The 257,811-nt window shown below is 42.1% G+C and overlaps 3 protein-coding genes across 11 annotated transcripts; 2 read left to right on the top strand and 1 right to left on the bottom strand.

Moving 5' to 3' along the window:
* The first annotated feature begins 23,835 nt into the window (after positions 1–23,835).
* CCDC85C (coiled-coil domain containing 85C) lies at positions 23,836–133,898 on the top strand. The gene is made up of 6 exons (XM_021549653.4): positions 23,836–25,008; positions 91,362–91,438; positions 107,405–107,509; positions 121,801–121,896; positions 128,502–128,600; positions 130,187–133,898. The coding sequence occupies exons 1-6, from the start codon at positions 24,297–24,299 to the stop codon at positions 130,274–130,276; spliced, it is 1,179 nt and encodes a 392-aa protein (XP_021405328.1). The 5' UTR covers positions 23,836–24,296; the 3' UTR covers positions 130,277–133,898.
* A 107-nt stretch (positions 133,899–134,005) lies between these two features.
* Positions 134,006–150,636, bottom strand: CCNK (cyclin K). 8 transcript variants are annotated; one of them, XM_021549648.4, is made up of 12 exons: positions 150,475–150,636; positions 149,825–149,929; positions 148,540–148,806; positions 147,438–147,519; positions 146,716–146,847; positions 145,834–145,939; positions 145,637–145,694; positions 143,690–143,859; positions 142,514–142,794; positions 138,493–138,526; positions 137,363–137,437; positions 134,006–135,331 (listed from the first exon to the last, which is right to left on the bottom strand). In XM_021549648.4, the coding sequence occupies exons 3-12, from the start codon at positions 148,734–148,736 to the stop codon at positions 134,709–134,711; spliced, it is 1,758 nt and encodes a 585-aa protein (XP_021405323.2). In that variant the 5' UTR covers positions 148,737–148,806; positions 149,825–149,929; positions 150,475–150,636; the 3' UTR covers positions 134,006–134,708. The 8 variants fall into 8 exon arrangements, with proteins under 8 accessions (XP_021405323.2, XP_021405319.2, XP_021405322.2 ...); XM_021549644.4 differs by having other exon boundaries at positions 150,558–150,636; XM_021549647.3 differs by having other exon boundaries at positions 150,339–150,479.
* A 354-nt stretch (positions 150,637–150,990) lies between these two features.
* Positions 150,991–211,735, top strand: SETD3 (SET domain containing 3, actin N3(tau)-histidine methyltransferase). Of its 2 annotated transcripts, none has more exons than XM_021549715.4 (13): positions 150,991–151,065; positions 173,824–173,933; positions 175,590–175,682; positions 178,721–178,869; positions 179,981–180,053; positions 180,570–180,826; positions 196,860–196,918; positions 198,774–198,888; positions 203,124–203,198; positions 205,816–205,982; positions 206,623–206,708; positions 208,446–208,606; positions 209,217–211,735. In XM_021549715.4, the coding sequence occupies exons 2-13, from the start codon at positions 173,831–173,833 to the stop codon at positions 209,658–209,660; spliced, it is 1,782 nt and encodes a 593-aa protein (XP_021405390.2). In that variant the 5' UTR covers positions 150,991–151,065; positions 173,824–173,830; the 3' UTR covers positions 209,661–211,735. The 2 variants fall into 2 exon arrangements, with proteins under 2 accessions (XP_021405390.2, XP_021405389.2); XM_021549714.4 differs by lacking the exon at positions 150,991–151,065 and adding an exon at positions 151,236–158,524.
* Positions 211,736–257,811: the final 46,076 nt, after the last annotated feature.

Here is a 257,811-nt window from a genome sequence, read left to right as displayed (position 1 = left end):
CTCTTGATTTACTATTGGAGTTCCTGATTAGTTTGGCATCCATGAAACGTTTCAGAAATGAAAGGAAAATTAAATGCTGTGCATATTTAGAGCTGTAGAACAAGAACTGCAGACTTGGTCTGCTCATCACTGTGATACAGCATAAAATACCTTCAGAAGTACCCTGTTGTGTGCATTTACAATACACCTCCCATGCCAGTGCTAACACCCCTTTGCTCTTTCAAGCAGGGCAATTATTTGGTTGCCCCTCAGGCTGGGGTCTGCACAGCAATTCATAGGCAAGGCACTGCTGAAGCAGAGACTGGAGCTGCCTTGACTTTTAAATGAGATCATTCAATTAGAGATAGCTTATTTTACAGCTTGCTGTTAGCTGAGTTTTGAGTCTTCCCAGGCCACAGGTAGGAGCTCATGGGCTGCATTTGAGGGATCTGTGGTGTGGTGGATAGAACACACAGCTCTGGCTTTTCTTCCCAGCTCTGCCTGGAGACTTAACTTATTCCCAAGATACTGTGTTTCTGCCTGGATTCTCCCATTCATAAAATGAGGGCAGTCAATGCTCATCCACCCCATGGCAATCTTTCAAGGTGTAGTTTATTGATATTTTAAATCACCTTTTTTCTTTTTTTATGAGTTCTCTGCTGAGCCATTGCTAGAGACTAAACTCAGAAAGGGAACTGTTACCATTGACCTGATATGCTGAATTTGAAGTTGCCCTTGTTCCTACCCAAGGGCAATTACAGGCATCTGTGCAGCAATCACAGAATGGGGATGAAGTTTGATTTAAACAGTATTCTCCAAGATCAGATGGTAGTTTGAGAATTTTGTAATCTTTTGTAATCTCAGAAAATTTTGTATTAAAATGACTAATTTTTAATTTGGCTAATTTGAATACTCATTCTTGTGCTTAATGGCCTGAAACAATCAATTAAATATTTTGTGCTTATATCAGCTATTGGAAACAAGTACTCTTTTTTTAGTTTATTTTTGGTGGCTTTTTAATTGATTTTTTTTGTTAAGATATTGGGTTGCTCCTATTCCCAAGGAACTTGAAATTCTTTGAAGTTTTTGACTTTAATTAATTCTCAAAATTAGCATTTTTATTGATGGATGAAATTGAAGAAGCCAGGTGTGAAAATGTAATATTTGCTTGCAAACAACACAACATTAAGGCCCCCAAAAAAACCACATTAAAGAAATGTTGTTTGTTTTGGTGTATGAAACCTGAAATCTTTAGTGACCATTGAAGGAACTGATAGTTGCAGGTACCCTACAGCTCAAAAAAACTCCATAATGTGCCTCAAACTGAGCTCCTTGAATGTGCAACATCCCGATTTTTTCACTCTTCCTGCATACATTAGAATTTCTTAGTGTTCATGGGACTGTGGGCATGAATGAGTGAATGTGGGCACATTGATTAAAAATGTAAACAAATTGCATTTGATCAAATGACCAGTATTAGAACCCATGTCTGGAAGTCCATCCTTAAAGGGAGCTTAATGCTCTGAGCTTTAATAGCCAAAGGACACACTGCTTATACCCAAGGCAGCTGTGAACACCATCCCTAAAATCTAAGCAGTCAGGAATTAAATAGAGGATTATAGTTCTTCTCAAAGAAAATTAGGCTTTGCTTTCTCAATGCTCATCTGATCACAAAACCCTTATGCTCCTCATTTGTCTTCTCCATATTTTATTTTCCTGACTGGTGGAGATACTGAGGACAGATTGTTATTATGAGAATAAAATAAAGGAAAATGTGTGTGTGCCTGAACACACAAACCCACAATGCAAGTGAGGTAAGACCTGAACAGACAGAACCCATGCTAGGCAGTCTGTGATCCATTGGCATGGAGACTGCTCATTCACACAGCTCTTACTATTCTACACAAACAATTGAAAAATATATTAAACCTAAGGAAAGATAAAAGAATGATTGTACAGCACAGTCAAAAGCAAACGGGCACCTTCTATTCAAGGTGATTTTCCAGGGAACACAAGTAGCTGGAGTCACTCTGGCTGTGACTGGCCTACCAATAGATTTTGATGTTGAGGAGGTGTTTAATGCAAGAGAGCTGGGGAGCCCAGCCGGCGCAGGCAGCACTGTGTGTGATATCAGGAACGCTGTCAGAGGTTCCGTAAGCAGAAATCCCACTGCGTCCTGACATGCTGGGATGACTCAGATGTGGAACGAAACAAACTGCTGCAGCATCAAAGACCTCTAATTTCTCCTTCTAATGGAACGACACGAGTCCATCGCATCCTTTAATCGTGCTGTGATGAAGCACCTTCAGCCTTTGGTGCACATTTCTGGGCTCTGTATAATGTGTCATGGCAGATTTTTGTACAAAGCAGGGAGGCAACCCTGCGGAGGATGTAAATCAGCAGACCTCAACCTTAGTGCATAATATCTAGGATTGCCATACAGGTGACACATTGTTAAATGCTTTTCCTGTCCTTATTCTCATTTTATGCACAGGCAGGATGAAAATATCACAGTTTTACAGCATTCGGATAATTGCTTTTTTTGCTCTCAACTTGCTACCATAGAAATTCTAATGTCAGAATCCTCAAGAGACCATATGGGCAGTAAACATTCCTTATGTGTTGCATGTGCAGAAAGAACATATTTTCTTATCAGTTCACACAAAAGCAGATCATGCAGAAATGATTTTTAAAAATTTCTACTATTTTCCCTGTGGTAACAGCAATAGAACAATAAGTAACAACCCTTGAATGGGTTCTCTTTGTTTTATAGTACGTGGATCTTTTTGCCTTTTTGGTCACAAGAGAAATAAAGACATTAAAATGTATATTTCTTTCCAGAAAGCTTTGTATTGATTTTATGTAACATCTGAATACTTTGTGTTGCAGCTTAACATATAACCATATAATTTGTCTGTAACAAGAAATAGACCAAAAGACTTGCTCAGTGAATTGTACAAATGAGCCTTTCCTCATCAGTGATCCAAGGCATAATAAAATATCCCGCTTTTTCATTTCCCTCTGTGAGGTGAAAAAGCTCACTAACAGAAGCTAGTATATTCCACTGAAAGAAAAGGTGATTAATCATAGCTTGAGCTCATACTCAAAAGGAAAAAAATCCCATTTGGATCCAGGCATTTGTCCCAGGATCATTCAGTTCCATCTCTAGTTTGGAGAGAATAAGGTTTTTTTGATTAAGAACCACAAAAATGTTACTTTGTTGGAAGAAAACTAGCAGCAGCCAATGCTGCTATTACACCACCCCTATTGAAGGACAAAAAGCTAATAAACAGGTTGTTCAGATATTTTCTAATCGTTGAAAATACAAGTCATAGCCAATAAAAGCCAGCTGAAACTTGAAAGATTCTTCCCCAAAGTAATCAGGTTATGCAGCAAAGAATGGATGCTGGTCTAAACCCAGAGATATTATAAATTTAGTATTTCTGAAATCTTTCTGAGAAATGAAGTGTATAACACTGACAGCTCAACCAAGCCCTCAGACATGTATTTCATAAAAAACATACCTAGAGGCCAAACAAATTTTCAGGAAGGACAAAATAGGAAATAAAAAAAAAAAAAAAAAGAAATTGCAGAAGTCCATGTGGATATTCTAGTAGGCACTTTTCTGGAGGAACAGGGTTCGTGGCTGTGCAGACCATGCATACTGTAGAATACCTGGAGAGTCCTGAACCAATCTGGCAACTCTTGGGTAGTTACATCCCTTGCATATCTGCCCCAGGGCCAGCAGGCATCTGGTAATCACACTGCCCTCCCAATCAAATCCAGTGTCTTCATTAAATACTCAAAGAATGACTTTCTCTGATAAAGGAATATGCAAATATTCAGTTTACAGTAGTATTGCATTTAAAGGCCAAGACAGCCAGGCTCCTCCATCGCTGGCTTGGTACCTTTTCTTTCACATTCTCTGAAGAAGGCTGAGAAGAAACACATGTGATCATTTCCCTCCCCAAAGCTGAGGAGGCTCTGCCCCCCCAGACTGCTGTGGGGTCTCAGCCACTGTGGGGTATCTTCAAGCACCTCTCTTGGTAACAGCAAATGCTACAGTGGTCTGGGAACATTGCAATGAAAACCTGCTCTAGGTGCAGTACCTGGAAACTTCAGGGGGATTCTGAGCAGGTTCTGATTACTTCCCTTTCTGTTGCTGTTCTGCCCTGCAAGAAAAAGCAGTAATGGAGCAACAGTCCTGCAGACTACTAAATTCTCTCACAGTCTAATTCTGGAGGAAGTTCATGATGGCCTTTTACAGATCCAAGTGGGTTAGGTGCCTGCCTGCCACTGGTGTCCACATAGGCTTAGTGTCTGATGTGCTTCAACATCTTTGGCACTTCCACTGTCTGAATGTGCCCCTAGACTTTTGCAATTCCAGCTCTAAAGTCCTATTGACCTAAATAATGGAATTAATTCCTAAGTTTTGAAAGAATGGCATTTTCAGACACTTAAAGTTATTTTGCCATAAGCAAAATGTCTCATAGTCTGAATATCAGTTATGATTTATGAGTCAACCTGACATAGTTCAAAATGCTCAAAAGCAGATGTGGCACTTTAAAAGCTTTGCAGAAACATAGCTGTGAAAGCCAAAAAGGCACAGCCACATCAACAAACTCTGGGTGTTGTGCAGAATTTTTATTTTTGCAGAGTTTTTAAGATCTGCTGGAAATAACTGCAAATTAGAACTGTATTTATTTAATGTTTAATTCATGAGCAATGGTATCTGTTGCTGTAGGAGTACACAGGTTTACTCTTGGCTCTTCCCTGGCCTCAGTGTTGGCTGCAGCATTTTCAGTGGGGACCTGATGGGTGTCAGGAGTTGTCAGCTTTGGCTGTTGCAGGCAGGAAGGAGCAAAGCTCAGGAGCAAAGGGGTTTTTCCTGTCAGTGACCTGTCACAAGCCCTGAACAGGTCATATCTGGGAAATGATGGTCTGATAACCTCCCACAGCCCCAACAGTCAAGCAAAGGGGAGGTCAGATAAGGAGGTCTTGAACTAACTACAGCTAATATATGTCCAAATTAACAGCCTGATTTTCACACAGAGATAACTGGGAGGTCACTGGAGATTGCACAGCATTGCTATTTCTGGATGCCCTTGGGGCATCCTGCAGTAACCCAAGCTAGATTGAGCAGAGCTCTGTATCAACATCTGGGTCAGGAGCAGAAGGAAATCCCCTCTGAGCAAGCATCAGCAGTGAAGAAAGCATCCCTGCTCCCGGTGCTTTGGCTATTCATCAGCTAAGGAGGATCCCATGCTATTTCTAAATGCTGACTCTGTTTTATGCAACCCAGGCAGTACTCCATGAAATAACCACCATTTATCCCTTGTCTGAGAGCAGCTTCTCAGGGCCTCTCAGCTCTTTACTGCTCCTAAATGCTGTGGATTGAGGAGCAGAGAAGGTGGCCTTTCAGGGTCACTCAAAGCCCAAGGAAGGCAGGGAGGTGTTCCTGGATGGATTGCTTCTGGACTACACTGGAGGAGACAGCTGAGCTTTTGGGGTAATGCAAAACTTGTAGCTGCTCTGAGCTTCCATGAATGAAGTTCTGCCAGGGTACAAACTCTTCTGTCAACAGTTTCTCAGTTAAATTGTGATATCCAATGCATAGCTTGCTAGCATATGGGTATTTCCTGTATCTGACATGGATTTGGGTTAAGGATTAGTACTTTTCTCTATTCTTTATGTGACATGTATGGTGGTTTGGTCTCTAGTGGATCCAAACCCAGGTTTTCACCTCAGAGTCTTTATTTCAAATCTAGTTCAGTTACACCTAAGAGTTGTTACCATACAAATAGAGCTGCCATGTGAGCTGAATCCAATGGCATCTTTATTAGCCTCTATAAACTTGTTTGGGAAACTGGCTTGTTCACAGCACTGTCCTCACAAGGGAATGCTCACACTTTGCCTTCTTCCCCTCCATGCCTCTTCATCTAAGCATTCAGCATTTCCAGCTTTCTTATTTGTAATCTCCAAGAGAAAATGTCCTGAATATCTCAACTAAAGGTCTTCTCTATGAGGAAAAGCATTGCCTGCACTGATGGTTCATGTGGCACGACTCCATCTCCTGGTAACCAGGGGGAAATAAAGCCATCTGCTATTTGGGAGTCCCAGGATCATTCTTGGCTTTTTGCTGTGACATGGAGTGTGTGTGTCCCCTGGCTGTGCCAGTGACATCCTAAAGGTCTAAATGGAAGCTGACCACAGGGTCTGGATATCTCCAGTGTGAGACCCTCCATGGTCAGGGCAGCCTGATGCGGCTAAATATCTCTCTGTTGCAACTGCACTACATGAATTAGGAGTATTTTACCCATAGCTGTACAGATCTCACCTTTGATGCTTTAAGGAGGGTAAGCAGGTAGCCTGGATGCTGAAGACTTGGATTCAAGACCACCATTAATTAAAGGTGTTCAGGATACCTGAGGCAGGAGGTTAGAGTATATACCCTAATTTCAGTGCTTAGTCTCTTCTTTCCCGTTTCCATCAAAAAAGGGGAGATAGGTCTTTTATAGTTGGCAGTACTCTGATATTGTACCAGTGCAAGCCATAAAAAGACACAGAAGTTCTCTTTTCTCAAATAAATACTTATTCATTTTCGACAAGAACATCTTATAAGACTATAGAATACATATAATAGAAACAAATATTGATAATCACAAAACCAGAAAAACTGTAGAAAAGTGGTAACTGATGCAGCAGTTTGCTACAATGATGTGAAAGGATCCTAGAAATGGAAAAATTCCTCCTTCACAGTGATGACTCTTGCCCTTTAAAAAACAGCCAGATGAGACTTTCTACCCACAGGGCTCTCCTGCAGTGACAGCTACATTAACCTTTGCTGACAAGCACTTCTCTTTGCTTGTAAAATCAGCTTAGTGAGTGCAAAATTCTTCCAGACTTTAAAATGGTTACTATCAAATGGAGATACGCTCCATGCAAAACAAAACATCCTCGTGCCTTACAATTACCCCCATGTTTTTTTGCTTTGAGATCTCTGGGTGGGCTGATACAGGATGATGTCTGGGCATCTGTCTGCTTTGGCTAATATTGCAGAAGAGATGTGAACGTAGGAAAGGACACTGAGGTTTTTGCTGCATTTCTCTCCCTGGGCATTTTTCCGTGCTTATCACCAGATTGTCTGGGCAATGAGCAACAAAGCAGAGGAGCAGTAATATATGCTTGGGCTATTTGTCTGTTGCTATTAGAGAAATGCTTCAAAACTGCAGAAGCAGCCAGCCCACTCCCTCCTGCGCACGGGCACACGAACACATGCTCCATCCCTGACATCCCATTTCCCCCTATTAATTTCACATCCTTCTGGATTATGCATCTGAGCTCTCCTATAATGTGAGCAACTCCTCCCTTGCAAAGGGAATTCTTCTGGGCTTGGGCAAAAGGAGGGTCTGCCAGTCTCCTCCCACCCGGTGGCAACACCGAGCCTTTGAAACTGGGTCACACGAGCTCTGCCACCTCCTCAGGGTTAAGCTCTCATATCACCTGGGGCTATTTCAAAGACTTCATAGCCCCATGGATTGAATTTAAACCATACAACATCTACAATTGTGATGAACTCGGCACTTCTGTGATATTTCTATGACATTTGTAATTGCTGACCAGAAATCTCCAGGACTAGGACTTTGGCATAAAATGCAAGTCAGGCTCCCAGTCTAGTGCCACCTTGTCACAAATCTGTCATGTCCTGGGTATCAGCAAGGTACAGGAATACAGTAAATCACTGAAAAGATTAATGAAGCTTGGAACAGAAAGGAATACAAAGGAATGGAATGGAATGGAATGGAATGGAATGGAATGGAATGGAATGGAATGGAATGGAATGGAATGGAATGGAATGGAACGGAACTGAATGGAACGGAACAGAACAGAATAGAATAGAATAGAATAGAATAGAATAGAATAGAAATATCAATTTAAAAAATAGATTATAAGGATTAAAATTTTATAAAAATTCTTGAAATTATGAATTTTATATCTGAGTAATTTTGCAGTGTAAACTCAATGTATTCTTAGGCTGTCTTCCCTTTAAGTGCCAGCTTAAAGGCACTTAAATGAACACTGCCAACCCATGACATTTATTGCAAAACTCCTACTGAACTCTAAGATGCAAACCTTGCTTTCAAGCCTGTCTTTTCACTGTATTTAGTGGGTCTGGAATTGCCCAGGTCAAATAATTGATTATTAAAACCTTAAAGTAAAATGTTACATTAAGTGTCAGAAGGAGTAACTTTCTCCTTTAAAAGGAGTGAGGAAGTACTTTGCTGCAAACCCAGGGCATATCAAATGAAGTTACTTTTCTAATAGCTCCCAAATTAAGTCACTCTTATTATTTGCATTATTCTGGGATGTTGGATTTGAGACATCTTTGTAAAGATGTGAAATTAACTGGCAAATCAGACCAAGAATGCTGAATTTCTAAGAAGCTAATTGTACTTACTATTATCAAGTTAAATTTTGGAACTGACCTCGTCTGCTATGTGCTAATATTTAATTGTGTCATATGGTTCATTAAGGAAGGGTCCATGAAGTCTTGCTGAGGCTAGACTGAGTTCCTTTGTGGTGTATATTTATGAAAATTTGTTTACTGGCATTTAGAGGGGAAATTATTTTCTGTCTCCTGTATACTCACTAAAAGGACTGCCAACATCTTGCTTAGCACAGGTATAATTCCATTATTTTGTCACCAAACAAGAAACAAAATTCCAATATAACTACAGATGTGAGAAATCAGACCTGTTTTCTGCAGATCACGGAGTCACAATCTTCAGCACAGTCCCTGACTTCATTTGGACCAGGATTTTAGCCAGGATAATTTGTCATCCAAGCTTCCATGTGAAAAGTTTTAAAATAACCCACTAAAAATGGAAAATATCATGGATAATGCAGTCAGGGTGTATCATTCAAATGGAGTTTAGAAACAGCTCATAAGCCAGAGCTCTAAAACACATCACACTTGTTTGGATGGTGATGTCCTTGGGACTGAAAGCAATTTTTTGGCTTCCTTTGCTGGGGCACCGAGATGCTTCTTTCATTGATGGACTACTTACAGATAATTATTACGAATTATTCCAGTGAATGGAATTAGTGAGACATTAAAGTTGTACAATTTTTTTTCCCCCACTACCTCTGCCCATTTAGTGACTTAGCTTTATGGCTGGTGGTACTCAGCTACAGGCTCTGAGACTTCTTCCTAAACAGCAAACCCCTCTGCTAAGGAAAAGAGATAATTTAAAAGTCATGTGCCACCCATGTGCCTCCTGGTACTCTTCCACTCCCCTATGTCTTCAGTGTTCTGCTGCCACAGGGTCCCAAACCTCCTGGCTGCTCTGTGCCCAGCTTTTTCAGACTTTCACACCTTCTTCATTTGCACCTAAATTGCTAGGAATAATAAAACAGCAGTTCAATTTCTTAGCTTTAACAGATGCATCTGACTTCTGCTTTTATTTCACAATTTCATCTATGAATAAAACTAATCAAGTCATGTGAAGAAGCCTTGGGGTCAGAACAGTTTTAGAAAAGGGTCACTAATAATCTAAAACTGTAGTCAGAATGTCTGGTTTAAATGTCTGAAAGAGCCATGGGAAGGGAAGGCAACTTTTTTCTGCTCTTAAATTCACATATAGAAACATTTCCAGTTTTAATATCTGCAACTCTTTTGACTTAAATGATCCACAGTTTCTGGAAACAGACTAACAAATCCTGAAATTGGTAATTGGGAAGTGGTGTGATTATTATTCCAGTCTGATCCAAGATCTAAAAGAATTTCTAATTTATCATATCAAGGTTTCCTGATGAGTAGCCATGAGGGAGATTTCAAAGGTCAGAAGAAATGAAATGCAGATTTAAATTCAAATTAATCAGAGACAGACTCCAGACTGGCTTACATGTACATGGGTAAACATTCACCATGGACTATATATCACTCCAAAAAATGGAAATGCAATCTAGAATTGAATTTCAGAGCACTGAGCAAAATGTAAGCCATAGGAAAAAAGCTGTGGCTGAAGGTGAAAATCACACAGCAGAGGCTGGGGAGCAACAGAGCAGGGAAATGGTGGCCATGACCCCTGAGTGTACCTGGGCAGTCCTTATCACACTGGGGCAGGGGAAAAGCTGCTCTGATTGATTCTATTATTAGCACCAAGATGGTTTTCCATGATCACATCCCTGACTTGCTACTTTTCTGGGATTTGTCATTTTTTCAGAGTGGGAAGAGACCCTTAAGGACCTGTTGCCACAGGTTAAGGAATGGCTGAGCTGTGCCACAGACACCACAATTCTGACCAGGTCTGAGGCTTAGAGATTTTATATGACAGCTGTTGAATGTCTGAAAGTTTTGGACAAAAGTTTGTCAGGCATATAGAAGCTCTAGTAGATGTGTTTGCTTTATTTAATCCATATATTTGCCCATTAAATAATTCAGAAGGTGTTGTATTAAACAGACTTCAGAGAAAAGTGATGGGAGTGCATTTGCTGAAGCAAGAGCTTGTATAATGAGACATTTCATAAAAAAAAGCTGGACTTTTAAAGTCAGAATGGATTAAGGGCATGAATTCATGTGTCCCATGAGAACTTATTATAAACTCGAAGGACATTCAGAGACCTTCAGCAAGAAGCAGCTTTCACACTTGGGTTTAATTTTAGTACCATTGCAGTTGTAAATAAATTGTTTTTATAGTTGTTTCAGTGTGAATAAGAATCTTATCTGATCACCCAATTAGCAGTACGGGGGGGTTTTAAAAAATGAGAAATGTATTAGAGATGATTTTGTGCATTTCTGAACACAAAAAAATTATATCTATAAAAACTGTATCTTAAGGCTACAAAAAAAAAGAGAATTTAAATTATACTAAATAAACTACTTTGAAAAAAGTCAAATTAGTTTTTCTCTATGTGTGGCATTGTTATAACACAATCAGTTGGACACTGATAACTGCTCATCATATTCATGGCTGATTTCCTATTCTCACACAGTAATAATCATATTATGATCATGCTAACTACTGTGTTGCCAAAGTTACAGGAAAATGATAGCCTACCTGAAAGCATCACCTTCAGAAGGAGTGAAGAGAAAGAAACCCAAACTGGAAACTTTCTCATTAGTCCCCAGTTACAGGTGAGAGCCTTTTTGCCCAAACCTGGCTGTGGACAGAGCCAGAGCAGTGAGGATGAGGGAGATGGGATCTCCTGCTGCCAGCACCTCAGGCTGCTCTGTCCTTCAAGATTTCTTTTTCAGAGCCTATTTTCCAAAGCAAGTTTCAGTGTGGCTCTCTCCCTGATGCCTCACAGATGGTCTCTCCCCATCCTATTCTATTTCCCTTTCCCCCTCATTTTCACAGAAACTTCAGCTTTCTTTTGGCCAACCCAGTTAGAGGGAAACCACCCTTTTAGTGGTGATTAAGTGTAGTCAGTGACTTAAAAACAAGAGAACAACTTCCACTGAGACTGAAAAAAAAGGCTGTATAAAATGGTCACTCTATTTTAATTCCCCTTTGATTTTTCTGTAGCAGAAATAAGTTGTCTCCCCTATTAATTTTAAAAGTGCTTTTGATCTCTTCAACATTATTCCTGCTTTGGACGTGAGCTACCACTGTTAGAGGTGTGTGCAAATTGGGATAGAAGAGAATATTTCAGTTTGAAGGGACCCACAATGACCACTTAGTCCATCTAGGCTGCTCTTACATGATGGATGGCTTTTGCTCAGCGCAGGGGCAGAAGACTTTTATGTCTCAGCCATCAGCTGTTCCTGCTGCCAGGGAGACACTTTCCTGCAATTCTTGAGCAAGGTTTGACCTCTGGTATGTGACAGGTGAAAGGCAATCACTGATCTGAGGCCTGGATCTCATTTGGTGATTCTGCTAATGAAGTAGCATGTGGACAGGCAACAGCTTTCATTAGTTGTTCATTTTTTCCCCCCTGCAGCAACTGCTGTGTTTTAGGTTCACAGCAAGAGTTAGGCAGGATTGTAGGATGGAGTCTGAGAAGAGGAAATATTAAGCTCGCACAGGCACCAGATTGCCTTCTCATCACAAGTTTTGTACTAAATAATGATATAATTAGTTACCATAATGATTTTTATTTTAAAAATATATGATATCATTTATCAACTGCAAACTAATTTCACTTTTTCTGTCTTATGAATTTAAGATTCATGTAAGACTGATCATGCTGTAAGTGAAAGCAAGTCCTATTTTTACTTAGCCAAAAGAGAATCTGCAGTATGTTAAAGTCATAGTTGCATTTCTTACTGTTCCAAGCCTTTTGCATTTCAGTTGTCAAATGCAAATATAAAGAAGATTAAAAAGTTGCACTTCTGGGATTTTTAAACTTTTGGTATTCTGTTGATTTTTTTTTTTTTTATTAATGAAACTATTAGCCTAAAATTTAAAGCAGTTTAATGATGTGATAAAAAAAATCTCCTTAGTTTGCATTCCCTTTGTTTGGCTGCTGTAGATACAGATCTGCCATCTCTTGCCTTGCACAGGTCTCTGAAGGGCAGGGACAATTTCCCTAAGATTTAAGAAGAAGACTAGAGTATTTTAGCACTATGACAGTAAAGAGCAGGAGTGTGTGAAATCACTGAAACAACAAGGCTCAGTATCTCTAAAGGCTTAACCCCTCTGTCTATCCCAGGGGCAGTGAAGGGAAGAGGCAGTACAGAATAAGACATTTTTCCCCATCAGCACCCCCCACTCCTGGCTGGGACCACATTTCCAAGCTCATTCTGGTCACTCAGTAATTCATGTTTTGGTAAGCAGGGAGGGATGAGGCCCTGCCAGGCTGATAACTGGTTTCTCTTTGAGGTGCTGAGAGGGGGACACCTGTTAATGAGAAAGTTGACCAAGGACACCAGCCCCGTTGACACCAACTATTTAGCAGCTGTCAGGCAGGAATGACTCCCAGTCTCTCCTATCTGGCCCGGGTTTGAACCAGTAATCCAGAGACAAAGGCCTGGTATCTCATTACTGCCTCTCCCTGAAGCCAGCCCACTCTTTTCCAGCAGATGTCTATCGCATTAGTGTCAAAATTGTGCATTTCAAGGAAGAAGTTTGCAAAGGTGCATCTGTCCAGCACCTAAAAGCTCCCTCCTGCACCCAGAAAGTTCTGTCTCAGCTGCCAGCTGACAGGGAGGTACTGCAGGGTCTATCCCCATCTTGGGCTCTCCCACTCCCACATCCATTTTCCTCCCAGTGCCCACTGTACTTCCAAACTAAAAGTCTTTATTATATTCTTAGTAAGACCATTATGTGTGGCCTCTTAAAATAGCTGGGGGACAAAGGAAGGGGCACCAAATTATAGACAGGTATAAAATCCATTTAAGTTAGCTGAGCTGCTCCCACTTACCCTAGGAGAGGATTCAGCTCACCCAGTGAAAATAAAATTAGTAGGCTTACCTGTCTAACACACCTGATAAGTACAGAGGCTGCAAAATAATCTTCTTCTAAGGACATACATGAAAATATCAGCAGCCAAACACATTTTTGCTTCAATTTATCAGGAGTCTGATCCAGATAGTATTCAGTAGTGAGCACTACTCAAACTGTATCTACAAGCTCCAAAACAACATGCTTCTGGGATTGAAATGGCAATAAAATGTTACCTGAAGACACTACATGCAAAAACAGCTCTTGCATCTTCCTCTTTCCTTTCCCCCTGCTTTCAACCTGGCAATGCTCAGCTCTGCCTATGGAAATGAACAGCTCCTGCTCTGGTAGGAATGCTGCTTCCAGCAGGGCTGGTGCTCAGTAGTGGGCAGGGTCCCCTCCCAAGCCCCACGGCAGCTTTTCCAGTCTGTCAGGTCAGGTAAGTGAAGTGAAGAACAAAAGCACTGTTGTGTGCAGGAAGGGGAAGGGATGGCAGCAGGGACCTGTGGCTCCCACAGCCCACCTTGCCCCAGCCCCCAGCAGTGAGGAGAGAGCTTGGCTCAAGGTTTAAAACATGGGAAGGGCTGCTGATGTCAGTGGTGAAGTAAGAAGAGAGTCAGCATGTGTCTCAAATTCTCTGCATATTAGTGTTAGTATTAGTATTATTATTGTTGTTATTGTTATTATTTTCATTATTATACAGCCTGTACGACAGTCACTTTTGTGGTCCCCAGTTGCAGACTCCAGGCCATGCAGGGTAACAGTGACAGCAGAAAGGCTTCCTCTCTGATCAGCAGATCTCTCAAGGATGCCAGACTTGCATCTAGGAATTCTTTGCTCTGGATACTCTGTGCAAGAGCAGCAGCAACAATCCTTCTGTACAGCAAACCACGCAAGATGATGATGTGCTCAGCGATCAGGGGGTCGGAAGGGGAGGTGGAGCTGTTTTACCATCACAGATCTCACACAGATGCAGTTCTGGGAGTGGTGATGGCAGCAGACAGGCTTGAGGGGCTGAGCAGATCCCAGGTGGCCAAAGGGGCTGTCCCATGTACAGGAGGATCAGGAGACTGCTCACTGCTCCCTGCTCCCTAGGCACTAGGATGGCTCCTGGGGGATTCTTTTATTGCTCCCTGAGGAGTTAGGTCTAACCTAGACACATTGCCTGCCAAAGAACCTTCCACCTCTTTGTTTTCCTCTCTCTCTTTTCATTACTTGCACAGGGTTTGTGTGGAAATATGCCTCCCAGTTCAGGTAGCATGGAAACTTCCTTTCTCACAGCCTCTCTGCAGGTACCTCCGCTGCAAACAAAACAGAAGTACCATGTATAGCAGTAACTACTCTTTTTCTTGTCACAGAGAAATTCACTGTGTAGTACTGTTCCTAGTCCAGAGACAGACTTATTGAAAGAAACAGAGTTAAGGTAAAGCTTTGGAAGCTTTATGGGCAGACTGGGCACAACCTTCTGCTGGTGGCAGTGTGTGCTGCTCCCTTGGTGCACTACATCATTTGCCACCACCCTGCCATACTTTCTACTCCTGAGCCTCCAGAAGGCCAGCTCAGGATCAGAGAGCCACTCCAGAGGGCCCAGCTGGAAGCACCAGGAGGGTTGTTCAGTCCACTGCACATTTTAACAGGCAGGCAAGCAGATCAGAGTATCCTCATCAATAGGACTGGTCCTCATGGGTGATGCTGTTGGTGATCCCAGCAATAAGGCTGACCTAAAGAACAGGGGTTAAGCTGCAGGGAGCACATGGGCGTAATAAATGTGCTTTGATTCTCTCTGTTCAGCTGGAATTCTGGTTTCCGGAGTTGTCAATTCTGGGAATTTTCCTGAGCGTTACATTCACTTCTAATAAAGGCAAAGCAGGGACTACAACAAATAAGCTCAAATGTGCAAGCAGAACTGATCAATTAAGCCTGGTACATCCTGCATGCTATCAAAATCAATGTACATCATGGCTGAAAAGTAGTATCTGCAAAACAAAGCTCGAGTTGTACCCAAAATGTAAATCCTCGAGTTTGTTTGCTCTGGAAACGAAGAGACTAAAAATAAGATTATAAATATGGGGATCTTTGCTGCTCTGGCTGCTCGGCACTAGAATGGTTCCGATGTCTGACAGATTATCTCCGCGCCACTAAAAATGATCGGCGCCCTAAGGCAATTCATTCCTCACTTTCAGAGTTTTACTTCTGCGGCAACAACGATGGCCACGGACAACAAGGCGGAGCGGAGGTAAACAAGGCCGGCACATCATGAGCCGGGAATACCAAGGCAGGGCAAGCTGCTCGCTGCAGGGAAACCCAGCCAGAGCAGCGCTGCCGTGACCCACCGAGCCGTGGGAAGGCTTCATCACACCGGTGACAGAGGGCAGGAAATACAGTCACAGCCAGCGCCACGCCGGGAAAGGCATCGCCTCACCTCGGCGAGCTGATCACCCCGCAGCACCTGGACTTCCCCTGGGCTCCCGTGGCTGGACAGGGTGTCCTGCCTCCTCTTCATATTCCGCTGGCATCCCTGCTGGTCATGGTGACCCTGTGTGGCAGTGGCGACAAAGTCACCTGCCTCCAGGACCTGCTGTGGTCATCCAGGGCAGGAAGGGGATTTCAGCCACGCCTAAAGGTGAACACGCTGAGATCAGCTGCTAGGAGGTCTAAAATGACACCCTCTTCTTGCCTGGTTCCCATCTGCAGAGCACATCATGCGGTGCCCAGCCCCACAGCATGGAGCTGGCACCGTGTCAGTGTTCCCAAGGCATCCCCTACCCAGCACCCAGCCTGAAATATCAGCCCCTGCAAGGGTCATCAGTCCAAACTATGAACTGAGAAAAATAGAGTAGAAAACAGATCTACCACCTCCAGAGGATTTTTTTACTTTCACACAGGCAAGGAGAGAGAAGCTGAGAGTGCTACTTTTATATCACAAGTAGAAGTGTGATTTCCTGGAGGGCTTTCCCTCACTCAATTCAATGTGATGGTTTGGAATAACATGAGTCTGGCTTCAATCCAAAACATTCTCCAAGTTCCCAGATCCCTGGTGAACCACCAGCATCAACACTTGATCTCCAGCCTTTGCTTTGGACTTGATTATTTTGAAAGGCAGTTGCTATAAGGAACAGAAAGTTATCCTGGAGACCTGCAACAGCAACCTGGGGTCTGCAACATCTGCACCAAGATGACCCCAAGGGGAAGGGCAGTTTTTGTTGTCCCTTCTTCCAATCCAGGAAATTTTTCCGAATTTTCTAAATTTTATTTAATTCCATTTCAAATAACACACAAGGCAAAGGTAAAGAGGAATGTGTGAAATCACAAGGAAATCCCATGTTTTGCATATCACCCCACTTCATGTAACACTGTGGCAGTTGTTCCTTGGAAAGACTGATAATGGATTTTGTGTAAGAAAAAATTTGTGGAGTATTAATTTTTGTGCAGCATGTATTAAAACTGGATGTTGTCACTTAAACCACTGTTCCTTTAAGTTGCGCTGCTTGACACTATGAATTATTCAGGTATCTCTATGATATATAGAAGTGGTGTCAGCATTTTAGGGCATGACTCTCCTCTCTTATCTACTATAAAATCCCAGTGGCTTCACTGAACTATAAAAGGCAAAATTAGGTCCTCAGCAGCATTGTTGTCTTGCAAGCAGAAAATACTCTTTAACACCGAGTGAAGGGTACCAACAGACCTTGCTTATAGTACAAAACCTGATATTTGTAACTCCCTGGTGCATCGATACGTCTAAAAGGTCATTTATTCATTCGGGAATGAGAAATCAGAGTGTAATGAAGATGGGGGATAGTGTAACATTGCCTATTTTCTCTATTGCAGAATTACTCAGGTTGCATCGACCTCATGCTGCTAATACCAATGGGCTCATCTGCTTGAATAGCGAGGTGTCTGTGCTGTAGGCAGCAGCGCTGAGCCTGAGCACAGAGCTGTGCCAGGGAAAAGGAGGCTGTATGTGGAGTGGAGGAGCCCAGAATGCCCCAGGGGCTGCTGCACCCCCCAGGACACACACTGGTCAGGGCAAACCTGTCGAGCTGAGAGGCTGATTGGGCTACAAACAGTTGCCATGAAACTGAACAGTCCCTGGGAACAGTGCTGATAATTTTTCTATCCTTGCATTGATTTTTTTCCTCTTGTTTTTAAACCAATGATGTCAAAGACAATTCAGTTGAAACTGTTATAAATTCATTGTCAAGCATGGAAGAGTATTCACTCTGTCTCCCCAAAACTGATGGGTTGTTAGAGCTGTAAGAGAAACAAGGATAGAGGTGGCAAGAGAAAAAAAAACAAACATGTGATGTGAATATATCTTGGCAAAAGATATATTCACAGGGGTGAATATATACCAAGGTTTAAATCACCAGTGACTTAAATGATAGAGGTCTAAATTCCTGGAGTTTCCTGTGCCTTGTCATTGGGTTGGTGCTGCACACTCAGGAAAGATGGAACTATAAACCAGAAAGTGCTTTTGTCTGGCAAAATTATCTCCTTCAAGATCCTCAGCCTTCAGGAACCAAGTTCTGCCCCCGTATATGCAGAGCTCCCCCCATGCTGTGAGCTCTGTGTGTAACTCAAGGCAGAATTTGTCCTCAGAGATGCACCCTGAAGTCAGGGTAACTGAGGGCTGCAGTTTAGTGATACCAAGGCAGATGTAAATTCTTACCTTCCATTTCTCCCATCTCTTGTTGCAACACTTGCTGTAGGCATTTACAAAAGGGGTATTTACAAAAGGCAAATACATATCAAGCATTTCTGGCCGTCTTCCTATGTTATATAGGATGGTGAATATTTTTGGAAGGGATGTAAACCTTAATGCTGCTAGGAAGAAGACTAGGAAGCTGCTAGGCTGCTAGGAAGAGGTACCACACAGCAGAGAGGAGGAAACTCACTCTGTGGGCAAGTTTTTCACAGAATTCTCATCGGCATCTGGTATTTGCCACTGGCAGAGACAATACAGGGGCCAGCACTTTGATCCAGTCTGCCTGTCTTTCTATTCCTGCTATTGATTGATTTCTTACCTATTCAGAATAAGTTCTGTCAAATTATTTTCCTGACACACACTTGGATCCAAACTCTCAGTGTCTCTCCTCTTTGTGTAGATGATGGTGGAGGATGTGACAGCTCCCCAGCACATGGCTTCAGCTCACAGGCTTGTGGCAATCCTGACGATTCAAATCTTGTAAGTGGAGTTAGGAGATTTTTCTTAATACTTAAAAAGTTAATCTGATATTGTATGTAGCCTTCTGACTGCACAATGAAGTCGGATCCCCACTATGCATTAAATTAGCAGTGAAACTTCTGCTCTAGTTGTTATGTATGTGTTTCAGACATGTCAATCACCTGCAGCTCTCAGGTAGGAGCAGCATTGACTACTCCTTAGGATTTAGCTTCCAGTCCTTTCCCAATGTACAGATTAGGGATGAGGGGAAAAGCCTCCATATTTAGAGCTGCACAAAATGATTCTAAACTTCCATGAAAATGAAGTGGTAGTAAACACTGTGGGTGAGGGGATTTTTATGGGCTTTTTCTATTTGGCTCAAACATACTATGTATGCCTACTCTGCAGCTGCCACTACAGCAGATCTGACTTGGTATTGCTTCATCAGCCCTATAAGGCTGCCTGCACAGAACAGATCTGGACCCAACATGTGAATGGGTGACTGCAGAACACTTTGAAATGGATTGGAAAACAGCATTTAAGGCACGTCTTGAGAACACACACCTCCCATGCTTTCCTTCAAGGAATAGCTCTTCATCTCTGCTAGTCTTCAGTTTGGGTGCTACTCTTTGTAGCAATGTTTAAATTGTACTGGTTATGCCTTTTGGAGGACCTGTTTTTCTGGCAAGGCAAAGAGTTTGCTGGTCACAACCATAATCCTTCTCAGAATATCCTGAAGTCCTTGAAACGGGTTAGTGCATTGGAGAATTTTACTTGCAGTTTCAGGGCACAAAATAAAAAGGCTTTGTGGACATAAGATGAAGTCCTCCAGTAAAACATACTATTTTCATAAGGAGAGAGAATGAACTGGATGGCCCAGTTATATTGCCAGAAGCCAGCATTTAGGAGTGTTGCATAATCTTCCAAGAGACTGCATTTTCCTCATTGCTCATCCAGATGGGCAAATGGAGGCATAAAGGCTTTTCACAGGATGGTTCAGCTGATCTGGAAAAAGAAGGAAGAATGACACAAGACATTTCTTCAGGTTGTTGCTACTTGGAAAAGTGTTCTGGATGAAAATATTGCTTAATCAGGCTGGAAGTAAGGCTCTCATCTTGATAGCAGCGTTTGGAGCATTGTCTCACAGTTTTGTCTCACAAAAGAGAGCTCCCATTGTTGCAATCTGGGTGCTGGATTTCAAAACACTAATCAAGGATTAGGACTTGGTGCTGATTTATAGGAAAACACCAGTGCCACAGAGGATATACCCCATGTAAATGATGAATGGAGTATGTATTCTTCGAGATAGGTCCTTGGAGCACAAAAACCAGATCACGGTCCGGATGTGCAGGCAGCAGTGTGTATTTCCCAGGCTGCCTCAGAAAACCGGGAGAGTCTCACTGGGATGAATCCTGCCTCTCTGCCCACTCCCCAGAAAGGGCTTTGGAAGGGCCATCCTCTCCGGGGAAGGGAGGGAAGCAGCAGCATAGCTCTGAGCTGTGGTGGTGTCCTCTGTAATACTGATGTATCCCTGTAGAGGGAATGCTTTGGTAAGACTTCAATGAGGCTGTGTATCGCTGTGTTCTATCAGGGACCAAATTCATTTTTTGCATCACCTGCTGAGTTCAGGAGTTAACATCAAGAGCATTTTTGCCCAGTAGGTTGCTGGTAGTTGTTTTGTTGTGATTTTTTCCTACAATTCTTATTTCGCTATAATTCGCTTTAAAATTTCATCCCTGACTGAACAGGGTGGAAATGCCCATCTGATTCAATGCAAGGGATAGGCTTTGATGCTGTCTTACATGAGCATCAAAAGCTTAAGATAACATGCATATTAAAAGTGTTTTTCACTGGCAGCTTGCAGAAGGCCCCATGGCCAGATGTAACAAGAGGGAATCCATAGTGTGTTGTTTATCAGCTCCTTCTGCACTTTATCTAAAATGCACGAGGAAATCACAATGCCTTCTGAACAACGCCGAGAAATAGGGTTTTTTCCACTGAAACTAAAACCATGAACCCATAAAAAATACCCCAACATTATGTGTTATTTGTATTGATTCAAGTATGCTTTGCAACACTGGGTTTGTTATTGAACATAAAACTGTGCACTGACCTAGTCCTTTCCCTCCAAGGTATCAAAGTATTTAAAAACTTATCTACACCCAGCTCTTGGTTCCACTGTGCCCACAAATCACCTGGGCCACAGACACTTTCTGACACCTCTTCTCTAGCACAGCTGCCTTGCCTTTCCAAAATGAAGGGATTTTCCTCTACTGCACAGCAAGGTCCACCTTGAAGGGAAGATGAGGGAGCAGTACAGGTGATGATGCATCATGTCATCTTTATTCAGGTCACAGTCACTCAGACCATTTGCCATCTGGACACCTGGCAGCTACAATGCCATCTCCTGAGCACACAGGCCTCTGGATGCCCAAGCACAGCAAGTCACCATCCCTCAACAGCCCTCTGGGCACCACAATGGCAGCACTGACAGCGAACCCCTTGTGGATGGCATCAGGGTGGATCTGTGCTGTTAACATTTCCAAAAGCACAGATATACCCACTGAGTACTGAAAGCAAGCCTTAATCATCACAGGGACTTCCTCTGTGGATATTAATAATCTTCTCACTTCCTCTGAGGAGCCCCCCTGTCTGCTGAGCTCAGTTGCTACATAAACATCAATAACGCTCAAACTTTGAAAGCTTTCACCTATGAAAGACAGCTTTTCTTGGGAAAGGGATGAAGCAAACATCAGGTGAGCCCAGCAATAAACTGCCCAGGCCAGGCACTGCCACTGTGTAACTTCAACTGAGTCTGTGACACAGCTGCCAGAGGCTTCTCTCTCTTTTTGACTTTGGTCAATGATAAACAATAGCTCTGCAATATCCCCCTGCTCTGCTCCTCCTTCCCCCGGCCACTGGCCAGGGACCTGGTAGTCAGATCAGCACTTGGGAGGGTCTGGGAGAAGCACTTTCCTCTTCCTGTGGGGAAGGATATGATTAAAACCTTGTAAATAAAAGGCTTGGCTCAAAAAACTGCCTGGGTGCCTTCTGGACAGAATGCAGCCATGAGCAGTGGCTCAGGGTGGAGAGAAGCAGGAGGTGGGACACAGTGTGATGCCATGCCACGCTGGCCACGGTCTGTCTGCCCCAGACCCCAGGAGCAGTGACCTCTCAGCACAAACACCTGCTGGTTTCCATGTCCTAAGGGCTAACTGAGGTGGCAACCTCAGGAAAGCCTAAACAGCCACAGCCAGGACTACACCTTCTGGAGAACTGTCACCTGGGTGGAACCCAGGTCAGAGCACAGCTCTCGTCCTGGGTGGTGCCTGTTTTACCTGCTCAGAGCCATCCCTCTTGAAAGGAGCAAGCAGGCCTCACCACTGGCTGTACAATGTGATTCCCTTCTGTCCAGGGAACTACCCTGGTGTGGGTCTGTGCTAGGGAGAACTGTCCTCTTCACATCTTCAGATCTGTGCTGTGTGCTACCAGGAATCCTCCTGCAAATCCCACATGAAGTGAACCAGTGTCCATGTGCTGTCCTAAGCTCCTCTCACCCTTTTGATAATAAATGAGGGGATGAGCTCCTCCAGAATAAGGGAGGGTTTGCTGTTTTGCTTTAGTAGGGAACAGGCAGCTGTCTAGTTTGCCAAGGGTATATCTGGGCTCAGAAACCCAGGAGCACAGACTTGTGCAGAAAAACAGGAAGAAACTGCAGCTTTACTGAGACTGAGAAAGATAACATCAAAAGGCAGAAGTTGCAATCCTCCATCCCTCTCTGTTCCCTTGTTCCCTCCATGCACAGGCCATATGCTTGGCATCCCACGCTCTGGCATCGGATTTGATGTCTCTTTATAGCTAGAGAATGTCTTGACCATCTTTCCAGTGTGGTCAGAAACCTGATGTTGCACTGGATTAACCCTGGAGTCAAACCATTAACTCGGGTTCCTAAGGAACACAAAGCTGGCAATTCCCTGGGGCTTTTTAAGGATACTCAGGCTGTGTCCCGGTGTACCTTTTGTTTTAACAGTGTGATCCTGTCCAGAAAGCAGCCCACAGAGAGATATCATAGCCCAAGGAATAGCGTATTAGACTGAAACTCAGGGGATGTGATGCAAAGATACAGGAAATCTGCCCACATGTTGCCTAGGAAATTCACTTTATGAACTTTCCATGCCCTTTACTTGGTTCTGTCCGGTGTGTGCATTAGTTGAGGCTGGAACCTCAGCCTCCTGACAGTAAGGACGACCAGAACCTGTGACGATTTTACCGAAGAATAAGCGTTATCTGCGACTTCGGGGCCGTTTCCTCCCGCACCACTGAGGTATAAAGGAATATGCCGTTCCCGGGAGCAGAGAGGTGGCAGGGATGCTGGAGCCAGCTCTTTCAGCCTGCCGAGGCAGGAGGGACCCGCGGACGAAGGCGGCCACCCCCAAAGGGAGGGTGGGCAGCGGGGCAGAGAGCCGCGGGGCAGGAGCCCGGTGACAAAGCCCTTGTGGGGGCGGCAGCAGCGGAGATGCTCCGGGAGATGCCGCTCCGCTCCCAGCCCGAGGCGGCCGCCCGTGGCTCCGGATCCCTCCCCGCGCCTGGGCAGAGCGGGACCGGGGCCATTTCGACGCCGCTTACCCGGGCCGCCCGGCAGGCGCGTTTTCCTGCCTGTCCAACCCCACCCTTTCCCGGGATGGAGCTCTCTCCGGTACCTTTTATTTAAGAAAACCCGAGGAAACCCATCTGGAAAAAAAAAAAAAAGAAAGAAAAAAAAGAAAACGGGCAAAAAGCGGGGTGGAAGCCCCGGGGGGGCAGCGGTGAGCCAGCACGGCCGCGGCGGGCAGGGCACGGCAGGGCACGGCGGGGCGGGCGGAGGGCGGGCGGAGGGAGGGAGCGGCCCCGTCCCTTTGTACCTGCCGTTCGAAGGCGCCAGGCGGCCCCGCATTGGCTGCGGCGGCCGCGGCTCCGTAACCCGAGCCGGCGGCGGGCGCGGCGCACCGGGCCCGGCCAGCGCCCAGCCCGGCAGCCAAGGGGCGGCTCGGCGCGGCTCGGCTCGGCTCCGCCGCCAGCAGCCGGCTCTCCTTCCCCGCCGCTCGGCTCGGCTGGGGCAGGGCCGCGCCGCCCTGCCCGGCAGGAGGTGGGACCAAGCCGCGGCGCTGCCGCCCCCTCCTCCCTCGCTCTCTCGCTCCCTCCCTCCCGAGGGCTGAGCCATTCCGGGAAGGCGCCGGCTCCCCCACCGCTCCTCGGCAGCGCCGCACCGGCATCGGCCGCCACCGCACCGGGCTCGGCCCCGCGGCGCCCCGCGGCTGCGGACGCGCCCGGCGGAGCGGGGCAGCCCGGCGGGGCGCGGCGCCCGCGGCGGGCGGACAAGTGGACGGAGCGCCCGGGAACGGGGGGCGGCCGCCGCGTAGTTGTTTTGCCCGGGGTAAGTTGGCCGATCCCTGCGGAGGCTTCGCTTGGAGAGTGCGGCGCTTGGCTCCCGGCTCCCTGTCGCCCCCAGCCTCCGGGGCAGTGGGGGCGCCTTTTTTTTTTATTTAATTCCCCCCTCCCCCTTTGGTTTGTGTTTTCATTTTGTTATTATTATGGGGTCTATGCGGGAGCAGAATTTCCAGTCCGGCATTGCTCTTCTTTCTTGTCCAACGCTCAACGGAGAACTATAATATTTCTTTACCGAGATGCTGCAGTGATTTTTAGTTCTAGATAATCAGGCGAGCAAAATCATCCGAATAACCCGAACCGTTTGTTACCCTGTGAGAACAAACGCAGCCTAGGCACAGATGATGGCAAAAAATTCCATGGAAGGGTCTAAAGAAGACCTGAGCAAAATTTCGGAAGAGGAGATGCTGAGATGGAGCAAGGAAGAGCTGGTGAAAAGACTGAGGAAAGTGGAGAATGAAAAGATGAACTTAATGGTGGAACACGGCAACTTGATGAAAGACGTGAACCGGCGGCTGCAGCTCCACCTGCACGAGATCCGCGGGCTGAAGGAGGTGAACCAGAAGTTGCAGGACGATAACCAGGAGCTGCGGGAGCTTTGCTGCTTCTTGGACGACGACCGGCAAAAAGGCAAGAAGCTGTCAAGGGAATGGCAGCGTTTCGGGAGGCACACGGCCAGCGTGATGTGGAAGGAGGTGGGCATGTACCAGCAGAAGCTGAAGGACCTGGAGGCGAGGCAGGAGACCCTCCTGCGGGAGAACGTGGAGCTGAAGGAGATGGTGCTGATGCTGGACGAGGAACGGAGCGGGGCCGGCTCGCGGAGCTCCATCGACAGTCAGGCCAGCCTGACCAACCTCAACGGCGGCTCGGCCACCAGGGACGTGGGGGACGGGAGCAGCACCTCCAGCACGGGCAGTGCGGGCAGCCCCGACCACCATCACCACCACCTTCACCACCACAAGGCCGGCGACAGCAAGGCCGGGGCCATGCGGAGGTCTATGGATGACCTGTCCGCGCCCCTTCACCACCGGAGCATCCCCAACGGCCTCAATGGTGAGTGAGCATTGCCCTGCCCTGCCCTGCCCTGCCCTGCCCTGCCCCGCACCCCCGGCATGCCCGGTCCCCCTCGCCGCTGGCTGGGGGACTCCGGGGAGGGGGGTCCTGGCCGTTCCCAACCCTGTCCATCCTTGGTGACCGCTTTGGCAGAGCAGTCCCGGGAGCCGGGAGGGGCACCTCTGTGCGGGGTGTGTGCTATCAGTGCGTTAACTGTGTCATCCATGTCCTGGGCTGAGGGTTGGAGCCTCTTATCTCCAGCAGGGTTGGTGTTTGGTTTTGTTTGTTTGTTTGGGGTTTCTGTTTTGACAAAAATCAGTCCGAGTTTTCAGGGTTAAATAAACACTGATAGTGTTCCCACTCTTTCTTCTCTTTCTCTCCCCCTTCAAATATTTTGTTTATGCTTGGCTCGTTTGTGTGCTAGTTTGAGAAGATTGATAAAAATGGGATGAGATTTTGGAAGCATCTGATGGTTTGTCCCACAGAGCATCACCTGTTAGCTCCACAAGCTCTCAGGGCAGGCTGGCTGTGAAGTGCTCAGCAGTTTTGGAGAGGGGCAACTTGGCTTTCCCCTGTCTCCACTTCAGAAAGAGGAGAGAAGACACTGCTCTCAAAGGGACGCTGTACTCACGATTTTGTTCAGGCTAGTCATTGAAGTTAGAAACAAGCTCCACAATGAAATTGTGCCAAGCCACCTCTGGCAGTTCATATTCAAGCAAAGTTTCTCCTGTTGTCTAATAGTGATCAGGCATTAACATAACGTTGGAATATCTTCAAAATAGAGATTTTAAAGAAAATATTTTAAAACCAACAAGACCTAATACACGACTTTTAGAATATGTGGTCAAGAGGATTCAGTAGGAATCAAACCAGGCATCAATCTAAAAACTTCTTACATATAAGACTACTTTTAATGTTCTTAATCCTCTTTTCCCACCGGAGAGGGCTATTTTCTTTGTGGGGTGTCCTTTTCTCTCCTCTAAGCACACAGAGGAGGATGGAGCCCCAGAGGTTGGTTCTGATTGATATCAGCAATGGATGTACTTAGAGCTTTTGTTGTTGTTGTTTTTTTTGTTTGTTTGTTTGTTTGTTTTTTGGTGATTTGTGGCAAGTCTTTATGTCCCAAGAAACCTGGGGGCATGGAGGATTGATCATCTCTTTTCCCAAGTGTCCATCCATGAATGTGCTGTTTGCAGTCCTGTTGCCTCACTGTGTGTCTCAACTCATGGCTGGAGATGCTCTGGCCACCTTGCCCAGTAGTCAGGGATTGTTGGTTTCGATCAAGGTAGTCAGGGATTGTTGGTTTCAGGAGTGATCCAGTCACCAGATGGTGCATGGTACAGCAAACATCTTTCAATTTTTGGTGTGGAATTTTTTAATCTCTCTCTCTCTCTCTCTCTCCTAGAGCTGTGTAAATCAGAAGTATCTGGTTTGTAAATCTGCAGATAGCTTCTGCTCTTGACGTGACTTGAGTTTATTTTCATAAAGCATTGCTCTCCACAGAGGCTTGAACAGCACATGACAGGTATTGAATGTGCTGTTACTGTTATGGAAGAGAAGGGCTTCACAGTTCTGCTTTGTGAACCTTAGACCGTGTGGTAGCTGAATGGGACAAAGCTGGTTGAATTAATCTGTTAACCCAGGGCTCTTGAGTATACAAAACATAACCAATACCTTAGAGCTGTCCCTTCAATCCGGGGTGAAGAACAGTGGGATGTTTCACCTGGGATTCAAAGTCGCCCCTGTCAGCACAAAGCAGGAAACCTCTGCTTTCAGAGCTCGGTCCTCATCGCCCTCCTCAAGCACTGTGTGTGGGACTGCCCAGCAGCATCTTCTGGAGGGGACTGAGATCCGAGTCTCGATGTCCTACTGTAGGGTAAGTAGGAATAGGAGGGTGACAATCTGCACACAAGTGCTTCCATGCGTGCCTTTGCACACCCCTTCTCATTTCCTCTAAGGAATGGCTATGGGCTCGAGCTTTTCAGGCGTGACCTTTAGGTTTTAGTGACTTCTGGCTCTGGGGTGCCTATGGAAGGTGGTTTCTGTAGAAAGAATTGAAGCTCTTTCCTGTGAACCTGTGCGGCTTCATTTCTGAGGGTGCAACGGAGATGATCAGCACTTTTAAAGCTAATAATCCTTGTAAAGATGTAGACAAGCCTGATCTCTCCACTTAGGTAGTGAAGCTGTAAAATGACTTGAATAGTTGTCATTCTCAGATAGCATCGGTATTCAGCAAGGCCATTTCCCCGACTGTGCCTTTGGAAATGCCTCTCAATACATATGCAAATGCAGGGCTTATCAGGCCTCTTTTTTTGACTGACAGCAAGAAGTCTGGGGGGGGTGTTTGCCTGGGACCGAGCAACAATTCTGTTAAGCCTGTGACGGTGTAGAGGAGCAGGGCAGGAGCAGGTGAACATGAAAAACCACTCCAGTGAGTCAGGTGGGTGATGGAGCTGTCACGGAGCAGCCCCGCAGTGAGCATCGCATCCTGCCGTGCCCCCTGCTCCTGTCCCTGCTCCTGTCCCTGCTCCTGTCCCTGCCTTCCGTGTGTGCAGCCGAGATCTCAGCCTTTTTGTACTGTCTTCTTGGCGAGTTTTATTTTCCTCGGGAATAAAACAGAAGGAAGGCAGTGTGAAAGGAAAGAGTGTGTGGCCTTTCATTTTTTGGTTGTAAGCTTGAGTCTGGTTTGCTGTTGTCTCATGTCTTTAAAGCACTGGAGAACGAATCAGAGGGTGAAACAGGGACTGCCCGGCCAGCTCAGCTGATACTGAAATGAGCAGCCCTGTCTGCTTTCTTAGGGAGAGGAGGTGCTGAAAGGTATGCAGTGCAGAATTTGGCATCTCTAGTAAGAACTCAGCAGAAGCTTTGGACAACTGGTGGGAGCAAAGGTGCTACTTCTGAACTGCTTGCTAGAGTATTTTTGCGTGTGGAAAAGCTGGAAAGTCCTGAAATTGGGAGCTGGAGAATGCAGATCTCTACTGCCCCTGCTAATGGTATCCATTGAGCTTCACTCGTTAAGTGCTTTTCTAAAGGAGTCAGGAGTATGGTAGCTGTTAAAACACTTGCAGGAAGGTAGATTTTTAGTCGAATCTTAGTGCACAAAGGTGGGTTAAATGTTTCTCATTTTCTGTTCAGTAATCCTTGGAAGTGAGTTATTGAACCAGGGCTTGATTTATTGGCTCCAGTGACCCACCCCAGTGTGAGGTGACGAACTCTAGATTTGTAAGGTGAATTCAGAATAAATGGTGTAAGTGTAACAAACAACTCCAACCCAACTGGTGGTCCACCTTTTCTACACTTTTCTGAAGTCTATTTACTTCTGCAAGTTGTGTTTCAGAAGCTGATGATTAATTATTCACCCATGAAAGATAATAATTATAACATAGAGTGGAAATGGCTCATATTAGATGACATGTAATTCTTCTTGTTCTCCGAGTGAGAGGTATGGCCGATCTCTGTGTGCACAGGGACCTGGGCTGTGGGCACTTCCAAACTGTCTGATGGAAACTGGCCAGTTGCCTCTGTAATGGTATGTCACAGTTCTAAATCTACCCAGATGTAGGACAGAAATTGAGGCACAGTCACTGTGTGTCCTTGTGAGTGCTTTGGATTTCCTTTTTATGCATGGATTTCTGTGTGCACATGCAGTCTTACTGCCCATCCAGCTGTAGACAGGTCTGTTGAAGCAGCTACTTGGCTTCTGATGGAATTAGGTTTGAAAAAGAGAATAAAAAAAAAGGCACATTTAGTGATACTGATATTAACTTGACCTGGGGGAAGAAAAAACCCTCAAGTTTATTCTCACAGGATATATCCCTGGACTGTGAGATATGTGGGAACATTGGGAGGAGTGATTCAAAGTTCCCTGAGGCCAGGGCAAGGGCTTCCACCGGTTTTAGCCTTATCTAGATCTCACTGGGACAACTGTTCATCCATCTTCCAGCCTGGAGGCATACAGACTCAACTAGTGATGTGCTGGGGACAAAATCCTGTGCATACAGGCAGGCTTTAGTTTTATTTCACATCCGTGAGCTGAAGTTGTCATTAGAACTTCACCTTCCACTGAAACTGCTCGAAGTTCCCTAAATTAACTGGGTGGTTTCCAGTGTCTCTGATTTATTCCAGTTGGGTGAAATGTTAATTATCATATTTTGTTTTTATAAATGATTGAAAACATCAACATTAAAAAGTGGTCAGGGAGACCCAGAAAAAAACTGTGGGTACAGCAGAGAGCCTGTAGTAGCAGAGATATTAATCTATGGCCTCTTGTTGCTGTCTTCTCCAGTGAAAGAAGAATGGTCTCTGGGTGAGGGGGTGGGAAGATCTCTAGTTCATATTGATTCCCACTTGTAGATGTCCACATATTTACCTAGAGGGTACAATATATTGCAGTTAAAATGGTGGCAGAGAGAAATGGCTGTTCTCTGTGGGTTGGTATTGATTGGTAATGCAGCTACCCTATGCTTACTTCTTTTCTTTGCACACCCTTAAGGCCAAAATACTTTGGTTTATTAGTGTGTTAATAATCAATATACTTATTATTTATGATGGCATATTTATGAGGCCTTTGAGAATATGTAGGGGCAGAAGCAAAATATGAGGTTCATCCCATTTCATTTGAGATTATCTCCAGTATAGGCTTTAACATCTGCATTCCCTTGGACATCCTTTATGGGCCACGTGGAGAAAGGCACTTTGGTGTGATGATTTATGTGAACTATGCATCAAAGAGAGCAGAATTGTATGCTGGTTGTACTTTCTCTCTGCTGATGAGGAGCAAGCCTGGTCAGCTCATTCATATGCAACCGTCTAAAGCCAGATGAGATCAGCCCTGTTCCAGGTCTTGTGGTGACCACTGTCCACTTTTGCAGTGCACCTGTCCTAGCTCTGGTGAAAGAGAGGAAATTGCCTTTCTCAGCAGAATTAAGATGTCATCCCTTTATAATCCCACACTGCATGGGCAGCCTAGGTCAGGGAAAGTCCTGTTCTCTGTGCTGGAGACCTCTCAGAGCTCAGTGGCTCCTGCCAGGCTTAAGTGGTTACTTGACCAGTTATTTTCTTTCTTATATCAAGAGTACTTTTCATCCTATGAAAATGGCTTTGATGTTGTTTTTTTTTAAAATACTCCTGTTTTAAATGTGTTGGTATTTTTGGTGCTGTAGGCTGTTACATACAGACTCCTTGCAATTAAGACAGGAAATCAGCTCTGGGGTGGTACACTTGATAGATGTAAGACCTCTGGAGAAACAACTGTTACTCTGTTATAAGTTCAATGTCTTCTGATAACTGACTTTTCAATGCTGAGGTCTCAGATATGAAGGGTACAGCTTGATTTTCTTGTAGCCAGTAGTCATTGACCACTCAGTCAAAGGACTTCCATGGAGTGCTTTATTTGAGGCATCTTTGCCATTGTCCACTCCTGCCTTCTTGCTGGGGCACTGCCTGTATGCCAGACTCCTTGGCTCCCAAACTTCAGGGTAGCTGGTGTCCCTGAAAACAAGTCTCAGGATGCTTAAATTAAAATTGGGCCATATCTGGAAATATATTCTCCATGGTAATGTGTTCTAATTTTGTTTTCCTCTTGCGTATTATATAGAGATATCTTATTCTCAGCTGTCCTGTTGAAGGAAAAAAAAACTTGTACCGATTAAAAGACAATTTTCTATGGGCCTTTGATGGAATTATCCATTTACTCTCATTGAAAGCAATCAGAATAAAGGAAGTAGCCTGTGTTGGTTACATGTAAAAAATTTAGTCCTCTGGAGACATTTCATCAAATAAAGCTGAGGATCAAACTAAATGGTGGTCTAATGAAGTGGCAGGCATGGGAACCCAAAATGCAGCCCTGGCAGGTGTTACACCTGATGTATGTGTGGAGATGAGAGGCATGAATACCAACACTGAGACAAGCATTGCATCTGAAAGCTGAAGGGTTAATACTTTGTGGGGACAAGGGTGCCTGCATCCATGCAACCTTGGGGATGCTGGAGGCCTGCCCTGGGAGACATTGGGCTTTTTATCTGCCCCACAGCATGACTGTGGCCTTGCTTGCATCTCACACAGACATTTCCATGTCAGGCTCTACTGACATTGTCCCTGCAGAGTGCTCCTGCAGCATCCTTTTGTACTGGGGCTGCCCTTTGGAGATGCTCTGGGAACAGAAAAATGGACAACAGCTGATGGTAGGTGAGATGGGGTGAGTTGCTTAAACTGGCAAAAACATCTGGTATACATCAGGTGTGGAGTGAAGCTAATGAAAAACATCTAAGCCCATTTAAAATTCAGCTAAAATGCTTGAACTCAGAAGGCTGATGCTCTTTCCACACTCACTTGCAGGCCTTAATGTATCCCATTGCAAAACACACAACACTGCTCGCCTGGAACAGGGCAGGTTTGGGGGCTGCACATCCAGTTTTCCTGCGAATTAGCTGCAACTGACTGGGTTTGCTTCTGCATTCTGTATTTTTAACCTGACTTTTTGTCTGCCAGCCAGAATTCATCCTGCCCTGTCGCCAAATGTCATCATCCCCTTGTGGTTAACTTGCTGCAATTCATGAAACACTTGGCTGCCATAAATAGTTATGTGCAGAGGTTCCTTTGCACGCCGAGCGGGCAGAGAGGCGCAGGCAGCGCTGCTAGGCACTCGCACATGAACATGTCCACCAAGAGAAAGTTGACCCACTTCTGCAAATAGATAACTCCTGGCAGAAAAAGTAACACTGTCTCAGAGAATCTATCTTCCCCTTGCCTACTGAATTGTGAAGCAAAAAGCAAGCCAGCTCCATCTTCTGAATTAGCAGTGATGTGAGCACAGTACTCCCCATTGAAACCAGGGTGTGTAAATCGGCCCTTGATCTGAGGAGGGCTTAAAATGGCCACAATTTGGTCGTGATTTTTTTTTTTTTTCAGTATAATGAAAGCTTTTGTTAGTGAAGGAGGTACATGGGGTTCAGGACTCAGCTGCTCTTAGGCATTAGGAAACATTTATCACCATGGCAATTGAAGGCTGCTGGGCAGGTTATTTTGAACACTTTTCTAGTGACTCATGTCTGGGTCAAGACCATTTATGCCAGGTTACTTTAGCCCCTGTACATACAGGTATATCTAGTCTTCCTTCCCTTAAATATTTTCTTGCCTTGCTATTTTGCTTCTCTCAGGGAACTCATCGCTTGTTCTGACTTATGTCTCCAAGGTGGTGGTGCCAAGTGTTCACCTTGCTCAGAGCCTCTTCTGTAAAGGGTCTTTGTGACCTAAAGTCCTTGTGAAGTGGATTACAGGTTAGTTTTGACTGGCTTTGAGACTTCACGGATCTTGCAGTGAGATTGAAGCGATCCTAAATCTGATGTGAGTTATCTCATTGTCTGCTCTGGCTCTGCTGAGGGCTTGTAGGACGGGGTGTCTCCTGTTTGCCTGGGGTGGGAGGGCTGTCTGCAGCAGAGGGAGCACCGGCGGTGAGTGTTGGGCTTATGGCACAGGGCTTTGGCCAGCTGCACACTGCAGTCTCAGGGTGACACGCTAGCTGTCTTCTGTGGTTGTGTCAATGCCAGCTTGCTGGCAGAATTAGTTCAATCAAAGCTGGAGTGCTCTGAAAAGCCCTTCAGACTTTGCTCCATCCCCCAGCTCTGTGCAGTGACACTCAGGACTGCATGCTGCTGCCTTTCTCCCCATTTCATCCTGAACTCCTCTGCTGCTGAGGTTTCTTTCATGTACAAGGAGGTCAGCTGCATTTGAATGTCTGTGTGAGATGAAAGATGAAGTGTGTGGAGCAAATGGATGGAGGAGGGCTCAGGCTGGGAAGCAAGAGGAGATACTTAGCTGCTCTTTCAAGCCATTTCCAGGACAGGAAGATCAAACCATCTCCAGGGGCACCTATGCCTGGGGGTTTGACAGCTGTGTCTGACCTGTCCCTGCATTCCCAGGGCAAGGAGAGTCCCCTAGTGTGGAGTGGGGAAGGCTGCAGAGCAGCTACCTCTCTGTCCTTGTGCTGTAGAAGATCCATGAAGAGGAAAGGAGCAGGCAAAAGGACTACTCAAAGTAGAACAGCAAAGGCAAACCATTGTTTTAGAAAAGAAGAAAAAAGACAGCATTTCCAGTCCCCAAAGTGTAATATTTCTATAGAAATAGCAGGAAGAGACTTGCTGTCAGTCTCTGATCTAGTGGGACTGACTAGATTTTGTTTGTTCTTCCCCACATCTTCCATCATCTCTGGATCATCTGAAGACAGGTTGCTGTGCATCACAAATGCATGATTCTTGGTTTCTGACTTTTGATTAAGTGCTAAGCAGTCTCTGGAGGACTGGCATCTATCTTTCATCTGCAGTTTTTTACTTGCTAAGGTATATTTCTCTCACTCTATGACACTTATTGATAATGCCTTGTCCTTTAAATGCCATTTCTGTTACACTCTGCTCCTGGCTGTGACTTGGTATGAGGCCATGCACTGTTCAGTGCTGTGGTACATCTCAGTGGCCAGTAAAGTTACTGTGGGACACTGTTGGACTTGAATGAAATTGAGACTTAGACTCTTTGCACGGGCTTGTTTTTTTTTTTTTTTTTTTTTTTTTTTTTTTTTTTTTTTAAAGGAAATCCAGACTGTCTTTAATCTCCAACAAAGGAAGTAATCTGTCCTGTTTAGGCAATGTTCTGCTTGATTTTTGTGTTGCCAGAGGACTACTGCTGGTTATGTACATGCAGGAATTTATCATTTTCATGTTGATGTTTTCATTGTTTCTCCCCACATTTTTCTTTTTAATAGGATCTAATAGAATAGGTTTTAGGACAAGCTACATAAAAGTCTACTGTTTTATGCCAGAGTAACATCATTAGATGCTAACAGAGTAACAGTAATTAAAAATAACTAATTTTGGTTGCTGCTGAATCTTTTCCAGCTCATAACAAATGTGTTAAAAAAATTCTTATTTTAATGTACAATCTTAAAGGGCTATTGTGATACACAGTATTCTTTTGTCTTCTTGGTTTCCTTTTCTTATCTCCCTTACTGGGATTTGCAGTTTCATATTTATCTATTTCCCAGCAGCTGAATATAACTTTGATCTATGCTTTGGATCTGCGGAGCTTTTAATCCCTTTCCACTGAGTTAAAAGCTTGTTTGCTGTTAAATGTGATACATAGTTACAGGTTATATGATCTTCACCAGCGGTTCATGCATTGCACAGGGATGGCACATTGTGAAAAACTGATAAAATGTTCCCTTGTTCATTTTCGTGATTGCAGCCGAAACCCAGCATGGGATTGAGTCAATCATTCACTCCTGGTCAAACTGCTGATACAACTGTCCTTTGCTGTTACAAATGCCTCAGCACTTGCTTTCTTTCAGTTATTCATTCATTTCTCTGTGATACTTATTTTTGAGGCTACAAACCACTGAGTATTTCAGTCAGTGAAGCAGCCTTTCTATCTTTCAGTTCTGCTAACATTTAGAGGGTTTTCCTTTTCCATCCTTTTAACACCTTTTAAAAATAGGAATCAGTTTTTAAAGCCTATGTGTTTATTCCTCTTTGATGTTTGAAGCATGATAATACATGCCTTGTTTGTGGAGATCTTCTCGTCTGGAGTGGCTGCAGCTTCCACCTCAGGAGCAATAATGGTTTCTGCAGCTCTGTCCTCCAGGCCATGTGGATGTGGCTGCACGTGTGTGACTGTGTTCAACCATCTTCTGAAAGTTGTTCTTTTGGAGTTTAGGTGCAGTTGATTGCTTAATGTATTCTGAGCAGTTCAGGTGAAAGTCTCTCCCATGCTTGTCTCCTGAACTCTTGTAACAAAATGCAGTCCTCTTTTTATGACGTCAGTTAAGACTGTATTGTTTCAGATGTAAGCTTTAAAATAACAAAATGATGGATGGTTCTGCAAGTTAGAGCCCTGAACTGGGACTCAGATTTGGAGTGCTGTCTCATTGTTACGTGGCTTTCTGATGTAGTCGTTTAGCTAACTTATGTGATTTGTGGATCTCCTTTTATACGACCAGGATAATATATTTCCTTTGTCTTCTCCAAGTTTATTGTGGTGCTCAACAGAATTAGACCCTTACCTCAAACGAGGCCTCTGACCATTGCTATGATGCCACTGATAACAAACAGGTTTTGAGTTTTACTGAACTAGCAAGGTAGGAGACGTTTTTGGAGTAACTCCACACATTTCTAATTCCCAGTTTTGGAGTTGCTTCAAATCCTGTTTCAGTTTTAAGGGATAAAAGCACTTTACATGTGGGGTTGCTTCCCTCTGTATTATATATACTTCTTGGAACCACAGGATGGTGAAGTGTGGTCAGTCTCTTGCCACTATAAAAAACCAGAAACTTGTCAAATAATAATTGTCTCAAATGAGAAGATGAGCAAAATCAGATAAAAAGCAGGATTTGCCTCTCCACAAACACAGACACAAACAGCAGAAAGATGCTGCTGCTGCTGTCACAGTGACAGGTTACCTTGATACCTTTCAGAGAGTGGACACAGCATTTGTTGTTATTTCAGCTCATCCCATCTATGTTGCCCAGTTAAATGTCACGTTATATATGTGTATTTAAAATGTTTATCTGTCAGCCTAGTACAGTTTTGACTGAGGTGAAGAATCACAGCTGTGAAGCAGAAGGGTCCTGCTTGTCATGTTGCTCCCCATGTCACTGCAAAGCAGTGGTGTCTTTGCTGCAATTGCTGAAGGCACTCTTCCTCTTTCCAGTTAAATTCTTACCTGATCCCTTGATTGCTTTATTTCTGATGCTGGTAATTTGGTAACTCCTAATGAGTCCTGACTGAAAAGTCATCAAAGTCATTGTTGGGTGTGAACTCAGAGTTTCTTAACCACATGGGCTTTTATTTCCATTTGCGTGGTGGAATTGGGAGGGAGGATCTATTTGTCAGCGTATCACTGACGTGTTAGGAGGGTGACAAGACCACAGTAACTCTTCCTAGGCAATTATGTATGAAAGGTTGTCAGTATAAGTAGTATGGGAAGTTAAAAGCCTTAATTTTCATTTGGAATTGAAGCCCTAATGACTTTCCACTCTCACAGCTCATAAAGACCATGCTTCAGCTTCTAATTGACCAAGAAAAAAAGGGGAGGGGACGTCTTTTATTTCAGACTTTTTTGTGCAAAATTTTTATAAAAAACAGATTTATGAGTCACTGTTATTTGTATAAAAGATGATTACTGGGGTATGAACCTCAGAAAAGTGACATTTTATGACTTTGCCGCTAGCCACACAATTTTGCTTTCTCTCTTTTCAATTAGTTAAGTTAAACAACATCTCAGTTTGAAAGGACTAATTTTATTCCTATTTGTTGTTTGCCTTATACACTAATTATTTTCTTTGTGTAAAGCTAAACAGCAGAGAGAAGAGAAAGGATCATCCCAAATGAATGCTCTCTAATTTTCAAAATGATGGGTGTAGGTCCTATGGGGTTAAGTGAAGTGTTGTATTCAGTCACATCCCTCACTTGCAGTGTAGTAAGGAAGAGAAACTGGATCACGCAAATCCTTTTGTGAACCCCAGGAACATAATTAACTTCCTCTGGAAATTTGTTCTTTAAAAACACAGCCCTCTAAACATCAATATTTTTTTAATCTGTGCTTGAAAGTAAAGCTATGTTTTTATCCACTTCTGTGTGTTTTGTTGTTGTGTTTTTGGGTTTTTTTTCCCCCAAGAAATAAGGGAGCATTCTGTAGCTCAGTAGCATCTGTTGCCTAACTCAAGTGAGAGCCGAGGGCAGGAGTGTTGGTAGAGGTGGCATGTGCAGGTCACAGTCCTGTTTTGGCTCTGTAGCAGCAGGTCCTCATGGTGGCAAGTGATCCAGAGCGTGTTTGTCTTCGTGGGTCCACCAGGGATATTGAAGAGCATCTCCTGTTCAAAGCACAGGTGCTCAGCATTTTTGGAGTATTAAGTATTGTGAGAGCAATGCAGGCTCCATTCTTGGAAGTGGCTGAGGTGACTAGCTAATTTTCTTGGCCATGGGACTCTTCTTGAGAAAGCATCACTCCAGAGCTGTGATGCCTTCTGTCCATAGCAGCATAGGGCAAACAAATTTTCTGATCCCACAGCTGTGGAGACAAGTTTGCTCAGAGAGCTTCAAGATGAGGAATTCAGCTGATTCACCAGCTGGTGCAGTTGTTGGAAAAGCCTCGATTTCTTCTTTTTTCTTGTTACAGCATCCTGGCCAGATTGGACAGAGAAGGTTTTCAGTGGAAGATCTGCTCTCCTGTGCTTCATTCTGCCTTATTTTGATACAAATTATGGGACTGTCTTTTAAAATTTTTCTTCTATTTGGCAATGTAAAGTGAAGGAAAGACAATATTTTTGCAACAGCCTTGGAACTGCTCCTGTAAAAAGAATGCTGTATAAAGAGTAGAAACCCCTGACTGTTTTCAAAGTTGGACATATTTGAATTACATATTTTTTATTTTTCTTTTTTTTTTTAAGGAGAGATTTAGTATGTGAATTTATACCAAAACTGTGTCATGCACAAAGGAACAGGTTTCTTCTGTTGAAAACAACATCTGTAGAGCTGGAGGGAAGGGCTGGGCTGCATGGAGTATGTGTCCTGGCATGGGGAGCCACAGAGGTGCTGACTTCCTGGAGCTGCTGTGGCAGGGTAGGGAGCAAGAGGGCAGCTGGGGGCAGAGCTTTCATCAAGCTCAGATGAAGATCTAATGCAGCCCTTGTGCTGTGCTGGGGGGAGAAGATGTTCTCAGTGTGTGAGGAGTGGGCAGCAAGAACTGCCTGCCTAGCACAAGATGGGGTTGGAGACCACCACAAAGGGATGTGGCAGCAGCTGAATGAGGGCATGGAGTAAATCACTGCAAAGATGTGGTTTGGGAGCTAGCTGTTATTTTTAACAGCTGATTTTGTTGAACTGGATTGAACTCCCTACAGCTCAGCATTGATGATGGTGCCTGGAGCTATAAAGATTGTATTTTGATCAGCAAGTCAAAAGAAAGTGTACCACTAGTTATGAATACATTTTCAGAATTACAAGCAAAGGAGATCTCAGAATAATAATGGGAAGATAAAGTTGCCTGAAGGAACCAGTTTCCTCGATAAATGCTGGAAGAGGTGTGGACCTGAACTTTGCACTTCTTCCCATATCAGCTTTTTAAAAATGTGCCAACAGATCTAGGATCTGAGTTTTGAGCCTGTTAAAATCCTGAGTAGACATAATGCTATATGGCAGGAAAACCAATAATGTTGAGGTTTTGAAAATACAAATGGTTCATGGTAGATGTGTGATGTGGGTTATAAAAAAGGGTGTGTGTGTCCTGTGCTGTGTATCGTTGACCCAGTTGGTTATTCAGTGATGAATTCTGATCTGGATGTTTCGAATGACAGATCTGGGTTCTGAAGTGCTGATGATTAGATTAGGACAGTGTAGTAAATCTTAATGGTGCATGAAGAGCTACTGCTGGATTTGCAGTAATATGTACTTTTCTGCCTTAGAACAGCATGAATAATACTTTATGGTTGTATAACTCCTTCCAGACTAGGAGTCTAGGAGTGCTTTGTAAACGCTAATGAGTTTGGTCTCATAGCATATTTATAAGCCTGAGAAGAAGCATTTTTCCCCTTTTTTACAGTTTGGGTGTTGACTAGCCTAAGTAGGCAAAGAGCAGGCAGCAGAGCTTTCATCTGCTGACCCTCAGTCCTGGGCCTTATCTGCAGGACTTGGTAGGCTTCCTAAGTGTGTCTGAGGCATGCTTAGAAATTTACTGCAGATTCATTCCAGAAAAAAGGTTGGGTTTTTTCTGCAAACCTCTGAGTGTCCTTTGTAAAGCGTAAAGCATTGTAATTATTTGATGATAATTTCATGCTTGCCGTTTTGTTCTACAGCAGCAGAGATTGAAATTAATCCTCTGCTGGAATGAAATCAGATTGGGCATTATGAATATTGTTTCCTTGCCCAGAACAAAGAGACTTGGTAAATGTGAATGCAAACTTCTGTTATCTTTACGTGGGAGTTGCAGGTGGGTAAGGAATGTGAGGTCAGAAGGATTGGGAGCAGATAATTGCCGATGTCAAAGGGCAATGAGAGTGATGCCTGTGAAAAACGCCTTGCAAAGTAGGTGGGATCTGTGTGTGCAATGGGCACACACAGATTTTTCCGTAGCAGCTTTCTCATAGATCTTCATTCCAGAATGTCTGCATTATTTCTATAGATTTATGTAGTAGGATATTGTGCAACATGAGCACTGTGTGGATTGTAGATAAATTTTGTAAATATTTTGTGTGTGAATTTAGTGTTTGGTGACACATGCTGTAAAAGACAGTTCTGGAGGGATAAGTCTCTTTAGCTGTAGGATAAACCTATGCAAGCAGACATTTTACATCCCTAACCTGAAAAATTGCTTCCAAATCTCACTGCTTTTTCATGGACTGGAGAGCAGTGAAGATCCCAGCAAAGAGTCTGTAAAGTCCTAGAGATGGAGGTGGTGATGTTCATGGTGTGGTTGTTAGAATTAGCAGCATTTCTGGTCTGATAGAATCATAGAATAGTCTGGGTTGGAAGGGACCTTTAGAGACCACCCAATCCAACCCCCCTGCAATGAGCAGGGACAGCTTCCACTTGATCAGGTTTCTCAAAGCTCCATCCAAACTAACCTTGAGTGTTTCTAGGGATGGGCATCCACCACCTCTCTGAGCAACCTGTGCCAGTGTTTTACCACCCTCATTGTAAAACATGTCTTTCTTAGATTTAATCTAGATCTACCCTCTTTTAGTTTATAACCATTATCGTTATCCCTGTTGTATCCAAAAAGGCCCCAATAAAGATTTTGTCCCCATCTGTCTTATAACCTCCCTTTAAGCACTAAAGGCAGCACTGAGGTCTCCAGGAGCCTTTTCTTCTCCAGGCTAAACAAACCCAACTCTCAGCTTTTCCTCTTGGAGAGCTGTTTCAGCCCTCTGATCCTGTGTCTCTCTTCTGGACCTGCTCCAGCCATGGAGAAACAGGTCCATGTCTTTCTTTTGTGAAACTGTATTCAATGTGTTGCTGCACTTCATACCTGTGTGTTGCTGAATCAAGTGCCATTAAAGCAGTTGCCTCTTCCTTATGACTGGACTGTGATTTCTGTCTGATTCTGGTATATTAAATGCTATATTGGCATTTTCCTTATGACCTTTTCCTTATCTGCCTACTTCTGGAATGAAGCTTAGCCTTAGCTCTTCAGCACAGAACAAAAGCTTTCCTGAAACTGTTTGCACATGGCTACAAATAGAAACCTCAGGTGATTAGCAAGAGGTTTTGGCAAGTCATGCAGATACAGGGGCTATTTCAGTGTGTGATGTGGCATCCTTGCAGTGCTGGGGGCAGGAGCATCCTGTAGGGAGGCTCTGGTTGACTGTGCATTGCTTAATCTTTCTAATACATCCCATAATGTGTAGGGGAAGATCTAGATAATGCAAGAAAACAGTTATTTATCTGGGATTAACCTACATAAAACATTTACATTGAGCAGAAACTAGGCCAGAATAACACTCAGGCTGATGAGGAGTAGCTGAGGGACCTGGGGAAGAGGAGGCTCAGGGAGGACCTTATTGCTCTCTGCAGCTGCCTGAAAGGAGTTTGGAACAAGGTGGAGGCTGGTCACTTCTCCCAGATAACAAGCAATAGGAAAAGAGGAAATTAGCTCAAGTTGTAACAGTAGAGGTTGAGTTTGATAATAGGTGAAATTTCTTCAGCCAAAGGGTTGTCAGGCATTGGAAAAGGCCACCCAGTGAAGTGGTGGAGGCAGCATCCCTGGAGGAATTTAAAATTTTGCAGATGTGGCACTGTGGGACATGGTTTAGTGGTGGACTTGGCAGTACTGGGCTAATGGTTGGACTCAATGGTATTGAAGGATCTTTTCCAACTAAAATGATTTAATAATTCCATGATCCTATGAATTGCAGTATGGTACATCTTCTAAAATCAAAAGAGCCTTTGTGGTTCTTTCAGTGAGTGGACATTAGCTCTGGATTTTGTCTTAGTACCCCTTTTTTTTGTTTGTACCACTTGACTTAGTACTTGAGCTTAGTATTACAGTCTATGTGTATTGATGTTCTTGTATTAAAAAAAAAAAAAAAAGAAAAAAAAATCGACTTTAGCCTCCCAAGCACCCAAACAAACACACTAAATAAGTAGAGCACAATTAATATCATCTTTTTAACAAGCAGCTTGGCTGGTTATCAGTACTCCTTATGAAGAATAGTCTGCCTGTTTTTCCAAACTTCTACTCTGTTAGTGGTCCACAAGGCATTCTCCTGAAGATTTATTATGGTAGGAGCTACAGAGTCATCCTTGGTAAATAGATTTATACATGTGACACTCTACTGAATGGGAGATTTATACTTGGCTATTCCATTGCTGCTCATTACCATATGATGTTTCATTGAATGTAATTACATGTCTGCTTCTACTCTTTAAAGTCCAGAAAGGTTTCACAATATTACTATCTTCGTCTGCTCAGCAGAGCCTCACAGAGAGGCACTTTCCCATGTGATGGATGAGGTTTGAGGGTGGCTTTGTCTCTGGCAGTCCTGGATGTGTGAGGGAAGGTGGGTTTTGGCTGTTAGCAAGATGCATGGAGCTGTCGTGTTGAAGGTGTTTGAGAAGTTTTGCTCAACTGCTCCTGAACTCTCACAGATCTGCAGTGCACAGCTGACCTGGTGTTATATGTTGTTAATTATGAAGACCCTTGTAACTCCTACAGGTTTTAAAGAGGCATAGGTCTTTCCTCTTGATGAATTTAGTGTAGCATATTCACTATACCAGCTCAAGATCACAGTATTTTCTCTGACACTGGAAGGATAATTTAGATTTTTACTAGCTGATAGTTTTCACCTAGTTTCTTTGGCCCACATTTTACTGTTTACTCTCATTATCTGCTACATTTTTAATCAGAAAACATGAAATCAAAATAATTTTCTTCCTGCCTTGGAAATCAACACTATGTAAAATCTTTTCAAAACTGCCCTAAAGCAATGTGGTCTGCTAGATATTTTATTTAGTGCAGATATTTTGTGAGACACCTTGACTATGCTGAGATCTGTGGCAAAACTTTCCTTGGCTTTGAAAGGACTGGGACTTGTTGTTTTCTGTTTGCCTGTAACTTTTCGTTGCTGGCTATTGCATATTACATATTTAATGATTTCAACTCAACGTGGCTTTCAGAAACCGTGACCTTTTTTGTCCATGGTCAAGCCCTGTGTTGCTGCACCCCTGCGCTCTGAGACCTCATTCATAAACATCTCCCCGAGCACGGCTCTTTTATCCCGTGTCCAGGGATGCGAGAGAATCCCGAACAATAGCGGGGCAGAGACAAAAGCCGGCATTGTGGAGAGGGCGCCGGGGCGGGAGGGCTGAGGGGCCCGGGAGCCTCTCCGGGCCGGGACCATTGTGCCCCTGGTGGGATTGATGCTGCTGCTGCTGGCCGGTCCGGGAGCGGCGCCGCCGGACCCGCTGCGTTAAACCTGGCGCTGATGGGAGGAGGCAGATGACCTTTAAAGTCCGTGTTGTTGAGCGAGACCCGATACGGTACAAATGCACCAGGTTGCAACTTTATTAGTGATTAGACCCAGAGATAAGCCTCAGCACGTTGCCTAATCTGCAGAGTCTAATTCCAGGCATTGAAGGCGGGGATGCTGATGCAGCCCGAGCCGAGCGCCTGCTCAGCCCGGGTGAGCTGCAGTGACAGCGGGCAGCAGGAGAGAGAGGTTCTGAGTGACCTGGGTCTGGGCAGGTTCTGATCAGAGAGAGGTTCTGAGTGACCTGGGTTTGGGCAGGTTCTGATCAGAGAGAGGTTCTGAGTGACCTGGGTCTGGGCAGGTTCTGATCAGAGGGAGGTTCTGAGTGACCTGGGTCTGGGCAGGTTCTGATCAGAGGGAGGTTCTGAGTGACCTGGGTCTGGGCAGGTTCTGATCAGCCCCTGCTGTAGGGGATGCTGGAGCAGCGAGGCAGCCCCAGAAAGTATGGAATTTGGGGCAGAGTCATACAACTGGTGACTTCAAACCCAGCTTAACATTTGCAATGGCTGATCAAGAATATTTACACTGACCAAGGATTGCTCCTTTCAGACAAATATAAAGGTGCAGGCTATAGCTCAAAGTGACTTGTAGAGTATTTAAGAGGGAAACAAACTCTTCCACATTTCAGTTTTTGTGTCTGAGGCTGTTCCTGGTGCTATTCTGAGTTTTCTGTCATCTTTTTAGACTCCCTTTCCCGTGATCCAGAATAATGTCTTAGGTAGGTTTGGCCTGTGATCCATGCTGGATGTATTAGTCTGTGACTGAATCCTAGTAACGTGTCTGCATGAATGGTGGTGGAAAATGTCAGAGGTTGCAGGCAAAGATGAATCACCATAGGCCAAGGGCTAAGACAGCACAGCAAGTATGATGCTATGGTATGCTCTGTTATTGAATTTCCTCCAAGGACTGCTCTTTGAGGAGCTTTGGCCTCATGGCATGCTGCAGAGACCTGCTGCTTGGTGCCATCCTTTAAGCACAATGTGGGAGCCTCCAGTTGGATCGTATGCAGATCTCGGGCTGTGTTACAAATATATGTATTGAAATGTTTGGCAATTTCACTCTGCAAATCCAGACAAGCCCATGCAGCCCTAACTTTTAAATCTGTGGCTTGGAAATCTGCCTCTCAGAGCCGCTGCAAACTGCCTTGTTCTGGACTGTCTTGGATGGCATTTATCTTTTCTTCAGACCCACCTAGACAGGTATACAAATATGATCTAAGAAACTAGCTTGCTAATAGCAAAATCCTCAAAACTCTGTTGTTCAGAGGAGCTGTTTTTGACTTTTATTTGGGCAAATGGGTATTAAACTAATCCCACCCAATCTCTGTAGTGACAGGATGACCTATTTCTTTTTAATCTTATAAAATTAACTTGTTAAAGTTACTGCATCTCACTGCTTTTGCCCCTTGCCTCCAGGCAAAACCCATTTGGGATTCCTGCTTCTCTAGTTTTTCTCTTAGCCCTCCCTGTGTTTTAACTTGTATTTTGGAACACCTGGCTCTGTATTTGAGACTGAAAATGGGTGAGAAGCCTCATTTGCTGTAAGAGAAGTATCACTGGGCTAACATTTACCCCCAAGCAGTGGCAGGACACAGAAATTAGAGATTCTGGAGAAACCAAAACCTTGTATTTATGATGTTAGATTTTTAATTTGTTACGGGGGAATCTGGAGATGTCAAATTCTCCAATGGTCTGTTCAGGACTGGGAAGTGACCTGGCTGGAGGTGAGACCTTGGCAGTTCCCAGGTCAGCATCCCTGTCGCTGGGGGAGCACTTTGTTTGGCTTCTCTGTCAACTTCCCTGTGGCTTTGCATTGGTTTCCCTTTTATCACCTAGTCAGGGCTAGTTGGACCTTTGCCTCCAGAGTTTTGGAGAGGAGCCACTGAATTCCCTTTCTGTCCAAGGCAGCTTTGCATTAACTAGTCTTCCTCTCTGCTTAAAAAAGTGTGACTCAAGAGAAGCTTCTGTTGCTTTAAGTAAAAGTTGGACTGGATTTGAGTTTGTGAAGTCAGAATCTGTAAATAGCAAATGATACAAACCAAATATCTGGTGCCAGGTGTCCTATCCAGGCCATTTGGGCATCTTACCTGCAAGTCTAAAGTGGATATTGTTCCACCAATTTTGTGTTTCATGCATCACCTAGCCTCAGGATAGGATTATGCTTTGTTCTGGAGGTGCTTGGAAAAAGCAAAGCAGGAGCTGGAGAGAAGTTGCTCAGCTCACAGCTTCATGGCTTGTCTGTGGTGGGTGATATGTGTGAAGGTTTCCTGGACAGATGCAAATTTTGGATTTGTATGTCTCTTTTTGTTTTCTGCTTGCATGCTTTACTCCAGAGCAGTGTTACTGCTGCTGTAGATGCCTCCTATGCCATAGCTTCTGCTGGGGCTGATTAGTGTAGGATTGCTCCTAAAGCCTTAAGAGAAGCCTAAAGCCTTCTACCTCAGAAAAGGGGAGCTCCTTGTTTGCTCTGTTGTCTTAGAAGGTGGTGTTGTGACTTCTTCCCACCCACTTCCTTGGCGGTAAGGACAGCAGAAGCAAGACACTTGAGAGAACAACTTGTATTGGTCCTGTGAGCAAGCATTCCTGTTTTGGGAGGAGGTTTAGTGAGCAGCAGGCTCCTCAGCACCTGCTGGCAGCTCCATTCTGGGAGCCAGAGGTGCTGCATCCTCTGCTGCCAGCCCTCAGCCACCCGCGGTGATGGGGGCTCCCAGCGGGGGCTCCCGGCACTGTGGGGTTGGGGGAATACTTTGTTTGCTAATCTCCAGACAGTGTGGCCTTGGTTAGATAAATCCATGCCTATAGGCCGCTTTCTGGGGCTCATTATAATACTAATTGAGTTGAATTCCTAATTAGAGACCAGTGGTTTCGTGTAGGTATTTAAAGTTTGTGTAACTTTATTGGAGTGGAGGAATCGTCCACTGAAAGGTGCTTTGAGAACAGAGGCTGAAATGAGATTAGAATCTAAAAAAGGTTGACTATAAAATAAAACATTAATTTTAAGTATGTTGTATAGCTGGTGTATTACTTCAGATCAGGCAGGGTTTGGAATTATTATTTTAGTTGACTTTTTGTGTGCAAAAATGTCCCTAGATGAGGAGATACCTCTGCCTTGAAATACCAGGAAGGACAGTTTTCAAGCCCAAATTCAGCGTTTCTCCTTTGAAGTAGGTGAGAGGGCTGCTTCAGATAATTTGAATTATGATTAAATAAAAACAGATTTCAAGAGACAGAGAGAATCCAAAGCAAGCCTTGTCTGACCCCTTGATAACTGTGGAGGAACCCAAGCAATACTCCTCTTTGACCATCCAGGATTAGATATGTCCAGAACAAGCAGAACAATAATTAACTATAGCCCATGTATTTTAATTTTGTAAAGTGGAAGAAGTAATCTGTCTATACTGTACCATGTCCTGGTTAGGCTTATGATCTCTTCTATTTATATTGCCTCTTCTGTTTGGAAGGGCTGCTTTAAAAGGGTTTAGTTCAGGGAGTGTTTGTGCATGTGTTTTTGTGTTGGTGTTGCACTCTATCATTGCTCTAATGGATCTCTGGGGAATGTGATACAATAGTTAATGCCAGCTATGCTGTTAAATAATAGCTCTTTCAGGAAGGAAGTGAAGAATAATTTATGTACAGGAAAACAGGGCAGGTATACAGCCAACAATAAAAATAGATAAGCTGTGATTTCATTAGAACAGTTGAGCCAAAAGTAGCTTGGACTCTATGATGCCTGCTGGTGCCCTCCTGCCCGCTTCCAGCAGTGGCAGCTCTGTGAGGATGCTCCATGGATGGCCAATGGCTGGGGCTCCAGGGGCTGGAATACTCAGGAGGACACAGTGAGGAGTGGGCCAAAACCCAGAGTTCTTCAGCCAGGGCTGAGATGTGCATTCAGCAGCCCGAATGCAGTGTCCAAAATCCTGCACTGGTAAGGGTTTCAGGAGGGAAAGGGTGTTAGCCCTAAGTAAAATTTTGGTGTGAGGAGCACTGGTGGAGCTTGTTTATACAGAGAATGGATTATAAACTGTGACCTGCCTTTTGATTGTACCAATATGCTCACTCTTGTCTAAATAGATTTGTGCATTAGCGTACTTAATTATCTGCTGGACACTCTCAACTTTTGTTTGGATAACCTTCCTTTTGCATTTAAAGGTAAATAAATACTGATAGAGTAGATTTGGCTCCATGTGGGCTATGGGCCTGAACAGGAGTCTCTGTGTGGCTGTGCTCCTGTGAGCTCCTCAAATAAACAGAGACCTTCTCGAGCGCTACTGGGAGAACTCCCTCAGCACTAATTTTAAAAGTAACCTATAAATCAAAAGCATATCACTCTCTTGCCTCTAGCATTTCACTTTTAGAGGTGGTTTACTTTTGCAGTGCACAGCTGAAATGGCAGCTTTTGATTAGTCCTTGCCTTTAGTCACAGAGATGTATTATTTAAGTGTAAATACATTCGTATGAGAAGTGGTATCCTGTGTCTAAGCTGTTGGGAAGTGATCACTGTTTATCTTGTCATAGAAACTTCTTACCCTTTCTGCAGGCTTCACCTGACCACCCCCACCTCCCCTTCCCCGAGCCCCAGCCCCTCTCTCCCCATTTCATGTGTGTGGTGGCCTCTCAAGCAGAGAAGGCACGAAAGCAAAGAAATCCCAGTTGCTTCTTGCAAAGAAGCAGACCACCTATGTGATGGGGCACCTGGGCATGAAGGTCAGCAGTATATTTAGAGAATGTGGATTACCTGTGGTGGGGCTGCAGTTCACATTCCCATATGACAGGGGATGGGATAATGCTATCTGGTACCTCTGGCTATAGCACCACTATCGCTTTTCTACTGAAGTTCAGATGGTAATTGTAAACCATGGGAAAATATTTTTTCTCTTTGAAGGGTATTGTTAGTCACTTGAAGTCTCCTCCCTTGTTCCTTTGCTGAGTGCATCAGCCCTCGATCAGATTGCGGGTGGTGTGGGAGGGGACTGCCCACTGCTGGGGTGGATGCAGGGGACAGAGGGGATTGGCATTGCTTTTCTTCTGGGTTTGACTCATGTGAGCATGCTGGTCTGTGTTTGTGAGGGCAGGAATGTGGCAGACACTTTTGGAGTTATTCTTGGATCAGATTTACCAACGTTTCAGAAGAGGACTTTTACAAATTCACAAATTACAGTTAGGTCAAGAAAATACTAATTGCCTGCAATTTTCCTTCTACCCCTTCTCACCTCCCAGCCTATCTGTGTTCCCTCACTGAATAATATTCCACCTCTCTGGAAATGTAGTCAAATGCCTGCATGAATTTCAATGGACGTGTCATTACAGTAAGAATGCTTAGTGTGTTGTGTACTGCCAGGTGTTATTGGCACAGGAGGGAAATCTGCACTTTAACAGATCCTTGGCTTAATAAAGAAGTGAAAATGATGCCTGGTATCTTAGGGTTGGTTGGTTTTTTTAAAATGGAAAAGCTATCCCTGATCTCTTATGAACAATGCACAGTCACTATAAGGTACTTGCATTTCAATAGTACTGTTTTTTTCTCTCAGTGCTGGGTTGAGGGAGATCTGATAATGCAATCTAAGGTGGAAAGCCTTGAAAACTTGAGCTGTTAAAATAAAACACAACGTGCTGTATTAAAGGATAAGGCGTGGTGCTTATTTTTGTGGGTTTTTCTTTTCTAGAGGCAAGAGGTAGGTTTGACAAAGTCAGAGCAGGGAGTGGGGTGGAGGCAAATTTGTTTCTGGTGGAATTGCATTCGTGATGACTGTGTGCTACCAGGCCATAGATCCATATTGTTTGTTAGAAATATTAGGTCTCTCCTAGAAGATAATGAGTGATGGTAGGAAGCAATTTGTGAGATTAATGTAGTCCATTTTGAAGCTTTCTGCCTTTTTTTTTTCTGAGCTCCTGGAAGCTGTTTCCACTGAACACCTCTCCAGTCCTGGGGAGGGTAAGGAAATCCCTGCCTGCAGCCGGGTGCGTGCCAGGCGTGATGTTGCCTTTACAGTAAAAACAAACCTCCAAAAAAACCCCAGCAAAACCAGAGCTTGTGGAGCTTCAAAGGAAAGGCAGGGCTGTGGGCAAGGGTATGCTGAGAATCTGACCCTGGGAGCGTGAAGCCAAAAGGGCAGCGGCAGGAGCAGGTTACGGCCATCCCGGCACAGTGGCTGTCAAGCTCTTTGTTCAGTTGCTGTTTAATTAAAAGCTGGGGTGGTTGCAGCCACATTGGTATTTATTTATTTGTGCTAGTAGAAGCTCTTCTCTTTAGGAAAGTTTAGGTTTCTTGAAGGGACGTGGTCTGAGTGTTGAAGATTTTCTAAAGAATAGCTTGTGGCATTGCCTGCTCTCCAAGGACCTCAGTCCCATCTTCTTTGGTGGGCATGGTCCAGTGATAATCTCACAGATACAAAACTGACAGTAATGTTGTTTAGCTAGAATTAATTTTTATAGTATTGTAGAAATATTTAGGTTGGAAGAGACCCTAAAGATGACTGAGACCAGTCTTTAACCCAGCACAGCCAAGTCTACCACTAACCCATGCTACTAAATACCTCATCTGCACCTCTGTTAAATACCTCCATCACTCTCCTGGGCAGCCTGTTCCAATGCTGAACAACACTTGAGGTGAAGAAAGCTTTCTAAAAGCCAGTCTAAACCCATCCTGGAGCAACTTGAGACCATTCCCTCTTGTTGTTATGAGGATCATCTCCTTTTACTGGAAGCTGGAGACCCAGAAAGTGCTCTTTCTTGGTGAGGGAATGTTGGTTGATTCAGTTTTCTTTCCCTGGTGCAGATGCCAGGCCAAAGCTCACCCTTTGCCATTTGTGTCCCTGCCTTATTACTGCTGTTTCTGTTGCAGAAGCTGAAAGGACCAATCCAGATATTTGTGTGATCCAGTTAGATCTGGACAGGCACAAACATTCCCAAAAATGTGATAAACTGATAGATATTTTTCAAAGGGGTAGAATGCTGTCAACCCATTTATACCAGACAATTTTTAGATCTATTTTGTTTCTGTGCACCAAAGCCTGTGATCTTGATGACATTCATGACTTGACTTTTTTGTGAGGTATTCAATTAGAATATTGCATTAAAATTCGGCTATCTTTAATGATACTCATGTGGAAAGTACAGGCAGGTAATTACACATAATTTTAATGTTTTTTTTTTTTTTCTGAGATAGACAACAATCTTCATGTATACTAGATGAGTGACACAGAACAATCTTTCATCGAGTATGCCTTAATTAATACAAATGTTAACTAGTCTTACAAATAAGTCTCATTTAAATGTCAAACATTTGTTATTCTTTGCCTATGAGTAATTTTTTCTTGCTTGCATGTGTGTGAATTAAACATATGTTTTGAAATTGTTTAAGTATCCGAGGTCACAACTAAAAATAGGGAGGTACACTGTTTGCCATCAAGGGTAAAAGAAATTCTTGATTGCAGACACTTTCTTGCTGCATGGTCTTCAAGGGAAAGAGAAGTGCTCTGAGGCATTTGTGTGGTGCTATGGGACCTTCCTGACTGCTGGAGTTTGGAGGTTAGGGAAGAATTTTTTACTTTTCGTTACAGATGTCCTTGTTTGTACAGTCTGCACCAGAACCATTGCTGTATGGATGTCATTCCCAGCTGCAGAGCTGTGCATTCAGATATGCCACTTCAAAAAAGGATGAGTGACAAGGCAGTGACAAGTCCTTCTATTTGCTTTCCTTCTGTATTCACCAGTGTGTTTATCCTATTGCCAAATGATCAGCGAAGAGGTAGTTATGAGCCTTTGCATTTCAGTAGTCTTTATGTGGAAATAAGTGACAGCAGCTTGAACCCTGCAAGCCTGTGCTGAACTCCTGTTTCCTGGGGGTGCTGCTCCGGTGTCACAGTGACCCTGCTGCAGGTGACACAGAGTGGGGTGCTCAGTCTTAGGCAGGGCAGGCTGCTGGTGGCCTGCTTCAGCCCGTCACTGATTGTGGGAATACTTGGTCAGGACATCTGGGAGTGTCTCTGTTGGGGATACTTGGAAAAGTCCTTGCTGGGGATCCTCAGAGAAGTCCTCAGTAAGGACCCTTGGAAAAGTCCTGGCATGAACAATTCTTTAAGCTGTTTATATGGAATGGATGTTGGTTTTATTTCCTTCAGGAATCTCTCACTTGCAGCTTTTGCTATTTTAAGAGGTGGAAAGCAAGGTTTTCCTGTGGTGGAGGAGGTGAAAAGGGAAGCTTCTGTAGGAAGCCACAAGGCAAGTGCCAAGATGCTGCTTTCTAGTTGTGCTTTAAGACTTTGTGCAGCTGCTGCTGCTGAGACAACTGGTTCATGAAAATGCTGCTGGAGCTGTAATTCTCTCATGAGCTTGGCCATGGGACTGTAAAAGCACCCAAAGGAAAACCAAGGTTGTTCTGCTAGAGAGTCCATCCAACACAGAAAGGCTGATTAACAGAGCAAGCCAGGCAGTTGGATCTGGAGTGTTTGGACCTACAAACCCCTTCATTGATGCAAGCTCAGGAGAACTGGCTCTTGCCTGAGCTGGCTTTCCACATCCTTTGTGGCCTGGCCATTGAAACTGCTGGATGAGATGGAGGTGCAGGAGCTGAGTAAGTGTCAGAGTTGGAAACTGGAAATGTTGCTCTGCATCTAGGAATGCTACAGGGAAGAAGTCTCCAAATGTTGGCCTCTTCTGCAAAACTTTTCATATCAATTTATAGTTCTTCACCATAGCACAACATTTTTCTGATTCTGTTATCTTTTTTGAAGAGACTGGGACAGGGTGAGGGAGAAGCTTCAAGGAGCAGTGGTCTGTGGAGGAATGCAGAAGTTTAAAGTGTGGAGCAAGGCTGCCAGGAAGAAGTGAACTGGGGCAGTTGTTTTGGAGGAGAGCTGCTCCCCAGACAGCCTGGTCTGGTTTGGGGGGAGACTGACCTGGCTCACCTCCTCCCCACTGCCTGACCCTCTGCTTCCTCTGATGCTTGGTACTGGGACCTGGGAAGAGGCCTCTGATTATTTTATTGCTGAGTTTAGGGCTACTTCTGGAGCTGTCTTGAGCACGATGCCTTTGAGGAGGGTTAGCCTGTGCTTTGATTAGGCAATCTGTGCTTTGGGCAATAAAGAGCCTTAGTTCTGCACTGAGAGTTTTGCAAAGCAGACATGAGGCCTGGAAAAACAGATATTTGAGTCAAAGACTCCATCCTGGGCTGTTCAGTTCCAGGCATGAGGTAGGAAAAAAGTATTTCAATACTTGCAGTATCACGGCCTTGGGTGACAACAGAAAAAAATTCAAGATTTTTCTCCCCTGCAATGAAGGAAATGAAGAGTGACCCCTTGGACTCTCCCAGCTTGTCAGGGGTGCTCTCACAGATTCCCCTGCCAGTCTGGGTTCCTGCCTTGAAACATATCTGATTTATCTAATCTCTGCTAAAGCATCCTAAGTGATAAGGGATGTTTTTATTTCTCCATTCCTCCTTGTGCTGTCTGGGAGGCTGCAGTATTTCATAAAAACACAAAGCTGCGTTTTTAGGCAGCAGTAGGCTTGTTAGCTGCTTGAATCAGGCACCCTGTCTTTCTCCAGGTTTTCTGCAGGACTGATCCTACTGGCAGCAATAAATAACAGCAGTTCCCTGTTGTGCAGATGGAGATGTTAAATGGTCCTTGCTTGGGGGTAGTGAGCCAGCCCTGGGGGTTACCCACAGTTGGGTTTCCAGTGGCTGCATTGAAATTTTTGGTGACATGGTCCTGTTTGTATCCCTCAGAGCTTGATGTGTATCAGAGGTGGCTGTCAAGCTCTGAGTTGCCATCCCTTGAGCTGGGATTGAAGCTGATCACTGCACAGAGCTGCCAGAATGTGCCTGTGACCTGCTCTGGGATGGACTTCAGCACCTGCTGGGCTCTGAAGTTGTACTTGTGGGGCCAGACTGGAGCTGCTCCCTCAGCCTGAGTCTTCCCCGGAGCCAAGCCAGCAAAATGGGTTCAAACAGGCTGCTGCTGCTAATCTGCTTAATGTCTCGACATGAAATAGCACATGGTCTGCTGCTGCTGGTGGGAAACAGGGCTCTTATCACCGCTGGTTTCAAGTGCTCGGTCACGCTGCCAAAACAGATACAATTCAAGTTACAGAGCTGATCTGATGAAATGAAAATTAAAAATCGGGCTTATTTATTTATTTGTTTATTTATTTATAGTTAAAACAAGTCATCCTTTCCTTAAAAGAGCTGAACTCCTCCAAAAAATTCTCCAGGCGACCCTCACCCTTCAGCTGTGGCTCGTGTGATGCTTTTCAGTCGCTTTTTGTGGTTCCTCTCTCAAAGGAGAGCTGGGGGTGAGTGCAGTGCTGGGAAGGAGGAAGAGTACATGGTGCTTGTCCTGCTCTGTTCTCACATGCTTCCAGGACTGGGAGGTGGAGGAATGGGAGCCTCCCAAGGTGTGTCATTACAGCAATACATACTCAGGTCTGTGGGCTTGGTTCCTGTTCTGGTTTGTTTGCTCTGTCCTGCAGTTCCTCCTGTGTGAGGCATAGCTTCCCTGCAGGAACATGCTGTACATCTCTGGTCTTAGTGGAAGGAGCGTGGTGGAGGTGGTGAGCACGGGTGTACACTGGTGTGATGGCATCAGAGCAAAGATGGAAGGGGCTGTTTCTTCCTTGGCTGCACTGGCATTGTTGTGATGATGTGACTTACATGTGTTCAGACAAGGCTTTGGGCAGAAAAGTGGCATTTTTGGAGATGATTGGCCTGGTAGAAGAAGTTGCTGTTCTCTGTAGAGTGGGACCGACTCATTAGTGTCTCCACTGAACTGCCAGTGGAGCACAGGTTGCCTGGATAAACTCTTCACTTTCTTTGGCCAGAGCCAGCAATCAAGCTGCTGGGACAGAGGTTTGTATTCTGTTATAAAGGGAGCAGTAGGCATTTGTGATTTTGTTTGTTTAAATACATATTCTTGAAATGAAAGTAAAGCACAAAGCAGCAGCAAAAGAAGGAAGAGAAGCAGAAAGACATGAAGATGTGAAGGAGGAAAAACATCAGCAGAGTCTAGAAGAGATGGAAATGTAGACAGGATCCAAGAAATAAATGTAAGGCAGGGTCAGACCTGGCTTTCCTTGAGCACAGGGTGTGCAGGCCCCCTCTCACAGGCTGTGCCTGCGGGTGCACTGCAGGATCTGTCTGCCTTGGAGGTAGTGGGTGATCTCCCAGGTCAGGTCCAGCCTCCTCACGCCCCTTGCATCAGCAGGGGTGCAGTCTGAGAAAGGCCCATTTGTTGAGCACTAGAAGAGACCAGGGATACAGCTGTGATCTCTTTAGTGAAAGAGTAGAGACTTCAGTGGATCTTTTCTTTTGCTTGTGTTTGAAAAAAATAGAGATGAGAAGCCTTTTCTTGAAGCATCTTGGTCTTTTCAAAGCCTACGGAAGATTTATTTTTGCCTGTTCCACCTATTTGAAAAGATGTGGGAAGCAGGTAGTGCTCTGCAGCACTCATCAATGTGTAGTTGAGCTCCTGGTACAAGATCTAATGAGATTGCTATCAAAACCTAGTCAGTGATTTATACGAGGGTGGATGCTATCATCAGGTTTACAGATTGCTCTGGGATTTGGATAAAACTTTGTATTTTTATAGGACATTACTCTCCACACTTTAACAAAAAGCATTCATTGTCACAACTTAGGAATATCCAACTCCTTCATCTGAGGGCAGCATTTCAGCACATCACATCCTTATTTGTCTGTGATGTTCTGCTTCACTGCCCCTGCCCCACCATGGGGTGAAAAACTTCAATACAAAAGCCCAAGGGCCTTAAAAAAATCTCTTGTCATAAAACTATATTGCTTTCACACAAATGTGGAACACAAACAAACACTTCCTTAACAGCCACTTAGAACAAGTTATTAATTAATAAGGTAATTACCTTCTTTCCCCCCCCCCCTCTTTTCTTTGACAAATTCAGAAGCTATCCTCTCTTATTCAGTTGTGTGGCATGATTTGGCATCTGCTGTTGTCAGGCTGAGTTAAAGGTTTTGTCGGAGCCACCTGAGGCTTTGGACACCACTGTGGTTGATGTCTTCAATCTCACCTGTCTCTGTGGTTAGGAACTGACCTGGGGCTCCCTGCTTTTATGGTACCTGGGGTAATGGGGCTGTAAGCACTTGAGCAGTCTTTAAGCACCTCTACAGGAGAAATAACAATTAAGTGTTATGCAGGAGAGCACAGGCAGGTCCCTGGTGTGTACATGGGGAAGCTGGGATGGATTATGAACAGCCCGAGGTGGGCTGCTCTACCTCAGTGGGCATCACTGCAGGATCTCATGCATTTGTTGCAATTATTCTCTGAGCAGTAACAGGGAGGCAGCCCTTGCACAGCTGCCACAGCCCCTTGTGTGTCCCTGCTTTAGCTGTGATATCTCCAGTCACTTGGGGATGAAAAACTTGACTTTATTTGGTGTCTGAACAGCAGCTCAGACAAGACTTGTCTGTCTGTGACTAGGCTTATAATGCAAATAACAACTACATAATAATAATATTTAAGCGAAAGATTGCTAGCAGGATTAGGATTGCAATCTGGTCTTTTTTCCTTCATTTTTCTTGGGGTTTTGTTGTTAGGTGAATATTCATTGGCTCTGTCTGACTGCTTGTCACACAGCATTTACAGAGATGGAGTCTTGTGCATTAGCAACATCTTTCAATAGAATTTTGTGAGATGAAACTTTGTAACTGTTTCACTTCAGAAATGCTCTTTTCAATACTTCTGGGGTTTTCTTTCCCACCATTGTTCCCTCCCCGTAGGACTGCCATTTAATAGGAATTGGAGTTTCAAAACAAGCCCATAGATGTCCCTTTCTTTCAACTCTTTGGAATGGAAAGAGGGAGATTGAACCTTTTAACCTCAACAGATCTATTAATTTACTTTGCTGCCTCCCTCCAGAAGCAAGGTACCAGACCTGGAAATGCATTTGAGGAGGGGGCTAAGAGGGTGTAGGCACACAGGGTGTGGTAATTGGGAGTGGGAGTGGGCTACAGCTGTGCAGGGCAGGTGAGCCGCATTGCAGGTGATGAGCCATGGAGTGCCCAGGTGTTCTGACCAGTCACCAAAGGGCACACAGGTGCAATGCATGTACAATAAAGGTATAGAAGAATGAGAGGTTTTTCTTACACTCTTGCTGAAGAACAAGAAAGAGTAGATGTTTGCAGGCTCCTGAAGTGATGTTACTCTGTATGGGCAGGTGCTTGAAGCCTTCTGATGTGGTATGTGCTACTCTGTATGGATGAATGCTGAAAGCCTTCTGAAGTTGTATGGTGATACTCTGTGTATTGTGGCTTTTCCAGCTGTTACATGTGCTGTGACAAGAGAGAGATTAAGGACCAGCAGCATTCCCAGTCCCTGGCTGTGTCCTTCAGCTGTGGGACATGGCTTTCTTCTCTCACCTACTTATTTTGCTGAAGAGGTGGCTGAGGGCAGTTGGTGCTAGAGCTGGTCCAGGCCAGGTAAAGGTGATCTTCTCCCACTTGCATAGAAGAATGAGAGGCTGGTGGCTTGTGTTGATGTAGTTTTTGTCCCTTTAAGAGACTGGGAAAAGCAGCAGTTGCTGGATTCTGGTTGTATTCCTTCTTTAGCTGAAATGGCCCTTTGCCCTGCTGCTTTCTGATGTTTGCTTACACCTTTTGTGGAACTGTGGAAGTAACATGATTTTGGGAGAATAGATCTGTAGCCCAAATTCTCAGCAATGTCCAAATGCTTCATACCCCTTGAAGGAAAATTGAGTCGAGTGCTTAAATGCTCATTGATAATGGTGTTGATTACTTTGGCATTTTGGTGAATTATTTGCTCTATTAGTTGGCTAATGTCCAGTCTCAGATATAAAGGAAGAACTGACCATTGTGGCAGCAAAAATATTGTGACTGCTCCAGAGTATTTTTATGCAGAGACTGGAGGCAGCTGGGACCCGTTGTCACTGTGTGTTGTGTCACCCAGCCCCTACCAGTGCTTCTGTAATACCACCTTGGGGACTGCAACCAGTAATTCTGCACTTGCATTGGGGCTTTGTGTTCAGATTTTCCCTAGCAATTCTCTGAAGTAAGGGATGTGGGAAATTGCAGATCTGGCAATCCCAGTCTTGGGTCCTCTTGACCCTTTCAAAAATGGAACAAACATTGTCTGACACCTTAAAACCTTCTCCCGCTGGGCAGCATAGATGGGAAGCTGAGCGTGTTTAGTTCTTGCAGAGCTGAGCTGTTAAATTGATAGTGCCTGTAGTTACTCTGGTGAAGGGAGAGAAACATCTTAAATCTTTAAACCTCTCAAGCCCATCCTTTTGTGCCATGCTGTGAGATTGTGTAAATGTATCAGACGAAATCCTACCTGAATTGTAGCCATGCCAAGGTGTGCTTGCAGATCTCAGCCTTCTCCTACTGAGCATGAATCAGTGCCTGCCACAGTCACTCATGGGGGTCTTTCAAGGCTACTGAGGGCTGTCGTTAGTGTACCTGGCTTTTGGAAGCATTGCACATTTCAGAAAATCACAATTATGTTGTAGTTGCTCTATTCACACAGTGGAGATATCGAGGATTGTTAGTTTCTGTGCTGAAATAGTTTTTCTAAAGTAACAGTGGATGGCATGTACGTCTGACCAGATCTGTTTTGAGCTCTGGGATGAGTGTGCTTTGTGCTTTCATTTTATTCATATTTGGCTTAACTAATTAGAAGCACAAGTAAATGTTCTTTGTTGCCTCGAGGGAGATCTTGAATGTGGATCATTAAGAAATGGGGTCAGATAAAGAAGAGAATATACCACTGTCCCCAAACTGGAATTTGTAAACCCATGCACTGTGCAATGCCCCACAGAGCTGGAAATCTTCTGTCAATGCTCATATGACTGTGATGGTCTGCAGTGATGATAGCAGTGCCTGGCTCCAGGGTCTGTGCTATCCCTACTTGTCACAATCACTGCATTTCAGAAGCCTGGATTGCATTTCCTCCCGGAGAGTTTGTCTGATTGATTGCCCACAGCACATAACAATTTGAAAACGAGTTTGTTTTTAGTAATAAACCTTTATGGCTCTTGCAAAGTGGGTCTTTGCAGTCTGTTTGGGGCAGAACAGCTCCACCTGACCTCTGGTTTGGGAAGAATACCAGCCCACAGGGAGGTAAGACAAGGTTATCAGGAAAAGGGGAAATGAAAGGTTTTTCTTACACTTAACACTTACTGTGAGCTGAAAAGTCACAGTTTGGCAAAATATATGTTTCTCTAAAATTCTGAAAAAAATATTGAATTAATGTAGCTGTAAGTTATGTGAAATGAAATCCAAAGGAATTAATTAGAATTCTGAACCATATGGTCATGTGAATCTGGAGACCCACACAATTGCGTTTTCATATCTGATGTTGACACATTAAAATTCATCAGTTTGCAGGCAGAGTTGTCTTAGTTAATTTAACTAATACCATAACATTCCTGAGATACATCATTACACCTCATAATGTAAACATAAACCAGGATGATTAGTGGAGAACCATTCACTTCAAAGAATTAATATAGCTGAAAGATTGCTTGCAATTTAGAAGGATTAAAAAAGATGCTAAGTATGTCTCCTTATGCCCCTTGTTAAAGCCAGACCTTTATCAATTTACACAGTACCTGATTTCTGGTGGTACATAAAAGCCAATGGCTTGTTTACACTAGTTTCTGTACCAGTGAGATGTGTTTGGGGTTGCCATGGACATTCTGAAATGAAAGTTTTGTGAAAAAGTTGTTCAATTTGTTGAACTGAGTTGTCCCCTTGGTTTCAAAAATGTGTATTCCCCAATGCAAGCTGCCCCTTGCCATGCCTTGAAGGAAGAAATGATGCTCTCAGGGAGAGGGAGCTGGAAGGGAAGCCAGCACTTCAGCTGAAATGCTGAATGGCAGCTTGAAGCCTGGCCCCCCTCTCTTGTCTTTAACCAGGTCCAGGTTTGACCTTCCTGTTGGTGTCTGGTTTTTGGCATAGGGAGGTGGAAAAGACTCGACTCTCGTCTCATGCCTAGGTTGCATTGGAGACTTTCTGCTTGGAGGTGAAACTAAGGCAGATGCATGTCACAGGAGAGCTGGGTTCAGAAGGTTAATGCAGTCTTGATGTCTGCTTAGACACTGGGTTTTTTCCCCTGATGGTTACTTGTCTTGTTATGTCTTATGTATCTGTGGTGTGTGCATGTACCAAGAGACAGAACACACTCCTTGTCATTACAGAAGCCAGCCTGCAGACTTTGGTGGCTGGCAACAAAAATGGGGATTTTAAGATTGTTTTCAAAACCTCTCTTTGTGTGCACAGCTTGGGGCTGCATCGGTCACAGACTGATCAGGAGACACCAGTTCAGGAGAGCACTGGTTGTGCTTCAGAGTTTTTGTGTGATCCTCTGTTAGCTCCACCATCATTTGAAAATCCCCTCCTTCTGAGCAAGGCCAGCTACTTTGGACCTCCTCTACTTCATGGAATACAATGTGCAAAGCAGATCTGCTCTTGTGGTTGCCTGCTTTGTTGGTAGGGGTCTGGGACCAGCCTCAGACAGAGCAGCAGTCCTGAGGGGACTGGGTTTAGCACAAAATATGCAGACATCAATTACAGGCCTCAAATGAACCAATTGATTTGAAAACTGTGATATTGACTTGTGAGCCACTGTTACTAATGGATTAAGCAGCAACAGGATGTGAGTCTTTCAGGGGTCATTTAGCTCATCTCTCTGCCCTAAGGCAAGACCACCTCATATCTAAGTAGGTGTTTTTATAGCCTGGTCTTAAAATCTCCACAGATGGCAATTCCATAAACTCAGCAGGCAGTGGCTTCCAGTGTGGCACTGTCATTCCCAACTGGCTTTTTCTAACCTCTAACCAAAATCTTTATCGCTGCACTTTAGGTCTGGTTTTGCCACGTCCAGTCTGCTGTGGGAAAGGAGAACAGGTTTTTCTTTCCCCCTACTTGTCATGTATTTCAGATATAGCTATCGTGTCTATTCTCAGCCTTCACTAGACTAAACAACCTAGTTCCTTCAGTCATCCTTTGTAGGTCATGTTTTCTAGGCTGCAGAGAAGTCTTGTTCCCCAGTGGACTGTCAAATCAATGTGCTTCCTTTTGTGAAGCGTGATGCCCCAAACCAGCTGGATGTGTGAGAGTGATGCTAAGCAGAGAGGGAGGAGCTGGTACAGCTTGACTGCTGGTCACCAGGAGCTCAGTGTGTCCAACTCTGTGGGGAATAATCAAGTCCTTGAGAAAGGCATCCTACGGGCACACATGCCTCATGGTCTGCCCTCAGAGAGGGAGCAGCCACCTTGGTACAGAGGCTGCTGCCTTTCAGGCTCCCACATGCCCAAATGGGCTGTTGGAGCTCCAGCAGAGTTTGCAGCCTGGGCTGAGTGTCTTAATGGGGCTGCTGGGTCTTGGAAGTACCTGTGAGCAGGTCCTTGCTTTTGTAGTCCCGACTCCCTTTTAGATTGTTACAAACTTTTGTGTCAAGCAGAAATACCTGAAAAAGTGGAGGCTAAGGGAAGGGAGGGGACTACTTAGTTTCTTCCTCTGGCTTGTACAGTGAACTGCCTGAGTTTCCAGAGAGCCACTCAAAATCTGACTCTTTAAAAAATTGGCAGGTTGCCATTGCTTTAGGAATTAATTTTTTTTCTTTGTTCCTAGTGCTTCAGCTGATTTCATAAGAAACTGTTGGAGTGGGAGCAGGGGGAATACCTTGTGCAATGAAATCAAACCGAGGAATCATCCTTATTTCCTTAGTGGAATATGGGTTGAGGGACCTCTTCTGCCTTGGAATTGCAGTTTATGCTTGGACTCAAAATAGACCTTACAGGGTGATAGGAAAGGGTCCGGCTACACAGCATGTTTTCTTCAGTGGCAAAACTGGTTGCTTACCAATTTCTCCTTCCTTGCCACCAGTCTGCTTGTCCTTGTCCAGGAATTCCAGCATCAAAGTCAAACCAACTCCTACATTCACACGTGGAATAAAGGATAAAACAAAGCAAGCTCCCAAAACATGGCCAACAGGTACCTTGCAGCCAGGCCGCTTGCCCAAAGCAGGCATCAATCCCATGTCCCAACTGGCATTACCTGTGGCAAAGGAATGACTAAAGGAGCCCTCCAGCCTTTTTCCCAGAGCTTAGGATCACACCCCTGTGCATTTTTCTCCCTGCTTGTTGATGGATGCCGCTTCCGTGCTTTCCCCTCCCTGAACCAGTGGGCTGGATGCCAGCCCTGGAGTTGTGCAAGCGCTCAGCCCTGTGAGGCTGCCAGGCACAGGCTGCACAGGCAATGGTGCAAGAGGACACAGGGCTCTTGCAGCATTTGGAGTAGATTATCCTGATTTCCCTTCCCCCCCCTAGTTCTGGCAACAGTTGTAAAAGATAGAAGATAATTACCCTGTGAAACAGATTTGATTTCCTACCAGGTCTTTTGTCTCTGCCAGACACTCTTAAAACTTGAGGGTTTTGAAGGGAGAATTTCATAACACATGACTGATTGTTCAGCAGTCCACGTGTGGATCCGACCTTGGAGTGTTTATACAGACTTGGTGGAGCTGCTGAATACAAATATTTTTCTTTTTCTTCCTCTGTATTTACAAAACATTTGGGTCTCGATCATCTGCTGTGTTGCCATTTGGAGCTGCACATGCTGACATGCCGTTTGTTCCACTGCCACACTGCAGGTTAAACAGTAACCTGCTTGGGGACACTCATTACTTGGTGAAACATCTCTTGGAGCTTGAAACCAAGGCTCTGCTGCTATACACAGCAAGATTTATGGCCTGGTGGATAAATTGGATTTAGCAGAGCTAAAGCAGTAATAAAATGATTGTATCAGATTGCCATGTGTAAATGTGGGGGTGAGGGTCATGTAGGACTCAAATACCTCCTGAACATATTCACTTTTCTTGTATGTCCTCCCTCCTGTAAAACGGTGCTAAAGCAGTGAGAAAATAAAACAAAACAGGTTTGGAAAGAATCACTTCTGACTGGCTGACTTCAGAAAGATGGGTAATTTTAAAATAACAGTATTGTTTCTTTGAGGTTGAACTGGCCCAGAACATTTCTTCTCCCTCTTCTCACACCCCAAGGGAGAGATTTTATTTTCTTGCCAAGTACAGGTCCAATCTGAGGAAAAAAATATTTGGTCTCTTTTTTCTCATTAAAGGTTTTGAGGGAAGCCTTCATGGAGAATTCAACCTGTGTGCTTAAATCTTTGAGAAGTGGGCTGTTGTTTAGTGCATGTTTCTTTCTCTGCTCCTTCATTATCCCTCCTTGAAACACCTGTTACCTGAAATAGGGAGAAAGCAGTAAGAAAATTCTGGCAGTACAAAGAAAGAAGGATGGAAGATCAACAGTCTTCCTAGTCTATCCAACATCCCACTGGGATTACTGTTTTTGGCCAATTGTTTGTTGAGGTTGGACAGGAGATGAGATGTTACTGATGAAGTGCTGGATGAAGGCAGACCAAAGCTGTGGGGCAAGCTGGGCCAACAGTGCAGGCACCACTGTTGATGCATTTGCAAAGGACAGGTCTGTACCTGGCTTTGGAACTTGCTCTCAGGTTGTTTCTGTGCCTGGGTATGCCTCTGACTGGCTAAAATGGTTTTTGAGCTGTATTTTGGGTTTAACTGCCCATTGTTAGTGTGCTGTCCCTGGCTGAAAAGGGTAGACCAACACCATCTCCATATTGGAAGCTGATCCTGTTTATTTCTGTGTCTTCTCAACTCGGAACTGAGGTAGAGAGCATCTTAGACATGGTTGTATGCTCCAGAGCTCCCTGGGAGGGGATGAGAATCAGCCCAACCATGCACTGTGTGATCATTGGAATTAAGTGATCCCTTCTTAGGAAAAGAGGCTGGAGGGAGGGTAATGTGTTGAGGGCATCATGATGAGGAGATGTCTCTTCCCTTCTGGAGCAAAGCAGCTGCCCTTCCTTGTACTTCAGAGCCTCACAAAACCTCCATGAGCCTCCAGCCATGCAGGCTAATACGTATTACGTTAATATAGTCAATCCAAAGATTAGTTTTATAACGCTAACTAGACTGGGGAGCAGGTTAACTTTCTCCCTTCAACCAGTTTTCATTAAAAAGATTTGGAGGGTGTGCCTGTACCTTGTCATGGAGTGCAACCCAGGGATGGATGGATGCCTGTGGGAATGGAAGCTGTAGCAGAGGATCTGGGCATAACGTAACCTCCTCTAGGGATAGCTGTGTGTCAGGACTTGTTCACTTGGCCACAGTGCTATCCTGCTCTACTCGCTTGAGATCTGCCCAGCACTGCTCTTGGTTCTCCCTGCCACACCTTCTGCAGGCAACAGATAAGTGCTTTTGGGGATGATGTAAGATTTTCCATGTATGAATGCTACAAAGTTGATTTTAGAGCAGCACAGTTAAATTACGTTTTACCTAATAGTAAAGGGTGCTTCTTGGGTAGGTTTTGCTGAGTTTCAGATTTTGTCTAATCTAGAGAAACAGTTGCTGTTCCTGGGAAACAGGCATTCCCAAAGCAAATGCAGTGCTGAGTGAGGTGGTTGACAGCTAGGGTGTTCAGGAAATGTATTTATTTTAAATATATATATATCTTTACAAAGATAATGGTAAAAGGAAATCAATAGCAATAGTGTTTGCAGTCTGAGAGAAGCATGTCTGGACATTTTGTGGACACAGGCATTTTCTGGCATTGACGACTATAGTTGGTAGAAACCCTGCTTGTTCCATTAAAAATAATGTTCATAATTGGCCGGTTCAAGATTCACCAGTACAGATCATTGCTTTCCAGAAGCAGCATTTTAGGCTTTTCATTGGACATTGCTTACAGCATCAGTGGACAGTGCAAGGAGAAAATGGGCTCATTAGATATGAACTTAATTGAGAGTGACATGACTGAGTATTAATATTAGTCTTGCCGCAGGCTTTTTTTTTTTTTTTTTTTTTTTGTGTTTATAGTCATGCTAGTAGATCCTGAACATTTTATCCATTTACCAAATTCCACAACAGTACCTTCAATAAAAGGCATAGGTTTTCTTTTTTGTTTTTAAATGGAGACGCAGCATCTGATGTCCTCCTCCAGATGCAGCAAAGCAGAAGGGCAGGGCTCTGCCTGGCTCCAAGCACAGGTCACACTTGCTACCGATGTGACCTTTTTGATGATATTTCTGTTTGCAGGAATCTGCATTTGTGGTGGTTACTGTGGTTTATGGAATTGAACTTGGCGTTTATTTTTCTGACGAATGGTCTGGTGACAAGAAGCTGACACCGATTTCTTTGGGGTCCTGTCTCTGGGCATTCCTATTTCCCCTCCCCCCTGAAATATGCCTTGGAGAAGAAACAAATTGTTGTATGAAATGGAGGGGCCCATTTTCATTGGGAGCAGGAGAAGCGCGCAGGGAAGGCGGGCGGACGCGGGGCTCGGATTGGCGCGGCGGGAGGCGCTGGGTGGGACAAAAAGCAGGATGCGCTCCTTTGTGCTGGAGAGGTTTCCCGTGCAAGGCAGAGCAAAGATGCCGGTTGTGTTGCTGTCGCGACCGATTCGACTCTTTTTGATACCTAGCTTTTCTTTTAGGGCATGGTTTCCCCCCGCCTCTCGCTTGCCCTGCGCAGCCCTCGCAGGGCGCTTTGCGGCTGCACCGTGCCTGGCTCCCTGCGCTCTCCGCCCGGCCAGGGCGAACAATTATCGGAGCGGCTTGTCTCACAAGTCGGTGCCATCTGTGCAGGGCGCCTTGTTTGCTGAACAAAAGGATTTGGAAGGGATGAGGAGCTACGGCTTTAAAAAACCCCAGCTGAGTGGAAGAAAGGATGCTGTCACCCACTTCTGACTGCTCGCGGGAGCATTGTTCCCTCCCGAAACGCTCAGCATCACTTTTATTACCTGCAGCAGTGCCAACGCCTGGCAGCATGGCTTTTGATTTGGGTATAGGCTAATAGATTCAGTCCTTCTGCCTGCTACTGATATGTTTTGTTTGTTTATAGATATTTTACAGGGTTTGGTCTGACAGTTTTGTCTCCTGGGCAATTAAGCTGAATTATTGAAGGCCTTGAAGTTAACACCGTCATTTTTAATAATTAAAATAAATCTCAGCCTGTTTATCAAGTTAGGTTATTTCCTCTTTCTGATTTTGAAGGAGTGTGTGAACTTGTTGGGAAGAATGTGAGCACTCGGGTAGCTTGGTTTCAAAATTTTGTTAAACAAAGTATGGGGAAAAACCCTAGGTCCAGGTAAGGTCTCTTAAAACATCCAAACCTTAAAAGAAAAGGCAGTAGGTGGGAAGAGTTCAGACTATGGTAAGTACTGCTGGTCAGATTTTTCCTGCCCAAATATTAGCGAATAAGAATCTCTTGGAGATTATTCTGGCACAGGGAAGGAGCTTTAGAAACATATTTTTTTATTTTATTTTAGATTGTAACACAGGCAACAAAGTTTTTACTGGCCTAATTATATGTGTGTAGGTTTAAAAACAATTTTTCTTCAAACATTCAAATTTGTTTTGTCTTTACTTCATTTTTTAGCATTTATTTATTCAATATTGGAATTTTCTATTTGCTGTGGATTTGGGAATGCTCCTCCTTTGTTGTCTGGGAAATCCTCAGTGGTGGGTTTCCAGGAGCCTAATTTGGTTAACTCCAGTGTTAACACCAAGGTTCTGGCCTTTGTTCCCTAGCCCTAGGTCAGCTGTACCCAGCCTCATGTCTGTGAATCACCCAGGCTTTTTTCTCTTGACAAGGATTTACAAAATCTGGCTCTTACTTTTCTGTACCAAGTTCTATCATTTCTTGCAGGATCAAGAGCTGTAAGTATGGATAGTGACATCCACATATTTGTGGAGCTGCAGCAAAGAAAGGGACTGCTCCCCATAGGGATGTTCAAATGGGAACTGAGCCACTGGGATCCCATCAGTGCTGCTGCCTGTTGGGAATGAGAATTTTATGCCAGTGAAGGAGCAATTGGAGCCAGAGCAATGACCAGCAACAGTCAGAGGATAGTTCAGGCTGGAGAGGGCCTCAGGAAATCTTTTCTGCAGCATGCTGCTCCTGGCAGGGTTGTCCATGAGATCAGAGGAGGTTCTGTTGGGTCTGGAGACCATGCAGCCTCTCAGGTCAGTTTGTTGCAGTGCTGGACTGAAGGAACAAGGAAGCTCCTCAGGACAGTAAGTCTTTGTGTCTCTGCTTGTGCCTATGCAAATGTCTGAAGCCACAGAGGAAGTCACAGGTGGGTTAGGACAGCTGGAGGACAGGAGGAGTGGCTCCAGGCTCAGCAAATTTAACTGGTTTGTCTGTGCACACCCAACACTTTTTATTGATAAGCATATTGTTGTATTTCCTTGGCAATAGTGTTGTGGCAACAACTGACTTCCAGTTTGCAGAGGGGAGGTGGTGGAGAGACTGGTATTGGGCAGGGGCTGGGGCTAAGGGGCAGTTTTTTCTAAGGGGAAAAATCTGAGCCACGATCTCCAGTTGGTGCATGGTGCTTCAGTGCTGCTCTCAAAGTTGCTGGCTGCTGCAGGATGTGTGCCAAAGAAGGGCTTGAGGATGTGGCTTTGCCTTGTGAAACATCAGCAGCTCTTCAGCTTCTGCCTGGTCACCACATGAAAGGGAGGAGCTGGTGTGTGGGTAAGGCAGTGGATTGAGCCTCGTGGGACTGGGATTGGCCACAGACTTCTTGGTGTGACCTTAGGCAAGTCACTTAGCTTCTCTGTGTCTGGGCTGCCACTGGCAAGATGGGGGTAGCAAGGTTTATTCCACTGAGGGTGTCCAGCTGGATTACTGCTCTCTGGGCAGCACTGGCTTTCCTGGGCACTGCACAATGGGGCTTCAGGCTCTGCTCTGGGTTGGCTGGGTGCTGCTGCCACATGCTCAGGGTAGACCACTGCTTTGCAAATAAGGAATATTGCCTCAGGAGCCAGGAGGACACAGCTCCCGAGGATTGCCACGCACCGGCGGCTCTGGGTGGGCTGAAGGGCAGAGTGCCTGGTCCCCAGCATTAGGCAAGGAATGAGGGCTGTCTCTCCTCCAGTCCTACAGAAGGAGACCCTGCTCCCTTTACCTCTCCACAGCTCTGCTGTTTGCTTTCTGAGTGCTCAGAGCTTCTGTCATCCCTGCAGAAGCAGAAACACCAGCTTATCCCATTTGAGTTCCTGCAGAGCAGTGAGTGGCTCAGACCTGCCTGGAGGGGGTTTCAGCATCTCACTTGGAGGATTTCTTTGGTCTGACTGCCAAGGTCAGGGGGAAGAAGGGCAGGTAGAATGCACTGGAGGTGCCCATCACCAAGGCATTTGCAGGCTTCTGAGTCCTTGTATCTTACTTTAATTCATCACACCTGAGCATTTGCAGAAAAATAAGCAGTATTCCTAAATAATACTGTTTTTAAAGCATATAATTCAAAGGTTCTGATCTTTGTCTACCTTCTGGCCTACATTGCTTTTCATTCCTTCTCAGATGAATGGGTGAAATATGGGATCACTCAGGCTATGTGTGTTTCTGGGGAATATTCACTACAGCATCTCCCAAATCACTTGTAAAGAAGCATTTTAGCATTCAAATGCCAAGCCGGTACTTCAGAAAGCTCCTTCAAATGAAATATTTGGCAAATCCATTTTCACATCTCATAAAAGTGTGGGAAGATTTTTTCTTTTTAATTTGAAAATCTGGTTTAGGCCCTTGCTAATTTTCAGGAAAGACTGATGGAAGGATTATGACCAACCCTAATTTTGCAAATGAGGTAAGGGAGTGCAAAGCTTGTATAACAAAACCACAGGATAATGTGTCATCTTGTGGCCTTTCTTCACTCACTGGCTGAATACAGTTTACTTGTAATGATGTGTGAACTTTTCTTCAAGTGAATTCTGGAATATATTTTGCCAAAGGAAAAAAATCTCAGGACTACCAGATCTCATGATATCTCCCTGCTGTTTGGGGCATGCAAATTATGGGCGAGTTTCTAATGTGCTAAGTTCCCACAAGCCTAAACCAAATCCTTAAGGGGAAGCCAATGGGAAAGACATTTCCCAAGACTGCAGGATCTTTTTTTTTTTTTTTTTTCTTTTAGCCTTGCAAAGAGTCTTGGATTTGGTTTGTTTGGGTTTTTTGTTGTTTTTTACTTTTAATGAGCAGCAATATTAGCTGAGATTCCTGCTCTTAGGAACACCAGGCATAAATTTTCCCATTGCTGTGTGGGCATGTTGTATGAGCAAGAAGTGGTGGATTCTATCCACTGGCTCAGTGATGTCTTTGAACTGAGCACTGGAAGCTGAACAGATGAAAGCCTGGGTCATCATGCAGGAGGGGGTGAGCAGAGGGCATCGGGGCTGGGAGGTGCAGGGCAGGGGCTGATGTGCAGGCAGGTGCTGCAAGGGCAGGTTTGGTGTTTCTCAGGGGCTGTGATGGCAGGGAAAATGCCTTGCTCTGGGGTCACACCTACCAGTGCTGGAAAAGCCTGACTATCTTGTCCTGCCTATCCTCCCCAGTGCTCACTTTGAATTGGCCCTTTAAGGTCCGTTGTTCTCCCAGAAGGCTGCTTTTCCAAACTGGTGATCCCCAGATCTGGCTGATACCTGGTGCTGCTGTTGTTTTCTTGTATTCCAAATGCTGCATCCCTTTGCAGTCTGGAAACCAGGCACGGATTGTTTGCCCAATATATTTTCCTCAGGTAAACACTGCTTTAGATGCTGCAGCTGCGTTATGCAACGTGGATAGGTGGGGACAGTTTTTCTTTCTGCCAGCAGTAGAAAGGGGAAGTTGTTTTGCCAAGATAAAAGTGGGATTTTCTCCAATAGCTAGGTGCACGATATAACATCCCTTTTTCAACTTTGTTATCCTTGGCAGCTAGAGGTGGCTGGAGCTCTGCTCTTGTTGGGGAGAGGTGGGTGAATCAGACCAGGTTTTCAGAATGCAGCATTTTGGACCAGGTTTTGGACAGATCCCTGTTCTCCAGGGGCAAAGGAGGACACAAAAGGCTCTGCACGCACCTGGGGCAGTGCAGCACGTGGGGCTGCGCTGAGTGGGGCTGTGCCTGCCCCTCCAGCTGTGATCAAGCCCAGGCACTGTCTCCTCCTGCCAGCTCTCCCTGCCCCATTGGCAGAGATGCCACTCCTGGCTGTGGCCGTGCCCTCCCTCATGCTCTTACCCCGGCAGATCTCACCAGGGCTTTGCTGTTGCTGTTGCTCTGCCACTGGCTGCCCGCATGGCAGACGTGTTCCCCAGGTGCCAGCAAGGCTGTCAGTGCTAAAATTAGAGCGGTGGGGTTGTGGGTCCCCAAAGGCCGATGGTGGCACGTGTGTCACCGTGGGGCTGTGGCAGGGGCACGGGCCTGGCAGCTGCCTCTCTCTGTGCCCTGGAGCCCCCTGCCTCGGTGGCACCCAGCACACCGATGATCTGCATGAAATAAAACTTTCTGTGCTCTCATGCAGCAGACCCACTGGCAGTTTGGGGGTCTAGAGGAAAGAGGGCAAAGAGTTAAATTTTCTCTCTTCTCCTTCTTGTCCTTGGTGATGTCCTTTATGGGCAAAGCCACAGTCAAGTATAATATGTGTGCATCATTTTAGTATCATTATTTCTAATTCACAAAAGGTTTTTAAAAGTCAAGGATGACCTTGTAGCTGTGGTAAACTCCCTGTGATAAACTTTCCAAGGGCCTTGTGTACTGAAGGCCCCATGGCTTTTCTGGTGATTGAAAATCCATTGAGTAAGTGTATAGTACCTTAACAAGACAGTTGTTTCATGGAAACATGAGAGTATTTGTAAAATATTTGGTTGTTGTGTTTAAGTTATTGTCACTGAACTTGTGGTTCTGATGTCTGTGTATTTGAATATTTTAAACAATGCCAGTAAAAGCAAAAAAAAAAAACAACCCATAAAGCTGATATTTACCCTTTGTCCACTGTCTAAATTAAAAGTAATTACCCAGACCAGAAGTATTTGTGCTTCATTATCTGAGGACTGACTTTTCCAATTGAGGAATTGTGAGACTGTGAAGAAAATTCAGTTCAAGGATGAGCCCAGCTTGGAGTCTGTTAAGTAGTGTCTGTCATCTTCACTTCTTCAGTCAAGCTGTATTAATCTGTCTGAAAGCTCATATTCCCAAGGGCCACCCAGCACTTGCTGTACTGTGGCAGTGACCTGAAGGAGAGTGTGTTACTTGTGTTATTTTGAAGAAAAGCTGAAATGAATTTTTTTGGCTAAGCAAAAATAGCAGTGAGATCAGCAGATGAGTGCTAGAGAATCCCAAGCCAAGAGGCACTTTTACCAATTGCCTCCATCCTGGACATCCCCCATCTCTGTATGTCATCACACTTGTCCAAAAGACCCATTACCCCTTTGTAGGTGCACAGCTCATCTGGTAATACTGAGACATGGGTATTCAAGCTGGCCAAATTCATCCCTGAGGTAATTTCAGATGACTTCAGGAGAATTAAAACAGGACTGAATTTTCTCCTGAATCTTTGTGTTTGCAAATTAATTTCTGTGAAATCTATTTTTAATTATGCTGTACCTAATTATACCAGATTTACTATTACAAGGGAGAAATGCTCTAGTGTCCAAAACACACAATATTTTCTAATATCCAATATGGAGTGAGTATGCCCAGCCCCTTAGATTAATCTTACAACTGATGCTGCGTGTGACATGTGGTGATGGGTATATCCAAAATGCACCAGTATAAGGACACAGGAGATGAGAAGGGACATTTGGACTTAGTGAATGTGATCTTGTGCCATAGTGAGCACTCACAGTTGACACTGACTGCCTTCTAAAATTTTTGTTCCTGCTGCTTTTATTGCAAGGCAAATTATGTTCCTGAATCTCATACCTTCCTTTCTATTGTAAATGTCTTCAAATTTAGTCTGTGTTCATATTTTCATCTCTTTCAGTTGCTGAACATTTTGCTTTTCCTGACATATTATTGCCCAAGGCAAATGCTGCTGGGTCCTGGAGGAACACAAGTGTGTCGGTGTGAATCCTGGGTTCTGCTATCATGATGTCACTTTCATCCTAGCAGCAACATCTAACCTCATGATATATGCTGTGGATGTCACAGGCAGCCTTGCAAAGTGAGCCCTTCAGCTCCCACCTGGCAACCTGTGCTAATGCATTACTTTGGAAGAGGACCTATATGAACACAGTCAAGGGCACCTTAAAATTCCCAGATGGCTGGTACATTTATAGAGAAACATATTTGGGGCAGCTTTGGCTCACAAGAATGTAGTGTAACTCCTGTGGCGTGCAGGGTGCTGCTGTGCCTGGCAGCTCTGTGCTCAGCACTTCTGCCTGTGCTGGTGAGCAGCACACAGCCTTGCCCTGTGGGCTGTGCCAGGGAAGGGAGGAGTGGCAGGGAGAAGAAAACCTGCTGCCTCAAGTGTGGGGCTTGGGGGTAGGCAAGGAAGATGCTGCTCATGGCTGTCCTGAAGGCTTGTGATGTACAGCTCTGATCCAGAAAAGCATATGGAAGCATGATTGACTCTAGGCAATGGCTTTTCATCATTCCTCAGGTTACTGAGCTGTTCAGCCAGGATTTAACACTTGCTTAGCTCTGCAGGAAGTTTTGCTTAGCAGGTATTACATTTATTCAGATTTTTTGTCTTGATGGGGAGGCCCAGATCAGAACTTGAGGTGGGGAAGTCATACAGCACCACTGGAGCCTGGGAGTGCCAGGCTGGTATTCAGAACTTTTATCAAGCTGTGTGGGAAGTGCTGTAAGTACTGTGAAGCATACTGGAAGTCCCAGATTTGTCAATGCTGCAGAGACAGCAGGTTGGCTACCCTGTGGTTGGGATGCTACCCTGACTGAATTGTGCTGTAGAACATCACAGTGCACTTTCCATTCCGCTCAGCCGAATATCCTGCGCTGTGGAGGGGAAAAGCCAGTGGGGAGCCATTAGCTCCAGTTCGATGATGAAGCACCAGGCATGTGGTTTCACAGGCAGCTCTGACTGACCTCGTGTTGGGCAGCTGCCAAGGGCTGGTGCTGGCTCCCCATGCCCAGCTGCACGTCCCCATGCCTCGTGCCAGCCCCAGACAGGGATGCTCTGCGTCACCAGGTCACCCCGGGATGTCACTGGGAAGTGTTGCCCCTTTAGGCAGCTGCCTGCAGTTGGATGGGCACAAAAGCAGAGGTCTTGCCCATTGTCAGTGGCAAGCTTTTAAGCAGAATGTAGGCTTTCCAGGTCCCAGGCTTTGGCTCCCTGCCTCCCCCACACTCCAATTCTTTGCAATCAGTGTTACAGGATTCCCCAGATCTGAGGTCCCTAGCTGGCTCTGGTATCTTCTCTGACCAAAACAAGCCCTTTTATGCATTGAGAGAGTAAGTAAGAATGCTTTTATTTTTGTGATACCTCTTAATGTATTTTGCTTGAGGAAGTGTTTGTTAAAAGGGTCAAGTAGGGTTAGAGGAGATAAATTTGAGCCTCTGGACATACTCTGGCTTGATGGGCATGAAGCTCTTTCTGCTTCTGCCTCTGTCAGGGACTTGCAGTGCCATCACGTCAAAGGCTGGCACCAGCTACTGCAGCACCATCAGGACTCACTTTTCTCCTCCTTCTGGCAAGAAATTTGCTGGGAAACTATTTGTATTATTTAAATAATGATGACTAATACTTGACAGTGGGTATCTGAGCAATGCAGGAGTGTGTCTGTCTGAGGTCTTGGCACTTACTGTCTGGGTTTGGTGCCTAAGAACACAGCCTTCCCTAAAAAGTTTAAAAAGCCAAAAAATACTTCACAGGAATCCTTTAATTCCTCCTTTTTCAGAGTGAATCATCCTGAAAATAAATTCTCTAAAAATTCTCATCTCAGTTTTTGTTGAGGCAAAATTGGGTGATAATGAGTTTTGGGGGAGAAGCAGAGAAGGTCGGGAGTCCCCTGTCTCTTCTGGGACATGCACTCCTTGTGTGTTTTGTCCCAGCTCTGGGAGACATCCAGATCTCCAGCCTGTTCCTCTTTCAGTCCTTGTTTGTCGACACAGGTGTAAGGACTAAGGACATGTATCTCCATTCTTCTGAGGCTGTCAAAGGCAGGTCTTGGCTCTTGGCAGCAGCCAAGGATGGCTGGAGGACCCCTGGACTCTGAGGTTTTAGGGTAGATGAGCCTTTGCAAACATAACCCCATGCAATCCCATTCTGGTTGCTTCAGGGGGAGCAGCAGCCCACAGCCTGGCCACTGCACTGGGCAAAGTCCAGACAGCTCCTTGGAGCATCTCATGCAGCTCAGGGTGATGGAGTGGCCTGACAAAGCAACCCAAAATGAATCTGCTCTGTGACACTTGCAGCTGGTTGGGCTGAGATCACCAGGAATGAAACTTTTGCCTCATGCATGATGTTTTTTGAGCATCATGTTATGTCTTGTGTATTGCTCTGCTTTGGCCTGAGTGTCCTGCTGTTGAGTACTCATGGGGCCTCCAATGTCTGAGAAGTCTCAGAGGTCTCTGTTTAATTTAATTTTTTTTTTGTTAAATTATTTAAACCCAGTTGCAGCTGTACTCTTTTCTCCTCACTGCCTTTCAGGACAGCACCTGCTTCCCTCCTAAAGAAGCCATTAGCTTGCATGCTCCGAACCAAAATGTTAGCTCAGCTGTAACAGATAGATGGATATGGGCATCATGTAGCAACTTAATGAATAATATCTATCACCTAATTTCCCAAAAGTTGGCATGTAATGAGTCTGGTGCTGTGATTATTACCTCTGTAAATCATGACTCTAAGATGATGACAATTCCTCCTGCCCCAAGGATACGGGACAGCCAGGCAGTGATGTTTATTTAATTGCTGTATGAGAAAGGCAGTGTGTTCAGGAGCTTGCCATTGCCTCTAAATTATCTTCTGCAGCACTGACACTGGGGGAGATTAGTGCAGATTGGAGGGGAGGGAGCTGCTGAGTGCATGTGTGTGTTTATTCCCTGGAGCCAGCTGGTGGAGGTGGTGTGGGCTGGCCAGTGTGGGATGGAGGTGTGACTCCCAGGCTGGCCTTTTTCATCTTTCCTCAGGACTAAAGAAGAAGGGGATGGAAATTGAGATTGCTCACAACTGTGTAGAGATGTTTACTTTGTTTTTTCTGATGAGTGTTTGTGGTGAATATATCTGTAGACAGAGGACTTTGACTACCAAGCACAACCTTGGCTTCAAGGGTGAAAACTGCCAAACCTCTGCCCAAACCTCCTCCCACTACAGGAAATTTCTGTCCCTGATTTCTTCCTACCACAAACCACATCTGGCCATAAAACAGAGCCAATGCCCATACTGTGGGCTCTCAGCTTGCTCATGCAGTTGATTCCTAGACAAGGGAGGCATCACTCCTTGCAGGGCCTTCCCACACCTTCTCATTCTTTATTAACTGATTGTAAAATTATCATTATTATGGTAGGCTTTTAAGGTGTCTTTCATTAGATCCTCTGCTATGACAGCTGATAGGGATGTGGATGTATCAGATCTTGCAACTGACCCTTGGAAAGCAGCTACTGCCAGTCTGCCTGGGCTGCTGGCTAATGCTGCTATGTTGCCTCCCCTGCTTGGGCACTTCTATGTGTTTGTTTAATTTCTCTTTTCCTTTTAATTCTGCCCCCATCTCATGGTGTATGGGTGAGTGTAGTTACAGCTGTCTGGATGTGGGGCAAAGCAATGGACATCCTGATGCTGCGGTCCTCTCCTCCACTGCAGTGCCTCTGGGCCATGTGGTGAGCAGAGGTGAAAATAGCCCGAAAATTGTGGCAATGGTTGCTTCGGGTCAGACTGAAGATCCCCCTGGCCTGATGTCTTGTTTTCAGTAGTGCTCAGGGGAATAAGAACTAGGGCAAAATGATGACCATGTATGATGATGGGTTTCCCTACAATACTCTCCCAGCCACCAGAGATTTGCAGCTCAAGGGCTTCCCAGTCCAGGAGTGTTACCTTTGCCTTTGGTGGCCTCTATGCAGCCACCACTGGCAGTATCACAGCTGCTCTCAAATCCCAGCAGCTCAGACCCAAAGTCCAAATGCTTACCTGCTTTGTGGGGAGATGGCTGTAAAATCAGCAATACTGTGACTGTCTGGATGATGTGAGCCATAGGTCATTTCCAAAGCCACTGAATGCTCTGGGCTGCATGGGCTGGGGCTGTTCAGCCATGTGCTAGTGGCTGTGTGTTTCAAGGGGAGCCACTGAGGTGCTGGAAGAGGAAACCCACAGTGCTGATGGTCCATGTCTTGTGCAGGGGTGGCATGCTTGAATTAGCCTCTCCTCCCTCTATCATGTTGGCTTGCACAGCGGTGACCAGTGTCACCCCAAATGGGTCACACAGTGACCCAATCTCCCACAGTGCTGGCCCAGTGTCACCCTCATATGACCCTGTCTTTTAGGGGAAGGTGAGGATTCCAGCAGCCTGCATAAGTGCAGGGCCAGAGGGGGCACATGCAAATACCTCAGCTCTGAGAGCACATACTCTCCGGTGTTTACAGCCAAAAGATGCCCTGGAGCATTTGCTTGGTTTCCTTTCTTCCCCCCAGTAAGCAAATGCCATCCTGCCAATGCTTTGTGGTGTCAGATGTTCCCATACCTGCTGGAAAATTAGTATCTGCTCAAGCAACGCTGCTCATGCTGATGGATTTCCCAGTGTAACACCAGTTTCTTCTCTTTAGCTCTCAGTGGTGAACTGGCTGCAGTTGGTCTGAGCCTGTGTTGAGCCTTTTTGTCACTAAAGACATTGTAGTGCTTATGGCATTACTGGTTACATAAGCTGGCTGTCTCCAAGGGGCTTTGCTGTGGCACGATGCTCCTTTAAGGTGAGGGAAGAGCCTGCCTCAGAGCAGGGGGACATGAAAAAAAATACACATATGTGGTTGACTTATTTGAACTTAACACACCCTGCGGGAAAACCTGGATTTTGGAGTTTTCATGTATTCTCTCTGGCTCCACAGATTTGAAGGGGACCGTGGGAAAGCTGCCAGGGCTTGGAGATCAATCCAGCCTTTGTAAATCCTTTCATCTGACTGGCGGCTTCATACAATTGAGTATTACCCACTTTATTATTGTTGGTTGATTAAATTCCTGTTGGTCAACACAAATAGTGCTGTGCAGGCTTGTGCGTTCATGGGATGGAGATTGGCATTGCAAAGCACTTCCTAGAGAAAGGCAGGGGCAACCTGTCATTTAAAACCACATTCAGAGGGTGTTTGGCAGTAATGGGGAGGAGGGGGGAAGAACAAATCCCACCATGCAAGCAACTTCCCAGGCATTTCTCACATGCCTGCTGAGGTTCAGTTGGCAGTGAGGGAGTGTGAGGCTGGGTCTCTGCTTTTCTGGCAGTGGGAGCAAGCAGCCTCAGCAGGAATGCACTCAACAAGCCCCTGTGTCTACAAGGTGGGGGAGGTGTGGTGTGGGGTGACTCCAGCCTGTATAACCAGGATTAATGGGATGAAATTAGGTGAAGGAGAAAGTTGTCAGGAAGTGTTTCCTCAAGGTGAAAGCTGTTAGGCTGGAGCACAGCTTCTCAAGGGAAGCAATGGGCACTTACCTACTTGGATTGTGTTTAAATGACAACATGAGAGAAATCTGGCTTTGGGGAAGAGATGGATGTTATTAGTGACTTCAGGGGCTCCAGGGAGATGTGGCTGCTCCCCAGGGATAGTGCACTTCTGGGAGGGATGGAGTGGGCTGCAGGGTCTTCAGCTGAGGTTCAAGTTCCAGGGAGCTGTGGGCTACTGGCTTCCAAAGCAGGATGTTAGCAGCAAGCTGGCAGCTGGGCCTTGTCCTGGTGTTAGTCAGAGCTCTGGTAAGTCCTGAAACAGCACCCCCTAATTTTGGCCTTTCAAAATGCTATTTCTGTGTAATGTCTGGCTTGTAAGAGGGAGAGCATATTCTCAAGAGTGGGAGTAACTGGCAAACAAAACAATTTGGGAACCTCTGTGCTAGATGACCATAAACATATTTATACTCTTATGAATGGTGTTACTTTGACCATCCATGTATTTTACTTCACTGTCCTTGTGCCTGAGCCAATGAAACACCCTTTATCTTTGGGTGAATGATTTATTTCCCATCTCTGTGTTGCATACACCCCTAGAAAATGAACCCACCTGATTATTTGGGGGACAGATTGGGAAAATCAGCAGCTTAAGGGGGCTTGCTACAAATAGCTATTCTGTGGAAATAAGACCATCATCTCTCCCTCTACTAGCTCTCAGATAGTCCTGAGATATGGACACAGAAGAACGGCAGGCAATGAGCAGGCAGGAAAGGCCTGGGGCAGCACGTGGTTGAGAATCAAGATGTTCATCACAGGGTCCCTTTACACATTGCTTCCCTTTGCCCCAGCTCTGCCATGATGTGTAGGCAGAACCTACTCATGAATGTGACATGAGGGAGGGAGCAGGGAATCACACTGCTGAGAGCCTAGAACACAGAATATGCATTTGAAAGCCAGCACACAGAGGAGGGCCCTGTGTGCTGCTGGAGCAGAGAGGCTGAGAGTGGGCCATGAAGGCTGCCTTAGCCTGGAAAAGCACACGTCAACCTGCCTGGCAGGGAGCCGTCAGCAGCCAGGCCAAAGGGCTGGAGTGCGAGGCAATAAACTGGTTAATAAATAACAGGGAAAGCTGTCAGTGTTGCATAGTTTTAATTTCTGCTTATAACCTCAGAGAAACATGGCAAAGGTTTGCACAGCCCTTTGGGAAACTCCGTGAGCACTTGTGTGGCTTGGAGGATCAAGTCTCCTCCAGCTGCCTGTGCTCTGAATCATTGGACTGATTTTATTGTCCCCAGGGGCCAAATGCTTGGGCTCTCCTTGGCTACCCCAGGCAAGGTGATGGTGCAGCTCCCTGGTTTGCTGTCCTCACTAGGGATTTTTCCTGTGGCATGCTGCCAGGACAGCTGCCCTCACAGTGAGGGTTGCTCAGCATCCCCTGTAAGGGGCCAGTTCTGGCATGGATGAATCAGCTTTGTAGTGTACTTTTCTAAAACTCTCAGCTCGAGGTGGTAGCATGGACAAGAGTGAGTTACAATTATTAGGGAAACTTAGATCTGAGGGTAGACTTGCTGTTTCTAAACGATATCTCCTATTGTTAGTACTGTACTATTAACTTGTTTTAAAACAGGTTTTATTCCCTTGTCTCATTGTTTCAATCCAGCCCAGTGATACACTGTAATCTGTGTCTCCACCTTGTTTCTACTCCCATCAGACACTGTGCGTTGTGAAATTCTTAGGTATGCATTGCCTAGCCTTTCTTTCCAGGCTGAATTATACATTTGCTGTATTTAGATTCACAAGCCATACCTTGTGTCACTTGCCTAGGTGTCTGGAGTCCTTGCTCTGCTCAGTTCTGGGTTATAGCATATTTTTGGTTGGCCTACTGCTGTTCCCAGCTGGTCCTGACAAAGCCCATGCTGTTTTGGCATAGCCAACACATTACACTTGACAGCCCTTCTCCTGTTTAATTTCCTCTCGCTGACTCCTGTGGCAGGGCAGTGGCTGCAGGCAGGAAAGGGCTGCAGGTGGGATTAGGGGCATTTATCTTTTCCAAAGTGAGGATTTCCCTCCACCCTCAGGTAAGAACATAGGCACCTGTCTCTGCTCTCTTTGTGTAATTTGATGTCATAAAGGGTATCCTCTGTGGCACAGTTGTTTATGGTTTTTTGGCTAAATTTTTTTCTCAGGTGAAAAAATTGGTGGGGATTGGATCCATTCCATCTTCCAGCATGACACTGAAGTACAGTGAATTAAATATAAGTGTTTGGTTTTTTTTTTTTTTTGGTTTTTTTTTTTGTTTTTTTTTTTGTTTGTTTGTTTTTGTTTGTCTGTTTCTCCTGACTGTAGGAGTCCCTAAAGATGTTTTGGAAGAAGCAAACCTTCATCTCATGGTCTCATCCCACCACTGAATTGTGTTTATCACAAGCTGGTTAAGTTAGAAGGCAACTGCAGAATGTAATGTTTAACTACAGGCTGCAATAGGAGATCATGAGGCTAAGGGGTTTCTGCTGCTGGATGGAAAGGAGAAAGTGGGCAGTGAAAGAGAAAATAAATTCCTCAGAAAAGCCCCAGATCACAGGGGAGCAGGTGGAAAGCAACAGGGTCTTCTGCTCTGGACTGCAGCAGAGCATTTCTTCCCAAAGCACTGGGTCTCTGGGAGAGTTGAGCACATTAAACCAGCTAACTGCAAAACACAGATCCAAAACTGAACTGTAGGTGAAAACTGGAGCCTTCACGGGTGCCCATCCTTGCTGGTAGGAATCACTGACTCTACAGTTGCAGTTATTTTTGGCAAATAGGACTGGGTTTGGGGCTTCTACCTGCAGTTTAGCAAAGCTCCATATCCCTGGCCACAGAAATTTATCTTTGATACATTCACGTGCAACCCCCAACTCCAGAAGAGCTTAGTGTGCAGGGGTTTAGACATTTCCTGGTGATGGCCTTAAGCCACGGACTTAGCTGCTTTAGGCTTTTCTCTCTCAGGGTCTGACCAGAAATTTCATCCAGAGCTAAGAATTGCTTGAAACTGAATATGTGGGATAAAAAAATGCTCTTTTGATAAAATAGTGTTTTCCTACCAGAAACTGCTTTACCTAAAGTTTCCCAACCAGCCCTCATCCCAAGTGGTGTGGCACTGTGAAATCAGGCAGCTTCCTTGCCTCTTGGCCAAGAGCCCTCCCCTGCTAGCCCCCAGGTAGAATGAGGTTTGTTGCCATCCTGTGCACAAATGCCAGTTTATAACTGGGTAAATGCTTTTTGCTGGGGAAAGCATTGGCACCTTTGTTACCTTGCATTTTTTTAGGCTCGGGGAGAGAGATGGGGGCAGACAGTGCTGAGGTTAAAGATGAGATGTAGGGCAGCCTGTGGGGGGGATAATGAATTCATGGGCACATGGAGACCATTCAGCAAGCTTTGGGCTCCTGAGGGCCCCTGGGTGGAAGGACTTTGATCTGACTCCAGCCTTTTCCCAACGAGGCACTGCCTTTGAATGCATTCCTGCTCTCAGCCTTGCCCTGCACAGCAGACAAAGACGAGGGGAGCAGGGAAGAGGAAGGGGGGCTGTTTACCCTCATCAGAATGGTCGAGTGGCCTGAGTCAATACAGCCTATTTTTCATTAACCTAATCATTAGATTTTCCTCACTGCCAATTAAATTTTTCCTGTCAGTACTCAGAAGGGCATCATTTGCATCTAAGATTTTTTTTATTTTAATAGGGAGCTTCCTGGACATGGTGGGGTTATTTGATGAGTGGAAATGAAAGTTTAATTTCTCTCTGGATGGAAGAAGATTTTTGAGTTTTAATTATCACGCAGCTTGGATTCCTGACGGTTGAGGACCGTATTGGAAAGGCTGTTTTCCATTGTGTGGAGTGGATAATTATGCAGCCCTCTCCCAGGCTCACTGCATTTATTGTCCAGAAGAATCTTCCCAAGCAAAAAGGGGGAGCAGATTTGCAACCCCAAATGCATTTTTAGAGCCTGCAAAAGCTTCAACTTAGTGTTTGCTAAGGAAAACTTCTGCAACTATTTAAGATTTTATTTATCCTTTTAACAAAGTAACTCTCACCAATTAATCTGGTAATCTGCCTTTCCCCTCACAGTTTGCTTAGGAAATAGTTTTGTAAACTCAAGAGAGCCCTTTTGCAGCTGGACTGCTTTGTGCTATCAGTTTCTAAGCAGAATTCCTGGCAGTGGGAATTTCTGCATAAAATCTACTTGCCCATTTGTACGTACAGTGTCGAATAGAAGATTTACAGCCATCTGAAACTTGGAAGTGCTTCTTACCTAGGAGGTAATGTTAATCTATCCAAGAGAACGTGTTAAAGGATTCAAAGAAACCTAAAATGTCAAAGCAAAGCTCATTTACAACTGTTCTCTTTCACAAGCCTTTGGATTAACCTCGTGTCTTTCTCACTGGGTTTTGAACCATCGGTAGTTTGAAGTTTGTCATAAAAATGGAGACATTTCAGCAAAGGTCTTGTCAAATCTGTGGAAGCTTTTGGAACTGCAACAATCCCACCAAATCCTCCAAGAGTGGGATCAAATTTGCATGTGTTTGGGTGGGATCAGGTCTGAGGACAAACATCCTGTACAACTTTGATTAGTGTGAGGAGATGAAAGAGAAAAATGCTCATTGTGGATGCTCACACTTTTTCTCCTTGCTGAGAAGTGGAGCAAAACTGGGGACCAGGGAGGAGATTCTGGAAGCACTTGTGCTCATTTCAGTGGATTTGTAAGAGATAATTTAGCAGGACAGCTGTGCATGCAAACATTTCAGATAGGCCTTATTTCCAGAGCTTTCTGACTGTGACAGGGTGGCAGAGGACTTTGAACCCAGCTTGATTTTCATTTGCAATTCTTTTTGGTTTAACTAGTATGAACCCAGGAGGATTTGGGCTTCTGATAGCTACCTTCCATTCTCAAAAGACCATGTGGTTGTTTTGGTGAAGTTAGCAACTTGGGGGGGTGGGGGGGTGGGGTGGTTAACAACTATTGTAGGGGTTTCTGGATTATTAAAATAGCTTAAAACCACCCAGTCTCCATTCCCCATCCTCAATTTTCAAATCAGCACTTTCACTTGTGCCGCCCAAAGACTCACAGACAAGGACTCTGCTGTCTGCTCAGCCTTCTCCAGCCCTTTCCTCTGACAGGATGCCTATGAGCCTTGACCACAGTTGGACTGTCAGTGCTTCTGAGGCTGTTTCCTAACCCACGTGGTTTCCTGGCATTCTCCAGCTTGCCTACATACACTGAGCAGCCTCTTTTTTAAGCTCTTTCAGCTAGAGACCATATGTTGTTACTATAGTCATACCAAGCCTCGTGCGTGTTGGCCTTCTGTGATTTAGGACTGTGAATTTATGTGGAAGAGCTGGGTAACTCTTAAAGATAAAAACCCTCTTTTTTTTTATTGGTTGAAAAGTACTAACTTTTGAAACCTCTGTCTGTATTTTACACAGCCATCTGTTTCTAATATAACCTTTTTATTGCAAGCATCCCAGTAAGTGTCAGAGAGCCCTACCCCAGCACTTGTTCTTCTCCCCACAGTCTTTCCAGCCCTCTTTTCTTCTTTGCCAGCCACTCTACAATTAGGTGAGACTTTCTGCAGGTGATGGAAAACCAAAAGGCATGAAGGGTTTCAGATTGCTGAATCTGACATGACAACAGAGGCTGCTTAGTGATTTCATTTTTTGCCTTCAAGTAACTTGTGATGTTTGCTTTCTGGAATTAAAGTGAAACATCCACAGATTTTCCTCATGTTATATTACACAGGGTAATAGACATGGAAAACAGGATTGAGGGGCTCACAGTTTCACCTAAGCAATCCCTTTGCCCCAAGTCAGACTCGGATTTACCTACACTGCTCCTGACAGATGTTTATTTAACCTGCTTGTGAAAGTCATCATCAATGGCAATTCCACTACCTTCCAAGGCAGCCTCTTCTAGCCCTTAAATATTTCTGTTATTAGAGACCTTGCTCTTCCTGGATGGAAATGGAATATAATTTATTATTTTTTTTATTTTTCTGACAATCATTTACATATTTGAATCCTTTACTTCATCTATGTTTGGTCTTTTCTTCTCCAGGCAAAACAAGCTGGATTCCTGTAAGCTCTCCTGATTATACTTTCCATGCTCTGATCCTCCTTTATTTCTCTCCTGAATTTTTTCCAAATAGTCTGCATGAGTCTTGAAGCGTGATGCCTAAAACTGGACACAGATCCCTATTCAAGATCTTTAATAGCACTGGTAAAGGAGGATTATTTCCCCTGTTTACGTACAAGTCTCTTGTTTCTACATCATGATACGATCTCAGATATTGTTTTCAGCCTAACAACTGGTTCATGCACAATTTACAAGTTGCAATTGTCTTCAAGATTCTTTTTCACAGGGCTGCTGTATGCTGAATGAGGAATCAAAGGATGCTGCCACAGAAGTTTGGGTTGACCTTGGCAGAGGCTGTGAGCTTGGCATGCTGGCAGTGGGATGGACTGAGCCTTTGGTTGATGCTGTAGAGACAGGGAGAGCAGCTACCACAGCAGTATCCAAAGTCAGACAGGAAGGGTTGGGTTTTGGCAATGGGAGAGAGGAATTGAGTAACTGGATTGATGCAAATAGAAATGAGTACAGCCTGTCCCATAGGTTTCAGGGAATTTCCCCTGAGGCCATACTCTCTTGCTGACTTCAAGAGGCTGCAGTGTTTGTCAGTGCCCCCAAAAGGAGGTTGTGGAGCAAAATGGGCCACTCCTGCTGGAGCATCCACACTACCCCAAATGTTGAGTCCTTTGTAGCCAGTGGAAAGACACTAATCGGCTTTGGGGCTTTTTTGGACCTGGTCACGTGAGCATGCTATCAAGATTAAAGCAGCACGAGGAAGGAAAAGAGGCTTAAACAGCTGAGGGTGCCTGGCAGGTCATTTTAACCTTTTCATAATCATTAAAGCTGCAGAATCCCATTAGCAGTGAGTGACTTGCAGCTTCCCTCCTCTAACAAGGAGGTGCACAACTGGTGACACAACTTTCTGTTCACCTCTGTTTCCCCCCAAGGAGAGTGCAACCCAGCTGCTTGCTAGGACCCAAACTTTGAGCTGAGTCTAGCCACTCCTTCATGTGGATCAAGGAGTTTGTTGTACCAAGGAGAAACAGTCCACGAGTCTATCAAAAGCAGAGGATTTATATCTGTTTCTATAATTAGACTCTCTTGGAAGGTCCTGCTCAGGCCATGCTGTGGTAGATCAGCCCTTGTCCATCTGTGGCAATAATAGAGAGGTACAGGATAAGGAAGATTATGATGATCTCCTAAGTCACTTCTTTGGCACTGGTCAGTGGGCTATGGCTTTACTCTGCTGGGATTGGTGACAGCAGAAGATCCCACACTGCTACAGTGCAGCTCTGCCATGGGAAGCAAAGCTTTTTGAATGAAGCTCTGTTAATTAAGGCATGAGGCCCTCAAAGAGCCTCCAGTTTATTGGTGTTACTCATCTTTTCCTCTCTTACCAGTTTTCATGAGTGCAGCATCACATCCAGTAGTCAGTCTGACCCTCACCTGTCTTTCCTCCAACTTCTGTATCTTCTTTTGTCTCCCTTTGTCTCAGCTAGTAAGCTCTGGTGTAGAAATTCTTGCCCCACAGAGTCTGGAAGACAGGACCACTCTGATCCACCTGAAATCTGAACACTGTCCGACTTTCTTTAGGATTGTCCTTTCTGCATTCAGGCAAAAATAGTTGAGTACATCCAGTGGTTGCACAGCAAATGGTTTCTTAAAGAGGCCAAGGAAACTCTGAATTTTGCCTGGTGTCAGTGGGCTATGATGGGTATTGCAGGTATTGCAGCACCTGGGATTGATCTGGAGAGCACCTGCTTTCTCAGACAGGGCAGGCTTCCATGTGCAGGGAGTGAGAGCACCGCAGGGGATGCAAATCAGCTTTTCTCTGTTGCATGTACACCAGTCAAGACTGTCTGGCTGTGCGTGTCTTGGAAATTAATATTTCTATTGCTGTGTTTGCTTATTTCATCTAATTACAGTCTATTCACTCTTGACTGAAAGCTTAGTCTGAGGCTGAACCATCAGAAACTTACAGTGATTTTTCTTGGGGTGATGCCCACATTCAGGCATTAAACACAACTTGTAAAGCAAACACATTTTTTACCTTGGCTGTTTACCTTCAGAATTTCTGGGGGAATAGCAGGAAAGCTCTTCCCAGGAAACCTGGCTGACCAGCAGTGCCTGGTACCAGGGCTGGGGCAGTCTGTCACACAGGCAGCACATCTGAGAAGCCTGCTGAGGGTGCCTCCTCTGCATGCAGCTTTCCTCCTGTGAGCTGTGGGAGCCCTGGGGAGCCACAGCAGCTCTGTGCTCCTTGCCCACTCCCAGCAGCACAAGAGCAGCTTCTGGTTGTCCCCTCGGGAGGGGAAAGGTCTGATTTCAGATGACAGGACTGGGAGGTGTTTTAGGTGTTGGACAGGTTTCATGGTTGTGAGGGTTAGCCATCCTCAGATGCAGATGCTCTCCAGGTGTGCCCGCTGTTCTGTGCCGTGACAGAGGGAGAGCCCCCACAAAGATTGTCATGTACACATCACCCAAGCAAGGAAGGGGAAACTGGCGGCCACCATGCTGCAGCACATGGGCACACACACACTCCTCCTTCCCTATCAGCCACCTGCTAGTGAAATCCTGATTTCAGGAGCTCCTGAACTGCTGACACTGACTGTGGGCAGATATTTTGCTGTGTGCAGAGATGATGTCATGGCTGGAAGTCATAGTAGTGAGCTGTAACAGCCAGAGTCAGGAGAGACCTTACCAGACTCTTACAGACCAGCTTGAGGCTGCTAAGCACCCTGAGAGGTCTAATGAACCAAAACTGAGTCAGGAACATACAGTCTTGAGAACCTTCAGAGCTCATAGTTAGAGGCTTGTTATGAAATGTTAATTAAATAGCTGCAGTGGCATATGTTCCATCCTGTCAGAACTGTAGCACAGCCATGTTGCCCATGCATAGCCAGTCTTTTAGAGTTAAAAACAGTGTGTTATTCTTTACCTAAGTTTTTTTTTGTTATGTGTGATTGCACTGGCTGTACGCTTGTCTGTTATTTTGACTAGTGTTTCAATGTCTAAGCTATGCCTGAGCTGTCACCTGCACCTTGAAAATGAGGCCTGATCCTACCAGTCTTACTCGGACAGATGTTGTTGTGGGTGGCTTTGGATGCTACAGATGGGCCTTTTATTTGTTTAGTATAGTCTAAGGCAGTGTCTGTTCAGTAGATGTGCTGCACCTCAGCTATGGAAATATTAAAATTTGGCCTTTGTTGTCTTTCTGTGAGTGCATTCCTGCCACCCCTTTAACACTGGCTGTCAGAGTGCAGAGGAAACTTCTCCCTACACAACCCACAGTGAATGAGGTGGTGGGACAAGAGGTAGAGCAGGTTGGTATGGTTTGCTTGCTGAATATCTTGCAGAGGTACAAAACACTGGGAGCTTCTATTTACTGTAGACCTTGTTGCTTCATATTCTCTTACTACATCTCAAGTGAGACCCCAAATTGTGACTGAGATGCTACTGGAAAGGCATGGGATTTGGGATTAGAAGAGTATGATATTTTGGACATGATGATCCTGAAGATGTGAAGATGATCAGGGAGCTGGAACACCTCGCCTCTGAGGAGAAGCTGAGAGAGTTGAGGTTGTTCAGCCTGGCAAAGAGAAGGCTCCAAGGAGACCTCAGAGCAGCTTTTCAGTGCCTAAAGGGGGCTATGAGAGAGCTGGAGAGGGATTTTTTACAGGGGTATATAGTGATAGGAGATGGATTAATGGCTTTGAACTGACAGAGGTCAGGCTTAGGTTAGATATAAGGAAAGAAGTTTGTACAATGAGTGTGGTGAAATACTGTCCAAGAGGTTGTCCAACAGGTGGTAGATACCCCATCCTGGAAACATTCAAGGACAGGTGGATGAGGCTCTGAGCAGCCTGATCTAGTTCAAGATGTCCCTGCTTGCTGCTAGGTGACTGTTAAAGGTCCCTTCCCACACAGGTTAATTCTGAGATTCTGTGCCAAGGCAAACCAATGAGCATTCCCTGAAAACCCTGATGGTGCCATAGCAGAGGGCAGCACCTGTGAAACTAAAGTAACTCAGCATTGCTTTTGTGGTAGCCCTGCTCACATTTGAGCCATCCACTGACTTAAACCTGTTGTGAAAACTTGCCTTGCATACCAGTCAGGAAATTGGACATTGAAACAGGACTTTGGGATTGGGGTTTTCTGGTAGGAGCAGAAAGATGGAGGCTGACTAGGAAAAGCAAGGGTGGAGCATTTGTCCATCACTCCTAAGAGTTTCCTTTAATAACAATATTCAAGATATGTGAATTTCATCTGCTTTCCAACTGCTCTGAAAGAGTGCTGTTGCTTTAATAAATCAACTTCTTTACAAGATAACCACTGGCCATTTTTCAGCCTGCTTTTGTGTGTCAAGAAGTAAGACCAGTGGAGCAATACGAATATGAAATATAGTGGGGAAGAGCAGAGATGTGATAATGAAACTGCCAACAAACAGCAAAGTGTTTTATTGAGCATAGGTGAAGGCCTTCTTATGAGATGATCTTTGATGGAAAGAGAGGAAGAGAAAATGTCAGCATTCCATCATACAAAGAAGGTAGCTGGCTGCAAGGTGCAAATCTGGCAGAGTATCATTCCTTTGTGTGCCTTTCCACCTTGGTTTGGGAGAATCCCTTTAGGGATGCTGCTTTGTATGAGGATAGGAAGAGCCTTGTTTTCAGGACATTGCCAAAATACAGCTGTGCTTTACTGTCATGAATCGTGCTTGGTTAAAGTAGCTCCAGGGGAGAAAACACAGTGGAAGCAGTGGGTGTCCAGCCTCGCCCCTGGGTGTGTGGGGCACCTCCAGGTGCCTGTGGGGACAGAGCTGGAGTGGGCCACTGTGCCCTGACCTGCCAGCCAGTACTCCAGCTGTGTAACCTGTGTTTTGTAGCAAAAAGGCAAATCAAGAAGACAAATCAAACCTCAATGGGCTGCTGTGGAAGCGGACTAAAGCACCTCTGTTGGTTCAAGTCTGCTCTTGCCATTTTGTTTGGTATTGCTCAGGCTGGGTGTAAGGACTGTCCTGCTGTGAATGAGTCCCATCAAAGGGCTCTCAACAATTTTCTCATTTCACAGGAACCTACATTAACCTTTTCTGACATCTCTGATGTGAACAGCCCTAAGTAAAGGGCAATTATTTTCTTAGATTCATTTGGGTGCTAGTACCTCATTATGAGAAGGCACATTAAATAAAAGTGTCTCAATTCCAACCTCACACTACCACACAAACCTCTGCTCTGCATTCTTGTGGTTAGAGAAATGGCATACAAGGAAATATAACCATTTATTTTGCTGCTGTCAAAATAAATGTGTAATTTATCATATTTACCTCTCTGCCAGATTCCTCTGAAATCTCAGATGAGAATCAGAAAGACTACAAGTGTCTTTTAAAATTACACTGTTCTGTGCTCTGCAGGCTGCAAGATTGTTTGTTAAAACAATTTTAATTTGTGTTTTTACAAAGCTTGAGAAGACAGGCAGTTCCCTGCTCTCTGAGAGACCATTGAGTTAAAACAAGGTAGACTGATTTGTCTTGCCTCCATTTAGCTGTAATGAGTATTAAGTGGTTTATCTATGTGGAGAAAAGTTACTCAGCTAGATTACATCCAAGCTGAATTACATCCCATTCCAGATGGAGTATGTTTTTTAGAACAGTAAATCTTGAGGAGGATGGATAATAACAGTAATGCGCCTTCCTGAGCTGGAGCGCAGCTCCTCTGCCTCTCATGGAGATAATGTGGAGAGCTCTACATCCAATTAGTTTCTCCAAGGCTTTGTAAAGGAACAGGACTTCAGGTTCACAGCTCTGTGAACAGTTTAGCCTGTAGAATTTACATTGTGCAAGAGAGCAATGGCTGATGGTGATTACATCTTCACCCGGTTTGCTGTCGTGGGAGCAGCCTGGCAGGGCACGTTCTGCTTCTCTCCCCACCTTCCTCTTCCTGTGATGGCTGCCACAGGGAGGCTGCTGAGTGGGATGTGAAATGTTTTGATGGGAAATTCTGTTCCCTCTGGTGCCATCTGGCCCACTAAGGCACCCACTGCTCGTGCAGCTGGTTCTTGTGGCCCCAAGGGGTAACCAGGGGAGGATGCTGGCCCCAGTGGCATCCCAGGCAGCGCAGAGAAAAGAGTGCCAGAAGGCTTATCCTTGGCCACCATGCTGGTGTGGTCACCAGCAGGGACTGGCAGGTGTGAGTGGATCAAAGTCAGTGCCATGAGGTGTGGCTGGGTGGGTGTGCTGGGGTACCCTGCTCCCAGGACCCAAATCTGGGAGCTGCTCCAGCCACAGGGGAGAGTGCTTTTGGGCTGGTGAAGGTGGAGCACTGCTCACAGCAGGCTTTGGCACAGCAGTGAGGACCTTAGTGAGTTTGATTTCTAATGAAAAGGGATGTGAGGGTCTGATCAGTCAGTGATCCAGCTCTGCTGCCTCTCTTGGATGGGTCAGTGAGGCTGTCCTTGTCTCCTGGCTCTGGGAGAAAACAGAAACTCTCTGATAAGAGAAAGGTCAGAGACAGAAAAATGTTGGGAATGTGTTTCTTGATGTAACATGGGTGAGACCTAGCCTGGGGTTTCACTGCTTAGCCTGGCAGTGTTACTGCCTGCTGTTGTGAGAGTTATGAGCTTTTTTAAAACTGAGGCAAGAGGCATATGCTTCACCTGGCACCTGCTTCTACAGAGGCAGATCCAGAAGATGGAGGAGATTAATCTCTGAGGGCATAGCAAGGATTGCTATGTTGTGCAGCCTTTGTCTGAGATGGAACATCTTCTGCTGACAGAATGGCTCATTTGGGGTTTTTTTTTTCCCCCTGTGTGTATTTTATGTTGTCATAGGATGTTTCCTGGCTGAGGTCAGATATCAAATATGGTTTGGGGTTGAACAATGGTGTCTGAAGAATTCTAGCAGTTCTCAGGTCAGGCTTTCAGAACCAGTGGTGTACATTGGCTCCTGAGGATGCAGGGCTTGCCTTCCCAAGGAATATCCTTTTTTTTTTTTTTTTTTTTTTTTTTGGTGAGCGGTATGAAATCACAGAGAGGAAATAATTCTCTATTTCTTTTTCTTTGACAGTCATGCTCTATTCTTTTTGTCAACCAGTCAGTCAGTCCTGGTAGCATTCAGGGCCTGAACATGACAGCTTCTGCATCCCCATTCATCCACTTAACCTAAATTCCTTGTAGCTGCTGGCACAATGAGGGTACTGGTGGAGCTGGAGCACAGGTGGGAAGGACACAGCCAGTAATCTCTGGTTGTCTTCAGCCAGAGATGGAGACTGGTTGTGGAACTGTTTAGCCAAATGGGTATTATTATACTGAATTTAGGGGTAAGTTAACAAAGCATGATGGCCTGGGGCACAGAGGAGGTCAGACCAAAGAATCCATGGTCCTCCTGGCTTTTAACAAGCTCAAACTCCCCTTGCACCCTGCTGGAGGACAGGTTCATTATTAATTCAGCAGGTTCTTCAAGCTGATCCTGAAATCTTGATGCATTCAGCACCAATCTACTGCAGCATTCTGCTCACCACCCTTAGATATGTGTGGCCTTCACAGGGAAAGTGCTTTAGATTGATTCTATACCTACTAGATTTGCTCTCTTCTTCTGTGACCTGGAGACTCCCCCATGTTAGGGTGGTTGTTGGGCAGAGTTTGTGGTCCCTGCAGCTCAAACTGATGTTGCTGTGAACCTTGCCACCACTTAAGCTGTTCACTGAACTTACATAGCTCTCTACAGTGTCTTCTTAACCTTTCTCATGAGGACTTGTTTGGATTTCCTGGGTTTGAACAAAGCATAATCCAGTCAAAAAACTGAGCATTTTTCCTCCGAGAGTGTTCTTTAGATGGGCACTCGACTCAGATCCATCCTGCTGTTCCTTTGTGTGCTTTGGCACTGGTCTATGGTAGCACTTTTTTGAGTATATTCCAGTTTTTCCTTGAGTGGCCAAAGCAGTCTCAGTGATTAGCTGCAGCTTCCCTGCTAGCCCTGCTGCTGATGGCCAGGAAGAGCATTCAGGCTTAGTGCTGAGTGGCAGCCACTGGCAGAGGCAGAGAGAAGCTGCTCAGCACAGAGCCAGCCCAAACCTCACCCGGAGCGTGGGTGAGCGTTTCTGTGCCAGAGCTGCAGCCAGAGGTGCCTGCTCTCCATGGGGGGCTGATCCCAAAAGCTGCTGGCCCCTGCAGCACTCACCACTGGCACTGGGGCCCTTGTGCTAATGCCTGGCTCCTTGCCGATTCACACTCAGCAGCAAGTCCTGGGGTGGAACAGTGGCTTCTGCAGTCATACCATCATAAATGAGATGAGGGAAATTATAATTTTGCACATTTCAGAGCCCCTTTAGAAGTGTGGAAAATGTTTGGAGTTTTTAATATACTCACATTGCAAAACTTTTCCTCCTGCTGTAACAGATAATGGTCTTTGCTACTCGAATTACAAGTGGAGAAGAAATTTTGCAAAGATCCAGTTTTAAGTCAGGAGCTCATCAAGCTGTAATGAGAATGGAGAAAAGGTTTTCCCAGTGTCCTTTTTATTTTCTTCCCTGTGAAATTTTCAAATGTGTTTCTTCTAAGCATGGTTCAAAACAAAAGCCAGATGCTTTGGTGAGCAGTAAGCCACCCACAGAGCTCTCCAGTGACTTACCTTCTATGCCAGGCCACCCTGTCTGTGTTGCTGTCTTGCTGCAATGGTAAACCAGCCATTGCATTCCTTTAGGTTGAATATTACCATTTTATGTGAGGGTATTCTGTATTTTATTGTCCTGTGTTTTTTCTGGTTAGTGTCACGTGCTTCCACTAGAAAAAACAGATGTCCTGGGTGGGCACTTGTTGTGTGTGTCAGGCTGTGTGCATGCAGCTCTGTGGCCTTGCTGAATACACTTCTCCCCCTCTTACAGCACTGGGAGTTGTGGCACTGACCTCCTCTTAGAGCTGTGCCAACAGCTTGGTTTTGTGAGTTTCTCAGTTGTTTTTGAAAGAAAAAGGCACGTGTCTGGAGCAGTTGTTTATTCAAAACTAAAAGGAAACGTCTTGTTCTGTTGTGGAGTATTTTGGTGCAGTCTAGATGAATGAGAATAGCTTATAAAACTAGGAAATTACTTTTATGAAAATATAAAACACAGTGTTTCAACTTCACTTTCCTTCTGTATCGCCCACCCCTCAAACTGGCATTGATGCAGATTCACAGAAGGTTTTACTGTTGCTGAATCTCAGCTTTTTAATGAAAAAACCTTTGCTGGAGTCCCTCATCACCCTACATACATAGGGATTTATTCAGCAAGTCCTTCCCAAACTTGCCTTCTACACAGTGGGAAAACATGTTGCTTCTGACACAATACTTGCCTGTACCACAAGAAGCTTAAATGTATTTGTGTTTTTTTCTCTTTTCCTAAAGATTCGTCTTCCAACTATATCAGGCAACTTGAAACAAAAGTGAAACTGCTGGAGGATGACAACAAGCTTCTTTCCCAGGTAGGTTTTATTGCCTAATAGATACTAGTGTGGCCCAGTTCTCCAGTTTCCATGTGACTGCCCATTTTAATGCATGCTGGCTTTTTGTAAACATCCTGCACAGGAAGAACACAATTCATATTAACCCCACACAGATAGAATTTGGTCCCCTTTTGTTAAAATTTAAAAAAATACAGGAAAAAAAAGGGAATCCTCTGTTAGTCTCTGTGTGTTTCAGAAATGCATTAATGCCTCCTTGCAGAGCTCCTTGAGCCACCTCTACTCCTGGGGATACCATGAGAGTCCAGCTCTGCCTGTGTCCTTGCTGTAGGATTTTGTCTTCCTTGCCCATTTACATTGACTTTTATCTTGTTGAAAGAGGAGACTGTTGTCAAAGGACAGCCTTGGGAATAGCTGTGTGTGGTGCAGGCTCCCAGCTTTTATTTGAGATCTTACTTAAATCTGAACAGACTCTCTAAAGGGGCACTTTTTTGCCTGCATCTCCCTTTCAAAGTCTACTCCACGTGCCACTGTGCTTTTGATCACTCATGCTGCTTACCTGTCTTTATATAGCAATGTCAAGCAGTGAGAAGAAAACATCCATTCTGTTTGGTATGTCCTGTGGATCCCCTGTAAAACACAGCAGTTGGTGTAAACAGGGGCAGCTCTGCTGCATTTAATAAGTCACTGTCTATTTAAACCATCGGAAAAGTTCCCCTTTTTTTCCTGTTCTTTGCTTCCTTTCACTGCTTTTATGGTCTACCTTCCTGGCATTTTAAAAGTTTTTTTTCTGTACTTTGCTTCTAATTTCAAACACCATATTTCACAGTCATTTTGTTCCAGATTCTTTCCAATTATAAGGGCTGGAAATAGAAAAGCCCTTGTAATATTTTTTAAAATGCCTTTTTGCTAGTTTATGTTGTGCTGTTCTTTGCATTTCATCAAATTGGAGAATAGACTGTTCCAGGGTCACATTTTTAAAACATTCTCATTTAAAATAAACAAAAAATGATAAAGAGCTCTATGTGTACTGAAATTATAATAACATCATTTTGTCAAATGTTGAAATACACATTTTGACCTGACTCTGAGCTTTTTTAAAAATTACTCCTTTCTCCCAGCATACTCATTGGCATTACTATCCATGAAAAAAACTCATAGGTGCCAAAGGGTTAAACCCCAAAAGGGTACTTAATAGCTTTGTAGTTGCTTCATGTATTAATCGATTGCTAATTTGATTTTAAGCCTCCCTGTCTTTCTCCCAAACTGTGACTGAGCTGGTGTCTGGTGCTGTTTAATTGGAGCTATTGATAGGCAGATAGGATGTGCATGGATTTGGGGATAGGCTCATGTGCCCTTGGCCTAGCTTTGTCCTGCCACAGCCAAGCACATTACTCTGTCAGATCTGCCTTAGGAGGTCAAGAAGAAGTTGGTAATTAATGGTGAAAACTAATAGGGTCTGCATAGCTGCATGGGCTTATTGCATTGGGAGGATGAAACACAGTTAATTTTGGGTTGTGTGGGGCTGCTTCAGGTTCATACATCAACCCTTCACCTATGTATTGTCCTGGGTGCTATGCCTTTTCCTCCACTGTCCTCAGGTGCCATCACCTTTTGGGCTATGTTATTACAAATACTTGAATCCAGGAGGAAGACAAATTACATTAAAATAGCTCTGTGTTCTGGAGAAGGCCAATCATGTCCCCAGTGGCAGCAGTCACTGATGGCAGCCTGGCTGTGAGGTGCTGTGCATCCCCTGTATGATGTCTCTGGCCCTCCAAAATGACCAGGATCCAGCTTCTTTTATATTACATTCTGTAAATAACTTATCTATTACAAGCAGGGAGTCAGCTTTTCTTAGGGCAACAGGACTGTTGAAGCTACTCTGGGCTATGCTGGGGTATTCTTTGGGAATACTGAGCTGCATCACCTTCAGTCTGTCATGCTACACACCCAGATCTGGATTTTTTTCTCTTTAATGAGAAAGATTAGGAAAATCTGTATAGACACAAAGTCACATGCATTTGTGCATATAGTTCCCAGCACTTTCCCAGAAAGCATAATCCACTTACTGTGTTTTTACTTGCTTTGTCTGATTGGAAAGTGTTTAGCTGTTACCATGTGGATCTTGGGATAAGTCTCTAGTCAGAAAGGATCCTGGCAAACTTTCTCCTGTTTTGAAAGTTGCCAGGTGATCCTGGCTGTTTGAACTCTGCAGTGCCAAACTGGCTTGTCAACACCAAAGTCACATTTCAACTCAGCTTGGCTTTTCCTCCCTGGGAGTATTGACTTTGCAATAATATTTGCAGCCTGGTGTCAAGAAGTTCTATCACCAGCGTGCTGAGGAGTGATGAAACCTGACGTCCTAAGTAACAAACAGTGCCTGTGCATTAAGGGATTAACAAATCAGGGGTGGTTATGGAAGTCTTCCTGGCTTCCTTCCAACTGCTAAACATAGAGCTGAAATAGTGCTTCATCCAGAGAAACCTGAGAAGGCTGGTGCTGCAAAGGATATTTGCAAGCTTTATGGCTGGATTTATATTCCAGTGGCCAGTGACACAATACCCTTTTGCTGGCTGGTGCATCCTGAGTGAGATTTGTTGCTTTATCTTCTTCAGCATCTCTGAAGTGAAGGTATGCTGAGAGGTGGTGTCTTTGTAGCCCCTTCTGGAATCAAGATGTTGATTACAGGGGATCCTGAGCTTGCACTTTTTCTCCTGCTTCCCAACATATCCTTTCTCTATAAGCACTTTAGAAGAAAGCCTCAGCGGGACAGGAAGAAGCTCCCCAGCCCATGCCTGGCAGCTGCTCTGCACTGTACATGTCACCTGCAGTACAGATATGCTGGTATTCACACTTCTGTTTTTCTAGTGATTTATCTGAACAGGTTAATGGAGAGAGCTTTTCTTACTCTTGGAGATCAAGAAATACCATCACACAAGCCACACTGCAGTGAGAGGAAAGCAAATGGAGATAAGTGTGCTACTATGATAGCCATATATGTGGGATTTTTTTGTTGTTGTTGTTGTTTTGACTTATTTTGCTTTCTAGGGAAGGATAGGATCTGTTTTTCCAGTTGGAAAATTATATGCTTCTGATATTGCTATCCCATCAGTACTCATCACTCTCCATTTTCCTTTCTCTAAGGAGACACTACTCCAGTTTTTACTTTTTTGGATGCAGTTTGTGCTGTGATGTTTTGTTGCCGTGGCCATGTCAGCTAGAAGGTCATGCCCTTGGATGGCATTGCTGTGCTGGCAAAGTCTCTGGCAGCAATTCTGGCAACCCACAACATTTGTTGCCCTGGTTTATATTGTTTGGGCACAGGTTGTGGCAAATGCCACTACCAGAAAAGACCACTCAATCCTGCTCTCCAGTGCTGGTAGGTGTCTCTGGTGTAGCCACAGTGGCAAAGACCCCACAAAGCCTAATGGGGATGGTGTGAACCTTTCTCACTGGTGTAGCTGGTTTCTGGAAATTTTAGTTTTGCAGTGTGAAGATGAGTAAAAGCTCTGAGAAGTGTTGGGTGTTGGTTTCAGAGAGCTTCACAGGCATCACTTCTGTAGCTTCATATTCTCCAGGGAAGACTTGCACTGAGCTCTGCTGTGTGCATGCAGTTGTTCTGTGCAACATCATGTGGGTGAAGCTGTGTTGTTCCTCTGTGGCATTGTGGGCAATGCCCAGAAGAGCTGATGTTATTAGTGGTGTCTGGTTGACTAGGTGAGGGTACCTTCCATATTGCTAAGATATAATCCCTAAGGTGGGACACAATATCTGTTTTCTATTCCTCTGAGCTAGAAATATCCAAGCACAAAATAAACCCCTTAAGCCACTTTATGCTGCCCCTTGAACAAAAAGGAATTTTTGATTACACACTTTCCCCTTAAGGTTAGAGAGACCTGTATTTACAACATTTAGTAGCTCCGAAGATCAGTTCTGGGTAGTTTCATAACTAATGCATATATTTTAGAAACAATAAGGGTAACAATCTTCTGGCCATTCTTTCACATTATTATGCATTTTCAGCTGGTTCTGTACACGTGCAAAGATCGAGCACTTTTAGCTAAAACTTAGCTAAAAGTTTATAGGCTGTGTGGACTCATCACTTTTCTCTCTCCTTGTAACTAAGTATTGTGTATCATGGGCTGGCTGTCAGGACTCCTTTTGGTTTATAGTCTCTGAGCTGTGTCTATCTTTTCCCTTGAGAGCAGGAGTGCCAGAGGCATTTTTCTATTCACAGAAGTTCAGGGCACATTGCACACCTTTGTTTCAAAAAGCCCAGCTTTATAGAAAGCAGGTGCATTGGGCAGGTGAGGCTCTAAGTAACTGGACATTTGACAGTGAAGTCATGCTGCCTTTTTCACAGAAAATTTCAAGTCCTCAGAGCAGAAACAGAAAAATTCTTCTCTAGGGAGTGACAGCCCTTGAGATTTATGAGTATTTAATTAAAATTGCCAAATAGACTTGAGTAGCACCAGCACTTCACAGCAGTTCAGCCTGCCAGCTGCCTGAGAGGTAGAGCTTCCCTTGGAAGATATTTAGAGCTTCCCTTGAAGTTCTTGAAAATTATTCTTAGTTTTACTTTTAAGAAACTGCATGCTTTTCCTGAATTAAAAGACTGCAGCTGTAGAGTTAATAAAATGATAGTAGGCAATGCCTGTAATGCTGCTATTAAAACAGAGCTGAGATGTTTGAGCAAGGAACTTCCATGGTCACAGCATCTGCAGGCTGCCACAATTCTTAGGCAGATGGGATCTTGGCACAGCCATGTACTCAGCAGGCAGTTTCCAGCATATCCTTCTGAAAACAAGGGGGGAAATCTGGAACCCAGGGCTGAAAGGAGCCTGACAATCCTTAGCACTGCAAAGAGCAAAGATGTAAATGCCATTCAGTGGAGAGCCTGATCTCTTCCCAAGGAGGAGAAAAAGACATTGCCCACAATGTGCTGGCTGGCTTGAGGAAAGTCAGAGTGCAATTTCCCCTGTTATTTTACTATCAGTCACTTCTGTGCCAAGTCTGCCATTAGCAGTTCCTGCTTGCAGAACTGCCTCTCAGCTCTCAGAGTTGCTATGAGGTCTTATAAGACCTTACAGTATTTGGGCTTCTATGTGAATTGTCTCTGGAGGTTTGTTTGAGGCCATGGCTTGTGCCAGGAGCACTGCACACACTCACCACGACAGGAACAAAATTACAAACCTATCTGATTTCCCTAAAGTCTACCTATTGTTTGTGCATGAGGAGGATAAGTATAATTGCTTTAATTTAAGGTCTTACAAGGGAAATAGGTTTTTTTTTTTTGGTAATGCAGAGCAACTCAGGCATGAAAGCTTTCCAGGCAGTTGGTCTTCATTTAAATTCAGAATACTGAAGGGGGTGTGCCCTCAGTTACTCTATTACCATTTTTAGACAGTGTTTCAATGTTTAGCTGCATTTTAATTTTAAGTAATATAAAAGGAGATTCGTATTTGAGGTCACATCCAAATATTCCTTTCAAGTCAATGGTGAGAATTCCTACAGGACTCCATGCATTTTGGAGTATAGCTCTTGAAGAAACAGATTTTTGTGCGACCTTCTCTCTTGAGATCAAAACTTTGATATATTTTTGAGAATGCCCTGCATTGCTTTCAAGTTCAATTGCAAAATATGATAACAGAATCCCTCAAATGTTGCTTCCTGAAACAGAATCTTAAAAAATACCCAACATAGCATGCAAAGCCAATCAATGTCCAAGTGTGTTCCATTTCACCTCCTTCTTTTGTGAATTACAATGACAAGGCTGACCTGACCAATTTGCTACCCAATAAGTTGAGTTGAGATGTAAATAACAATATGTACTTATTGAATAAAATGTTCTTACTCCCCAGATAAGAAATGTATAGGAGCAGTTTTATTGGAGCAGTTCAAAATACCTTCAAGCCCTCTAAGACAGTGGAGTTCCTTCTGTTTACTTTGGACATCAGAGATTTGAGCTAATCTACCTACCAAAATAAATATTCTCTAAATAAATATTTAGAAGTGCATTCATGTACTTTTAAAATGCACTATCAGTGATAGAAATGAGCTTTTGCAACTTGTAATGAAATCTGAGTGGTGTACTGTGTATTCTGGGTGTTGTCACCTGTGGTATCCATGGATTTTATGAGAATGTAAATAAAGTTCCCTAAAAACCTCGGAAATATAATTCAAAATATCTGGATCCAGAAGTTGGCAAACAGAGGCATACTGGATTAATTGAGTCTTACAAATTCGAGACCATCATATAATTTCTTGCAACTTAAAATTTTGGAAGGGCTGGAGCCGAATTCCAGTGCCTGAGTGTGTGTGAGAGAGATGCACACATGCAAAGCTCTGTCATGCCCCATTTGTTTCTGTTGTGGGTAAGCAAGAACATTGGGTTTAATGAGGCTCAGTTTAACTTCCAGCTGTGAAATACAGGATTAGTCATATCCTGTGCTTAACCAGCTTTGTAATAATTTCACTAAATTCTACTTTTTATCTCTGTATGAGGATAGGGCCAGGGAAAAAGCTCTTAATTGCAGTTACATCAGGCTATGAAGAAGCAGCTTTTTGTGTCTTTGATACATGTGGAGAGGTTCAAAGTACACAGAATCTCAGTGATCCGTCCATCTGAGAAGTACTGAAAAATGTCTTGAGGGGAAACTATGCAATAACTGCAGAGGCTTAAAACCAGATTTTTCCAATGAGTAAAATGCCAAATTCAAGCTCAGATGAAGAAAAATTCAGAGTCTGACATCTGAAAATTACTTGGGCAACAATGGGAAGGATGTTAATCATTCATTGCTTTGAGAAAAAAAAAGCCTCTTTATTCAAAACTGTAAGTTTATGACAAGACTTCCAGTTTTGTTTTGTTTTTCATGAAGCCAAAAATGCAAATCTAAATCTTTATAAGAGACTTTTAAAGAATATTCAGATTATCTCAAAAAAGTTGAGACTGGCAGTAATTGATTTTCTCTGGCTGCTTGAGTCCTGATTCAGCAGAGAGCTTGGAACATCCTCCAGAGGAGAGGGCCTTGGGTGCCCAGCATGAGCTAAATCCTGCAAGGGACCTTTGCTGCTTTATCAGCAGATGTTTCAGGTCTTTATTATTCTCATTCCCAACTCTGTTTTATGGGATGTGGGGAGTGCCTTGAGGGCAGCCCAGCAGCATTGCTGTGGCTGTGATTTTGGGAGGAGGTGCAGTGATTCCCAGTAGCCTCCTTGCCTGGAGTGAAGATGACAGGAGAAAATGAAAGGTGACTCTAGGGGCTGGTCCAGACCTGTGCTTGATACAACATCCATATAAAAATCTACTTCCCTGGAGGAACTGGAGCATCATTCTGTAGTTTCTCCACTGGCACCCCCAGTAAAGATGCTGATTTTGGTTCTAATGAGCCATTATGGACTCTGTTAGTTTGTGACTTTGAAACTCAAGGCATGCAAGCCACAGACCAGACTTAAGCTGCACCAAATGCCAATGGTTATGGCTCCATTTGGCTTTGTTAACTATTGAGCTGCATTTCTATTTGGGTTATGGGCTGTGATACTTGGATCTCTCAGCCATGCCAGCTCATATATCCTCTTGAGCAAAGCCTGCCAGTTGTGTGATTATAATTATATACTGCAGTTGGGTTTGAACTGATTATCTGAGTCTCCTGTGGGTTATGGGCTTGATCTTTCTCTGCAGATCTAAAACAAGAGGACAAAAATACTGACATTCTTGAATATTAGCAGTGTACTAGAGTTCCCTACCTCAGTTGCTACAGAGAATGGAGAGGTTTGAAACATGCACTGCTTTTATATCCTGTACCCCACTGAGATACTAGGAAGCCTTTTTCTAAGAGTGATTTTACATGGTAGACTCTGCTAAGCCACTTACTGTTTCCTGTTTTCCCAAAGTTGTTAGCTCCCTCAACAATAGTGAATTCCAGCTGTCACCAATGCAACCAGGTGAAATCTAGTTGCCCCTCCAGCTTTGGTGAGCGCAGATTGTGATGTGAAGTCAGAGCCTAGGCAGAAGTGGGGATCCTCATCCCTGTGTTACATTTGTGAATGGCTGAGCTCCAGCCATGGCACAATGCCCAAATGCATTTCCAATTCTACATGAACTACTAAAAATGGATTTACTGATGGAGCTGGCTGAGGCTGTGCTTGTGAGCTCCTGGCTGAATACTGAAGAGGGAATCAGGAGAGTAGGTGTTTTGATGGACCCTTAACCCCAAAAGCCTTTGCCGCCAGTTCAAGTGATCCCCAGATGTGTTGCATGTACAACAGGGATATGAACTAGTGTAAAGGAATTTAATCTCTCCTGTTACATAAAGCTCATATTATTGCATGACATGGAAGATGTTAAATAGTTTTAATCTCATCCCTTAATTTTTTTCCCTTATTTGCAGAGTTCTTTCAAAATCAAATACGTTGATTTTTTTATTGCACTCTCATGTGTGTGATTTCCAACTTGCCTGATAAATGCTGCTGAAGCTAATGGGACTCTTCACATATATTTAAAGTCAGATATGTGCTTTGCTGAGCTTATTTTTGCTAGAATATGTCTCATAGTGATAACTGCAATTACTGAACCTTAATTCAATTATTTGCCAGCTTCACACAGTGAGATTGCCCAACCCTCAGATTCCTGGTGCGTGAGACACTAAAACATGGATTAATGAGATAAGGGGGAAATGTTTGTGCAAGGTTGTGTGGTAGGGGATGTTCTCTGGGGCACAAGGCTGCCTGACAGGGCCAATCACTCCTCATTGCCCTGATGCCCCTGTGAGAGCTGTGCGAGGCAGGTGCTTTGCACCACCTCCTCTGTTGTTGTTGATGTGTTTCTGCTGTGCTTTAGCTCAGCAGAGCTCTCTGCTCTGCGTGGTACCTGAGGCTGCCTTGGGCCAGGTTGTTGTTACAGAGCTGTGGTAGTGCCATGGACCTCTGTGGGTGTGACAAAGTGTGGTAGCTGTGAAGAAGAGTAAGGTGATCAAGCTTTACCAGCTGTTTGAGGGGATCACCATGCTCTGAATATGGATAGTAAGATATTAATGTTTGTGCAGGTGGATTCTACAAGGCTTCATTCATGAATATAGGGAAAAAGGTTAAAGTTCAAATAATGATATTATCTTATCAAGTGACTCAATATTGACACCTGCATATAAGACTTTTGGTCACCTGTGGTAAAGAGACGGGGTTTTTTCAAGATAATAAAATAGCTTTATTTCTGTTAGGTTTCCACATGTATAATGTTCTTATGTTCCCCTCTAGCTGGCTCACTGCAACAGCTTGCCACAAAATTTCAGTAAGGCAGAGAGCTAATCCATCTACAAGCAGCTTTTTGGAGCTGAGGGCTGCCTTTTAGTACTGCTGCTGGTTGTTTAGGGCTCTAATTGCTTATTCTTTCACTTGCTAATGTTGGTGATTTCCATTTTTTAATAATCTGAATGTATTAAATATGCCACTAACTTATATTTCTGCCCTGTACTTGTGCAAAAGACATTGGTTAGTAATATCTGTGTTTTGGCCAAGTTCAAATCAATGCCATTTGCCTATGTGAAGAGAAGTGTGCACTTCCAGCTAAATTGCTACAGGAAATAACAGAAAAAGGTTTTGAGCTAAACCTTCCATTTAATTGCTCAGTTGCAAACAATGGGTTGCTGAGTGTCAAAATCGAGGCAGTTTCAATTACTGGAACAATTATGGTTTAGAGTATTGTTGCTGGTAGGTTAAGAATTTATATTACAGTGACAGACAAGTAATTCAGGTAATGGGCAGTGCAAGAGTCCATAAAAATGAAGTCAGCCTGGCATAGTGGGTTGAAATAAAACCTGTATTTTTTTTCCTTTTCACAAATGTATATACTCAAAAGCCAAGGTCTCAACAGTTTTCCATCTAACATCCAAGATTTATGGGTGAAACTAAAATCTGAAGTGAGAGTGATTTTAATATAGGGTTTTTTTTTTTTCTCCCCACATAGAGAATTACCTAGATCATAAGCCAAGATCCTTATGGGCTTACATAGCCAGGGTGTGATGCCCTTGCCCTGTTGCTGAGGACCAAGTTCACTCTGATGTTTAAATGATGGCTGAAGGAAATCCTGTGCTTTGTAAAAGGGGAGGTAGCCACTGAAAAATGGAAATTGCTTGTCTGTCATAGGGCTGGGTGATGGTGTGACATAATGATTTGTCCAAAGTAAATCTTCTGAGCTGGTGTCAATAAGGGTATGCTCTTGTCAATATTGAGTTCCTTGTAGTTTTCCTTTCTGTCTATTTACATTTTATGCCGTTACATAATTTCTTCTAAAGTTGTGTTGAAAGCAGATATAATGTTAATACATTTAAGTGGTGCAGTGTGTAATCCGCTGTCTCTTGAGCTTAGTGCAAGTGGGTCTGCAATGTAGGAAAATGAAGCTGATTATTATAAACCCTTGGAAATGACAGCCCTTTGGGAAGTCTGTTGTCAGTGACTCACTTATGCTCAATTCTCTGTGTTCTGGACACATTTTGTCATCCCTTTATACTCCTCGGAGGAAACAAAAAGTGGCTCCTGACCTTCAATTTGGTCCTTTGTAGTATGTTTTTAAAAATGACTTGTGAACCAGGAGAGGAAGTTTTCACAATGCAGGAGGTTAGAAATGAGATCCAGAGGTGTGGAGAGTTTAGTCCTCAGGTGACTCCAGGTTTGTCCCTCCTTGCTCCTGCCTGCAGCTGGAGGATGCTCATCTCTAGCAGCTCTTTATCACATCTGCCAAGGCTCCACGGGTGCCTTGGGTATGCTCAGGCACAGGATACCCATGTTTAGACACCCAAATTGCTCCCAAATGACCCCACAGCCCATGGGGAGAAGGGAAGCTGTGACCCTTTGTGAAAGCTTTAATATTTTCACAGGGCACAGGGTTAAACTGATCATTTATGATTAAATACATTTTAAAATCTCTTTTCAGCATTCATCTGTTACAACTTATGTGAAAGAAGAAAAAAGTGTTTTCAATTAAAGGCTACTTATGTAACGACCCTGTTTTGAATGCTAATTCATGAATTACTGGGAGCTGACAGTGCTGCTTTTTCATTTTCCACAGTCACTTCAGAACATAATTCTAATTGAAATAATTTTTTGCTAATCTCTCATAAATGCTGAGAACTTTCTATCAAGTAAATTTCTGTCTTTCTGTATTTAATTTATGCTAAGACCAGTCCATTTTTTTGTATCAAAGTATTTCAGAATTATATATTTGTCGTCTTTTTTCTCCCTTCTAGCAGAAGTAACACTGAAGGGTAGCAGAAAAGATAATTTGTCTGACTTGTCTCTAAGTTTTCAACACTTTATCTTCACAGTTGGTCCGACATGGCCACAGCACTGATCTGACTTTACTGGACAGAAATGTAAAGGAAAATAAATGTTTCTTTGTAGTACTTTGACCTTAAAATACCACAAACACCATCCATCTTCTTGTGTTATTTGTGTTATTTTTCAATTGAATCACTCAGCACAGAGGGTCAAAAAGTCAGAGGCCACCATTTCTTCTTTTTGCTAGCAGGATAGAAAGCTTTGATAGGAACAAGTGTTTACTGTTCTTTCATTGTTTTGTTTTGGCTTTTCTGTTTTCTTTTTAAATGTAATTTTAGTCTTTGGTAAGCACCAAGACTTTAATTTCTATCTCAAGCATTTAAAATTATACATTATTTGTTATGGAAAATACCACTTTCCACCCATCAAATTCCTCTGTTTTCTACAGAGGAAAAAAAAGTTGGTTTTGCTGTTTATTTTTACTAAAGAAACCTTGATATTTTGGCCCTACTCTTTTCTCATTGGTAGGAGTAGGCCAAACTCCCTTCCCTGGTGGGAAGGACAGGCCCGTGTCCATTTGTTTCATGACTGGCTGACAAGGTCTTGGGCTTTGGTCCAGTGGTACCTTCTGGGGTCACCCTTACGTCCTGCTTAGTTGAAAAATGTATCAATAAATATTTTGTCATTTTTTGTGAGTGCTGAGGAGTGATGGTGTCAGAATGATGGCGGTGGGGTGGCAGTGCTGGCAGTGTGGCCAGGTTTGTGCTGCAGGGGAAGGTCCTGGCTTGTCAAAGTGCTGAGTTAGACCGAGGGCAGCTCTTGCACTTCTGTACCACTGTGAAAGTCAGGACATGCTTTTTCTTTCTTTTTTTTTTTCTCCTTTTTTTTCTTTTTTTATTTTCTTTGAACTATGGATGAAACTAGGGTTTGAAAAATATTCACAGTAAGAGAGCAAGAGCCATTCTTGGAGTAGTCAGTGGCCAGTTGTTGGTGTTTGACGGGGATTGGTGTGCCAGTCACTTGGTGTCCTTTGCTGCGTTCCTCCTCCTGTCTCTGCTCCTCAGCTTAGGAAACATTTCCAATAAAAGTTCAATTGAGACTGTATGCTCCCATGGAGTTTTAGTCCAGATGAAAATGATTTTGCTGATAACTTCCTTGAAACTCCAGAAATGTGAAGTGATTTTACCTGAAGGATAATTTATTATAGATATGTTGCCTGTTAGTTGAGATAATTTCCAGCAATGATGATGAACAGAGATGATCAAGGATTCTACTTTTAAAATGTCTTTCTGACTAGAAAAGCAATTTGGGATCCACTTACATCTCAGTAATGAAAATTGGGTAAGGTAATAAGAGATTTCATTTTGTGAGTGAATTGACAATGCAAATACCAGGATTTTTAATTTAGGTTTAAATGGAGTAATGGCTACTCATTCTGGTGCATCATTAGTCATATTGCTTTTTAATAAGGGATTCACTTTCTTTCCCTGGTTAGCTGTAACACTGATAGCAAATCCCAAGGAATGTGCAAATGTTTAGGGAGGTCTGTTGAATATATGTCACTGCACCATTTTAATTTTAAAAAGGAAGAAAAAGCAGTTTTCCTTCCATGGTGAAAAACACATTTGCCTTAGTACAGGGAAGATAAATAGTGCAGAGCTGTGATTGGTAGCCTGTTGTAAAAAACCACAAGCAATTAAAGTAAGATACATTCCCAAATAACTTCTAGAAAATATGGAAGGAAAATTGTATTGAGTGGAGGGCTCATGAAAGGGGCTGGCTGTAAGGAAAATTGCATTGAGTGGAGGGCTCATGAAAGGGGCTGGCTCTATGACAGTGAGAGGAGAAAGTTTACTCTGCTCATCTCTGACAGGGATGTCTTATAAATAATGGCAGGTGAAGTCTCTATTTAATCTTTTGGCACTAGCAAACCCACTCTCTGCTCCAAACACCTTGTTCCTCTTCTGGATTGATCTCTGCTCAGTGTTTTTATTTCTTAGATGTTTTTCTTTCTCTTGTCCTATTTCTTTTTCTCTTTTTCCTTTCTGTTCTTTAATTAAGAGCTTGTTTTGATGTTCATTGAACTCAGTGGGAATCTTTCCATCAAATTGAATGCATTAGGTCAGATTCATAATCAGCAGCCACTGAAACAACCTAACAATAGTTTTGTCACACACTTGTGCAGTCTTAAATGGGATTTGCTTTAAAAAAAGCAATAGAACTAATCCATTATAAACACTTGTTAGAGCAGAGTTTTGTCTGTATCTGTGTATTTACCAACACAATTTCAACTGATTTAAACCAAAATGAAATTAATGCAGATTTTTTTCTCCAGGCAGGAGCATAGGGCAGTTAATTAAATCAATTTAAGCTAGCGTGTTTTTAGTGACAGCAGTGTGATACTGGGTGTTGTCTAGACTTGTGTTTGGTTGTCTTCCTACCTTAGTTGGGCAAAGCATTTTTGAATTTCTGGGAGGACATGCTGTAATATGATGAAACACATGGGGCATCCAATGTAGACCAACCCATTCAGAATTGGGGGTAAGACAGCAAGTTTCTGGGATGCAAATGTCTGCCAAATCTCTCTTTCTCAGGCCTGTTTCCACATTTCTGGTGCTCCATGATTGTGTGGCATCTTTTAGGTCTCAGTGTGATTTGCAAAAGTCTGAGTAGTCCACGGCCTGTAAACTGCTGAGGCAACACACACTCTTCTGGAGCAGACTTTGAGGGAATCTGCAATCTCTGGGGTCTGCAGAGATACAAGCTCACATTTTGGCTCTGCTGTTCTGCTTTTCCCTTGGCCATGCATGTGCCCCTTCCTCACAGATGTCAGGGAAGAGTGCCTGAGCTCCTGAGCTGACAGCCCAGGGGAGTGGGTAGCAGTGCCAGGAGCCCTCCAGGAGGTTGCTGTGTCCCCATGCACACACAAGAGTGGAGAAGGGGCTGCACACAGCAAGGATGTGGGAGCACAGCCAGCCAAGGTGAAATCCTTTCAGGATAGCCACCAAGAGACATCACATGCCTGGGACACTGCCAGTAAACCAAGAGTCTTCTTATCTTCCTTTGTGACCTGCTAACCCTTCTTTGAAATTATATACCTCCCAGGAATAGTGGAAACTCAGTTTTGCAGCAGTCACTTTTCAGCTTCAGAAGGAGTTATCTCCTTCAGATCTCTCTCTCTGACTCTCTGTTGTGAACTGTGACAGAAATACAGACCACATCTTTTCTGTTCGTAAATTCAGGGGAATCCCAGATATCTGATATGCTGAACTCGTTCTGTATCACTTGACTCCATGTGAGACACAGCATTTCCCAGCAGATTGGGTCATACAGGACTAGCATCCATTTCTCATTATGGCTTTCCTGAGAACTGCCCTTCTCTTCACAGCTTATAAAAGGAAAGTTGATAGGATGAGGGCTCCAGAATGGTTGTGAAAGCACTGGGTCACTGTAGAAGTTTTAACCTAAGAAAACAACATTTTGAAAAAAAACCAAAGCTGAATATCAACTAAAACAGGCCATGTAGCTACAATAAAGCATATATGACAGTGATAGAAAATAATATATCCACTCAGAGTGCACCAGTTCTTCTCTTTGGGCAGGAAATGGAAATGAACTTCCAAAGTTTCCAGAGATCTGTGCATGACAACAGTCTACGAAGTCTCTGTTGTGTTCAGGCCTTTGGGTTACTGTGAGGTTTTTACATACAGTTGATTTGATTTATGAGATTTCTTGTTAAATTTTATTGCTCCAATTGTTTTTCTTTGGTTCTTTTGAAGTAGAAAACATAATTTCTGTAGCAAATGGGAATTGAAAGTCTTAATAGAGTAAAAAAATCTGAAAGGTCATGATTTTTTAGCTTTAAAATAGAGGACAGTGCGCTGCTTGATACTCTTAAAAATATGAAAAGTTAATGACATGTTTATTGGTGATAAAGATAGAATCTTCTCCCAGACCTTTGATTTTGGCTGTTTTTGTATTGACTTTTTCTGGGTGCACTTTTACAAATGAGAAACATTCAAGATCACAGAGAGAGTTAAAAACACAAGGCAGAAACTTTGTCCCAGGGAGATTATTCAGTACTCCTAACATCCAGTGCTCCTTCCCCTATAAGTGCAGACTATTGGATGCATTTATCTGGTTTTAGGGTCATATAGACTACCTTCATTTATTTTACTATGTTTAAGACCTGTGGGTGCAAGCAAATTTGTAACCAAATAAGAAACTGTTCCTGTCAACACACATTTTGCAAGCTTAGGTGAATGATAGTAACACTGTTTACAAAGCCTTAATCTATAAAATGTCTCCTGGTGTGGGTTTTTTGGTTGGTTTGTTTGTTTGTTTGGGGTTTGTGGATTTTTTGCTGGTTTTGATTCAATCTGAAGTCTTAAAAATATTTTTATGTGCTTCTTAACAATTGCTCTTCATTGAGTATGTAGGAACTTATTTAAAACAAAAATGCCTTCCTGCTGTATTACTTAATGTAGCAGACCTTAAACAGTTCACCTCCAGCTGTTTGCAGGTGTTTTCTCTAGGACTAGACATGGAAAAGCACTTTATTACAGTGTTCACTGTCACTGTTGGTGCAGGGAAAAGTAAAGAGAACAGGTCAGGGAACAGATGTGGCCACGGGAAAAGCCAGGACATCAGGAGGGGCACAGCTTGCTTTCTTCTCATTAACATGGCCTGTCCTGTTCTCTGTTGTCTTTGCAGCAGTCCAGCACGGGGGACCTGAGGACTCTGAGGAAAGGATTGTCCCCGTACCACTCCGAGTCACAGCTCTCGTCACTGCCACAGTACCAGGACGCCCTGCAGAACGTAAGAGGCATTTCCTTCCCTACATGGCAGGGCCATGGCTTTCCCCAAAAGTGGGCATGGCTGGAGGGCCAGGGGAATTACAGGGGAGCTCTCACAAGTGATTGCTCACCCTGAAGCTGGAGTTGCAAATGTGCAGCTAAAGCCTGCAGATGTTGGGAGGATGGGGAGCCCCTGGAACATTACTATTTTCCTGAATTTAGTTCACCCACTTCCAGCATAGGTTTTCAGCCAACTGACAGTCACTGTTGTGAATCTTTTAAAGCTAGGGTGATTCTTGTTACACCTGCAGCTTCTGTTTGGTAAATGCCCTGTGCCTGCAGTATAAAAGCTGGTTGTGGGTGAAGCTTGCCAGGTGTCTGGCAGTGCATGGACAGGTTTGTTTAGTGAGTTAGTTCTTAGGTTTTTCTCTGTCACAAATGAGGTTTGAGTTTCCTACAATTTTTCTGCATTGCTTCTCAAACCACAGAAGAATCTTGACTAAAGTCTCTTGCATGAGATGGAGTCAGTGCTGCTGTGCCAGGCACCCATGTGCCAGGCATGGCTGAGGATCCTGAGCCGTGCCCGGTGTTTGCCTTCCAGATGTTTCCCTCACTGCTTGGGCCTCTACTTTGTGTGGTGATGTTGTTTTCCAGATTAGAGGAAGAGTGTGGAAACAGTCAGAGAGTCCTGGTGGGAGTGGGCTGTGAGTGTTAGGAATGTGAGCAAAATCCTGATGGCAGCACAGCTGCAGAACCTCCCTGCTCCATGTCTGGGACACTGGTCAGCAGAGCTGCAGGTCCTGTAGGACCAGTTATGTGCTGGCTGCTTTGATTGGGAAAAAGTAATTCTGTAGCTTTAGTGTATCTCTTACAGTTGTAAAGAAGGGCACAATAGTAATTTAATAAAGTTTGCATAAATAAAACTCAAGTATGGAAGCAAATCCCCTTCCTATCCCTGCTAAATGGCAGGATGGATAGAGATGCTTCAAGCTAAAAAAAGAGGGATAAAGCTGTCCAGGTGAATATTCACTTTTACAACTTTGTGTCCCATGTGTAAAGACAGGAGGCTTTATAGGGAGTGCAGAGAGACTTGAACCTAGACATGTTTGTCTGGCTGTGCCAACCCTACAATTTTGGAGATTTTGCTTTGCTTCCCTGGTGTTTAGGCTTTTGATCCCCAGCTTTGTTCCAGGTTGGCGATGCTCAGTCAGCCTGTGCTGATTGTCCCAAGGTGTGCTGCTACTCATGATTTTATGTTTATCTTGTCAGTCAGGCTGGGATACGTCCAGCAGCTCTCTGCAGAGCTGTACTGGGATGGGAGCTGGCAGGAGAGCTTTCTGCTTGAGCATTGGCCCCTGCAGCTCACTGGGGCTGTGTGAGGGCTGGTGGCAGATGGTTCTGTCTGCTGGAGCCCTTCCTGGCTACTTGTCCCTGTTTTCTCTCCTTCCTCAAGGAAGAGATGGCACCTGGCATTTATGGAGAGGCCTGGGTACTGTGTGGCATTCACTTTCATCTGTCACCCTAGCTGTGTTCTGCCTTCTTTGCAGGAAGCTGATAGAGAAAAAACAAAAACATCTTTGGTTCCAAATCCACATTGTCTGAGATACTTATGTACTATTTATTTACTTATTCCTACCAAAATCCCTTTTGTTTGTGGCTTGACATGATGCACTGTTTTTGTGATGAGGATAATGATCACAGATTCATGAAAATGAGTGAAATCTTTGAATGACTTGAGCATTCTTGTCCCAGAAGTGAACATTTAGATGTACCGGAGTTTCTCTGAGGCTTTTTTTAATAGGCAGCAGGCATGAGTTTGTGAGAAATCATTCTTTGTGCCTGCACAAGCTTCCTGTGGGTGAGTGATGAACAATTGGTGTCAGCTTCAAAGCTGCCACATCCGTTCAGGGTTCCATCATCAGCACTGCCCGTGTAACTCTGGGAAGCTCCCCAGTGCATCCCTCACTGTCACACAGGTAACAAGCAGGCATCACTCCAGCTCTCCAGGGCTCTGACATAGCCCAGTCAATGACACAGCTGTGTGTTTCTAATGTATCCTGGACCAGTGCACACTCAAGATGCAGAAGCAAAAGACACTCACAATTGCACTCTGTGCATTTTGCTTCACGCATGTGGGTAATTATAGATTTGCTCTGTAGTCTGCAGTGGTTAACAAATATCCAGGAACAGCAATCCTTGGGGTTACAAGGGCCTACAAGACCCTGGCCTTTGCAAGGGAAGGTGTGATATATGTGTTAGCTTGAACTGATAGCAGAGAGTCAATCTTTCCAGCTCCAGGAACTGACACCCAGTGTCATTTCATGGAGTACCAGAGTACTGTGTCCTTTGGGAGGTGAGGGTGATTTCCTCTGGCTTGGATTCATGAGAGGAGGCAGCAACAAGCTCCTGATGGCACCTGCCATTCCTTGGGATGAGACTAAGCTGGACAGGCTGGCTCCATTTCTCCCATTGCCAGCAGCCTCCAGAGCTGCTGTCTCACGTGGCCGATGTCCCAGGTGTGAGAGCTCTTTGAGGTACCTGTAAGCCAAGCACTGCTGAGCACTCCATGGCCCATCTGGCATCTGGGTGCCATGGTTTAACTGCAGCTGGTAACTAAACCCCACACAGCTGCTTGCTCACTCCCCCCACATCCAGGGGACATGCAAGACCCTTGCTGAGGATACATATGGGGGCTGAGGCGTGGCCCAGAGCTTGCATCTCTGTCTCTTCATGCGTGCTCTGGCTGCCACGTGGACACATGTTCCCTGTAGATGTTCATGTACCTGCCTTCTGCCCCGTGGCTGTGCCACAGCCCCATCTCAGTGCCCAGGCATGAGAAGGTGACCTGAGGGCTGCCTATGGTGTTATGGCTGGTCCTATGGTAGTACCATCAGCTTGAGAAACTCATAAACCAGCTGCCTGGAGGAGCCATTTATCCACACTGGCAAGCAACACCATTAAACATGAACCAGCTTGTTACTAGCAGTCAGAGCTAGCCTGGATGGCTTAGACTTAAAATCTGCTAGCAGTGTTCATGTGATTTATAATGGGAATCCTGCCTTTGGTGAGAATAACTCAATGGAAATACTAAGGGTAGTGTGGATGGAGTGTGGGTGGGAAAGTGTGTGTGAAAACACCAGCAGGAATTCTAGAGGAAGGGATGGTTTGGCCCGTGCTGATGGCCAAAGACATGACTGGCAGCAAAGAAATGGGTAAACACCACAGGATGTGTGGTTTGTGTCAGGACTGGGAGGTCTGTGCTGTGATAAGGCAGCAGCACAGATGGCTCATCAGCAGAGGACTGGTTCCCTGATAACAGGAGCAATGTCACACCACCATTTTTCTTCCTGTGGTTCCAGGAGGAAGGAGTAGATAAGATGACCAAAGTGATGGAAAGGAGGCAACAGGCAGCAGCTTTCCTAGGGTTTTTGGAGGATAAGCAAGATACTGCGATAAAGATCAGCCTGTAATAACCATTGACTCCTAAGGCATGTGAAAAATGTGTCCCAGAACCCATTTCTTTGCTGTCAATGAGGAGGGATGCCAGGGCTGTCATTAGGACTTGCTCATGGGTGTCTCTTTTTTTCTGTGCCACACACAGTGACCCTGACCACCTTTTGGTGAACATGTGAATGTGTGTTTGGTGTGAGTGACAGGTTAAAATAACCATCACCTTCCCCTTCCTTAAGATTTTGTACCAAGTTTGTGGTGTTCCCTTGCTGAGAAGCAGGAGCTCCTAGTGGTTCCCCATCAGGTGCAGGAGAATTTATCCACATTAAATCTGCTGGTGCTGTAGATGGTGACTGGAGACCATCCTGGGTCTGGAACTGGGAATCCCTGTGGAAAGTACCTGCAGATAGACTCTGTGAGAGCTGAGACAAGCTCTGTCTTTTTGAGAAGACAATGCTGATGATGCCAATACCCAGCTTTTATATAGGCCTCTGAGGACTACAAAAAGTACCTCCAGATAAAGGTGAGATTTCTGTTAGAGTGTTTAAAGCTGCTTCTCTCATGAGTCTGTATAGACTACAGACCAGATGGGGGAGACACAATTTCTTTTTCCTTCTAAATCTGTTCCAAAAACAGATTTAGAGGTCCATAGGAAAATGCAAAATAGTAGTGTGGTTATGTAGTGGAGAGCATTCAACTTAGAGGGCTGCTGAGTCTCTGGCTTTCTGACACTGTTTCTGAATTGTATTTTTCTCCAGTGCTCACTTCTTGAGGGATGCAAAGCCTGGGAGGTACCTCTGGCAGCCTGGCTGCAGCACCAGCCCCTTCCCCTGATTCCCACCATGCTGCCACAAGGAGTCACATTTTGTACCTCTGCCTTGCAGAGATACTCGGGGGAAGTGTATTTCATTTAGCCAGATGGCACACTTGCTATTACAAAAACAAGCCCAAATGTTTGTGGTCTGTAGGTGTAAAGAGAAGCCATTAGATGGAGTGGGAAGGGATGCTGAGTCCTTGGCTGAAGCGCTGCCTCTCTGCTGAGCCTGTGAGAGCAGTAGTGAGGAGAGGAGATGTAAGGGAACATAGCAGCTAAACCTCAACCTCAGTGACAGTTCTGTCTCTCCTTTTTGGCTGGAAAGACAGTGGTCTCCATCCTGTTCAGTCCAAAGGCTAATGAGGATAAGTGAGAAGGTAACTTGCTATCTTTCCCTCATCTCCCTGCAGAGGAAGGACAAAACTGGCTCCTGAACCAACCTGTGTAGGCAAGGAGATGTAACTGTGGCCCAAGCCTGGTCTTGGGTCTCACTGGGGAGCTCAGGGCAAGTCTTGCAGTCCCTTCTCATCCTGCTTAGGAGTAAATCTATTCCTCTCAGGGAGAAGAACTGTATCAGCTTCTTAAACCCAACCTGACTTTTCAAATCAAGCTTGAAATGGCAAAAGATCACCATGCTGTTCTCATTGTGATGTCCTGAAGATGCACCCAGAAGAGTGGGGGCCCTTGGAGCATTAATTGCCTCTGCAGAGTCAGTGGTGCACTGAGGACCTTAGCAGGGCCCAGGTGTCCCAGCACAGCACAGCAACCCTCCACTGCCAGCAAGGAACTCCCAGCCCCTCCCAGTTCTACATGAAGCCCCTGGGCAGGGGGGATCTCTGTCTGCCCAGTGCCTCTGGCATCCCCAGGACTGCATTTACATCTTCAGCATCTCATTGCAGCCTCTCAAAAGGCCTCCAGCCCCTTCTGTGAATTCAGAAGCCCATCCTGTGCAGTGCCCTGATGGTCCTCTGCCTTCTCCTATCCCTGCACCCCATCCCCTGTAGCTGTCAGGTGAGCTGAGCTCAGCTGGCTTGTGTCAGAGGATGACTCTAGGCTGGTTTCTCACCTTCCCACATAAGTGATGGCCATGGTGCCTTTTTAGGCAGGAGTAAGCAATGATTGAAAGAAGCATGGGAAGCGTGGCAGAAGGCAGCTCCTTCCCACCAGCTTCACTGATACCACCAGGATGTTATTGAGCAGACAAAAAGAGAAATTCAAGGTGGCTGATTTGCTGCTGCAACAACAGTAGCTGTGGAAGAGAAAGTAAAATGAAAGGTTTGTCTGGATTTATGGCCCAGGGATTGCTATGGTGAAGCTTCAGGGTGTATCACCAGCAGCTGAGAACAAACCAATCCATTTTTGAAAGCAGCTGCCCTTCATCTGTTGCTATTGCAGAGGCTCTGAGCAGTGGGTGGCTTTTTACCCATGACAGCTAACCAGTACAAAGTTTAGCAGTGACAAAGCTGTGGGTTTTGATGAGCAAAAGAGGCATTGAGAGGCTGTACCCATAATCTGCCCTTACAGGTAGCCAGAGGAAGCAAGAAAAATCCATCTGCTTTGAGGATCTGCTTTAGGTTCTCATGCTTATTTTTTATGTACCTTTGTGTGGGGCTGGCAATGAATTGGGGGAGAGGCAGTGGTACAACAGACCCTTGCTCTGCCATAGGTCTGGAAGGGCAGCCAGGCTCCAATGGAGACCTGAGGGGCCATACAGATGTGCACAGGTATCCTCCTGTGCCTGCATGCATCCTCTACCCTCTCAGAGGCTTTCACCTGCATCATCCCCAAATCAGATTTGCTTCAAAATATTGAAAGTCTTAAACATGCCCACCGTTTCCTTCTGAAAACAAATGTGCTTGTCGTTCCTTTATCACGAGGAGCAGCCCGTCTCGAGTTCCTCACGCTGACAGTGCCCCTGTGAGTCGGTCGGAGTTAGTGCACTCTGCTGGCGCTGCGGGCTGGCTCTGCCGGGACCCTCGTCCTGTTTGCCTGTGTCGGGGGCTCCGGGCTGGGCTGCGCTGTGTGTGTCACTTTGGTAAGGGTTTCACAGTCCCAGGGGGCAGCTGAAGCCGCTGGCGGTGATTTTACTGCGTGCCCCCATCCGCGGCGCCCAGCGCTGCTACAGCGCACAGAGTGAGCAGCCCCTCGCCCCAGCACTGCCCGAGCAGGCTGACTCATGCTCTGCATGCTCCAAGGAGTCTCCTGAGCCTGGAGCTTCCATCAACTCAGTGCTGAGAAAAGACACCCTTCCTGTTTGTAATGACATCCAGTTGCAAACAATGTCCTGACTTTGTTTGAAATCTTCCCTTCAGTGCCCCAGCACAGCCTGTACAGCCAGCACTGTCACACTTGCCAGGGAGAGGAGCTATTATTCTGTTGAGTGTCTGCGATGTTTGCTGAGAAAGCAATGAAATTGTTTCTTTAATAATCAGAAAGTGCCACGTTATTACTTAAGTAGAAATTTAAATTACTTTTTATTACTTAAGTAGACATCCATGAAAGATGCAGGAGGAGGTGGCTGAGGCGCACAGACGGGCTCTGTCTGGCTCCCGTGTGGACCCAGCAGTTAATTCATGGATTTAAATGTTTACATGACCAGCTGCTCTCTATGATTAAAGGCAGCAAATTAAGTAATGCCAAAGGAGATTATCATCTGCAATAAAGTCCTTTGATTTGATAAGGAAGATACTAATGCAGAGTACTGATGGCTCTGAACTCACTCCCTGTCAGTGGCCAGGACATGTGTTGTGCTGGAGAGCTGGGTCTGTCTAGGAATCTTCCACAGGTTCCTTTTCCAATGCCTGGCTGTCAGATGCTTGCAGCTGCAGGGGAACCCACCGTGCCTTTGGGAATGTAGGACTGTGCAGCCATTTAAGTGCCTCAGAAGGTGGCTGGGTTTGAGCTGGGTGCTGGCAGGCTTTCTGCATAGGTGTGTGGAATAACAGCAGCCAAGCACCACCAGTGCTCATCTGCCAGGCAGGCAGGACACAGCTCCCTGGCTCCTGTCAGGGTGTCCCATGCTCAGGTATCAGAGGTCTGCCATCATCTGCAGTAGGGTGGCAAAAAGGTGTGGTCTGCAGAGGAGCCGGCACTGGTCACTTCTCTGTACCTCCAGGAAATCTTGTAGCCAGCAAGGAGCCCTGGCGCTGTTGCCAGAGGGCCACCAGGTATCTATCCCTGTCCCTGCAGGGCCATGAGAGGAGCTGGGCTCCCTCAGGAGCACCACACATGGTGGCAATGGCAGAGCTGCCGGGGGCATGAGAAGATGCAGCAGGGAGGGAAGGGACTTTTCAGGAAGGGAGGGTGGATGTCAGCCGGGAGTCTTGTCATGCTCCAGCCAGCACGGCCTTTGTTTTAGCCATTAACCCCTCTGCAGCTGCAGGGCGGCAGAGCATGGAGATGTGCCCTGGGATGCAAAATTATGTGGGAGCCCAGGGAATTTCTCAGGCTGGCGGTAACAGGAGATTTTTGTTGTGTGTGATCACCCAGGAATGCCACTCATCTTTGTGTGAAGGGAGATTTCTTACTCTACATCAGTCTGTGTGAGCCCAGTGCTTGGCCTTGGTGCTGCCTGTGCTACTCGTCTCACGGGAACACCGTGTTTCAGGGTTTGGTGCATTCTCTGCCTTCCCTTCTCCCATGCCAGGGTGGCTTTGTGTTCTTAGTCCTTGGTTTTGATGCTGGTTTTCCCCCATCTGCCCCCAGCACTGCCTGTCTGGAGCTGCTCCAGGCACTTCCTTTAGCTTGTAGCCACATGTGCCATTCACAAAAGGAAAATATGCTGGGCCCCCTGTTCTGTCAGCACACCAGGGCTGGGGTGCCAGTCATGGCTCCTTCCCATGGTGCTACCTGGCTCTGCCACCCACTTTCCATTAACTGTGGGCATGTTACTGCTGCCTGCTTGTCTCTTAACAGTTCCTAATTTGCAGAGTGGCATTGACACCTTTATTTATTTATTTCTTATTTAAAACACCTGGATGGTGACAAGTGCTAAGGAAGGGTCCAAGTACAATTCAAATCTGGGTAAGCAGGTTCCAAACAAAACCACTGTGAGATAAATAGACATGCCTGGGAATTTTCTTGTGAGCTGTCTGACAGTGCCTGATGTAATGTAATTTTCTGTGTTCTGTCTCAGCAATAAAAATTCCACAGTGTCTGATATGATTCCATTTAGCTTTAATGTTGTCTGAGGTATGCCATTAGAAAAATGTGGCTTATATAATCGGGTTTGAATTCTAAATGCTTGTTTTTTGAAATGAAAGACAAAAATTAATAGAAGGCAAGGGGACGATGTGAAGTTCAGAAGCAGTAATATTTGCTCATATGTTCTGTGTTGGTCTGAAGCATCCCCAGTGCCTAGGTTGTGCCTGCTGGCTGAAGTAAAACGAGCATGATGTTCCCTTCTGGGTTTTGAAACTTAGTCTTTTGCAGTCTTTGTGCAAATTAGGAATAGCTCTCTTGGAGGTGAGGTAGGAAAGGGTGTCATTAAAAGAGAATATAATTGAGCAAAAAGAGATTGAAAACTGGTGGCAGGCCCAAGGTCTCATGTCTTTTCAGATCCCTGGAGGAATCAAGGAGAAATTGTTTATCACAATGTCTTTGTTCTTTTTTTTTTTAAATTTCTGATCCAAAACCTCTAAAAGAGCAGACACCGGTCATCCCCAGTTAGGCTCTTTTCTTCTTGGGTTCCAAACATTCCCACTGTTATTAAGAGATGTTCATATTTTAAGCCTTACTTTACCTCTGTGGAGGTGTGTCATTATCAGGATTTTGCAGTATGCCCTATTGCAGAGAGTCTTATTAATTCTGGTCCTCCAAATACACAGGAATGGAGTATCCATGGCAGTGCATGTCAACATCTGTGCTGAACCACATCCCATGCAGCCAGACAGAGCCAGCAGGGACTCATTGGGAAACTTGGTCTTAGACACTGGTAATGACATTGTGGCGTGACACATAGCAGCAGATGTTTGCCAGCAGCTGCAAGTTGAGGCCTCTGCTCTTCATTTTTTTTTTTTTGTATCAGATGGAAAAGGATCATTGGCACTATTGTGGTCTGGGGATTTTCTTTCTCACATTAGCACTATTGCTTTGCTGATGGCTTTTGTCTGGGGCAGTGAATGGGACTACTTTGATTTGCTTTGTCTTCTGCTTTGGGTTGGAGGGTGCCAGTGTCATTCTAGCAATAGAAAATTGGGGAACTTATCCCCTGCATGTAGCATATTGCTTCAAGGATGCTCTGGCATAAGAGACTGCAGAGTTTCTCTCTCTTTTCTTAGTCAATTATACAGCTGGACTGTGGCTCTCCATACAGACTTGGAGACCAGCCCTGCAGGCTCCAGAGAGAGGTTTGTGGGAGGGTCTCAGATAGAACTGAGCTTTTCTGGTAGATTTTTAGTTTTGGCATGCATGACATGGGGTAGGTGGGATGGGAAGGGGACTGATGCCACATGGGAGCAGTAAGCTCTGAGAAGTGCACTGGTCCCATCAATGATACCAGCAAATATTCAGCACTGATCTGCTTGAAATGGAGGAACAAATGAGGGCTGAAAGGGAAATGTGTTCAGTGGTGCTTCAGTACTGCTGTCTGCACAGAGGCAGCAGAGGAATAACTCTTGTTGTGGTTTTCCCTGTGGAAAAGGGCCTGGATATGGGGGTGCTTGGCACTGTCCTCCCTTGAGGGATGCAAAGAGTCTCATCAGAACCCTCTCAGGACACTGCAGTTCCAGAACCATCCTGGCAGCAGAGGGGCTGTTCTGATCAGGGCTGAGCTCGTCAGAGCCACAGTGATCTGGAATGTTCTGAGCAGCCACAGTGGTTTGGAGAGAAGCAAAAGCACCAACTTGCTGACAGAGCATAGGATGGGTCACACACAGCTCCACAGCCTCTGGTTCCTTTGGACTTTTGCTTCTTAAGGAGAACTATCTTTGGTGCAGTTGTTGATAAACCTTGTGCATAGGGAAGAAAGGTGTTTCCTGTGAGCATCTGGACATTCAGAGACATGACCCATACCCTCTCTCCTTAATTAGACTGGTAATCTCACTGCTGGGCTCTTCCTTTGGTGGGCAGGCTATGGCTGTGGATGTAGCTGGAAGTGGTATGCTATTTCTCAACATCTTTATTATAAATGTTAATGGTATTTTGGTGACTTCTGTGTTGTCTTATAGCACCATTCATTTATATAATTACGTAATGCCTCAGCCACGGATCTGAGGGTGAAGAGCAAACCACCTCTGAACTACCAAACACTATAAAAACCTAGCAAGTGGAAAAGCCGTATGTCCATCTAGCACAAAGACTGCATGCTCGACAAAACCAGACAGGGAGAGGAAACTGAGAGTGACACTTGCCTCAAAACACACCATGTTGCTTTTTGCCTATATGGACGATTTCTGCTTCTTAGCATGTAACCAGATTAACCTTGCTATTATTGTCTGCCAGGGTGCTGAGTCAGTTGTGTTCCTATGTCTGCAAAAATGTCAGCTATAGGGAACAGGAAGGGCATGGGTTTCTGTAGTGGTGGGGGTCCTCAGATTAGCTGAGTTAGAGTGCTGGGGTGTAGCTGTGGGAATTCTTGCCTGCAGTTTCCAAATGCATCTGTTCTAGGCATGAGGAATCTCCTCCATCTGTGCAATTTTAACTTACTACTTTAACACTGATTTCTTGAGATTTTCCCTACCCTACTTCCAATCCCCTGTCTCAAATCTCTGCTTCCCTCTTGCCTGCATTTCACCTCAATGGGTTTCCTGCTGGGTAAAATACACATCCTCCTCTTCCTTCCCATTCCCTCCCTTCTCCCACTGTTGGCAGTTTTCCAAGATAGCAACCTTGACCTTATCTCCGATTCCTTCCGTTTCCTCCTCTTGAGCTAACACTGTTGGTGAACTCTGCCCATTTTCCTCTCCTTCATCCTCCAAAGGCTGGCCATGCATCCTGCTGGCCATGCATCCTGTGGATGTGTTGTCACTTCTTTCCTTGCTGACTCAGTCCCCTCAGTTCTGGCCTCCTTTATGTGTGCCTCTGTGCAGGAAGCTGATAGGAGTTTGGCTGAAGCTTTTTTTGTTTGTGAACCACACAAAATCAGTGGGAACGAAGCACCAACCCCTTTAAAAAACTCTGTCTCTTTGTGTGTCTGGAAGGATCCTTCCCTGAGGGTACAGCTGCACAAGAAGCACTGACTGCAGGGGTGAACACTGAGCCACCCTGAGCTGTGTGTGTATTTTTACTGGCTGCATCCCATAGCTGCAAAGACTGGGGGTGTTGGTGAGATCCTTGCTTGCTCCCCCACCTTCTTCACATGTGTGTTTGACCTTTTGTAGCACCAGCCTGGCATGCTGGGGAGGTCTCTGTGGCCTGGGGGCAATGGCTCAGTGGTGTGGCCATGTGGTTCACTCAGCATTGCTGATGATGCCGCTCAGCAGTTTGGACATCTCTTTCTGTTGGCTGGGGCTTTTAACTTCCAAGCTAAGGATCAAGGATCATGCCTATTTTAGAAATGAAGTAATCTGTCACTTTGACTACAGGTTTTGGGTCTACCTCTTTTGCTGCATTTCTCATTCTTTAAAATTATTTTTCCTTTTTTCATTCAAATTCTCTACCTATGTTCAGGGGCCCCTCAGTTGACTGCCCTTGTCCAAGAAGGAAGGTGACCTTTTGAATGCTTTTTGTGTGATATAATATATCCATTATATCGCTGTGTTTGCAAGAATGCTTTTATCTTGTCAGTATGGTAATTGGCTAAGTATGATCAAGCTCCTTAGAAAAAACATTTCTCTCTAATCATTTTTGTTTCATTTGTATTCTGTAATAATTCTAAGAGTGATTGTGATCATGGAAGTGCTTTGTAGCTCATTAGTGCCTTCAGTTATGTGAGGGGAAGCTGCTGCTGTCTTTCATACGGGAGACCTCGTGATCTACTCTAGTTCGGCCAGGAAACTGTATTTAAAATGTTGTCAGCAACAATATCCAGCAGAATTCCTTTTAACTTTGTCATATTACTCTCAACTCCAAAAAAGTATTAGATGTTAGACCTTTGTTTGGCATTTTCTGTGTTAGTTCTGAAGAGGGGCATGGGAGAAGATCCATATCAAGTATGACCAGAAACTCCTGAATATTCTTCTTTCTTTTGTCATGAAGCTGGTCATTTATAGAAAGAAAGCATCTTTAATGACAAAGCCAGACTAATTATGCATGCATTGGTTTCTCTCACCTCTGGGGGAAGCTGATTCTGGAAGAATTCTGTTGCATTTACCAGCTCTGTGAAAAATTTATACCCCATTTTGCAGTTGTAAGTTGCAACTGTAGACTGGCTGCATCCAGTCCCTGGTGTTCCCTCCCCAGCCTCTGGCTTTTCTGTCTGGTGTTCTGGATGGGGTGTCTGAGGATGTATCCCCCAGTGGCCACAGCTCCAGCAAGCTGTGACACTCTGCCACTAGGTCCAGAACCATGCCCATCCTGTTAGTGCTTCTGCTTTTTCAGTCTGTTAAATAACATTGGAGAATTTTTGCGGGGTAATAAGTCTAACTTTCCTTTTTTTGAGATGCCACCCCCTCTCCACAGGAAGTTTGGGTATCACCTGTGACTCAGTTTGTGAAGGTTGCTGTAATGAGTAAATGGCTGTTGATCATGGCACGGGTTAGGCACAGATCAGTGGCCAGGGCTTGAAAGGCTCCATGCCTTTTTGTCTGTAGCCTAATGGATTAGCCCATCTTTTCCTTTCATACATGCAATGAACACTTTTATGAGTAAAAAGGCCCCTACAGCTTACAACTTTTGGAAGAATGAGAGCTGAGAAAGTGCCCCTCCATTGGTTCTCCTTCACTGTAAAAATGGTGAGGCACTGGCACAGGTTGCCCAGAGAAGTTGTGGATGCTCCAGTCCTAGAAGTGATCAAGGCCAGGCTGCACGGGCTTTTAAGCAACCTGATTTAGTGGAAGGTTCCCTGCCCATGGCACGGGGTTGGAATTAGAGGATCTTTAGGGTCCCTTCCAACCCAAACCATTCTGTGTTTCTATTATTCTGTGATTCTTCTGGCACAACTAACTTGCTGGCCTTGGCAAAGTGGAAGGCAAAGTGAGGAGACAAAGCATAAAACATGCTGTGTTTTTAAACCCAGGGAAGATGTGAATGGAGTGCCTCATGTGTTGTGTGTGAAAGCATTCCTGTGATGGTGCTACATGCCGCTCTGCCATCCTAATTTGCTTTCAGAGGCCCCCAAGTATAATAATTCTTTGTGTTTCCTAAAGGATGTGAAGGCTAAATACAAGTTTGGTCAATGATTTCATTGTTGATTTCTCCTGGAGTTACAAAGCAATGCAAAAATATTAGGGACAGGCAGGGTGCATCTCACTGAATAAGGATATTGTGTCTCTCATAATTTAAGCTGGATGCCTGTAGAAAAAGGAAAGCCCTATGAAAAATGCTTACAAGACTGGTTGGACAGTAGAAATCTTTTGTAAAATGCAATTTCGGCATCTTTCCCAATGGAATCCTTCATGCAGGAGGACTGGCCAGCATTTTGGAAACAAATCTAGCCAACATTAGGTTTGGACATCTGCTTGTTTTAAGGTTGCTTTCACAATTTTCTGTGTAGCTGAAGATTGGTACTTGATGTCTATGTGAAAATGCTGCCAGAGAAGCAATGAAGTTATGCCAACTGTTTCTTTCATGAACACAGCTTCTTAGAAATGACTGTTTTGTGCTGTAAAATCATCTTGTTTGCATTGCTCCCGAGTCTAGAAGGATGAGTACTGTTTGATCTTGGCCTTGTGGAAAGCTATCCTAAATGAACAAAAAGTGTTTGTTGAATCAATTTAGATTTAAACCAGGGTGATCTCCTGCCTGAACACATCTAGACTGAGTGCTGGTACTTAAATGGTGTCAAATCAAGTGACTTGTGAGGAAGGGGTAGTGGTGTCTTTTGTCTTTGAAGGTGGTTAAGGGGATTGAATTTGAGACAAGCTAGTGGTCAAATTTTCTGAGTATTTTCTTCACCATTATTTAAGTCACCCGAAGGGGAATGAACACATATCTTAATCTGATTTCCACAGGGACCAGCTCGCATGACATCTGATCTTGCATCTTCTCCTGCAGCGGGGTATGTTCCTGTGGGTCAGAAGCCAGAGGCTGTGGTCCATGCTATGAAGGTAAGGCTGTGTGGGGCACTGAGGTGTCCTGTGTTGTACCTCTGTGACAGAGCTGGGCATTGGCTTTTCTTGTGGAAACAACTGAACACAGAAAGTTGATACACAGGCAGGATATTGGTAACCAGCACCTGTGTCATGATGAATAAGCATTGCTTAAAATAGTTGCAGAGCTAAGCGAGATTATGCACAGCTATTTTTTGGGGGTTGGAAACCTCCAATAAAAGCTGCTGATGTTGAAGGTGTTGTTTACCCTTTGTGTTCATCAGTCCTGTATAACCTGAGTCACTGGGGTGACAGTGGTGACCAAAATGCTGTTTTAAAAAGGAACACAAAAACTGCATTTTCTTATATATTTTGTTATTGAAAATCCTGCAGCAGCCTTCAGAGGAGAAAGATTTTATTTTATGAAAATATACAACAAACAGTGGCATTCTACCCATGTAGGATATGCATCATCAGTAGGGATTAAGTCAGGACCATTGACAATGGGACCATGAGAGACTGGAAGATGAGTTAAAGGAGAAAACTTGCACAGTGTTTCACAGCAGCTTTCAGGTTCTAGTGACCATCCATTAGCAGAAAATGTGTAATTCCCCAGTGGTACATGTTAACTAGTTAAACAATATACTTCTGAGTATCTAAGAGACACAGAAGCACAAATACTTTACAGAGTGCCATAGGGATGGCTGGAAAGTCTCTTAACTAAGTTAGTCTTTGGTTGAAATATAGTGGTTTATGTTTATATTTGGATTTGCTGAAGCTGAAGAATTTGATACAGGGTTAAAAAGATTACGTTGCATCACAAAGGAGGATTCCTGGATGGCTGCTCTGGACCTCAGATCCCTATGGTCACAGCTGGAAAAAAGGACCAGCAGTGGTATCACTAGCTTGAATGATCTTAGACCTGGAGACAGATGCTTAAAAAGCTCTTTGCTTTGTACCTTTCCACCTCTGAAAGGCAAATAAATGGCACAGATGTTGCTCATGGTTATGATCCACAAATTTCCTAAATTTTATAATTTTTAGTGTTTCTATCTTAGTATATTATGCCTGTCCAGGGTCTCTTGGCTCCAGGACAGATGTCGGGGTGGTGGTAAAACCAACAAATGTCAGGAGAAGCAGTAGTGTGGCTAGCAAAGATATTGGTTCCACTGGGCAATTGCCAGATCCCAGGAGGATATTGAATGCCACTATTTCTCAAGTAGTTATTAAAGTTAAGACAAGTTTGATTTCATTTGGATCTAATTAGAATTTAAATTATAAATGATCCTTCAAATTGAAAATCTTTGATTTTTCAGCTTTCTTGAGACTTTATCCATCCAAATGGTATAACTCCTATTGATTGATTGTATAACTCCTTAAGAGGAGGATGTCCAGCATGGTCAAGGATTAGGAAATACCTTTAGTACAGTTTTTGCTTGTTCCCAAAGGAGCTGACCACACAAGTGGCAGTTCACTTGTTGACATATATTTGTCCTGTGTTTTCCAACAAGTTTCTTCTTTGCTTGTTGTGAATGGCTCTGTGCTATCAGAAAGCTCCATCTTGTAGCATGCTCAATGTGCTTGTGGGTAACATTTCTCCTCAGTGTGTGTGTGTGTGTGTGTGTGTATATATATGTACCCACACATACATACAGATGGATCTGCTAAATTGTTGCCTTGCAGAATGTTGCAAACCCATCTGAACCTTTGTTTTTCTGTCACTTTGTATTGATTTGTCTTTGATTGCATGTAATCATGCAAGCCCTGTGCAGTCCAGACTACTGCTGTTGGCTTTTTCTTCCCAAACTATGGAGTTCATACCTTTCTGCTCTTGCCCTTCATTGCATTTGGCAAGGTGGTAGTGAGGGATGGTATTAAGCAGAGTTGGTAGTGTTTTTAAATTACAAGATCAAATACTTATAAATTGATTATGATCGTATTCTGGGGAGCAATTAGTTTCCTATTTGCTTTAGGAATTGTAGGACTGAATTTCTCACTAAGGGCAAGAAACATAAATGGTTTTAAGATGTGATTTGATAAGCATATGAAAAGGATTCAGAATTAATGAGGAAGATTCATGGAAACTGGAAATTAAGTTTGGAAGGTCTGACACAATGATTCATTTAAAGGAATTGAAAGCAACTTGGATGACTGGTTGTTTGCACGTATTAGTAATCCCTCTGCTTTAGAGCTTGGATTCCTAGGAAGGGCTAGAAGAAATTCAGAAGAAATTCTCCCCTGTGACTTCATAGTTTGGCTGGTGACGTGCATTTGTCTGTCTCCAAAACCCTGGCAACTGCCATGGCTTGAGGAAGCAGGTGACATAGCAGTCACATCTCACGGGGCATAAGTGATCTCATATTATGGATCCTGCTCACTCAGTAGAGGTTAAAAATGTTCTCACACTTGAAGTGAGGAGGAAATTCTCCTGTAGGTCAGTGTGGCACAGAGGGATAAGAAGGTGTCTGTTTTTCCATCCTGTAGCCCATTTCCAAAGATATCTGGAATTTGAAAGACTGAGGAATCTGGTCATGGTCTCAATCTCTCCTCCTCCCTTGTGGCACAGTAAAATAGTTAGTAGGTGTTGGTCTCCAGCTGCAGACCTCTTTTGGCCATGTAATGCTTTACCATTTGGAGTAGATCTTATTTGCCCCCTGCAGAACTGGGTAGCTTTTCCAGTGCCAGCCCCTGTATGTGGGAAGCTGGATGCAGCTGCTGCCTTATACCCTCACCTCCTGTGATACAGATAGTGACTCTCTCTTGAGAAGAGAGCAGCCTGCAAATGAGATTCTGTGCTTTTGCTGTACCACAGCAGATACTGGAAGAAGCACTGCTTGGCTGAGAAAGGAAGTCCTTATGCCTCAGCAGGCCAGCTCCTTCAGGAAAAGGCAAGGAGAGATGGAAAGGCCATGCAAATGATCGAGGGGATGGAGCACTTTTCTGACAAAGAAAGGCTGAGAGTGCTGGGGTTGTTCAGCCTGGAAAAGACAAGGCTCCAGAGGCATCTTATAGCACCTTCCAGTCCTCTAAAGGGAACTCATAAAAAAGGGAGAGAGGCTTTTATGTCACATAGTGACTGGACAAGAGGCAGTGGTTTTAAACTGAAAGAAGGCAGGTTTAGATTAGCTGTTGGGAAGGAATTCTTTACTGTGAGAGCAGAGAGGCACTGGAACAGGCTGCCCAGAGAAGCTGTGGATGCTCCATCCCTGGAAATCCCTTCAAGGCCAGGCTGGATGGGGCTCTGAGCAGCCTTCCCTAATGAATGGCATCCATACCAAACCATTCTAATATTCCATGATTCTGTGCATGTTGGCTCCACTTGTCTTGTGGAACACTTGCATGCAAGCCTGTCCACAAGTGATGTGGCTCTGTGCTCAAGCAGAAGTCACTGAGGGACTGTCCACTCCACATGGATCTGCAAGGCTTCTGGACAGCCTCTGTCTGCACCCACATACATAATATATCCCCTAGGCTTTTTCCTTGGGATTTTCTGCCAGCTAAATTCTATATATGTGGCTGAAGTACTGCCTGCAATTTAGCACAGGTTCTTCCTTGAGCATGTTTAGGATTTTCTTTATTTTTTCTTCTGAAATAGTTTTGTTTGTTTGCACCTACTAAATAAGGAGCAAGATGACAGGTTGGCACTCCTAACAGCTGTTTTTGCTAACAAGAATAAAAGGTACATATGCTACAGCTCAGTATCTCACTGAACATCAAAGCACTTTTCTTAGGAACTGAGCAAAACTGCTAAAGACGTGGCGAGATGATGAGGCAAGATGTAAAAAAATGACATTTAGCCTATAACCCAGCTGCCCCTACAGCAGCAGCCTGGACCTCTTCCATGCACACCTATCAAGCAGGTGATCGTTACTCCCATTAATTGTGAATAAGACAGGATTTGGCCTTCCAAAACTAGGGAAAAATCCTAGCAGGGCATATGGACTGTTCCCTTGCTGAAGCAGGATGTTTCCTAGTGCTGTGTCCAGCTGATTTATGAAGCAACAAATGAGTGAGGTTTGCACAATTTGGAAAGTATCCCTTAATCTCTGCATGCTTTGTGTTACAGAAATGAATACCTCAGCTTTCAGCTTCCCTTCCAAAGCTTTACTACTGTCATTCAGACTCTTTGGTGGTGTTTTTTGTGATTGAATATTTGTTTTTAAAATATATTTGGCCATATGGGATCAGTACAGCAAGTCAGAAGGGATGTGTCATCAGGTGACTTTGAGGGGACACTGCCTTGCTCAGAGACATCAGTGTGGTCTCAAGGAGCATTGAGGTGTTCCTCAGTTTATGTATCAGTAGAGAAAATGCCAGGCAAGCCAGCATGGCCACTGAGATCAAGGTGAAAGTTGTTTTTGGGAAGTAACATCCCTCTGCAGAAGAGCAGCGTTTCCCAGTCCAGTCCCATGCCTGAGTGGAGCAGGCTGCTCACTGGCTGGCATTTTACCCAGGCAGATCACCAAGGGCTGCTGGTCTACAAAGGACCAGGTACTGTCAGTGCAGCTTGATAAAAAGCAAAAAGGAGGGGATGGCATGAGCTGCTTAGAGCCTGAGGTACATTTGTCTGTTTCCTTTAGACTCCTGGGTTGAGAGGTGGTAGAAATGACAGAAGAACATATCCCAGTTTCTTAGACCAGACTGAATGCACAGTCCTTGAACTTTAGCTGATCCATAGATAGCTGATGTGAAGGCATGTTTGTATTCCCCAGTGGTGTAACTGGAGAAACATTAACCTGGTCCTTCTAAACAGCTGAGGAGGCATCTGGCAGGATCTGAGAGTAGCTGGGGCTGGGTCAGCACTAAGAAAAAGCCTTCCTGTCTTGCTTCAGGAGGTTATTTCACTATTCAGAGTGTATTTTCTTCCAACATGCCTTTCCTGGATAGGCTGTTGCATTTTATCACTGTGAATCCCATTTTCCCATACCCAAGATGCTAACACATCTTTACAAAGTGCCTAGCCAGACATGGGTTGAGCCTGGGAAGCAGGATGATTTCCAGAGCAAATGAGATTGAGAAATTAAATACAAACATAACTTCTATGTGATCATCTTTCAGCTCCAGCTCTGCCTGGTTAATGCTATTAAAAGACATTTCCACTGAGATAAATAATGTGCTGTGACACCTTTTCACACCTCCTGGACTAAAGAATGTGGGTTTAGTTTAAGCATAAGTTGTAGAAAAACAGTTTATTTTAGTCTGACGCTGTCATGCCTGCAAGATGGATGGCTATTGAAAGCAGAGGCTGGGGCTGATGTGATCTTTAACTAATCTACCCCATGGTTTCCTTGACACTTGCCCTGTGGACACAGCTGATGTTTAGCTGCCAGCCAGGCAGCCCTGGTGCTCCGTGCCAGGATGTGATCCTGCAGGCTGCTGCTGTGCAGTCAGCATTGGAAGCACACGGGCTCCAGACAAGCAAGTTCAATGTGCGAGTCCAGCTGGATCAATAATTAATTCCCTCCTCTTTAGCAGAAAATAGATGCTCTCTTTGTCAGCACGTACATGCTTTTTGCATCCTTCTTGCCCTTCCTCCCTTTTTAGAATGGATATAGATAATTCCTATCTGTGCAAATGCTGGTCCCATGTAGGCTACAGGCCCTAGGAGAATGACCTATTTTTGTTTGTAACTCATTTTGAGTACAGCAGGATTGCTGTGCTGAAGCAGACCTGGGGATAATCTTCCCTGGTATCTCATTTCATGGAGCAGCCATTGCTGTATCTACCTCAGCAAAGGCTGAAACCCCTCCTAGCACAGCACCTGGCTCTGTACCTCCCTAGGATGTATAGGAATATTTATTCATACAACTACACCTGTCGTTCACCTTCCTGTGTGTGGTGAATGAGACCATGTGCTGTTTGATGATGCTGGGTGTTGCAGGATCTCTGATGCTGCACACTGAGCTGACAGCCTGGCTCATCAGTAGTGAAGCCCTGGGTGAGGTGTGTAAATCAGCACAGAGACAACAGTAAAACCTGGAGCTTGCTGTGCTGTGCCCACCTTGTGGGATGTGCCTGTCTGGAGGAGCCATTGGAATGCATGTGGGTGTGACAGAGGGGTATCCCTCAGGTCAGTGTTTTGGGATGGAAATGAAGGCTGCCTTTAGCCTCAGGCAGCTTCCTTTTGTGATCGAGGGACCAGCTGGTGACAGCTGGGCATTTCCTCCCTGGAGGAGCTCTGTGGGGGTTGCCAGGACAGTGGGATGTGGCAGGCTGGGACTGGCTCCCACTTGAGCTGCTCAGAGGTTTGGGGTGTGGGCAGCACATGGTGAGGGACAACATCATGCTTGTTGGGCTGCTGCCTGGAACGTGGGACTACCAGCAGCCTTCCTGGAAGAGATGCAATGTGGGCACAAGCAACCTGCTGCCAGTGGTCCCCAGGCCTGGCAGCAGCCACACCATGAAGGTGGTGGGACAGAGGCAGGACATGGCTGGGAGAACAGGGAGGACAGAGGTGCCCAGCTTGATGTTATGCTTGATGTCTTTGCTTGTCTTGAGGCTTTGTGAATCCTGCCAATTTAAATACTTGTTAATGACGTTCTTAGGGACACAGATAATTATTTGAGGATAATGGTTTTGTAATACTGTTTTGTTGTTTTTTGTTTGTTTTTTTTTTTTTGTAGGTCCTTGAGGTCCATGAAAATTTGGACAGGCAAATGCAAGACAACTATGAAGAAGACCTAAGTGAAAAGGAGAAGGCAATAGTTCGTGAAATGTGCAACGTAAGAACTCCTTCCAGCAACTCTTGGGGTTCCTTTTGAAGTCTTTTGTTAAAAGTATGGAGGAGCAGGGATCTGCTGCATGTAAGATTTGTGAAGTCCTTAGGCACAAGGGAAGAGTAGAGACTGCTGACCACTGTTTTGGATAATCTGAGTGCCTTGTTCACTGCACAGAGTAGCCTTAGCTCAGTAGATAGTTCCCAATTTGCTGCCTTCCTGGCTGTAGAGCAGCTAGTCTAGCTGACCAGAGATGTCCAAGGGGCTCTCCCTGACTAGAAGGGTCCTGTTAGCAATTGTCTCCACCTGTGCCCTTAAGGACTTGGTTTGGGTTAAGCAACAATTGCTTGCCATGTTTAAAGCTGTACAGCTTGAATGGGTTTGAGCCTAAACCATATGGTAATGTCAGAGGGAGAATCTTGTCTGGAATCACAGAACAGCATCATGATAATGCTGGATGCTATTAAACTGCTGATGTTTTGGGCAACCACACTGTTAACTGAGCTGGCCACATCCTGTGCAGTGAGTGCTCGTCCCCAGCCTCTGCTCTGCGGTGTCTGGTGTCAGGCATTGCCTCCAGCCCCAGAGCACCTTGGCCATGCTCTGGCTTTGAACAGAAAGTTTGAGATTTCTGCTGGAGCACCACCTGAGCTGCCTGTCACCTGCAGTTGGGGATGTACTGTTCAATTGCCCAGAGTAGGGAGGAGAATGCCTATGTGCCTTCTTTTTTTGAAGTCACATGAGGTGGGCCCAGGTGGCATCATTTAGTGCCCTCCAGCAGTTGAGAGGAGCCTAATGCTCTGTTTAAATTCTGAAACCCTCCTTAACACTAAAAAGAGGGTGTGGACACGAGCTCAGCTTGCTGAGCTAAAACACTGTAAGAATCCTTGGCAAGGGCTGAGGCACTTCATTTTGGTTGCTGGATCCCTATAAGCAAAACAAAGACCAGAGTAAATTAAGACCTGATTTTTAGGATATTTTGTTTGCTTAATTTCCCAGTCCCTTGTAGCTATGCTGGGGGAAAAGTAAAATGCTGTAACTTCATCCTCCTAAACTGATTCATCTCTATTTGTCTATCATCAGCTGTTTTCTTTTTAAATATTCATTCCATGTAGATTCAAGGCAGCTATAAAGCTTTTTGCAGTTTATTTTTTATTTAAATAGTGGGCCTAGAGTGATAAAATGTATGTTTTTAGAAAGTCGTGTATATATAATTTTAATCATTATCTTTTTCATTATCTTTTCTGTTCATGGTAGCATCTTTTCTGTAAGCATGGCAGGGTTGACCTACCATTGAACTTATGTTCTGAATCTAGTGTATTTGTTTTATACTATTACCCCAGGCAAAAATGGTTCTAATTTCAAGAGGGACTAATTAGAAAAATGCATCAATGGTTTTTTTCCTTGGAAATTGGTGCAAAGATGCCATCCAGTGTCTCTGCAGAGAACTGCAGCCCAGCTCTAAGAAAGGGAAAGGGCTGGTTTTGGATTTCAGACTGCAATTAAAAAAATATTGTTAGTCCTCAGTGGCTTTTTTTTTTTTTTTAAATTCCTGTTTTTTCTCTCCCCAAACCCTTTATTTTTTCTTGCAGGTTGTCTGGCGAAAACTGGGTGATGCTGCGAGCTCCAAGCCCTCCATCAGGCAACATCTGTCAGGAAACCAGTTCAAGGGTCCCTTGTAGGAATACCGTCCTGGCGACTGGAAGTGATGGATTCTGTGAAGACTAAAGAGGCAGAGCTCAGTGTTTCTGGCTGCCTGTTCTTTGGGAGTTTGGGTTGAGTGTTTTCAGGGTTTCCTTTTTTCTTCTTTTTTTTTCAGCTTTTTTTTTGTAACAATAGTGTAAATATGGCAGCTAAAAGCCTGATTCCCAGGCTGTGGTGCTCTGGAGCTACTGTTCACCGGGTAACCATCCAGTAATGCCAGACTTACATCATTTTTATTGTAGTTCAAACCTGCTTTGTTGTAATAGTCTGTTTGTAGAATTAACTAACTCAAGAGAATTTCTGAGAGGAACAAGAAGAACCCTTAACCTGCGGAGACATCACCGTTTGTATTGCTCCTGTCCACCCACTTGTCTGTGATTCATAGCCAGGTTAGTGGCTCCAGGCAGCCAAGAAAAATGCAATTCAAATTCACTGGTTTACTGCCTGCCAAGTTCATGAGCTGCTAACATTTTTTTGGAGGTCCTTATTTTGAAGAATGACATGCAACTGTTTTCACAAGGCTCTGTATAAAATACTGAGTGGCAAGCTAAAAACACTTGTACTGCCCTACATTGTACAGTGGTACTCATCACACAAGCATACATAAAGGCTTAAGTCTCCATATCAGGTGTTAATGAACAATTTTTCATTATCAAATGACACAAGATTTCTGCAGTCATAATGTGAATGAAGTCACTTAGCCACACAACAGTATTCCCTAAAAAATGGCAACACTTTTCTTGTAAAGCTTTCACTATGAAATAATTCAGCAGAAACTGTTATCCTGACAGTGCTTATGGCTTACACAGGATCTTCAAAAACAGCTCATCTTTCACAAAAGGAAGATTTGGGTGGGTTTTTTTAATGTTCTTTTTGAATCCCTCACCTATACAGGTTCCTGTGTAAGGTAACCAAACAACAACCTTGCAGAGCTGAATAAAACTCCATAAACACAGGCTGTCAGGTGAGACTGCTTCCTGCCATTCAAGCTTTATTTTTGTTAATGAACCAAAACAAGTGGGTTTTTGCTTCTTCAAATGGTTGTATATAAAATAATGGGACTTACATTTTGCTGTTGTGGAGTAGCTGCCTGTGTAGTTGTAAGGATTTGACTCTCCCTCCTTTTCCAAGTTGTCACAGCAGCTGTCCCTGTATTTCAGATGTTCTTTCCCAATAGTCCAAGGAAGCGGGGCTTCGTTATTAGAACTCATTGGTGTACAATAATTTTAAAGACAGGCATGTGAAAAGATCAAAGCCTCCTCTTCAAAAGTTGCATCGATTTTAGTGATTAGTTGTAGGATGTAATGACCTCAAACAGCATTACTTTCTTTTTGTTCCCTACAAGAATCAGTCACAGCTACAGTTGTATTAGCTGGACAGGTTCTTCCTCTAAATTAATTTGTTCTACCAGTTGAGTTCTTGATTTGTGGTATTGTATTACATGAACACTGCAGGAATACCAAGGAACCCATGTGGCAATTTATGAAAGGTAATTGGTCCCGTGGTGTACAATAAACTATAGCTGCCTGGCTGATTTGCAGTGTCAGAGCTGAAACCTGTAACCAGCAAAAAAATAGAGAAGGAATACAACCAAAATACAAAATAACCACTAAGAGTAAGCACCACTTCATTAGTCATTGCAGAAATAGAAATGTAACAGTTGAGTAGGTTATTTAAAAATAACCAAGAACCACCCCCAAAACACAAGTGCATACTCTCACTCACACACCCACCAGTAGATTATGTCCTACTACTGCTCAGTCAGTGAACAGTGAGCTAGATAGCTCTCTGTCTAATGGTATTTACATCCCATGGAGTCTGGGAAAATCCATTCTAGAGTCTGTCTCCTTTAAGCATCTTTAGAGGATTCTGGATTTCCTCCTCTCTGCTTTTTATTTTGACCTCCAGTTTCTAGTCACCACTGGTGATTACTTGTCTTCCTCCTGTACAATTTATACATTGAGATTGCTGTAACAGAAAAGGTGATGTAAAGCAGAACATCATTATTCCTTAATATCTAAGGTCAAAGTGAGGGTTACTTTATCTGCTTAGCCCATTTTAACTTTGGTGGCATCTGACTGCTGGATTAAGCAGAGAGTTAAAGTATATTTGGAACAAGGTTGATTTATGCCAGTGAATTTTAACTAAAGCAACAAACGTTGCCAGCACTTGGAGAGAGTTAACTGTGTTCGTGACACACTTGCTATTTAAGGGGTATATGAGGCTATTAGCAGGTCCTCTCAACAAGACCAGAGCTATACTCATCAGATTACTTGTCTCACAACTATGTAGTTCCCACTCAAATATTCCCTGCTCTCAAATCTCTCTCACAATCTATTCATTGACTTCAAGCAAAGCTTGTTTTGTTCCACCTGCAGATCTCACCTACAAGGGAAACAGTGCTGCAATTGAGGTCAATTAGCCCTGCAAATCATGAAGAGCCACTTTATAGGGTAGCCAGCAGTTCAGCTGAACAAACTTCATACTTGTAGAGTACTACCCTTTTGAAGATTTTATTTATAATCTTCAACGTAAGATGCACATCACTGATTTTGCAGAAGATGACAGTGCTGTACCTTGCAGTGTTACTGTTTAGGGGTTTTTAGGCTTGCCAACCTTCATACCTACTCAATTTGAGCTCAAATTTGTCTTCCTGGGGTAAAATGATGCTCAATGACTTTACAGGATGACTTGGGTGCTGAATTTTCAGCTGTCTAAATAGATATTTTATATACATATTTAAATTCACTTACCTATGTGCTCAGTATTCAGTGAAAACTACCTGAGGAGTTTTGTACATGAAGTTTAAGGGGAGCATCCCTTGAAATAGTGGCCATTAAATTCATCTGTTTGGGGCAATAGCCCAAGATAATTTATTCAAGAGTGAATCCCTGGGTTCTGCAATCCTCTGGCAAAGAAAGCATCCACTGTTTACAAATGGACTTTGCTTGCTTAAGAAAAGTAAAATCACATCCTTGACTTTTGTTGGAGTGACTGGAGTAAGCAGTGTTTCCTTAACAGTTCCTGAAATGCTGCAGTGTAACCAGCTTCAGTTGGCTCTTTGCACCTTGATAAGACTGCTGAGCACAACCTTGTTTGAGAATGGCACATTTTTATCCAAATATTAGATATTAAATGAAATCAGTGTTAAAGTGACCTTTTATCTTTCTAGAAACTGGGGGGGAAGAGTACTACTGATCTTTTTCAAAGTGCATGACTGTAAAGTGATAAAATTGTATATTTTTCATAATGTGGGGAAAGTCTATTTGTGCTGCTTTAGAAATCAGTTTAAAGTTTGATTTCTGTTAAACCTGTGATCTTACAGCCCTGCTATATTTTCTGTATATGATTTACAAAGAACTGGAAAAGTTAGCACCTGCTGTTGTGTACATAGCAAAATTCTTTAGACCTTAGCACGCATTTTTACCTATTATTGAACCACTCTGACTTTTTTGGGGAAGGAAAGTAATAGTACAGTTTTTTTTGATAATGTGTGTAAAACATTCTTTTGAAATATTTTAGTAAAAATGAAGTAAGAGATTGATTGTGATAGTGTATACTTCTAGCTGAATAAAATAAAATACATTCTTTTTAAATAAACTGATGAGTAAGATTTGGGACACCACTGTTGAAATACCCTGGAGTAAGTATCTTGGAGTAACCATAGTTATGACCTCTGAACTAATATGAAAAACCTGGAAATCCACTAAATTCAGAACCAATTTTATTTGGGTAGAGTGAACAAAGTAGTCCCATTTACAACTATGATGTACATCACAGTAGGCTGTTACATTCAGACTTTCACACTTAGAAAATATATATATTATGTACAGGAATTTGCAAATAGGTGTAAACATACAATATTTTAAGATACCAGTACATTCCAAACCAAAACTATCAGCAAGGCAAACACCTCAAAATTATTCCAGTCAGCTAGCATTCAGAATCTCTCTTAAATAAAGCAGCTTTTATGCTTGACATCGTGTTGTTTTACTTACTATTAAAAATGAAGTTTCTTATTATAGATCATATATCATAGTATCTGGCTATTTTGATACTTAAAAATAGGCACTGATTTCTAGAAGGAAATTTTCTTCTTACTGATATAATTGAGCCAATATGGCTGGTTTTGCTAGTACAAAGTAATCCAGTGCTGGAATAAGTCAAGACAATTTAAACTTAAGTCAAATGTATAAAGTTAGAATAGATACTGCAAAGCTGATTAAAATCTAGAAGCCTATATAACTCACCATAAACCATACTGCAAACAGATCAGCTAAATTTTCATTTAATCTCATTTCTTCATCTAAATTATACAGATTACCCTCCTCTTCATCTTTACAACATAGGTTTTGGCTATCTACTCCTGCCTAATCAACATAAAGGTATATTCGTGCAAATTACCTCATGCTATCTCATCCATGTAGCACGTCCAAGTCCTGCTACAGGTGGCATACCAGGTGGAGGAATTGGAGGTGGTACAGGTGGCTGTGCAGCTGGGGGAACAGTAGGAGGGGGGTAACTAGTTGGTGGCATTCCCAGCCCTGGAGGTGGATGAGGTGGTACTGCATGAGTTGGAGGCAGTCTTGGAGGTGGGAAATTAGGGTTGTATGTCGGCGGAGGAGGATATCCAGGAGTAGGAGGTGGAATATTGGGTGGGGGGAAAGAAGCAGGGGGTGGAGGTGGAACTGGTGGTGGAGGGTTTGGAGGGTAGACATGAGGATGATATGGTAGATGAGCTGGTGGTCCATAGGCTGGCGGTAAAGCTCCGTATGTTGGTGCTTCTGTTTTCATCATTGACTGGAGACTTTGATAACCCTCCCCTGACATGTAAGAATTTGTAGTAGACATTCCTGTAATATAACTGGTGGGGGGTGGGGGTGGGGGACGATGTGGCAGAGGGGGAGGTTGATGTACTGGGGCAGGATGAGTAGGAGGAGGAATCTGGACCTTTGGCACATCTACTGAATCCACAGGAGCAGACTGCTCTGGTTCTCCCATTGAAACTGCTGTTGTCAAAGGAGGCTTGCGCTCTGGAAAAGAAAATTATTTTTTTGAAGGGTAGCGGCAAGAACAGCTTCTGAATACTTCATATTTTTCCTTCAGTTAAATTAGCAAAAGAGAATTCAATTCTCTAAGTCTTTGATGCCATATGGTATCCAGTCAGACAGTCTCAGGTCAATAAAAACCAACTAAGCTGCCTATCAAAGCTTCAAGGTCAGTTTTTCCCATTCTAAAAGTTAAATTAATCTTTCTTATTACTATTTTTATAATTTAAATATTGTTGTACAATCAACAGAATTAACAGACTGGATGGATGGAATCACAAGTAGTGGCTTTAAAAAGTCACAGGACTCATGATACCAAAAACCTCTATTTCAGGCCTCCTTTCTACCTCTTTGGTAGTCCAGGAGGTGGCCTGGGATTATCCTCTGCACTTGACCTGCCTCACATATTGGGAAACATTATTTGAGAACACAGGTCAAAGTCTCAAGTCTTTAACACTCAGTTCTAAACCTGTTTACCAAAGAAAGAAAAACAAAACCAAAAGGTAAGTAAGAAGGACATGAAATCTGATCAGCTTTGCCCACTGATTAATTTCAGTGAACTCAGTACCTGACACTCCGGAGAAGTTCATAAAAAGGTCAGCATTTTACCGAATTAAAATTAACCACTTCTGGAAAGAACATGCTTTAAGCAGTCTTCTCTTTAAATAAGAATCATTTGTTTTCCCCTCTTAATGCAGACATTATAAACTAAGTTAATACCACTAGGATGACTAACCTGATAGCAGCCTCTCTGTATGGTCAGAGAGATTATTAGAAGGACCAACAAAAAAAGATTTGGGACATCTTGCTTGTATACGTGAGTATCTACAACATTGTTCAGTAAGAAAAGCTATTTACAAACACATCCAGGGCAGTCATTTCTAGTGGCACACTACACGGTCACTGTTAAACAGAATTTGACATAAATCCTCCTCCTTGTTCACTTGGTCAAGATGCATTCTTTGTTTTCACCTGACTTCCACAGAGCTGCCCTTTATTTTGGTAATGTTTCAGTGCTTGTGCAATTGCATCCTTGTATAAACAACAGGAAAATTTCAGGTAACAAGGAAATAAATCCATTACCTGCCTAAATAGGATTTTAACTGCAAAATTGCCCCCTAGGAAAGCCATGTAATAAATCACACAAAGTGGGCATGCTGGCTGTGGTACTCATGATTTCAGTGACTTCAAGCTCCTAAATTGTAGCAGGCAACAATTTCCTCATTTGCTCATTTTCAGAACCATTCTGGATGCAAGATGTGTATTCAGGATGTAACAACTGAAGAAATAATGAGTATGGTATTTAGAAAAACTTCATTCTTAAGATTTTAACAAATGAGAAAAATTGTCCTACTAAATTTCAGGGCACTGCTTTTCTCTCTCCTAGTTCCCTTTAGAAGCTATTATCTTACAGTTACATTATGGACCATGGGCTGTGAAATATTTGTCATATTTAAGGGTCACTGGAAGACAGCTAATTCATCAAGGCACTGGAAGCACATTTTTACAAGAGTACTGTTTATTTTGCAAACATACAGCATGTGTGCAGTATTAGTGTTCCCTGGCAGAAGAAAAATCCTCTTTTAAGGTACAACAAAAAAGTATCCCCTTGGTTTGTTTTTTTTTTTGTTTGTTTTTTTTAAATTATTGTTTGGAAGTTGCACACCTGCAGAATTTCTGTATGACAGATAAAACATCAAAAACTTTTATCGGACAACTGAAAGCTGTCTAGTAATCCACTATGGCATCTACCATCCTTTTGAGATCAAGAGTCCCTTTTAGCCTTTATCCACCTAGTATAGTCTTGTTTCCATTCTAAGTTTTTTACTTCTGTCTGGAAAAGCCTATGCTACTATGATGAAATTCCCTCTAGAGCTTATCAACCTTGTATTTTTACTTGCCAAGCAGATTAATCAAGGCAACAAACCCCTGCCCCCACACCATTGCCTACTACCACCTGAATGAAAAGCAAGGAAGGTAACAAGAATAAATGTGTTTAAGAAAATAAAACCTTACCTGGAGGTGGATGTGCAGGAGGTATTGGTGGATGTGAAGTTTCAATTTTAGGAATTTTAGATGGTGGCGGTGGTTCTAAAAAACATTTGTCAGTTTGTGATTGGTTATTTCTCTGCAATATTTTCCAAATTCAAACTCTGCTCTTATGATAATGATTATCATATCACATTACACTATGCAAAAGGGCAGTGGAAATCCTGTTTACTAGGTATGTTTAATAAAGAAAACAAAAATCAACACCTTTGTATAAATAAAGTGGCATGAAGTATCAGACACAAGTCTTCCAAAAGAATGTATGCCTACAAGCTCAAGTGACTTTGTAACTGGAGACAAACTGTCCCAATGACAGTATATAAGTGAAGATGAGCAAGTGTATGCTTTCCAGCCCAAAACTTTAACTTGTAAGTAGTTGGAACAGCTCTCAGAAGTTGACCTTTGCTCTGCTAAAGTAATGTGTGTCATAAACCAAACAAAATAGCCATTGGACAGGAGAGAGGAGGGATAAGAGACAGCTGTCTGGAATCTATCTGCAGAGCTACAGGGGAATAACTGCCAGGCTTCCTTAAGAAGTACATCCTAGCTATCCTGCATGACTTTGTTCCAAACCAGCAAAGTGAAGAAAAAACCCCAAATAAAATAACTAGGTATGATCATTGCAGTGAGTATACACTTCTATTTCTTTTACTACACTATCTATTGACACAAAATGCCTTTTAGTGGCAGCCATGCCAACAACCAACTACAAACACCACTGATTACCAACCACTTACTGTTAGTGCAGGTATTTAATGTCATGGTACCTTCAGTCACTTCAAGACCTCACAGCTTGCTGAGAAACTACTCCCAAATGATGCATGCAGTTATACATTGAGAGTTGACTAGTTTATCAAGACTTCTACTAAATTGACTCTATTAAGGAACTCTTTGGGCACAGCTATACTCAATTTATTTCAAGTTTTGTAGTTAGAACATTTATAAAACAGTTATTGTATATATTTAAGGTACATTATCAGGATCAAAATAGTTTAGAACTGCCAAGCCTATAAGCAGACAAACTAAGTGCATGTCAGCAAATTACTTTGGTTTCAACAGTAAAATGGAAGCAAGATGAATAGAATATTAATATTTACCTGCTGCTTTTGTTTCTTCTTTTGGAGATACAGCCTGTTTGAAAAAAAAGGAAAAAAAAAGATAAGAATAAGACCATTGCAGTCAGTCTTCTCCCAGGTAACAAGTGATACGACAAGAAGAACTGGCCTCAAGTTGTGCCAAGAGAGGTTTAGATTTGATATGAGGAAAAATTTCTTTGTGGAAAGGCTGGAACAGGCTACCCACAGAAGTGGTTCAATTATCATCCTTGTAGGTATTCAAAAGATGTGTAGATGTGGCACTTGGGCACATGGTTTAGTGGTAGACTTGACAGCGCAGCATTAATGATTGGAGTTGATGATCTTTAAGACCATTCCAACCTAATGCTTCTACAGTTTCTTACAACAAATGCAAGATGAACAAAGTCAAACCACACTGGGAAAGACCAGTTTAACTAGCAGAATGAAAAGCCTGGGAAAATAGCAGGTATTTTATATGCAGCATTTCCTGCTGTTCCCACTGCTAAGTATTACATCTCATTTAATATATTTATCATCCACTGCACATACATCATGGTCTGGTTCACTGCTCATTGAGCTGAAAACAAGAGGCTTGGCCTCTGTTCCCAATTCTGCCTTGACCTGTCACTCTACCTTTGCCAAAATCACTTCAGGCTCTTATGCTTTATTTACCAGGACAGGAGGGCAGTGGAAGTGTTGCACAGTGTAAAACATTTCAGAAGCCTTCAGATGGAAAGCATTGTATAAAATCCAACTGGTATGCCAGGAAAATAATGTATGCTCACTGAACAAAACCCACAAACCCTCACATCATCCTTCCAATCACAAGTTTTTGGCTGGGATTTTATTGTTTCATTGGTTGTTCTTTCATTGTACCTTGATGAAACAACCATGGATAAAGGAATAAAAAAATCTTCTCAGATTACACAGTCCCACTGAGATGACTACTTGATGATTTCTGAGAAAATAGAGAACTTAACTGAAATTTTAAGTACAACTGTATTTAGAATGAATGATGAAGGTCAGAGGGGTACAGGACATAGCTTCTCTGTCTTTTCAATGAAAATGGTTTATCTCTAGTAGCTTTACCTGTATAAATTGTTCTGTTTCCATCATTTCACTTTCCACAGCAAGAATGAACACACACTTCAATCCAACTGGAACAGTATTTTTTCCTTATTTCTGATGGGTATTCTCAAATTTTTTGATAATTTTTGCCTGCTTCAGGCAACCTTATTATTATATTCCTTTGATAATAATTTCAATTTTCCAGCTGCTTTCCTGCTTTTTAAGGACACTCTTTATCTTAGCATTTCAAACACACACATTGTTTTCTTAGTGACTCATGGACTCATCTGCTGCCTTCATTTTACTTGGATAGTCTTTTCTTGATTTTCTAGCACTAAATTCCATGCCTTAAAACTGCATCAGTTCTCCTTGCACTTTCAAATAGAAGCAAATCACTATTTGTTGGAACTTTTCCAAAAATCACTCATTTTGTGAAATCAGTTGATCACTTCAGGTGACAAGCAGTTCAATTACTGTGCAATTGTTAATATGGAGCAATATTCAAAAAACAATATCAAGGTACACCATTACAGTAGAACAAGAAACTGGAGAAAAATAACTCATGACAGAAAAAACAAACATCAATTTAAACCGCATTTATCCTAAAGAAAAAAAAAAATAATCAAGCAGTCACAATTCTCTAACAACAGCAACTGCTAAAATAGAGATGAGCATTTACTTAAGTTATTCTACTGCACTGTAGTTTGTACTGCCCCAGCCAAAACACCTGAGGGTTATAACAAACAATAATAAATTATCAACTGTCAGGCTGGTGAATATTTAATACCTTCAGCTAAATATATATAATAGAACTGTTCCTTTACTGCTGTTTCTATGAGCAATAAAATTGTCCCCCCAACAATTTGTAGTTTAATCCAAATAAAAATACTATTTACATCTAATGATTCACCAGTATATTTTTAGTGAAATCAACTGAAAATTCAACCACTCTTCACCACTAGAGATGTAGAGGATGCGCAGATGCTTTAGACATCTGATATGGGTCTGTAAGTCATGGGCCAATGCCTCAGCTGCTTGAAAGCATCTTGGCTCAGTAGAAGGTTATGGGAGTTATAAGAGTTCCTGTAAATTGAAAATCTGGCCTCCAGGAACAAAGTGTATTTCTGTTCTGCACAAACCAAAGGAGAAGTCATGCAAAGCCCTATTTATAGAAGCAGGCAAAGATTTTAAGTAAGGTTTCTAGTACATCTAACTCAAGAACATTCTAGAAGCACCAAATAAACCTTTCAAACACCACATATCTTGTTTTCCCAGACTGCTTTCTGGATAAAAAACAATTTTGGATCACTACATTTAATTTTCTCAAATTCATACTGCTTGTGCTGTATTCGTACAAAACTCCTTTGAGTTTTGAAACACTCTTTGTTTTTTATTTGTTGCAAAACACCCTTTGCTTTTTATTTGATGTGGCTGCTTACTACCTACTATTTTTTCCTTGATTATTAGGTGATGGACCTAAAACTGATTTCAGGAAAATATAAGTTTCACTTATCTACTATGGCTTGACCAGAGGCAACTGTTCAAGAACAACAGATACTATCCAAGCAAAAGCATCACTTTTTTCCATTAGATACCTAATTAACATATGGGATGGAGCAAAATCAGTAGTACTGTCATGGCAGATCCTTTACAAGAATGAACAAGCATTTGTAACAACGTAGATGGCACACATACGAAAAACCAAAATTGTTATTAACAGTTTCTGATGTGCCAAACTGTCCCAGGCATTTTTGTTGAAGAAAAATTGTAAGAGATCCTCCTACAGGTCTGACAACTCAAGCAGAATTTGTGCTGATGGCATAAACAAAATGAAGTAAAAAGTAGAAGAAATACATTAATACCTATACAGAACTCTCACACTTTTCAAGCTAATTAATAATATTATCACTTTTATCCTGAACAATGCTAAAGTCCAGTGCAACAGCTAAAAATTTCAAAGCAGGTCTTTTCCACTAGTAAGCACTATCCTGCACTTACAAGACCAAGGTTTTACAGAGTTACATTTTTGTCTTTTTTAGGAATCTGCCATCAGAAGGATGCTGCACTCTTCCAATTCCATTTCATTCCAGTATTTGCTGCTTCTAGTTTTTGATTTGTTTTTTTTTTTTTTAGTTTGGTTTTATCTTTGGTTTTTTTCCTGTTGTCTAGTTTGCGCATGCATTTAATTACAAGTTGGAACAAAAGTTAGAATAAAATTTACATCCTAAATGGACTGTTTCCAAAGTCTGTATTTCTGAAAACACTCCTCTTGCTACGTACACATGAAAGAAGACTTGAGTAACATTTTTTTTTTAACTTACAAGTGAAAAAAATAACAGAAGTATATATTAAAATTTGAAAGTTTCATTTGAACTTGATGGCTGTTGAGTGATCAAAGTACTTGTGACACCATCCAACTGCTAATGTAGCTTCTTATTTTCAATTATCACGTGATATTATGGACAAAGTGAGGCTATAAAGTATTATGATATATAGGCTGCTACTGTTAAAGTTATTTTAAAACACTTTTTTTCCAGTAATTTTGACATAACCTTAGAAGTCACTATTCTTTTAATATTAGTAATCAAAGAGACAAATGATGTCTTGATCAGCATTGTACACATCTCTACATTCAGGTGCAGCACAAGAAGCCCTCCCCAAATTAAACCTGCTTAACAGAGAAAACAATGAAGTTAGTTAGATAGCCCAGAACAACAAACACTGAGAACCTGAACAGCTCATGCTGACTGCAAAGCCTCTCCATGGCTTTTGGCTCATGTGGAATGAGGATGTCATATGTCAGAACTGTAAAGGCTGTCCGGCATCAACAAGGTTGCCACATAACCAAGGAAAATCAACTACATAAAATTAACACAAGGCTCATTCTTAAAGCAAACACAAATCTGCTGCACATTGTGGCCTTTAAATCAAATGGGCAGCCTGAAAATAAATTACAAGGTGAAGTTCAACTTACTGCTGGTCTTTTAATTTGTCTAGGAGGACTTGACTGGGGAGAAGGCTTTTTAGATTGCTGTGCTTGTGTTTGCTGCTGCTGCTGTTGCTGCACTGACTGCTGAGACTCTTTTTGCTGCTGTGTCTGGGATTGCTCTGAACTCTGGGATTGCTGGGACTGCTGTACTGTAGGTGCCTGGGGTGTAGACTGAAGAGATGGTGGCTGCTGCAACTGATGAGGAGTATGATGAGGCATTTGCTGTTTTCCCTGTGAGTATAGATCCAGGATCTGATGACAGATATCTTAATAATAAAGAAAGAAAATTCCAAAGTATTACAACCTTATAATGTACAAGCATGTATTTAACACAATTATCAACTCTGATTTTTACTGGACATCAACTTTGGAAAAATTCATTGCAAATATTACTCATCATAGTAATGACTGAAATAACTTCTTAAAAGCAGATTAATTTTCAACTTATTTCTGAGTTTCTTCTACCTATCCTGAGCAATATTTACATGTATATGCACACCTTTCAGAAGAACAGTGTCTTGGTAATAACACACTATATGCCATTACTATGTGCCTGGAGAGCCAGGTAACCACACTAACAGGACAGAAAGCAAGTGGAAGATTTTATGTTAAAACATACATGTCTTGTTAGGCCAATCAAAAAGGTTTAGGAAACTAAGCAAAGGAGTAGTATTAAATTCTTCCAACACGTTAGGAGCTAAAGGTAAGTTCGCTCATAATCTCTTCATCATTCATGGTACATCACAAAAAACCTTCTATTGTAGCATAATTTGGTCAAAGAGATCAATTATCTAAGGGAAATGTGCTGGAAATTAGGCTCCATTAGTTCCAGTGTTTGCAGAAACACTTATTTAAAATGGGGAGTAGATAATCATTTAAAAAATAGAAAACACACCATGACAATTCAGGCTAATTAGATGAGCTATAAACTAAACAAACTGTAAAGCAAACATTGAACAAAAGACTAATCACGATGATTAAATATGCTTCTAAGCTAAGCTAGTTCAATTTAAAACTTGATTAAGGCATAGCACATATGAACTACGTTACATACTTGACACAAGATTATTTTGACTGAAACCCAGATAAGAAGCTATTTGCATTTATTTATGACCTAGGCCACACAGTTGCAAAAAATGTTGTGGGAAATGGTTTTCGTACCTTCCAAAACATCAACAGGAACATCTTGGACAAACTGCTCCCACCATCGTCTGTACATTGGTTTTGATGTCCATTCCTGTATTTCAAACTTACACAAACGGCCTGCTAAGTACATGACTGCAACAGCTATGATCTCGGGCTCCCACTGCAGGGACAGTGTAGTGCAGAGACTGCAACAGAAAACAAACCAAGCAAAACACAACCCTGGAGATTAAAATGCACTTGGACAATCAGGTAATGTATAATTAATGGGGTATAAAATCCCACCACAATTCTAACTTGGGCAATTTTAATTGAGAGCCTTGTTAAACAAAAGAGTTTACAAAATGTAACTATTTCTGGACTACCACACTGTCATGAAATCGGGTCCCAAATCAGATTTTGGAGCTCTCAAAATGTTTGTCAATAAAATGTAAACAAATACTAGAAAACCCCCACAACCCCACAGAAGAGCCAACATGAACTTGTAAAGCAACACAAGCTTGTCAAGCACAACACAAGTTTTAGATTAACATATAAAAGGTTATCTCTTGAATAGCCTTTGATAAAGCTAATCCTAAAATAACTGATATTATTGGTATTATTGATATTAACTAAATTTCTGTCATAAGAAATTACTATTTCCTGATATAAATTGTAGATATTGAAGTATTTTTTTCCTTTTTTTCTCCATACATTATGTAGCATATTATCTGATTATAGAATTTTAAATCCACCCAGCCAGTTGAATTTCAATGAATTCACTGTGACTGTGTAAGAACAAAGCCCTTTATTCAAAAGGCCTGTAATGCAAAGCACAGAATTATTTTTCCAGGATCCTATCAACAATGTAAACTTCTAATATGGTGCTTATTAAGTAAGCACAATACAGCCTCTTCAGAACAGAGATAATTATTAAGCATCATTTGAAACAACCCCTCCAGCTTCATACAAGTGTTTTCCTGAAGTGTGTTTTAATTGTTAGGTTTTTTAAATATTAAACACTAATTCCAAGTACAATGGTGTCCAAATTTTGATGGATAAATTACAGTAGTTTGACAGGTTTAACAGTGACAATTATGCCATAATTTTGTTCTACCTGTAAGACCATAATCTGCAAGACTGACAGCAGCTGAAGTAAACAACTTGAGAGCCACATTAATTTTGGTCAAATTAATTTGGAGAGTTTACAAAATCTAAACCCACACAGGGCTAAATCAAATCAGGCATATGATTAAAAAGACACCGCTTTTTTAAGACGTTCTACTGCTGTAGGCATGACTGAAAGCTATGTATTCACAACTTCTGGACAATCAGACACATTTTCTAAAGAGTTTGCTTATGGAAACAAAAAGTAATATTGAAGTCCTTAATAAATTAGCTTGCCCGGCTCTGTAGAATCCTCCTGAATAAGACTATAGTGTGTCAAGTTGTTTTGTTTTTTTTTAATACCACATGAGAAATGTTTTTACATGCATGTCATTCTTACATGTTCATTATTCAAGAAATTCTAAATCCAGTGCTAAGAACTCTATTCCTCAGTGAATTTAATGACTACTTCACTACACCAAAATATCACATTAGAAATATATTGATGGAATTGAGAAGTGACTTATTTTTTTCAGACTGTACCATATATCACAGATTTGGCAAGAAGCTGATGTATATCCTGGAGATTTAGAATTTGGTTTGGCCTTTTCAAACAGTACGTTTCTTTTTAATGCAGCACTAAATTAGTGCCACCACATTGCAGAGGTCTTACTGGTCTACTTCCTACTCATTCCAGATTCTGTGTTCAATGGAATTATCATGGTAATTATGGAAAGAAAAACTGAGGAACATGACCAAGAAAACACGTAACAAGCAGAAAAAAAAAATAATATATTTGTCACAAAAATATCCATTACCGTAACAATGTAAGCAGCAGTAACTATTTCACTTTCAGAATGTTTCCTAGGTATATCTTACCTGTCATTGACAAATGTCCATGCCATTTGAACCAGTTTTTGAATTTTATTTTTGTCTCCTGAAAAACAATCAAAAAAAAATTAGGACATAAATTTAGGAAGGACAAACAGCTAGAAGTAGAATATCCTTGCATTGTTAATACATTAAGTTCTGGAAATCAGTAACAGGCATTAATTGTTCACCCTGCAATATTTTACCTTTGAGTTGTTTGGCATACTTAAGAAGAAATTGGTATGGATGTTCCACTTGCAAATCAAACTTTATTGTCTGTAGTAAGATTCTTTCAAGTACCATCACTTCTTCCTATAGAAAGTTACAAATTATTAGTCCTTCTTTTACTCAAAAATACTTTATGCTAGTTTAGGGCATGACTTCACAGCACCTCCAGGCAGCCACGTTTTGTCTCCAAGGGGAACAGAAAGCTCTCCAACTTACAATATTATTTTAAACTCAGATACCTTTTCTTCACCTTTATTTGAGTGAGGACAAGGGGATGTGATGTTTAAGATCTCTGTTCCTCTGCAGAGGAATGAACTGAACTAGACACAACATGAAATTGCCAGATACACAATCACAACAAAAATATAAGCTCTACCACATTTCACTCAAAAGTTTCTAGTCATTATTCATTTAAAATAAACAAATTTTAAGAGAAGCATAGTTTTGCTAAGTCAATACTGTAAACAAGAAACTTCTCAGTACTTCTGAGATCTAGTTCTCTTTCACTATTAATTACCTCGTAAAATCCCATTCAGATGATTTATGATTTACGTATTGATAACATTTCTTGTTCTGGCTGAAATGACTCAAATTTATTTTAATTTGCAGAATAATATCAGAATTTACATGAAATAAAATACAAACTTTTAATGAAAACAATTATTCCAGTAAACTCCTAACTTTTATTTGGAAGAATTACTTTCAAAGCTACCAACCACACTACCCAGAAGAGCCATAAATGCATGCTGAGTATCTAATTTAATTTAGAACAACTGAAAACCAGTCAATGCTTTATTGAGCATGTGTCACTTGACTACAGTACAACAGGATGAAATCAATTGCAACATGAGTATTTTTACCTTTGGGTCATCTCCAAACTGCCCAAACTGTACATCATTCAGTAAGCTACGAGCTGTTTTAATTATGTCTTTACATTTCTTGGGTGTCTCTTCAACCTTTCCTGCTAGGAAGAGACAGCAGGCTCCTGTCACCTAAAAGAAGGCAAATACTTTCAAAAAGTGGTCTGCATCCAGATATACAATACAGTGTAGCATAATAAAAGCACTGTCAGTTTCCATTAACAGTACTGCAGAAGTCTCCCAGGAAAGACTTAATAAACATAATAATTTCTATTTTAATATAGTGTTAAACTTTTATTTTCTTAGAAGAAAAATACAGAACTTGGAGGACTGTCTATTTCATACAACTTCATTTCAAGGTCAGAAACCCAAAGCACAATTTGCCCTGGTTCAATGCTGTCTGTCAGGAAGTTTTAAAACTGTATTACACTTCTTTTTATCTTTCAGCTAATACAGAAGTGCCAGCACTACAGCTGCTACTCCTAAAGAAAAATATCAGCAAGACATAACTGCAACGTCAATACATTTCTGATCATAAACAGAAATGTGCAAACAGGCAAGAACAACAAATTTTAAGCTGTAATAATTAAAAGACAAAATGCTAATTTTCCACCTCTCTGTAGTGAACAGCGGTAGTAGTACCCATGTGACTAATCACCATTTAAAATAGTTCCTACCTAGTGCAATCATTAAATTAAGTCATCAATATTCTAAATACTTACATATCTTGGGAACTGTTTGAAGGAATGAAACATATAAAACCGATGGAAATAAATTATTCCGGTTGCTAGAGTGTCATAATGTCTGTGGTGCAGATTAAGGACTTTCAAACAGCACATTAAAAAAAATTTAAAACCAAACACGCACAATGGATTCCGCTTTATCAAGTACTTCAAGTAACTGGCTGTTCAGTGACCAGTTAAAAAACACTGCAAGTAAAAAAGGAGCTTTAGAAAAAAAATAAAAAAGCCACAAAAGCCCTTAAAGCTGTGTAAATACTATGATCAGGCCCAGATGCAGCTGATATCTAAAGCATTTATCGTAAGTATACAAAGTGCTGACTGTATTTCCAAGAGGATGCACATAAGGTGACTCCTGTGTTGCACCATAGCTGCCTCAGAGAAGGACAAATCCAGCAGTAGGTACATGAAGGAACAGAACAATTATCGCTTCACATTCAAGTGCTGGCATGGAGGAAAGTTACTATTCAAACCTACAAATGCAAATAAAATCTGAACATGCTCCGTATTCTTCACTTTAAGACAAATAGAAGTTTAGTCTTCACCATGCATTATTAAAGAAAGAACTAAGGAGTTTAAAGGAAGCATAGGAATATAGAAAGCAGAAAATTTAAGTGGCTGTCTATGAGGGAGTGGGACAATGGGGAGAACTTATACACAAAGTTGTAAATCCCAAACCATGAAACAAAAAAACAGCCACTAAAGACCAAGACTGGGGAGGCAGAGGTTAGAGCCTCAAAGGCCAGATTCTAACAATTTAGAAAAAGGAGGGAAAAATTCAAAATTTGAGAAGCCATGCAGATTCATATAGTGAAATACTGAGTTTCATAACTCACAGATGTTACTCTTAATTGGAAAGTTTGTATCATCTTACTTCTCTTCAACAAACTGGAACCCTGTTTATGCAATGAATGGATAGAAATGGTGTAGGAACACATTATATTGAAAGGCACTTCAACACACATATATTTTTAATTAGCAATTAAAAATCTGATCAGCTGAGCATGTCACATTTCTTGTGTATTTTATTCTGAAAACTCACTATTCATAGAGACATTTCATACCAACAATGTGTAAAGGATACAGCCCTAAACGTGTTCCCACGTCGAATATGAATCTGGCCCCTTCCCTGCGGTATCGTGCCTCTGTAGCTGGATCAAGCCCTTCAAGCTGTGATGGTGTGTGTGCCAAATCTTTCTTATCCCAGTACCAGCATGGCTTTGTATGGTCCAGGTTTGCCAAGTTCACAGAAGGGCTGGAATTTTCTTTATTCTCCTTCATTTATTAAAACAGAATTGTCTCTGCTTTTTAAATTTTCAAAAACGAAGTCTTCAGAGAGTCACTTCAGGACCTTGAAGAAAACAAAAAAGGAATTCTTTAAAAATAGAGAGAACTACCTTCTGAAGTTCCTGCTCAAAGAGGAGTAAAAAAAGAATAGTGCTTATCCTTGCCTGTTGGAAAGAACTTGTTCCTATGCTCAAAGACAAGTAATAAAGAACTTTGCCTTTATCCTCTCCATATTTTGCAAATACAATCAGAAAAAGTAATAGGTTATCCTTGCTGTTACCTGTTTAATAAGGAAACTTCAAGAATAGATCTCCAACAATATTGCTATTTCTTAGTAGAACAACTACCATCTACTTTGTCCGTAAAACTAGGAAAAAACAATTCAGTGACGGCTGCAGAAAGATGTGGAAAGTTAGGGCGATTAGATGACTATTGGTAATTAGGAAAGGCACCGGTGAGGCGAGCCTGAACGGCCTCTTAAATACCTGCCTGCTCCCAGGGATATTGCGGGCAGCAACCACTTGGCAGAAGCTTTGTAAAATGATCTGTACTTTTACTACTTAAAGAAAAAAAGTGTGTCAGTGTTCTTTCACATACCTAGATTAAGACAATGTGAGTTTATAGAGCAAGGCAGCATTTAAAATCATCCCCCAAACAAGGCAACCAAATACACCCCAAGAGTCTCCTACTTGCCCCTGTTTACCAGCACTTTGTGTACACAGATGCAGATCACAAAGTTCTGCAGGCACCTTTTTGGTGATTGAATTATGACAGACGTTCAGCCATGCCTCAGCTTAAAGAGTGCTTTTTTTTTCTTACAGGCACAAAACTGCTCTTACTCCAACTCAACTAACTACAGATACTATTCCCAGATTACTGCAGTCACCTGCAAAGGTTTGCATAACAGACAGACATTAATATATGATGCAATATATTCGCTCTAAGCAAGACAGTCACAGTAAGACCCAAACTTAAAACTCTTAAAATCAGTTATTACTTATCGAGACGTTTCCCTTCCGAAAACGGAAGGAAGATCACGTGAACAGCCACAGAACGATGCCTACAATCAGCACCTCGCTCACCTTCAAAAAGTCTCTTTTTCAGAATAAACGAAACTGTCTTTGCCTCACGGTGGTTTTGGAATCACCTTCACAACTCGTGGTATCGGTCACAGACAGATCTAAATTCTGGCACAAGAAAAAGTAAATGGCTACTAAAAACTATTTCCAGACTCAACGAAAGCGCGCCAGGCCACAAGCACACATTCTCATCATATTTACTAGAAAGCTGCTTTTATAACTGCAACGACCCTTCTTCCTTACCAGATATTTTACTTTCTAACTTCTAAAGCGTTTAAAAATCAGTTAACACTAAAAGCGCCTGAAGCGGTAAGATCTTTTTCTATAAAAGCCCAAACGCATTTCCGAATACGGAACCAGGAATGAAAATTATCACCCGCAAGCACCTTAAATGAACCATGTTAAACGTCCCAATCCAGAGACCGCAACGCCCGGAAATAATAACTTTTCCCTGCCTTTTTAAGCACCCCATGAAACTGGAGAAGAACTCCAGAGCTCGATCGCGGCTTTTTCATACCTTACCCGAGACGAACGCACCGACCACAGCTCCGCCCCCGCTGCCCCAACGCGGCCGGGGATGCTCACACCGCCTCAGACCCACCCGCCCGCCCTACACGGGGCTGCCGGTGCCCGGGGAGGCGCTCGCTCCCTACCCCCGGCCTCCGCGCTCCCTTCCCCCGTGCCCCAGGCGGCGGCGGTGGCCGGCGGGCGGCCCGGGCGGGCCCCGCGCACTCACAGGGCTGCGGCAGCGGGAGCGCACCGGAGCGCGGGGCCCTCAGCGACAGCGCGGCCTGCGCGCCGCCATCTTGGGAGCCAGGCCAGGCCGCGCGTGCGCCATCACGTCGCAAGGGCGCAGCGCGCGAGCACGGCGGCCCCGCCAATGGGAAGCGGCGGCGCTCCCGCTACCTCCCGCCCAAATGCCCGCTCAGTCAGCCGCTGCTGGGCCGGGCTGCCGTACCCTGGGGGCGGACCAATCGGAACGGTAAAGGGGAAGATTGCGAGCGCAGGGACCAATAGAAACCTGAAGGCGGGCCAGCAGGGATTGAATGACAGCCAATGGGAGCGCTGCTCTGCCTGAGGGAGGGGCGGGGCCTCCTGGCGGGCGGCAGCTCGGCCAATGGCGGCAGGGCGCGCAGAGGGGGCGGGGGCGGGCGGAGCTCCGCCTCCCCACCGCGGGCAGCGGCGGCGGCGCGGGCTCGGGAGCGCCGCTCGCTCGGGCCAGGCGGGAGCGGTCGTGCCGGGAGGTAAGGCGGGGCCGCCGCGCCCCCTCCCCTGCTGCAGCACGGGCCCTTCCTCTCGACCCTCCGGGCGGCGCGAGCTCGCCCCGCTCCGCCGCCTCCTCCTTCCCCGGAGGAGGCGCCGCTCTTTCCGGACACCCCCTCCCGCCGGGCCTCGCCGCCCCTGCCTTGCCCCGCGTGGCCGGTGCGGGGCCAGTCCGGGCCTCCTTCCCCTGCGAGCCGCAGCCTCCGCCAGGCTCGGCCCGGCCTTTCCCTCTCCCGGCGCGTCCCCCGGGGCCGCCTGGGGCGGGCCGGGCTCGCTCCAGCCCGGCCTGCGCGGGTCTCCAGTGAGCGAGGCGGCGGCACCGGCGTTTTGCCTTGCCCCATCCCCCCTCCAGACCCTGATAGAAACGAGAGTAAAGCAAATGGCTTAAAACTGCTTTCCTCGTGATATGATTAGATTTTTATTTTTTTTAATATGTGATACGGTTTGAATCCTCCCTGCTCCTACTTCATTTTCCCATGCCCCAGCTCCCGGGGTCTGGCTCAGGGGCGTCTCTGCGGGTGTGTGGCTCCTCTGAGCCCTCCTCTGGCTGGAGAAGAGTGCTCTGGTTTCTTTCCTTTCTCACCCCGTCTGCAGCCTGCTGAAGCAGAGTTAAATCTTTGGAAGAAAAAGAGAGAGAGGAGTTAAAATTAGAATAAATCGTAAATGTTTATTGACAGGGGTGTTACTCCTGAAACAGCCTCGGTATTTCAGCCTTCCCCTATTGCTACAGCAGCTGCCTGTCCCGTGAACCCTTCTTCTTCTTTCTTACCCAGCAACACTTCATTAGAGTTGCTTGAGCTGAGGCTGTGCTTTGCCTTCAGTTCTTAGCAAATTCCTAAATTTTTTTACCCTACATTCAGCTATCAGAATAACCTCAGTTTTGGAAGTTGTCCCTCATGGTTCAAAGCTGCTCTTGCCCCAAGCTTGGTATCTGCTCTTCTAGATGGGCTTGTCTTTGGAACCTAAACTGGCTTCTGAGATCAAGCTGAAAGTAGATTGTCTTTGTCCCTTCTAAGAGCATGTAATGAAGGCACCTGTACATTCAAGTGACAGCTTTGTTCTCTGAAAATTGCTACAATGTTAGCTTAATGTCTGGCAAGTGCTTTCTGCTTTCAGTTGTTGTAATCCCATAGGTGAGTAGAAAACAACTGTGGCATTCTGTATGTCCACTATCAGGTTCCTGGTACAAAATAGTAAGCCAGTGTACAAGTTGTGGGAAGGAAAGGCATGATGGACTCAAAGGCGGGGGTGGCTTCCTGATATTTTTGCTCAATTAAGTAACTTAATATGGTAGAGATTCAAGCATGCTGGCTTGTGCCTTAGTAGTTTTCAGTTATGTTTAGCAGGGATTGAAGTATACACTGCAGTAGAGTTGAAAACACATTTTTGATGTTGTGTGCTGAGAAATAGATTTAGGCTGTTGGGGGAAGAAATGCCACAAACTCCAAAATAGTTTGTAATCTGTATATCGCTATTTCCAGAGATGGCCTGATCTGTTGCTGAAGTCAGACATGCCTTGAAATAGAATTCTGATTTCAGTATGGTACAGAAATCAAAAATAGGCTGTCTTATGCCTCTCTGTATGGAAAAGTGTACATCTTGATGATGTTTTAATTATAATAAATTTATTTTGACATATCTACTGTATCTATGTAATACTTGGTCATAGTGGTGCTGGTTATGTAGTTAATTTGATAAACTGTGTACTTCTCAGCAAGTGAGTATTTCAGTGGTTCCTCTTTCAAAAAAAAAAAACAACCAAAAAGAGGTACTTTAAGAGTACTGGAAGTCTTAAGGGATCTGTATCTTTTCTAGTGGGCTGTCATAGGGCTCAGTGCATGAGACCTCATGATGCCTGTGGCTTAAGCTTTTGGAGGCCTGGGTGGTTCTGTTAAGTCTGCCTTACTGATGGCTGAAGTCAGGGTGGCTTGCTTTACTCTCAGTTAGGAGTTATATTATATAAAGTGAGGTTAATATTTTCTAAATTAAGAACATTATTTAGGAACATGCGGGTAAAGACAGTACATAAGGGCTTTTAATTAATTCTGCTCTAAAGGAATTAGGAAAAGAAGTTTGTGGGAGTCTTCAGGAGGAGCAAAATTCAGGCAAAGAAATAAAATTACAAAAGTGGGTTGGTAAATTGGTAGAGTTTATCAGCTTATTTTCTTTAAAGAGTAAGTTTGTTTTTTTTTTCTGGTCAAATAGCTGTCTGAGGATCTGATTCAAGAGACAGACAAAGGAGTTAAGAGCTTGTTTCCTGTGGATAGATAACTATCTTCCCTAGAAAGATCAGGCAGGTGTTGATAGTAAGAATTACTTCATCTGCTTAAGAAAGCCTTAATGGAAGGCCAAGGGGTATAGGGACAAACCTGTGGTAAATAATGTAATAGTTCCAAATTAGCAAGCTGATAAAAGTGAATTAAGAAATACATACTTTTTTGAGCTGTTCTGTTGGATATGGACTTTTTTTTTTGCCCTTCAGCATTTTGTGCTACCTTCAAATTAATAATTTCTTACCAGAAGTTTATATTTAATGCATGAGGCAGTCTTGTGCTTAGTATGTAGCTAGGTTCAACTGGGTGGGGAGGGAGATAATGTCAAAATGACAGGACTTCCTTTTTTAGTAGATTAGTGCTACCTCAAGCATTTGTAATCGGAATACTATCAAGGCATGTTTTCTTTGATTCTAAGAATAAACATCTTTTGGAATTTGATTCCCAATACTTAGCTAAATTTGTTGTACTTGGTGGTTTTTTAAGTGTATCAAGTAAATATTTAGCTAACTTTAGTGGCTTCTTTTGATATTATTCTGTAGATTGGCTTCTTCCCAGTATCACAGTCACCACTATCACCATTGTTCTTTCCTTAACCTTACACTGTAATGGGATTAGCAGTTTGTTCTTTGCAGAGTAGATGTGTGCAGTGCATACAGCAGTGGTTCAGTCTTTCCTCTTTTCCAAATGCTTTAGGCTTGTGCTTGTGGTTGACACACCTGTGGTGGTACAGCTTTCTATAGTAAAGGGAATCATTTGATTCTGACCATCCTTTGCCAAAGAACTTGTTGGAGACACTTCAGATTCCTAGATTTCGCTTTAGGTGACTAATAGTGTTTTTAACTTAGGCTGTTATGTAAAATATGAGAAAGAATGTCTCAAAACTAAAAGTACTGCAGGAGTACTTCATTGCTCCATAAAAATGGTCCATTAGTGTTGTCTGGTCTTAGTCGTGTGTATTTGGAGCTAGGCTTGTGTTTGTAGCAGTTAAGAGGTGACTTCATGCCCAAGTGTATTTTAATATTGCTTTGCATTTTTGGTCTTGCCCTTCCTCTGCTTTAACCTTCTTTGCTCCCTTTTTCTGTTTTTAGCTGCTCTGCCCTACATTGCCTCTTGATTGCTTCTCTTCTAACAAATGACTATTCCAGTTGCTCCATCTATCCTTGCCCTTCCTTTACCACTTCCCATCCTGTTCAGGTAGTCTGTTAATCCTTTTCCTTTCTTTGAAATAAGGAAGAATTAGAGCTGTATTCTTTCATTTCAGCTCTGGGTTCTGTGACCAGGCCAGAGCAGCAGACCTGTCACTGCAGGAGGCTTCCACCTGTGTGTCTAACCTGGGCTGCATGATGCAGAGATGTGAATGACTGTGCTTGAGATCAGTTTTATCTCCAGTACTGGTGTTCACAGGCTCTCAAGTTGGCCAGGTGTAGGTAATACATAAAGCAGAAATAAAGGAAAAGACATGTTGCTGAGAATGTAGCTGCTAATATCCTATTAGGAATCAAAATACAATATAACTTGTAACTTGAGAGGTATCATTTTACTTTTCAGAAGGATTTTCTGAGCCTGATGTTAAAGTCTGTTATGTACTGGGGATGACAGATTAGTTGGCTTATTTTATTCTTGGGTATATTCCAAATATCTCTGAAGGAATTGACTAACCTGTCCTGGAAGTGCCTACAGCAGTGTTTAAACATATGGTTTTCAACTAGTGTTTTAATGTAGGCCAAAATTGTTTTTGTAATTGAAGATAGACTGTAAAGTTTGTCAGTTCTATTCAGTTCCTTTTTTATTGTTTCTGTTAAGAGTGTGATAACCTGCACTGAAAGGAGGGGAGTCAATCTCTTGGGCTTCTTTGTTAGCTACCTGATTCTAGCCTTTTGCATGCAGATCAGATTGTAGATTGTCCTTTTTATATATTTGTATGTATTTTAGTATATGATATATAATGATGGCATCATCTCAATAAAACTAAGTCTCTTATATTACAAATGCTGGCTGTATTTCTTAGTTAATCTTGCTTTGTCTTTAATGCTTTTTAGCACTAGTACCCAAAGTTTTTGAGTAATGTTTCAGCAGAGTAGGAAGAGGATATGTGTGGATTTCTACTTCCATGGGACCTGTGTTGCTGGTCCAGAACTTCCTGTATGCTGGGTCTTGCCTGGTGTGTCCAGTCTCATGCCAAGCTAAGGGAAGATGAGTTACTTTGTGGGAAGGGGCTGGTGCCAACCAAGCATGAGGAGCAGGCTGCTTCCTGCCCTTGATAGGTCCTGTGGGGGTTGTCTTTGTGGCCGCTGTTGGAGGTGCTTGATTATCTTCATTTGATGACAGGTTATAGATGTAGCCACATAATAACTTCAGGAACTGAGAGAAGTAGATTTTGCATTTAAGAACTTTTGTACTGAAAATATTTCTGACAAGGACTTCTGAAAGATCTCTTTTTACAGGTTTGCCTCTAGGTAATTCAAATGAACAGTATCTTGATGTCTGCAATTATATAATTTATGAAACTGTATGTTTACTTTGTCCCACTGCTCAAATCATCAGTGAGGATGATAATCAGTGTTAGTTCCAGTACTAATCCCTGGGTTATGCTGGTGTGACCAGCCTCCAGCTGAACTTTGTGCCATTCCCCACAACCTCGTGCAGCCAGTTTTCAATCCACCTTATTGTCCACTACTTTAGTTGGTAGTTTATCAGCTTGTGTGAGTATGTGATGGTAGATATTGTTAAAAGCCTTACCAATGGAGAGATGAACATCATCCACTGCTCTCCCATCAAGGTTACTTGCTTCAGCAGCTTCCCTCCTCTCAGCACTGGTGAGGCCACGTCTGGAGTGTAGTGTTCAGTTCTGAGCCCCTCAGTGTGAGAGGTGGAGTTATTCTAGAGGGGCCACTAAGATGATTAAGGGACTTTCCTCATAGGAAGAAAGGCTGGGAGAGTTGAGACTGTTTGGCCTAGAGAAAAGGCCCAGCAGGATCTTCTCAGTGTGCACAAATATCTGAAGGGAGGGTGCAAAGAAGGCAGAGCCAGTTTTTTTCAGGGGTGCGCAGTGACAAGAAGTAATAGGCACAAACTGCAACAGAAGATGTTCTCTCTGAGCATCAGGAAATACTTTTTTACTGTCAAGGTGACTGAGCACAGTTTAGAGACTGAGTCTCCATTCTCCATTCTTGGTGGCACTGCCTGAGTAGGGGAGGTTGAGCAAGTCAGTCTCCAATGGTCCCTTTCAGTGCGAGATCTATTTTTTTAAAGTTTGTTTAAATGTTTGTGTTCCTGATCCTATTTCACTAAAGATCCATCAGATCTCAGGACCTAGGATTCCTGAAGGCAAGTCTTGTCATTGAAGAAGACAAGCAGTGCCGGTCTTCTTTTCTGTGTCCTTTGTCATCAGGTTCCCCAGTGCTATTCCAGTCAGGCTCACAACCTTGCCTTGTCTTGTCTTCCTGTAGCTCCTGATGCACCTGTGGAAGCCGTTCTTACTATCCTTGTACTTTGTCCCTTGCCAGCTTCAACTCAAATGGGCTTTAGCTTTCCTGTCCCCACCCTTGCATGCTCAAACAATACCTTGATTTTTGCTGAGTAAGCTGGCCATGCTTTCATCTCTACTGTTTCTTTGAGTTTTGTCAGGAGTGTCTTGTTCATTGATGCAGACTTAACATCCTGCATGTAGAGATGAAGCATTCCTGAACTTGGAGGAAGTGATGGTTGAATGTCTCACCTCTTAAGAGCTTTGTAATGATGGAGTAGTAGCAGAATAGTTTTATTTCTATCCTGCAGTTTTCAATTGTGTACTCTTAGAAGAAGTGAAAATAGTAGGCCACCAGAGATGCCTGTTAACAAACAGCAAGTTACCCTTGTGCAGCAAATCTCTAGTTCCAGGCAGCTATATAAGATTCATTTTAACATTCAAGGTTACTTGTTTTTTTCCCTAAATACAACAGACTATAATTTATCATTTTCAAAAGTAGAAGGTGTTGGGCATGTAGATGTTTTTGTTACATTTTTGATACCTACTGTACAGACAGCATTTCAAGGTTTGTTAAAATGGTTCTGTTTTACTGCATTGGTAGTCACTATTCCTTATTCTGGTCTTAACATTTGTTTTTCCAGACTTTCACTGGGCTATGATGAATTGTCACCAATATACTCTTCCATTCTTTTGATAGAATGGGACAGAGGTTGATATCAGTGTTCATAAAGTTGGTTTTCTTGCTTCTTCAAAACCAGTAATAAAATGTTCAGATCTTCCAGTCTTAGCTGGTTTTCCCTGCATCTATTTACAGGTTTATTTATTCAGTTTTGTCAATTGAACCCTTGATACAAAAGCCTTTTTTTAATGCATCTGCACAGTTGCTTTTTGAATAGGTTACTCAGAAATAGCTACTGGTCTGTATCTAAAAGCCTGTGACCCATTTGTGCAGGGTTTAGTTTTTTGCATAAACAAAACCGACTTTTCAAAATAGGCTCACAGTCTTCTGGGTTAGTCTCCACTGTGTTATACAGGCTCTGGCTTCTGGGTGGTCTGTGAGCTTCAGGTGGCATGGTTAGAGCTGCTGGGATTCAGGAAACTGGTGACTGACACATTTCATCAGTCTTGCTGTGGAACTTCAACTCTAACCTCTAAACCAGCAGCCATTCTATAACTACCGCTGCTCACTTTGGAGGGTAACTGCACTGCCTGTCTTTGGGTATTCCTGGTATGTCTTGATGTCATTTATATACATATATATATAATCTGTGTGTGTGTATACATATATATATATGTGTACATATATGTATCAATGGTCTTGCAACTGGATAATCCTTTCTTTGGAAACTGCCTTTTTCAAATGAAGTGATCTTAGCACAAAGCTGAGCTGTGTATGGATTAATTTCTTTGCTTAAGGAACTTTGTGTGCTGGGATAGTATTTTTAGACTTGCAGAAAGTTTTAAGGGTTGGCTGGTGAAGAAAGAAATGGCTGGTTACTTTGGATGACCACCTACAATGTGTAATCTTCCCCTTTGCTAAGCAGAGTTGCATTGATAGCATATTAATATATTAACTCTTCTTAAAATAGAGAAGCATCCATTCCCTGTGGCGTATGTTGCACCTGATTCTGTCAGTCAGGAGCAAGTAAAATGGATGTTGTCAGACCAATTTGAGAAGCTCTGTGTGCTGATACAGTGAGTACACTAATAGAACTGTAAAACTTAGAGTTGCAGAAAATGACTGTTGGGTTTTCATGTGGTTGTCAGATTCAGATTGTATCTATTCGCTGCCTCTATTTCCAAAAGTCAGCATTCAAGCAGTTATTTGTTCCCAGCTGATGCTTGAGAACAGTGAGCTCTGTAAGGGCTCATGAAATGACAATTTTTGCATTTGTCAATGGCCTATTTGAAAATAGAATTCCTGTTTTCAAGACAATGACAGATAATATTATGATTTCCTTCTGTCACTGTAGGATGCCTGGCTTCTACAGACTGTTTCGCTGGCTTACTGAGTCTCTGAATTCATGCTTGAATATTAAAAAAAAATCTGTCCTGTTGCACTTTGAGTTTGGGCATTTAGAAGAAAAAAATGAATAGACTAATAAAAAAAATTGCTTGATGTATTCTGTGATGTCTGAGAGTTGGTCTCTAAGTTGTTTGAAGGTATAGAGTTTCATGTAGTGATATGAACAGCCAAAAACTTTGCAAATTCTAGTAAACAGTGATTGCAGTCTTAAAGGCATGTTGTATGCCTAGTTTGAAAGTGTAATTATGCTGGTTTTATTTGTCATACTGGGGTTTTACTGGAGCACTCCAAGACAGCAAAATTCTCTGCAATTCTGAGGAATATTTTACCTTCTGTAAAGATAAAGTTGTGTCTTTTCCAGAAAACTCTCAAATGACAGATCAGGTTAATAACAAAAAGCTGGTTTGAGCACATTTCTGCAGACTTCTGTCCTGACCCTATATGATGTGTTGGCCTAAGGCCTAGGGCATGACTGGTCTAGTTTTGGAAAGTCCTGCTTCTCCCAGAATGCATTTTTTTTCTGGTGGAGAATGATTCATCAGTGTCACCTGCAGCAAGATATCAGGTGCAGCTTTGCTACAATAGCCATGGTGTTTGTATTCAGTTCTGTCTTTTATGCCTCTCAGTTTCTTGGTCTGAGTAGAAGTCATCTCTATCAATTTACAAATTTGCCTGACTTGTAGATAATGGTTCTATTTGTGGTAGCAGGAAACTCGGTTACAAGAACTGGGAATCATAACACTGACAGCCAGTCTTGTCTGGAGTCATGCTGCTGTTTTTTCCCTTCTTTGAGATTATATTCAGTAGGAGCAAATGTTCTTCTGGGCTGATGGATATAAGTATCCATCAGCCTTTATGTGGTCCTTTATGGCCGAAGGAGACCCGGTGGTGTTGCTGGTGGGGGACATGGGGCTGTGGCTGTGACAGCAGACCCTGAGGCTGCTGCTTGCACTGGATTCTTGCTGCAGCACAGGAAGCCATGCAGGTCTCAGATGAGATGGGAGGCGTGGGGTCTGCAGGGGCCTGGAACTGTTGAAGATCCAAACTGCTGGAATCTGGCACAAGTGGATTATCTTTGCTGTCTGTGCAGAAATGAGATAGGCCCAGGAAACTAGGAAGGAAGATACTTAGAAATAAAAACATTCAAATCTTGGTTTGGATGGGTCAGAGGCAAAACAAGCTTGGGCTTCCTAGAGATTTGTAGAAAGACTACAGAAATATTTTCAGCTCTTTATCTGAACATTTTGAAATACTGTTTGTAGGGTCTGGTCAGCCCTACTCTGTGATTCAGTGTATGCTGGGGGTCAGAGTGATAGGTTGAGGAATTGACATGGGGTGTGCACCAAATTAAGATGGGTCAGGAAAACATTCTTAGCAGACATGTTAACAGTTTATTAGTGTACTAGAGGCAGTTACCTTGTGAAAACATGCTGGTCAATCTTTCTGCCTTAATACAGAGAGGATATCTTTGTCCAGAAAGTTATATAGCCTTCCTAGATATTTTAGAACTGGAGTGGGCAATGTACTTACTCTGTAATGTGTGTGCTGAAACAAATGTTTAAAATATTTCTTCTTTGGCTTATGTTGTCACCTGCAAGCATACCAGAAAAACAAGTGCATCTTAGCAGTTCTCCTATCATTCTTCTAAATAGTGAGGATTAACATTCTGAGAAGATTATGGCAGTTTACAGAACCTTGTAGTCTATATACATTTTGTTTATTACTTTATCAAACATCTGAAAGCTCAGGGATGAAGCTAGGTAACACTTAATACTGCTGTGTCTTTCTTGTTCCTTAGAGCCCAGTAAATGTGTATGTTAAAAGCTTCTTTATTTCAAACCACTGCAGAGTTTGAGTAAACACGGAAGAGACTGTAAGGTCTCAAGTTGCCAACTATGAATGCCAGAAGGTATGAAGGGGCTTGAAAGAATATGCTGCTTCATTTTCAAGGTCTAGTATAAAAAGCTTAGAAAACTGCCAGTGTTTTACCTGAAACTTCTAGACACCTTCTGGAAAAATCACCATTTTAACCACTAGCTAGGGAGTGGGCTTAAGGCAAATGGGTTTGGAAGACTTTCTGACAGTTGTTAAGCCCTCAGTTACATCACTTATCAGGCATTCATAGCAGAAACTTCTTACATTTTTTTCAATGTGCATAGCTCTTAAATATTGTCAGAAGTTCCTCACTCAACTGTCAAATAGTACTCTTCTGGGATTTAGAAATGCAGAGTGCTTGGTCTGCACTGGGTGGTTTGAGGACACTAAAATTGCAGTGAATTGAAGTGTAATCATAACTGGGCTTGAGGGCTGTGATCTCTTCTGTAAGGGTTTGCCAGAAAAAAAAGCAGCTCTTTTATAAATGTAAAATGGTAAAATGTTTTTCCCAAGCTATTAAGGAGCATCCCTGGAGTATTTCTTATCAATTGCATTGCAGTAAATCTGTACATGCTCCAGTTTATACATTGGCAACCATTGTACAACCTTGCTGTATGACAAAGCACTCAACTCTCCTCAAGCTTCACATGGAATGAATGACAGTAATGCTCATTCATTATTTCTACAAATGAGCAGTGATAGATTTTTATATGTGTTCAATGAGCTGATGTTGCCCTGAATCCAGAGCAGGGAGGCAGGCCAGGTGTACACTCTGTGTGGGTAAAAGAGCAGCACATTCTCATGGAGCTGGAGTGCCACTCTTAACTTTTTGCCTTCATGCAACCATGATCTTATATCAACTTTTTCTGTCAGGTGTCTTTCAGATGTGTACAAGGCACACAGTATAATTTAACAGCAAACCCATTAACTGCCATAACTATTCCCACATCTTGGAAACATACAGCAATACCCAATGGAATTCTCCAAACTTGTCTTTTCATTGTTTGTAGTAGTTTTTGCTGTGGTTCCTGGCTGCAGCCTGGAAGCCCTGGGAATTCAATAAACATTTCTGGACCATGTTTTGTTTCTTGTGGTCTGATAGTCTCCTGGTCAGGGTGAAGTGCCATCAGTACCACCTCTGACTATATCTTTAAGGAATTCATCTGTTCCAGAAGCTTGATGGAACAGCTGCTCTTCATACTCTTAGCTGGAAAAAAATACAGCAGTTACTTTAAAACTGCTTAGAATCCCTTCTTTAAGGACAGGGTATTACAGGAAGCAATGTGAAACTGTAGCTGAATTCAGAAATTTATGATTTCAAGCACAGTTTAATTGTGCATGCTGGGTAGTGTCAATTCAGTGTCCAAATATAGATACTTAAGTAGTTTTTTGTTTCCAGCAGCAGTATTGAAACACTCAGCCAATTTAAGTTGGTACAAGACATGAATGTATAATGAAACTCCTATTGAGGGCAAAAATTGAGTGTGTTGCCACATAGCCTAGAACAAGTCTTAAAGCTTATGAAACTTGTTTTCTGCTCTGGATGTCCTCTTTCCTTCCTCTCTTTCATTACAGTGATTTGCAAGAGGTTTTATGTACCCATATTGGAAGGATTCTGTGGGTAGTAATTTCTTTTCAGTAGAATGCAGGTGGCATATGTGATGTATGGTTACATCTGCATATACCTGGCTGCTTGGAGGGGTAACTTCAACATGAGAACTAGTTACATGAGAAGGGTGCCACGACCATGGCCATCCCTTCATAGGATGTGCTGCCTATGCCAAGACTGGAGATGTGGTTTGTGAGTATGATGGCCCTGTGTAATTATCTCATTGGAAGGGAGCAGTGTAGGAGGCAATAGTAAATCACACTGGAGTTGCAGTAGGTGTAGAAAGCAGAGGGTAGGCAAAGGTGTTAAAGCAAAAACTAAGCTGAACTGAGAGGAGAATTTTTCAGTGCATAGCAATAATTGTGGGCCCAATTGCTACTAGGTTGCTTGAGGGCAATCCACTTATGTGGAATTATTGTTGCAATTAAACAGTAGTCCTTGGCATTAAGTGTCTTCAGCTTTAAATCTCTTCCTTAGAGACAATCCAGTTAATTGGAATATATGTTATTGCCTAGTTATGTGTTATTTATGCTATTGACTATAATGCAATTAAAAAAGGACTTTAAAAAAATTTACACAGTGATACCCAAGAATTTTTTTTGCATTTCAACTAGGCTCTTTTCCTTCTGCTCTAGCAGTTACTTGAAGCAGGTCACAGTAAATATGTAGTGATATGTATCAATATGCATCAGTCTTTTCTGTGCATTCTAGAGAATTTGAAAAAAAGTGAAAGGTATACACACGCACATTTCTTTTTTTCAGTAACACAAATGGAGGAATGGATTAAATTTTTATGACTAATTCTTTCCCCCATTTGTAGAGGTGCTGCCTCTTTTTTGGCGGTTGAAATTACTATGATTCTTAGTAACCAAGACAAAGCTATGTGAAATGTACATTTTGGGTTAAAAAACATTTACATGGAAATATATACTTAGCATTATTCTAAAGTCCTAATTGCATGCAAGGCCTTGCCAAAATTTCAAAGCACATCAGCTGTCTTGAACTGGGGCAGAACTTGTATTTCTTAGCTGTTCACTCTGGAGCAATGTATTGAGTGTTACAGTGTTTTGTTGCACCTCTATTAACATAGTATTGCTTAATTTTATCTTGTGCCTTCATAGGTATCAATGTAACTAATTTTTTCTACTTTTGCAAAGTAGTCTGACTAAGCAAAATACAGGAAATGGTGATGGCAGGTCCTAGTTTTTGATCTCATTAGTCATCATTTATATTAAGATTTCCGTGAAGACACATGGTAAATGTGCCAGGATGGCCAAGGAGTTGCTGTCTGAAATGACATACTGAAGTGGTTTTTAGCCTTGGCACATTGCAACGGCAAGTAGGACAGGTTGTGTTAAGCCATCACAGGATCTAGTTTTGAAAATAGAGTAATATTTAGATCTTTACACAGCCATGTAAGTACAGCAAAGGTAGCACACTAGTTCATGTCTTAGCATATGAATACTTTTACTTAATCATTGTGTAGTATGTATGTGCACAGGATAACAGGTAAAACCTACAAGTAACTTTCTGTGACATACTGGCTAATAAATATTTTGGTCCATATCAACATTTCTGTATTTATGGTTTTGCCATTTGGGAAGTTTTCTTACGTGAGCACTGGGTGGCTATATCTAGACAACAACTAATCTTACTTGTTTTGTAGACTAAACTTTTTCAAAGTTTCTTTTATATGTTGAGGGGGGTGTTTCTTCTGGGATTACACTGCCATAGCAAACATCTCTTCCAGGACAAAACATGTAAGCAGTTTTCTTACAAACAATCAAAAAATTTACATCTGGGTTTATTGAAGCATGTGTCACACATGTGACTGTCTTATGCCTTAGTAAACAGCCCATGGGAAGTAAAAAGATGGTCTAGCTGAAAAACAGATGCTTTGCAAGAACTGGATTTTTCTGCATAAGTACAAAAGCAAAAATGTTATCTAACAATTTTTTTTTGTTGTTAGTTTATGTTAACTGTTTTTAAAACAATGGCATACATATACTGTAATGTACTCAAATCCATCCTATAGGAAGAGAAAACATTCCTTTGGAAGCATTAACAATATGGGCATACATTTCTAATAATTTTTTTGCCAGTAAATTCTTTTCATTAGCAAAGGCTAGAGAGATATTTTATGCATCAGTCTTTATTTTGTCCCCTTTGGGGGAAAAATTTATTCTTAATCGGTTGCATTTATTTAGATGATTGTACTGTTCATATGGTACTGTGTCTACTTTAGAGAGCAGCAAAGTGTGGTAGATTCCTCAAAGAAAAGGAATGCTTGTGAGAAGCAAGTATCCCAGAGAGCAGACAGAGGTAAATGGTACCTATCTCCTGAAGGGAATAAAATCCATCTGCTAAGTGAGAAAGATGAGAAAAGGTATGGGAAGGAAATAACTTAATCAAAAGACATGAGGCTTTCAAAGACTTTTTCTCAGGAAGACTGTTCTTGTTAAGAAGTAATGGTGACAACCTATTTAATTTGCTTTACCTGAGTGACAGAATGTTCAGAGTCCTATTGCAAATCGATCATGTGGTTAAATCAGGTCTTTGAAAAGAAAATAAAAGTGAGTTTGTGTATGAAGTAGGAGAAGCTGCCCTGGGTAATTTCCCAGGCCTCCTGAAGAAGGGAAGCTTACTGCATTGCAGCTTGGGCTACAAGAAGTAGCATGGACATATTGGAGAAAATCCCTCTGTCCTGCTTTTCCTGTAGGTCTCTAAGTAGCCTGCTCTTGATTGCTGACACTGTTACTTTTCCTCTGGTAGAAGACAGGATGAGGGGAGAAGAAAAATAAAGGAGAATATAGTAATGATTAAAACTATAAACTTTACAAAGAAACAGACAAGGGCAACTTCTTGCTATTTCTCCAGGAGATGGTGGATGCTGTTCAGTGCAGTCCTTTGTAGAAGGGAAGATATGAGGGACTGTAATAAGTGTTTTTTAATCAAGATTGTGGAGGAAGACCTGTGGCTTTGGGTGGTCTTGAATCCAGGAAGCAGACACTAGAAAGGGAGGGGGCAATGGTAAACAGAACCTCATAAGATGGAATTGGAAAAAAACTGCAGCGTGTAACCAATATAAGTGTGTTCCAGGATCTCTCCCTGCAGTACATGAGTATCTGGAGCTGTGGGTTGCTGCTGGAGGTGGCTTTCTTGACTTGATGTTCAAATGAAAAGCCTAAGCTGCTGGCCTATATTTTATACAGAATAGAGTGTTCAGATCAACTAGCAAGAAGGAGCTGCATTTGAGGGGTGCAAGTTGTTTTGGGAGAGCAGAAGATCCTAGGGCACTCTTTGTTAGTTGTGTTGTGCATTGGACTGATTCTAAGTACAGCATCTTGCATGAGGAGCACATGTATCAAAGCTGGCTCTTCAAGGAAATTGTGTGGGTTATGGTTGAGGGAAACATAAATTCACATTGTATTTTAAGTGGAATGCAGTCATAAGTGGAAAAAATATGTATGCTTCTATTATTAATCTTATTAGTGCTTTCTTTAGGTCATTTTTATCAGTGTCATCATCAGTGTTACAGAAATACTTCAGATGCTGTTTAAAAAAAAAAAGAAAAGGCTCCTTTGTTATTATTCCACTATACAATCACAGAAGGTCCAAAAGAGTTTGCAACTTAAGCAGAAGAACTGAGACATGCTGGAGAAAGAAAATATACAGACAGTGAATTGCAATTACATTTGTATTTAGAACAGCTTTTGGGACAAGTTTGTAGAGGAAGTGGAAGAATAAAGAAAAGGCGGTCATAGGAGAGGAGAATTAATAGTAAGAAGAGAAGGGGTGGAGTATATCAAAGAAGAAAGAGCTGGGGGAAAGGGATTGAATCAGTAACTAATTAGTCATTTATTTAGTGGGAACATTTAGATTAATACCTTAGGAGTGATGAGAATGTTAATGTGGTTTCCAAGTGACATGATGTAGGTGGTTTTCAGAAGAAAACATAGCGTTCATTGTAAATGTATAAGCTGAATTTTTCTTAAAGATCACAGATCTCTTACTCCACCCACACTGTTCTTACACTTCTTGATATCATCTATTTGCTATGAAATGTATTTATCTTTTTAGCCACAGTCATAAGATTTAAGTTTAGGAGAAAAAAAACAAACTTCAGTGGAACCAAAAGATCACATTCTGCGTAAAACTGGTTATATCAAGTGTAAAATTGTGTTCTACATACAAATTGGAGAGCTCCTGTCACTTGCCTATAAGCATTAAGCTCGTCCTTTAAGACCCTTGCTTCTTAACATATGTTGATGTAAGAGATGATACACTTCCCTCTCTGAAGCAGGGAGGAAGAGGACTTTGGCTAGGCAGTCAAACTAGAAAAAGAAAATGAAAGCCTCATTTTTGTGCATCCCACTCATCTGTCCTTCCTTTTGATGCAGGCAAGGAACATATCCCACTGCCACCTAAAATACTCACCTCTCCTTGCTCTTTGCATGGCTTGAGAATTCCCTTATCTCCTCCTTGTCTGCCCTTGTTTACCCGTATGTATCCTTCTAATACAGATTCTAGATCTGCACCCCTCTGCCATCTGGCCCATGTGTGCCAAGTAGATGCATGGAGTGGTAACTGTTATATAATAATGAGAACATGATGCAATTAGTATCTGCAAGGATCTGAATTAAAGAAGATGCAATGTTAAAATACTGCATTGAGTCCTTGAAGCAAAGTTAAACTTGGAGAGATGACTCTTGCTGTGGGAATTACTAACTTGGTTGGTATTGTAAAACTCTGGCAAATTATTGGGTAGCTGGTTTACTGCTCTGTAAAGTAAAAAGTAAAAGCTGAAGCTATTCCAAGTCCTGGAGGAGATGAGGAGGGTGACGGAGCACTGCAGGGATTTCAAAGCCACTGGAAAAGAAAGCATCATGTCGGTTAAATTTTTAAAATCCAGCACAGTTAAAAATTAACATAGTGTTTACTTAGCACAATTATCATATTCACAGTTTTGCAACAAAGGTTGCAAATTTGTATTTTTACCCAGTTAAAGAGAGGGAGAGGTAGGTGTCTTTATAGTACTCAATGATAGATATTTTAATTTTTTTTCCTATCAAACCTGACTGCAGCGATATGTAGCACTGCAGTGAACTGGGGGGGTTTGTTAATGTTTAAATGGAAGTTTCTTACTGACCTATTATTTGGAAAGATCTGTGTTTTATCATGCAAGCTTGGCATTGCTTCCATAAGGAAATGTGGTCCTGTGATGAAGTCAAATTATCTAATACCAGAAGTATTAGGTTTCTTAAATGCTAAAGCAGTCATGGTTATTTTTTAAATAAAACAACAAAAATGCATTCACTTAGTGGCAGTTCTTTAGTGTGTGTAAGGTTTTGTGTGGACATATCATGGTTACCTTATAAAGCTGTTAGGTAAACATGCTCACTTTTAAAGCTGTAAGTCAAAAGGAAGCATATTTTACAGCTCATTAAAATACTATTTTTGTGTGTGGTGTGGAAACCAGTTCAAAGTCTGACCGAAGACAACTGCTCTTTGATAGCAGTATTAGAGAGGGAGATGGATCCATTTACACCCCTCACTGCCAGTTTTGGCATGATTCTCTTTGTCAAGCCAGCTGATACACTATATTTGGAAGTGTGGCTGTGTTCTTTATTACTAAGCTTATTCATCATTGCTGTCAGTGTACTTGCTCTTTGGAGAATGCTTTCAGGAATTTTCAGCGACGTTCATTTGAAGGAAAACATGGCATAGTACTTAAAAGCTATTCACCAGAATACAACCAGAAAGCCAAACTGAAAAAAAAAAAAAAATCCAAATTGCTTTTCCACTGAAATGTGTGCTTCTTCTTCAGCCATCCATAAAGTTTGTGGTTCATCTGAAGGATTTTTTGTTTTGTTTCTCCCCATGTTGTGCTGCTATATTTTATATATATATTTTTTTAATATGTATTTATTGCTTTTTCTGTTGTTGTGCAGGTACTGGCAAACACCTCTTTTTTTCATTGCTGTGTCAAAAAGAGGGTTCATACTTTCTTTCTAAACAATAGTTTTAGTCACTTGCAGGAAATAAGACCCTTTTTGTCTGAAATTTTATTTAAAATTAAAAATATGCTGGTTTTCTTTTTCCCTGGAGTTACAAATATTTAGTGGAATTCTAGAATTTTTTTTTTTTAATTGAAATTTAACTCTAAAATCTGTTTCATTAACTGAATTACAAAGGTAGTTTTCCAAAGGAAGCACGCTTGCTTTCTCCATATTAGGTCTCCCACTATCATTATAAGCCATCATTTGCTGGTTAAATACAGCAGAGCACTCCTTAACTAAACTTTTTTCCCAAACATGAAATTGGATGAAGTGTTCTGTTAGATTTCAGAAGTTTTGAAAAAACATTCATAATCTATTTTTAAATTATTTATTTTATAAGATATAATGTGTGACTTTTTAATGCTACAGACTTCACAGCGCTGGTATTTGGAATTCATTTTCTAGACAGATATGTATAGCAGCAAATCCTTTCAAATTATGGCTCTTGCTAAACAATACAGCTGTCAAATGTGTTAGGCTTAAATAGTTATATCTGTTTCATGTAACTGAACAGTGAATGAAGATGAGTGTGTAGGAAGTAGAAACCCATTTTTCTGATTGGGAGTTGGATCCAAAAGTACAGTTTTGATCAAGGTAGCTGATTCCCTAAAAGGAAAGACTTCCTTAACCAGATATCCCAAGATATCAGTCTTATGTTTTTTTTTTGTTTGTTTTTTTTTTTTTTATAAATGTGAGACAGACTGGCTGATTTAATCATGCATGCAGAATATTTTCTCTGTAGAAATTCTGATGGCTAAGAAGCGATAGTTAGACAGGATGCATGTATCAAACAGAGCAGAGATACTTGGGGAGCTTATTTCATATTCATATACTGGTAGCAGTGTACTGAAAAAAATGCATTTCTGATTATGGTGCCATCAATCTTATGAGTTGTGTTCAATGAACTTGTTTTTTTCGATGGTATGTTTGCTGTGTGTTATTTGAACATCAGTAGTAGCTGAGACATCTCATATTAGCCTTGAATTTCTTAGTTGTATAGACCAGATTTCAGCTAGATTTCTGGTTTTGGCCTCTGAAACAATATTCACCTAGGGTGGTAATATAAATACAAAGCATTGTTCAAATTTTACTTTTCCTCATATTTGGGAAGCTGAAGTTCGCATCCTGTGAAATCAGCTTTATCCTTTATCTTTAGGCAATATTTCTTGTCAATACTTTCATTGGAATAATGGATTCTTACTATTAATGTGTTTCATACAGGGAAAAATTCAAAAATTAATGCTGTGTACCATATTTGAACAGCTTCATGTGTTGCTGTATTATTTTTCTGAATCCATGGTGGCACTTTTCATATCTCCATTTATAATATGTGCACAGTTTTCTTTGTTTTTTTTTTTTCTTCTCATAAATTTACTGATGGGTGTTTATATTTCAAGCAGATTATTCCTCTCAATACAACTTAAAAAAAATAATAGAATAATGAAAAGAAAAAAGCATGCAGTATATTGGTAGTGGTGTATAGAGAACATTTGCTGAGATTGTTTTTCCCCAATTTATTGATCAGTTAACTCGCTTCATGCTTGGAAATGAGAAAATAAAATCCTTCAAAATTATTTCATTTTTTCACCCTGCATATCTTAATACTTGTAAGTATCTTGGTATAAACTATAGCTCATACTTTATAACTTTTATAATGAAATATATGAGGTGTGAGTGCTTTAATTTTCTGATGATTCTAAAGATGCAGGGACTTTTGCTTAGAGGGAATGTAGAAAACATTCCTATGAATCAACACAGAACTGCATTGTTCTTGCTTTTAAGATTTTGGACTCCATCTACACTTCTGCTATTGGATCCATTACAGATGCATCTGAATTTATTTTTCTTAAGAGCAGAAGAGTCAAAAATAAATGTAGCAGGATGGCATACATGAGAGTGGAACATGTAATAGGTGATGTGCAAATAAAGTCTTTGTCAAGGATGTACTATCAGAAAACTGCTTGGGGGGGGGTAAAGAAAAAAAAAACCAGATGGAAAGACTGTATAATAGGAAGACCATGAAAATAAACTCTTAAGTTAATTTTTTCTTGATATTGTGATTCTTTATCCTTGTCTCACACTACATTATGGCAGGTTGACCTTTTATATTGATCCTATGTCCAATGAGTACTATTATAAATTCAACATGGATTGCATAGTGAGCATTACTGCCCTCTTCATCTGTGCTGAAAAATATTAGGAAATCTCATATCAAATGTAACTGTTTGTGGTAGAACAACACCTTTCCGCGGGGATGTCCAGTCTTCATTCACAAACATCAAGAGACATGATCAGACAGTGGTTCTTACATTGAATCTGTGGGATCTCTCCTTACCAGCTGCATTTTATGGATTTTACTGTGCAGTGTGTTGTAAGCTAAAGCTGCTATGGCTGTGATGATCTTGATGACTTGGGCAGATGTTTGAAACCTTTGAGATGTCTGAAGTTGTGGACATAACTGTCTCTTTTCCATCTCACTGCAAAGTAACTGGACATTGAATCTTTTATGCTGTCCAGGAAGATGTTATTTGCTGTATAGACTACTTATAGATGTGAAGACTTTAGTTGCAATAACGTGGAATTGCAGGGAAAAAAAGTAGATCTGGAGATCGAGAGGCTCTATTTTCTGCTTTAGCTTCAAAGTTAAATCAGGTTGCTTAGGTGCTTGCCAAGTCAAATTTTTAAATTCTCCAAGGTTGCTTGGAGATGCTGTTAAATCTCCATCCTGTTCAGTGCTCAACCATCCTCAGGTTGAGGAGTTTCCTTATGTTTATGTGGAATTTCCTTTGAGGCATTGTGTGTCTGTTGCCTGTTGAGTTTTTGCTGTGTTTTCTGAGAAGAATCTGCCTTCACCTGTTGTATAATTCCCTCTCACATAGATGAAGGCAGTAGTGGACTCCTTTTCATCTCCAGACTAAACAAACGATGTCTTTCATCTTATGTTTTAGCCCTTTTAGTGGCCTTCCTCTGGATGTGCTTCAGTTTGCCAGTACCTCCTACTCTGTGTGGCCCAAAGCTGCAGCACTGGACATGTGGCCTCACCACTGCAAGCAGAGGGGAATAATTGCTTCTCTTGACTTGCTGTTTATGTTTTTGCTTATGCAGGTCAAACTGGTTAGTTTTCACTGGTTTATGGGTGCTGGCTTTTGCTGTCTCTTTGAGTCTCCAAATCCTTTTCTTCAGAGCTGCTGCTGTTCCAGTCTGCAGTTATGATGCTGTATATGATCTTGGCCTTTGCAAATGCAGGATACTTTGTCTTTGTATAACTTAACAAAGTCACTTCTGGCTTCTTCCTCCAGTTAGTTGAGATCCTGATCTTTCTGAATGCTGATCCTGGCCTTCAACATGATGGCTGCTTTTCCCATTTTATATTGTGTGTAAATGTGCTGAGGATCTAGTAAATGTCCTAGCATCCAAATCTGGTGATGTTGGCCAGAATTGTCTACTGAGAAATACTGCACCTAATAAGTTGGCATAAAGGATTATGGACCAAAACTCTTTGAACTTCACAATTCAAGGAATTTTTTTTGCCCACCTATTCAGTCTATGTGTCCTTAGTTTGACAATTGGGGTGCTATGGAAGATAGTGTTAAAAACCTTTCATAAGTCAAAGCACTGACAATCACCAGTTCTCCCTGGTCCATGAAGCCACTTACTCTTCTGCTTAAGACAGTGCAGGGTTTGCCTTTAGAAGTCTGTTTTCTGATCACATTTATGTCCATTGTGCCTGGAAATAACTTCCTTTTAGAGCTCATTCTACATTTTGTACAGCAAATGATGTGAGACTTACTATTTTCTAGTTCTCTGGATCCTTTACTCTCTCCTGCCTTCACCTTGCCTTTCAGTTGGGTTTTATTTGTTTGACTTTAAATTATCAGTTTCCTGTCATGAGCAATTACCATGACTTTTCAAAGATGGTAGCCAGCAGACTTCCAAAGACATCAGCTAGCTTTTCAGTACTTTGGATGTTTCTTATCTGATCCTACATACTTTTGTAGGTCCAGCTTACCTAGATAGCTTTTGGATTTGGTAGCTCTTCTCCCTCAAACTTTGCTACTAAATGCAGAAACATGGTAAACCTAATAGTAGCCCTTGCTGGTAAAGACCATGGCCAAAGTGCTGGGTGTCTCTCTGTACCCTTCATCACTAGGTAGTTTTCTGATTTAGCAGCTGAATTTCACTTTGCCCAGAGTGTCTTCTGCTCATGGTAAAAGCTTTTCCTCTTGCCTCTCCCATTCATCCTCGATATCCACTCCAAACAAGCTTTGGCCTCCCTCTTTCATCCTTTGCTTACCCAGACAATGCATCTATATTCTCCTCCAGTTGCCTGTTCCCAGTTCCACTTTACCTATGTTTCTGTTTCATTTGAGCTCTGTCAGTGAGGAATCCTGTGTGCAGTCAGCTGGCCTGCTGTGCCTGCTGATTTTCTTTCATGTCGGGATGGCTTGTTTGGTGCTCAGAGAAGAGAGTCCAGGAAGATGACTGGCTGTCATGGACACATTTGTAGCCTCCCAGGTCATTCTGCTTACCATTCCCTGAGGAAGTCCTAGCTCTGTCTACTGCAGTGAATCCAGGGTCTTTAGTCTGCTTTTTTCCTTCCTTTCTTTTCTCAAGACTTATACTACAGTTTCACAATTACTGCATCCAAGGCAGTTGGCTGTCTCATGCATAAGCAGTTCTTCCTTATCCATGAGTACCAGATCCTGTACAACCCCTCCTCTAGAAGCCTGTTCAGTGCCAGCATCAGAAATTGCATGTGAGAAATTCCCTGGATATTTCACACCTTACTACACTGCTGTTCCAGGAGGTGTTGTGTGATTTAAGTCCTGCATGAGAACAAAGGGCACTGAATATTGGAATACCAGCCTAAGATGATGTTCCATTTACTTTGGGAACTGAAAATAAGTTTTCTTTAACTAGTAGCCTTGAATCAGAAGAAGCTGCAGCAAACATATACAGATGGTATTTTGATTTTATTTTGAAATGGATTACTTAATTTTCAATTCATTTTGAATTACTATGTTACATAGTCAAAATACTAATTCAGCTGCTATTGGCCATGCAGCTGATGAGATAAAATAACCTGGTTTTCTATAGCCTGAATACTTTGGAATCCATAATATTTGTTCACAACTAATGAATTTGCATGTGATTAGAATAATTTTTCTTTTTGTCTCTAAGATTCCTAGTTTCTAATTACCCTGAAGTAATTAATGTGCAACTACAAGAAATATTGCTTCAGATTGCACTGTATAGCTCTTACATTCAGGCTATGCAAATAATACTTGCACATATATATGGGTGAGAAATAATTTCTCATTCTTTTCTTTTTTGTGTGACTAGTGAAAGAAGATCTTGTTCATTCGCATTTATCATATTCTGTTTTATTGTAATTGTTGACAGAGTGCTTCTTAATCTGTTCTAGGTGGAAGATGGGGAAGAAAAGCCGAGTGAAAACTCAGAAGTCGGGTACAGGAGCCACAGCGACAGTATCTCCAAAGGAAATGTTGAATCTAGTTAGTGAGTTATTGCAAAGTAAGTTTTGTTTTTATGCGTCTCTGGGAAAAGGGATGGTGTGCAAACCATTCAAAAACATTTTCTTACTGAAGCCAGTGAGTTGTGTTTTTTCTGTAAGTGGCTAAGCTTGCTATTTCAGAATGCTTTAGATACTCTCAGATACAAACTAAACTACCTCTGTTAATATATATCATTATTGGCTTGTTTAAATGGGTATTTATTGGCCAGAACATATTTGTTGCAGCATTCGGCTTTTCACCTGAATACAAGCTTAAATAGTGAGTGAGGTTACATTTTTAAATAGCCAAACAACTTGGCATTTAAGCTTTGTCAAAAATGCTTTTTCTTGTAAACTTGAAGAGTTACACTGTTTCCATTTATCACTTGATCAGTACTTTGAACTGATACTAGAGTAGGGGAATTAACTGTGGGAAGCAATAATGCAACTCAGTTCAACTGCACAGATGTTTTTGTTGCTTAGATAAATTTGTTGTTGTTGCTGTTTGGAAACTTTTTGTAGTGCTTAGACCAAAGATTGTTTCACTTGTTGAGGAACTTGAAACTCATCCATTATTTGTAGTAAATGTGAAAAGTAGAGCGTAATTTCATACAATGATGCTAAAATACTATTGACTCTTTCTACTGTCATTGGTAACTGTGCTATGTTCTACTGTCATTAGTAACTGTGCTGTACAGTTCACAGTTCTTTTTGAAACACGAGTTCAGATTTTCATATTCTGGACACATCTAAATGTTGCCTTAGTAAAATTAAAATTTTTCTTAGCATTGCTCATGAGGAGAGAAGGAGTTGGCAAAACAGCTTGATGCTTATGCTACAATTGGCCTCTGCTTTGCTACCAAAAATAAAATGTAGATCTAATTTGCTAAGCAAAGACAAGTATCAGCTGTTCTTTTTGTCAAGCTTCCGTGTTTTATTCAATGCTGAGATTTTTCAAATCACTTGAGCAAGGTAATCTTCAGCTGTCCACTTGGATTTACATGGCTTAGATCAAGAAATCCACACACTGACATTTAGAATATTGGCAGAGACATTGTGGATATAATCTAAAGCTAAAGCATGGCTTTGTGTTCCTTTACTTGTTCCTCCAGTACTTGTGCATCTCTGAAAACAGTATTGACTAGGCAGCTCAAATGTACGTACCTGCAAATTTCTCAATTATTTAAGGTATGCTCTGTGTTATTATCATCTGCTTTCATTACAGCAAGAGTGATGGCAAGCAGGGTAATGCAAACAGAGTGCTTTGCTTGAATTATTGAAAACAGACACCTTTTTTGTTGTTTGTCATATCTGAGATATTATTTACTTAATGGCCTGGTTGTTTACTTTTATTTTTCTTCCAAGCTTTTTAGACATTTGCTATCTCTTATATCTGAAAAATATTAAAAATATAATAAGTTATACTGTTAAGATTTCAAACCTCTAAATTAATTACCTGTCATATAATGGGATGATTATAACAGTGGAGATTTTTTAATTTGACATGCAAACTTATTTGAAGGACAAATAGTACTGGGGTTATGTTAAGTTACTGTGAAACCGTAAATCTGAGGTTACAATATATATTTGCGTGTGTGCATATACATATACATATGTATATATACATGTGTATGGATATATAATGTCTTAATTAAAGAAAACATTTTTCTTTCCAGAATGCAGCAGTCCTCCCCCAGGTCCTGGTAAGGAATGGGAAGAATATGTACAGATCCGTTCGCTTGTGGAGAAAATCCGCAAAAAGCAGAAAGGTAAATGTGAACCCTTGCAGGTGTTTCTGAAATGTTCAGGTGGGCTTCACCACTGGCATTAACCATTTTAATACTCAGAATTCTGAATGATTATCACAGACAGATGGTCCTGTGAGATTTCTGTCTGATAAGTAGAAAAAGGAGCTTGAAATTGTTTTCTCATCACAGTCTGAAGGATTAGAAGTAGCAATACTTAGAGAATAATAGGCTGCCTTGGTTTCTGATTGCATAGTCTGGTGTTCTGCCTCTATAAATCCGAACATTCTAAAGTTAAATTTGTAACTGTTTTACATCAAGACTTTACTGGATGTTGGAACAGTTTCAGCGTGACAACATCAGGACATCAAGTGATGACAAAAGTATGTCGCAAAATAAATGCAGCAACTAATAAGTCTCTCTGCTCTAAATGAAGCACATAATCAAAATAAAGAAATTATTATAATATCACAGTTCATGAGAAATTTTATTGCCAGTTTTCCAAAATTTAAGGTATGCTTATTTTTCATACTAGATCAGGTTTCTTCTATTATGGTCTGTAACATCTTGCTTCTTTATATTAGTTTTGTTATTTTTGGAGGCATGCTCTAAAAAATCCTTTTTGTATAATTTTAGTAAAATAACCTCTTTTATGACAGATATATTTTAATGACTGAGAAATAACTTTTTAACCTTGCAATGGATAGATTTGGGCTGGACATACCTGAAAATGTCCTAAACAATTCTTTCTTCTCTGGTATTTATATAGTAATAGCAAGAAAGCCAGACTACACATAAATGGAGCTTGACTAGTTCATGGTGTTGCTTGATAAAGAAAACACTGAAGAGGCTTGAAATTTCTCTTTCACACATGTTTTTAATATATTTTGACTGATACATAAGGACCTTACTGCATGGAAGGACTTAACACACCTCTGAACATGAGTTTTTGGCAGAGGGTATATGGCAGAAAAAACTATGCTCTTTCAGTGACTGCATTCTGTAGTAATATAGATGTGAACTTGGTTCATTTTTAACTGTGCCATGACTTCTGTAAACTTACTCTACATGTCCAGGTTTTTATGATGTAATATATCAGTTAAAGTAAGTCATAATTCAGGTTAAGAAGAGCAGAGTTAGCATTGGGGTTGGCCTCTTCTCTGAATCTTTCTTCTGCACCAAAAAGATTAAACTATCAATGGGGAAGATGCTACTTGCAGAGGTGGTAGAATTAGTTTAATAGTATCATGTTAATAGAGCATATTTTTTTCTTTGGAAGATACAAAACCTAACCCCACTGCTGTTGACATACGAGTGTCTTTCTATGTAACATTTGCACATACGTGGTGAGTAGCAATGGTATGGTGTCTTTCAAGACTATTTTTAATAGAACATAGTAGTTAATCTACAGAGTTTGTTAGTTCAATAGAGGCTTTAGACAGCAGATGAAGTTCCTGTTGGGAGCTCTGAGATGTACAAATTAATATATATTGCCAAAAATTTATACTTTGTGTTTTTTTGACTAGAACATGGGGTTGCAGGATGTAAACTAGAATGATCTTCAGTACAGGAAACTCTTAATTTGAAAGCTGAGTATTTTTAATTTCTAAAACTTTTTTTGACTCACTAGCAAAATCTTAAATAAAGCTAATTTTCAATATAGACTTTCATCAGTTCAACTATATTTTGTTCTGTGTAGAAACTATTTATTCCCCAATGGTGCTTATGACTTAAAGGAGCTCGTCTTCTCTTAAATGTGGAAAAAATTGGGAAGTATTGGTCCACATTGTATATGAGGAACAGAAGTAGAATTTTAGAGATGCTTAAAGAATGGTCCCAAATATAAACTGGATGTTAAAAGCTTCCAGTAGTCTTATACAGTAGCAAAAATTGGAAATCAAAAGAGCAAAATCTTAGATAGTGTAAATACCTACCAAGTTTTGTAGAAACTATGCAACAAGTCTTACTATGTTTGTGTGGGCATTATATTCCAAAAAATCCTTTGCAAATGTTTAATAAATACTACATCATCAAAGATTAAAGTTTTAAATTATTCTTGCACTTTTAAGTTAACTACAGATTTGATTGGTTTGGGGCCTTGAAATGCAAAATTTGGAGGCAGGAGTGGGATATTCTAAATACACTAATATTACATCCCTAAAATAATTTTAATCTCAAAATGTATTTTATTCCCTGTGCTAAGCCAATATATCCAATATATCTTTGGATGTAAAGCATCTTGCTGATAACATTTTGTCACTCATAAAATGGCCTGAGCATTTTGGGGGCCTTTGGACACTTTTAATGTGACTTGACTCTAGAGTTTGGATTGAAGAGAACACACAGAGGTAGGGGTACAAAAGGAGCTGGCTGAGTTTAGCCAGGAACTATTACAGAAAGATTCAAAGTATTTGAATTCACAGTAGAGGAAAGCTGAGGAAATGAATGAGGCTTATGATTTCACTAGTGGACCACATACTGATGGAGAAGCAAAGTGTAAAAATTTGTATGAGCTCTGTGATGTCAGGAAGATTATCCTTAGATATTTTAGATCTATCCTTAGATATTTTAGTAGATCCATATGCTACAGGAAAAGGCTAGCTGCCATGTATGTGAAAGAAGGAACTCAAGATCTGCTTATCATCAGTTGCAGTGCTGAATTAATGAAATTACAGCTTGCCTCTCAAATTCTTCTTAGTCTATATCAACATGTTGTGGTGATTGCATTTATCATTGATACTAAGATTGGAAATATTTTGGCTTTTATTGAAAGTGAAAGAAGAGGAAAGTTTCATATTTCATTACTGCTCAGTTTGGGCAGTTGCATTTTTAAGATGACTGGTAAGCCAATTTGGCACAATAATGAATTTGATGAAAATTTGGTATGACATTTATATAGTATTGAGTAACATTTAACAGAGACCAGTTCTGACTCAGCTACTTCAAAGTAGCACCGCTGTGAGATAGCAGATAGCTTTTAACATGGGCTTCTATACTGAGCTTTTTTATCTTTCTGGATCCTCTTATTTCTGCATTTGTTTTTCAATAAATTGTGTATGTAGGTTTGTCTGTTGTCTTTGATGGAAAAAGAGATGACTATTTCCCTGAATTGATAAAGTGGGCAACTGAAAATGGAGCATCCACAGAGGGTTTTGAAATAGCTAACTTTGAAGAGGAGGGATTTGGTTTGAAAGCAACAAGAGAGATAAAGGTGAGCATGTGAACATTTGACTTAGATTAGAAAATCGTGTTTGGAATGTATCTGCAGAGCTCTGAAATGCTCACCCTTTTTCCCCTTTTAGCTGCTTATGCTGTTCTGAAACATTACCAACTCTGTGTATTTGAGAATAATATTGATAAAATAGAGTATTATTTTTGATGACTACTGATAGTACTGTGAATTTTTAGTCAGCCTTTTTTTTTCCCCTCTACGTTGCCTATACTCTTTACTTAATCACTGGGGTACTCTACCACACTGATGTATCCCTTTATTCCATGTTTTCTGACTACTTAGTTTCTTCTCTTCTTTCATGTCCCTTTTAAAGAACTGGAAAAGTTTTTGCCTGAAAAAGAGGTATTTGCAATACCTATTTAGTCTCTTCTTCACTCATGTCCGTTCGTTGAAAGACTTGGTCATTTTGTCTCAGAAAGGATTGTTTGCAATACCTATTTTTCAATGAAAATGAAAAAATCCCCAAATTATGATAATTGTAAAGGATTTTTTTTATCATCAGATAAGGAGTATAGACACACACAGTTAGGTAACTGTTAAAAGGTAAGCATTTAAAATTGTATCTTTCCATTCCCATTTTGTAGGTGGGAAACAGGTTTGAAGACCAATCTGTTGTAGAAAGATTATTAGAAAATGAGCACAGTATAATCATTTAAGAGCTTCATTAGGACAAAATTAATACATTGATAAAAATCCTGAACAGTTCTTCTAGAATAAAAACAGCCAATATGAAAAAACTGCTGTGGAAAAATATGTGATCATGTAATTATTAGCAATATAATGTGTCTGATAACTTTAACTTTGTGTTGTACATATTAGCATTTCCAAAATGGAAGGGCTTTATTTTGTATCTGAGTGCCTGTGTTTAAAGCTTTGTGTAATGCAGATTGAAATATTGGTTATCACAATATGAAACACAGGTTGTTTGTTGAATTTGCAGTGGAAGAGAAATAAGAATTTTGATTCAGATTTATTTTGATTTAAAAAAAAAATGCAAACAGCTTGTAATTTAAAGTTGTTGTATATTTGAGACACTTGGCATATCATGTAAATGCTAGCTGACCCTCTTGCATTTCTTTCCTTTCTGTAGGCTGAAGAATTGTTTCTATGGGTTCCTAGAAAACTGTTGATGACGGTTGAGTCAGCTAAAAATTCAGTCTTAGGTAAGAGCTCAAGGAAGTTCTTAAGAAAGAAATTAATATTTATGGGATCTTTCAGTAGGAGACTTTCTTTATTTGACTGATCTTTTTTATTACAGGGCTTGCTTATCATGCTAGCCATCAGGTTTGGAATACTTAGAAACTTGAAGTGTCAGTGGAAAGAATTTAATTTCCTGGTTAGTTTCTGGCTGAGTGCACTGGATATCTTCCACAAGTGTTTGTGTTATTTTGAACACGTATCATGTAGCTTGTATAATACTTGGAGATAAAATGTTCTGAGGTATTGAGAATATTCTTCTAGTCTAGTCATGCAATTATACACGAGGCATTTGCTGTGTAAAAATCTTGCAGTAGAATGCAGTGTAGGCAGCTAAATATTTTAGAGACCTGAAAAGCTTTTTTTTTTTTTTTTTTGTTAAGTGCTTACCTATCATTTAATCGTGTTAATTTAAAGTAAATCTAAGATGATATTTTCCATGGAGATTCAATTTAGTTCCTCACCTCTCTTGGTTAATTCAGGGTCTCTGTATTCTCAAGATCGAATTCTTCAAGCCATGGGTAATATAACATTGGCATTCCATCTCCTTTGTGAGCGAGCCAACCCCCACTCTTTCTGGCTGCCCTACATCCAGACTCTCCCCAGTGAATATGATACTCCTCTCTATTTTGAAGAAGATGAAGTACAGCATCTTCAATCAACTCAGGCCATACATGATGTTTTTAGCCAATATAAAAATACAGCTCGACAGTATGCCTATTTCTACAAAGTTATTCAGGTAAGAATCTTAAATATAGTATATACATGTTGTTCTCATGATCCTTATTGTGGAAGGTGTGAAAACAGTGATGCTGAATAATACTACAAGTTGCTGACTTACAATATTGCCCTTGAAAGTCCAAATCATTAAAGCAAATTCCTGCCGTTTTTTTGAACTGCTATTGAAATTTTGCAGTTCTGTAGGCTTATAGATAGATAAAAATGTATTTAGTTGGTTGAGAAAAGTGATTATTGCCTCTGTTTAAAAATGGGTAAGGCTTCATCTGGAATACTGTACAATTTTGGGCCCAACAGTGCAAAAGACACATTAACAAACTGGAAACTTGTTGACAAACTGGAATGAGACCAGAGGAGGGCTATGAAGATATAATTTGCTTTAACCCCTTATCTGTATGGGAGACTAAGGAATCTGGATTTGTTTTTTCTGGGGAAAAGGAGATAAGGAATGATCCAGTCACTGCTTTTGTCTTGCTGTTAGCCAGTCTCTAGAAGTTTGTGGGTTGGAAACTTTTCTACATGACCTGCAGAGATCTACAACCTATGCATGCCTCTGGTTCTTTGAAAAATGTGTAGTTTGCACTTAACAAAGTAAAATTATAACTGTTAATTGACAGAATAAAACCATTGCATATGTTGTATTTCAAATGAATGTGGATTAACTGTTGTTTTCTGTTCTATTTAACATAATTATTTTAATTGCTTTCAAATACCAAGATAAACCCATCTGGTAACAGTCAGGGTATGGAGAGGCTTGAGATGGGTGAACTTTGTATTGTGTTTTGAAGCAATGATTTAAGCCAAGTTTCTAACAGAACTCTATTATTCTGACTGATATCTAGATATAAAGTTGTAAGTTAATGTTGTTGTGTTGTTCTCAAGGTAGTGCTTAATGTCCAAACATTCAAAGCTTTTTGTGGCACAATCTGTATAAAAAATGTATGGCTCTATGCACTGAATCTCCCCAAATGTGTGATCTAGAGACATTTTGTTCGGCCATGGGAGAGGTCAGAAGACACAAGGCAATTCTGTTCTCCTTTAGTGTTACCAGAGCTCCAAAGCTTTTCTGTCAACTGTTTTAATTCAACAAAAGTTGCATTATTTTGTGTAGCTGTTTGGTGTTTCAAACTGAATATGTTTCAAACACAAATTCAGTTTAATGAGTATAAGGAGCAGAGGGATAAATTGGTAACACTGAAGTAATTGGAAATGATTGGTGAAAGCCAAATCAGATACACAAGGAATAAGCTAGAAACAATGGCTTTGATATTGGAAGGGAACTGAATTCTTCCTTCCAGGTGTCACAGTACAGGAAACAATAGTTCAGCCAACTCTTTTTTCTTGCTGTGTCCTGTCCTAGACTGCCAGTCCATGCTGGGTCTTCTAGTCTTCACTTAGTTTCTCAAAATATGCTGCCTGATCAAATAGAGCTTCTAAATGTTGTGCCTTAGAACATTTTTTTCACCCTAAAAAGGTCTACTGTTTTTAACAAGTTATTAGCAGAATATTGTGGAACATTATCCAATTCTTCTAGCTGCTATTCTTGCTCTTGCAGTTCTTTTCAGATCTGAATCAGCTGAACTATTACTATGACCAGTTCTGTCATTTTCACTGACTAATCCTGCACTAGTACTATTACGTGAGACGTTATATGACTGCAACATTAATTGAAAAAACCTCTGAAATGCAGAATGGTCTGAAAATTAGATCAGTTTTTTTTTTGTTCTCTTGACAAATGCTTTTGGTGCTTGTCTTGTGTTCTTGTTATGTATCTTTTTCTATAGCTGTTGTTTCACATTGTTGAATATGAGGGGTAATAAGTATTTAGTTAAATTTCAAGTGTGTCCTGGTTGTTTGGTGCCTTACTTCAGCACTGCCATGTAATCACAATTTCAGCTGAGTGTTTCTTCACTACTATTCAGCAAATACTGCTATTCACATTAGAAAGTCAAATAAATTCAGTTGGCTCCAGGAATGCCAACTGTATGTATTGGGCAGCTATTAATATTTTTGATGAAAACTTAGGGAAAAGTTTAAATTTTTTATTTGTTTCTGCTCTCAAAAATAAGAGCTTGTAATTTATGAAATGGTGGAGTAAAAGAGTTCATAGAGGAAAAAATAGAAGTCTCTTTCTTCCCTAAAACAAAGTAACGTCTTTCCTTATTCATAAAAGCTGAAATTAATTTTAGTATCAGCTTGCATGTACTCATGTTTTGAACAAAATTGACCCACAAAATACTAATGCTAAGGGTAATTCATGAGCAGATGGAAAAGGAAAGAAACAGCGAAAGAGAAATTTTTCATATAAATGAAAAGAGCAAAGCAAACCCATTTGTCTATAAAAGGCAATGTACTCTGCAAGCTAGATTAAATGAGGTTTTTTTAGATTTTTGTATACCATAATTTCATTCAGTACTACTACTACTTTAGTAGAAGTGTTTAACTGAAAGCTGTCCTGTGTTACCAGGATTTTCATATTGCTTTCAGTATGCAGACTAATTTTTTTAAAGTACAAAAAAGGGACTACTTTGTGTAGGCAAAATATTCTAATTGCAGTATTTTTACTCTGCAAAATATTTCTAATGGTGGGGGTAATAAAAGGGTTAACAGGTCCTGTTTTCAAGTGCTTTTTTTTTCTTTCCAAATAGGATTGCTATACTGGTTTTAAAATATTTTGGCTTCTGATAGGTATGCAGTTTCAAACACGGTTGAAAGTGCTGCTCTGCTTTATTTCCTTAGCTTTTCCATAAAGGGTGACTGCTGCAGTTCTGACTCTTTCTCCAAGTGCTTAGTCTGGCTACACATGAAGAATGGGCAGATTTATGAATTTCACAGCTGTTGCAAGCTAAACTGTAGTCTGGTTTGATAAGCAGAAACAGGTGGGATGTTGAGCAGACAAAAATAAACTCTTGAGCATGTTAGCCAGGCTCTATAAACCACACTGACACCTCTCTAAACATATGTAATTTGATAACTAAAAAATAGTTAAAAGTTGTTGCAGATGTACTTCAACTGTGTATTTGGCTTCTGCATTGGTATCAAAATACAGGGAATGGTCAAAAGATTACTTTAATTGCTGCAGACTTGTAGTTTGCAAGATTTTTTTAATAGTTTGTTCCAAAGAGAAATTCTGTAAGCTGCAGAGTTTTTTCTCCTCAGGAGAAGAGAAAGGAAGGTATGTCTGTGACTTCCTTAAAATTTATGAGCTCTGCATGCCTGCAGAAGGGTGAACAAAGCCCAGATATTTATGGCTTAATGTTAAAAATGTTTTGTCTGCTGAAATGTGGTGTAATAGACACAAGAGGGAGCCATATAGTTTACAGACAATCGCAGTGAGATTATATTCCTAAAGAAAATACAGCCAAGTTTGAAGCTTTTTTAAAAGAATATGCAGTGGTCTTTGTGTTTGATTTTCAGGTGCATCTCTATGCCTGTTTGTAGTCAGCTACAGAGAAGTTTTTGTGACTCAAAACAAGGTATGAAGACAAGGAATGCACTTAGAGAAGGTGAAAGTGTCCAAACTATTACATTTTGAACATTATGGGTTTGACACAGTGTTGTATCTTTTCCCCAGCTGTAGTAAAGACTGTTACTACCTGCCTAAATAAAAGACAATTTTATGATAACTTTACTTGTCTTTTAAAATCTTTGAAGTGATAAGTCGAAAACCAGCAGACCATTAGCTAACCATAGGTTTTGCCATGGCTGTATGCCTTCAGTGGCACTCTGTGAATAAGTAGTATCTCTATGTAGCTGCCTCTCACGTGCTGGAAAAACATTAGTTTTGTGAGACTGTCCAGGATGCCAGTTTGGCATTGGTTTATACAGTGTTTTCAGTCTGTAGTCTTTGGACCACTGAGGGACCATATTTTTTTCTTTTTCTGAAGAGAACCAGCAAGTTATCAGTCTGGAAAGAAAAAAAAACAAACAAAAAGTCTGAACCTCAGCCGATATGGTTGACAGTGTTGTGGGCCTCTGCTATAAGGCTGCCTGAACAGGGAGAAGCAAGAAGTGAATGAGGACTTCTACAGATAGCTAAAAACAGTCTCACTTTTGCAGGGCCTGGTCCTCAGCAGGGACTTCACTCCAGTATCTGTTAAAGGAACAGCACAGTAGGGCATAAGCAGCCCAGGAGGTTTGTGGGGAGCTTCCTCACCCAAGAAGTGGAAGGAGCAATGAGGAGAGGTGCTACTTACTTTCATGGACCTCATACTTACAAACAAGGAAGGGTTTGTTGGAGATGCAAAGGCTGGAGACAGCCTTGGCTGTAGTGACCATGAGGTGGTGGACTTCAGGATACTGAGAGGAGGAAGCACAGCAAACTGCAAAGTCATGATGCTGGACTTGAGGAGAGCAGTATTGGCTCCTTCTGCTTGAAGAGCCTATAAGATCTGCTTGAAGAGTCCCCTGGGATAAGGCTTTGGAGAGAAGAAGGATCCAAGAAACAATACATGGTTAGTATTGATAGATCACCTCCTCTAAGTTCAGGAGTAGTTCATCCCAAAAACTAAATCAGGCAAAAGTGCCAGGGGGCCTTCATGAATCAGCAAGGAACTCCAAAAACTTGGACATTAAAAGGAAGCATAGGGAAGGTGAAAGCAGGGACAGGTAACCTGTAAGGAATATGGAGACATTGTCCAATCATCCAGGCATGTGGTTAGGAAAGCTAAAGCCCAGCAGTAATTGCATCTTGCAAAAGATACCAAAGGTGATTAAAAGAGTTTTTATAGGTACAGAGGTGACCAAAGGAGGACTGGAGGAAATGTGGGTCTGGTGCTGGATGGAGTGGGGGACTGTGATATAGAACATGTAAAATGGGGATACCAGATGCCTTCCTTTACTGTTAAGACTGGCCTTCAGGAGTCCCAAGTACCAGGATGCCATCTAGAGGTGCCTGGACAAGCTTTAGAAATGGGCCATTGGGAACCTCATTAAGTTTACCAGGGGAAAGTGCAAAGTGGTGCACCCGTGTTGGGGTAACCCATGCTATCAATACACTGTGGGTTGAAGGGATTGAGAACAGCCCTGCAGAGATGGACTTTGGGAGTGCTGGTGAAGGAGCCAGCAATGTGTACTTGCAGCTCAGAAAGCCAGTTGTACCCCGGGCTGCATCAAAAGCAGTGTGGCCAGCAGGTTGAGAGAGGGGATTCAATCCCTCTGCTCTGGTGGAGTACTGTACCCAGCTTTGGAATCCCCAGCACAGGAAGGACATGGAGAGATTCCAGAGGATGGCCACAGAAATAATCCGAGGGCTGAAGCACCTCTCCTGTGAGGAAATGATGAGAGACCTGGCCTTGTTCATCCTGGAGAAGAAAGAGGTCCTAGAGCAGCCTTTCCATAGTTAAAAGAGGGTGAGAAAGATGGGGACCAACTTTTTAGCAGGGCTTGTTGCAAGAGGACCAAGGGTAATGGTTTTAGACTAAGAGATGGTTGATTTATAGATCTAAGGAAGGCATTGTTTACAAAAAGAATGGTGAAATGCTGACACAGGTTGCTCAGAGAGGTTGCTGATGCCCTACTCATGGAAACATTACAGGTCAGGTTGGATGGGGCTCTGAGCAACCATGATATAGTTGATGTTCCTGTTCATCACAGCAAGGAGTTGGACTAGGTGACCCTTAGAGGTCCTTTCCAAAGCAAATTCAATGACTCTCAGTGATCTTTGAGCAATGGTTTCCCAATCGTCTTCCCGTGATGATTGGGAAACTTTCCTGAGGACTGGAAGAAAGCAAATGTCACTCTTATTCTCAGGATAGAGAGATGATCCAGAGCACTACGAGCCTGTTAAGCTCACTTCAGCTTCTGGTAAGGTGCCATCCAGTGGGACTTTGACAGGCTGGAGAAATGGGCTGCTAACTGATGTTTAGCAGGAAGTGCAAAGTCCTGCACTTGGAGTGAAATGATCCCATTATTATGTTGGGGGACAAGCTGAGCATGAGTCAGCAATGTGTCCTTGCAGCAAAAAGGGCTAATGGCATCCTGGCTGCATTAGGATTGTTGGCAGCATGTTGAAAGAGAGGTGATCCTTCTCTGCTCAGCACTGGTGAGGTCACACCCAGAGTACTGTGTCCAGCCCTGGGTCCCCAGTACAAGAGAGATCAGTTTAATTTTAAAAATCTTACTGAATGGAGAAAGCAAAGTCACCTATTTAAGTAACATTTTAGCAAGTAAACTTATTTTCTTTGACTCCGTTTTATGTTACTTTATAAAGTTAATGAGCAAATACTTGCTAGTGCTTCCTTTTCCTTCTGTCAAGCTCCTCTTACTCAAGAAGACAGCTGCCCCATGAGTCACACTCTTTAATATTTTTTAAAATAGAATCTATTTGGTAGAAGTTGTTAATAATTTTTAGGTATTATCTGTAATCTGATTTGCTTCCAGCATTTCACAGGAACACTGTCAAACAGTTTTCTGACTAGGGTGTATTGACATCTGGACACTGTGAAAGTGTTGTTGTAGTCCCGTTGTGAATACAAGCTTTGCAGTAATCTATCCAAAGATGTTTTGATCTGTTTGTGCACAGTACTGGACAGAGATCTTAATTTCCTGGCAGCTGTAATCCCTTGTGATCAGATACTAAATTTCATATATTATTCATATAAAATTTGACTAATTGATTTAATGTGAATAAAATTCTAAAATCCAGTCATTAGCTGTTGGGGACTGCAATATCATTTTAGTTAGGATGTTTAACACATCAAGTTCTAGATTTCATCATAGCATCTTTAAGATCTGGAATTGTATGTGACTAATATTGGGTATATTAGGTGAGATTTCACACATCTAGCATAATTTTTACACCAATATTTGAAGTTGCAATGATGCTTTCAATATTATTTATGCTGCTCTTATATTAGTTTTCTGTGTTGCTTTTAATCTATCCTATTCCAATAGGCATATGATTTTCCAGGTCAGCGTGATGTAGAACATCTGGTGTCTCTTTCTACTTGGCTTGAAGACACCACCATTTAACTTTTGTGCTAAATGTTGCTTGAGTTGAATGCAGACAAGTATATTGTCTTTTAAAACACCCTATTGAAGTAATCAGAAGGTGTTTATTATTTTCAAGTTGATGTAATAGAGAATATTTTAATGCTTCCAAAGAGTTCAACCATTATGCAGTCAAAAAGTAAATGTATTGAAACAGAATTTATTTTTGTTTCTGTACCAGGTAGGTCTTTGGGATTCTCAGTTTCCTCTCTACTTGATTTATACTCATTGGCATACCAGTCAAATAGCATTTTTTCAGAAATGATGTCAGTGACACTGTGAAAAATGGGTGGAAGAAAGATGGCACAGTTGTAAACCCTGTAAAATCTTTCCCTTTTTTTAACTTGTCTACTATGCATGTCACCTTAAGGAGAGATTTAAAATTGCATTGAGTGGGCAGTTGCAAAGGTAAAAATAGCATTGCTATCTAATTTGCTTTGTCTGGGTTTCAGTGCCCAATTTGTTCTTCTTGATCAATAATAAATAAATAGGCAGTTAATAATGAAATATATTTATGCTTTTCTGTGTTTTTCCTCTCTGTGAAGGCCAAAATATTGTATTAATCTGTTTTGCTGGCAGCAGATTGAAGATTGACAGTATGCTTGTACTGTACCACTTAGTGTAGCTACTGTAAGGTGGTTTAGACTTTGCAAACATGTGCCAAATTCCTGATTTTTGTGCCACTTCTGGTATATCCCACCCCTGGCCATGATGACAGTAACAGCAGATCCTGGGGCTTTGTTGGGCCATTCCTGTGGCTGCCCCTCTCCGTGGCAGAAGCAGCTCCGGGCTTTGCTGGGTTGCATCTGTCCGAGTCAGGCAGATGAAGAGCTCAAGTCCTTGCGTGGGTGGGAGGTTCTGCTGCCTTCTTCCCCCGTTCCTTCCTTAGGAACACGGCGACAGCTCTGGGCTTGGAGCCAGCCGGACACAGGAGGAGGTGTTTGGCTGTTCAGGCAGCGTTTGCTCCTCAAACAGCTGTTCCCTATCTCCTCCAAGGAGAAGGTGGCAGGCCATATGGAGGCATCCTGTGGTCCAGATTCAGACGATGGGCACCAGTTGGACCGTGCTGGCCTGGATCGGAATACAGGCACATCCTGCTTGGTGTCTGCTATTTCTTAGAGTCAAAATGATTTGAAGTTGGAGGACAGACAGGATAAAATGTATCTTTCATTTTGGATATAGATGTTATCTTTCATTGTACAGACATTGTTAAGATCTCCTAATCCGCAGGTTTTAATTTATTTTATATTCTGAATGGATTCTGCTATAGTGGCCTAAACGCCTGTTTTCCTCTAGAGAAGCAGGGATGTACTTCAAAGCATATGTGCCAGTGCAAAACAAAATTTGTTTCTGCTTAGTTTAAACTGCATTTGGGAGGAATAATACATTCTCTTGTTAGTAGTATGGGCTTTTAAGACATTTTTTTGAAGATGGGGTTCTCAACCACTCTCCTAGTTGAGAATGCAGATAAGCATATCTTTTTACAGCCAATAGAGTGGAGACAGTTTTTTGTTTGCTTTTCTGTTAGTAGCATTTTTTTTAACTGAGTTGCACTTTGTGGGACATTTGAGTCTATCCCCAGGGATGTTGTCTGTGTCTTTTGTGGAAGTGAGTGCCTGAGCAGACATCAGGAGATCATCATGCATTTACAAGTATAGTTTCTCATATAAAGTTTGTACTTATTGTGCAGATTTAATATTTTTCCTGATATAACAGCAGTTACAAATGTTCCATAAATTTAAAATATTATAACAAGCTGATGTTTCTTAGAGCGGAATACTCAAAGGATGTATTCTTTAAGCACTGCAAAATTATACAGGGTACTTATCTTTGTTAAAATTAGTAATTTAACTAAATTACAAAGTGGATTATCCTCTTCAGTCAGACCCAATGCTAATACTCCACACAGTAGGACATTGATATGTTGCTAAGTAAACCAAAGTTTATTTTCTTGTACTGTTGTTTGAATGCGGGCTGAAGAGGAAATGGTAGGTTTTCAGTTTTTTGGATGTATGTGCCACTGTAGCCCCAGTACCTGTCATTCCAGGACTTGCCATGGCCTGTAGGAGCTTAGTTATGAGATGATCATGATCCAAGCTTCCACCTAAGTGGCTTCTGGTACGATTTATTGGAAAGCTCTAGTAGTTGAATCACAGGTAACAAAACTTAAACTATACTGCATAATATTTATGCTTGTTAGCAAACTCTTATTGAGAGGTGGTTGTGAATCCGAAATACAATTTCTGTCCTTTCAAAGCAGTTCACTTCAGGGTTTCCATCACAGCATTTTATTTGTGGCTTGTGATTCACCTAATAGTGGAGTTCACTATTAGTAGAGGTGTGGGATGAATTTGTGCATGAACATAGTTCCTGCATATTGCACTAAACAGAATCATAAAGTATCCAGAGTTGGAAGGGACTCACAAGGATCATCAAAGTCCAGCTCCTGAAATTAACAAGGTAACGTGTTTCCTGAAATGAAAAATGCTCAAGGTACACTTTGTATCTCGGGAAGAGCCTATAGAGGAAAAGATGTGTCATGGTGTGCAAACATAGATCCTTGCAAGGAAGCTGGGTTTTGTAGCTGTCTTACTGTACCAATGTGAATGAAATGCTGCAGAATGAACCTGTAAATCTAGGGCCCAGCATGAACAGTAAACTCATATTTTGCAAGGAGATTTATCACAGGACATAATGGAGGTTGTGTATCCTTCTGTCATGTGAACTGCTTTGGGAAGGGCTTGGGAGGCTGTCTCATTGCTAAACACATCTGATCTCAGCCCAGCTTCTCCCACTTCAGCCCTTAATGGGGCTGCACTCAGCTCTAAGTGATTTTGTGAAAGGATGAAAAAAGGTATAGAGAACTTGGTCACTTATTTAAATGCTGTATCGGAGTATCTTCTGTTATGGGAAAGATTAGTAGTATTTCAGAATTGTGTATGCATACATACACACATACAGAATAAGTACTATTCTGAAATAGAGTGATGAAGAAGTGGCTGTTAAGGAGTTTATGGTTGTCTTGCCTCTGTTTAAAAAAGGAGATGGCACAGGATTGGAGGTGGGGTACTCAGTTGCAGTCAGTTCAGAGTTGTTTCCGTGTACTCTGTCTACCAAACAACAATAACCACATTGCATGTGAAGTGGGTTGTCAGTCCTTCAGACCCTTGAGTTAATAGTTAATGGTTTGAGTGTCTGTTGTGCCACTCCTGTCTCATTAACAAAGAACAATTTTGCAGGTAGAAGGTACAGAAAAAGGGACTGTGCAGTTAAATTCCATTGCACCAGAAGGAGTCATTCTGCTTTGCTTCCGCTGCATGAATCCCCTAATAGTCTGGAACAGTGCTTTCTTGTGTATATTGGCAGAAAGTAAATAAAAATTGCTGACATAAAGAATTAAGCAAGAATATTATTTAGATTTAAGAAGTTTCAATCCTGTGATACCTTTTTTCATATTAAGATTCATTTTAATAGGTTTTGCAAAGTAGAATTATATTTTTCTTTTAGGAAAGTCATATGAAGGTACAAGTTTGGGAACCTTATTCCTAGCACTTCATGTATTGGCCTGTTTGAAAATTCTATAGCATGCCTCTGTAGTTATAAACTGTTGTTACAAAATAAAATAATCTTTGGCTTTGTCTCCTGTCCTGTACAGTAAACTGGCTTCCCTCATTAGGTTAGGCAGCATATGTCCAATGGAAAAAGCAAATTCTTGTTTCCCTGTAGATCACTAGGATCCTCCATTCTGAATTCTTTATTTTACTTAGCTTTAGGGCAGTTAAAGCCTCAGCAGCTCCACAGAGAGGAGTTTCTCTTCAAGGCTGCTGCTTCAAAGGATTTCCAGAGCTAGGAAAGGGACAGTAACCAGCAAATGCTGACAGATCTTCCTGCTTCTGGCCCTGAATGTGTGTGTGTTTGTATTTTTGTACACCTACACATTGGCCTGAAACCATCAAGTAGCATCCACTAAGGCTCATAACGAAATCTCCCCATGTTAATGAGTACAGTGGAAAGAGAGAAGAATCTGCAAAGAAGAGGAGGAAAAAATTGTTTGGTCAAAAGCAAGTAACCCTTGGGGTTTAAGTTCAAAGGAATGAAAGTTAACAAGGTGGAAACTTAAAGCGGTTTTGGCTTTAACTGTTTCAAGCACCCTTAGTGTTCTGGGGGCTGTGAAGGGAGTGCAGTGGTGGCCTCAGTATATTCTTAACACTAGCTATGATCATTTCCTGGGGTAGAAGTGGAGCTGTTACCACTTGAATGGGGCTAGAAGAGGTTTCTGAGATTACTGAAATCTGATTTAGTGATATCAATGCAGTGATTGCCCACACCTTTGCCTTGGACTTGTGAGTACTTGAAACAGTTGACACAGAAGTCCAACTTTGTCTACAAACTCAGGAAACCAACAAAAACAAGGATGTTTAAAAACCTTTTTTTAGCTATGTATTGCAGTGGAGTAGTAGGTGGGTACAATGATCAATTTATCTCAGTTTAGAGGTGGTGTCTTTAAAAAAAAAACTACCTTTGATCTCATCTGGTTATTAAAATAATTTTTTCTTACTTGGATTATACAAGGGTTAATAGCACAAAGGAATACACTAGGCAATATGATTTCACATAAAAATATATCAGCTCTTTTCAAGGCATCTAGTAGTGTAGATGTGAACACATTTGACACTAAGTAAACTTTAATTTTTCCTTCTACTCAGACATTGTATTGTGTGTTACAGTAATTGGACTTGTTCTTTGCATCACTTGGTAAACAAGCAAATATTTAGCCAATTTTAATGGAAATTCTCCATCAAGATTAGGAAGTCTGATAAATGAGCTGTATCATTTTGTGATTGAATAGGGAAAAGGGTTACTGTCTTCAGAAGTCTGGCCACTCTGACAGGAGAGGCAAATGCCCCTAGGCTGGAAAGCAGAGTGAAGGTTGTGGTGGCTTCTTAGCTGGAAGGGCACCCACCTATTCTACACTGCAGCTTTCATGCCATTGAAACAAGCCCTCAAAGTGGGAGTCCTTCAGCAGCTACTTTCTGGAACTTGAGAATCATTACCTTGTGATGTCCATCTAAAAGTTTGATGGAGAAATTAATAACGCAGAGGCCCCTGTGGCACATTGGGAGTGTTGCTTGCTTGTGAGGCATTAAACATGAGATGTGAACCCCTGGATATTAGTGCTTCACAGAATGAGAAAAAAGTGGAAGTGTTTGGAAGTATCCTTTTCTTGTTTTTTCTTTTTTTTTATTCTCCCCCCCACCCCACCCCCCCTTCCTCTGATTGCCATACTGAGTAACTGGCTTCTAGTCTGATAGTGTTTTAGGTGACTAGAATAACAGTCTGTCTCTTTCCACAGTGGCTGCAGACAATCTGGCAGCAATCACTGTTACTTTTTAATATTTCTGGTTATTTTGAGATATCCTCCAAATGTCTCAAAGAAGGCTTGGAACATTGAAGGGGAAAAAGCATTTTTTTATTCATTTTTTTTTAGGAATAGCAGCATCAGGAGGAAAATGAAATTCAGCATGCCACTATTTGTTTTTGCAGTGGTCATCACCCTGATTGCCAGCTCTGACAATATTTTCACAGAAAGGGTAACGAAATAAATGGTATTTGTTCTTTATAATAACTCTTTCAGTAGAATGTCAGGACCTGCATCTAAATGAATATATTCATATTTTCATGTTCCCATTTTTTATTTAAAGCTTCCCCTCCCAACTTTCTGAAACTACTTCATACAGACTTGGTAAGTTAAAATTAGGGTTCATGTAGTGGATAATGTCACATTTGAAAGCTAATCTGTAGAGACCTAGCTGCATGAACCTGTAAAAGCTAGATCTGATTTTTTTTTTAACATATTAAGTGTTTGTTTAGTTTAAATACGTCTGAATCTTTTTTTGAGCAGTCTGAGCAATTTGCATGCTATGCAGCAGTCATCTTCTATACTTTATTAAATATCTGTCAATTATAAATATCAAGGTTTTACATTAATGTCAAGATAGTACATCAAAAATTCATGGAATATGTGACTTTTTTCAAGGGTATTTAATACTTAATGCATTTGTGTCATTTTTCTTTCTAGATATATTGACAGGTTTTATTAAGTGTTTGTTAGGGAGATTTCATTTTTACCAAGGGACTATAAAGAGAAGCTGCATACTAAATCAAATTCTTAATCAGAATATTGTTCTTTTTTGTGTGTCTTCAGATTCTTGTAATCTATAGGGTTTTTAAGTTACATAGTAAAATAGATGAAACCAGAAATCTAAAATGATCAAATATGCTGACGTATCTTAACTTTAAAAGAGCTACTAGAATATTGTACCACGGGATGTTATAAATATGGTAATTACATATGCTGGGATTTTAATTCTGCCCTGTGTCTTTTAAGACCATATATTTTGTCCTTTATTGTAATTTACTAGTGGGTTTTTGTGAATTACATCTGGATGGTGTTCACTTAGGGGCAGTCCCAAAATTTCACAGATCTACAAACCGGGAAGGGTGACAGAGCATTTGCTGGCATCCAGGATCTTTGCCCATAGGTTGGGTGTTCAGGTTGGCTCTTACTGGGGGCTGCTTGTGTGAAATGAACAATTGATCTCCCTGTGATCTACTAATCTAATACACGTTTCCTACAGAGAGGACAATGACAACATGATTAAATCTTGCATCCTATGGTTACTTGCTCCAGGTTTGGGCTGAGGCTGTAGGCTGGTGCTCCTGGAATGGTGTGTGCGCTGGAGCTGAACACAGGTGCTGCAGCCGTGGCTTTTTGGCTGTTGAGGCCCCGCAGTGTCCGCGATGCCTTTTCACTTCCAATGCTTTATGACCATAGTCATTCTTACCCTTGGAAAAACAGCATGTTCCACTAAATGCTGCCGTTTCGGGAGCAGGAGGAAAGCAGGAGAGAACAGAGGGGACAGACAGAGGTGTTCGCGTTACCGGGATCTTTCTCCTGGGACGAGCAGGTCGTACCCCGCTCGGTGCGCGGTGCAGCGCGGGCTTGGGGATGCTGGCGGCGCTTGTTCGCTGCCCCCGGCCCGCGGGCGGGCGGCCGGAGCGCCGAGCGGAGCGAGCGGCGCCGGCAGGGGGCAGTGCCAGCCCGCGCGGCCCGCGCTGTGAGGGCACGGCCGGGGCCGCGGGGCCGGAGCGGGGCCGAGCGCCCGGGCGCGGCCGGGGCCGGAGCGGGGCCGAGCGCCCGGGGCCGAGCGCCCGGGGCCGCGGGGCCGAGCGCCCGGGCGCTGCCGGGGCCGGAGCGGGGCCGAGCGCCCGGGGGCGGCGGGCGCTGAATGCGAACGCCGGCTGTGAACGTGAGGCGCACGATGGGAGCCCCGCTCCTCACAGCGCGGGAAACGCGGCCGTGCTCTAAAGGGAAACTGAGGGGCTGATACTCGCAGTGTTGGTGCTGTCTTTTCCTGCTTATTTATCAAGCTCCTGCAAAATACATCAATAACACTAACAAAAAGAGTTGAAATTAGATTGTCATAAATGAAAACTATAGGGAGGTTTTTGTCTGTAATAATCAATCCCAGCTGAAGGCTGAGTTTCTGCGTTCGTTTCTGGGCTGTCCGGCAGCGGAGGTGCCTCCTGAAATGTCTTGGCTTTGTCTCAGTCCGGGGTTTGTGCTCAGTGTTTTTGTGAGAAGAAACAACTGTACAGGGTGTTGCTACAAGTAAATTCGAAGGGATTTGTTACACAATGGCTGTGCCATCGATGTGAGTGAGAATCATGTGGAAACGTAGAGTGCTGTAAAAAGAAAAAAAAAAAGAAAAGTGAGGGGAGGGACAGGAGCCACTGGAAATGTTACTTCAGTCATATTCCGGAGGAAGCCCATCGGAAGGGTTAACCGGAGGGGCTGAGGGAGAGCAGCCACCTGGGACCTCACACCCAATTGGCAGTCTTTTGTAATATGTAATTTGCCTAAAATTGCGCGCTGAGCACAAGCTTTTGTTTTCTAATTGATTTACGGTTTGAGCCACTTTTACCTCATCCCCTACTGTCCTGCACACAGTGCCAGCAAGTACATTACAGTGAGAAATGATAAATTACCACGCACTTGTGATGCTAATGCATCAAGAGTAAAAAACTGCGTACTACATGGAGCTTCATGCATTAAAAGCGTCGCAAAGATAGAGCTATGCAAAAAAATCATTTGTATCTTCTGAAATAACCGTTTGATCATTTCCTTCAATTCGTCTCAGAGACCTAATTGAACCTGAAGATTAAAATTTATGCTGCTATGGCTTTCCATTTGTGATTTGGAACAAAGTTCTAAAGAAAATATGTGAATGTGGGCTTACAGCTACCTGTATTTTTGAGACTTTAAATAAGGTAATTAGTCAGAAAAATAATGGGTATCAGAGCTATTTAAAGCTTTTAGAAATTAAATGTTTGCTTGTTAATGAGAACTGTGGTATACATTCTCAAATGACACAGCTCCACTTTTAGATAGGAGCTTGTGTAGATGGGTTAATGTAGATACTGCCTAATCAGTGTTTGTCACCAAAGCTATTTAAATATTTTAATCTGCTTTTGTTTCAGAGGTGTAGTGCAACTTTTACTGAATAATCCTGTTACAGGGTATCAAGGAAGAATTGAAAATCTTGTATAATATTTCTTGCATTTGTGAAATACCTCACTGATATCACAGAGGAGAGGAAAATGTGGAAGTTGGTGAAAGCTAATGTACACTTATTGTCTGATTTCTCTCCCCCACTGTGCATCGAGAGCTGGATTATGTTTTACCTTCATATACCCAGTCCACCTTAAATTTTTTTTTATTTTTGTACAAAGTCTGTGGGTTCCAGCCTTGAAATATGAAGAAACAGATTTATGGCGGCTGCTGGGCACAACAAATTAAGTTGACAGTGATGTATGAGAGCATAATAGCATGATGATCCCTCTGTAGCGCGGCTGGACGCCTCCTGCTTCATTTGGCTCTTGTTAGGATCTGTTAGGCGGCTAAATAATGAAATTCTGCTGACTGATTTCTGATTTCTCTTTTCTTCCTCTTTTCACCTTTTTATGCAACTTACATTTTGCAGACCCATCCTAATGCCAGCAAACTGCCCTTAAAGGATTCTTTCACTTATGACGACTACAGGTTGGTCTATCTTTTAATTTTTTATTTTTTTTGGTTTCTTTTCTGTTTTTACTCTGGTAAACTATGGGGCCCTGGAAGTCTTCATTGGTGGGAAAGCCCTATTGTTACTGAAATGTTAATTGTAGGATTTAATACTAATACACATTATTAATGAAGAAGAAAGTGAAATAAATATGCAGATTTTAATTGTTACAAAAGAATAGTCATTCATAATAAACAGTTAGTTTAGCCCACTGGCACATGTAGTCAGATCACTAAAATAATTCCTTGTTTCTTAAGAAAATAATTCAGTTGATGTGGCAAGGGTTTTAGGGTTTGGGGGAAATTTTTTTAATTTCTTTTTTTTTTTCATAAAAGGCTCTACCAGCACATACGGGCAAAAGTTAATATCTAGAGCTGCTGCTGTTGAACAGGAGAGCTGGAGAATGGAAGTTGTACACACGAAGCATGAGTGTCACTTGGAGGTGCTATAAGGGGTGACAGAACTTAGATATAAAGAATAATAATTAAGATAATAATAAAGAGAGCTTTAATTCTGTTAAATTATTAAAATAGCATGATTATTAAATGATTAAAATAAAAGGGATTTTCTAGCCTAGTTGTACTTGTGGTAAGGCTATGAAAGTGGGATTTCCAAAGCATTTCACTTAAAGGGTCATTGAGGAACACAGCAACTTACAAGTGAAGTGGTCTAAAATTTTACAGACAAATTGCAACAATTAACAAGAAGCATATTGTTACTGTGTTTCAAGCAGTGTTTGTATATAAGAATTATCCACAATTAAACTTTAACTTTCTTTAGATGTTAGGTTGATTTCATTCTGCCGCTATCTTTCTTATCAATCTAGTTCTTCTGAAGAAATCCTTCAGGAAATCTTATTCTGTATATTAAGTACATGTTAGTAGAGGAGTCTGTGGGAATTAAAATTATTCTGACCTTCTCCTGGTGACATCTTTTTTCCCCTCAAAAGACCCCACAACACATGTATGTAGTAAGGCCAGAACATGATGAGACTAAGATTCTTTTTTCGACTGGTGTCTAATATTAATTTTTGTCAGGTATAAAATAAAAAATGAAATTCTAGAAAATACTGTTCTATAGATTTTTATGTTTGAAAAGGTAGCTTGCATTTTGTTTACTTAACCTGATTTAGAAGGGTTTTGAATGATATTCATGTGCTAAAGAATTATGTAATACTTTCTTAATGGTTTTTACCTGGACATCTGTTTGGAATGTTGTGGCTTTTTTTCCTGTCAATACTATTGAGAAGGAAAATCTGGCAATACTGACCTAAGCCAAAATCTTGCAAACTGAAGAGAGACACTTAGCAAAAGATCATGCATGTGTCAGGTGGTTGCACTGGCTTCCAGTTCATGGAGTACATAAGCTTTTTATAGAGTGAGGGGGAAAATACATCTTGGATCTTACATGAGTTTGCACATAGATGAGAGCTCCTGCTGCCCAGCAAGGAAAGCTGCAGGAGCAGGTGACCCTGGGCTTGGGATGTGTGGTGTGAGGTATATATGCAGTGAGGCTGGGAAGCAGCAGCTGACACAGGGAGTGGATCCTGGCTGAGGAATGCAGCCAAGGGAAGGTGTGAAGATTATCGTGCAAAGAGAAGAGGGATCACAGTCCTGGTTTGGTATTTGTTCTGTGTGCATGTCTTGGAAACCTGGGAGCTGCTGCTTTTCATGCAAGTGATATACTGCCTTCTACTGTTCCTATAGTCAGTGTGATCTTTAAGGAAACTAAGTTTAGAAATTCCCAGTGTAAATGATTGCTTTAGGTGGGACTATGGCCAATTGTGTTTTAATGCTTTGAACATTGACCATCTCATGTTTGTAACTTCTGCAGATGGGCAGTTTCCTCTGTTATGACACGGCAGAACCAGATTCCAACAGAAGACGGTTCCAGAGTTACACTGGCTCTAATACCTTTATGGGACATGTGTAATCATACTAATGGACTGGTAAGGATTTCTTCATTGCTGCTGAAAGACTTCCAGGCTTAAGTCTTTCAACTGCTATACAGTAGTTTAGTAACACTTTCTGTTATTCTTCTTAACACAGGTATGTTATCTTCCCAAGAGACCCTAAAAAACTAATATCTGAAAGAAAGATTTGTCAGGTTCTCAAATATCTTATGATAGCTTTTCAAGGAGAGCTTTCTTTATCTAGAGAAAACTTTACAAGTTATTTGATACTTGTGTAAAGTTATGTCTTATGTACATATAATGTAGTTTTTTGAAGTTTTCATTTACATGAAATGTTTTGTCCAGACAAGTCTAAATAGTCTCCTGACATGGAACTTTGTTTCTGGTGGGCTGAAAAAGATGCACATTACTGGACAGCATTGTTCTGAGAACAGAAAGCAGGCACTGATGGATGTTGCCTCTTGCAGCTATCACTAGGGAAAGTGGTTAGAGAGTTGCAACTAAGAAATACTGCCTGTTCTCCTAACCGTGCCCAAAGAGCCTTGTTATAGAGACAGCAAGAACAAGAACAAAGCCTAGTTCAACAAAAACAGTGCATCTGTTACTACATCAAAGAAACAAAATGCAAAAATACTACTTTAGGGCATATTAAACATTTAAAAGGTGACATATGTATATAAAAAGTCAGACCTGCTGACATTTTGGCTTACGTGCGCTAGTTCAGGGGATGATTCCTGATTTCATTAACAGACTAGTTAATGCTGAGGTGAGGAAATGGAAACCCAGAGAGGCTGGTTTATCAATGTTATTTAGTCATGCTCAGGTACACTTCAAAAGTCATACCCCCTACTTGTGTTTCCAGTAGATATTATTATTATAAGCACTGGATATAACCATCCTATTCAAGTGATCTGGTTCTTTTGTGGGAGGGTTGACCTGAGTGTTAGGACAGCAGTATGTGTTAGTGCTGTTGGTATAAAAAAAGTCTGTTTTAAATGAACAAACTGTAAAGCAAGTAGTTTTTCACTTGACATTTAGCTTGTTTTGTGTTACTATGGCTGTATCAATTACAGCATGGTAGGCTAAGCTACAAAGTTGCAAGTGCTTGGTGTTTATTATTTATTTATTTTTCCTTATTGCAAGGTGATTACATGTTGTTCTTTAACAGTGATTCTTTCCTTTGCCTATTTGTTATGCAATCTCACAGCTTTGATTTAGCAATAAAGTTCATGTGAGAGTCTTCAGTATAAAGAAAATTGCTTAAAATTCAGAAATGTGTATTTTTGTAATGTAAGTCGTATCTGCAAGCGTCAGTACTTCCTGTACCCTTTTCCTGCTGGGCATCTCTTTCAGATGCTTTTGCAGAGACTTGTCTGTATTCATTAGACAACTCTTAATGAATGCCTTCAAAGTTGGGATTAGAGTAAAGAGGAAGAGAATCAAGGTTCTGTGAGGGACAATTTAAGTAGCATATATTAAAAGAGCAGCTATTTATGTTGTTTTACTCATTCAAACTTCTATTTAAATTGATAAAGTAATTTTTATTTTTATTATGCTGTTTAACGGTGGGTTTGATATGGAGCCAGCCTCTGGAGCCAAACCTCCTAATGCAGTGGTATATCAGGATTGGAAAAATTTTTTTATGCTGAAGTATATCCTAAAGGGTAAAGAAGGAGGTTGTGCTGAACTTAAATATTTTGTATATATGTAAAGATTTCAGTAATTTATTTCATATTTCTACAGAAAATAATTTAAATGGGTATAAACTCAGGAAGGATAGAAAACTGTAGTATTGGTAATGGGCTAAGAAAAGCTACTAAAGCTATTTCTGTTGTGTGCTCTAGTTGCCTTGTATATTAGAAATGGGGGGGTGGCTGCTAAGATAACTGTAAGCTGCCTATATGGTAGTTTATATTATTGTAGAGTGAGGTGAGGGTGGGCTCTGCTCTAATCATAGCACAATCCCTTTAAAATACATCAAGGGAACTGTTAATTCATTGCAGGAACGTGAGGAACAAAAGATGACATTCAATGCACCCCTGTCTAGTTTATTCCAAATGTAGTGCTGAAATACCTCCCAAGTCAATCAGCTACCATATATATCCCTGTTCTTGCTTTATTCCACAGGGCCCCTTTCCACGAGCTAGATAATAAAATGCTCTTTGGATTTTAACTGGAGCTAGGTCCATCCAGCTTTTTCTTGCTTCTGACACTATTAATTAGATCAACCTGCCTCTAAGAACTATTTCAAAATGGTTGTCTTCATGCATTTCTCATTGTTATTCTTTAGTGGGATTGTACTTTGACAGTCAGAGGTTGATTACCAGTTCTGACAGAGCTTTGAATAAGCTACATTCTGCCTATTGGGCTGGGTCCATCCTTAATCACTGACCAAGCAGACTATTGCATGCTTTATACACAACTTGAAATTCATGTATCAGTCTGCTTCAGAAATAAAACTGAAGGGATGCAATTTGTCAGCTATCATGTGGGAAGAGAAGTAAACACCCTGTTAATTCTCTTACGTGACTACTATTAAAAGAAAGAGGAAATAGGAGTCTAGCACTCCATTATGCTTTATAGAAAAGTCTTTCAGAACTGCTGCTGGGTTTTGTGCGTTGTTTAGGTTTTTTTTTTTTTAAAGCAAAACTAAAAATTTAAAAGAAAGATCAGTACTCCACTGAGGCATGCTTAAACTGACAGAATCCTCCTCTTAAAATGTTGGAATCTCCCCAGGGTGGGAAAGCCTCCTGTTCCACCAGCATTTCAAGGGATTGGAATGGACTTTTCACATTCAGAACTATTTCACTGAGTTTACACACTAAGAAAATTTCAGGACAGGTCAAGAGTTTCTTCTTTTGGATGAAAAGTACAGTTTTTCAGAAGATGACTGTATTTAAACTAAGAAGGTAAATTTGTCATCCTCTAGCATTTGTAACCTGCAATTCAGAGTAGGATAACTTTCTAAACTGAAAATATTAATTAAAATTCTGCAGTCCAAAGTAGAGTATGCACAGGAATTTCTGTGTTAAGTACTGCAGCCTGTGTTTCTCAGTGGACTGTATTGCATGACTCTCGTGTTCTTTGGTGATTTCCACAAACCCATTAAACAGTTCTGCAGTGAGACATCTGCACAGGGAGGTTTCTGCAAGCGTCTGCAGGGCCAGGCTGCCCGTGCTTGGGCCTGACATTTTGGATTTGCTCCATTTGAAAGCACTGTTTCGGCTGACAAATGCACATTTAATGATGCAAGCAGTGCAAAACTACTAATGTGTAAGCCATCAACCAAGCTTTTGAAATAATCTAAGGAGTTGTGTCTTTGGACAAGCTGCATCCAAGATGGGAATTGGGATATACTGCAACTCATGTCAGTCAACTTACAAAAAAGTATGTTTTCATTTTCAAAGGCTGAGAGAGAGTCTTTGGCTTCTTCTAGGTTTTTCCCCAGGCCCGGAGCATGTTTTTCCATAAGTTACCTCTGTCAGTACTGAACTCAGACTACCTACCATAAAAGCTGCTTTTTGATTTTTCAGCAGCTTATGTTCCATCCTGTGGCTGCATCTCTGGTCATACTATTCAAGAATATGCTGTTTGTCACTTAATAAAAATATTACATTTTTAGGATAGCTTTACTTGTTAGTGTGACCCCTTTACAGTTTAGTAATTATTTTTAGGGAAGTACAGGTTTGTCAAGAGAGTTTATCCTCTTCCATTGCCAGCTACCATCTCAAAAATCCTTTTAGCATTTTAAGAGTATTACTTAACTTTTAGATAAAGGGATTATTTTCAAGTAAATTATAATTCTCTGAAGATTGTATCCCCTAAAGATCCACGGTTATCTAATCCTTTTTCATTGAGAGATCAAAAATGTGTTGGCAGTTGAAGGATAAAGCACAGCATATAGAGTTGTCAGTGCCTTGCTCCCTTGGGCCTCATGGGAGTGACTGGAAGCTCCAGAACTTTATAACAAGCTGCTAGCTTTAGCATGGTACTTTGTCTGTGCTCTGTGGAGGTTACTTTTCTCAGAGCCTTCTGTTCACTTCAGGTAAGTTATTTCTTCCTTTAGATTTCTTTAATACAGAGATTTTTAAAAAAAAAAAGATTGCTCAAGAATCGTAAAGCAATCACTATCAGCTATATTCTATTCTGCTGAGAAAGAAATGTGTGCAGTTCCTATTGTTAATATTTATTTCCAATAGGAAAATTTGTTAGTGGTGGGAGAGAGAAATATAAGATGCTAAAGGTGCTTTTGTTACTCTTTTCCTGGATAGATCACTACAGGCTACAATTTGGAAGATGACCGGTGTGAATGTGTAGCACTTCAAGATTTCAAGGCTGGAGAACAGGTAGTGTGAAGAGTTGTTTACATTATTGTTGCTCCATTAAGTTCTTTGAACACTTGATGACTCCCTAGAAAATTTTAATAAAGTTGTGGTGTGGATTAAACCCTGCTATAGTTGAATTTTATTATGTTGAGCTAATTTTGAGTGAAAATGCTACCAAACTAAAAACATGTACATTTTATCACTTGGTAGAACCCAACTGTAGGAGAGTTTTATTCCTTGTCTTTTATAGAACTAATTGAAATATTTAATCATTGGTGAGTGAACATACCCAGTCACCAAATTTGGTATTGGAAGAGCTTAGTAAAAGGCCATACCCAAAGGACCAAAGATAAATATTTTTTAGATTTGTTTGCAATAATGGATTGTAGAGTCTGTCTTTTTTAACAATGGTGTTTGTTGGCTTACGTTTCTTGTTAGTCTTCATTCATTTAAAAGAGGTGAAATGCAGTACAGTTACCAGTCATTTTAACCCATGCTGTTGTCATTGCTTAATGGAAATGAGAAAGAACCTAAAAACATACTCCATCCCTTTGACACAGGCATGCATGCATTTACCTCTTCATCCTGAGACAGCAGGAGAGTCTTGCAAAGATGCATGGAACAGTTCAGAATTTTGATCAGAACTGCTGAAAAACAAAACTGAGTGTCCAAACTAGTGATGCACTGAAGATAGTGGTTCCAGGAGTGTAGGCAGCTCCTGTGCTGTGTCAGCAGCCAGCCTAAACCCTCAAGTGGAGTAGCACTCCTGACTACTGCCTGTGCAGTCAGCATGGCCAGACAAAGCCTTTGTATATGAAATATCCTGAAATGTTTTGTAACTCAATGTCTGAGTTATTACTTTTACTCTGTTATTTGCCAGTCTTACAATTTATAATATTTTTATTTTAATTTTTCTTTTGTATTGTTAGCTTTTTTAAACAAAGAAATGTCTGTCATTTTTTATTTTTTGAATTCATCTTTCCAAAAGTGTATTTATCCTCATTGCTATGCTGAGGTTTACAGTGATTGTATATTTTTGCTCTCAGAATTTGTTATGGTAGTCAAATATTTTCTGTTTTTTCCAATTGTGGTATGATGAGTTAAAAGGGGTCCACAGTTCTTCCAGAAGTGATCCAATTTATAATTTTCCACAGCTGGCAATGAATGTGTCATATAGCTGTTCTGGCTGCTCTCTCCATTTCAATTATAGAGGGTTCCTATATTTCAATTTTATTTTAGTAGTTTCACTTTGTCTGCTATTTATCAGAATTTCTGTGCAAACTTTAACTGTTAGTGACTTCTTTAAAGCACTGTAATTATATAATGCTTCAGTCCTTTAATATACCATGCAGATGTCATTTCTTACAGTTTCAGCAGGAAGAGTGTATGATCCATGCTTTTACTACTAAAAAATTTTCGGCAGAAGAGGTCCACAGAGTCTGTCAAACACTGGCCTGAAATAAAGCAATTCTCACTCTGTTTAATTGGATTTTTTTGTAAAACAGTCTTGGTGTGTAAGAGCATACTGTGTAATCTATACATGATATCTGACTTTTAGTTTAATATGAGATGTATCACAGTAGTTTTAAAACTTGAGAGGGTGAGCAACTCTCTCCTTACCCACTGCCTTAATACACCTAGTCAGGTCATGTGTTTATCATATGAATGTAACAGAATAATGTTTTATATAATTTAATATCATACTTAAGCATGCAGTGCTTAGGATAAATAGCTCATATACAAAATTGAAAGCAGAGAAAGTAAATGGCAGCATTGCTGTTACTGTGTCTTTCTCTGTCAGCTGGAGAGGAATGGAAGCTGCAGGTATCCAGAGCACTGCTGTACTCTGAGGTTCTGAAGGGAATTCTGTAACTACTGGAACTTTTTTTTCTGATTGGCAATTCTGCTATCAAACACAAAATGGAAAATATCCTCTTGATGTGGGAGAATACAATTGCTACCCTGACCTCTAGTCCCATGAATTTCATTCTGCCTAGCCCTGAGTTAAATACATTCTGCAGGTTATATTTAGGATCTTCTTTTTAAATGTGAATTAAAGTAACTACATGCTTTATAAAAAAGAGTTCAGAGTAAAACAAAAATAAATATTGGCTGAACACAGCTCAGATCTCTCTGTATGATGTACTGTGGTATGTCCATATCTTAAGGTAACATTTAATGAAAGCAAAGTTGATCTATCAGCAGTATAGTTTTGCATGGACATTTGGTTGGGGAAAATGACTCCAGAAGCACCATTTCTTTTAATGGGCCCTCCTTGACTCTGATTTTTTTAGCCTTCAATAAGCCTTTGAAAGCTTATTTCTGTATGCTGGTACTTTTTGTCAGTGTGAGAAACCAGAATATGTTTATTTCCAAGTACAGAATAAAATTTCTTCTTGGTTTTCAAAGTCTCTGTTACATGGATATGTTTACAGCTACCTCTAAAGTGTAATTGCCACATTGTATACAGCATTTGAGTCAATACCAGAAAACAAAGCATATTTCTTCATATAACCAAATATACCTTGTACTCAGAATAGTAACTCTTCTAGAAAATAACTTTCAAATTATGTCAATTTTGTGAGCTGATTTTAAGCTTTTTTTCCCCGACCCTTCACTTCTCTTTTCATCCTTCTAGATTTACATTTTTTATGGCACTCGGTCAAACGCTGAATTTGTGATCCACAGTGGTTTTTTCTTTGATAATAATTCACATGACAGAGTGAAAATAAAGCTTGGCGTGAGTAAAAGTGACAGGCTGTATGCTATGAAGGCAGAGGTCTTAGCTCGTGCTGGTATCCCAACGTAAGTAAAACACAATGCCATGGGTTTTTAAAAACATTTCCAAAGTATATAGTGTCCAGTGGAGCATATGTGAAGCTCTTTTGTGATAATTTTCTTAGGTGTAATATTTCTCCTGTTTGTGTAGCGAATTAAAGTTATTGTAATAATATTTACAGAAGTTCTCTGAGCTTTATTATCGTCTAATTTGAACCATATATAAGGAAAATGCCTTTGCCTTAATAACCATTTGAACAAAAACAGAGCAAAGATTAATTTGAAGCAATCTATGTTTTTACTTTCTTTCCTATCCCTTGCAGACATACTACAATGCTCAGTATGTGAATCACAGTATTTTCCTTTAGTCATTCAGTCCAGAGGGTACTATTAGGAGCAGCAGACATGAAACATTGCATTTTCATGAATTTATTATGAAAGCTGTATAAAATAATTTTAAGTGTAAAATTGTAGAGATAATAATTCTTTTCAGATACAGGTTAGGGAAGATTTTCCATTTGAGCTCATATTACATAATTTTTTTAAAGTTACTTTTGTAGCAGTACATTTGTTGTATACTTTATAGTCTTTTATGTTAAAAATAAATTAAAAGATATTACAATTGCACTTGTATTTACTATTGTTGTTTGATTATCTCTTTTATTAGTTCAAGTGTTTTTGCCTTGCACTCCACTGAGCCTGCAATCTCTGCACAGCTTTTGGCTTTCCTTCGAGTGTTTTGTATGAGTGAAGGTAGGATATTTTGTGAAAATAACCTAATTTATGTGTGTCTTGTTGTGGGGATTCCTGTTAATGCAGGAATGGGATAAATATTGCTATAAAACATTAAGACAGATTATCACAAAATTGAGGAGTTTAAGTTAAAAATGAATCAATAAGCTACTGAGAGCCCCTATCTATGGCCATGTCATCTGAGGGAATATTTCAGTAACTCTGAAAGCATGAGATGATACAATTTTTTATTTCTTTTAATCCTCCAGACTCCTGTGAATGAGTGAGCTTTGGAATTGGATCTCTAGTTCTTAGGTTTCAAAATAGTTTGCAGAACAAGGTCATGCAACACCTAGGGGTTTATATGCTTAAAATCACAGCATTTTAGTCATCACCACTGGAATAATTTATGTATGAAATTGGAATATTCTGTACTGTAGAGGAAATACGGAAGAGACATTTCAAAGTTTAATATTTTCAATATTTTAGTAATTTGTGATCTAAATATTCAATATTTTGGTAATCTAAAACAAATTTCTGTATTTGCAGACTGTCTTCCTAGTGTTTCTCTTCTCTTATTTTTATTTGTGGGACAAAATATATGTACATTTAATAAATATTCACCTTATCTTTGCATGTGAATATTCTCATTAAATGCTCATATAGCTCCTTGCTGGTTAGATGCAGTTTTGAAGGTTCTGGATGTGACAGTTGTCAGGACAGTGAGAGAGCTCCCTTGCAGTTAGGAGTACTGTGCAGATGATGTGGATTTTTTTGTGCCAGCAGGAATACTGAAGTAGTTGAGTTTTTGCATGTGGTCTATTTGCTTTCTTTAGTAAAAACAATATAACTTAATGTCATACCTTCACTTCTTCCTGTCATCCATCTTTTAGACCTTAGTGAGAAATTACAATATACTGGAACAGTTCAGTTGGAAGGGACCTACAACATCCATCTCTTCCAATTGTCTGATATTTCTGGGAAGTAAATTCAAGAGAAGAAAATTTTAGGATGCTGATGAGGGAGTGAATTTTGGCTTGGAGAGGAAAATATAGCTAGAGAATACTTTAATTGCATTTCTCTGGTATATGATCGTGCTCACTTTATTTATATGTCTTAAATACTTAAGTTTAAGAAAATGGTTTATTGAGAAACTACATGCAAGCTCTTGGTGAAGTTTGTCATAACTGCTTTACAGTAGTCAAATTTATTAATTAAAACTTAAATTTGTGTAATGTGAAGGAGCTTATTTTTAATTTTTTTTCTGCTCTTGAGTTTTGATGGATGTCTTTTCTGACCACCTGTAGGAAGTTTCTGCTAGTGAAAAATATTATCAAAACAACAGGAAAAAGAATTCCATTGCTATTTGCACACTCTTTGGCCTGTTCCTTTTATTCTCAAAAAGTTCATTGCACTCTTTACATATCTAATCCCTTTCATTTATGAATGATTTTACAAAACATTGTTTCACTGACACAGATTTACGCTGTGTATGAGAGGCTGTGGTATCTAAAGTATCTTTATTTCCAGGTGGAGAGAAGGCCCATTTTCAGCTGACCTGAAGACTTTCTGTTGTCTCTTTGAGGCAAATCCTAGAAGAAAAGGCAGCATATCTGATAATTCTTATTTGAGGAGAGGGTTATTTTTTGCTAGCTGCTCAAAGATATACGATTGAAAATAAATCTTTCTGCAGTTTGTCAACTGACAAAGTGAATGATGAGATTGCTTTTTAACAGATTGGTTTTATACTTATTGCAGAAGAGCTGAAGGAGCACTTGATAGGTGAGCATGCGATTGGCAAAATCTTCACTCTGGGGAACTCTGACTTTCCTGTTAGCTGGGACAATGAAGTTAAACTTTGGACATTCCTGGAAGCCAGAGCATCCCTGCTTTTGAAAACCTATAAAACAACTGTGGAGGTAAAATTATCATTATGTGTAATTTAAAAGTCTGAATTCTTCTGTGCATTGTGATTGTAGGAAAAGCTATTTTGTCCTCCATCTTATCTTTGCAAAATTCAACCTGAATGTTAGTACATAATTCATTCTGTACTTTTTAAGTGCAGAAACAGTTTTGCATTATCTAAGTAAAATCAAATAAGATTGCAAAAAAGGAAATTTTGTTAATGTAATTTTGTTAATGTATTTTTCCTTTGATTTTCCAAGTAGAGACTACCTGCTTTTTTTCCTGCAAATAAGATGGGGAATCAGTTTCAACTTGTTGTCTGTTAGTTGCATTCTCAGACTGCAAAGAAATGTGCTCCTATTGCAAATGTATAAGTGAACCTACATGTTGCATGTATTTGTGAAGTAACCTGACTTTGCTTGTCATGCAGACTGATTTATGTGCAGAAATTTTGGGCCTTTTTATGATTTCATGACAAATTTCACTGGGACTCCTTGCAGACCCCCCTCATGTCCATTTGGCTCCCCCTGGAGAGCCTGGAGTCACTTCCTGCTCAGAGAAAGAGATGAGGTGAGGGGCTGTTTTATTGTGTTAGTAGCAGATTTGCTTTTTCTCTTCTAACAGGTTGATAAGTCCTTCCTGGAGACTCATGACCTCACTCCACATGCGATAATGGCCATCAAACTGCGCTTAGGTGAAAAGGAGATCCTGGAGAAGGCAGTGAAGAGCGCAGCTGCCAGCAGAGAGTATTACACCAAACAAATGGCAGATGGAGCTCCGCTTCCCAAGTATGACAAGGGCCATATTGCCTTGTTGGAGAACACTGTGGCAGACTCTAGACTCCCCATTGTCTTGAGAAACCTAGAAGATGTGGAAGAGCAAGGGGACTTAAAGATTGATGAAGCCATTGATGCTGAAGTCACAGAGAATGGGTTTGTAAATGGTGAAACCTCTTTATTTAATGGGACCAAATCAGAAAGTGAAAATCTTAGTAAAGAGAAAAGCAACAGAGGGACTGAAGATGCCAAAGAATCTTCTTCAGAAAGTACTGATGAGGTTAAAGAATAGTCCTAAAATTTTGCTTCCTTGTGAAATTAAACTAGCTGAAGTTTATCAACAGTGCATTTATGTTGGTGTGTTCCTTTGTTAACATTTCTCTTTCTGCAGAGAAAAATGGTTTTGCTGCTTTATATAAAAATGAATTTTTAAGTTATTTAAAAGATTTAGCATCCCTTTTCAATTAAGATTGCCATCTTGCTTTCAGGCAAAAACTGGGGAAAGAGGTGCCTTTGGAAGATTTTGCAGCCCTTTGTTGAACCAAATGTATTTTCTTCCTGGGGAAGAATTAAGCTCTTCTATCTGCTGTGCGTTTGTTGTTCTGTCACTCTGACTACCGAAATTAAAAGCTTGCTCTGCCTCCTGCCAAGAAAAGCAGAAGGCAGGACTGACTCGGTATTCAGCATGAAGGTAGGGGAGCATTACAGCAGAAAACTGAATGAGAGGATCAGAAACTTGGGAGACTGGAGGAAAACCTGTTTAAAATCAGGTGTGCCAGTCCAGAAAAAGGTAAGGTGGCAACCTTATGATTGGTAGTTTTAAATGTCAATGAGAATCCAAACTGTATACACTTAAAGTGATCTCAGAAGATTTCAGTTTACTTTGTCTTTTGTTTACTGTATAAAATATCTTTCTTCTTCAGTCGGAGTTAGGCTGCTACAATATAACATTCATGAACTTTTAAAGGCTGACTACTTTTTATTTCCAGGCAGTAGTTTTTATTTACAATGTTGGCAGAACTACTGGAGATTTTGCAAGCAGATAGGCCAAGCCACAGCTTTACTGATCAAAGTGAGGTCACGTCCCAGCTTCTTCAGGTTTTCACAATTAGCTAGAGATTTTCAAAGCTACACTTTTGTCTAAACCATTATTAAAAAGAAAATATTAACAATGTGCTTGTCTGCTACTCCTTCATTTCTGTGTTATTGAATATAACATTGAATTCACATGGTTACCTGATCTTACTTGGCTTTGCCTTTTGGTTAAGATATTAATTGATCCTGCCTTCCTTAAAGGAAGGTTTATGTATTTTTGGCCCAAGTCCAAACCACAGCCAAGTCTGCAGTGGTTTTTGCCATTTAGATTGTGTCTTCATCTGATGCACATTTCTTGTGATACCTCCACAACTTAAGCAGGTCTACTGTCACCAGCAGTTTTGGTCACTATCATAGTATGTGTTTGAAGTTCTAGGTGGAAACCATACAGTCCTAGCACTGTGCAATATCAGAACAAGGGTCATTCCATCGCTTGACTTTGAAATTACCAGTGTATTAGGAGGAGAGGAGAGCAGAATATTTTTATTTTGTGAAAAAATTCAGAGGAGTATAAAGTAGTTTAAATCTTTTCTCAATATTAAGGACTTTGTCTTTTACTTTTGTATCCTTAAGTTCATGATAATGGATAGAATGGAAGGCTTGGACAGTTGTTTTAAACTCAATAGAGGTTGCAAACTGCTCATCTAAGATCAGTTGCAGTAAAACATCTTTTGGCACATTTGTACTTTTTTTTAACCTTTGCTTCTTTCATACTGCAACCTGGAACATGTGTTTTTGCATCAATCTTTGGTGAAATACACATTTAAGTAGTGACCTTCTTTCAGGTTGTCATAGAAGTTCTGTTGTTCAGCTAGCATCAGTGTGGGGAAAATAGAAAAAATAGTTTTTTAAAAAGTATTTCACTAAGAATGGCATGTTGCCATTGCACCTTGGATATTGCTTCATCACTAACAAGATGCTGGACCAGTATTTTTGTAACTATATGCTGCCTTTGGTAGAATGTTATGGAATTGTTGTCTTGAGAATTTAAATGTCATACAGGAGTCATTACATTTTGGTTTTTATTAGGACCAATACCCCACTTCTGTTTCTGCCACTTACATTGCACAACATTGTACTAGATACTATGATGCAATTCTGAAACTAGCCTTCCCTAAAAATTATAACTGTAATTCAGAATTTAAATGCTTTGATTGAATCTGATACACTGTATTTTGTTCCAGTATTTGCTAATATCTATGGCTTAGCAAAGCCTGTGGTCTCCACAGGACCGAATGTGTGGGTTTTCTTGAATAAAATATAGTTCTACCATGTCTTCACTAGTGAGTGTATTATACAAACAAAACCTCTACCTGCTTCTGATTGCTGTATCTTTTGGGGTCTGTAGGGAGAGGAATATCTGTCCAGGAGTACAGATAAAGATTAAAGGACAAATAGCTGGGAAAAACAAAAAAGGATTCTAGTAAAAGAAAGGGAAAGTGTTCTACTGAGTGCATGGTCAAATTCTTACTCTTCATCTGTTAGTGTTATTTAGAAAAATATGTTACACACAATAAAAATAGTGAGTAATCTAATTTTGTAATTTGCATTTTTCCTCTATGCATGTAATGGTTCCTTCAGAAGTACTAACCTAAAACTTAAGCTTTTGAAAACTGAGGTGAAAACAAAAAAAATTGGCACTGATGAGCCCTTATTACCATCTGTCATGAAAACAGACCTTTCAAAGCATTTTAAAGTTAACTTTCTTCATAATGTTTGGTTAAGAGGCTGTTCACACTAATCCCAGGCTAAATGCCAAATCTTGCTTCTGTTTAGCTATCTAAAGTATTCCTGTAAGAAAGACATCACTTGCATTTCTCGGACTGTTCTCCAAAAGCAAAACAGGGGGAAAAAAAGCCTTTTGAATTTTACATGAACCTACCTACTGATGAATCATTTCCCTAACAACTTGTAACTAGTTTGGGTCCCTGCCACAAGGTGATGTCCATATTTCCCTCTTGATAAAGTCAAATATACAAAATCGAGCAACAACTGCCAGCCTGAAAAATGTTTTTAAAGTGTAAATGCAACTGTAGCTTAAGTGCTGTCATGAGTGAAGGAGAAATGAGAGCCTTCTGGCTGGGGAGGTGGGATGGTTTTTGTTCTTGGCTAGAATAGATATTCTTTGCCTCAGACATCGTTATAAGGTAGTATGTACAGAAAATCTGTGCAACAGTAGCTGCCTTCTTGAGGCTAATTTGCCTTTAGGGAGGAATGATCGTCATGGAGTCATGAAACTCATGATTCAAAGGTATTCAAAGATTTAGTTTACAGAATCTTCTCTAGTTCACATGTTTAAAAACATGTAGTATCTACTGCTGCCCCTTCTCTCTCCCTCATTTTATAGAAAGGCATGTGAAGTAATTATGAAACATCATTTGAAGTACTTCAATCAGACAAAAGAAAGGTGCTCCCAAGATCTGCTTTTCTTTCCTGACTTTATAGACTGAAACTTGGTCCAGGTATTTCTTATACTTTGTTCTAAACAGGAGTTTTCACTGCAAACATTGCCCTACCAAATTTATCTACCCATCCATTTTCCTCTAGAAGATTTTTAACTGATCCTAGTTGAAGTCAGATATGACCACATGATTTTCACGTAATTACATCTATATTTAATAGTTTCTATCGAGTTTCCTTCTTTGCATGCACTGCATGCTGTGCAAAGTACAACACATAAATTGGTGACTCACGGTTAGAAGAGCTTTCTTAGCATTTTGCGGGTTCTACATCTATTTCCTAACAAATGCCACAAGTTTGGAAACCATGTGGAGGATTTTTCAGTTAAAATTTAAAGACTTCTCAATCCTTAATTAAGATAAAAGCAAACCATAAATGGTCCTGGTTTCTGGACCTGGTGTAATTTTTAATCATGGGAGATTAAGCTAGGTAGGGGAGGAAACTGAGGAGATGTCCTTTCCTAAGTGGAAAAGAGGAAGCTAGTTTGTCTGGGAGGCCGGAATTGCTCTTCTGAAGAATAGGAAGATCAGGAATTATTTCCATGAGTGTTTAAAATAATCTCCAATTAGTTCTGTAATTACTGTGAAATTTCACCATTAGGCAGGGGCTTCACTATGGATCACAAAGAGTTGTGTTGAGCAGGCAGTGAAGAGCAGACATAAGTGGCTGCTGCCTTGTTGTCAGTGCAGTGCTGGGGTAACCTCAGCGAGTCTGGGTTGGACTTAGTGTTCATTCCCTGCTCCTCTGCCATTGTGGCACAACTGCTCAGTACTGGGGGTTAAGGAAAGGCTTTGCAAATCCAGCATGGAAGGGCTGGACAAAGCCACAGAGAGCAGTATGGAAATAGAAGATAGTGTATTCAGGTCACCTGAAACAATGTGTCTAGAATTAGGGATCTGCATCCATGTATTTTTTTGTGTCTAGCACTATTTTATTATTTAAAATTTATCAAGTACAGAAGAAGCTTCTGAACCTGAGTCTTCTGTCTTCCCTATCCGAAGAAACCAGACAATCATTTTTCAGTTAAATCCAGTTCAGACATGGCAAAATAGTTGATGCTGACCACCACATCCTGTGGTGCGTCTTTGAGCACCTGGATGTGAATTGGAGTGAAACAGATCCGTAGCCCTCTGAGACCTGACTTTGCTTCTTCAGAAAGGTGCTTAAAATGTGCATGAGTATAGGGGATAGACTCTTCCACGTGAGTAATGTTGGTTTCACAACTGAGTTGCCATTACTTAAGCACAGATTCAAACACCATCAGAACTAGGTAACTGAACTTAAACAGTGGTATTTTATTTAAGTTTACTGTTTCTAAAAAATGGGCTAACTTGCTAGCCTTGAGCACACAAATCAGTTGTCCTTTGAGTAGGATTAACAGGGGCAAAAAGCAAATTTCCCTGTAATATCCTATGCATGGCAAGCACCAAGAGCAGCTTCATTCCAGCTTGCAGCCTTGTTTCACTTACGCATGTTTCTGACCAGGTACCTTCTTGTGTTGTGTTCAGCTCGGGCAACCTGCCTGTTCCCTAGATGCATTTTTATCTGTTGAGAACTGTCCTCTTGGCCAGTTCATCAGTGTTGGACATGGTGCTGTGGAAGTCAGTAGATTTCACACTGTGCTGCTACCTTGGACCCATGCAAATGGAACATTCATTTCTTTCTTTTAGCTTTCTTTTTGCAAATGCTGTTTGATTTAAATGTGCTGCTGTTTGTTGTCCTATTCACAGAAGTTGCCTTTTCCTCCTATGTAAGCTGAAATTTGGAAACTGTGTAGGTGTTCTGCATCCAGCAACTGCTTTATGATATGGGTTTAAGGGAAATTCCATTGCCTTTGCTTTATCCCACACTGGTTCACCGCTTTCAGTAATGTTAATGCCTCAGCCAAGGCTCCTAATTTCAGCACTACTAAGTGGGCTTGTACACAGATTTGTGGTCCAAAGGTATGAATAATGTGCTTTAAAACTGAATCTCCATGCTGAAATAGGCATGCACAAACAACCTCCTATGAACTGCAAAGGAATTTTTAGATTGCCTTGAATATCTATAAGTCCCACTGCCTTGCAGCAATTAATTCAAGTGATTGGATGCTAGGAATGGTTTATTATAATTGCACACAGGTAGTAATTTATTAGGGTGGCTGTTTCTTTTGGCATATGTCAAGAAGGTCAGAGTTTAGGCTTTTTTGGACATTAACCTAGTCTTCTGAAACTCTGAAGTTCCACTTTTTGGTCATTAATTTTGTACATGCTGAGATTGTGACAATTAACCCACTTAATAAAGGTCAAGTTTCAATTTTTTCCAATTTCTGGAACACTTAACTTTATTCCTTCTTGAAAATGGGCAGATACAGAATGATAAATAGTTATTAAATGAGAACGAAGATGTAGTTCTGCTGTCAAGATGCTATTGAATGGTTAGTAACAAAAGGACCAGAACTGCTATGGATTTGAAATAAAAGGAGTAGCACAGATCAAACTACAGGTAAATGAAACAGAAAAGTGTACATCGCAGTGAGCTGTTTAAAGTCATTTCTGCATACATCCCTGTTAACTTACTCCACCTAAGCTTCTAAATTATGCAAAACCATAATTTGTCCCTTTAATTTTTTCCAATCACACATGTGATTTTTCCTACAGCTGTAAAGCAGCATCAAACCACAGCTAAAAGGCATAAACAAGCAAAGTGAGTAAGGAAGTGGTGATGGTGTTTTCAGGTGACCAAAACCTAGTTATACTGCATTCCTTAATAATACCTGGATTTAAATAGCCACAAGATTAGGTAAAAATAAACCCTTGGTTCTGTCTAGTGGCATCAATTCCTAAAGGCTACATTGGCATGTTGTGTTTCTTAATGTATCACTTAAAAATTATTTCTGAAAAGTATCTATCTAAAAGCATATTTATTAATTTTAAAATGTATAATCCATTGAAGAAATGTCTGCAGATGAATCAGAAGTAGTCATTTGCTGTGTTAATAAAATCATTGCACCTTTAGTAGTATGTCAGCACTGAGTGATGCTTGAAAGCCTGTTTTTCACATTCATTTTTGAAATTTTTAGGTATTGACTGAGACAAGTCCTCCTGGAGTATTACAGCAGGAGTTTATAGGTCGGTGCTAAACACTTCAATGCAGGAATAACACACAAATTATAAGAAGCTGTGGAATTAAAATAATAGTGTTTCCTGTGTAATTTTTTTCATTAAGTAGTGCAAGTACTACTATTCAAACCTAAGAAATGTTGATATCATTTTCTCAAATTCTCAGTCCTGTGCTGCTGGGCACATCAAGTACAGGGATACAAACTGTCCAGCACTATTAATGTGCAACAATGTAATTGCACAACATTCATATTCAAATGTCATCACTCAGGATTAGATTAAATTATTTCCCCCTGGAAAAAGAGTGTGGCTTTTGATTTTAAAATGCAACACAGTTTGGCATGATGTGGCTTATTTTTCACAGGAGAGGTCTAGCTGCTGCCTTAAAAACTCTTGCCTTGTCCCCAGAGGTTCTTCACGCATGCACACACAGTCTTGAGGTACTCCCTGCCCTTTCTCCCTTTGAGAGGTGTTATTAACCTCTGCTAATGCTGTCTAAATGCTCACTAGCTGGTAGCAATACTTGTGGGAGAGATGATTTAAAGCCACTTGATTCAAAACATTTCCAGCTAAAGCTAAGTAATCATTTCAAGTGATCAAATATCGTCTGCTGCAAGAAGCAAATACACAGCACAATGATAGTTATCGAGCTTACTCTCAGCAAAGCATGTTAATCTTTTCCTCAGATTTTACTTTTGGGAATAGTAATATCCTCTGACAGGACAATTCACTTATCTTCAGCTGAGTTTTCAGAAGCAGCAGCATTTTTTTCTGAGCAAAATTAGGTTCAACAGGTAGAATTTCAGCCTAAAATGATGTGCAGCCTTGAGGTGGACCTCTCTTGCTTTGCAGCAGGAGAAATTAGCTAGCATTTTCTTCCTCTTTATTAAGAAAGCTATTTTTATCATCCATATTGGGCAACTGTATAAAAATAGGCAAGTTTTGTATCTTGGCAGGATTAAATGAGAAGTATGTATGTCTTTTTTTCATATCCTTGAATATCAAAGCAAGACAAGCCTATTTAGGAAGTAGAATTTTATTGCTTAACATATATTTGCATCCCGCAGTGAAGACATTCACTTTCATGGCACGTTTTCTCCCAATGGTTCCTAAATGCCTTGCAGCATTCACAAAGCTGAATTTTTGCAGTATTTTTCTGAGATGAAGAAGCATTATTATGTTTTCTGACATGAAGAAGGGGCTGCAATAGGGTGGCAGAGCCTGCATTTGTAGTTCTGGTCACAAGAGTAGGTTACATTTCTAAGTTCATCTGAAATAGTTTTGTGAACAAACTACAAGATTGTTTCTAGAAAGAGGAAAAGAGATGTGCCTGGTACTTGTTTAGAACAAATGTTTACTAAAATAAGCAGTTCCTCTTTACGAACAGAAGATCATTAAGTGTTGGGATTTTTTCTCCCTAGCTATAGATTGAGGGAAGAAAGTATTGCTGTGACAGCAGTGCTAAGCCTCCCCCAAGGACAGACTGGGATCCACAGGTGTAATTTTACCTGTTCTGATCTGGCATCTTCCCTGAGCTTGGTCAGTGGTGGAAAATGCAAAGAAAGTATTAATTTGGAAAACACGAGAAACATCCATTTCCAAGAAGATACAAAGAGTCAAATACAGACAGTGAAGTCAAGGTGAAGTCTCTGAAGGAGAGAGCTTCTAAAGACTCTTTAAGGTAATGGCTAGTTGTGATACAGATATATGAAGTAAGAAAAGTTATTTAGGGAAAGGCATAGCTGGTTGATTTACTGATAAAAATATTCTCCTAGGGGCGTGTTAGTCTAAACTGCACAAATCTGCAGGAAAGGGTGAGATTTAGCATATCTTCCTCATGCAAAAAACTGAAAGAATTTGATCTATCAAAACATCCTATTTTGGTGTTTCAAGGCTGATTTGTTCAAGAAAAAAAAACTGGGCAATGACATGATCTCAGTATTTTCCTACATGTTGTTCAAGCATTTAATATATTATTTATGTGTCAAGTGTTAAGAATTTGTTGGTCATCTTCAAATTTAGCAACATTATGGAAAGCTCAGAGATTCCTGAGTCCCATTAAAATCACCAGCCAGGTAGTGCCCTGCTTTAGGGACAGACCTGCTTCATAAGCTGATATGTTACTAGCAGAAAATTCATGTGGAGACAGGCCAAAACACAGTTCATGGACAGTCATGAGAGTCAGAAGAAATCTGTGCCTTGTTGATAAAAGCAACTTAAAATTTAAACCCCGCTTTGGGTTTGAAATGACCTTTTAAGAGTATAAGTTTGTACGATTCTCTGACTTCAACCCTTTTCTTTGAAATCTTGAAGTCAAAGACTTGAAGAACTCAATATCTTAGCATTTTGTCCTCTGGTGCAAGTGGTCAAGAATGCATTTTGCTGCAAACTGAAGAACAAACTTGAAGCTGAACTATAAAGTTGCTCTTTAGTCCAGATGCAGTCCCATTTGTCCTCCTTTACTTAGGGGAGTCTGAAAGGCAGAGAGCCACAGACTGATCCAACAAAACATAGTTAACCACTGACACTTCATGCTATGGCAAACAAAACAAGAATCCCACCACTCAGGAGGAGCCTGAGAAGGCTAAAAGTATTGGTCACAATGCTTCAGATTTCTGTTAAAGGAAATAGGCAAAATTAAGATGCTAATTGTCCCTTAGTCCTAAGATTACAAACAGATTTGAATTGAGGGGGGAAGGTAGAAACTTATTCCATGGGCAAATAATTATGTGGTTGTCAAAGGAGCAAGGTTTTTGCATTGCTTTTGATGCTTTTTCTATGCATGGCAGAATGAAAGTTCAGTGGTCTGGGCTGGATTTCCTACATTCCTCAAAAGACCAGTCAGACCAACTCTTTGATAATAGACTCATCAGTTTGGCAATATGGAGCTTGAGGAAATGTGCATAAGTTTCCCTCCCATTTTATTTTATTTGACAACCTTTTTTTGAAGATCAGAGCATACTTACAATTTTTATAGAATTCCTAAATCATTAGGCTTACCACATATGCTTATAAATGGGTTTTGTAGTCTGTTCAGTTTTTTCATATGCTGGGTTTATGTCAGGTAAACTGGAATAAATGCAGGCTCCTGACTCCCACCTGATTATTAATATCCCCATGAACACTTGCTGGCAAACTGAGTTAACTCTCTATGACTTAAAGTAGCCACTAAATAAGATCAACTTACTTTTCAGCTTTTGGTCCTTTCTGGTCTAGTTTCTAGAGTTTCAAGTCAAATGCAGCGTGTAAGTGATATATCAGCCTTGGTAGAGGTTGATATGGCTGTCCATCATCTTCGGTCTTCTTGGGCTCCTAGAGACTACAGCTGCTTTGGTCAGCTGGGATTTGGCTACAGTTTAAAAAAATGATGGAGGTTGTTCCTAGAGCAGGTGCCACCAAAAGTTGCTATGAAACAATAGACAGAACAATAGTAAGGAGTCAGTTAAAACCTCAAACATAGAAATGTTAAACCTAATAAGCCTAAAAATCTGAAGTGTGTCAATTTTCCTGGTTTTTACGTTTGTTGGTTTTCTTAAACATCTTTCATATTTGCAAGATCTCTAAAGACACCCGTGCCCTTTCTGGTAACAGGATAAATACGGTACTTATTGGAATGAGATCTCATTTTGTTCCATTTCAAACCAAATAAGTGTGCTTTAGAGATCATGGAAGTCTGTAAAGGGATTTGCCTCCAAAGTTAACAAGCCAGCCATGGAACAAAGGGAGAATAGCCCTAGTCTGAAGTCAGCAGTACCAAAATGCAGTATGTTGGGATTCTGAGTGTCAGTTTTCTCTTTTGTAAAGCATTCTGCAGTGTTCCTGAGCAAATATCTCATGTTGTGGTGCACACCTCTACCTTTGTACCATTCTTTTTCTCCTCTAATCGACATTCAGAAGAAATGGACATCATGGAGTCTTTGCTACATCATTCTCCATAGCTGCATACAAGCATTTTCAAATGTACTCTGTTTCTGGTCATAGGAGTCATAGGACAACATTATTTCATTAGTAAATGCAGAAGGACTTGGTGTTAGCAAAATATCAGGCCAGAACCTTGGACTTGTGCTCCAGATTATCCACTGAGCTCACAGCAGGGAGCAGCTGACAAACTGTCTCCAGAAGTGCCTAACTTCGGACATGACTGAGCCAAGCTCGCAGGGTATGTGCATCCCCAATTTCAGCACAAATACAAAGCCACCCATTGTTTAAAACAAACAAACAAAAAACCTGGCCATTTCCTATGCTCTCTGAGGGATCTGGGAAAAAAAACCAAAAAAAACCAAAAAAAACAGAACAAAACAAAAACCCAACAAAACATAACACCCCAATTCACAAACTGTTCTGTTGTGTTTCTGCCTGAGTCTCATCAGGCACTAGCTGGTGCCACTTTCGGAGCACTATTTCTTAATTCTCTCTTCTTCACTACATACTTATCTCACTTTAGAGAGTGTGAAATTTTTCAGTTCATTATGTTCTGAACTGTTATTTAATTGAAGCCCCTAATGTTCAGTCAGTACACACTGCACACAGTCATTTAAAATATTCCAGCAGTGCACATTTTTTATAAGTGCTTCAATTGGAAGTGATCAAGGTTTGAGACTTCCAGCCTATAAAGGCTTCTGCTGTGGAAATGTGAAGTGCTACTTTCAATAATTTCAAACTGCTTCCTAAGCAGGCCTTCTGTTCTGACTCTCTTAAACTGCAGCATAATTTCTCAGCATGGTTTATGCCCAGAACCTTCATTTAATGGCTCACACAGAAAGGAGCAAGTTGCAGGATTTGATGAGGCCCACTAGCTGTGGAGCATGGTGGGAAGCCTTGCTTTCTGAACAGAGTGCTGGGTGGGAGATTTTTGTTCTGCTCACCCCAACTTGTCCAGAGCTGCTGGAACAGTGACTGCCCACACTGCCCTTTTTTCTGCATGGTGTGTGCCATGCTTGCAGCTTTGTCCTCAGCTCCATGGGACCTGCTATGACTGAAGTATGAGCATAAAGAGTCTCTAAATGAATTTTTTCCAGTGACACACTCTGAAACTCCAGTGTTGTAAGGTGGAAAGCACCTAAAAGAAACTAGGGTGAACCATGGCATCCTAGGAGGGCAGATCACAGCCAGCTGCAGTGTCACTGCCCTGGAGTGAAGCTGTGGTGCAGGGAAGGTACTGCCCAAGGATGAGGTACAGCCCTGCAGCTCCTTAAAGTCTGCTCTGCCCATATTTTGGACACGGCTGCTACCTGTGACAACACAGACTGCAAGCTTACTTTTCTTCCCTTTTCCACAAGCTTTGTGTAGATGACAAAAGGAACTGTGCTGGGATGGCTGTCCTCCATCTTCTCGAGCCTGATTCTGTGCAGCAAAGGAAAGGCTCTGCTTGTAAGGGAGAGAATGAAGCTCACCACTTTCCTTCTCCTGCTGCTCAGAGATGATACACAGGAATCACCAGCTGTCTGTTGTGGTGGGATAGGCTAGTGGCAGTGGTAGATGAAGAGTCTCCACTACTTTTCATTGTTCAAATTTAAAGCTGAAGAGGAGTCAGAGATTCCAGTTTTATTGAAAATGCTTGGTAATCTCTAGTAATGACCTAGTCTAACTAAAGAACAAGCACTTGTTAAAGGTCATTTTCCAAGTGCTGTCATCCTCTACTCTAATTAATATCAACTATGTATGATGTTGGCAGTGGCTTCAAATATTTTAGCATGGGAAGACTGGACTTCCAGTGACATTTTTAATGAAAAAATGTAAATCATCTCTTATGAATGCTGTAATCCAGGTATTCATTAGCTAACCCTGGACTTCAGAGGAAAACCTACAGAAATGAGCTGTGAATCTTGGATAATATTATAGGAATGAGAAGTCTTCCAGACATAACCCAGTAAGCTGCTATCAGTTAGGGACATGTCTAAAGAGGCATAGTTCAGGTAGCCAAAAAGACCACAAAAATGACAGATGAAGCACAAGGAGGCAGAGTCTACACTACTGATTCTTAGTGAAAATGTAGAACAAGTACCTCAGGAATATGCAGATTAGGGAAACTGTTTCCTTGAAGATCCTTATCCTGATCCTTTAAAAAGATTGATGAAAGCCCTGAAGCATGAGCAGATACTATTATATCTTTTCTAAAATGCACTAGGGGTAACCACATCAACTCTAGATTTCTATCCTGAGGCAGGAAGGGTTCACTAGAACACTGACCCTGAATCCTGTTACCTGGCATATGTCCATAATGTGCACTTGTCCAAGACAAAGACATCCAGTGTTGATACATAGGGGAAAATGGTGATTCTGTTTCTATTCTTGGCAGCTTGTTTCAATATTTGATGACTCTCACTTTCAAAAACAAAATTTTCCTATTGCTTCAGGTCCTAATGGTAGATTTAGAACTGCTTTGTTTTGCTGGATGCAAAAACTCTCTCTCTAGTCCCTGGAAATTTCCCTCTGTGAATATACTTGTAAGGAATAGTCAAGTTTACCTCCTAGGCTTCTTCTTTTGATGAGAGAGGCAGAGAAGGCCTTTTGCTCTAAGTCTCCTCCAGCCTGAAAGTGATTTTAGGATCTCCCCTTTTTGTTCCTCTAATTTTTCCATACTCCTCAAAGATTTTTCTACTAGAATATATATGGTTGCTCATAACACCAAAGCTGTTTATGGTGGTATTTCTCTTTTTGATTGCCATTTTGCCTGGTCAAATATCAAAGTCCTTCAGTAGTCCACTTTGTCTTAATGTCTTGGCACTTCCACTGAATTCCACGCTCATAATTTCAATCACTGCTATTGATGATACAGTTTCCACAGTTCACAGGTGGAGCCTGTATTCTGGTTTCTTGATATCTGGCTCTGAATTCAAGTGCATTAAAAAGTTCTCAGGTTACATGATCCCATTTAACAAGTATTTTGGACAAGAATGTAAGAGCTTTGTGATTACCTTAACTTATAGTGCCTGCAATTTTTATGTCTTCTTAAATTCTTTCTTTTTTAAGATGAATTTTCTTATTTTTATAAGTCCAGTGTTGGTGGATTTTTAAATCTCCTGAAGTTCATGTGCTGCATGCCATGATCGTACAAGAAATTCTATAGTCAAGTTTAATGTCTCCTGGAATATTTTTACTTGCACAGATAAAAATAGGGACATGTTCTCCAGTACATTTTCTTGGAACAGAGATTGCTAAACTCCACACTTTTCACATTTAGTCATAATTTCAGAAAAACAACAGAACATAACTTCTTTGTGAAGTTCAGCTCCAAATTCAGTTTTCCCAATGAAGCAAAACCTTGTCTCTCTGGGTACTTACTCTTTCTATTGTACAGGACAAGGACTGCACAGAATGAGTAGTTTTGGCTTTTGTTAAATGTCTTCATGCTCAGAAGATAGTTTGTACAATCATTCAGTAAGGAAAACCAGGGATCATCTGCACCAGGCAATTCTTTCGGTAGGAATCTCCCAGGAATGATCCAAAAGAAATGCCTCTGCTCAGGCCATGTGTGGGTAGAGATGTTCACAAACTGTGTCAGTGCTGTAGCGTTTCTTACCAGGGTCTGTGCAAGCCTTCACAATCATAAATGATAGAAGAAATCGTTGATCATAAATCATTGGGTTGTTAGGGATTTTAATGATCATCTTGTTCCAACCAGCTGCCATAGGCAAGGACACCTTCCATGAGACCAGGTTGCTGAAAGATGCATCCAACATGGCCTTGAACACTTCCAGGGATGGGGTAGTCACAGCTTCTCTGGGCAACCTGTGCCAGTGCCTCACCACACTCACAGTAAAGAATTTCTTCCTAATATCTAATGTAAACCTGCTCTTTTTTCAGTTTGAAGCCATTCCCCCTTGTCCTTGTAAACAGTCCCTCTACAGGTGACTTGTACAGGTACAGATGCATCTCTTCAGGTACTGAGAGACCTCAATAAGGTTTCCCTGGAGCTTTCTTTTCTCCAGGCTAAACATCCCAGTTCTCTTATTCTTTCCTCATTAAGGAGGGACTCCATCCCTCTTATCATCTCTGTGGGCCTCCTTTGAATTCACTCCAACAGGTCGACATCCTTCCTATACTGTGGCCCCAGAGCCAGATGCAGCACTCCATGTGGGGTCTCCCAAGAGCAGAGTCAAGGAGAATCACCTCCCTCCACCTGCTGGCCATGCTGGTTCTGGTGCAGCCCCAGATATGGTTGTCTCTGTGGGCTGTGTATTGAAGTTCACTGGCAAAAAAGACCACGGTCATGAGTGACCTGAAGTCATGCAAGAAAGAGTAGGATCTGATCTGGGTGATACTGCCAAATGACACACTTGAGGAGCAAAGGTGTAGCGCTGCCACCTCTCTCCATCCTTGCTCAAGATTTTCATGTCCTCTGTAGTTCAGACAATTTTTTCTCAATTCCTCCTGCATTTTCATCCAGCAACCCTACTGTGTACCTGCCCTCACAGATGCCGTAGTCTCTGTCCTTCACACACGTCCTTCACACATATCCCACACAGAATCCAAACACAAACCGAAGAACTTAAGTGATTTAAAAGTGTGAAGCATTTCCCAGTTTTCATAGACACGTGATACACATTTTGGTGTGCACACATAGATGCCAGCTTGTAGCAGCTTCTTGTGATGTTGAAAGCACACACTGATAAAGTTTTGCAAACAGGTGGGAAAAGAAAATGTAGCACTGGTTGTTTGTAATGAACTCTTGCTGGAGGCCATGGCAAGCTGGCAACCTGTCACACTAGAACCAAATTCCATGCCTCATGGTCTGTCATTGTTTTGTGTGAACACTGACTCCACTCTTCCAAATCCCAATGGCAAGTTGGCTAGTGAGAGGTGTAAAACTCTGGAAGAGAAGATTTCTAAACAAAAGACCACAACTCTTTCCAGTGTATTTGCCCTATTAATACCTAAAACTTCTGGTTCATGCTATAAACATAATGAGCTAATAATCTTCCCTATGAGGATGTATTTGTACCAGAAACTTGCAGTGTTTCTCTCAAATACAGATCTAGCATTAAAAAAAAAAAAAAATCTTGGAGGCAGTTTGATCCTTATTTGGCTAGGATCACACAGAAACAATAACTGGAGTCCATTGTAACTACCTTGTGTCTGAATCATAGCCTTACTATGTGGTTACCTTGGAACAGCTACCCTAATTCCCAAGATGGATAGCATGCTTACTGTACCAAGATTGCTCAGGAACCTCTGGATTAATAAATCTGATTATTAAGATTCTGCTTTTCATATCTATTTATAATCCCATTCATAAACTCATAAAGTTGCAGTTTAAAGTCTGCTGTATTTCCTGATCCCACTGCCTGTACCTAGGACTTGTTTCCCAAAACTCTGCTGTTGAAAATGGAAGTCTTCTCCAAAACACCAAGAATGTTTTGAGAGACACCTCTTATTTTACATGCTACATTTTAAGCCTGAGTCTGGTATCACAGTAAGAAGGGAAAATATGGTCAAAATGCAGTGAATGAATGCATATATCAGCACTCTGTACTTACAGGTGAAATTAAAGGAGAAATGCCCCGTGAGCTGTGCCATGCCCACACTGCCTTTGCTTAAACTCCTTCTGCTTTACACTGCTTTGAGCATCAGAATTCAAGCTGATTTATGGAGAGAGAATTCCACTAAAATACACATTTTTACATTGAGTGACAAGCTTGTGTACTCCTCCCTAGAAGATGCATGTAAAATCCAGTTGAAATCTCAGTGGATATCCCTGTTTGGTATTTTGTTTTGTTTTGTTTTGTTTTAATGTGCAGATTTCAGTAGATGTCTTTGGTCATACAGCCCTGGAAAGTTTTAACATCTGTAAATGCCTGAGCTGCCCAGGGTCCAAGTTGCTTGAGAGGTGCTGAGTGATGCTGAAACAGTATCTTGCAGTGGCTCAGCTGATGAATTATCATGGTGTGTGGAGGTGGTACTGGCCAAGGGCAGGACCCACAGTAATAATCAAGTATCTCAGTGCTTCCACTGCTCTACTCTGTGACCTCAAGACAGGTGCTCTGTTTTCCTGTGCCGGCTTCTCCACCTATAAAATGACATTTTGAGCTAAATGCTTTGATAGTGACAGATACTATCCAAACTTTTCCTGGAAAAACGGAGCTAATTTGGTATCTAGGATGTAGTAGAGTCAATTCCTGTTTGGTAATATGGAGTAAGACAGCACTGGTAATACTGGGAAAGAAACACTCTTATAATCTCTGCAGTTTCTTCTTGTGATAGGTGAGTTTTGACTTAAGGCTGCAGTGCCAGTTCATGGAATGAGTGAGAAATGCTTCTGTTGAGATATGCCCTAAACTCCCTCCCACAGGAAAATGGGCAACAATGTTTGTGGCCACAGCAAATCATAGACCCACTAACAGGCTGACACAACAGTACTCTGTGCAGAGAAGGTGCTGTGGACCTGCATTTCAGGAGAGTTATCCACTGCCACTGCCAGCCCAGTCATGAAGAGCTGTGGATATTTGAAAACCTTGGTTAAAACCAGGAGCACAAATGTTGGAACTAGTCATTGAGGGCAGGATGACTGCTGAGGAGCCATGGTAGTTATCCAGCCCCAGCAACATCCCAATGCAAACAAAACTAGTGCTTCTAATCACAACACTGGCTTTTATCTGAAAATAATTAGCTGAAGAAAAATAAAACCCCTTCTGTCCTTGCAAAGCTGTGAGGGAAGGAAAGTGCATCTAAGATTGCTTAAATGAAACAGTGAGGCTCAGAGAAACCAGAGATCTCTGCTTGTATGTTTCATTCCTTACTCCTGAGACAAGTTTATGAAGGAATGGAGTGTCTTTAATCATTTAATTTGGCTAATTTAAAACTACATATGCATAATTTATTTACAGAGAGGTAAAACCCTCTAATTCCTGCATTTATTATTGTAACACACAGTATTAGAGTGATTTTTTTTTTTTTTACTATTGCAATCTGCACACTGCCTGAGAGTGTTAGTGCGCTACACATCATGCCTGAGTGAGTGTGTTTGAGGGGGTTTGAGACTCCAATTCACATATATTACCAGCCATAAATTATGTACTTAACTTCCATTTATATACAAAGGAATTGCAGAAATTATAATATGAATTAATTTATAGGGCTTTCATTCCAAGACATTGTTTTATGCCCTTTGTTTCAAAGGGCATAAAAAAAACCCCAAAAAACAAAAACAAAACAAAACAAAACAAAAAAAAAAAGGGTTTTCCCTTTCCCACTCTAGGGGGGTTCAGTAGCATTGCAATAGTGCCTTATGTTAAAGGTACATTTGGCTCATTCCCAGCAAAACTCGGGGAACCAGCCTTGTTGAAACTATCTCCAAATACAATTTATGCAATCTATTCATGTAAGTGGGACACCTTTTCTAATTCCAGCTCATGGGAATTTAATTGCCAAGTTTGAACCTTTGTCAAGATACCTATCATTTTTCAAGGACTTCATGGATAGAAAAAGAATTCAGTGAGGTCCAGCTCTTTTACAAGGCTTGACAACTATTCTGACCTTCTCAGAGTGTAAGACGTGAGAGCCCCAAAAGACCTGGCTGAGGCAAAGTGAGAGAATTGATTCCAGGGCTGCCTCATTCACAGGTACCTTTAAATTATATTCCAGCCTGACCCAGAAGGTTTCTGCCATGTAAGTATCACCCCACTCACCTTTAGATATCTGAATTTCCCCACATTCCTTTGCTGACCTGGGCTGTACTTTGTGCAGCCAGCTTTACTGAAGGCATTGTGTGTCCACCATAATGCCTCTCATCACTAATTCACAGTCCCTTGGCATGTATGAAAGCTTAAATTATTTCCTGCAGTGTGCATTAGCTTGCACATGTCTACACTGAATTTCATCTTCCATCATGCTGTCTGGTCAAGTCTTTCTGGAACATGTCGTAGCTCCCCATAGTCTTGAATAACCTAAAAATTTCTGTGTCATCCGGACATTTTGCTAATTCACTATTTACATACCTACTCCCAGGTCACTAAGAAACATCTCTTACTACAAACTTTGGGCTGACAGGCATAAATTCTTAATGTGTATTGAAGCCATGAGCCAATCTAGGGCTATTTCTTAGTCTGATATATTAAAATATCGAGCTTATAATGGCTTATCAGTAGGTGTTGAAGGCAGTGAAATCTGTGGCAGCATTGCAGGTTCTGCTTGCTTCAGCTGGGGTTGCTATCGGAGACAATGGGGCTGGCATTCTGCTCTCCTGGATGAGAAACTAGCTCTTTTCTAAACCTGCATGGGATTTGAGCCTCTTCCATTCTCTGCATTTTTCCTGTGCAGGAAGGATGACAACTCCCATAGGCAGCAGCAGCTACTCATGGTGCAGAAGGAGAAATATATGTCTCTGTTCTAGGAAACTGGGTTGACCTATTCCCCTGGAGCTGGTTGGCACAAGAGGAGGAAACAGGAGCTGACAGAGAGCAAGACCATGCACTGGGGCAGGAGTAAAGATGTGGGCCAGTCCTGGCTGTTGTTGAGCCCCCACCAAGGTTTCCTCTACCAGCTGTGCTTGTGTGGTTACTGATGTGCCCCTCAGAGTGGGGCTCTATCTGCTCTCCTTAGAAATACTGAAGGCAATATACAGTGATGTGGCTCTTTTTCCCAAAAATGGGTGATGGGCCAAGTACAACATCGCAGTGTCTGACAGTGTGCCTTTGGAAGAAAGTATGGCATGGCCTCATCCTTTTGCACTCCAAGAGAGTCATTTAACCCACCTGGTTCCTTACACATCATTGTAGAAACTCTCTTTTGCTTTGTAAATATTTTCTGTTTCTTCTTAAGCTATTAGGAACATATGTCAGTACTTGTGACAAAGAGGGAGATTCTGTAGGCTATAGGCTGCTTTGGAGGAGAGGACAGGATCTGAACAATTAAGGGAATGTAGGAAAAAATGTTGGATTTTGAAATTTTAATAAGTAAATTTTACAGAAGAGGGCAAATCTCCTTTCCTCTTTGCCTTTAAAATAATCTCAAATGATATAACATATCTGAGGGTTGTTAACTCTCCTGGCAATGCCAGCACCACCCTGAAAAGGTTACCACTGGTGTCTGAAGGGTATATCCAGCAGCAGCAAAGAGAAAACATGAGCTGAACACTCAAACGATGAATGGGTGCCACTAGAAATGCTGCTTTGTTGACAGCAATAGAATGTTATCAGAAATATTTGTCATTCCAGAGTATATGCAGGCTCAAGTATATGAAACTGATTTGGATTATGGTCGGCAACACTTATGAGGTCATCTTTGCAATAAGAAGGGAAAAAAGCTTTTAATTACAAGTAATATCGAGCTGGGGCAAATCCTGTGCTTGATCCCGTACTACTGCTCTGGAGTTCTGCCTGGTTTGGATATTTGTTTCTGTCTGTTTCCTTATGAAATCTCTTCCTGAACTGGATGTTTTTGGTAGAATCACTTTTGCAAAAAATGATGGAGGGCAGAGAAATAGTTGTCTCTCATGCTGAGCACACTTGGGAAACACTGTTCTGCCCACAGCCCCTCCCTGACCACAGGGAGAAGGCCACAAACCTGCACAGGTGCCTTTGTAAACCATCACTCATTCCTACCGTGGTCAGGCACCAGAGTCCCTCAGCCACCATCTCAGACCTCTGGTGTGCTGGCGAAACCAGCAGCATAACCCCCTCCTGCTGTCCCAGCAGCACATCAGGTATAGAAGGAGATAAAATCTCTTTTTCCATCTTGTCAGCACTCCTGTATGAAACAATGCTTGTGTGATTGCCTTGCTGTGGTGCCCATCTTTCCACATGTGGGCTGTTTCCCCTGAGAGGAGGCTGTGCTGCAGGTGCAGTGAAGGCACCTGCTTCCCCCAGAACCTCTGCAGTCACCTGGTTTCCAGCCTGGAGGCTTTGGCCAGCTCTGCCTTTGAGTACATCATCTCCCACATCATCCCATACCTCATCACCCTCTCCACTCTCTTCCCCATCCTCCAGCCTTTCTTCTCCCCTTCTGCCCTCAGCCACCCTCCAGTTTCCTCCCTGCCCCTCCAGCCATCCCTGTCTGCATTCCTCTTGTCTGCTCTGTCTCCCACCACAGCATCCCACAGACTGTGCCTTCCTGCAGATGGACTTGGCCAGTCACCCACAGCTCTGCATGGGGCACTGGCTCCCAGCAGGCATCAAGGGCCCTTTTCCTCCTCCTCTCTTTGAGGTGATTTGCAGCTCCTGGGGATTCCATGAGCACCGCAGCAATCCTAGGGATCTGGAGTTCAGCAGCCATCTCTCCAGAAAGATTTTTTTTTTTAAGGGCTAGGCAGACAGGGGAGAAAGTCTGAGCTTTTCATTATTAAAAAGGGTCCTTGGGTTATATGGCTGTGCATGAGGTGGTGGGAAGGGGAGCAAGGGATAGGAACCCTGTGGAACAGGATGCACACGAGACTCCAGTCCTTTGGGAAGCTGTGGTTTCAGGTGTGAGCTGAGCCATTAAGCAAAGCTGCCTCCAGCACTGCCCTGTCAGAGCAAGGAAAGGGGGCCAGCCCCTGCTCCAAGGCAGCATAAAGTCCCTTTGCTTTGCTGGTGCTCTGGCCAGGCCTGCCCTTACTTGCTTTGCGGAGGACTGCGAGCCCTGGGGGAGCCCAGCCCTGGCGGAGCCCAGTCCCGGGGGAGCCCAGCATTGAGGGAGCCCAGCATTGAGGGAGCCCAGCATTGAGGGAGCCCAGCATTGAGGGAGCCCAGCAGTGAGGGAGCCCAGCACTGAGGGAGCCCAGCATTGAGGGGAGCCCAGCATTGAGGGAGCCCAGCACTGAGGGGAGCCCAGCATTGAGGAAGCCCAGCATTGAGGGAGCCCAGCACTGAGGGAGCCCAGCATTGAGGGAGCCCAGCATTGAGGGAGCCCAGCAGTGAGGGAGCCCAGCATTGAGGGGAGCCCAGCAGTGAGGGGAGCCCAGCACTGAGGAAGCCCAGCATTGAGGGAGCCCAGCAGTGAGGGGAGCCCAGCATTGAGGGAGCCCAGCATTGAGGGAACCCAGCATTGAGGGAACCCAGTCCTGGGGGAGCCCAGTCCTGGCGGAGCCCAGTCCCGGGGGAGCCCAGTCCTGGGGGAGCCCAGCATTGAGGGGAGCCCAGCACTGAGGGAGCCCAGCATTGAGGGAGCCCAGCACTGAGGGAGCCCAGCATTGAGGGAGCCCAGCATTGAGGGAGCCCAGCACTGAGGGAGCCCAGCATTGAGGGGAGCCCAGCATTGAGGGAGCCCAGTCCTGGGGGAGCCCAGTCCCGGGGGAGCCCAGCATTGAGGGGAGCCCAGCACTGAGGGAGCCCAGCAGTGAGGGGAGCCCAGCATTGAGGGAGCCCAGCATTGAGGGAGCCCAGCACTGAGGGAGCCCAGCAGTGAGGGGAGCCCATCCCTGAGGGAGCCCAGTCCTGGGGGAGCCCAGCCCCGGGGCTGCGCGGTCCCAGCGCCGGGAGCTCTGCCCAGCCCCTCTGCGGAACCCGGCCGGCTCCCCCGGACCCCGGAGAGCCGCACCGGGGCTGGTTGAGGTTTGCTACAGGAGGAGTTTCTCCCTTGACATTTTCACAGCTCGGGAAGGAACAGGAGGGATTGATGACTCTGAGCCCAGGAAAGACAAAGAGGTGATACTGCCCTACTGGGCTTTGATAAACCCAGGCAAGCAGCCACCACTTGTTCTTATAATCCCTCACTCCCACATATGCATGAGAAACGCTATTGTGGGGTTTTTTCAACATTACTGCATACTTATTAACTGACGTGCTTTTGTTTTCTATCAAAAATCTTGTTTCTAAACCTCTCCTTATAACTCACCACATAGACACACGCACACACTAATTTTTCTGTCAAAGAAACCAGTACTGTAACATTTGAAGGGGAAAGTAAAAGACCATTTTAAACTACTTTTTTTTCTTTTCACCATTTTCTTTCACCAAATTCCTCTTCAGCTCTTAATTTCACAGACACTGTGCTCATTTTCAGTAGCCTGCAGAGGTCTGTGGAGGTGTGATTGGGGAAGCTTCTGCTAACAAAACCCTCTTCATTTTTTTCTCATAAGCACAGTGTTTGCACCTTGCAAACCTGACACTCGTACTGAGGCACAGATTTGTAAAGGTATTTTGGCATCTCCCTCCCAGCAAGTCAGACTTGGAGATTTGGCTTTTCCAGTATGATAGTTTGCTCTTTTATTTGTTGAATTTTCCTCCTGTTGGAGGAATGGCAAGTCTGATTTGACTTCTCTGGGGGCAAAATCACAGGAGAACAAGGCAAAATCCTTTAAAAATATCACCTGATTAATTTTCTGAGATATCCATCAGGAAAAACAGGCACTTTAACTCATTTTCTCCCCTCAAAGTAACTGACTCAGAATAAGAGAACCCACTTCTAATTCAGGGTGATGGCTACCTGACTGGATGCAACAACATGCAGATGCACAGAAGAAAATGTGCCACAGCAGCTTCCTAGCAGGACTTCACAGCTTCTAACCTCTGAGTGCTTTTTAAGCACTAACTCAGTAATTATGCATCATGGACAGGCCTACTTTTTCACCATCGCTTCTACACTTCACTGTAACTTTGCAAAATGATCAAATGATTGAGATCTGGAAAGTTCATGCTCTCTGTCCTGTGTTCAGGCTACTGCATGACACTGCTGTGCTTTTGGGGCACTTAGGGAAACCAACTGTCTTTGCTGCTGTCCTGCCTAGAGGGCCACAGGGAACAGGACCCCGTTGTGCTCACTTCTGGATAAGCACATGATGTAAGTCCCCATAGTGATGAATTTATTACATACATAGAAAAAGAGACACAGAGAGAGCAGGGACTCACAAAGGAGTGAACAATACAGGAGCACAGAATGCCAGGTCACATCAGTGGGCTACAGAATTTCCTGCTGCCAATTGAGACCAATGATTGGAATACCTTTCAGAGAGGTGGAAGTCTGTTGGATGCACAAGCCATAGCTGAGACTGCAGCTCAGCATCAATGTGTATCCAAAGGGATTGTCAGGCTGGAGATGCTCTGCTTGCTGTGTCCTGTAGGACGCTGCATCTGAATAGCACCTCTTGTGCCAGGCATCTCCATGATGGAACCATTATCATTCCAAAATACCCACCAGACCCCAGAAAACTGCTGAAATGCATTTGAAATAGCAGAATTCTGATGTGGTCAATTAACCCCCTGCTATGTAGAGCCCTGATATCTCTGTATAAATAAAATAAAAGGCAATAGTGTTGGATTGATGGCATAGCTGGGGAAGAAAGCAGCGATACCATTAGATAGCTCCTTATGAATTATTTATTGGGCGCTGTGATCAGAGCTCTGTTTAGCCTCTGTCCTGCTCTAGGTCATCACAAGCATAAACCCCATGCCCTAACTCAGAGCATTAAGCAGCCATGCCAAAGACAGGATCTTTGCATGACTGCCTCCAGATCCCAACACATACCCGTGTAGCCCCTATAATGGACAAGCACATGTATTATTAAGCAGCAGAAAGCACTTGTACAAGGCTGACGGCACACATGACTTATTTACACTGACCTAAAATAGCAGCACTTTAAATGATACAAACACAGAAGACTTTAAAGTGCTCCATGGAGATTTGTGAATACAGGAGAACCCTTTGGCTAATCCTGAAACATTGTTTTCTTAAAAAGTCATCTGATTTTCTTTTATGCACCTGCCATTACTTTCCCTACCTAGAAGTGACTTCCTTTGGTTTTCCCTATATATTGGATTATTAGCAGCTCGGTTATTAACAATCCTCCCACTTTTGTTGGCAGATGCAGCCTTTCAGAGCTGACAGCTCCTAAGGGTTTAGGAATACTCTCCCGCAGGCTTGCAGAGTAGAGGATTCGTGGGGTTTTCCCTTCTTTTAGCTGAGATTCCTCATGGAAAGTGGCTTTAAATGGCCCCACTTCAGCTATGCCCACTGGCCAGGCTTGGCACATTTTGTCCCCAGTGTCACTCAGTGTCTGTTTGGGGACAGGGGCTGTGTACCCAAATGAGGAGGGAGGTCACTGTCAGGGTAGCTGGGAAAAGCTCCTGGGGGTGTGCCAGAATCATGGGGTGAAGTCCAGAACCAGTGAAACCTTAAAATGAATGTATGTGTGTGCAGGGTGTGGGGGGACCTTAAAGATTATTTAACCAAAAAAAAAAAACCCTCAGAGTCTGACTTATATGAAATTTAATTTAATTTATTTTTACACCAGCAGCTGTCAGTTCAAAGAACAAAAACAAAGTAGCCATCTGTGCTTAATTTCATAAATCTACTGTAGATTGTCACATGATAGTGGAACTTGGACAAAAACATGTCATGTGATTGGGTCCGGTCCCTTTAAAGTCAGGCTTTCATATATAATCAGATGTAGTTGCAGCCATAGGCATGAGGCCCAACTAAGCAGGCAGCAACATGTCATGAACTGAGAGGGGTCAATCTGACAGAAATCCTGATTTCTAGGACTTGTATCATCTCCCCATCTTCTCATGGCAGAATTGTTTTAGTTCTTTTTTCATTATGTTATGTTTTTAATTATCGGCATTGGAGAAAAACGATGAGCTTATTAGATAATAGCAATACTTGGAACACGAAATGCAATATGAAATAACTCCCCTCCCAGGAGAGCTGCAATGGCATAGAAAAAGCAGGGTGCCAGGAAGCTGTGAAGCACCAAGGGTGGTTGCAGTCATACAGTCTCACCTTCCATCCTAAGCTCTTGCCTGATTCTTTAGATGTGACAAAAATAATTTTCTTTAAACTTCCACCAAACACAGGTAAATCAGAGAAACATAAAGAAATGAGATTTTCTTTATCCATTTGAGAGGCAAGGGCTAATAGAAAAAGCCTGAATGTGTTTACTCACCAAAATCATATTACTAAGAAAGTGCAAGGGAGAGAGATCAGAGGGGGTGTAATTAAAATACAGATCAAAAAGTCACATTTTTCAATTTGCCATGTGAAAAAAAAATAACAATCAGCTTGTCATATTCTCATTAAATACCAGATGGCTGAGCATGAGTAATAGATCTCTGGCTGACAGAAATCTGCAAACTCTTTTCTTTGGATAGTTTTTAACTTTAGCAATCCGACCATATCGAATAGTCAATAATGCTATCAAGGTGAATGTATTTGTTTAGTATTTACGTGCATGTATTTGTCTGTGCGTGCCAGAGCATACGTGCATGTGCAGTGGAAACCAGAGCTGGGCCCCAGAGAAAGTAAAATTGATTCTAAGCAGGTAAGTTTAGCTGCCCGAAACCACTTTTACTCTCACACAGACAGACACAAGGGCTTCCTGAGGTTTAATGCTTTCCACCTTCTCATGGACAATTAACTGATGACCACAGCCAGGCTGAAAGTGCCACAACTCCTTTAGCTGATGAAGCACATAACTATAAATCAGGTTGTCGCTCTTACCCTGAGCCCTGCAGATCAATCTCTTTCTTCCATCACTGCTGTTCCCTCCAGTGGAGATCCAGCAACTGCAGGCAGCCCTGTCCTGCTGCCTTTTCCAGGGCTAGGTCACCCCTGGACTAATTCCAGCAAAGGTTTTACCATGTTCAAATGAGTTCTTTGATTTGCAGTCACTAGTGCTGTGTTACAGTGACATTGACAGGCTCTGGCCATAGACCACTGCTGAGATGGTATGAAAAGAGAATGAACAAGATGCTTTTCTTTCCCACATGATTTACTCTCTCAGTGTGCAACATGATGCAGCACAAGGACATGGTCACATGGGGAAGCTCACACCTAACCATATCAGAGGGGGCTAATGGAGGCAGCACCATCATCATCATCATCAGCCTGCTGAAACCAAACCAACCTTTCTGTAAATGGGTTCCTGTCTTGATCCCAAGTACAAAGATGCATCTGATCACTCCCTCACTGGACTTCAGCCATTTGCAAGGCTTGATAACAGCACAGCCAAATGACTGGGAGCCTTGAAAGGCCAGTGTAAGAAAGAAAACATTTAAGCCTGCCAGCAACACATGGAATTTCAAAGAAATCCTCTATGTGTGCAGAGGGAGCAGCCATGCTCCTCTTGCCTGCTCCAGCCTGTTGTGGAAGTGAACACACACTGGTCTCTCTTGGAGACCTTGCATTTTATTTTAATCCCATCACCACCACCTCCTGCACCCTTCTTTTTGCTGCTGTTTTCCCTTAAAGAAGTCATTTTGCATGAAAGTAGATTATCTGGTCCTTGTATATGGAAAAACGTCAATTACTGTCTAAGAACAATAGTTTTTGTGGTAGGAGTGTGGTAGCTTTATTCTCCTACAAGTTTGGACTGGACTGAGACTTAGAGTAGTAGACATTAATGCCAGAAGAGACCTTGTGAGGTTTCTTGGCCTACTCTTATTGCCAGTAAGGGATATTTCCCTACGGGATATTGTAACCAAGCTTTAATTAAAAAAATTAGAAGGCATTAAAGCAGCACAAAGTAATAGCCTCCTTCAGTGTATCTCACATTTCCAACCTGCCTGTTAGTCTCAGACCTTCTTCATTCAACCTACTGACACATCTGTGCTCTTGGCGGATCCGGATCTCACAATGCTGTGTTGTTCAGGAATACTTAGGAGTGATATAGCTACATTAGCACAATAAATTGGCACGAGTAGAGCACCATGCTAATAAGTTTGGATTGCTTCTCATCCTCAAGGTAGTTCTTTTAGACCTACCTCATTTAGCACCACAATGTGCAGTGCAGATGTATCCACACACTATCCAAGCCTTTGGGAATGACACTGTTATGGGGAGCTCAGAAAGTCCATGGGTGGCGGGAACAGTGATGAAACTGAAAAGTTTCCCCACCCAAGGCTTCTAGCTGGTTGATACAGCAGTGTTTTCTTTTTCTATAAGGTCTTGGTGCAACTGAGATCTGAAGAAGTTTTAACACCACCTACAGCTAAAACTTTATTCTCTGTTTATTTTTCCAGTCTGAGTAAAAATGTTCTTCCAGTGATAATATGCTAGTCTCTCAAAACTGTTGATTTCTTCTTAAATTCTATTCCATTTTGCCAGTTTCACAACATTTTCCTTATGCACTTTTTGTGGTTTTAGTTAATACCAGCATATATTACTGCTTGAATCACTTTTTTTTTTTTTTTTTGTGAATTGCCATCTTAGCATACTAGCCTCACTTTTCAGCTGTTACTTTTTCAGGAGTTCACCCCCCATCTCCTCTTTTTCTCTTGGATTGACAAGGCTGACAGAGGCACCTGTAAGCACTTGCTTTCTTGATCCTGGCTTTAATGATTAGCTTAAGGAGTCTCATATGCTCCTGTCATACCTATTGCTACCTCTGTCAACATTCTTTTCAACACAGCAGACTTTGATTGCGCTTAGAGACAAGGTCTGCAGCACCTGTTTCCAAAGGAAATGGAAAGGCAGATATTCTGCTTATGAAGATTGGTTTAGTAATGGAGCCAAGGTTAACAAATTCACCTGGAGATTTCCTGTGGCTCTTGACTCTGTGCTTCTCTAATCTGGAAGGATGTACTGATGGTAAGGTAACAGGATCCTCACCTGCACACACTGGCAGTGGTTTTTGGCAACTTCCACACTGCTTGGCTTCTCTTTGAGATCTGTTCGCTCTCTGTTTAGCAGGCCATGCCTTGCTTGCCTGCCTTCTGTTTGCAGGTAAGGTGGTTTTGGAGAGCTGCTGATGAGCCTCTTTTTGCCTATCCTGCTTTCATCAAGACAACACATCCAGCCACCGATACTCCAAGAGACACCTAACATCGCACAAAACCAGGAGGAAGTTTCCATGTGTGTTTAGCCCACCTGACAGCTGTTTCATCTCTCAGATCCTCATGACCAAGGTCAGAGGCTTGAGCAGAGTTGCTATTTGCTCATCAGAACAAAGGAAGTCTTTAAGCTGGTTTTACCACCCTATCAAACTTCTGTGGGTGAGGCAGGAGAGAACAAACTCGTTTTCAGGACCGCAGAGGTATACAAATCTCAGGGTAAGCAGATATACATATAGGTGTCTGATGACTCGTCTGATATACCTGATTAGTGAGAAAGGGTGCTTTTAAGGTTAAGGCACTGGAGAGGATTCAGGAAATCTGGATTTTGTTCCCAGCCCCACCACAGATTTGCCTGTGGCATCTTGAGTAAGTGTGTTTTCTTGCATCTCGGCTCTCTGTGTGTAAAAGGGGCACAGGACTATCTACCTTGCTTTTCTTTCAGAATGACAGGACAAGCACATGGATAAGTGTCCCTAACTCACTTGGGCTCTCATCTCATTGTGCTCTCTTAATACCATCAGTGTGTGAATCACAGTGCTCAAGGGAAGACAGAAACCTATACTTAACACACGTATGTACAAAGGATGAACGGTTCCAGAAGTATCAGTGAAGTATCAGAAGTTGGCTACTTCTGGGAACAGTAATCATATTCCTGGCATCTGTCTTTGGCAATCTCAAACTGTTAATGAAAATTTGAATCAAACAAGGACTGAGCATTTTATTTCATGATTCACTGGGCAGTTAAGTATTTAAATGCCTCTGTTTGCCTTCCTTCATGACAATACATATTCAGGTCCTGTCTGCAAGAACAACAGAATTGAAACAAATGCAAAGCAAGACAAAGCTACCTGGGCAACATGGAAGTAGTAGGCAGCAACACTATTTCTCTTTGTTCATTAGTCATATCAATTGCATTTATTACATGGTCATATCAGTCATATGGGTCACATTAATTGTTAGGTAGGCCTAGGGAGGTGGCACCGAACACCAGAAATATTTGGTATGATAATTTGTCCATCCTTCTGTTAGATTCAAATTCTGTTCTTGCTGGCTCAATTGCAAATACAACCAACCCCACTCATTCAGCCCTCCACAGCCTCCTGCAACCAAAAATAAACATTATTATTGTTATTTACAATAGCAGTAACATGAGTGAGTGAGAATCTCCAGAGATGGCCCATTATGTGTTTTTTTGGTTGATTCAGTGGTCTTTCTACCCTTTTAACCCATTCTAGGTTAGTATTCAGAGATCATGCTTTGAGGTATGTCTTGCAGTATCTTGTTTTAAGGCTGTTGTAAGGCACTCTCTTGAGAGTCTCTTTTCTTGGCAAACTCTTGTAGCAGCAGGCTTTGTAGGCAGACTTCTTTCATTACATAACCTTTTCCTCTTGATAGGGCATCTGTAGTACCGGAGGGAGGAGGATGCCTGATGCAGACAGGTTTTATCCTCCCACCTTATTTTCATGTCCGTGCATTTTCTCCTCTTTAAGAAAACTCTAATACTTCCCCTTGCTTCTGAAAGTAGGTGGTGGAACAGTCAGTTTTTCCTATCCTTGGCAAAATGTTTTCCTGGCACTCTTGCATATTGTGGAGCAAGGAGCACAAATACTCTCACTGTTGCAGTGAACCAGGAGGAGGAGCTGTGCTCCAGCTAGATTTTCTGGGCAGGTATGTGACCCATCAGACACCCACTGACAGCACCAATAGAACAGTGACATGAACATCATGTTAGATTCTCCATGTACAGCTGATATTGCAGTGGTGCAGTAAAACGCATGGGGTCACCTCCTGGCACACTCTGAACATGCACAGTGGAGTGGGAAATGCCATAAGGTCTTGTGGGAAACAGGCCTTTCAAACCTCATAACCATCTGAGCCCACCTCCTTGGGAAGAAATATTAAACTTGAGATCACATTCTGGAGATATATCCTCAGCCTTACAGAGAAAGGTGAGAGAGTCAGGTTTGTTTTATAATTGAATACAGGTGTTTAATTAGCTATGACAAAGTAGATCAGATTCAGCAGAGTATTATTAAGGAAGTTATGTTCCCAAACACCTGAGAAGGTGATGATGAGGACAGTCTCCTCAATGGGAGACCAAGGTTTGAATCTGCTTTCTAATCAGATGTGTGGGTGAGGAGAGAGAAGGAAGACTTGAAAGCAATTTCCTACCTCTTATGTGGCTAAGGGAAAAATATGGGCAAGAGAACTGTTAGTTGTTTTTTAGTATTTTTTTTCTTATCTCTGGGAAAGGATTTACAACCAGGACTCTCAGAGGAGATAGGTGCCTTCTCTCCCACTGGTAGCTATAACTGCCTCTGCTTAATTGCTTCACCACTAAACACTGCACACCACATGGCCTCTTGTAGACATTTCTCATCCATCAGCTTGGGCAGCTTCTTTCTCTACTCCCCAGTTTCTCTAATCCCATCCTGAGGCATCAGATTTACTTCCTCCCCTACACCAGACCTGGCACCCTGGGATGCCTGTGTCTCTAACCCAGGGCTGAGGATTCCAGTACACACTGGGATAAGTGGAAGTTAAGTATTAAACCAGTGTGGTTTTCCTCTTTTGGTGTTAGATCTCCTTTTGCCTCAACTATGAACATGTTAGACAGTGAGGAAAGCAGTAGACTGGAGCATACATATAATTAATCAAGGCTTGTGATTCTCTTTGTCTCAGATTTTTAGTAATGAATCTGGCTAAAATGGCATGTTTAATGTCCTTGTGCTGTTAAAGTCAGCCTGCTTTATACTTTCTGCTGTGTGTATGGGACTTGCAGGGAACTGGGAAGAGGTAATACTTGTATTTACACTAGCACGTGACTCTGGCTTTATAGATCAAAAAGTTGGGTTTGTATGGGTTATTTCTCAAATATTTTGTTTTTCCATGGAAACTTATATTCTGTCTTGTTACACTTAAATTACATTTACTTCAGTGGAAAATATCCCCCATTACCACACATTTTAACCTCCACTAACTTTCCTATGAGAAAAAGTAGAAGCATGGAGGAATAAATCAGTGAAAAATAACAGCTAGCTTGTTTTTTAGATCTGTGATTCTGACACCAGAGCCTATCTGACAAATAGAATTAGTTGTATTTTCTAACATTTTATTTCACTGCTTTCACTACTCTGGTCACTTTTCCTCTAGCACTGACATTTCAGGAAGAAGAAAGAGGAGAAGGAAAATGTTAGTTTTTGTTTCAGGATAGAATCAGCCTTTTCCATTAGCCAACTCAAAGCAGCATTTTCCTGTCACAGACTACCCTAAAGATACCCCAGGCCTGTCCTTGTTGGGATGAAGTGTTAACTCCCTTCAGAAGGATGCTAATTTTCATTGACGATTGAACAAGTCTTCAGATTCAAAGTTGTCCCCACCTGCTGATGTCCCTGGACCTGGCACACATGGCATTACATATGTGCATTTCCTTTGTTTGCTTCCATCACAAGGTCAGGTTTTCCACCTCTTGCAAAAAGTGGAAAAAAATGATCTACAAGTCTTGTCGTGTTCTGGTTGGCATGGAACCATTTTATGCCACAATGAGCTGTGGCTCTGTAACATTCACCAAGTAACCTTTGTAAGGGATGCCCATCTACAGTCTCTCCTGGGTCCGGTAGCTGGTGTTAGGAAGCTCACCAGAGCTTTACTTCTTGGGATCCTGCTCTGCAGGTCTTCAGGTTAACGTTTCTAGCTTTAATCAAAAAAGATGATGTCAACAGGAATCAAACTGTAGGCTTTCCCAGTGCTGATTGTAACCTTTATTGTTGGTTAATTGATAAAAGTGCTAAAAGTCTATTTCAGAATTTCTGCTTCATAAAAATGTCTTCTTTGTTGAAGTATCAATTAACCGTCTTGGTTCAAAGTTTATTTCTCTTGCGAGGAGCCATTTATTCTGTAATAATTGTCTAGATTCTGACATTAAATACTGTAATTTCTCCTGCTATGCTTAAAACCACTTCCAAAGGCTTCTATGTTTTATTTCCTTGCCATTTTCTACATAAATAGCTGGAGTTTTTTCATGCTTGGGGAGATTAATAAAACTATAGAATAGATTGTGAAATTCATCCCAAACCAAAATACAATGAGCTCCATTCCAAGACCTCCTGCAGGCTTCATTTCTTTAATTAAGTATATGCCAAGGTTGCTCTCCATGAAGTAAATATATAAAACTGCATATTTGAGGGCAATTATAAGCTACTGTATTTTGACATTTCTTCACTGCAAATCTTTTAACCTTTATTAAGGGAATTCTGGTTGAATGGATTTCTACTTGAGATATATATAGCAAGAAAGCCGAATGTCTGTATGAAATTATGGACAAACTAAAGAGAAATCACAGGAAATGTAAGTAAATGAAACCCTGATTTTGGTCCTGCCAAAAGCTGTTGCCAGGAAATGTTCATCATTAGCAGAAGCTACATGACTGTACCAAAAGCAGAGAAGGGTGTTTGTCATGGGGAATGCCCGCCTTTCTTCATGCAAAGTCTGGCTTTGCTGGTGTATAGAACAATGTGTTTCCAAGCCTTGTTGCAGTAGTGCCACAGGAAAGGAGATAGGACTGGTTTCAAACAGGACAATGTAGTGGATTAATGCTGACTGGTTGCCAGACACCCACCAAAGCCTCTCTACAGCTGGACAGGGGAGACAACATATAACAAAGTGTTCATGAGCTGAGATAGGGACAGAGAGAGATCACCCACCAAATACCACCATGGGCAAAACAGACTAAAATTAGAGATATTAACTGAATTTATTATGAACAATATCAGAGCATGATAATGAGAAGTAAAACAAAACCTTAAAAACAACTTCTCCCCACTCCTCTCTCTTTCCTTACTCTACTTCCTGCCCTCTGGCAGTCCAGGGAGAAGGGGAATGGGGGTTATGGTCAGTTCACACATCCTTCTGCTGCTGCCCAGGGAGAGGAGTCCTTCTTCACTCTCCTCTGGCAACAGTTACAACAGCACAATATCTTTAATTTTTTTCTTCCTAAATATGTTATCACAGAGGTGTTACCATAATTTCTAATTGGAACAGCCTCAAACAGCAACATGTCTAGGAAGTGCCAGGGAAAAGCTCTGCTGGACATAGAGGAATCTTCTGGCAGCTTCTTGCAGAAGCCACCCATGTAGCATCCCCACTACCAAAGCTTGGCCATGCAAAGCCAATACAGGCAGATGCTGTGTGCACAAGCCCAGAGACCCAAGACAAAAGCCCTGTGCTCCTGCACTCTTTTGTTTGGAATGGGAGAAAGACATCGGTTCCTACTCTGGTTGATCTTTCTGTCAGTAGTTTCTTCTGACAGTGGGTGGTGTGAAATGTGAGACACGGGTCTGAGAGTGACTCTGGATAAATAAGCAGGTTAGGATGACCTGGAAAGAGGACCACTGAATGGGGAGGCATTGCTCCAAGGGAGGGACATTTTCTTGCGTGTTGACACTAAAGTGGAGGATACAGGAAATTCCTGGGGTGTAAGGACCTTCTGTCCTCAGGAATAGAGGGCTGAAGTGCTGTCTATGGCCACATTGTGAGTGGGGTTGCCGAGGCAGAGGTGGGTGGTGGATGTGCAGGAGAGCCATCAAAGTCCTGAACTGCATCCAGGGTGCCACTTTCAGGAGGCTAGAGTCCTGCTGACTCTTGTATCTTTATCTCAGACCATCAGTCATGCTTGGTATTTTCCCAAAACTGCTCTGGATACTGGAGGAGAGGGAGAGAAACTTTTCTGAGGAGAACACAAGAAGGGTGAAAGTAGAAGTCATAGGTAGGGTCTGCTTCAGATGCAGTCTGGAGCAGCAGAAGCTTCTGCAGCTGCCATTGCATGTAAGTTGATCCATGTGGGAAACCCCTGTGATATGGAAAATTTCCTGGCAATGAAACCACAGCTTCTGCTTGAGTTGGACACAAGCAGCATGCCCACAGTTTGGGTATCATTTTGAGCAAACCCAACAGTATTTGGGAGATGCTGGAGGCTAGTGGTTTGCAAACTCTCCACATGGTCCTGCCTTGTGTATGACCTTGAACTGTGCTTAAACTTGGGTTCTGTCCTTGAAACACAGACCAAGACATGCCACACTTATGTACTGTTAGATCTGAGCCTGTTCAAACCTACTGACTTGACAACAGGTGACCTGATGAAAGCAGGCTTAGTTACTTAAAATCCAGAAATTAAAGAGTTTCAGATTAATTTTCTTCTTTCATTTTCTTTTCTTCTTCTTTCGTAGTTTCAAACTTGGGGTATGGTTGTTTTTTGGTTTTTTTTTGGCGTTTCTTTATGGGTTTTTTTAATTTTTTTTTTTTACTGGTAATCATCCTTTCATAGGAAAGAAAAGCAGAATAAAACTTGAACTTGCCATTCTTAGTGGTCAAAACAGATATTGTGTTTCCATAACTCCAAATTTTCCTTCCAATACATATGTTGAAAGTTTGCCATGGACATTTTTCTGCCTTTTAAGAAAAAACATTAGATGATCCATCTATAAGAGGATCTCTGACATCAATTGGTAATGGATACTGCACATTAAAAAGATTCATTCTGAACAGCTCCTGCCCTACACAAACCCTAAGCCTGTTTGGCCTGACCTTCTGTGGCTTTTCTTGCCTGCAGAATAACTCATGAAATTTTTAGCATTCCTGCAATCATAACATCTGGGCCTCATTGTTCTATACCTTGGGAAAAAAGGGGGCAGTGACAAACACACTTTCAATTCACATCCTCTTTCATCTGGTTTTCTACAAGTCTTGAATCAAGATGCTCAAGCACAAATTTTTGTTGGCCATTTCTGGCTGCTCCTCAGGAGCAGCCAGCAGAGTGATCCTTTGCATAGAGCACTGGGGTGCTTCTTTGTGTTGGACAAGTAAACAGAAGAGTAATTTATTCAAAATATTCTGTGTATTGGGTTTGTGTGGTGAGCTTTTGGTAGTGAGGCTATAGAGGTGGCTTCTGTGAGAAGGTCCTGGAAGCTCCCCGTGTCAAGTGGAGGCAATGCCAGCGGGCTGCCAGATGGACCCGACGCTGACCAAGGCTGAACCAATCAGTGCCAGTGAGTGTCTTGAGAGTAATGTTTTTAAGAGAAAGGGGAAAAAATTGCAGCACTAGAACAATTGCAACCAGAGAAAGGACTAAGAATGTGAGAGAGGGAAATGTTTGCAGATCAGTGTTGGGAGGAGGAGGTGGTATTCCAGGCATCAGAGGTGCGCTCCTCTGCAATCCACGGTACAGTTCATGGTGAAGCAGCTGTGTCCCTGCAGCACATGGAGGTCCACAGTGGACCAGAGAATCACCTGCAACCCCTGGAGGACCCAGTGTCAGAGCAGAGGATGCCCAAAGGAGGCTGTGACCCCATGGAAAGCCTGCACTGGAGCAGGGTCCTGACAGGACTTATGGACCTCTGGAGGGAGGAAACCATGATGGAGCAGGTTTGCTGTCAGGAATTGTGATACTGTTGGTGACCCATGCTGGAGAATCCTCTTCCTGAAGGACTGCATCCCCAGGTGGTGATCCACACTTGAGCAGTTTGTGAAGAGAGGTCCTTGGGAAGTACTCAGATTGGAGAATTGTGTTTCCTCTGGCAGGGACACCATGTGGAACGAGGGAAGAGTGTGAGGAGCCCCTCCCCTGAGAAGGAAGAAACAGCAAAGCCAACATATGATGAACTGACCATTGCCCCCATTCCCTAGCACCATTGGTGGGGAGGAAGGAGAGGCTCTGGGAGTGAAGTTAAACCTGGGAAGAAGGGAGGTGTTTTACAAGATTTGGTTGTATTTCTCATTATCTTATTCTGGTTTGATTGGTGACAAATTAAATTAATTTTTTTCAAGCTTAATCTGTTCTACCCATTATCTCTTCCTCTCCTTATCTTGACCCATGAGCATTCCCTTGTATTTTCTCTCCCCTGTGAAGCTGAGAAGGGAAGTGACAGAGGGGCTTTGGTGGGCACCTGACATCCAGCCAGGCTCAACCCACCACGTGCTGGAAGATTTTTGGCAACGTATTAAAAATACAAAATTAGTGCTGGTATGTGAATTATGTTTTCTCTTGTCCCTTTGAGACATCTACAGGAGTTTCACTCTTGCACATCACCAAACTTTGAGCTATGCACATTAAGAAGAATTCAGTCATTTGAAGAAAATCATCTTCCTGTACTTGTTGCAAAGAGAAGCTGAATAGTTAAAAAAAATTATGACCCTTAGTATTTTACTCTTCTCTAATAATTTACTTTTGCATTAGCTGCACTTTGTCATGTTACACAGTGTGTAGGAAATGCCTTCAATAACCTGTAGCCTTTCAAAGGTCAGGGGTCACAATGCCCATTCTGATGGACAAAAGCATTATAGGATCGATGCATGTGATTGGGGATTAAAAGGGTAAGATTTTGGTACAGCCACAGGCTCATTAACTAAAGGAGTACAGTGCTGCTTTGTTGTTATGATTTGATAGAATGCTTGGAAACATGCAAAGATCAGTTTGTGTTTGCAAAGGAATAATTCAGCTTCGTGTGGATGTCTTTTATTTTTAGAGAAATGTGTCTCCCTTAGACCCTTGTAAAAATAAATTGTGTGGAGCAGAGGGACATTGCCTGCATGCAGAATCAACTATTTGCCAAATGTTTTCTTTGTTTAAAATATGCACTTGCTAGACTGAAGCCCAAACTGCAAAGTTCAAACCAACACTCAAATTCTAAACAGCGCAGACTTTAAAGTCACTGAAGTCCAACTGGGAATCATGGCACTATAAGCAGTCCCGGAGTTAAATTTTTGCAGCAGCCTTTGCTTACAAAATATCAGAAGAGGTGCAAGTGCTACCACCTGTTTCCTTCGTCACCACTCCCAGTTTCTGCAACAGCTCAGCGGTTACTGTGCTCCGCCAGGATGGGAATGACCCAAGTTTGGTTTTTGGAGAGATGATAAAGCATTTGAACCCACAGACTCTGAGGGTGTGCTTAAGAGGGTCTCCTTCAGAGAGTCCTGCAAAAGGACACTATTTTCATCAAATGCTAGATTTAAAAAAAAAAGTATTTGAGCATGAATGTTTTTTATCCCAGGCAATAATACCTGGAAGAGAGAGACAAGGGTAGCAAGCCTCTCCAGCAAAAACTTTGTTAGGGCAGAATACTCAACCAGGTGTTGGAGCTAAGAGCTGGAACCAATTTTTTTTTTTTTCCTAAGTGGACACCTTCATCCTCACTTAAGTTAGTGTCAAGAACATAATTTTTTCTCTGTCTGGCTCCCTTAGCACAGGATTACCACAGGCAGAGTAGGGCAATAACTGGAAACCTGGATTTAGGAGGGGATGATGGGGTGAGGGAGCAGGGAAGGCATGTCTCCATCAGCCCAGGAGGGGAAATTTTCACATCCCTAGGGGAACACATCAAGCCATTGGAGAGAAGTACAGGGCAATCAATGACATGATATTCTTTACCCACTCCAGTAAAGTACGCACAATTCTATTTAACATTGTTGATCAGGGGCCATCCATAATCAATGACAGCCTGTAGGGGAATGGTAACTATCTGGTTACACATCATTAGTTCATTTAGTTTAATAACCTATTAGTGAAATGTAACAAAGGAAAACAACTAGTGATAATAGCTCCACTATATGTATATAAACATATGTAATAGCTCCAATATATAAAGAAGAGGTTTATCATTCAACATATCACAGTGTATAGCTTGAACTTTCAGAGCTGCTTCTTAGCAATTTTAAGATGGTACCTGTGGGTATTGGGCACTTGGATGCTTCTAGATCCTTGTCTCCAAGTATTCCTTCACAAGGCTATTCTGTGAACCAGGTTCAAAGCTTTCAGTGGGGAAATCTCCCATGAAAGACTCTTGCTTCCTCTGTGATCCCTGGTAATCTTTCCCTAAGAGAAAAATCTGCATTACTGTGGTCTGATTTAAATATGCAAGTAGAGTTAGTAGAGTTTGACTTCTTCCTTTACTCTGTAATTAATATATAAAGTACCCATCTCTTGGCAACATCTCTGGGTGGTGTGTAACACAGGAGCACTCAGCCCACCTGGGCTGCAGAGCTGGGGTTTGCTCCTGCCACCAAGGTGGACACTACTGGGCAAGGAAAAAGCAAACTGAAGGAAAGCTGCCGTGCTCAGTGACCAAGTGACCTGAAGAGAAAGGCCTAATGTACCCAGCTGGGATGACAGCCACCAAGACACCCCAGCGGACATCCTCGGGGAAGAAGCTCGATGGGCTGAGTCCCTGCCGAGAACGTTCAAAAAGCAAACCCAAGTGCAGCAAAACTGTACAGTTAAAAAAAAAAAAAGAAAGGAAAAAAAAAAGATAGTTTTCATGTTCCATAAGGCTATGATTATGTGATATACATATTTTTATTCAAGATCAAAGAGTTGTTTTTAATAGTTAAATATTCACATATGCAAATGAGCTTAGATTTGCATAAAGTGATAATTATGTTATTCATTAGGACTTGGTAAATGTTGTGTTCAAATTCCATGATCATTTTGCTTTAGGGTTACTGAGAAACAAGTTTATGAGTTTAAGGGAAAATCTATTGTGAAAGTAAAAGGCGGAGTTTATTTCCACCAAGCCGGGATGATTTCCCTACCTCCTACGTTCCCAGGACGGCATGTCCAGTCTAGCCCATTATATCAGCTAATGTCTGTGGGGAGGCCCAGGGCTGCTGTCCCTGCAAGGTCATCTGTCAATGCCAGCCGGGGAGGGGGAGCTGTCAGTCTCGCCGTGTCATTGTGCCTTCCCAGCTGCCCCGCCTCGCTCTGCCCGGCCGGCTCGGGGCTGCGGGAGCGCTCCCGCTCCCTTCCCGCTCCCCATTCCCTTTCCATTCCCTTCCGCTCCCTTCCCGCTTCCCTGCCGCTCCCCTCCTGCTCCCCCTCCCGCTCCCCTCCCGCTCACACGCGCCTTCCCCTGGGTCAGGAGGAACAATGGAGCAAGCAGGACAGGGCAAGCCTGTGCCGAGCTGCAGACACTTGATAAATGGGTGGGCAGGCGGCAAGTGACAATATGCAGACAAGTGATATCATTTGCAAATGGATCCGGCAAGGGAAGCACGACTACAGAGAGGGGGGAAGACAAAGTCAGGGGCATGGAAAAGGTTTATTGTTAACCCTTACAGGAGGGTGGGAAATATGCTAGCTTGGATTGCTGCGAAAAAGATGTTGGGAATACTGCTTTTTGGTCCCTTGCCTGTCACCTCTGGGATAGTGGAACATCCCATGAAGAAGGCACATAACATTCATTGCTTTCTTAAAAAATGCATTTTTAATATCTTTGACCTTGTCTCCTCATGCACAGAGATGAGCATCTTGGGAATTACTTGGGATTTACCTTCCTTAACTCCTTCTTTGGAGAGATTCTCATCTCCATGTTCACAAGTGGTCAGTGTTCATAAGGCCCAGTGCTCGGGCTGCACTGATCTCACCCTTCTGACACCCCAGCACTGACAGTACCCCATCACCTGGGTAGCCAGTGTCCCAAGAAGACCCCACGTCCCACTGGCAGGCTAGTGGAAACAGGAAGGGATCAGGATTGCTGCGCGGGCAAATGGCTCTTCAGGAGGGCTTACCTAGTGAGACAAATTGGCAAACAGGAGAGGTGCTATGCATTTTTAAAATATTTGTGTATGTAAATAACTTTGTAAAGGTCAGTCATGAGATTAAATCCCCTCCTTTTCCCTAAACCCTTTCTAAAAACTGGAATGAGAAGCAATTGTCACTGAATGCAGAAAGGACTTAAGCTATAAGACCGATTTTTTCATTACAAAACTGTTATGTCTCTCTTAGTGGCCAGCAATCTCCACCTTTCTTTCATGTGTGTATTTTTTCTAGCTTCAGTCACAAAGGAAGTTTTATGTCCATGCTGTTTGCTTCCAATGAGCATGGGCTGTTTCCACATACCACAAGATTTGCCTTCCTGTCTCAAGCCCAGTTGTGCCAGCAGAGTGGATCCTGCCCTGCTTTCCTCAGACTGTCATGGTGCATGCCAAGCAAGTCTTGGCACCTCTTAGGAGAATGTGTTCAGGGGTGGTGGGGCAAAACACTTTAGGATCATGGAGTTACTCTCAATCTGCTTGTGGCAGCATCACATCTGCAAATGAGCCCCATGCAGAATTTCCAAGACCATGAGGATGAGGAGTGTGTCTACAAAACCTGGGTCACCTACAGTCACAGACTGTGTATAGAGGCAATGTGATGACCAAGTTTTGGGTTTATGTTTTGTCTTTGTACAGAAGAGGTTTTGGGAAGAGCTGAGCAGATCTGTAGAATGCTCTCTAGGTGTCACAAATTCTTCTCTGCTTATGACAGAACCACTGTCGTAGAGGTTTGAGGATGTTTCCAGCACAGATCCCACAACCCATCTAACCTAGAACAACAATCAACTCCCTGTTTCATGACAGGTGGCTGCATTGGCTTGCAGTGAACACTGGCAAAATGAACTAGATTAGGATATAATTCTTCCATGGTGAGGTTTGCAACCAGGGTTTTGTGGTGATGTTCTCAGAGTGCAGTATTTTGTGTGATACGACCTCTCCACCATCTTTCCTGCCACTCTTAAGTGTAGTGTAAACTTTGGAGTAATGCTTCCAGCCCCTTTCCCTGCAAAGACATGTCATGCTTTTTCTCTCTCTCTCTCTTGCTGGATTTCAGCTGTGTTAACATATTTTAGTTATTCTATTTAAATGCACTAAAAATACAAGTCAAATAGCTGGATCATCCATTGACTGCCTCATTATGCTACAGAATGAGGACTCTGGCTTTTACTGTGGACATGGACAGGATATATTAGAACTTGTCTGTCATTAATAACTTCACTCACACCCATCTAAATGGCCAATTAATGTTCACATCTGCCTTAACGTTATTTATTAACTTGTGCTACCTATAAGAGCTACTAATGCTTTTGGAACTTATTTCACTCCATTCCTGATTTTTCTTCTGTTCTTTGGCCCTACATTAATGCTGTATTTCTTTCAGAACCTCTCTCATTGTAGGAAGATGGACAAGATGACCTGATAGCCTTTCCCATCTCTAATTTCTATATGCACGCTTCCCTCATTAGGACACTCCTGCACAATAAAAGGCAGAATACCAGACTTAATATCTGAAAAAAGTGTTCTCCTTTTCCCCAGCCGTCTTGCTGTGCTGTCAGGCCTGATTTAGCCTTACCAGCTGCGCATCTGTTGCTCTTCAGGGCACTGGGAGCCCGAAGATGGGAGGAGGTCATTAAGGGTCATACAGACTCCATCATTAGAAACAAAACTGCACATCTCCTTTCTCCTTTCTCCTTTTTTTTTTAGGAAGTTTTCACATTGGTCAGAGAAACAAAATGCATGGGTTTTACTCTTCTTAGGCCAAGCACTATCTTTCTGGCCATCAACAGCATAGCTTTTCTCTCAACTGCTGTTGTACCAGATCATTCAATTGCACGTGGAAATCCTCACTTCTTATGCACATGGCTTCAGTGCTGAGGACATGCATTTAGAGTTGCTGCTTCTATATGCCAATGACTACAACAGCAAAAAAAAAAAAAAGGAAGCTAGTCTTACAGTGAATTTTTAAAAATTGTATTTCAGACAACTGGTTTTCCTTTGCTGTTTTGTGTGGTAGCAGAAAAAACCTGAAGATTTCCCTCTGCCTCATTTTCCTCATCTGACAGTGTAGATGGCAAATTTTATGGAATTAAATGCCTTTATCTTTGTGAGATATGTGAAAAGCACACTTGGCTGCTCCCTGTTTCATATTAACTGCATTAGGGGATGAATTTGGGCTTACTCTGAAGCACCCTGGAAAATCTTGTTATGACAGTTTTGCTTGATCTTGAATGTGGCTGGCCTTTTATTTCACCTGAGGTGACTGAAAAGAAGCTGGAGAGCAGCTGAACAAACAAAAAACTCTGTGGTAAGAAATCTGTAGCCAGAGTAAGACTGAAAAAGTGATATTTGGAAAAATAATAATTAACAGTAAATTCTTGATCTGGCTAGTGCTTTCTGCACTGATCCTTTGGAGGAACTCCTGGGCCCAGCGGGGCAATGGATGCCTTTTTTGGGTGTCCTTGAGGATGTAAATTGCAAATCACTAAGCAGCATTGTACAGCTCTGCCAATGAGGTAGTTCTAGACGTTGGTCCAGGGTCCCACTTTGAGGCTTGTCAAGTCCTTTAAATGGGATGACTTTCAGTTACTCTAAAGTCACTTAGAACATAAAGGAAATGTTAAGGTAAATGCAAAGGATACTGGTTTTTTTGCAATCCAATTTTAACAACATAGTTACTCAATTTCAAGACAGGTGGATAGAAATAGAAAAACATAATTATAACTATCTATATGTTAGATCACCCAAGAGGTGTCTCTCTCTGTTTCATCCAGCTAGCAAGCTGTCAGATTCTTATGCAATGTCTTGGCATATCCCTTCCTTACATAGAAGTGTAGTCTCAGGCTGAGCTTTCAGATTTAGGAACAGGTTTATCTTTACAATCCCCAACCTTCCCTGAGGATCCATTCTGAATCTGATATCTATGCAGGGTAAATGCTTCCTTCTGCCTTGCATAGCAGGGGATCAGCCCTCAGCATATGACTTCTTTATACACTGAAACCGACATTTCATGTAACCACCTATACTTTATTCAACGTTACTTCTACAAAGAGAGAAATGAGAATAGTGTGCATAGTATTTTCCAATTTCTTATCAAGATCAGACATGATGATAAGTAATCATTTTGGAGTGATAGCAGGTGTTAGCTGGGGTGAATCAACCTTGGGCTGAGCTCTGAGGCATTCTGGGGCAAGGAATTCCAGTGCTATGGATATTACTGACTAGTGATAAAGAGACTTACATTCACAAATCATCCTTTTATTTTGTATCTGTTTAATTTCAATCTTAACTTATTATAAACAGGGGGAAAACATATTCAAACCTCTACAAAGGCAGAAGATTCTGGTTTTAATATTAAAATATGTCATTTGCAACAACCTCTATGGCTTTGTCATATAGTCTCAATAAATGACTTCTAAGATTGATTAAAGACCTTATCTTTGCTTCACATATTAATCAATCTCACCAGCCAATTAGAGCTTTGGTGCTAGAGAGCAACAGAGATCATCTCTCTGGCAGCATTCATTGTGCAAGCCAAACTTTTATGACCTAATACTGGTAGAGAAACTCATGGCAATTTATGGGAAAAGAACATCAAAGAATTGCAATGTTATTCATGTTGATATTTGATGAATAGATATTTAGAAGTTGTATTTCAGAAGAGGTAAAAGTTAATGCAGAATTGGCTTTCCTGGACTGAAGCAGAATTGGTGCTTTAGAATAGCAGACTCCTACTTCTGAGCTACCCATGCTCTTCCTTCTTTTTATGACTCAGAATATGTCAATTAAATTTGCTTCAATTTCGCTACCTGTAAAAAGGGAATAAAACTACCTGGTTTTCCATCTGGATGAGCTGAGGATGAATTAGCTCATGCTGGAAGTAAATGAAAAGCAAGATATCTGTTCCAGAGATACTACAATTTCCCTCCTGAACAATTTAACTAAAAATGAATTTGCAGCAGCAAGAGCAGAACTGTATCAAGCTTGCAGGTCACTGCTTCCTGGTCCTGACTGCACTGAGCATGGCAGGCTGTGGGAAATGAGCAGAGTGGGCTACAGCCCATTTTCTCCCTGTCTCCACAGCTGACCTGCTTAGTAGCTTTTATAACAGTGAGTCCACAAACTAGACGTGGAAAATCAACACTTGTTGTGTCAGTTCAGCTCAGTGCTGAGGCACACTGATGTGCCTGAGTTATACATGAATAAACAGATGATTTCAACCACCAGGGCTACAAGCCCCTGCATTTTTCAGAGGATTTTTAACTCACTAAGCATAAAGAGAAATTCTGCACTGTGTAGGATGTAGTGACTAAGTGGCCGAGCAAGGACTGCTTTTTTTTAAGTGTATGTGCCCTGTTCCTTTTACAACGGGTTGCTGTGTCTTGATTGAACTCTCTGAGTATAATGAAATTTAAATAAAACCCAATGATAAGAAATAAAGAGTTACAGTAAAATTTAAAAATTGACAGTAATTGAAAACAGCACAAAAAGTATTTTATATTTTCCATAGTGAATATTTATTACAAAATTCTTTGGTATTGTGAAGTATTGCAAAATTCTTTATTTCATGGAATATACATTTGAGAGTGTTGAAAGATCAAATTCCTAGAATTCATCTATTCTTGAGGTGGATGCTAACAACATGTTAGGACTAGACTGAGGGCATTATCTGAGTTCCATGTATAGCCTGAATTCCAGACGAGACTGAAGCCAATTTTATTTATGTTTCATCTTGGTATAATATCTTCCTGTCATTCAATTGTCTTGGTCTAAACACTGCAGGAAAGTTACTTTTAAATGATTGTCTGGGTGTCAGGGGCTAGCAAGCTAATAGTCTAATTACTTTTGTAGTCTTTATTAGTTGAAATGTTTATTAGAAAGGTTACTTTTTATCCAATGAAAGATGACAATCTGGGTTTGATTGAGTGCTGTTTGTTGTTTTAATATTGTTAGCTGTGTGAATGGGTTAACACACTTCTCATCTTCCAGAAGCTGAAGGCTATGAGAAATCCCAGGGGCAGCCACTCCTCAGCCCACATTTGCTGCCTTTGCCAAGAAAAGATCCCATAAGATTTCACCCCCTCCATCACTTAAGGGTTGTGATGATTTTTAATGTCACTGCCTAGATGGCCTGGAGATTTTTATCTATTGCACTTACAGGTCACCTTAATATTATCTCACTCAGAGAGGGGAAAAAGTTTCTAGTGGGATAATATTAAGTTATACAGCATGACACAAGGTCAGACTGTGAGAGACAGGAATATATGAATAAAGCCAGTGGCCATGAGAGTCACCAGTGTGAAAAAAAACCCAAACAGAAAAAAAAAAAAAAGAAAGAAGAGAAAGGAACAAAGAGTAAGAGGGGAAAAGTGCTGGTGGAGGAGAGAAGTGAGGAGGGGACAAAGAAGAAAGATTAAAGGAGAAAAAGAAAGGATCAGGGTCAGAGTGGGTAATGTAAAGTCATCTTTCTTATCCCAATCATCTGCACACTGTGTGCTCTCGGTGGCCATGTTCATACTGAATTAGCTCCAGACTGTTTCTTTTCTCTGGGACTCCATCTTTTTGAAAATACATCATCAGTACAACTCCATCCTGAAGGCATATTACGCTAATGCATCATTATTGCGCCGGCTGACTGATGATGCTCCCATGTCATACATCACCAGAGCTGTGCCTCGCTCTGATGAAATGTTGGAGTGATACATAATCAGGGAGAAGCACACAGGTCCTGCAGCTAACGACTTCAGAGATGTAAACTATCCAGAATTAAAGCTAAAGCCTTGGAGAAGGGGAGCCAGGAAAAGCCAGCATCCCTGAGAGTTTGGCAGCAACCTGAAACTCCTGAGAAAACCTACAGTAACTTTGAGTTACATTAGTGGAAGTGCCTGGAAGGCTGCCAAAATCCAGCTGCTGGGCTTGGACAAAAGTCACGAAAGCCTTAGCAACATGGCAGTAATGAGAGGCAGCTACCAGAAGCCGGGGAGGGCATACAGCAACATCCCACTCCAGCCCTGCCTGCGAAGGCAAAATCACAGCTTGACTGATAAGCAGATACACAGCAAGGCAAGGGGAGGAATGGGGAAGATGGGGACACCTGTCATGGGGCAGCTGGCCTTGGCTCCCTTCCAGATAAGCATCTCTCCTCGCCTCCCTAAAACACAGTCATGCTGCCTCTATGGCTTCCTGTGGTAGCCAGTGGCTGCTGTGATGGATGGGCTTGCAGAATCCAGCCCTGGCCAGTGTGAAGGTGCATCACCCTCTTGTTAATCTGTTTTGAGAGAGGGGTGGAAGAAGAATAGAAACTTGGCTTAATGGCAGCCTGAAACTTGGCATGAAATAGTAACTTCTTGGTCTGCACACACATACACTCTTCCTGTCCTGTAAAGTGTTTGCCCAATACTGTGTAAAAGCCCAACTTGTTGTTTTGTACATACCATCCTTTACCTCAGTGCTTCCTCCCAGTACAGCCTGTGCACCTATCTCCCACTCCCAACCAGAGTCTGGTTCTCCCTCTGCTTGTGGCCTCCCAGTGCCCTGCAGCAATTTCTGTCTCTGTGCTCCAGTTCCCCAGCAGCCAGAGTGGGACCTGTGGATAATCCTCTGCTAGACACGATGTTGTTCTCTTCTGAGCAAGGTCTCTGTTTCAGATTGCTTCTTACAAAACAAGTCTGAAATAGTCTTTCTTCTCATAGGATATGTCCCTCACTTCACCAGTTGTAATTCCCCTGGGGATAAACACTTTTGATGGTCAAGTCATTGGTAATAATAATTCCCTGAGCTGGATTCCTCTCAGCCTTTTTCCATCATGTCACCTATGTAACTGTGGGACTAGAGCATATCTAAAGTATCTCTGCCATTCAGAATGGAATTACTCCAAATCTACACCCACATTGCTGAAAGTTGAATTTGCTCCAGTGGTGCAAACCAAAGAGGATTTTTACCAGATAGGCTGGAAATGTAAACTGTCAAAAATTAGAAAAGGCCTCAACTCAGCAAGATATCATTTTCTGCCTTAGTCTTATAAAACTACTGTGTAGCTGCCATACTTCACATATCTTTTAATGGACTTGATATTCTGCTTTTTCACAAGGGAAATAATCCTATCACAAGGCTGCAACTATATTAAGGAGCATTGGTTTGCAGTGCTCGTCATGTAAATACCAAATTTGGCTGCATGCATGGAGTATGATATTTAAGAATGAATGTGCTGCAGGAAGAAGATCTGAGACTTTGCAAGAATGAATGAATTTTGGCACCATTAACAATAGTTTTGCTTTTAAAGCATGATCCCTTGCAAGCCACTGCTAGCTGTAAGTTCTTGTAATGCATTCCTTTGTAAATTCTCTTCTAATACAGAAGATCCCAGAGCAGGTCTCTGAAAAATTAATTTCAGATCTTTGAGAGATTCATTGACAATTGGCGTTCATCATCTATAGGAGTGACAGGCAAGGAAAGCCTTCACAGCAAAATCACAAGCGTGTGTGCAAACACATTCTTGGAGAGCTGTCTCTTTGCAAAATAATCATTGTTTCTGAGTCTCCAACCCCTAATTTACAGTTTCTCTATGGCCATAACCAGGAGCCAGAGTCACTGTCAGCGGGTCAGTGGTAACAGGACTAACAAATAACTGCCACAGGATACCTTGAGGCAAATCAGCCCCTGACAGGTTCATCCCTTCTGTTGAAGGTGGTTGGAAGACAGACTCGGCCAACAGCTACGTCCCTGCCTTCCCTTCCTAGACCTGACAAAGTTCTGTTCAAAGCTAATGATAAGCCTGAAATAAAATAATGACAGTTCAGCTCAGGTAAGCACTGTGAAACACAGATGGCTATGTGGGCTGTCCAAGTAGCTTTGGCCTGCAACAATAGGGACTGCAAAATTAATCTGAAAATATATAATTTTTTTCTACTTTTTTTGCTCTCAGAATCCCTGCTGTTTCTCAGGTGATTTTCCAGCACTGAGACTCACTCAGTTTATAACACTGTTCTTCCAGTACTGGTCAAGATCAGGAGAGAGATTCTGAAAATAATAGTTAAAAGATGGTTGGACAATGCAAGGAAAGGAGTGGGGATGCCCTTAGGGAGAGACAAAGTAGGTGGCAGAAGATGGGGCAGACAGGAGAGAGCTGAATGTTTCAGTAATACACTGCTACATTTGCTTGAATTTAAGTCTGATTTTAGCCAGTAGTTTGTTTTTCTATTTGCCTGAAAACCTAGAGCTGCACAACTTTTTGGTATTTACTTCATAGCTTGTGTCTGTGTCCAGCAATATAAGAAGACAACACAGAACTTAGCCTGAAGATAGCCTCTGAAGAGGTCACAGATTGGTACCTTTGTATCAACCAGAAGCCTCTCAAAGAAAATCAGTAATGCAACTTATTTTGTTTGGATTTAATTAAAGAAACATTTTAGACTGCAATTTGAAAGCAAACATAAACAAAGAAACCCCTTAACCATTGGCTTTTTCTTACAGCTACTGCCTACCCTGTGCACTGAAAGGTGAGGGGGAGGAATCATTCAATAAC

Source organism: Lonchura striata, chromosome 5, assembly GCF_050655825.1.
Source record: "Lonchura striata isolate lonStrDom1 chromosome 5, ASM5065582v1, whole genome shotgun sequence".
Classification (NCBI taxonomy): Eukaryota; Metazoa; Chordata; class Aves; order Passeriformes; family Estrildidae; genus Lonchura; species Lonchura striata.
Note: the sequence above shows the minus strand (reverse complement) of the source record. Positions and strands in the feature narration are given on the sequence as shown.

Coding starts and splice junctions, on each gene's coding strand:
- CCDC85C (XM_021549653.4), top strand. CDS start 24,297: ATGATGGCAAAAAATTCCATGGAAGGGTCTAAAGAAGACCTGAGCAAA. Junction 121,897..128,501: donor CTGTGGTCCATGCTATGAAG/GTAAGGCTGTGT, acceptor TTTTTTTTGTAG/GTCCTTGAGGTCCATGAAAA. Junction 128,601..130,186: donor TAGTTCGTGAAATGTGCAAC/GTAAGAACTCCT, acceptor TTTTTCTTGCAG/GTTGTCTGGCGAAAACTGGG.
- CCNK (XM_021549648.4), bottom strand. CDS start 148,736: ATGAAGGAGAATAAAGAAAATTCCAGCCCTTCTGTGAACTTGGCAAAC. Junction 145,695..145,833: donor GTATGCCAAACAACTCAAAG/GTAAAATATTGC, acceptor ATTGTTTTTCAG/GAGACAAAAATAAAATTCAA. Junction 142,795..143,689: donor TCCTGTTGATGTTTTGGAAG/GTACGAAAACCA, acceptor TTTATTATTAAG/ATATCTGTCATCAGATCCTG.
- SETD3 (XM_021549714.4), top strand. CDS start 158,484: ATGTTGTCAGACCAATTTGAGAAGCTCTGTGTGCTGATACA. Junction 196,919..198,773: donor TTCACTTATGACGACTACAG/GTTGGTCTATCT, acceptor TAACTTCTGCAG/ATGGGCAGTTTCCTCTGTTA. Junction 203,199..205,815: donor ATTTCAAGGCTGGAGAACAG/GTAGTGTGAAGA, acceptor TCATCCTTCTAG/ATTTACATTTTTTATGGCAC.